General features: G+C 39.2%; 4 protein-coding genes and 2 long non-coding RNA genes across 32 annotated transcripts in view; 3 read left to right on the top strand and 3 right to left on the bottom strand.

The window, feature by feature from the left end:
• The window catches only part of LOC131485099 (uncharacterized), a 2385-nt gene extending 263 nt beyond the window's left edge, over positions 1–2122 (bottom strand). Inside the window, exons 1-3 of one of the 2 annotated variants that reach the window (XR_009248638.1) lie at positions 1867–2122; positions 1420–1491; positions 1–96 (exon numbers count right to left, since the gene is read on the bottom strand). The exon at positions 1–96 is cut by the window's left edge and continues 263 nt beyond it. This is a non-coding gene — a long non-coding RNA (uncharacterized LOC131485099). The remainder of the gene's footprint in view (positions 97–1419; positions 1492–1866) is intronic. The other variant, XR_009248639.1, reaches the window with a different exon arrangement.
• An 11694-nt stretch (positions 2123–13816) lies between these two features.
• On the bottom strand, positions 13817–27310 carry RGCC (regulator of cell cycle). Its single transcript, XM_058684100.1, has 5 exons — positions 27029–27310; positions 26305–26490; positions 17311–17418; positions 15501–15563; positions 13817–14212 (listed from the first exon to the last, which is right to left on the bottom strand). The coding sequence occupies exons 1-5, from the start codon at positions 27075–27077 to the stop codon at positions 14205–14207; spliced, it is 414 nt and encodes a 137-aa protein (XP_058540083.1). The 5' UTR covers positions 27078–27310; the 3' UTR covers positions 13817–14204.
• On the top strand, positions 23687–40427 carry LOC131485095 (uncharacterized). The gene is made up of 3 exons (XR_009248637.1): positions 23687–23962; positions 34248–34377; positions 40196–40427. It is a non-coding gene; the product is annotated as an uncharacterized LOC131485095 (long non-coding RNA).
• A 31850-nt stretch (positions 40428–72277) lies between these two features.
• NAA16 (N-alpha-acetyltransferase 16, NatA auxiliary subunit) lies at positions 72278–133432 on the bottom strand. Of its 12 annotated transcripts, XM_058683925.1 has the most exons (23): positions 133123–133429; positions 129148–129232; positions 127228–127328; positions 126188–126217; positions 125477–125506; positions 123282–123416; positions 120522–120675; positions 116223–116342; positions 115135–115161; positions 113629–113724; positions 106617–106723; positions 96429–96501; positions 93164–93333; positions 92661–92813; positions 87643–87771; positions 82096–82309; positions 80828–81021; positions 79502–79610; positions 78966–79064; positions 78498–78641; positions 75043–75162; positions 74815–74912; positions 72278–73685 (listed from the first exon to the last, which is right to left on the bottom strand). In XM_058683925.1, exons 1-23 carry the CDS (start codon positions 133174–133176, stop codon positions 73488–73490), a joined length of 2640 nt encoding a protein of 879 aa, XP_058539908.1. In that variant the 5' UTR covers positions 133177–133429; the 3' UTR covers positions 72278–73487. The 12 variants fall into 12 exon arrangements, with proteins under 12 accessions (XP_058539908.1, XP_058539885.1, XP_058539899.1 ...); XM_058683902.1 differs by lacking the exon at positions 126188–126217 and having other exon boundaries at positions 125477–125634; positions 127224–127328; positions 133123–133428; XM_058683916.1 differs by lacking the exons at positions 113629–113724; positions 126188–126217 and having other exon boundaries at positions 125477–125634; positions 127224–127328; positions 133123–133428.
• On the top strand, positions 133023–203381 carry MTRF1 (mitochondrial translation release factor 1). Of its 12 annotated transcripts, none has more exons than XM_058684008.1 (12): positions 133024–133140; positions 151947–152083; positions 152230–152362; positions 154217–154642; positions 159044–159135; positions 160509–160590; positions 160798–160905; positions 170282–170454; positions 178271–178388; positions 193983–194119; positions 198024–198122; positions 203006–203381. In XM_058684008.1, the coding sequence occupies exons 4-12, from the start codon at positions 154225–154227 to the stop codon at positions 203117–203119; spliced, it is 1341 nt and encodes a 446-aa protein (XP_058539991.1). In that variant the 5' UTR covers positions 133024–133140; positions 151947–152083; positions 152230–152362; positions 154217–154224; the 3' UTR covers positions 203120–203381. The 12 variants fall into 12 exon arrangements, with proteins under 12 accessions (XP_058540019.1, XP_058539991.1, XP_058540008.1 ...); XM_058684014.1 differs by lacking the exon at positions 133024–133140 and adding an exon at positions 133543–133657; XM_058684036.1 differs by lacking the exon at positions 152230–152362 and having other exon boundaries at positions 133023–133140; positions 151947–152119.
• Positions 203382–211921: 8540 nt separating this feature from the next.
• Positions 211922–225787, top strand: LOC131484995 (kelch repeat and BTB domain-containing protein 7). 4 transcript variants are annotated; one of them, XR_009248571.1, is made up of 4 exons: positions 211923–214855; positions 217236–217288; positions 224004–224160; positions 225171–225787. XR_009248571.1 is itself a non-coding variant. In XM_058683888.1 (2 exons), the coding sequence occupies exons 1-2, from the start codon at positions 213076–213078 to the stop codon at positions 217238–217240; spliced, it is 1785 nt and encodes a 594-aa protein (XP_058539871.1). In that variant the 5' UTR covers positions 211924–213075; the 3' UTR covers positions 217241–218847. The 4 variants fall into 4 exon arrangements, 2 of the variants coding, with proteins under 2 accessions (XP_058539862.1, XP_058539871.1); XR_009248570.1 differs by lacking the exon at positions 224004–224160 and adding an exon at positions 223707–223769; XM_058683888.1 differs by lacking the exons at positions 224004–224160; positions 225171–225787 and having other exon boundaries at positions 211924–214855; positions 217236–218847.
• The last annotated feature ends 42799 nt before the right edge of the window (positions 225788–268586 follow it).

Raw genomic sequence — 268586 nt, 5'->3', positions numbered from 1 at the left:
AAATGTTGATTGTAGTTATCTTTGCCTAGTAGGATTATAGATTATTTTCATTTTTTTCGTTATTGCTTCTTGTATTTTCCAAAATGGGATGTATTTCTGCCAAATCAGAAAAAGAAAATACTGTGTTTAAAAATATGATCCTTCCTGGGGCACCTGGACGGCTCAGCTGGTTAAGCAGCTGACTTCGGCTCAGATCATGATCTCATGGTTCATGAGTTTGAGTCCAGCATCAGGCTCCCCACTGACAGTACCGATGGAGCCTGCTTGGGATTCTCTCTCTCTCCCCCTCCCTCTGCCCCTCCCCCATTTGTGCTTCTCTCTCAAAATAAATAAATAAACTTAAAAATATATATACGGTCCTTTCTGAAGGCAGGAGGATGGATTTGAAGGCAACAGAGTTTTTCCCAATCCTGCGATTCACGTAGAGTCTCCACAGTCTGGTATTCCAGACTGTGCAAATTCCAGGCACATCCAAAAACTCCCTCTCAGTCTGTTTACCTCATCAGAGTTAAACACCCTAAAGTTTTAACCTAAAGATAAAAGGAGTATTTCATGTACAACGAACTATTTATTCAAGGTGTAATAACAGATTCTTATTCTAGAGTGATCAGCGTCTCCCAACTCCTTCCTTTCCAGACTTGCCCCAGCCCTCACCAGAATGTAGAGAAGGCTTTCTGAACTTGGGAACATCTAAATCCAGGAGGTATCCTGCCCAAGGTTTGTCAAATTATTTTACTTATAAATTCACCAAAGAAAGCATTAGAGTGCATTAAAAGAAACTTCTAGTAATGTATCAATCAGCTGTTTATAACATATTGGTAACATAACAAACAACCATAGAATGTCAACAGCACACAATAAAAAGCATGCATTTCACTCGTACATTTGTGTATTGGCTGGAGCCAATCTGATACAGGCTGAGCTCATCTGGGCAGCTCTAAGCTGCAAACTGGGACCAGATCTGCTCCATGCATCTCTTATCCTCCTTAGACCAGTGGGATAACTTGGCATATTCTCATGATGGCGGGGGGGAAATGTATGAAAAATTAAGCCCAACCATGCAAGTAGATGTCAAGTGCCTGCTTGGATGTCTGTTAACAGCCCATTGGCCAAAACAAGTCACATGACAACAAATAAGTTATCTCTAGTGGGAGGAACTGCAGAATCACAGGGAAAAAGCATGTGAATATCTGGGAGGAGTGAAGAACCTGAGCCAATAAATCAGCCTACCATTAGCAGTAAAGAAAGAAAAATTTAAAAATGCAAACATGGAAGGTAGAAATTAATTTACAATGACTTAATTCCTTAATCAAAATCTAATTGTGGATAGCTCCTATTCCTAGTTACTTTCTCAACACCCCTGTTGAAACTCTACCCCCAAAGCCCCTGTATTCAGTCCTTGAGCGGCATTTCTTATACCCATCTCTTCCAGAGGAATGAGTTGAGCCAGAGACCCAGGCTAGATCGGTCAGCAGGTTAATGGACATCAGCCTAGGGAAAAAAAAGAAATCTTGGTTTTACTATCCTGGGTATACCAGCGTCTGAAGCCCCTCTAAGCCCTCCAAGCCAGTCTCAATGCCATCTAGTCTGCCTAACATTCCAAAGCCCCATCAAGTGACGAGGAAACAGGTCTAAAGGGTCATTTCTCTAATCTTTCCTGGAGGCTGGAGGCTGAAGCCTGAGCTACATACTATCAGGTTCCTTCAGTGGGAGATGAGGTTTGGGAATTCTGTCATCATAGGGAGACCACCATTCATCTGAAACACCCAAAAAGAACATGCCTTAATGGGCATTAGAATATTCTTAATACAGCCTGAAATCAACTTCCTCCACCTCCCCCACCTCCTCCCCCCCCCACACACTCACCCCACTCTTTCTCTTTCTGCCTTTCCTTTTCCTTCTTCTTTTCAAGCCCACTTCCCAACTGACCTGAACCTTCAACAAAGGCCCAGCGTCAGTCCAACCACACAGCCTGGGGCCCAGAAGTGCACCACAGTAATGATTTGTATCCCAATGTCACACTCATGTCACTGACACAAGTCAAGAATTCCATGTTCTGCTGTGAAACGTGGTGGTGGCCAGTGCTGGACTGTGGGGTCAGACAGACCCGAATGGAAACCCGTCTCCCTCCTCTTACCTATCATGTGACTTAGGCAAATTGCTTAACCCCTCAGCGGGCTTTTGTGGTTTCAGCAATAACATGCAAAAATGCAGGTGTCTGTGGCCAGTGACCTTAAATGTGAAACAACGGTCACCCAACAACAAGTCAGAAACACCTGGTGGTATCTGTTAGATGTCACCACATGGCACAAACCAGCTCTTTCCTTCTGCATCACTGGTGGACCAACAAACTGTTTCGTGCAACTGGTTAAGATACTAGTTGCCCTCACAGCTCCATGTTTAAAATAAAGTGTACCTTCTTTTAGTCAATTTAATGTATTTCCTAGCACCCTTGATTCAATTCAATAAAGACGATGTGTGGGGTGTTTACACTGTGGCAGATATTGTGGGTGCTTAAAAGGCAGAAAGAAAGAAAACAGGCACTTTTTTAGTTCTTGCTGTGATAAACAACTTTATGGGTATTTATAACCCCTGCGCTACTCTGTTTAAAGCAGGTGGATCCAGAGGAAGATTACTTGTGTGACTAGGAGTAAGGGGGTCAACTGGAAAATACTAATGTTTCATGTAAGGAAAATGAGGCCATTTCAGCAGACTAAGACAACAGAAGTTGATTTCTCACTCCTGTATCAGCCCAGGGTGATGTTCCTGGTCAGCGAATGGCTTCCTTCCACATGGTGATTCCAGAACCCAGGTTCCTTCCATCTCATGAACCTGCCATCCTTTACAGCCTCAAAGTCCCTCCCTCTCAAACTACAGAGGGAAAGAGAGAATAATGGAGAACACCCACCCACTCCTTAAAAGCTCCACTCAGAAGCAACATACATCACTTCTACCTACAACCCATGGGCAGGAAGTAATCATATGGCCACTCTTGGATACAAGGAAGACAGGAAAATGTAATCCTCGCTCCTGTTGAGACGGTAACAATTCTACACCGTACAAAGAGAAGCATAGGCTTTGGGCAAATCGCCAGCTACCTATGTATGTGTGTTAATACAGCGCCCTATTTCCGTTTGCCTATTTCCCCCACTCTGACATGAGTTCCATAAGAGCCGGTATTTGGGTGGTGACTGCAGAAGAGAAAGAGAAGGAGAGATGAAATAGAACACGACAAAACTCTGCTACAATAACTGGACTTATTCATTGTATTTTTTTCAATAGCACAAAAATTGTCCACCTTGTGGCTCCCGTTTACAAGTATTTTCATCTGTGTGATCTCATGCAATTCTCTTCATAAGCCTCAGATTAATTAGGACACATATTTTATGCCAGAAACTCAAACTCAAATGGATTAAATAACTTGCCCGAAATCGTCCAACTAGGAAGTAGCAGAGTCACTACTCAAGGCAGTTCCCCTAAGTCGTAGTTCAGCTGTATTCTCCCTATTCCATGCTAGTTTAAAAATAAGGAGCTATTAGTTTCATCTTCTAACTACCATTTGTGCCAAGAAGGCCTGGGAAGCATCTCTTAGCTGCTTCTAACATGAACTCCTTTCTCAGTTTAGGCCAAGCCTCAATTTACCAGGTGCCAGGCCGAAACCAGCTCCCAGGGGAACCTGGTGGGGGGACACTACTCACACCTCCCAGCAGCTAATGGGGTAATGGAGGAGACAGGTTGTACAAACCTGGTTGTGGCCGAAGCAGAGTGAGACACGGGTGCTATGCTAGGGAGACAGATGTGAAGCTAAGGCGGCAGTCATGGCTTCCAGTTGGCATGAATCTCATCCCAGTAAATTTGGCTACCCTGAGAATGAGGCTGGGGGGCTGCCAGATTAGCTGTCTGTATTGCTTGGCTCCTGAAGAAGCTGGTTCGATGCACTCTTCAGGTGCTTTCTGTGTTTCTGCTTTTCCACATTTGCTCAGGGCCTAGCCTGGGAATCAGGGCCCCGGAGCTCCACTCATCAGCCCCTTCCTTCCCTGGAAGTCAGATGTTAACCATGGCAACACTGACCTTGGTTCTGAGAGTGTCAGCCATTGGCTGGAAGATGAGTGACAAAGAGCAAAGTCTCTGAAATTTCTGCCTAATCAAAGTCCCAAAGAAGCCAACCTCTGAGCCTTGAGTGGCAGGAGACGAACTGACCCAGAACTTTCCTTGGGGGCTGGCTGGGATGACAAAAAAGAGCAGGCATTTAACCCCAAAGGGCCCAGACGTGGTCCTGCTCTGCCGCTCTCCGCCGCCATGACCGGGAGCCTCAGTTTCCTCAGACGAGGTCCTGCTCTGCCGCTCTCCGCCGCCATGACCGGGAGCCTCAGTTTCCTCAGACGAGGTCCTGCTCTGCCGCTCTCCACCGCCATGACTGGGAGCCTCAGTTTCTTCGTCTGTAGACTGGCAATGATAACGCCTACTCATCCGGCTGCCCTGAGAATGAGGAGAGGCCACCCATGGCACAGGCCCCACATGTGGTACTATTAACATTGGCACTGAATTCCTGCCACAAAGAGCTCTTACACAGCTTCTCTTTATTTTTTTAAAATGTTTATTCATTTTTGAGAATGTGCACGAACAGGGTAGGGGCAGAGAGAGGGAGACAGAGGATCCGAAGTAGGCTCTGCACTGACAGCAGAGAGTCTGACACAGGGCTCAAACTCACAAACCATAAGATCATGACCTGAGCCAAAGTCGGATGCTTCACCAACTGAGCCACCCAGGCGCCCCACGGAGCTTGTCTTTAAAAGCTCTAGAGTGGACTCACTCCAGCATTGCATTCACGGAAACATCCCTCCTTAAGTGGCCTTCTTTGAAGATTACTTCACACTCCTTAAATGCCAAACTTATCTATTTAAATCCCAGAACAGGATGTCCTTGCCTCTGGAAACCCCAGTGTGACCTCTGAGGCTATGGTGCTATGCTGGAAACAGCGCCCTTCACGTGACAGTCCCCTCATCCCATGGCCAAATGAGACATAGCTGAAATGGTGACTCTAGGCGGGGCCCACATCAGGTTCTCATTGTTAGCCTGCCTCACAGCCTCTGTGCACAGAGGCACCAGTTCATGCACTGTTCAGCTGTCAAGGTGGAATTGAGTACTCGAAAGTGGACCAGCTCAAGAGGCCCACAGTGAGGACCGGAGGGAAACCTGGAAGGAACAGCCACAGGACCGGAAAAACCTTATTAGATCAAAGACACCCCCCTTCCTTCAGAAAGACTCTTCCCTACACCCTTTCAGGCAAATGATTATCTAGCCTTTAAAAACAAAAAAGCCTCAGGAGAAAGCAAACCCCAGCCCTCCCACAAACTCACCACCGATTGGTGTGTCCAGCTTAGCCCAAGATCCCTAGTCCATCCTTGGTGATACGGAAAGCAGGCAGCCTCCCTTAAGTGGCCTTAAATTCCCATTCAGTCGTTCAGGAAAGCAGGACAATGTAAGCCCAGCCCTTTGAAAGAAGAGTTTTCTTTCCTGACACCTCATACCTCCCCTCAGACCATCTCCACGTTCCCTGTGTCTCTCCTGGACCGTGCAGCCACTAAGAGACTCAGAAAACCAGTGTCTGAGCTCGGGCCAAGAAACGCAAGCCAGGTGCTTCTCATCTTAAGAGAAATAAAGTAGTGATTGTGTAGCGCAAAGTCTTAATTATCAGGAGAAAATGCTAATCCAACCTTTCAGATCATGGTAGTACATCTGTCTCTTTATTTCCAAGGAGGGAACAGTTTTACCTTCCAGAACAGGGCTGAAGACAACACGAACAGAATCCTAAACCCCAGGGTGTGGCAGGATTGAAAAGGCAGAATTCGCACAAAGAATCGCAAATTACAAACGGTGCAGCCTGAAAAACACCCTGCAGCAACCTGCCAAGGAGAAGCCATCTCTTCACCGTCTCAATCAAGATTTAAAAATCAGAGAAGGATCGAGATCTCATTTTCCCACGTGCCCTGGGACCCGTGAGGCTGTGGCCCCGAACCAGTGCCACGGCCCCTCTGAGGGCAGGCTCTAATCTTAGCACAACGGGCCTCCTCAAATCAGAGTGACCTCCCTTCCCAGGCGGTTTCCTTGTCTGTGTGCTCCCTGGCTCCCTAGCCTGCCGCCGGCCTTATGCAACTTCTCTTATCTGTGCACAAGCAATTGCAAACAAATGTCCTTCCGGGCACAGCTAATCTCTCTATCAGTCCTGGATCACTTGAGATTATGATGGTTAATTATAATGGTTTGGGGAGCTCATTTTCCCCATGGTACATTTACGTCTCTGATTTCCCCTTCCTGAAACTTGTCGTCTGAGACTTTTGTCTAAGGGTCACTTAAACCTTTGGCCCCAGCGTCCAGTTTCTGATGCCTAAAATGAGGCAGCCTCATTTTATTTATTTTTTTTTTTTTAATTTTTTTTTTGGTAACGTTTATTTATTTTTGAGACAGAGAGAGACAGAGTGTGAATGGGGGAGGGTCACAGAGAGAGGGAGACACAGAATCTGAAACAGGCTCCAGGCTCTGAGCTGTCAGCACAGAGCCCGACGCGGGGCTCGAACCCATGGACCGTGAGATCATGACCTGAGCCGAAGTCGGACGCTTAACCGACCAAGCCACCCAGGCGCCCCTTTTTTTTTTTTTTTTTTTTAATTTTTTTTTGGAGGCAGCCTCATTTTAGATGAGGCTTTTTGTGTATCAGCCCAAGGAAATAGAGCCAGTCAGGGGCAAAGGTGGGACAAGGGATCAGATGGCAGCCCTTGTTCCATCTGAAAGGTGTGCTGCTGACCCGCCTTCCAGAATGATCCTGAACTCCGTGTTCTTTCAAGATTCCTTTCCTTTGAGTCTGCTCACCTACCACCACCCTCACTGGGTAAGTCATGGGTAAGAATGTTTCCCACATTCCTCTGCGGCTCCCTGAGTTATCCCAGGAACTCACTCCACACTCCCACTTTCCTGAGCAGGGCAGCTTCTCACTCAGAATCCCTCCTGTCACAACACTGCTGCTCCCTTCCCCTCCCATGGCTCTCAGGGCCTCCTTCTGGCAGCACCAGACCCTGCCTGCCAGATACCCTTGACAAGTGAGGGGTCACACTCTGGTCCTCCCCCTCCCAGACCTGTTCTTGGCTGAGCATGGGCTTCCTTTGGCTTAGAATCTACAACCAAGCCTTGACTCCTCTGATTCCAGAACAGGCTTTGGCCCTGGGCCTAGGACAACAGGTCAAATGCCTCCTGGGAGCACGTAGGAATGGGCCCTTCCCCATATGTTGCATGAAACCTCAAATACAAAGGTGATCCTGTTTTGAAATGTTGATAACCAAGGACAAGCCCATAGGCAAGCAGGCCAGTCCAGGCCTAGGAAGCAGAACTGTCCAGTGAGCAGCTCAACACCAGATCCACCAGGGATCTGGAACGGCTCTGCTTTTTCCCCTGGGCCTTCCAAACCAGAACCCACATTTTCATCTCTTTCCTTCCAACTAATCCATAACATACACATGCACACACGTGCACATACATGCACACCCACACATACACACACGTGCACATGTACACATATATGCATTCGTTCACATGTTCAGATACACACAGTATGTTAACAATATTCTGTCACCATGGGGCTCAGAAGATTTTACTGACTTGGGAATTTTTGAGTTCTAGGAAAAAGTATTAACACTGTGTCAGGATCAGGGTCGGCTTAACGTCAGACATCTCCCTGGAGAGACTAGGACGTCTGCCTCTTCTCCCTACTATCAGTGAGGGTGTCTGAAGTTCCACCACTAAAGATTTGTTTCTTTGGGCCTCAAAGCTCCCTCTGTCTTCAGAGGTCCCTTCTCCCCCTATAAATGATAGGAAAGCTGGGAAAGGCCTGTTATGGGCCCTCCAGCTGCAATCTTGGTCCTGGATCAATTCTTCAGATGCTTTGGAAGGGTGGGAGCAAGGCCCTGGGGAAGGGAAAGCAGAAAAAAACCTACAAGGGAAGTGAGAGGACAGCACAGACAAGACAAATGAGCACCCACGGACACTGTCTCACTCCTGATCTGCCTGGGCTGTGCAAGAGGTGAGAAATTTCACCCATGCCCTCAACAGGTATAGACTGAGCACTTACTATGTGCCAGGAGCCATGTCAAGCACTGGGGATACTATGGCAAGCCAAACCAGAGATGGTCCCTGCCTTCATGGAGCTTATGGTCCACTTGCAGGAGAGTGAGTAGAAATCAACCCCCAAAATCACACTAATGACCATCTCATTACAAACCAGGATGAGTGCACTTAAAGAGGGCTCTATAAGAATAGCAGTGAGGAACCAGCCTAGACTGGGGAAGGGGGTATGGGCAGGAAGGCTTTCTGAGGACATGATGCTTGAGCTAATTCTAAAGAAGTAGAATTAACAAGAAAGGCAGAGAAGAGTGAGCACCCTAGGTAGCGGGAACTGCATGTGCAAAGGCCCTGTGGTAGAAAGAAACCACCTAATACTGCCATTGTGCATAATCCCTAACCTTTAGTAAACTTTGAACTTGAAGGAAAATGCTCCTTTCTAAAAATGTGTTTCCCTTTCCCTTTCCCCTTCCACTTAGCCCTGCACCTAAATCAACACCAAGCAATGCAGAGGTGAGCTATGCAGGAGAAAGCCTTAAAAAAAAAAAAAAAAAAAAAAAAAAAAAACAGAATTGCAGACAGCAGCTATGACAGCCATTTCCTGTTTGGTGTCTGTCACCACAAACCTTCTTAGCCAAATAAATTAGCACAGGAAAACATTTGGAGAAGGGTGTGGAAGAAACACATACTGAAAAACCAAGAAAAATAGCCCATCTGCTGTTCAGAGAAGAGCTGCAAGTCTGAGGTAGGGTCAGAGCCCACTCAACCGTAGGGGCTGAACCTGGAGGAAGCTGAGGGCCCAGAGAGGGGCCAGAATCCAGTCAGTGGCAAGGCTGCGGGTTGAAGCTTCTCTCCCTGCCCTTTTTCCTGTGCTCTCTCCCTGCCTCACTCCCTCTGGCCCTATCAGACTAGATCTGCTGGCTTTCTTCTATCAGATGAGGAACTGGGTGGTTGCAACTGGCCTCTGGGACCCCTGCAGGTTAAGATGGAGCTTAATTTTGCCTTGGGTACAGGAGCCCAATGTCCTTGTGATATGAGGGGGTGGGGGGAGGAAGAATACTAGACGCTTTACATCTTCTATATTTGATCTTCACAAGGACCCTGGGAGACACAGACCCACACTCCCATTTTATAAATGAGGAAACAACCTCTGAAAGGAGATAAACATGCCCAAGATTGCCCAGATGCTGCATGGTATGGTGAGATTTAACCTGGTCTAGTTTGAAAGCCCATACTCTCTCTTCCTTTGTCCCATCCCATACCCAGAAGGATATTTCTGTGGAGAAACTCAGGGTCCCCAGTCCTGACTGATTGCCAGTAGGCCACCCATCACCACCTTCTGTGGTGATGTGCCTTCTAACACTTGGGGCCAATGTTCTGTGTAGCCAGCCTCCGTCATAATTTCCCAATAAGTCACGTCCATTGACCCAGCAAGGCACTCACCCTGCACTGCTCACCTGTTAGTGAGAAACTTCCATATTGTTTAAGCCACTATAATTGGCTTTGCTGATTCCAACAGCTTAGACTCAACCCTACCTAAGTATTTTATGTACTAATGTGCATAATTAATCTCAAAGTAGGGTACATATCATGCAGCGTTTTTCAAGTACGTATGATCTTAATACCTATTTTTCAAAACAGGTTAGGAATGTGTTCCTTAAAATGCATCTTGGGAAGTATTGAAAACACTCTTTTCAACATACCCAGAGCCCCAAGCTGCGACATGACCCACAGCTTGCTTGTCTCCAGTTATTCATCTAACAGAGGTTTATAAAATATAAACTACCCTCACCCCAACAATTCCCTAAAGGAATTCACTTCTGTTTTTTTTAAAGCATTTTTTTAAATGTTTACTTATTTTTGAGAGAGACAGAGTGTGAGCAGGGGAGGGGCAGAGAGAGAGGGAGACACAGAATCTGAAGCAGGCTCCAGGCTCTGAGCAGTCAGCATAGAGACCAAACACAGGGCTCGAATCCACAAACTGTGAGATCATGACCTGAGCCAAAGTTGGATATTTAACCACCTGAGCCACATAGGTGCCCCAAGAATTCACTTCTTTTCCCCAAACCACTGACCCTACCCTCACAACAGCCCAAAAAACCAGATACCCTGCACTTCTAACTTTGGGAGTCCCGGTTCCAAGAGACCATAAAGAAAGAGCTGACAAATGCAGATAGGTCCACAATTCTGGAAGAGGCTAGTAATAAAAATGACAGTGACAATGAACAGCCACTGGTATCCTGATGAAAAAGATTTATCCAAAGCAAATAAAGGTCCCAAACGTGAATAAGAAACAGTTCCACATAATGGAGAAGTTATGTTTAGACAACAAGCCAAGGGCTTGTTTGATTAAAAAAGAAAATATTCCCACAACTACCATCATACTTAATGGCAAAAGACCATCAGCTTTTCCTCCAAGATCAATAACAAGACTAGGTGTGCCTTCTCACCACATATTTTCAACATTGTGCTGGGAGTTCTAGCCAGGGCAGTGAGGCAACAGAAAGAATGGAAGATGCATTCAGACTGAAAAAGAAGTGAAACTATTTCTATTTGCAAATGGCATGATTTTGTATACAAAATCCGCACACAAAAAACTACTCAAACTAATAAACAGTTACAGCAAGGCTGCAGGATACAAAATCAGTATGCAAAATCAAGTGTATTCTGTACAATAACAAAAACAATCTAAAAAAATTATGGAATAAAACAATTCTCAAATGTTTTCTTACGTTGTCATCAGAATGAATAAAATACTTAGGAATAAATTTGACCCAAAAAGGTGCAAAATTGATACAGTGAAAACTACAAAGCAGTTGAAAGAGATTAAGAAGACCTAAATAAACTGAAAGCTATTTCACATTCATGAATTAGAAGGAAGACATAATGTTGCTAAAATGGCAACCCAAACTGATCTAGAAATTCAGTGCAATCTCTAGGAAAATCCTAGCTGCCTTTTTTATAGAAATTGACAAGCTGATCCTGCAATTCACATAAAAATGCAACAAATCCAGAACAGCCAGTATAATCTTGCAGAAGAACAAAGTTGGAGGACACACACGTTCTGATTTCAAAATCTGCTACAAAGCTACAGTAATGTAGTCTGTGTGGTACTAAAATAAGGGTAAACATATAGATCACTGGAAGAGAACTGGGAGTCCATCAATCAACCCATACTGATTTTCAACAAGGGAGCCAATACAATTCAACGAGGAAAAAATAGTCTTTTCAACAAATAGTGCAATGACAACCGGATATTTATACGTAAAAGAATGAAGTTGGACCTCAGCTCACATCATATACAAAAATTAGCTCAAAGTCTTCAAAGACTTAAATGTAAGACTTGTATAATGTAAGAGTTGTAAGAAATTATGCAGCTCCTAAAAAAAAACCATGAGTAACTCTTTGTGACCTTGAATTAGGCAATAATTTCTTACATATGACACCACAAGCACAAGTGACAAAAGAAAAAATAAATTACATGTCATCAAATTTAGAACTTTGGAGCTTCAAAGGACACACAAAAAAGGTGAAAACATGATTTACAAAATAGGAAAAAATATTTGCAAATCATATATCTGATAAGGGACCTGTATACAGAATACATAGAAAATAGAAAACTCCTACAACTCAATAATAATACAGACAACCTAATTTAAAAGTGGACAAATGAGGGGAGCTTGGGTGGCTCAGTCAGTTAAGCATCCAACTTCAGCTCAGGTCATGATCTCACAGTTCATGAGTTCAAGCCCTGTGTCGGGGTCTGTGCTGACAGCTCAGAGCCTGGAGCCTGCTTCAAATTCTCTGTCTCTGTCTCTCTCTGTTTCTCTCTCTCTCTCTCTCTCTCTCTGCCCCTCCCCTGCTTGCACTCTCTCAAAATAAATAAATAAATAAACTTTGTAAAAATGGGCAAAAGATTTTAATCAACATTTCTCCAAAGAAGATATACAAATAGCCAATAAGTACATAAGTAGATGTTTGACATCATTAGTCATCAGGGAAATGCAAATTAAAACCACAAAATACAACTTTACAACCAATAGGATGCCTTTATTCAAAAATACAGACAATAACAAGTGTTGGTGAGGATGTGGAGGAATGAGAACCCACGTATGTTACTGATGGGAATGTAAAAGAGAAAAGTTTGGCAATTCCTGAAGAAGTTGAATATAGGATTATCAGATGACCTGGCAATTCCCCTTCAAGTTATATTCCCAGGAGAAATTTTAAAATATGTCTACATAAAAATTTTTACATGAATATTCATAATGGCATTATTCATTAGCCAAAAAAGTAGAAACAACCCAAATGTTCCTCGACTAATAAATGGATAAACAAAATATGGCATATCCATACAGTGATTATTCATTCATTAAAAGGAATGAAACACTGATTCATGCTCAACATGGATGAACCTGCAAAATAGCATGCTAAGGGAGAGAAGCCAGACCCAAAGGGTCACATACTGTATGATTCCACTAATTCCAAACATCCAGAATAGACGAATCCAGAGAGACAGATAATTAGGTACTGGCGATGGCTGCACAATTCTGTCAATATACTAAACGTCACTGAATTGTACACTTACAGGGATGAATGTTAAGGCATGCGAATTATATCTCAATAAAGAAATAAAGAAAATATTTGGGGCTCAACCCCAAAGTTTTCCCAGAACCTGAGGAAAAGACAAAGGTTAAAGAAAAGGCCATGGAGTTTTCTGATGCCCTAAAAAGCAGATCAAATATAAGTTACCTCTCGAAGATATAAATAAAATTCCAAGGAGTTATGTTTTAGATTTGTGGCCTATAGAAACAAAAGGATTGAGTTTGTAACTACCGTGATTCTGATTATCAAAGTAATGCTTGGTTGTTTTAGAGGTTTTAAAGATAGAAAAACATAGATAAGAAAATTATGAACTTCCCTGTTTTTGTGCTCTCTCCATCCTCCCCAAAAGGCTGGTGGTGGGAAGTAGGGGTGGTCATTGCCTTCCACATGCAAAGCCCACCCTGTGGAAGACCTTGCGTCTGGACCCTTCAGCTCCACAGAAGCCACCTGTGCCTAACACACAGATCTGGTAAGAGCACCATAACTTTCAAGTCCTCCAGCTGCCCCAACGTTCACTCCTATTTCAGTCCTGGATTTTGAGTGCAAATAGTGTTTCCCTTAATTGAAGGAAAGAGCCCATGGCACCTAAAAAGGTGGTAAGATATGAGGAGAAGAGAGGTAGAAGAGAAACCCAACTTCCATCGAAACCACAATCCTCAGTCAATAAAACAACCCATGACCCTCAAATTAAGATTCTCATGAGGAGAGCCTGGGTAGCTCAGCAGGTTAAGCATCAGACTCTTGACTTCAGCTCTGGTCCCCATCACACAGTTGTGAGATCGAGCCCTGCATCAGGATTCTTTCTCTCTTCCTCTTTTTCTGCCCCTCTCCCACTCTCTCTTTCTCAAAATAAACAAGCCTAAAAAAATAAATAAAACCAAATAAAATTAAATTTCCCATGAATCGTATACCAGCATTTCCCTCTGGAGTACTGAATGAGGTTCAAAGTCACACTTCCCCACCCTATTGTCTAGAGTGATCTGGAGCATTCAATGCCCTCATTAGGCATCAAGAGGGGTGTTATTCCCACTAGAACATTATTTGAATGAGAATACATTGAAAGATATTTAAACAAAAAAAAAGTTTACAACATACAGACTCCAGTTCAAATTTTATTTGCATACAAAAATATATTATACTGGGAAAAGCCTATTACTGTTTCCAACTATATATAATTAATTACAAATATTTCCATAAATGCACTTTAAATTACAGGAAAGCTATGTTTTGAGAGAAAATACAATATTAGCATGGGTCATCTGTTCTAATATGCTGCAAGCTGGTCAACAAAGTCAGTTTCACTCTCTAAATTGCCCAGAGATGATCAAAGGCTGGTTTCAGAACGAGTCTGAGAATGGCCTGCTGGTAGGTGAGTTCTCATCTCTGTCTGCTCTGGCAGCAAATTCCGTAAGCTGATTTTACCAGGGTCCTCGGAGCTTTCTGAAGCTTCTCCCTTAGGATGAAAGGACCCAGAACTTCTCCTTGTTTCACATACCTGTTAAAAGGAGATAAATAAGGTTATCATGCACTCATAAGAGTTTCCAATTCCTAGGCTTAACCAGAGCTTAACACCGTCGCAGACAGGCATCAAAGCATCACACTTAATGGCAGGTTTCCCACGTAATGTATGTCTGATTAACTGGTACAACCGGGCGGCCAGCTGCAATTTCCATGAAGTAGGCAGGCTTGTTCCACGGGACTCGTACAAATTGTGCTGTAATTACAATAATCTCTGTCAAAACAGGCGTGGGTCTTCTGATGTGGGATGGTATAGCAGGTAAGAGAACAGGCAAGAGAATGTAGAAAATACACAAGGACTTTCCACTTAAGATTTACGTCTGTCTGAAACAGTATGAGGGACAGGGTCATTTTTACATAACCAGCTTTGGATCTAATTTTTCAGGTTACACCTGGCTATTTAGCAGAGGATACCATAAAACATTCCTTATGGAAAATCAACTCTTTCATTAAAAAAATTAAGACCCTAGGACAAAATTCTTCTGCTCTGTGACTGAATGAGACCCCCCCCCCCACCCAAGAGTAGAGCTGCTGAAACTTTTATCCCAGAAGTCCTAGCTGATTCTTCTGGCTCCTGTAATCCTTTCCTCTTGAAACAGAGTGGGTAGATTGGTTCTCAGGGCCCCATCTTCTGGACACCCCCCGCCCCCATTGTAGTTATGGTCTGATATCTTCAGTTCCCAACATTTCCAGTCACATAAAGGGGTACCATTAGTGTAACTGCCAAATGGGACACAAAGTAGTGTGTACTTAATCCAGGTTTTTCACTAATTGGTGTGAGCCTTTGGCTATGGGGTCTCCCCAGGCCAATTCTTTCTTTTGGGATTCAACCCTTTAGAAGTCAGACCTCCCGAAATCCTTGGATCTAACCTGGGAACACTTCCTTGGCCCATGGGATGGAACCATCTGGCTTGTTAGCACATTGCTTTTGTAGTCAGTCGGCTCATTTCTCCTCCAAAAAGCCTGCCAGGACATCGTGATGGTAAAGCTCCAATCTTGCTCTAATAACTACTCTGCATTTTTCAAACAAAATGTCATTGTCTGCTGGTAACCTGTTCTCACTGTTTGGAAAGGCACACGGTCTACATTAATGCAAACTTGTCCTCAGAATTTCTTTCTGAGCCACTAGGGTCCTGTTTCTGAACCTAAAGAAGCCCAGTGATGTAACTTCCTGCCCCCAGGCAAGCTGGTAACTATTATGGCACTTTATCAGCGGTGTTGGTTGGTTTTCTGTTTGATTTTTTTAATACGAGGCGCGTACTCACTCGCTAATGTTCTGTCAAGATCAGCAATAAAGTCTTCTAGCTCTTTCGTGTCTCCTAGTTTAGCTGAAAAACAAGAGTCAACCTTCAGTTTCCATATCAATGACAGCTCAAGAAGCCCTCTGTTCCCAGGATTATGCGACCCCATTTTGTATCTCTGGATCTTCAGAGACGTTATTTCTTCAGACTGTCCCGTACCAACCCCAAGTGTCTGCTCCAATGTTTATTTACAGTCACTCAGACACTGATTCTGAAGATTAACCTAGACGTCCCCTTCTTGTGTTTTTTCAGTTCATCATCCCCTGTGCTACCCTCACCCCAACAACCTAGAAGAAGAATCTCCCTTCACTACCTTACAAGTCTGAGGGGCAGGGGAGAGGAGAGGCTGGAAAGGAAGATGAAAAGTTTTGATTTTTTTGACTCTGTAGGTTTTGAGTTATCAGTCAAAAATGTCCGGTAAGCGTGGCACAGTGCAGAGTGGACACCCAGATTCAATATTCCCACTAAGCCTCGCCTTTGACACATTCTTGTTTGTGCCACCACCCCAGGGCAATACCACAGCCCTCGGTATGAAACGAAGGAGGAGCCACTGTTCTTTGTCAAAATGGTACAGAAAGGCAAACTGAGGCCTCCGGGTCTGGGACAGACTCATCCCATCCAGCTGTCAGGACAAGGCAGCCAGTCCTTGTCTTGATTTTGTTCCCTCTATATCCTGAGACATATACTTGTTCCTGTAGGGTTCGTCATTCATGCCTTGTCCGAAACGCGTGCCTGGATATTTGTATTAATTAACCCTTGCTGGCTGGCTACAAATGGCTCGTTGTTCTCAGCTTTTAAAGTCAATTTGCCACTAGGGCTTTTTCCTCCTTCTTTAATTCCTACCTCTTAAAGATCAGGTAGCAAATCTGGGCACGTTTTCAGCCACTTCCTAGACTGCCCTGTCTCTCTGAATTCAATAGCTCCGTTTTGCAGAGAGCTGGACAACAGCAGAGTCCCTAGTGACTGCTCAACACGGCTATGTTGAGAGGAGAATTTAAAAATCAGTCTTTTGAAAAAGAGGGAAATTCTGCCTTTAATGCCAAGAGTGAGAAAAGTAATAGAATCTTCATATTTCTTTTTAACCATGTTCCATTTTTATTGCATTCTGCAACTATTTTCAGCAAGTATAATGTTTCTTGAGGAGAAAAACTCCTTTTGTTTTCAAGAGGGCACTTGTCCAATGTAACAGAACATTCAGCTCTCTAGCTGGAGACACTTTACAAGTTCCAAAGAATAAGAAACTGCTCATGCATCTTTAAAAACTTTTTAGGTCTATTAATATCACAGTAGAGACAGGCTGGAGCTGCTATTTTAAATCATGTGAGATCATGGCCTGCCTCATGATGATGACCCCCTTGAATTGCTAAATTGGTAATCTGAAAGCATTGGTTACATAGTTAATGCAATAAAAAGGATCTCACTTTCTGCAAACCCTAACTGCTGAGTTTTCAATTCTCGAACCAACCAGTCTGAGAGAGCACTGTCATTTGGCATGGTCTTGATTACACCACGTGAAAGAAAGCAGAGCGTAAAGACAAGCATTCTTTCTCCCTGCGGATCTGGTTCCTTGCCCCTCAATTATCTGATTTCATTTTTACACCGATCAGAATCCTGAGAAAGGACAGTTCCACCTCACACCATACGAAGATGTTAGTTTTATCTATTTATTTTGCACATTTGGGAAGGGTCGGGGGTCAGGCGGAAGAGACAAGAGACCAGGAAGGGTGAGAGAAGAAGGAAACCAAAACCCTCATACCACCACTCACGAGCCTACCTTTCCGAGGAGGGACGGTGGGGGAGAGAAGAGCTGGAGCAGCATCTGTTGGAGAATTCAGTTTTTCATCACTGAAGCTGAAGCTGTTCCTATAGAGCGAATCTGCACCTTTCAGGAAAGAAAATGTAACTCGTTCAAGATGGTTTTCAGCTCATCTCCCAAAGGAGCAAAGTCGTAAAGAAAACAGGTTGATTTCCAGATTTTATAGTCATGCCCCAAAATGATTTGAGATAGGGGTGTGTGCCTGTGTGTGTGTGTGTGTGTGTGTGTGTCCAGTCAGGCACACTGAAGGCCTTGCTTCTCTAAAAAAAAGGAGAGTGTGACAGGATGATCACGACCAGACCAGCCTCCTTTGCAACACACAGGATCCCACTGCCCAGGAGTCTAACTGACAGCTGAGCCGATGCTTGGCTATTGTGGGGTGGGGGGCTGGTTCAGGATTTTAGACCTAAAGAATCGTCTCTCCTGAAAAATGTCCCTTCTGCCCTCTGAACCCCCCAAAATACAAACATAAGGTTGGGTCCCATTACTTCAGAATCCTCCCTGACTGCTCAAGACTGTCTTTGGCCTGGTTTTCCTGAGAACCTACATTCTGAGGATAAGCTAGAGGGTCAGAGACAAATATTTCTTCTAGACGTTGTCAATTATAGACACTTGGAGTGATCCTGTGGCTTCTTCTATTGCCGTACCCCAAAGACCAGAGCAAGAGCAAGAGCAAGGCAAGGTCCCAGAAGCAGAGTTGTGCTGGGAGTCAAGGGAACCAGCTCAGCTACTTAGATACTCGGGCGCCCTTGGGCAAGACTGCATCTCTGAGCCTCGGCTTAGCCATCAATAAAATGGGAAGGCTACATAATCCTTAAAGTTCCTTCCAGCTCTGAAGTTCTGAGACTCTACTTCTCTAAATCCTGCCAAAAATGAGGAAACCAGCCCACAGCCAGTTCAGCCATGTGGCCATGACACCAAAAGGGAGCTGGTGGCTGAGCTCCACCCCCTCAAAGGGCTCAAAGGCAGAGCAGCCAGCGGAAGCAGGATGTGGCCTGTGAGGTCACAAAGTAACAGTCTTCCTGGCTAAAACAAAACACAAAGCCAGGCACACTTGTAGCAGATATGACCTCTGGAAAGTCTTGCAGGTGACGGAGGGCGGCTGAATCAAGAGGGCCTGGCCAGGGCTCTATTCCTCTTTGGGATTCAGTCACTTGAATCCAACGACCTCCAACTCAGGAGGAGGCAAAAACTTCTTTCTTTGGTCCCCATAACTCAAAGTGAACATGAATAAGTTATAAAAGATAAAAAGCGTTTTCCAAAGCAGAGGTTTCTCATCACACAATAATTCAGCTTCATCCCTAAAAGGCTACTGCAAGTTCTCAGACCCTACACCTGGCTCCCTTTCCTCCCACCCTCCTCTGACCAGGTGGCCCCAGTGCCATCTTATCTTCCTGACCTACTCATTCATCTTCTTCACTTTTCCAGACATGCCCAACTCTCATGATCTTTTCTCCCCTCAGAGGTCCAGCCTCAGTCACCTAAAAGGACCACAGTCACTTTTCAGGGCTTTGGTGATGAACACCTACTGAGATCCAAAATACCAAACCCCACACATAATATTTCCCCCCAAAAAAATGTTCCTCAGAACACTGGTCCTTGGGAAAGAAGAACCATGTAGGTGATCAACTAAGTTTGAGAAACACTGAGCACCTTTGGAGACTCCTACTGGGTCTTCCCACTTCAATGTCCCTGAGAAGTCTTGTTTCTCCAGTTTAACTATGGGACACCTTTTTTGTGGCAGCCCATTAACATGTCTCAGGACACTTGCACAGGAACTCAAATGGGGAAGCCCTTCTGCTTGCTTTTCCAGCTGAGCCCACCCCTAGAGCAGTCTGGATTTTCTCAAGGAAAAGCCTTTCCCTTACATACAGGAAAGCGGCCGTGTCCATGGCAGACCTACGGCAGGGCGTCACTGTTTGTCACCACGCAATAGGTAGGAGAATCGCCACAAACAGAACCTGAGAAACTTGTAGGGGAAAAGATGAGGTAAGACCCAGGGGCAGGAAAACCACAGAGAGCCCTGTGGAGGCCGGCTTCATGCCCAAACCCCGGAGCCAGAAGGAAAGAACATGAGGCGTTTGGCACATTATCTTTGGCTCTGAGGACACCTGACAGCATCGCTCCCATCCCTGGCCCAGACCGCCGAACCCAGAGACTCGCTGGCCCAGGCTTCCGTGGCCACACCTCTGGTCTCTATCTCTCAGAAACACTTGGCCCTTGAGAGCCAGTTTCACCAGCATACCTCACTCCACCCAGCCCTGCACCACTGGCCCTTGCCCTGACTTTGGACTTCATCCCTATTCTGCTCCAACTTTCAGCAATTTTACATCCACATACAGCCATCCTTTGGGGGGGGAGGGACACACTCACACACAGTTTGTTTACCTCACAGGCAAGTAGACCAAATGTCATTGAACTTTCGGGGAAGGAATGATCTAGACAGGAAAAAGGCCATTGCAAAATGGTAGGAAAAAAAGAATCCAGTGAGGATTCAGGAAAAACTCAGGTGGTTTGGAGACTCTGTAGAGAATGAGTCATGGTACTGGGATGTTGTCACTGCGTACCTCTTAGCCTTTACAGCCTGGTGCTAATATGTCTTTTTGATCCAAGTATTTTCTTCAAACTCAGAAAATATATAGACAAACTGGCTGTTACTTGCCTAATAAATTCAGTTGCAAATCAAACTTAACATAATCAGAAGTTCCTCTTACTGCTAATGAATGGGGGAATGCTACTCCCCCAATGAGGGAGAGAGAGAAAAAAAATTCTGGCTACAATATCTATCTATATATATGTATAATATATATATATATATATATATATATATATAGGTATACCCCTATATAGATATATACAGATAGATAGATACACGCAAGCACACACACACACACACACACACACACACACACGCATGTCAACTTAGCATACACTCACTTCCCCACTTCCCCTCTCCCCCACACCTCCTAACCAACCACACACACAAGTTCACACAGCAGCTCATTGCCACACCTTGATTCCTCTCTCTTTCCATGAGTTTCTGTGCACAATCTGAGCCAGACCTAACTCCAGGCTCCAAAATATTCAACCATCAACAGGAAGCGAACCCTCAGCATCCTGAAGCCAAACCTGCCCACAGTTCAGTCCCACCCTGTGGTAATATTCTACATACGTCATTCATGAAAAAGATGAAAAAAAGTAACTTCAGGAAGCCCAAAGCTACCACAAGGCCCAGCAGAAGCTGCCACAGTAGAGCCGTATGGGATAAGGGGCCATATGACAACCGCGTGGCCCTGTGCAAATCACTTCACCTCTGAGACTTAGTCTCTTCCTTAGCAAAAGGGAAATAGTAAGCTAGCCACTCCGTGTATGATATGTATGATTTTCATGATTTTTTTAATTAATTATTTTAATGTTTATTTTTGAGAGAGAGAAAGATGTGAGCAGGGGGGAGGGGCGGAGAGAGGGGGAGACACAGAATCTGAGGCAGGCTCCAGGCTCTGAGCTATCAGCACAGAGCCCAAGGTGGGGCTGGATCTCATGGACTGAGAGATCATGACCTGAACTGAATGAAGTCAGACACTTAACCGACTGAGCCACCCAGGCGCCCCTGGTTTTCATGATTTTATTCTAAAGTTCCTAGTTAAATGGAGGATAACCTGTCCAGGAGAGCAAAGGGCCCCACAGCGAATGGTTAACAAGCAAGATTCTGAGCCTGGGCTTCCTCCTCTTCTTTAGATAGCAGCAAAATTCTCAAGAGAGGCTTATCTTCTGAGGCACCCTCGAATAAACCTCCCTAAAACAAACCACCAACACAGAAGTGCCCCCAAGCTCTAGACATCACTTTCCTTTATCCCATAAAATTTCACTCCATGGACTTTTATTAAGCACCCTCAATGAACAAGACTTCACGGTAGGCATTAGGGTAGATTAAAAGGTAAGTAAAGCCTAACTTCTTGTTCTTTTCACACCTCTGGAACTCTATCCCTTGCAAAACAACAGCCTGTTAGTCTGATAAAATGATAGCGATGTGTTGCTGGCTGATAGCATATTAATGTATTATGGCCCCACCCCAATATCAGGTGGTGCCATTAACAGGGGTTCAAGGACACAATCAGTGATGATTTGGGGAACCTTAGCAGGTGATAAGACTACATTTCAGGGCTCCACAAAATCTACTTCAATCAGCTCTAAAGCCCCATCTCACAGGCATCTCAAAGGCCCATTAGAAATGTCCTTGGCCAGTCAACTTGGCGTGCGGAATCCAGGAACCTCAAACTTAGGTACCAAGTTCCCTAAGACACCATCAGAAGAAATGTAAGCATATTCAATATACAAAGATCTAACTTTAAGAGCACCAACAGAGTTTGAGAAACTCAGCTGTAAAAACAGAAGCTTGTTTAAAAGGTAGTTGTGCTCTTTTAGTTTGGGGGTGGGGAGAAAGGTAATTTAGGGTTAGCACCAACATGTGCTACTCCAGAGGGAAGTAAAACCACAGACAGTAAACCTTGCCCAGAGCTCCTGTAAATATAGAACAATCCCACACGTTGAAGACAAGCAAACTATAGTAATTAACTGAGAAAAAGAAAGCCTTGGACCTCTTTCCCTTCTGCCACAGTGAATGGTGGTGGGGAGGGGTGAATCTCCTCCACAAAATCTAAATCCTGAAAGCCTCACTAAAAGTAGGATAGAGTAAGAAAGAGCCCTTTTCCCTTTCACCAATATTGTCCCAGCTTCCCTGACTGCTGGGTCCCTTTGGACACCTCTCGAGGTCTCCGTCCGAGTGAGACCTGTCACCCATCTGGAATTCCTAACAGTGCCAGGGCAGCCCGAGAGCTCCTAACTTCTCGTTCTCTCAAGGCTTGAACAAGTTCAGATTCCAGTCTCTGGATCTCCTATGCCAAATCAGCCAATATGCTACCTGTCATGCTAACACCCACTGTGCACAAGGTACCTTCTCCCAGGGCCAAGCTGGAGCAGACTAGGAAAAGATATACAAATGTTCTGGTTTTGCACCTGCTGAAAGAAGCCAGTTCCTCATTCCCTAAAACGGCTCCACAACATCACAATATCTCTTGCAGTCCCAGCAGCCTTCAGACCCTTCCTGTTAAGTAGCAAAACACTTCCTCTCTTCAAAGGAAAAAAGGTAAGTGAAATCCCAATACAGCAGAGATAGTTCATACCACCATTTAAAGTTCAAGGTAATACTGTAAACTTCATATAAAATCATTCAGTGGAAACATAAATTAACACATTGGCTAAAACTTGGTAATTAAAGGGGCGCCTGGGTGGCTCAGTCAGTTGGGCATTAGTCTGACTTCAGCCCAGGTCATGATCTCAAGGTTCACGAGTTCAAGCCCGCATCAGGTTCTGTGCTGACAGCTTGGAGCCTGGAGCCTGCTTCGGATTCTTTGTCTCCCTCTCTCTCTGCCCTTTCCCCACTTGTGCTCTGTCTGTCTCTTCCTCTCAAAAATGAATAAACATTAAAAATTTTTAGAAAACCAGTAATTATGAGTTAAAATTTCATTAAACATATTTGAGAAATCATGGTGTGCCTTTACAATTTTGAAAATACTGAAAACAATATATTTTTTTAAAAGTTAAAACCAAAGAAGTTTACAACCCCTAAAATCCCTCTAAGGGTGAAGTTTGAACAACACTGCCCTTCCACTGCTGATGTTAAAACTGCTCCCACTAAAGTGTCTGAGATCTCACCTGCTGGACCGAAGTCTAGGGGAAAGGAACCAGCCTGTTTTGATCAACCCCTATTTGAATGCCATCCTTAATGTGGAGTTATCTTGCAATTTTCATTTTGGTCTTCTTCACATCTTTGGAGGACCTCCCCCTCCCACCCCATCAGTAGGAACAGGAAGGAGTGTTTCTTTTTTTTTTTTTTTTTTTTTTTTTGAGAAAGAGAGAGAGTGTGTGTACAGGGCAGGAGGTGGGGAGCTGAGAGAGAGAGAGGGAGAGAGAGAGAATCCCAAGCAGCCTCTATGCCCAGTTGGATCTGACAGAAGGCGTGATCTCACAACCATGAGATTATGACCTGAGCCACGATCAAGAGTCAGACGTTTAACCAACCGAGCCACCCAGGTGCCCAGGAAGGAGTATTTCTTTTTAAATGTCCATTCTTCTCTCCTATCTAAATAACTTGCTTCTTTGGGTGGAAGGAATATCTATGTTTCTCCTTTGTATGCAAGCAACCCTAATTTTTTTTTTTTTCTAATGAGAAAAGGAAGGGTTCTTCAAAAAACAGAACTGCTACTTTGAGCTATCTTGGAAGGTGGATCTTCTGAGTGATAGAGCAGTAAGTAGCAGGCAGAGTGGGAATCAAGGTGCTGCTGGTTTGTAGCTCATATGTAACATTTGCATGCAAGACACTGGCTCAAATACATCTGACTTATGTGATAGAACCTGGTGTATGCATTTTAATGTCTTCTTGAGAGCATGAAACAGTGATTTTTTTTCTTCCTCATCATGAGCTTATGGATGTTTCTAACAGTACTACTAAATAGCATCCTTTCCATTTTACAGGTGTAGAAACCAAGACCCTCCGGACCCAGGCTGATGATGACTGCCTTGAAGAGACACAACCACTGTTGATAAACAGGTGAATGATTTGGGTCCAACGGGACTTCAAGTCTATTCCTGAGGACCTGGTTCCCATTCCAGCCAACCATCCATGGTGACAGAGCAAGGTCTTAGAGACAGCTCACGTGGTTCTGCTGTCTTATCAGAAACATGGAGATAACAGTGCCTATCTTATAGGACTGTGGTAGAGGTCATATGAGATAACACAGTTAAAGCCCAACAAAGAAATCACTACTGATAAGAGCTAATAAATAATAACAATAATCATAGTAAGGGCTTGGAAAAACTGAGCTGCTCTTATTATCATTATCCTGGTATGTCTCCCTTTTGGTGGCCTAAATCTCAGTAGGATCTACTTCTCTCAAACATTCTCTTCCTCAGAAAAGCATTGAACAGACAAATACGCATAATAAATGTCTGTGCTCAGTACTTGGTGGCAGTTAAGATACACACAGTATGCTTCCTTAAGAAATTACTGTTTAGATATACACCAATTCTGCCAAGACTATTTCTAACCAGTCTTATGGGGGATAAGCTACACATTTATGAAAAAAGACAAATATCATCTGAGCCTTCTTTATACCCTCCCCATTACTCTCTAGCCACCAAACTAAGGGTTAGCTGAGCAGTTAGCAACAAGGGCAGAAAGCAAAATGCATGCACGCACATACACCCCAAGAGAAACTATAGATTATTCCAAATTTCTCCCCCAAAACCATTAAGGATGGGTTTCTGAGTACCCTCTCTTTGAGGCCCCTGAAAACAGGCCCCAGATCTGAAACCCTACCCAGAGGGAGCTGCAATCACCCAGGATGGGCAAGTTCAGACCACATCCTAGCCAAATGAGGCCCTGTGTCAGAAAGGACTTGTTCTTTGCAATAGTGCAGTACTGGACAGTCTGTCCCAGCTTTCTTTCTTGTGGGAGAGAGAATTTGCACTTGATGAATAACTTGCTCCATGACCCAGCAAAAGAAGACATATTTAAGTTTGGCCACAGCTTTGAGACAAATTTCAGAAGTTTTGAGATTTCTCTTTGAAATTGAAAACAAGTGGTCTGGTCATTAGCAATCAAGTCCAAAAATGCAAAACAGAATATTAGCAGCACACTATTCCATCCCTGTTCACTTCAAAAGCTTCAATTAAATCTAACCCTTGGGCAGGACTGCCAAGGAAAGTCATGATGGACCTCAGGTTTCTGACTCAATCCCTGAACAGGGTGTCAAGCACTTTTATTCATTCTCAGGAGGACAGCTCACATGGGGTCTGGGACTATATCTGCTCTGGAACAAGGAAGAGCTTCAGATTTCAAAAGAAGAGAATCACAAGGAAAGGTCCTTGGGTCATTGCTTTCACTTCCAGAGTCAAGGGCAGCAAAGGGAGTGACATTCGTGCTGGTAACCCATCTAGGGAATGAAGTCTCAAGAATAAGTCAGAAAAATTTAAATTCACTTTGAAAAATAGTAAGTCTTCCAGAATTTGAAAACCAACAATTTGAAAAGTCACCAAATTTTCTGATACCTAAACAGATACCCATATCTGTTCGAACAAGACGACTTGTTCTCGAATTAAAAAACAAAAAAAAAAAAACAAATTGTCCCGCTACTTGCAAGGTTGTTTAAGACAAAGAGACCCTGCGGTAGTCTCCCTTCTGAGAAAAGCCGCCAGGAAGCACCTCTGTGCCCATCTGCCCTCTGGCTCCTTCTCCAGCCTGAGTGGGGGTGGGGGGAGCTGTGGAAGCCAGCGGTCCCGGTGGTGGACCTGCCTGAAGGAAGAAGGACACTTCCGAAAATACTCGAGCCCCGCCGTGCCAAGGAGTCTTTCAAAAACCGCATGCAGGGCACCAGCCGGTCTGGGAGCTCGGAGCCAGAAGAAAACGCAAGAAGTTATTTCAAAAATCCCAAGAACAGCCGCTTATGAAACTTCTGGTTTCACAAATTTTTCGGTATTGTGCCCTCCCATGTCTCCCTCCACCCCCATTCCTGTGGCACTTTCTACACATACTCTGAAAAACATGCAGAGAGAGAAAAGGGCAAAGGAAGGGAGGAGAGGTAACGGTGGGAAGGCCTGGCTTGCGTCCCGGGAGCCCGGTCTGGCTGAGTCCGGGCAGCTGCTTAAACCCTCCGGCCTCAGGACACCTGCAGGCAGCAGGTAGACCCGCGTGCCTCCAACAGCCTTCGCGTGACAACCCGGGGGTTTTGCCTGTCTGCGGGCGTCCTAGGGACTGCGCGGAGCCTTAGGGCTCGCTTGGCTGGGCTCCCCACCCCTCGGCTTCCAGAGAAGCAGACTGAGACTCGAGCCCCTAGGACCCCTGGTTGGGAGTTCCCGGCGCTCCCGCGCCTTCCCCGGTGGGGCCACACTTACTGTCGGAGTCGCTGAAGCCGCTGCTGTCGCTCACGCTGGCGCTGCTCCGCCGCTTCATGCGCTCCAGGTGCTCCTCGTAGTGGAAGTGGCGCTCGTGGAAGGGCGACGCGAAGTCGGCCAGCACCGCGTCAAACTCGCACAGCGCATCCGTCAGGTCCCCGGCGGCCGCCGAGTCCAAGGCCGGGGCTGGGGCAGGGATGACGGACTCAGGTGCCGGGGCGGGACGGCTAGCCCGTCCCCGGGCCTGGAGGGGGCCGCCACCATTCCCCAAGATAACTAACATTCAGTGCGCGCCTGCCGAGTGACAGCCACGCTGTCACTGCCCGTTGCTTATCTTTTCATACTCTCAACCAGCCCCTGAAGCGGTGGTATGAATCGTGCCCGTTTTAGAGATGGGGAAACTGAGACTCCGCTGAGTGAAGCTGCAGACCAAAGGTCACCCAGCTAATCCACGCGGCCGAATTCTTTCCCACGCGCTGTAGGGTACTTGTGCCCACGCTCGTCCCTCGGGGGCGCGTGCGAACGGGTAAGCGGTGGCAAGACGGGGTCAGGCTGCGCCCGTTAAGTGGCCCCAGCCAGGCGCGGGGAAGGCAGCTGAACCCGCCAGGGGCAGGGTCCCGCAGGGGAGGATGGGGACCCGCGGGTAAAGGGACGCCCCCGGATCCCCCGCCTTTCGCCCCCCACCGCGCCCGAGGGGCCAGGGCTTTCAGGGTCCCGCACTCACCTGCGGCCGCGGCCGCCGCGGGACTGCTCTGCGCTGCTGGCGGCTTCATGGGCAGGCTCGGCCCCGCGCGCGCGGCGGAGGGTCCTAAGAGGTGCTGGGCTCGGAAACGGTGCAGCCGCTCGCGCTCGCGCTCGCGCCCACGCCGGGGCTGCTCCGGGCCGGCTCTCGCGCTCCCGCTCTGCCGGCCGCCCTCGCCCGGCCGCGCTCCCGCCGCACCGCCTGCAGTACGGTGCGCACGCCCGCTCTTTCTCCCACCGCCGCCACCCTCCCGCTCTGCCGTCTTATAGCCGCGGGCGGAGGCGGGCCGGGGCGGGGCCGCGAGGTCTGTCCCAGCCGCCACGCGGGGACGCCCCTGTCTCCCAGGCGCCGCCCTCGCCACGCGCCCGCCGGGGAACCGCAGTGACGGTGAGTTGCCGGAACCCGGGTTACAGCCCCAAATATTTACTCGCCGCTTCGCCCGCGCGCCCTGACAACCCCAGTCGCCGGTGTCTCTGTCGCCACCGGAGCCCCAAAGAGTTTACGGCTGGGCTGGAGCTCCCCCGCTTCCTGCCGCGCGCCCTTAACCTGGAGCCTTAGTTTCCTCAGCTGTGAAATGGGAAGTGCCGAGCCTCTAGCGTTTGATGCGAAGAATACAGTAGCCCTGGGAGGCCCAGACGGGTGGCGGAGACGCAGAGGGAGGCTCCCGTGTCCCCACCGCATTTCACCAGGGGACTTACTGATTGTAGGCAGACTGGAGAGAGTAGGGGACGAGGAGGGACCGAAGTTGTGGAGTCCACGCGGTTACAAACCTTAATTGCTCCCATCCTGGAGCTCGGAGTTTGACCTCAGTCCTGGGCTTTCACGCTAGCCCCGACTTTATTCAGGAAGAGTTTTTTCAGGGGAAGAAATGACTGCGTAAATGCGGCGCCTACCCAGCGCCTTTCAGTGTCCAGACCAATGGGCCACCCTGCCCTGCCGCCTGGCGGGGGGGCAGTCGTGCTCTCTTGAATAACTCTCCTTGCACTGCCCCTTGCGGCAGCCAGCAGTCACAGGTGACTATGTAAATATATAACAGCTGAAATAGAATACAATGAAAAACTCAGTCCCCAGGGCTCACCAGACACCTATCAAGTGCTCAACACCCATCATCTCAGAAAGTTCTATTGGACATCCCTGCCAGCGTCTCTGACCCACAAAACTGACCTCAGAGGGAAGAGAGGCCTCTTCTTACCCCTCTCCCCTGTTATGAAGAGCCTCCTAGGTCAGGTCCTGGCATTCCCCATTTCCAGCCCCTACATCGACCCTGAGAGGTGGAATTAATGCTTGTTTCACCGGTGAGGAAAGGGAGGCACCAGAGGTCAAGCAGGTTGCCACTCAGTGACAGAAAGGCAGGTCTGTCTGGTTTCGGAGCCACTTTGGGCTTTACCACACCCTCCCTTCCTCCACAGTGTAAGGTGAAGAGCTGAGCCCATAGGAGAAAGAGGCTCCAAAGAAGGAAGCAGATAACCCACCCAGGTCCTTGAAGCTGCAGGGCAAGGCATATGCATCTTTCATTTTACGTCTTTTTCTTATTTTCCCACCTCCTTAAATTCTTTGTTCCTCTCTTTTCCTTCCTCTTGACTTGCCATGCACCCAATATGGGTGATGCCCTGGGCTAAATGGAGCAGCAACCAATCTGGAAGCTGAGGCCACGGAGCTGCCCTCCAAATACCATTCTGCCTTCTTTGGGGGTGCTGGGGTGCAGGGAGGCTGGCGCTCTAGTCCAGCTCATTCGTGATGGCTCAGGGTCCCTGTCAGCTCAAGAATCAGCCACACTGACCTTCAAAAGAGCCTACAAAACACCCCACTTTTTAGCAGCCACACCAATTTCATGAGAGAGTGACCATGAAGATAACCTTGTCTCCACTAACACAGGCTGGCTGGTTGTTGTCATCTGTACCCCCTTATAAGAGAACTCACCCCCTTGTTGGGGAGATGGCTGGGCAGAGGGCCCCTCTAGGATGGGTGTCACTTTGGCTATGGAGAACTATTGCTCTCTCTCTTTCCTGATTGTAAATTTTAATGTAAAGAAAATATAGAGAATTAAGTAATAGCACTCTATACCCACCACTGAGAATTAACACATGTTAACTAACATATTGTTTTTTTTGCCTTGGATTTTTTTTGAATGTGTGTGTCAAAACTGACATACAGTCAAGTGCACAAATCTTGAGTGTATAGTTGATAAAGTTGCCCTATGTATACACGTGTGTGATTACCAACCAGATCAAGATACAGTATTTTGTCAGCACCCCAGAAGGGTCCCTATGCCATTTTCTAGTCAATAGCACTCCGTTAGTAAACCCCTATGGTAACTCCTATTCTGAATTCTGTCACCAGAAATGAGTTTTGCTAATTGTGAAACTCCTTAAAATCACACCGTATGTGTTCTTTTATATCTGGCTTCTTTCACTTAACATAACGTCCTTGAGATCCATCCATATTGTTGCAGTAATAAGCCGTTGTCCTGCTGGTGGGCAACTTGCATTGTTATTTTGCTGTTGTTGCTCCTGTAAGTGGCTGTACAATAAGTATTCTTGGGCCTCCTTGTGTACATGATGAAGAGTCTCTAGGATATATATCTAGAAGTGGAATAACTTAATTGGTTTGATTATCTCTAGTCATCCACTAACATAAACAAAGGTGCTATGAACAGCCTTGCAGATTTCTTTTGGGGCCCCTCCTCACTTCTCTTGAGCTTATACCTCGGAGTGGAATTTCAGAATCACAGGATAGGCATATATTTAGCTTTCAAAGATACTGGGAAACAGTTTTCAAACTAACAGTGATTGAATGAATCTACACTCCCCGCAATGTGTAAGAACTCCAGTTGCTTCATATTTGTGTCAACATATGATATTGTTAGACTTGTTAATTTCAGACATTCTAGTGACTGTGTTGTGGTACCTGACTGTGGTTCTTCCTCTCTACCTCCTCCCCCTCCCCCTTTTCCTCCTCTTCCTCCTTCCCCCTCCTCCCGCCCTCCTCCCCCTCTTCCTCCTTCTCCTCCTCCACCTCCTCTTTCTCCTCCTCTTCCTTCTTCCTCTTCTTCCTGTGGCTTTAATTTACACTTTACTAATAAGTAATTAAATTGACCACTTTTTCATATGCTTCAAATACATTTAATAAGAGAAATATAACAATATAGGTAAGGTCGATATCCCCTTGGTTGTCCTTCGCAGCCCTATCCCCTTCCCTCTCCAGAGACAACCGCTACCATGAGCTCAGTAAGCACCCTCCCAGTCCATGTTTTTATAGTGAAACTAAATTTACTTATATGTTTACAGAAAAAAAAGTGCATAGTATTGCTTTATGTGTTTTAAAATTTACAGAACTACTTTAATGCTGCAACATGTTTGTTTTCACTCAACATTATTTTCACATATGTTGATACACACAGATCTAGTTTCTCCACTGAATCTGCCAAATAGAATTCCATTGAATGACTGCAGAACAGTTTGTATATCCAGTCTCCAGTTGATGGACATTTGCATTGTTTCCAATCTTTCTCTGTCATAAACAATGCTTCAGTTAACATGCTCTTACCTATCTCTTATTGCTTACATGAGTCCACCTCTGTGTTTTTTCCTTCTGTAGAACCAGACAAAAGACAAAGGTTAAACCTCTAGTCCACTGAGCCTTCTGGCTTGTTCCATTTTCTATTCCAGGGGCTCCCACGGTCGCTGCCACATGGCCATATTGACAAAGATGATAAGTGACCTCACTGTTCAACTGTGATCTTGTCCCTTCCTGAGGAGGGGTGGGGGATATGTATTTCACCAGCCCTGAATCTAAATTAACCATACAGCCTTACACTAGGATTAACACACTTTTCTGGTTCCAGAAGGCCATTTGGTCACACAGGTCTCCTTCTAGAAAAAGACTTGAGGCAGCTTTTTGTAAAGCAATCACAACTGGATGTCCCGTCTAAATCCCCATAGTAATGTGCCAAAATGAACATGATGTGATGAAGGTTAAGGGTCTTGAGGTGAAGAGATAACTCACACAAATCCTTAAAAGCAGAGAACCCTTCCTGGCTACAGTCAGAGGGAGATGTGACTAAGGAAGAATGATCAGAGATACTGACTTTGAAGATGGAGGAAGGGACAACAAGCCAGGAGTATGGATGGTCTCTGGAGGCTGAAAATGGCAAGGAAAGAGACTCTCCCCTAGAGACTCCACAAAGGAGCACAGCTCCACCAATACCCTGACTGTGGCCCACTGAGAATACTTACCGGATTCCTAACGCACAAACCTGTAAGATAAAACATTTCTATGGTCTTCAACAGCTAAGTTTGTGGTAATCAGTTACAGCAGCAATAAGAAAGAATCTTCTCTGATTGTCTTTTTTTTGAGAGTTGATTCAAGCTTACATTTTTTAAATTCCTTCAAACGAATATTGTCCTACTGTTTTTGTTGGTTTGTTTTTGTGTTTGTGTTTTTACTCATAATCTTTCTATCTCTGCCAATCTGTCTGTGCTCTGTGGCTGTCCTGTGGCCCTCTATTTATGTGTGCTGCCTTTTCTCTTCTGCTTGGTGTATATCTCTCCAGTCTGTTTTCTTTAGGCATACATTGGTGCATATGCTTTAAATAGAATCATGCCTTATATGCTGTTTATAACCTGTGACCATAAGATCAGTCCCCATGTCTTCAAATATTGTTTCTCATCATTTTAATGGGTATGTGCATACACTACAATTTAATCAGTTCCCCATTTTCCACATTCAGATTATTTTCACTTTTTCATTTTTACAGATGATACTTTGATGAATATTTTAGGAGCTATATATTTAGTCTCATTCATGATTGCTTCCTTAAATAAAGTCATGAATTTACTCATGGAATAAATTCATAAGTTGCTGGGTCAAAGAAAAAACAAAATTCTAAGTCTCTTAGTATGTAATTTCCAACCAACCAACACAAAGATTATACTAATTAAGTTATAGCTTCTGCAGAAAATACAAGGTAATATTAGCACATCCGTTTCCTTTAGATACTCCCCTCCTGACCAGTCTTCAGAAGTATTAATATCCTGAGCTGTTTTCCTAAGCAAAAAATTGTCAATAAAATACAGTGAGCTCACATGTTAACAATCTGATGCAAACGAATTACCTCCTCTCTAAAATGTCACCTTTATTAAACTAGTGCTCTCTGAGGTCACCTTACAATATAGTGCCTGTTTTGTAAGAGCACATTTGTTTGATTTCAAGGTCCCTATGTGGGGGTGGGCCCTGGGGGCATTCCCATCCGCTTTTGTGCTCTGATTCTCCCTCGCAATGCCGCAATGCCGACTAAGCACTTTGTTTTCAACCACAGGGTCTGGGCTCTGCATAGCTATACCATGCCTTTTAGATTAAATCTGAGTTCTTCCTTCGCGTGGATGCTTTATTCTTATAGCGAACAGGGCACAGAGTTCAGAGAAGGAAGGTCACGTTTTATAATGTTTCTTAATGTCTTAAAACTATGTGCCCCATCTGTTCCAAGTCTGAAAGAAATCAAAGTTAGGCTTACAGAGAACCAGGCACAGGAAATCAATCAATTAATTAACCATTGTTGAATGCCAACAGTGTGTAAGGCAACAGGAATAAGCAAAATCAGAGAGTAAACTTAAAATACATTAGTAAATATTTTACTTTCCTTGAGTTTTACTTTTCCCTGAGTATTAGAGGAACGTTTAAGGTTGCATTGTGTTTTTCTAGATGTTTGGCTTTTGCTTAGCCTGGAAGAAGACTATAGTAGCTTTTATTTTTTTTTCTTTTATTTTTTTTTTCAATATATGAAATTTATTGTCAAATTGGTTTCCATACAACACCCAGTGCTCATCCCAAAAGGTGCCCTCCTCAATACCCATCACCCACCCTCCCCTTCCTCCCACCCCCCATCAACCCTCAGTTTGTTCTCAGTTTTTAAGAGTCTCTTATGCTTTGGCTCTCTCCCACTCTAACCTCTTTTTTTTTTCCTTCCCCTCCCCCCTGGGTTTCTGTTAAGTTTCTCAGGATCCACATAAGAGTGAAACCATATGGTATCTGTCTTTCTCTGTATGGCTTATTTCACTTAGCATCACACTCTACAGTTCCATCCACGTTGCTACAAAGGGCCATATTTCATTCTTTCTCATTGCCACGTAGTACTCCATTATGTATATAAACCACAATTTCTTTATCCATTCATCAGTTGATGGACATTTAGTAGCTTTTAAACTCTCCTGTTTTCGCTCAAAAGATGCTTTTCAAAATTGAGGAAATTGAGTTTGCCACATGAGTATTGGCTCTATGTGTTTCCTCTTCTATGAAAATGTCTTTTGCCTATTTTTCTACTGGGTTGTTGTCCTTTCCTTTTTGATTTTGTAGCAATTCTTAAGCTATTTTTGATAGATTCTTCGTTATATGTGACATGTCTTCTCTCAATTTGTAGCTTTTTACCTTCTTTACCATGTCTTTTTTTTTTTAATTTTTTTTTTTTTAACGTTTATTTATTTTTGAGACAGAGAGAGACAGAGCATGAACGGGGGAGGGTCAGAGAGAGAGGGAGACACAGAATCTGAAACAGGCTCCAGGCTCTGAGCGGTCAGCACAGAGCCCAACGCGGGGCTCGAACTCACATACTGCGAGATCGTGACGTGAGCCGAAGTCGGACACTCAACCGACTGAGCCACCCAGGCGCCCCTACCATGTCTTTTGATGAATACAGGCTTTTGATTTCATTCTAGTCAAATTCATCACACTTCTTTTTTATAGTGAGGTGTTTTTTTTTTGGTGTCCAGTGTTTAAGAAATCCTCCCCTACCCCCAAGATCTAAATATATTTACCCATATTTTCTCCTAACAATTTTCAGGTTTTTGCTTTTGACATTTGAATCTCTAATCCATCTGGAGTTGATTTGCATGTCTGATGTGAGATTAGGATCTGACTTACTTTTCACATGGATAATCTTTTTTTTCTGTTCCATTTATTGAGTCCCTTGTAAATAACCTAGGAGATGCAAATCAAGACCATAACGAGATATTACTTTACCTCCATTCGATTGACAAAAATTAAGACATCTGGCAATACCAAGTTCTGAAGAGGGCAGATCAATAGGATGTCTTACACGTTGCTGGTGAGAGTAGAAATTACTACAACTGCTTTGGAAAACAGTCTGGCATTGTTTTGCAAAGTTGGATTTCATATACCCTGCCATCATCCCACATTCCATTCCTAGGTATAAACCATGGACAACTCCAGCAGGTGCGCACCAGGAGAGAGAACCGCATATGTGAATCTCCACTGCAGCTCTCTATTACAGCAAGAAATGTGAAAGCCTAAACTCCAGTGTTCAGGAGACCAGATAGGTAAATGCTGGTGTGTTCACGTGATAAAATACGACATAGCGGTGAAGATTAGTGAATCACAGCGGCCACAACAAATGGATGACTCTTAGTAATAGAAAACGAAATGGGAACAGTGTCCCCGAAGATTATACATGGCATAATGTCTTTTCTATAAAAGTCGTAAACAATTAAAACTAATCATTATATGGTTTGCATGCATGTAATGTGTGATAAAAAATAATTTATATCAAGAATGAACAAAATACAAAATTTGGAATTGTGGTTACATCATGTGGAAGGAGTCCAGGGTAGGGGGTAAATGGGCCAGGACAGCGCCATATGGAAGATGGAAGTTATGGTTGGTGTATTCCTTCTCTAATTGGATAATGAGTTCACGGGTGTTCATTATATTATCAACAAATAAACACCCAAGTAGATAAAATAAAAAAGGGCCATGCATAGACCAGAGAGCAGTGGGAGGTAAACTGAGGGTGGTGAGTTCAACCTAGTGCCTGAGTCCATTGAAAATACAATTGGGGCAGATGCGCCTGAGTGGCTCTGTCTGTTGAGCATCTGACTCTTGATTTCAGCTCAAGTCATGACCTCATGGTTTGTGAGGTCAAGCCCCACTTCAGGCTCTGTGCTGACAGTGCCTGTTTGGGATTCTCTCTCTCTCCTTCACTCTCTGCCCCTCCTCTCACTCTCTCCTATTTGGATGCATGTCTAAATAAATAAACTTAGGGGCACCTGGGTGGCTCAGTTGGTTAAGCGTCCGACTCTTGATTTCAGCTCAGGTCACGATCTTACTGTTTGTGAGTCTGAGCCTGCCTTTTTCGGCTCCACACTGACAGCATGGAGCCTGCCTGGAATTCTCTCGCTCCCTCTCTGCCCCTCCCCTGCTCATGCTCTCTCTCTCTCTGTCTCAAAATAAACACATAAAACTTAAAAAAATAATAATTCTAAATAAATAAATAAATAAATAAATAAATAAACAAACTTTAAATAAGAAAATACAATTTGGGGAGAAAATCCCCCCAGACCCTTTGTAAAATGAGCTGGCTTACAGGTGTGAAGTGACAGTGCTCGAAAACAAAGATCAAAAGCTATTTGGTATAGAGGCACCAGAAACTCATTAGGGTGAGCTTCTGACTTCAGCTCAGGTCATAATCTCACAGTCCGGGAGTTTGAGCCCCACGTTGGGCTCACTGCTGTCAGTGCAGAGACCACTTCAGATCCTCTGTCCCCCTCTCTCTGCTACTACCCCACTCATGTGTGCATGTGCACACGCTCTCTCCCTCCCTCTCTTTCTCTCTCTCTCTCCCTCCTTCCCTCTCTCTCTCTCTCTCTCTCCTCCCCCTCTGTCTCTCCCTCCCTCTCTCTCTCCCTCCTTCCCTCTCTCTCTCTCTCTCTCTCTCCCTCTCTCCCTCTCTCCCTCCCTCTCTCCCTCCCCCTCTCTCCCTCTCCCTCCTTCCCTCTCTCTTTCTCTCTCTCTCCCTCCCCCACTCTCTCTCTCTCTCAAAAATAAATAAACATTTTTAAAAAACCTATTTGGTATAAATAACAGGTAGTAATAAGTCAAAATTCCTCCCCTAGTAATTTTTTCACTGGCTCCAGATTAGCTTTAATAAATATGCAGTCTACCTAAATTCCATGTGCTTTCAGGTCTGTTTGGACCAGAAGGACAAGAAAGATCTATAAATCAGTTCTCTAGGGAGGTGCCAGATAGAAAGAGAACACTCCAGATTCTTTACGGACTGCCATTCTATCACAAGAATAAGTTAAAGACTGAGTTAACTAGCTTTTATAAGTCAGAAGATTGGCTTAAACTTTTCCATGATTTTACGGTTTGCACAGTGTGCTCATATAATGCTTGGTCATGGGGCAAGAAGCCTGAGAACTTATAAAATCAAGGCTGTCAGATGTTTGTGACAAAAAAATAACGTTAAAAATAAAACTGAGTTCTGATGTTATTTCAAAACTGATTCTCTGGATAAAAGTTAACTAAAGGCAACCGAAAAGTAGAATGGAAAATACCAGAATGATCTTTTTGTGCTTCAACTTCTTTAAATCTTCATCTAAACAGGAGGCTATCTTACTGTTGTTCTAAAACCCCAGTTCAGGGGCGCCTGGGTGGCGCAGTCGGTTAAGCGTCCGGCTTCAGCCAGGTCACGATCTCACGGTCCGTGAGTTCGAGCCCCGTGTCAGGCTCTGGGCTGATGGCTCAGAGCCTGGAGCCTGTTTCCGATTCTGTGTCTCCCTCTCTCTCTGTCCCTCCCCCGTTCATGCTCTGTCTCTCTCTGTCCCAAAAATAAATAAACGTTGAAAAAAAAAAAAATTTAAAAAAAAATTAAAAAAAAATAAATAAATAAATAAAACCCCAGTTCAACAAATATTTGAGTTGCCAAAATATGCAGGGATCATGCTTGGATCTAAGAACAAAAAAATGAACAAGAAAGACAATAGCCACAGAGCTGTAGATGAGTAACATTGAATATAATTAATATATTTTTAATGCCTCATGCATGGTATCTTTTATGAAGCTTTATTTGGCATTACCGCATCCAGTAAAGTTGATAACCCCTTCCATGTCCCCAGTGGACCTTGCTGTGTTTCCTTTATCATACCCATCCATCATGAGGATTACAATTATTTGCATACATGTCTGCAGCAGACATCTGTTACTTTTGTTCTGTCCAGGATCTTTTGTTTTCAAAAACTCCTTCCTCCACCTTCTGAGGCTGTCAGTTACATGGCCCCACCTCTCCCACACACAGGGGAGGCACCAGATGCAGGCCGGCCACACAGAGAGGGTGGATCTGACCCTGGGAGAGAAAGAATTCATCTCTCCTCCTCAAATACTAGCACTAGTAGTATTTATCACAGACACCTAGAACTTGGCCTCCATAGGAAAATCTAAGAACCCATTGGAGAGCAGAGTTGTGGGATGGAAAAAGACTCAATCCTGATGATACACTTGAAGCCTAAATCTGGAGGTGCCTGAAACCCACAATCCCTGACATTTACAGTTAAAAGAACCAAATATATTGACTTTTAACTTGTTTGTTAGATTCGTTTTTTATCACTTAAACCTGGGAAAGTCCCAGCTAACACTGTACGTGTCTCCTCTATGAGTGAACTTCTAGAAGCAACTATGAGTAAGGCCTGACTGGTACCGATGTTGGCCACTGCTCACATAGCACGCATAACGCCGAGATGAAATTGCCTAGCCTCTAGAGCAGGTGCATGTAATCTTAAATCCACAAACTCCTGGAAGGATCCACGAGAGGATGTGGATGTGTGGATTTTCTAGGTGAAAAAGTTAATACCTGTCATCAAAGTATTGCTTCAAGTATCAAAAATGCTCAAGGGAATCCCAAAACACAAAAATTCAAGAACTCTCACTGGTGGAAAGGCTCTGCCTAGCAAACTCAGCCCGGTTTCAGTGATAGCAGTCATCACATCCGTAGACATAGAGCCAGGGAAGAAAGAGCTTTGCTGGAGCTTTCCAAGTCTAGAGGATGCAGAAGCTTGCTCTATTCCAGATAAAATCATGCCATATTTGTTTGGTTAGTTTGTTTTTATATGGGAGGATGCCTTCTGGTTTGTTCTTTTAACCCCACTGAAGGATACAGATGGGGAATGTAAGATAAGACAAGATATCCAACCCCTCTGGAGCTCAGCCCCCACCCCACATCACATGACAGAGTCCTCTTGCACACATCGCCCCCCCAATCCATGGGATCCCTTGAGGACTGACTAAATCTAATTCTGTTATTAATCTCTAGCTTCCATTATTTTTTCTTTATTTCTACTTTGTTGTGGTGGTAGTGGTAAATATAAAATTTACCAACTTAACCACTTTCAAGTGCACAGTCCAGTGACATTAAGTACATTCCCACTGTTGTGCAACCCTCACCACCATCCTTCCCCAGAACTTAGTTTCCTGTGGCTGCCATAACAAACATTACTGCCAATTTGGAGGCTTACAACACCAGAAGTTTATTTGCCCACAGTTCTAGAGGCCAGGCGTCCAAAATCAAGGTGTCAGCAGGATGTGTTCCCTCCAAAGGCTCTAGGGGAAAAATCCTTCCTTGCCTCTTCCAGCTCTTGGTGGCTCCAGGCATTCACTGGCTCGTGGCTTTGTCATTCCTATCTCTATCTCTGTCTTCCCATGGCCTTCTCTGTCTCTGCGCCTTCTTTTCTTTCTCTTATAAGGACATTTGTCTTTGGATTTAGGGACTCTTCTCTGGTAATCCAGAATCATCTAGTCGTGAGATTTTTAACTTAATGACTTTTGCAAAGACTCTTTTTCCAAATAGGTCATATTCATAGGTTCTGGAGTTTGGAACGTGGACATATTTTGTGGGGGCTACAGTTCAACTCACTGCAGCTGGGTTATCCCAGAAGCATTGCCAAGGTCAAGAGTTGAGAGCAAATGCAATATGAGGGAAGTGATCCCAGGAAGCATTAGCAAGAGAGTGAGAAGTGACAGGGAAGAGAAGGAAGCCAATAGAGAATGCCCTAATGAGCAAGTTACCACTGAGAAAAATGCACTCACTTCCATAGGGAACCTTGGGAAGATGATATAGAACACATTCAGGACTATCCCACCTGCAAAAGCAAGGAAGCTCAGGATCTCTTGTCATTGACTGAAGGCTGTCCTCAGGGGCATTAACTCCCTGCCACTTGCCTCCCTCACACTAAGGCAAAGGGAAAGCTCTTGGAGACAGTCATACACATTTGTAATAAGACACTATTTTTGTATCCTGAAATGCTTGGTGTCTCAGAGAAGTGGGTGGGGCACTGACAGTATCTGCCACTAGGCAAGTCAGAAGTTTCCATTTTATTGCTTATATCAAAATTGGACGAAGGAGCTACTAGAATTGTCCACTGATAGATCATTAAAATAATATTTGCTGGAAGATCACTAAGGCATTTGGGGCATAAAGCTGAGAAGAATGTCACAGAGTTGAGTTACATTGATATGCAAATTACTTCCAGTTTCCTTTGCATGTTATTTGAACAAAGTCAATCATTATATACAGTGATTACAGATACATAGTTATAGATAGGATTTTTTAAATGGGGATAAATAGGAATATGTGATATTCATCAATATGAACTATTTATCACTGAAAATAGGTAGCATTTTTACTTGTTTTTAACACACTTAGAGCTTTATGGTCACTGCAAATTTTTAAATTTCTTATTTCAACTTATGTAAGTATTTTTGTTCTGGAGAATTAAGATACTATGACTAACACAAAATGGAGAATTTGGAATGTAAACATCGGTTTAAAGAAAAGAAAAGAATGATGTATAATGTCCTGTTGTTGATAAAGTACTTGTTCTTTTTTTATGGATGAATTTAGATATTTAGGTAAGAGTGATATGATTATTTTATTTTAAAATGTAAGAATTTGGAAAGCCCAGGAAATAACCTCCTTTGCAATTCCATAAACATATATAATGAAAACTTGCATAAGTCACTCTAAAATTCTTTTAGGATGCATATGAACTAACCTCTATATCCAATTCCCAAATTTCCAGGAAGGAGAATCTAATGGCCCAGTGTGGGTCAGACATCTGCCCCTGGTGGAATCCACTGTGGCCAGTGAGGTGGGGTCACAACCCTTGCTGTCCACTCAACAGGGTCTACGTGGAGGTGGGTAGTACATGATCAATAGTTTTCAGAGAAGGGATTGGTACCTAAAAAAAGCTTGACTCCCTGATGAAGGCTTTTATTTAATATGAAAGTGTTTTTTTTTTTAATACATAGACTTCTAGAGAATTGATTTGTATGTTTAACCCATTCTCTAAAAAAAAAATTTTTTTTGAGGGAATGGACTGTGGCCACTCAGGAATATATTGGCACCAGCTCTCCGAAGAATCTCTGAGGCACGCTGATTTTCAGAGATAATTGAAGACGCTGGATGTGCAGCCGGCCCCCACCACCTCTGTCTCCACGTAAGGTTGAAAGCAGGTCAGCTCTTTGTTCATGGATGGAAACACTCAGAACATGAAGTATCATTTAAACCTCCCTCATATAATAAATTTCCATCCTCCTTCTAGGCAGTGGTCCAATGTGTATTTTAGACTCTTTCCTTAGCATCTGTCAGCGTCTCTACCTCTCACTTTATAAGCCGACCTATATTTTGCTCTTATATTTTTTAATCAGGTTGAGTAATACAGCTACCAGTCTAGGACAAAACTGGACTGATTTGCTGTGACTATGAATAACACAACAGGGAGCAAAAAGGAAACATGTACAGACAGCATGTCTCCAGAGAGGTTCACAAGACTCTCTGAGGAACATCAGGCTCCAATTCAGCGTTTCCCAGAATTTCAGACGTATTTGTACTTTCTTCATGAACTCTGTTGTATCTGCCTCCTACCTAGAGTAAAAACAAAAATCTGTATTGACATATAATTCCCCTATTTAAAGTGTACAGGTCAGTATTTTTAGCATATGAACAAAGTTGTACAACCATAACCATAATCTAACTTTAGAACATTTTCGTTCCCCTGAGAAGAGAGTCCACATCCACCAGCGGCAGCTCCCCATTCCCAGCACCGCCCACCTTCAGCCCTAAAGAACCATTAATCTACTTTATGTCTCTATGGATTTGCCTGTTCTGACTTTTCAGATAAATGAAATCATAACATTTGTGACTGTTTTTTTTTTCACTTACATCATATTCTCAAGATTCATCCATGTTGTAGCATGAATTAGTACTTCATTATTTTTTATGGCCAAATAATATTTCATTAAAGGTATATACCACTGTATTAGAACCAACAGGATGTGTGTGTGTGTGTGTGTGTGTGTATGTGTGTGTGTGTATATATATATATGTATACATATATATGTATATATTTATTTTTAATAGATTGGCTCATGTTTGTGGAGGTTTGGTGAGTCCAAAATCTGATGGAGTAGGCTGGTAGGCTGGAGACCCAGAGAAGAGGTAGTTTGCAGTTTGAGTCCAAAATACAATCTGCTGGCAGTATTCCTTCTTGCTCAGGGGAGGTCAGTCTTTTGTCTTATTTAGGCCTTCAACTGATTGGATGAGGCCCACCTACATTCGCGACGGGGGGGGGGGGCAGTAACCTGCTTTACTCAGAACCCACCAATTTAAATGTTAATCTCGTCCAAAAAATAGCTTCACAGAAACATCCATAATAATGTTTGACCAAATATCTGGGCCCTATGTCCCAGCCATGTTGACACATCAAATTAACCATCACAATCACGTTTTATTTATCTATGCACCAGGTGATGGAAATTTGTGTTTGTTTCCACTTTCTGGTCATGTACAAATTTTTGTGTGGACATATGTTTTCATTTATCTGGCAGTGAAATTTCTGGGTTAAATGGCAACTCCATGCTTAACATTTTGAGGAACTGCCAAACTGTTTCCCAAAATAGTTGCACCATATTACATTCCAACCAGCAATGGATGAGGGTTCCAATTGCTCCATAAGTTGGCTAGTACTTGTTGTTATCTGTCTTTTTTTAATATTATCTGTCTTTTTTTTTATTATAACCATCCTAATAGGTATGAAGTGGTATCTCATTTTCATTTCCCTGATGATTGATGATATAAGTCTCTTTTCATATACTTATCGATTGGCCTTTTGCATATCTCCTTTGCAGAAACAACTATTCAGATTCTTTGCCCATTTGTTAACTAAGTTATTTCTCTTTTTATTATTAAGTTGTAAGGGTTCTTTATAGATTCAGAATACAGGTCATATATGTGATAGATAATTTGTAAATATTTTCGCCCATGCTGTGGGTTTTTCTTTTTTTTCATTTTCTTGATAGTATCATTTGTAGCACAGAAGTTTTTACTTTTGATAAAATTCCATTTATTCATTTTTCCCTTTGTTGCTTATTCTCTTGGCTTCATATCTGAGAAATCACTGCCTGACCCAAGGTCTCAAAAATCTGCTTTGATATTTTCTTCCAAGAGTTTTATAGTTTTAGCTCATATATTTGTGCCTAATTTTGAGTTAATTTTTGCATGTGGTGTAAGAAAGGGATCCAACTTCATTCTTTTGCATGTGGTTTTCTGGTCAACCCAGAACCTGAACTTATAACTTTATTTACTTAATTTTTCCTTAAATCAACTCATCTTTTTATGTAAACAAGTTATTTAAAATGTTATAGCAATACTGTAAATGAAAAACAATCATAATTTGTCATAAAAAGAAGAGAACATAAGTATAAATACTGAGAAAACAAAACTACGAAAATACTGAGAAAAAATAATAAAAATGTTTGAAAACACTATAAAGTTTTAGGGATACAGATGACTACTGAAGGCCTCCTTTCTTGTGAAAAAGGGAATCAGCAAATGTTGGCAAAGTAGTAGAGATACACTGACACCAAACCGAGTTGTTCCCTGTAAGTAGGATTAAAGGAAGGAATTAAAAAGGAAACAGTTGTCTCGTTGAGTAGTTTGAGGTGAATTAGGGTCTCCCTATGAATGAATAGGCGAATAGGGAATTCCCTTGGCCCCTCTTGGATCCCACCCAGTGGGAAGCACTTCTCTGCATTGCTAGCATCAACAGTAATGGAAAGAACCTGGGGTGGGGAGAGGCCATGGATTTGATCCCAGGCTTCTCACTAATTCCTGAACCTCAGCAAGTTACTCAGCCTGCTGCACCTTGTTCCTAAACTGTAGACAACCTCTTCCTAAGGGGCGGTATGAGGATTCAATACTACGGTACGTGGAAGGCAGTCCAACACAGGGTAGGCATACAGAAAAGTGAGAGCCCTCCTGGCATTCTTGCCACTTCCAGAAAAACAGAGAATCCAGTACCCAAGCAGTTTGTCCCAAAATGTGGCTGGAGGTCTAGCAACATCAGAAATCCCTGGAAGAGGAGCCAGCCCCCACCTCACTGACTCCACTGCACACAGTTTGGAGATTGTTCCCACAGACCTGCCTTGGGTCTCTATGGCTTCTGCCACTTCTTCTTTGACAGACTGGCCTTGGTGAATTTTCCCAGCTGAATCTGAGTCCCGTCTGTTCCTGAAGACACAACCTCTGACAACCCTTCCCGAGGTCATTTCGAGATTTGGGAAATTTGGTTTAACGAACGACAGGGGCAAAACAAAGCTGAAAGCACAGAGAATCCAAACACACTGCCAAAGTTCAACTTTCCTAAAGGCAGTAGCAGCAGCTGTGGTCTGTCCCATTCTCTTCCTCTTCCCAGCCTCTGGCAACAGATACTAAAAAGCAGACATGAGATGCAAACACCATCCACGGGCTGCAGAAAGGTGGCAAGGGCAGGCAAAGCTGGAAAATCCCAACCAAGAATAATCAGTCCCTGAAAAGCCGCACGCTGATTCATACCATGAAGAGCTGCTGAGCCCTTCCGAGACTATGCCAGGAACTGTGGGTATAGATGCATGAGAGGATATAGGAATCCCAAGCGAGAACCTTTCTGCGTGGGTAGGGAGATATACTGCACATCACATTAAGTATCTTCACAAGAGAGGTCCCAAGATGTGGCTTCTGGTGTGAGTTCGGGGAAAGGGTAAAGAACTAGCGGCTGGTGCACTTTCCAGAAGGAGAAGAGGGAGCAAACATTCCAGGAAAGGGATGGGTGGGGAGGCTGGAGCACTAAGTTTCTCAGAGAGATTGAGGGTTGGCATGAGGAGGGAGAAAGCAGAACGGAAGCAGACATATAAACACCTTATAACCTTGGTGTTTTCTTTCTAAAAAATAAAGTAATTCCTTTGTCCCCCTTTGGGTCCTGTATTTCTGATTCGGGGTGGCAGGTGGTATCCTGATGGTAGTCTTGAGCCTACATGGTCTCCTCGTTGGCATTTGTTAATTAAGATAGACACTGACAGACAAGAGCAGCTGTTGATGGAGGAACATGGAATAGACAAAATGCTAATCAGAGCTGTTTAAAACCGTCTAGACAGGGGCGCCTGGGTGGCTCAGTCGGTTAAGCATCCAACTCTTGGTTTCGGCTTAGATCATGATCTCACGCTGACAGCATGGAGACTGCCTGGGATTCTCTCTCTCTCTCCCTCTCTGTCTCTGCCCCTGCCCTGCTTGTGTGCTCTGTTTCTGTCTCAAAATAAGTAAATAAACTTAAAAAAAAGTCTTAAAAAAAACTGACTAGAAAGATCTGAGGGCTGAAGATATTCAGAAGAAAACCCTCTCCCAGTTTGTCTTTCCACAGGGCCTTGCCTGGAAAGTATCTACTTGTACCTGTGCTGTTGTGCATTTTGTATCCAGGAAGGTATCCTTATGGGATCCCCTGTGCCAAGTTCCCTTGGAAGCAGGTGGCCCTTTAAAGTTTACTACTCTCAAAAACTAAAAAAATAAAGTTTACCACTTTCTTCTGTGTCGTGTAAGCTTTAATCCCAAAACATTACATGTGGGGTGACAATGCTATGGTGTTTAGAAGGGAGAGAAAACCCAGGTGAAAGGACAGGATATCTGAATCTGGAATTTCCTTTATATGTTCTAGAAGATAAGAGAACAGGTAAAATGAGATTGGCAGCCACTGGGGCCAAGTCAGATGGACATGGACCCCATTTTTCAATTCATTTCTCTCAGTTGAAGCTGGGCAATCAGTACATGAGGGTTGTTATCCTATTCTCTCTACACTTATGTACATTTGAAAATTTCCATAGTAATTTTTAAATTGCCTGACTCATGAAGCCGGATATACTAAATTGTATTTAAACTGTATTTAAGAGTCATCTGTTACTGCTTTAAATTATTTCAAGTCTAAATTATTTTGTTCAAAAGGAGATCCTTAAAACTTCATCCTTTCCTCTCAGCCAAAGAAAATTAATAAATTGATTGCTCTGGTACATTCTCTGTTCGCAGCGATGAGTTGAGAGATCATTTTACCTGTAACATCTTGGAGCAGAGAACTACAAAGTGGAATGTGAGGGGGTGAGGTTGAATGTGGAAGATTGGGGCAGAATGTGGAAGTCAGGCTGAATTGTTTGGATTTTTATAAGTTTGCAAGAATAAGTTGATGTTCCAAATTGTAAGATGATATAACAACATTACCAGGTTTTTTTGGTTTTTTTTTAACCTTTTTTAAAGTTGGGGCGCCTGGGTGGCTCAGTCGGTTGAGCGGCCGACTTTGGCTCAGGTCATGATCTCACGGTCAGTGAGTTCAAGCCCCGCGTCGGGCTCTGTGCTGACAGCTCGGAGCCTGGAGCCTGTTTCAGATTCTGTGTCTCCCTCTCTCTGACCCTCCCCCGTTCATGCTCTGTCTCTCTCTGTCTCAAAAATAAATAAACGTTAAAAAAAAAAAATAAAGTAGACTCCACGCCCAATGTGGGGCTCGAACTCATGACCCCAAGATCAAGAGTTGCATGCTCTACCGACTGAGCTAGCCAGATGCCCCAACACCACCAGCTTTTAAAAGGAAAAAAAAAGTCACCCATAATAATACCACTGCTTTCTGCTGACACCTTCCAGACCTCCACCCCCAGACAGACATGAACAGAGCAGCAATCAGAACCTTTGCCTTTTTTTGTTTGTTTTTAAAATGTTTACTTATTTTTGAGAGAGAGAGAAAGAGAAAGACAGAGCATGAGTCAGGGAGGGGCAGAGAGAGAGGAAGACACAGAACCTGAAGCAGGCTCCAGGCTCTGAGCTGTCAGCACAGAGCCTGACGTGGGACTCAAACTCACAAACCATGAGATCATGATCTGAGCGAAAGTCGGATGCTCAACCAACTGAGCCACCCAGGTGCCCCTGTACCTTTGCCTTTTGAACAATATGCTAAGTGTATTCCAGTGATTCCATACAGCCTTCATATTTGGAATCTTAATGAGGACATATGATTCTACTTTTTTTTTAAGTTTATTTATTTATTTTGAGAGAGAGAGACAGAGAGAGAGAGAGTGCGCTTTCCATGGGGAACGGGGGAGGGAGAGAATCCCAAGCAGGCTCTGCACTGTCAGCAGAGAGCTCGACACTGGGACTCAAACTCAAGAACCAGGAGATCATGACCTGAGCTGAAAACAAGAGTCAGACGCTTAACCGGCTGAGCCACCCAGGTACCCCCATACAATTCCACTTTTTAAACAATTTTCCTGCTGTCAAGTATTTCAGGTTGTCTTCAGGTTTGAATTTTGGTTTTGTAGTTCTTCTGGCTATTATAGAGATCAAGTATAAGAAACATTTAGCACAGTGCCTGGGTGTGTAGTGCTTGAGGGTTAGTTTTATGTGTCACCTTGACTGGGATACCCAGATGGCAGGGAAAACACTATTTCTGGGTAAGAGATTAACGTTTGATTCAGTAGTCTGAAGAGATCTGCCCTCATCAGTGTACATGGGCATGCCCCAACTCTTCTTGAACTGGGGCACCCGTCGTCTCCTGCCCTCAGACAGCAGAGCTCCTGGCACCGGGGCCTTTGAATTTGTACCAGCAGCCCTCGGTACCGGCCCTTTGGCCAGGATTTGTACCAGTGGCCCTCGGGTTCTCAGGCCTTCAGCCTCAAGTGGAATGACCCCACTGGCTTTAGACACTGGCTTTAGACACTGGCGTTAGACTCAGTGCGCAGACAGCAAGCTGTGGGACTCCTCAGCGTCCATAACCAGGTGAACCAGTTCCTGTAATAAATCTCCTCTTTTATCGATCTGTCTATCCTATTGGTTCTGTTTCTCTGGGGAACCCTGACTAATACAGTGTTCTCTAAATATTTTCTATTATAATGTTATAGTAACTATGTTGATGAATGCGGTTTTTATAAAATACCTATTTATAATAATAATCCACGTTCACTACAAATAAAACAATATGAAAAAATACAAAGTAAACATTATCCAGTGCTAACACACATAGATGTGTACATGTGCATACTTAGAGGTGTACAAAGATATAAATGGAGTGTTATATATGCTATTATGACTTATTTCATTCAACAATAGCAGTGGAACTCTTTTCTCATCCGTATAATTGTCCGTATCATCTTGAATGGCTACATACTGTCCCACCGTACACACCATGGCTATCCTACCAATTCTGTATTGATCAATATTTAGACTGCTTCCCTTTTCTCAATTTTATAAAAATAAGCTTAAACAGCTCTCTTTTTTTCTGATTAGTTATTCATGATAAGTTCCCAGGAGTGGAATTCATGGGTATTCGTGTCACAAGATCATTTTACACAAGAGTAAAAATAGCTGGTGGGAGGGCGTCCCTCTACTGAAAGAGAGTAAGCCAAGTTCCGGCCATCTTTAGATGGCAGAAACACACCCCAACACTGTTACTCTCTCTGTCTCTGTCTCTGTCTCTGTCTCTGTCTCTCTCTCTCTCTCACACACACACACACACACACACACACACACTGTTGGTGAGAAGAAAAGCACCCTGCCCTCAGGCCAGCATATAACCTGCAGAGCAGCTCTTATAATGAACTCCATTGTTAATTTGGACTCTCACAAGCTAGTCTTGAGGATTTCATAATACGCTTTTAGGCAGCATCGGTGGTAACTCTAAAGACCAGTAGGAAATTGGAAGTGAAAAAAGAATTATTAGCAATAGACCATTTATATCTCCAACAACAGTGACTGTGGATAAGAGAGAACAACAAGCCAGAAACTGAGAGCCTTGAGATCTTTACCTGTCTCCATAGATCTCTGAATTTGGTTTCTTTCTTGTTTTCATTTTCTGAGCACCCAGGTGCTGTGAGAAATATAACAGCAAGGTTAAACATGCAAGGTTAGAACCCGTGACTTGAATTTTCCAGACTGGCTCCAATTTTACATAGTAACATACTATATAAAAACCAGAAATCTATACATACTTGCATTAAAAAATATGAAATATTACCTAAATTCATTGAAATTTCATCCCTTTATAATCTTTTCCTCTAAACATTCACAATTTTTAATATGCTTTATAAGGTTTAGTCTGGCTCTTTGATTCAGGAAACATGGTTGCTGTATCAGGGACAGTCCTGATCCCCAGCACTTGTGGGGATCAAAGGATTGCAACCCTCACCTCATGTGCAAAGGGCTTTGAAGAAGCAATTGCCTCTAAGGGCTCAAAAGCTATCTTGCAGAGACATGAAAAAGAGGAGACTCAAACATTTACTAAAGATAACAGCTCTCATTCACAGAGTGCTTCTAGGCAGGTTACGATCAGGTCAGGCTCTCACCTTAGCACCAAGGAGGCACAGCGGGTAGATGACCTGCCCAAAGTCACCCAACTTTGGGTGGATTGCCACGCCTGTCTTACACCAAAAGCTGTGTTCTTTCCTCCATGCGCTGGTCTCAGATCATGTGCTGGGAAGAGATTTATTCATGTACTAGGAAGATGTTGCTCTCACATAAAGGCATGAATGGTTTCCCATGATCCTCTTGCTACTTCCCTCCAGCCCGGCCACCTCCCGCTCTGCAGGCTTATCATCTCCCATCCCACCCTGCCCTGTGGAGAGCAGAGGATCTCAACATCAAAAATAGGTGGGCTTTTGTTTTTTTTTAAAGGGAGCTTTTAAAAAATGCCAGGGTCCAGGCTCTACCCAAATCAATGGAAATGAAATCTCTGGAGGGAGAGTCTGGAGTTCTTTTTTTTTTTTTTTTTTTTTAACATTTAATATACATTTTATTTTCAATTTTTTTTTTAATTTACATCCAAGATAGTTAGCATATAGTGCAACACTGATTTCAGGAGTAGATTCCTTAATGCTCCTTACCCATTTATCCCATCCTCCCTCCCACAAACCCTCCAGTAAACCTCTGTTTGTTCTCCATATTTAAGAGTTTCTTATGTTTCATCCCCCTCCATGTTTTTATATTATTTTTGCTTCCCTTCCCTTATGTTCATCTGTTCTGTGTCTTAAAGTCCTCGTATGAGTGAAGTCATCTGATATTTGTCTTTCTCTGACTGACTAATTTTGCTTAGCGTAATACCCTCTAGTTCCATCCACGTAGTTGCAAATGGCAAGATTTCATTCTTTTTGATTGCAGAGTAATTCTCCATTGTATGTATGTATATATATATATGTGTATATATGTATATATATGTGTGTATATATATATATACATATATACACATATATATATACACACACACACACACCACATCTTGTTTATCCATTTATCCATTAATGGATATTTGGGCTCTTTCCATACTTTGGCTATTGTTGATAGTGCTGCTATAAACACTGGGGTGCATGTGCCCCTTCGAAACAGCATATCTGTATCCCTTGGATAAATACCTAGTAGTGCAATTGCTGGGTCATAGGGTAGTTCTATTTTTAATTTTTTGAGGAACCTCCCTACTGTTTTCCAGAGTGGCTGCACCAGTTTGCATTCCCACCAGCAGTGCAAAAGAGATCCTCTTTCTCTGCATCCTTGCCAACATCTGTTGTTGCCTGAGTTGTTAACATTAACCATTCTGACTGGGGTGAGGTGGTATCTCATTGTGGTTTTGATTTGTATTTCCCTGATGATGAGTGATGTCGAGCATTTTTTCATGTGTCGGTTGGCCATCTGGATGTCTTCTTTGGAGAAGTGTCTATTCATGTCTTTTGCCCATTTCTTCACTGGATTATTTGTTTTTTGGGTGTTGAGTTTGATAAGTTCTTTATAGATTTTGGATACTAACCCTTTATCTGATATGTTGTTTGCAAATATCTTCTCCCATTCTGTCAGTTGCCGTTTAGTTTTGCTGATTGTTTCCTTCACTGTGCAGAAGTTATTTTGATGAGGTCCCAATAGTTCATTTTTGCTTTTGTTTCCCTTGCCTCCGGAGATGTGTTGAGTAAGAAGTTGCTGTGGCCAAGGTCAAAGAGGTTTTTGCCTGCTTTTTCCTTGAGGATATTGATGGCTTCCTGTCTTACATTTAGGTCTTTCATCCACTTTGAGTTTATTTTTGTGTATGGTGTAAGAAAGTGGTCCGGGTTCACTTTTCCGCATGTTGCTGTCCAGTTTTCCCAACACCATTTGCTGACAAGACTGTCTTTTTTCCATTGGATATTCTTTCCTGCTTGGTCAAAGATTAGTTGGCCATACTTTGTGGGTCCATTTCTGGGTTCTCTATTCCGTTCCATTGATCTGAGTGTCTGTTTTTGTGCCAGTACCATACTGTCTTAATGATCACAACTTTGTAATACAGCTTGAAGTCCAGGATTGTGATGCCTCCTGCTTTGGTTTTCTTCTTCAAGATTGCTTTGGCTATTGGGGAGTCTTTCCTGGTTCCATACAAATTTTAAAATTGTTTGTTCTAGCTCTGTGAAGAATGCAGTTGTTATTTTGATAGGGATTGCATTGAATATGTAGATTGCTTTGGGTACTATTGACATTTTAGCAATATTTGTTCTTCCTATCTAGGAGCATGGAATATTTTCCATTTTTTTGTGTGTGTCTTCTTCAATTTCTTTCATAAGCTTTCCGTAATTTTCAGTGTATAGATTTTTCACCTCTTTGGTTAGATTTATTCCTAGCTATTTTATGGTTTTCAGTGCAATTGTAAATGGGATCTATTCCTTGATTTCTCTTTCTGCTGCTTCATTATTGGTGTATAAGAATGCAACCAATTTCTGTGCATTGATTTTACATCCTGCGACTTTGCTGAATTCATGGATCAGTTGTAGCAGGTTTTTGGTGGTATCTTTTGGGTTTTCCATATAGAGTATAATGTTATCTGCGAAGAGTGAAAGTGTGACCTCCTCCTGGCCAATTTGGATGCCTTTTATCTCTTTGTGTTGTCTGATTGATGAGACTAAGACTTCCAATACTATGTTGAATAACAGTGGTGAGAGTGGACATCCCTGTCTTCTTCCTGACCTTAGGGGGAAAGCTGTCAGCATTTCCCCATTGAGGGTGATATTAGCAGTGGTCCTTCATATATGGCTTTTATGATCTTGAGGTATGCTCCTTCTATCCCAACTTTCTTGAGGGTTTTTATCAAGAAAGGATGCTATATTTTGTCAAGTGCTTTCTCTGAACCTATTGAGAGGACCATATGGTTCTTGTCCTTTCTTTTATTGATGTGATGAATCACATTGATTGTTTTGCAGATATTGAACCAGCCCTGCATCCCAGGTATAAATCCCACTTGGTCGTGGTGAATAATTTTTTTAATGTATTGTTGGATCCGGTTGGCTAATATCTTGTTGAGGATTTTTGCATCTATGTTCATCAGGGAAATAGGTCTATAGTTCTCCTTTTTAGTGGGGTCTTTGTCTGGTTTTGGAATCAACGTAATGCTGGCTTCATAGAAAGAGTTTGGAAGTTTTCCTTCCATTTCTATTTTTTGGAACAGCTTCAAGAGAATAGGTGTTAACTCTTCCTTAAATGTTTGGTAGAATTCCCCTGGAAAGCCATCCGGCCCTGACTCTTGTTTTTTGGGAGATTTTTTATTACTAATTCAATTTCTTTACTGGTTATGGGTCTGTTCAAATATTCTATTTCTTCCTGTTTCAGTTTTGGTAGTGTATATGTTTCTAGAAATTTGTCCATTTCTTCCAGATTGCCCATTTTACTGGCTATAATTGTTTATAATATTCTCTTATTATTGTTTGTATTTTTGCCGTGTTGGTTGTGATCTCTCCTCTTTCATCTTGATTTTACTTATTTGGGTCCTTTCCTTTTACTTTCTGATCAAAGTGGCTAGTGGTTTATCAATTTGGTTAATTCTTTCAAAGAACCAGCTTCTGGTTTCATTGATCTGTTCTACTGTTGTTTTGTTTGTTTGTTTTGGGTTTTGGTTTTGGTTTTTGGTTTCGATAGCATTGATTTCTGATCTAATCTTTATTATTTCCTGTCTTCTGCTGGTTTTGGGTTTTATTTGCTGTTCTTTCTCCAGCTTTTTAAAGTGTAAGGTTAGGTTGTGTATGTGAGACCTTTGTTCCTTCTTTAGGAAGGCCTGGATTGCTATATACTTCCCTCTTATGACCGCCTTTGTTGCGTCCCAGAGGTTTTGGGCTGTGGTGTTATCATTTTCATTGGCTTCCATGTACTTTTTAATTTCCTCTTTAACTGCTTGGTAGCCCATTCATTCTTTAGTAGGATGGTCTTTACCTCCAAGTTTTGTTTTCTTTCCAGTTTTTTTTCTTGTGGTTGATTTCGAGTTTCATAGTGTTGTGGTCTGAAAATATGCACGATATGATTTCAGTCTTTTGTACTTGTTGAGGGCTGATTTGTGTCCCATTATGTGATCTATTCTGGAGAATGTTCCATGTGCACTGGAGAAGAATGTGTATTCTGCTGCTTTAGGATGAAATGTTTGAGTATATCGGTTAAGTCCATTCAAAGCCATTGTTTCCTTGTTGATTTTCTCTTTAGATGATCTGTCCATTGTTGTAAGTGGGGTGCTGAAGTCCCCTACTATTATGGTATTATTATCAATGAGTTTCTTTATGTTTGTGATTAACTGATTTATATATTTGGGTGCTTTCACATTTGGAGCATAAATGTTTACAATTGTTAGGTCTCCTTGGTGGATAAACCCCTTAATTATGATATAATGCCCTTCTTCATCTCTTGGTACAGTCTTTATTTTAAAGTCTAGATTGTCTCATATAAGTATGACTACTCTGAATTTCTTTTGTCGACCATTAGCATGATAGATGGTTCTACATCCCCTTACTTTCAATCTGAAGGTGTCTTTAGGTCTGAAGTGGGTCTCTTGTAAACATCATATAGATGGATCTTGTTTTCTTATCCATTCTGTTACCCTATTTCTTTTGATTGGAATCTTTAGTCCATTGACGTTTAGAGTGAGTACTGAAAGATATGAATTAGTTGCCATTTTGTTGCCTGTAGAGTTGAAATTTCTGGTGGTGTTCTCTGGTCTTTTCTAGTCTTTATTCCTTTTTGGTCTTTTTTTTTTTTTTCCCCTTCTTTTCTCCCCTCAGAGAGTCCCCCTTAAAATTTCTTGCAGGGTTGGTTTAGTGGCCACAAACTCCTTTAATTTTTGTCTGGGAAACTTTTTATCTCTCCTTCTATTTTGAATGACAGCCTTGCTGGATAAAGAAGTCTTGGCTGCATATTTTTTCTTATTCAGCACAATTGAATATATCCTGCCACTGCTTTCTGGCCTGCCAAATTTCTGTGGATAGGTCTGCTCTGAACCTGATCTGTCTTCCCTTGTACGTTAAGTACTTTTTTTTTCCTTTGGTGCTTTCATGATTCTTTCCTTGCCTGAGTATTTTGTGAACCTGACTATGATATGCCTTGTTGATGGTCAGTTTATGTTGAATCTAATGGGAGTCCTCTGTGCTTCCTGGATTTTGATGTCTATGTCTTTCCCCAGGTTAGGAAAGTTTTCCCCTATGATTTGCTCACATAACCTTTCTACCCCTTTTTCTCTCTTCATCTTCTGGGACCCCTATGATTCTCATGCTATTACTTTTTAATGAGTCACTGATTTCTCTAATTCTTAAACTGTGCTCTTTTGCCTTAGTCTCCCTCTTTTTTTCTGCATCATTATTCTCCATAAGTTTGTCCTCTATATCACTGACTGCTCTGCCTCATTCATCATTGCCACCATGACATCCATACAAGATTGCAGCTCAGGTATAGTATTTTTTATTTCATCCTGACTAGCTTTTACTTCTTTTATCTCTGCAGAATGGGATTCTAATCTATTTTCAACCCCAGCTAGTGTTCTTATTATCGTGATTCTAAATTCTGGTCAGACATCTTGCTTATATCTGTGTTGATTAAGTCCCTGGCTGTCATTTCTTCTAGCTCTTTTTTGGGGAGTGAATTCCTTTGTTTCATCATTTTGAAGGAAGAAAAGGAATTAATAAGGCAAAAAAATTAAAGTTAAAAAATTAAAAACAACACACACAAAAAATCAAATAAATGATCCTAGATACTAGGTGTATTTTGGTCTGGTTGTTGAAAGGAGCTTGATAGATTAGAGAAAAAAAGGGAAATATAAGAAAAGAAAAAATTTTTAAAAGAGAAAAAGAAAAAAAGAAAAACATTTGAAAATTTGAAAAAATGAATACAATGAAATAGAATAAAATGAAATGACGGAAGTAAAATAGAATTTGAAACATTTACAAAAAAGTAAACAATATAGTGGAAAAAATTAAAGAAAAATATTTCTAATAAAAATTGAGAAAAAATAAATTTTTTCTTTCTGTATTCAAGAAAAAGAAAAGAAAAAAATTAAATAGATGGACCAGCGAACAGACTGAAATGCTATTGCACTTACCTCAGTTTTCCCTTGAAGTCAAACTATGAAGCACTTTGTAGCCCGTAAAATAAGCAGGCAGAGAGACTTGGGGTGTTCCTGAAGAGCGAGGTTGGCCTGGCTGGGCAGGTCTTAGTGTAACAGCTCTGTTCTCCATTAGATGGCGCTGCTTTACTTACTGGGGTGGGTGTTGTTTCGCTTGTGGGTGTGTATGCGCAAGCGCGGGAGGAGTGAAAATGGCGTCCCCCAGATCTCCAGTCTCTGGTACCAGAACTCTGTTCTCCGGGATCAGCCATCCGCACCTGTCCTTTGTCTCCAGCTCCCGTCCACTCCCCGTTTTTACACTGTCCGTGACCAAGCCGTCAAGCTGCCAGGCAGCACCTCTCTCCTGAGTTTTATCTCAGATGCGGCTGTTTCCCGACTCCTCACTTCTGAGGGACTGCGGCTTTGACTGGCTCAGACTCTCTGCAGGAGGGTCTCTGTGAGCAATGGCTGGGTGCCGGCCACCCCCAGGAACATTCGCAGGACCATGCTGCTGCTGAAGCCCAGAGACTGCGACTGGGTCCAGCCCATCCCAGGAAAAGTTCACACAATCGTATAGCAGCAGTTCAGGGATTCTGGTAAATTGCAACACATATCTGGTGCCTTAACGTCTTTGTTCCAGCACCAGCGAATGTGGTTGTTCCCTGGAGTCTGCTGGGACATTTTGCCTGTGAGGTCGCTGCACAGCCTCTACCAGATGCCCTCCCAGCAGGGGAACCGCCTCTGCCCGTGACCTGAGAACCCCGAGGACCTCGCTCTCTGCTCCTGGGGATTTGCCCTTCCCACCAGAGCTCCATCAGGTAAGGAGCTGTGGAGTTTCAGACTCTGTGCTCCCCCTGTTCATAGAGTCTTAATGGAATTTAAACACTCGTCTTTCTCCTTTCTGCCTGTTCTGTTCGGTCCCTGCGGCTGTTTCCACTTTTCCACTTTCTCTCCAGATGCTTTGGGGGGGCGTGCTTTTCCTGTACTCTCCCCCCCCCCCGCCCCCGTCTCTGTCCTCTCTCCACAAGCAAAAGCAGTTCCCTGCCCTCTGTGGTTTCCTTCTCCCCCAGCTCACCATTCAGTGCCATGTACCTGCTGAGTTCTGTGGTTCAGGTTATGCACATTGTTGTGTTAATCTTCAGAATCAGTTTTCTAGGTGTGCAGAATGGTTTACTGTTGATCTCGCTGTCCCGAGTGTGTTTTATAAGCTTTCAAGTGATGAGCGGCTAAGGGTAGAGAACCATTGTCCCAGAGGCACACATGGCGATTCTCTGCCCAGGCTGCACAGGTTCTTAAAAGAAATATTCACCAGCTTCCGGCCCAGGCCAATCAATCCGAATCTCTGAATGTGGTCTTTTAGATGAGGTCACTGTACAGTCCAATATCGGGTATTGTTAGAATTGCCATTCTTTGTAAATCTGTTTGCGTGAGTTGACCTGTGGATATATTTAGACCATTATTATACTCTGATAACTAAGAAAGAATCTCTGGGGTTCCTGCGTGGCTTGGTTGGTTAAGCATCTGACTTCTGCTCAGGTCATGATCTCAGAGTTCGTGAGCTTGAGCCCTGCGTCAGGCTCTATGCTGACAGCACAGAGCCTGCTTGGGATTCTCTTTCTCCTCTCCTGCTCACTCTCTCTCTCTCAAAAATAAATCAACACTTTTTAAAAAAGAAAAAAGAATCTCTGTGAGGGGCCCTGGATGGGTTTCTAAAGCTCCCCAGATGAGGGCCATGGGCTGCCTGGTGGGGAGTTCCTGAATGCAGCACTCAGCTTCCTTCAAGGTAATAGCGCCCTAGAGGCCTCAGAGGTCCCAGGAGAGGTGCTGGCCAAAAGTTCCTGTTGTCTAAAAATAAATTCCTCAAGGCACAGTGGAAAGCCATCTTACTCTGTAAAATCCATCAGAAGCCCAAGTCCCGGTAGGAAGCCCTCCCAAAGTGCTGCAGGAAATAGGAAGACAGCGATAATAACAGCAAATACTGCTACGGTACTGAACTGTGCTCAGGCACTGTTCTGAGCGCTTTGCTTGTGAACTCATTTAATCCTCACTGCAGCCCCATATAGAAGGTCCTATTGCCCCACTGTGCAGATGAGAAAACTAAGTCATAGAGAGTCTAACTAACTTGACAGAAATCGTACCATTGCTCAGTGGCAGAGTAGAGACTTGAACCCAGACAGTGAGGCTCATCCCTGTACTCGAAGAGCTTACGGTCCAGTAGTGGTGATGAGACATGCATCCAAATAAGACCCCACCAGGTAAAGCACGATAAATGCAGCGTGATAAGTGCTGTAAGGTGGCTCAATGTATATTTGGGGTGCATTAACTTCGCCAGAGGAATCCAGGAAGCACTTAGGGAGGGGTTGCAACCATAGCCGAGCCTTGAAAGGTTAGCGCTCCTGGGAGATCTGGACACAGTGTCATTGTTTTGCCGCTGAAATGGAATAATGTCAGCCTCATACCATTGGTGAGAAAATTAAACAACTCATGGTGTTTTTTCCACTTCAAGTTTTTCTGCCACAAATTTTCCTAAAGCTTTGATGCCTGCTAACATGCATGTGCTCATAAGTGAGAAGAAGTAAAAAAGAATATGTAACCAATGAATATTCACAAAAGCCACCGTCAACCCTCAGTTCTCCATCTTGTTTTGTTTGTTGTTGTCAGGGGTTACCATTTCACATTATACAGATAAGACAGTTATTATATCTGCTAGTAAAACGATTCCTTTTATGAAGTATAGAATTAAATAGCTGACAGTGTTGCAGTGCTCTCGAAGTATTCTCTGACTCCAGGTGCCCCTCCCTGAGTTGAGCGCCTGATGGAGTGCTGCATGCTGCTGACTAACCTCTCCCCCCACCACAAAGACAGATGGAAGACGAGCTGAGGGCATCTCAGAACCCACTGAATACAAGTCACCGTGGTGATAGTGACTGATGGACATCATGCTTGAAAGAGGCTGTGTTGGGTTCAGATGCCCTGGGGACTATGGGAGAATGTGTGTAGTTGTGCCGTGACACATTCCTCAGGGTCTGCAGATAGAGGCCTTGTGGCGAAGCTTAAAGGCAGACCCATAGGTGCATGGAGACAACCTGGAATCTCCATGTGCATGACAATAGGCAGCTAGATTTGCCTATATAAGCTGCCATGTTGTTCTCAGATGTGGAATAAGTTGGACTGGTGCCATTAAAAGTTCACTTTTGTCCCACATTCAAAACTCCCATTGTCTAGACTTTTGAGCCCAGGAAGAGAGCCAAGTTCACTAAATGGTGCCCAGAACTATGGCTGCTTCTACCCTTTAATTAGGAGAAGGCTGCTGAGCATAACTTCCCCAGTGCTCCTGGGGACTTCCTCTGTGCCAGTGGAGGTAACTGTGGGGTAAACTGAAATGGGCCTGATACAATCCTGGATTCTGAGGGCCTTCTAGCCTGAGAGTCCTGAGCCATGGGGCACTGGTGCCTTGACAACCCTCCTAACTGCAGAGAAAGGAGGGTGTGACCTGCCCGAGAGCGGCACCCATTCTCCCACTCTCCACCCAGGGCCCTCTGCCTCACAAAACTCCATACTGACAAGCCACAGGGCAGTGTAGGCTTTCCACTTAACACATGCTGCATCTGGACTGTGTGTTCTCTACAGAAGGCAACTTATTGAATCAGAAATGTATATATTACACAACTTCTAACACACGGGAACCATCTCATTTCCCTGCAGCAATTAAAGCACAGAAAACACCTCAGGCCCTTGTACAGTGCTTCTTGTCATTCTTAAGAAAGCCGAAAAGTACATAAAACTGGACAAGTTTGCCCTCCAGTGGGGAAACAGTGAACTAACCACATACTTCAATAGTTGTAGCCTTGAAACCACACGTAAGTGCGCAAACTGGTTAATAAGTATGTCAGAGAACACGGAGTGGGCTTAGCCTTGGCATGGCCCTCAAGGAACTGCTCTCTTGCTGAGCCGACAACACTTTAAACACAAAGAGAGCCAGACCAATCCGTAAGATACAGGATTACTGAGCATCACGACCAACAGGAAGCAGAATGATGCAAAATTGGAAGAAGTAGGTTTGAATCCTGCTCTGCTACTGAAAAACTGCGTGGCCCTGGGAAAAGCTAGTATCCCTACTGGTTTTAGTGTCCTGTAAAATGAGGGTGATAATGCCTCTCCCACAGGGCAATTGTGAGGGTCAGATCAGCGACAGCACTTAGTGACTGTAAGCATCTATCAACAACATTATGGGTACTTACTTTGTGCTCAGCTCTGGGTTTCATACTCCAGACAGACCAGGTAGGTGACCTTAAGGAGCTTAAAATCAAGCTAAGTAAATAGAGAACCCAAAGAAGTCCACAACTGCTAACACACATAGCTGTCTTAAAAAGAGATTTGGAGAAGGCATCCCTCTGGATGGATAAATTGCCAAAAGATGCCCCTTTGGGAAGAACCGTTAGACGGATGTCACTAGTATGGTAGCCACTAGCCACCTGTGGCCATTTAAATTTAAATTAAATAGAATTTAAGGTCCAGTTCCTCAGACACACTAACTGTAGTCCAAGTGCCACATGTGTCTAGAATTACCGAATTGGACATTGCAGATTAGACAGACAATAGATGAGAGAGAGAAAGAGAGAGAGAATAGGTAGAAACTGTTTTGAACTCATTGCTCCTGTTTTGTTTTTTGTTTGGGGCTTGTCAGGGGGGTATTTTTTTTTTTTTTTTTTTTTTTGGTCTTCTCTGCCTTCTCTGGTTTTATTTTATTTATTTATTTATTTATTTATTTATTTGGGGGGAGGAGAGGCAGAGCATGGGAGGGGCAGAGAGAGAGAAACAGAGAGGATCCCAAGCAGGCTTCTCACTGTCAGCACAGGCCCCCGACGCAGGCCTCCATCCCATGAACCTGCGAGATCGTGACTTAAGCCGAAATCAGGTGTCTGAAACTTTTCTGAGTGAGATACCCAGGTGCCCCTGCCTTCTTTGGTTATAATTGAGCATTTTATATGGTTTCATTTTCTCTCCTTTCTTAGCACATTAATTATACTTCTTTTACCATTTTTTTAGTGGTTGCCCTAGTGTTTGCAATATATATTTACAAGTAATTTAGCTTTCTGTTTTTAAAAGTTTTTATTTTTAGTTTTTGTGTATATACATTATTTTTACATTTATTTATTTATCTTGAGAGAAAGAGAGAGTGTGTGTACATGTGCGAGCAGGGGAGGGGCAGACAGAAAGAGAGGGAGAGAGAGAATCCCAAGCAGGCTCCTCACTGTTAGCACAGAGCCTGACACAGGCCTCAGTCTCACAAAGCATGAGATCATGACCTGAGTCAAAATCAAGAGTTGGACACAACTGACTGAGGCACCTCTAAAGTTTTTATTTTATTTTATTTTTTATTTTTTTCAATTATTTATTTTCAGAAAGAGAGAGCATGAGTCGGGGAGGAGCAGAGAGAGGGAGAGAAAGAATCCCAAGCAGGCTCTACACTGTCAGCATGGAACCTGATGGGGGCTTGAACTCATGAACCATGAGATCACATTCTGAGACTAAGAGTCAGATACTTAACCAACTGAGCCACCCAGGTGGTCCCTAAGCTTTTTATTTTAATTACAGTTAGTTAACATATAGTTACATTAGTTTCAACTGTGCAATACAGTGATTCAGCAATTCCATATGTCACTCTGTGTTCATTATGACAAGTGCAGTCCTTAATCCCCTTCATCTATTTAACTCTTCTCCCAACCCTCTTCCCTCTGGTAACCACCAGTTCTATATAGTTAAGAGTCTGTTTCTTGACTTCTCTTTTTCCCCTTTGCTTGTTTTGTTTCTTATATTCCACATAAGTGAAATCATGATACTTGTCTTTCTCTGACTGACTTATTTTGCTTAGCATTATACTCTCTGGCTTCATCTGTGTTGTTGCAAATGGCAAGATTTCATTCTTTTTATGGCTGAATAATATTCCATTTTATATGCATACCACTTCTTCTTCATCCATTCATCAATCACTGGACACCTGGGCTGCTACCATATCTTGGCTATTGTACATAATGCTGCTATAAACACAGGGTGCATGTATCCCTTTGAATTCGTGTTTTTGTGTTCTTTGGGATAACTAATCTAACTTTCAAGTAACACTGTACCACTTCATGGGTAGTCCAGGTATTTTATAAGAAAGTATTCCTAATTACTCCCTCTTGTCTCATGTGACATTGTTGTCATTCATACCACTTATCCATATACTATAGTCATCCAATATGTTATTGCTCTTATTATTATGAAAAATTGTTATCAGTTAGATCAGTTAAAGATAAGAATTAAGAAATAATTAATAAGAAACAATTCAGGATAAGAAAAATAAAATACTGTGTTTTACCTTCATTTATTCCATCTCTAATTCTCTTCCTCTCTTTATGTAATCTGAGTTTCTAAGATATCATTTTCCTTCTCTGAAGAATTTTAACATTTCATACAAGAAAGGTCTACTGATGACAAGTTCCCTCAATTTTTGTTTGTCTGAAAAAGTCTTTATTTCTTCTCCACTTTTGAAGGATAATTTTGCTGCATACGGAATTCTTGGCTGGTGGGTTTTTTCTTTCAACACTTTAAATATTTCACTCCATTCTCCTCTGCTTGCATGTTTTCTAAAGGGACGTCTGATGAAATTTTTGTCCTTGTTTTACAGATAAGGTAGGGTTTGTTTGTTTTCTCTGACTTCTTGTGAGATTTTCTCTTTGTCTTTTATTTTCTACAGTTTGAATATTGTTTGGTTAAGTGTGGTTTTTTGGTATTTATCCCTCTTAGTATTCTCTGAGCTTCCTGGATCTGTTGGTTTGTTGTCTGTTATCAATTTTAGAAAATTCTTAAAGAAAAAGGGAAGTGAAATGTTACAGATGTGGTAGATATTAATCCTACTTTATCAACAATCACTTAAAATGTGAATGATCTAAACATACCAATTAAAAAACACAAACTATCAGAATGGGTTTATAAAAACAAGACCTTACTATTTGCCGTGTATTAGAAATCTACTTTAAATGTAAATACACAGATAGATTAAAAGCTAAGGGATGGAGAAAGATATACCATGCTAACACTAACTTAAAAAAAATCTGGAATAGCTACATTAATTTCAGACAAAACAGACCTCACATCAGGAAAAATTATAAGCGATAAAGGAAACATCACATAATGATAAAGGGGGTAAATTCTCGAAGAAGACATAAAAATCTTTAAGTGTGTGTGTACCTAACAACAAAGCATCAAAATACATGAAACAAGAACTGATAGAAGTACAAGGAGCGGGTGCCTGGGTGGCTCAGTCAGTTAAGTGTCCGACTTTGGCTCAGGTCATGATTTCGCAGTTTGTGAGTTGAGCCCCCGTCAGGCTCTGTGCTGACAGCTCAGAGCCTGAAGCCTACTTCCAATTCTATGTCTCCCTCTCTCTCTGCCCCTCTCCTACTCACACTCTGACTCTCTCTCTAAAAAATAAGTAAACATTAAAAAAGAAAAAAAAGTACAAGGAGAAATAGACAAATCCACTATTACAGCTGGAGACTTCAACACCACTCCATCAGTAATTGACAGATCCAGCAGCCAGAAAATCAGATTCTAGTTGAATTGAACAGCATCATCAGTCAGCTGGATCTGACATGTATAGATTACTTCATCCAGCAACAGCAGAATACATGGAATATTCACCAACATAGATCACATTCTGGGTCATAAAACAACTTTAATAAATGTAAAAGAATGAAATTCACACAAAACACACTCCCAGACTATTAAATTAGAAGTCAATAATAGAAAGATAGTTGAACAATCTCCAAATATTTGGAGACTAGCAAAACACTTCTAAATAACACATGAGTCAAAGAGGAAGTCTCAAGCAAAATATGAAAGTATTTTGAGCTAAATGAAAATACAGCTTATCAAAGTTTGTGGGATGCAGCAAAGCAGTACTTTGAGTGAAATTTATAGTACTAAATGCATATATTAGAAAAAAATCTAAAGCAAATAATCTAAGCTTCTGATAAAACTAGAAAAAGAGCAAAAAGAAAAAATTCAAAGTAAGCAAAAAACCAAAAACAAGACATAATGAAAATTTGAGAAGTCAGTATCATTGAAAGCAGGGAATCAATGAAACCAAAAGCTGGTTCTTTGAAAAAAATCAATAAACTGATAAACTCTAACCAGGCTAACCAAGAAAGAGAGAAGACACAATAATACGAACATCAGAAATAAAATAGGGGCCATTACTACTGGTCTCATGGACATTAAAAGAATAATAAAGGAACATTATGAATAATTCTGTGCCCACAAATCTGATAAATTAGATGAAATGGACCAGTTCCTTAAAATAAGTAGATAGATGATAGAAAGATAAAGGACCATGTGATTTCATTTAGAGCCTACTCTAGTAGTCCAGAATTATTTTCCCATATCAAGATCTTTAATTTTTTTTAAGTTTATTTATCTATTCCGAGAGAGAGAGAGAAAGAGAGCAAGCGAGCTAGCAGGGGAGGGGCGGAGAGAGAGAATCCCAAGCAGGCTCTGCACTGGCAGCATAGAGCCCAACTCTGGGCTCAAACTCACAAACCGTGAGATCATAACCTGAGCCAAAACCAAGAGTCAAACGCCTAACTGACTGAGCCACCCAGGTACTCCACCATCCCAAGATCGTTAATCACACCAACAGAGACTTTTTGCCATATAGACAGGTTTTGAGGTTTAGGACATGGACATCTTTGGGCAGGGGAAGGGGGCTAACAGAAAAGGCATACTGAGAACCAAGTGGAGAATTTTTTAAATAGCTAAGTAAGAGACAGCCTACTGGGAAACCAAGAATGAACTCTGTGAGATTGGAGCTCACTAATCAGTCTATGATACTGGATGATCCTTGTTCGCAGTCTTGGTGTGGCTGAAGAACAAGCTGAATTCAACCAAGGATGGGATTTTTTTCTTGGCCTATGGAATAGAAGAACAATGGAATGAGGAAGTTGTTGATAAGCATTTTCAACTGATGGAACTATAAAAGCAAAGATAGAAATGGGAAGTATTAAAGACTGGTGGTAAAAGTTATTTGGGAGAAAGTCATGGGAGGGTTAGATGAGGTGCAACAGCTATGGAGGAATAACCAAGTGAACACTTTAAAAGAAACAGGAGAGGGGCGCCTGGGTGGCTCAGTCGGTTAAGCGGCCAACTTCGGCTCAGGTCATGATCTCGCGGTCCGTGAGTTCGAGCCCCGCGTCGGGCTCTGTGCTGACAGCTCAGAGCCTGGAGCCTGTTTCGGATTCTGTGTCTCCCTCTCTCTGACCCTCCCCCGTTCATGCTCTGTCTCTCTCTGTCTCAAAAATAAATAAAACGTTAAAAAAAAAATTTAAAAATAAATAAATAAAATAAAAGAAACAGGAGATCAGAGTCAGCATGGCTTTTGTAAGTTCTTTCAGAAGTGAAAGTTTCTACCAATGACAAGAAGTGGATATGGCCTGGCGGTTGGTTAATTTGATGAGGATGATGGTGAAAATCACTGAAGCAAGGGGGATCAAGGAACTGAGAGGCAGGTATTGAATGTGCACCAAATATATCCTAAAACCATCCAGAAGTTCAGCATGATTGGAGAGAAGAGAAAGTCTGTGAGTCAGAGAGAGGACAAATGACAGCAATAAGGAGGGGTCTAGGATAATACAGTCCAGTGGCATTCATCTCAAAGAAACATAGGGTTTTGTACAATAGTGGAAGAGTAATGGGCTGGAAGCAGTTGCTGTGAGTGAAGATAATGTGAACTGTCTCTCCAAGCACGTGGTGAGAAAATAAACAGCCCTCCAGTTGAAAGGGCTGCATAATGGAGATCTCAGTTACAGTTATCAGTTAAGGTTAAAAGATAAAGGGAAAGTGTTAAGAGCAGAGACAAGATGTGTAGAACTGTGTTGACCATGAGTGGAATACTTCCAGAAGATAAGTTGCAAAGAATACAAGGAAGAGGCATAGAGGGAGGCTTGGCTAAGGAAGAGAAAACTGATGCAGTTGAGAGTATGGGAGGGAGCAAGCCAGAGGGATTTATGCCTTAAGTGGTCACTAAAAGACTGGCCACAGATCTGCCAAAAGTATTAGTCCTAGAAGATCCCTGGTGGATTAGAAGCAGGGTGAGGATAGGGGGATAGGCTTTCAGGCTTTCAGAATTCAGCGATAGCCCAGATAGGATTTATTTTAAAGGTATTCCTGGCCTTTGATAATTAGAACTCCAGCTAGTCCTAAATCACCTGTGGGGTGTACTGACCATCTGGCTGTAGGTTCAGAGTTTCCCAAAAACCAAAGGCAACATACAATCCAATTCAGGTGCCAACAAGCCACTTTAGCTACTTAAAGATAAAAAATGTCCACTTGCCAACCTTACCTTGATCCCACAACCAAAAACAACACTAGAAAGGAGAACTACAGACCAATTTCCCTGATGAACATGGATGCAAAACTTCTCAATGAGATACTAGCAAGCTAAATCCAACAACACATTAAAAGAATTATTCACCAAGATCAAGTGGGATTTATTCCTGGGCTGTAGGGCTGGTTCAATATTCATAAATCAATCAGTGTGATACATAACATTAATAAAAGAAAGGATAAGAACCATATGGTCCTCTCAACTGATGCAGAAAAAGCATTTGACAAAATACAGCATCTTTCTTGATAAAAACCCTCAAGAAAGTAGAGATGGAAGGAACATAACCTCAAGATCATAAAGGCCATATATGAAAGACCCACAGCTAACGTCATCCTCAATGAGGAAAAAGTGAGAGCTTTCCCCTAAGGTCAGGAACATGACAGGGATGTCCACTTTCACCACTGTTGTTCAACATAGTGTTTGAAGTCTTAGCCTCAGCAATCAGACAACAAAAATAAATAAAAGGCATTCAAATCACCAAAGAAGAAGTCAAACTTCCACTCTTCACAGATGACATGATACTCTATGTGGAAAACCCAAAAGACTCCATCAAAAAACTGCTGGAACTGATACTCAGCAAAGTTGCAGGATACAAAAATCAATGTACACAAATCTGTGGCATGTCTATACACCAATAATGAAGCGGCAGAAAGAGAAATCAAGGAATGGATCCCATTTACAATTGCACTGAAAACCATAAAATAGCTAGGAATAAACTTAACCAAAGAGGTAAAAGATCTGTATGCTGAAAACTATGGAAAGCTTATGAAAGAAATTGAAGAAGACACATAGAAATGGAAAAATATTCCATGCTCATGGACTGGAAGAACAAATATTGTTAAAATGCCAATACTACCCAAAGCAATCTACATATTCAATGCAATTCCTATCAAAATAACAGCAGCATTCTTCACAGAGCCAGAACAAACAATTCTAAAACTTGTATGGAGCCAGAAAAGAACCCAAATAGCCAAATCAATCTTGAAGAAGAAAACCAAAGCAGGAGGCATCACAATCCCGGACTTCAAGCTGTCTTACAAAGCTGTCATCATCAAGACAGTATGGTACTGCCACAAAAACAGACACTCAGATCAATGGAACGGAATAGAGAACCCAGAAATGGACCCACAAAGTATGGCCAACTAATCTTTGACAAAGCAGGAAAGAATATCCAATGGAAAAAAAAGACAGTCTTGTCAGCAAATGATGTTGGGAAAACTGGACAGCAACATGCAGAAGAATGAACTTGGACCACTTCCTTACACCATATCCAAAAATAAACTCAAAATGGATGAAAGACCTAAACGTAAGATAGGAAACCACCAAAATCCTAGAGGATTAAACAGGCAACAACCTCTCTGACCTTGGCCACAGCAACTTCTTACCAGACATGTCTCTCGAGAAAAGGGAAACAAAAGCAAGGACCTCATCAAGATAAAAAGCTTCTGAACAGCAAAGCAAACAATCAACAAGACTAAAAGGCCAGGAAAAGTTATTTGCAAATGACGTATCAGATAAAGGGTTAGTATCCAAACTCTATAAAGAACTTATCAAACTCAACACCCCAAAAACACAAATAATCCAGTGAAGAAATGGGCATAAGGCATGAAGACACTTTTCCAAAGAAGACATCCGTATGGCTAATGGACACATGAAAAGATGCTCAACATCACTCATTGTCAAGGAAATACAAACCAAAACCACTATGAGATGCTACCTCACACCTGTCAGAATGGCTAAAATTAACAACTCAGGAAACGAGATGCTGGTAAGGATGCAGAGAAAGGGAAACAGTTTTGCACTGCTGGTGGGAATGCAAACTGGTGCAGCCACTCTGGAAAACAGTAGGGAAGTTCCTCAAAAAATCAAAAATAGAACTACCCTATGACCCAGCAATTGCACTAACAGGTATTTATCCAAAGGATACAAAAAATGTTGATTTAAAGGGGCACATGCACCCCAATGTTTATAGCAGCACTATTGACAATAGCCAAATTATGGAAGGAGCCCAAATGTTCATTGACTAATGAATGGATAAAGAAGATGTGGTGTATGTGTATGTTTATATATATATATATACATATATATATGTATATATATATGATGTTTATATATATAATGTGTATGTATGTTTTTATATATATATATATATATATATATATATATATATATATATATATATATATATAATGGAATATTGCTTGGCGATCAAAAAGAATGAAATCTTGCCATTTGCAACAACGTGGATGGAACTAGAGTGTATTATGCTAAGTGAAATGAGTCAGAGAAAGATAAATATCATGTGATATCACTCATATGTGGAATTTAAGAAACAAAACAGATGAACATAGGGAAGGGAAGGAAAATTAAGGTAAAAAGAGAGAGGGAAAAAAAAGAGGGAGGCAAACCACAAGAGACTCTTACGTACAGAGAACAAACTGAGGCTTGCTGGAGGGTTCTTGGGGCGGCGGGGGGAAGAGCTAAATAGGTGATAGGTAACAAGGAGAGCATTGTTGGGATGAGCACTGGGTGTTATATGTAAATGATAAATCACTAAACTCTACTCCTGAAATCATTACTACACTATATGTTAACTAAATTGGATTTAAATGGAATTTTAAAATTAAAAAAATGTATTATTAACAATCATCCTTTTCAGAAATAACCGTGAAATCATTCCTACCCTTATTGAGTAAATCAACAAATAGGTGCTGAATGCCTACTAGGTGGCTGGCATATATGCCAATTGCATAATTGTGAACAAGATGCTCACAGTGTCTCTGGAGGAGGTACATAAAAACCACTGAGCTGATAAATAGTGTAATGATGGGAGGTGCACAGTATTGTGGATGCATTTGGAGGGGGCACAAAACACTTTTAGGGATTTAGGGATCAAAATCATGAATAGGAGTTAGTGTGGGAAAGATAGGGAAAGAAGGAGCTCTGCACTTTCAGAAGAATGTGTTCTTTTTATTTGTTTTTATGTCTTGTTCTGATCAGGTTGTTGGTTTTAACTGGTGATTATGAATGCTTTCAGATCATTTGATCACATTTTCTGAATGCAACTTCCTGTCTATCTTCTTCATTAAGCACTTCTTTCTCTGGGTCAAAATTAAATAGAATCAGTTTTTTAAAAATGTTCACTTTATTGCAGTAGTTATCCAAAAGTGCAAAATCCCAAAGTACAGCTATAATACTAACAGAAATTTGTGTACTAGGACTAACAGCTACACATTCGGGGGAATGAGGTAGGTAGGGCTAAATAGGCATATGGTTAGTGATTCAAACAATTTTCTTTTCCTTTTTTTAATGTTTATTTATTTTTTAAGAGAGAGAGACAGATTGTGAGCGTGGTAGGGACAGAGAGAGAGGGAGACACAGAATCCGAAGCCGGCTCCAGGCTACAAGCTGTCAGCAGAGCCCAACATGGGGCTCGAACTCACAAATCGTGAGATCATAACCTGAGCCCAACTTAGCCACTTAACCGACTGAGCCATCCAGGTGCCCTAAAACAATTTTCTTTAATAGCAGAGAACCAAATCTATTACTGAGACTATAGAAATTGAAGCTATTTCACAGTTAAAAACTTATCAGACCTAACAATCTTCTTAGAGGACAGGGGTCAGTAGGCACTGAAATCTGTTATTCTTTTTTTTTTTTTTAATGTTTATGCACTTTTGAGAGAGAGAGAGAGAGAGAGTGAGCAGGGAGGGGCAGAGAGAGAGGGAGATACAGCATAGACACAGCCTGAAGCAGGCTCCAGGCTCTGAGCTGTCAGCATAGAGCTCGACACGGGGCTCCTACTCAAGAACTGTGAGATCATGACCTGAGCTGAAGTCGTAGGCTTAACCAACTGAGCCACCCAGGTGCCCCATGAAATCTATAATTCTTATACTAAGCTTCATAGTTACTTAAATCTACACTGTCCAAATGTTTTTATTCTATGACATATTAAAGAACTTAGAGACACACTGACAATCAGTCCTTTATTAACAATTCTCACCTCAAGACCTGGAAGGAGCCTTTCTAGTCCTTCTGGAATGCTCTTTGCCCAAATATCTGATCTGCAAAGCCATTCAAATGTCATCTCATTAGAAATGCCTTCTTAGTCCTTCCCACTTAAAAACAGTATGCCATTCTCAATCACTCTATTTGGTGTAGAGTTCTACATACATAATAGCTCAAGGGAATTGTACAATTTATGTTCAATAACTGCTCTCTGCTTCTCTTTCTCTCTGCTTCAGTTTTTGAGGGGGAGAAATGTGTATTAAAACCTCTAACTATAATTGTTGATATTTCTATTTCTCCAGTTCACTGCTTTTGCTTGATATAATTTAAGGGTATGTTAAGTGCATATAAGTTCAATAATAGATATATACTTAGTATTTTTTTCCAGATAAAATTGACATATTAGTCTCAGGTGTACATGATTCAAGATAGATATATACATTCATATATATATATGTATGTATGTATATATATATATATATAAATGATTGCAATGTTTAATTAGCATTAAACATAATTATTAACATTAATTAATAGATATATACTTAGTATTTTTTTCCAGATAAAATTGACATATTAGTCTCAGGTGTACATGATTCAAGATATATATATATATATATATATATATATATATATATATATATCATCGCAATGTTTAATTAACATCATCACCATACAGTTAAACATTTTACCATTAATTTTTTACAGTTTAATTTTCAGCATTAAAAATTCATTTTAAAAAAAATTCATATTTTTTAAACCAATATACAGTTGAACAACACAGGGGTTAATGGTATTGACCCCCTACGCAGCTGAAAATCCTGAGAATACATATATAACTTCTGACTATCCAAAAACTGCTAAGCCTACTGTTGACCAGAAGCCTTACCAATGACAAAAAATTGATTAACACATATTTTGTATGTTATGTTATACATTGTATTCCTACAATAAAGTAAGCTAGAGAAAAGAAAATGTTAAGAAAATCATAAATAAAATACTTCTACAGTACTATACTGTATTTATAAAAACAAGTCAACGTATAAGCAGATCCATGCAGTTCAAACCCATGTTATTCAGGGACCAACTGTGTAATAATGTCTCTGTCATTATATTTTGCATTAAATTCCCTTATTTGAACTACTATTCCACCTTATTCTGGTTCGTTTTAGCCTGCTCTATCTATTTCCATCCTTTTATTTAAATTTTTCTGTTTTTAGGTGTCTCTTGTAAACGATTAATACAACCAGAATCTTCTATTTGGTTATTTAACCCATTCATATTTACTTGTAATCAGTGCTACATCCAAATTTCTGCCACTTTACTTTCCATTTACTGTAATCTTTCTCTGTTCACTCTTTCTGCTTCCCACTAGACAAACTGAGTTACTTCTCATTTTTGTTTTACATTTTATTTGTATTCTTACAGTTTTTATAACCAAATTCATGTTTGTTTACTCAATTTCTTAATCTTTTCAATCTCTGTAACTTCCTTTTAACAAGAGGCATTACAGGGGCACCTGGGTGACTCAATCAGTTAAGCATCTGACTTTGGCTCAGGTCATGATCTCGTGGTTCATGGGTTCAGGCCCCTTGTCAGGCTCTGTGCTGACACCTCAGAGCCTGGAGCTTGTTTCGGATTCTGTGTCTCCCCCTCTCTCTGCCCCTCTCCCTGCTCATGCTCTTTCTCAAAAATCAACATTAAAAAAAAAAAGGCATTTTAACTCTCTTGTATGTCTTAGTCAATACCTCCAACTCCAATCATGATAGTAATGCCTAGAATTTTAACAGTTGTAAAGTTTCTCTAAAGATAACAGTACAGTTTACAAAAATACTTGATTACTTTTCTTCCATATCTCTTGTAGCATCTTCCAGATTTTGTATCTTTTAATATTGCTCCAAAAGCATTTTTTGTGATAACATTTGTAAGGGGAAATCTTCTGAAGTCTGTATACTTGAGGATATTTATGCTGTCGCATTCCAATACTAATTTGGCTGGATATAGAATTTTAAATTCAAAGGTATTTTTCTTCAAAAAATCCAGAGGGAATGTTTTCTTCAATATTCAATGATGCCTTTCATAAATCTGCTTCTCTTTTGAGAATAATCTGCTCTTTTTCTCTGTAAACTTTGAGACTGTTCTTTTTCTCTTCTATTCTAAAATTTCACTATAATCAACACTACTCTCATACTGTGCTTGATTATTCTTCATGGTAGTTATCACTACCTAATATCATATCCTATGTTTCTCTCTCCTCCCACTAGAAAAAAAAAACTCCATGAAAATAGGATTTAATTTTGTTCACTACTGTGTAAGTCATACCTAGAATAGTGTGACACATAATAGGTGTTCAATAAATACAAACTGAGTTATGGTTCTTTATCTTCTAGGCTTTGCCCATGAAACTCATTCAGTTCCTCAAGAAAGAAATCACAAGAAACTTGAAGCCAAATTCTTAAAGTACCACATTATGCCTTGACTCTGTGTCTGTTCCTATCTGTTCTGATAAACTTGGCAGGTTCACCCAAGACAAAGGACTTCTCACTTTTCTCTTGAGACTAGACACTTCTCTAAGTATTTGGGTCTCAGATGCCTGTCCTTTAGCTTTCTGAACTGTAAAGGGCAATCTGCCAAGGTCGGAGGCAGGCAGGGTGGAGATAAGAGGTGGGGGGGGGGGGGACATGACACACCCTTGCCTCCCTTAACTAAGAAGGATCCCCAACCATATCCCAGGATTATTTAATGTTTACACTCAAAGTGGGATGGGAGTAGGGAGAACAGATCCAACCTCTATCCGCTGACTAGATTTCACCTTGTATCCTGCCTTCCATACCTTGAACCTGACTCCTCACATTTCAAGTATATCCACCCAATAATTCTCAGAAACCCTAAATGATCCCAATGGAATACTTTTTAAAAGACTGCTGCTGCTGCTGCTGCTGAAAAAAATAAAAATAAAGAAAAAATTTAAAGACTGCCACTTCAGCACATATTCCACATTAATTACAATTAACGGGAATCTCTATGCAAGTGGCTTCTTGCTGAAAGTAACATAACACATTACAGATTTGCCAGGATTATTTAGTGACAAAGGTTACCTAGTTCTAAAATTATTAAAACACTAAAAAGGAAGTCAAGCTGCTGTGGCACCAGAGTTTATTGGTAGGTGTTTATTTTAATATTTTAATATTTTTAATAACCAACTTTCTTTTTAAAAACTTGTAAAAAGTAAGATGATTAAGTTTTTATTCCCTCAAAGAAAAAGAGAAAACATTTTGCAAAAATATTTTGTGTGAAGTAATAACACAAATAAGCAACTGTGTACAAAATAATTTATTACAGCATATATAGGTTGGCATTATTTTACAGTGAGTTTTTTTTCTCTTAACAATTATGAATCTAAACAGCTTAGAGTGAAGGAAAATCATTTTAATTAGAATGTCTTCTCTAAATAAAATCTCCCTTTTTGAATTTGTATTTGCCTCAAAGGGAAGTATTAATATTAGACATATTTACACAATTCTGAAAGAAATCTACTGAATGATTCCATTATTGTTTTCTGTACAGACAGAACAAAAACCTTTACCCCCTCCCAAAAAAATATTGCTGAGCCATGTTTTAATAATTAAACTAACAGGAGTTTAAATTCTCATTTTGCTGATACAAAAACATTTAATAGTCAATGCCTGGCTGTAAGAGTAAGAACGAATGTTTCCTTGTCATTTGCATTCTTCCCTATTATGCTCCCTCGAAGCACACTGTTCAGATATCAAATACTTGTTGACACGCAAGCAATTTAGTCAAGGAAGCATAAGTCTTACCCGGGAGTCTTTAAAAGACTGGTCTAGAGATATGCAACAAACTTACCAGTGAATTTCCATGATTAAGAAGCAAACCAATCCCCACATTCTGAATCATCTACATAAAACTGGAGTACCCTTACTCAATAGAAAGTATCATTTTCATGGATACTAAAAAAGAAGTGGTAAATCACGAAAAAAATTAAGGTGGAAGGAAGGGCAAACTGAAATAAATTTTAAAATAAACCCCAGTGTCTGCCAAAAAAAGTTCCATATTGTTTTTAACAGTTAACACTTTATAACTGACATGCTTTAATTAAAAGGCAAGCAAATAAATACAACAAACCAGTAAGAGATCAAAACATAGTTTCTGAAACCAGCATCTAAAGAAAATAATACAGTGGGGCTGTATACAACTTAGCTTAGTAAGAAATTATATTTATGATACAGAAGTGACAGCACCCATCACAATGCTGATAATTTGAAAGTTTAAGAAAACTGTACAAGTATAAACAGGTAATTTTTAACACATGTTTATGTAAATTGGCAGAGTCAGATAAAGAATAAAATAAGCTTACAGAATACTCCATTTAAAAATTCTATCCAAAAAAAAAAAATTCTATACAATTATTTCATTTCATATCTATATTAAAATACACCCTGAAAAAGAAACCCTGATCTGAATTCAGCTCTGAGTCTTACAGGAGTCAACCTTCTATGGGATTTCAAATCTCCTTTGCCAAGACATCATAGTTAGCTGTGTGGTTTAGTGCCACATTGTGACTGTCGACCTCATTCACAACGGGCAGGAAAGCGGAAGTAAAAGGAAGCAGGTTATGACAGGCCATCCTGTATTCTTCATACTGGGAATTACAGTTCCCAAAGCTGCCATCAAGCAGTGCCTCAGAAACCTTTATTAAAGTCTATTGGAAAAGGGGGAAAATAAAAATTATTTTTAAGAGAAAATGTTGGTTAATCATCACTTTAATCAGAAGATGCAACTTGTTAATTAAGCAAAAGAAAACTGGTTTGGCCTCAGTGTAAAAGAACTTCTTGCTACCCACAGTAAGAAATCACCTCAAAACAGGAACACTTTAGAAATCAAATCGACAGAGCCTTAAAAAAGCCATATGCTTCTAATACTTGAAAAAGTGAATCTCTGAACCTAATCACTAAACTGGAAATATCCTTTATTAACAACAATCAATAGTTCCCATGTACTGAGTGTTTACTGTGTGCCAGGCAGGTGCCAAGCCCTTCATAGTTTATCATTTCAATTAACCCTTAAACCAAGTACATGAGGTCAGGAGTACAGACACACCTCGTGTTATTGTGCCCGCTCTGCTGTGCTTTGCAGATACTGTGTAGCAACCCTACACTGAGCAAGTCTATCAGTACCATTTTTCCAACAGCATTTGCTCACTTTGTGTCTCTATGTCACATTTTGGTAATTCTTGCAAATATTTCAAGCTTATTCATTATTATTATATTTGTTATGATGATCTGTGATCAGTGATTACGACTCGCTGAAAGCTCAGATGATGGTTAGTATTTTTTAGTAACAGGTTTCTTTTTTTAAATTAAGTAGGCTCCACACCCAACATGGGGCTTGAATTCATGACCCTGACATCAAGAGTCACACCCTCACTGACTAAGCCAGCCAGGAGCACCATAATAAACTATTTTTTTAATTAAGGTATGCACATTGTTTTTTAGACATAACACTTTTGCATACTTAACAGACTACGGTATAGTACGAACAGAACTTTTATAGGCACTGGAAAACCAAAACGTTGATTTGACTCACTTTAGTGTGATATTCACTTTATTTGCAGTGGTCTGGAGCAGAACCCACAGTATCTCCCAGGTATGCCTGTATTTTCACCCTCATCGTATGAGGAAAAGGAAGCTAAGAAATGGAAACTTGCCTAATGTGACTCAGATCCAGACCCAACTCTGAAGGCCCACTTAAGAATTAGGTTGTAAAGACACACATTTTGCCAGATCACTCAGTATCCATCAATTTGTAAAACTTATTCTGAAAAATCTTACCTTTACATTTTTATCTTTTATAGTTTCATCCAGTCTAGTGGCAATAGCAATTGCTTTTTCTTGCCTTGACTTGTCCAGAAAATACATCATTTTAGCACCTGAAATACCAAGACACTACAAAATGAGCAAACTCCTATATCTTACAACTGATTTGATTGACATTAACCAGTGGCTTAAAATCTGGTTCCAATGACTTAAAGTCAGCAGTGAGTTGGAGCTGCCTCCTACCAAAACTGGTGAGCCAGGTACAGTGTCTCTTCCCAACTCCCAATTTAACGACATCCTCTTGACAGCCTGGCACCACAATGGGAGTGCTTGTAAATGGCAAAACACTACAAAGCAGGGCTTCTGTCACAAAGAGATGGTTGTTAAACATTTACCAGGAGACCAGATTTAACAACCGATCCTTCCCCAAAGAAACACTATAACTGGAAATATAAATATGGGCTGCCCTGTAGTATCAATCGACATTTCAGCTAAAATAATTTTTTTAAGATGATACGCTAAAATAATACATCTAAGGAACAAATTACTGTCACAGAGAAGTGTGGTGGAGGGACAAAAGGAAAATTGTTGCATGTTCACAAAGGAAATAAGTATTTTTTAAAGCTTTTTTAAAAATCCTTATTCCTATGTAATTTTTCTGCATCTACTGAAATGATCATATGGTTTTTATCCTTTCTCTGTTACTGATGTGATGTATCACACAGACTGATTTACAAATAGTGAACCATCCTTGCAAGCCAGGAAGAAATCCCACTTGATCATGGTGAATGAATTTTTAATGTATTGTTGGACATGGTTTGCTAATATTTTGTTGAGGACTGTTACAAGTATGTTCATCAGGGATACTGGCCTGTAGTTTTTTGTTTTTTGTCTTTATCTGGTTTTAGTATAGGGTAATGCTGGCCTCATAGAATAATCTGGAAGTTTTTCTTCCTCTTCTGTTTTTGGGAATAGTTTGAGAAGAATAGGTATTAACTCCTCTTTAAATGTTTGAAGTCGCCTGGTCCTGGACTTTTGTTTGTTGGGAATTTTTTGATTACTGATTCAGTATCATTACTGGGTAATTAGTTTGTTCAAATTTTCTGTTTTTTCTGCATTCAGTATTAGGAGGTTATACATTTCTAGGAATTTGTCCATTTCTTGTAGGTTGTCCAGTTGGTTGGCATGTGCCTTTTCATAGTATTCTCTTACAGTCCTTTTTATTTCTATGGACTCGGTTGTTACTTCTCCTCTTTCACTTCTGATTTTGAGTCCTTTTTCCCTTTTTTTTTTTTTTTTTTTTGAGTCTGGCTAAAGGTTTATCAATTTTGTTGATCTCTTCAAAGAACCAGCTCCTGGTGTCATTGATCTGTTCTATTGGTTTTCAGCTTCTATTTCATTTATTTCTGCTCTATCTTTATTATTTTCTTCTACTAGCTTCGTGCTTTGTTTGCTCTTCTTCTGTCTCCTTTACGTGTTAAGATTAGGTTGTTTACTGGACAGTCTTCTTGCTTCTTGATGTTGCTCTGTGTTGCTATCAACTTCTCTCTTAGAACAGCTTTTGCTGCATCCCCAAAATTTTGCACCATGTGTTTTCATTTTCATTTTTTTCCATGTATTTTTTTTATTTCCTCTTTGATTTCTTGGTTGACCCATTCATTGTTTATTACCATTTTATTTAACCTCCATGCATTTGTGTTCTTTCTACATCTTCCAGAAAATGCTTGCATATTCACAAAGAACATATTTTTAAAGCTATTTTTCAGTAATATTCAGTTTACATCTCTCCTGTAAATTTTGGAGATTTTTGTTTCACACCTGGGGTATATGGGCTCAAAGCTCTTAATTTCACCATTAGTTCCAGCTAGGGTAATGGGATAATGACCAGTTTGGGTAGTGATGCAGGCTCACAGCAAGCTGGCTCATTCATTCACCATTCACTAAGCTACTACGCCTGGCTCTATACTGGACAATGTAGGAGACACGTTAGTGACCAAGACAGCTCCAAGCCTTGCCCTCAGGGGCTCCCAGGACAGCACATCAGACAGTGCCAACCAGTGTGTCAGGACTGGGATGAGGAGGTACAGGCAGAGGGGTCAAGGCCAGGGAGGGGGGAAAGGGGATACTTCTGGTCAGAAACACCACAATGTATGGTGTCTCTAAATAAGACCCTTTGCTGGGCACTGGGTACACAAGTGACCAAGAGAGACGTGTTCCTTCCCTTTCAGAATGGAGGCAACCAGTATTCATTCAATTAATAACCTCTTTCTCCATGATGGTATCTCCTGGTCCATGTTCTATGCTCATTTTTCTACTGGCCTTTAATCAATTTATATTTTTTATTGCTAATCTATACAAACTCTACATATATTATTAGCCTTCTATTAGTTACATATCTGTAAATATTTTTTTTCCAATTGGCCTTTTGACTTTCTTTCTTTCTTTTTTATTTATTAAGTAACCTCTAACCCCAACATGGGGCTAAGAACTCACAACCCCAAAATCAAGAGTCGCATGCTCTACCCACTGAGCGCCAGCCTGGTCTTTTGACTTTTTTTTATGGTGTTTTAACTTTTATGTGGCAACATTTAACTTTTCCTTAGAATTTCACATAATATTTGGGAAGGTATTTCCCTAAAAACAATAAAAAAATGTTTTCGTCCATTATCCTGTGTTCTTGAGGAGAAGTTCTTATTTCCCTTTGTACCAAGAAGTTGCAGTTTTTCACAGGAATTAACTTTTTTTCCCATAGATATCAGAATCAAGAAGTTTCCCTTTAGAACAAGAAAGCTTAAATTAAAATATTTAAGTATATGCTTAACGTAGGAGCTTAGTTAACTATATTATGTACTTCATTTTGTCTCCAATTCCTCGTCCACAATCTTTTGTCCAATTTACCATCTTGTCCATCCAAGCCATTCTGTCATTTTATGAAACTGAATAAACTCCCTAAAATCCTTCTGTACAGGCAGGATATAAGTAAATCCTCAAAATATAAAATATGGCAAGTAATAAAAACACAAGAAAAAATAAATCACTCATAACCACAACACACGAAGGCAACCATTAAAGCTTTCATATGTATTTCTTTTCAGCCTTTATCCCATGTATTTTTTTTTACAGTTGAAATTATATTGTATGTTACTTCCGTGTACGTGTTATGAAATTATTTACCCCCATTATTACAAATCATCCAAATTAACATCCCTTTACAGGACTGCTGGGTTTTCCATTCCACTACAAACCTGCTACTATTTCCCCTACTATCAGACATACATCAGCTTTGTTTCCATTCTTTTCCCCACACTTAGAGCATTTCAGTTAACGTCTTTGCGCTTAAAGCTCTATCTCTGCTTTGGATTAATTCTTTAAAATTATTTACAAAAGTATGATGACAGCGAAAATCACAGATAATGTGACCCTCCTCATAAGAGGACAGGTTGCTTTCCTAAATGGCCAGGCCAGTTTACATTCACAGCAGCGAGATACAGGAGTGCTTACCCACCACATCTTTACCGTACTTCTGTCTCCTTTTTCCAAACAAACAGACCTTCCTTAACTGGAAAGATCAAAAATGGTATTGCATTCATTTCTACTTCTAGGATAACTTGTGAGGTTGAACATCTTTCCAAACGTTTATTTTCACCACATTCTAACCCTTTCCAGAACTGTTTTACCCCTGGGAGTCCAATACCAACCTGAAAGCAGATGCTGAAGAGAGGTAGCATTGTGTCTGAGAAAATCCTCATTAAAACTTTCCAAATCCTTGTTGACAAATATTTTCTGCATTTCTTGAGATAGAACTTTACTCACAATGTCTGGAAGATTACTATGATTAGACACTATAAAAACAAAACATTTGGAATTAAAAAAATTTTTAATCCTTTGAAACAAAATCAATGGAAATACATTTATATTTGTTATTAAGCTTGATACATTTCACACAGTAAAAATATTGCTCCTTTGGAATACTAAATATATTCTAGCTTAAAAATGCACTAATTTCTAACATATCTTTGCTACCATGTTTAATTTATAAACACACCATAAATATTATCCTTTCCTTGCTTTACATTAATGTAAATCTCTTTAATATCCAGCTTAATGAGAGGCCTCTGAACTGTCATACTTGCTTTTACATAAATATTACCTTTTTTCATACTTACCAGATTTAGAAAATTTAATTAAGCATTCATGTAACCATGGGTTATTACTGTTGATGGCAAAAGCTCGTTTGACAGACTGCAGCATTAACAGAAACTTCCCTGTGTCAGAAAAACATGGAAAGGTAAAAGCATCAAATATTTATGTATGTTATTTTAGTCACTTTATTTTAGCCTCACTTAAATTCCAGTAACAAAATGTTACCTTTCCTATAACATTCATAAGTTAAAATTCAAAGCTGACTTTGGTTATCAAAGACAACTTTTATTTTCTAAAGAAAAGTTTGAAATCATGTAGAACTGCTTCAGGTAAACAATTTGTATGACTGTTCAAACTCTTCTTAAAAGGGATTTGAACATAATTTTCTAACTAGTTACCCCAAAAAGTTTTGAGTAGCAAAGGAAAAAGGGATTGGGAGCCTTTTGTAGAAGGCTGAAATGGATCTTTAAGAAACAAAAATCAATCTAACTTGATAAAGATTATGCTGAATATAGTCACCAATATAAGTAAGGATTAACAACTGAATTCAAACTATTACCTTTTCTAAAATATATTTCAAATGCTAATAGATGAGTGTCAATGTTATCAGCAACAAGGTTCTTAAGAGGTATAAGGAACTTGATAGCTTCTTCTAATGGATTTTCTATCTATTTTGAAACAGAAAGGAAAATTATTACATTTAAAAACAGCTACACAAGTCAGTTTCCCCCAAAATCTCATATTAATATGTCTCTAAAGTAATTTACCATTCTCTTTATATGACGAAATAAGCAAGAAAACATTTTAAAACTATCATCTGTAAACAAATTCAAAATAGTAATTTCAAAATGGATATGGCTTTATTGTTTCTTCTGATTATAAAATCATTATAATTTCATAAAAATCCAAAAAAATACAGGAAATTATTCCATAGGCTTAAGGAGATGGGACACCAAATACTGATAGCCCCTTATTCTTCAAACATCTATAGTAAAGAGGCAAATATAACTGTATCGTGTGATTGGAAAAATGACAAATTTGAAATACACTAGATTCTATAGTGAATAAACCTGAAAACTAAATATTTCCCTAAACCTGGTCCCTAAATAACTACCAACACTTTGAGAAAATCCCAGCCACGAAGTGCTTTCTCTTTGTAGCTAAAACATATCAATATATATAAAATGTTTCCAGATGTAATAATTATATTGCTGCTGTAACACATTACCAACAAGTTAGTGTTCATAAAACAACACCTATTCATTATCTTGCAGGTCTGTAGGTCAGAAGTCCAACATGGGTCTGGCTGGGCTTAAAAATCAAGGTGCCAGCAGGACCACCTCCCTTTTGGAGGTTCGAAGGGAGAGTATGTTTCAAGGCCCTTTCAGCTCCTCAAAGCTGCCCACAATCTCCATTTGTGGCTCCCTCATTCCCTCTTCAAAACCAGTAACAGGCTGAGTTCTCCTTACAGGACTCCATCCCTCTCCTGTCTCCCTCTACTCTAAAGATCCACTGTGATTACATTCGGCTCCCCAGACAATCCAAGCTAACGTCCTTATTTGAAGGCCAGCTAATTACAATCATAAATCCCATCTGCCACCTTTATTCCCCTTTGCCATGTAATGGAACATATTCCCAAATTCCAGGGATTAGGATGTGAAGAGATTTAAAGGGACATTATGCTGCCTACCACAACTACAATTCTGCGTATAATCTGCATTAACCAAAATTTGCGTATTATCACTCAAAACTAACTGACTAGTATCATGACCTTGAAATATTACAAACGGCTTCTGATCTACAGATGTAATTAAAACACATTCGTGACCAAAACAGAACCAAGTAACATAAATTCTACCAAATAAAGACAGTAAATTTATCTCACCCTTTCTAATTTTTCAGGTATAAGTTCTTCTTTGAGACCACTGCCTTCTTCTTCTTCTTCATCTCTTTTTTTCTTTTGATTTTTTTGTTGACGTTCCCTTTCCGCATGCTTTCTCTCTTCTTCCAGTTTAGCCTTTTTCTGAGCTCTTCTCTGCTTGCTAAGCATTTTCTTCAACTCTTTGGCTGACAAGTTTTCTACAAATATCCAAATGAATACAAATTCTGAGTCAGTGTTTCCATGTTCCTCACATTCTTCTGCAATTTTTAGTACAGCTTTTACAAGGGAAAAGGGGGAAGAGGCAATGATATGGAGGTTTTTAGGAAGTGCCACCACCTATCACACACCTGACACACAAAAGGCAACTGGTAAACACTGCATTGACTAAAATGAACCGATTCTAAAAAAAATAAATAAAAATAAATAATAATAAAATAAAATTAACCAATTATGGCCTAGTTCTGCCTCCCAACATGATAACATGACTTTATTTAGGTAAATCACTTCATCTCACTGAGTCTCAATCCCAATCTGCGCACAGTGGGGGTGATGACACCAGCTATCCTCTTGGAATATATCAAGGACAAGTGAGACAATGCATACACACAGAATTGTGATCTGATCCGAAATTTGCCTCCACATTACTATCTCTCAAATATCTGTAGATACTAACATTCTAGCGAATAAAAAGCTGGACAGATATCCTCATTGACAGTATTATTTTCAATTAACTAGGCACTAGAAACTGTAAGAACATGTATTTTTCCCAAAGGGGCTCAAAGCTATTTTCACTTACAATTGAAAAAAAGAGAGAAAAAGAACCCAGTCCACAGACATTTCTATTTTTCCTTAATTGGCCTTACTGAAGATAAAAATAAAAATGATTGCAGGGCACCTGGCTGGCTCAGTCAATGGAGCGTGCGACTCTTGATCTCAGGGCTGTGAGTTCAAGCCCTATGTTGGAAGTAGACATTACTTAAAAAAAAATAAAATCTTAAAAAATTTAAAAAACATAAAAAAATAAAATAAAAATAAAAATGATCACAAGTCATCCAATTAGGGCTATTTAGAATTATTAGCTACAGAGCACGATCCTGCTGACTTTTTCTAAGCTCCCCCTATCCCCTGCACTGTTTTGGGAGCACACAGGCTACCTGATGCCGTCTTCACATACATTTGACAAAATGCTTTTGTATGTATTGTTATGCTAAGGACATTCTGAAATTTTGTGTTCTTTTCCATCCTTTTACATCAAGTTCCTTTTCAGTTACCTGAATTTATTTCTTGCTGTTTGCTCTCACTGGTTAAGGGGTTATCATACAATTTCAAGTATATTTCAATCGCTGATCTAGCAGCCTTGAAATAGAAGGCATGTCTTCTGAGTATATCTTCTAATCTCAAAAGGTCAACATAGGCACGAAGGGTCATCTTTCTCATGCAGTATGTATGGAAGTCAAATTGATCATCGGTTATCTCAAAAAAATGCTTCAAAAAAAACACAAAATTATCCCTTATATATATATGTTAGTAATGTCTATTTTTTGAAAGAAAAATCATAAAAAACCCCAAATACAATGTTAACAGTCACAATTTCACTTAGTTGCCCCTCTCCACTGTTCAACACTACAAAAAACATCAAATTATTCTTTGCATTCAACTTAAGTTTCTGTTACTTGGCCATTCCCTGTATCACTTTTTGTGACGACACTCAATTTCTGTGTAATAAGTCAGATAATCAGATTTTTTTTAACCTTGAAATCAGTACATATTGATAATTTTGTTTTAGTGAAATATTTCTCCTCCATATTCCCCCAAAATGAGCAAGGCAGAGTTAAATGGAGCTCTGAATGAAGGTCAAATATACACAGGTTCACATTAAATGTTTACAAATCAGACTGTTCTACTCAACTTTGAGGACAAGCCCTGTCATCTCTATCCCTACTACATGGCACAGGCCTAACATTCAATAAGCACAGTTTTTGCTAACTCAAGAGAGAAAATGCTTATCACGCATGTGACCTCTTAATTTCCTACAGCTTCAATTATTTAAATTAGGTAGGAATAAAGAAATCCACATAGCCAATTTCATAAGGTTGTTAAGTGATCAAATAAGATAGTTTAAAAATTTCATTGAACACAGAGCATTCTAGCTTTTTCTCATTTAATAAACTCCCATTATTCTACCAACATTCCATTTTAGCAATGGTTCCTAAACTAGAGTCTATGTATAAAATAAGCATAATAACATTGTCCTAAGCAGAGAGTTCAAGGCTTTCATCCAATTCCCAAAGGGTTCATGGCCCGAAAAGTTAAAGAACCAATTCCTTACATGGCAAGGAGATGATTAACAATTCAAAACAACTGATACTTTTGTTTTCTTTCCTATATGCCTCTCTGCCTCCATCTTCTTTCTATTCCCCTATTTTAGCTTCTCCAAAAATATACACAAAAATGAATGATTCAATACATGAATACAAACTAAGCTCTTCTGCTACTTCATCTCCCCTCTGTCCTGGGGGCCTAAGTACTAACTCACTGTGCAGAAGACACATTAGCAACTGTCCACATCATTTCATAATTTTATTTGTGTTGGTAATTAGAAATACACTACACACAGAATGACATTAAGTACCTGAGACTTTAAGGGAAGTATTCTAAGGTAAGAAGTATAAAAGCACACAGTGTGGAGGGGAAAAAATGGGAAAAAATAAACATTCAACATTAGTTTATAACTTCAAGAATCATGCTTTAATGTGTTATATTTGAAAATTGCACTCCTCCCATCAATAAGACAAATCAATTCATAAGTATCAACATAAACTTGTTTTTTTATCAAAGGATTACAGGTTTCATAAAGCTGTTCGTGGTTAATATAAATCAAGTTATGTCTAGCACCAAATCTTAAAATTCAATACAACTGAGGAAAAATGGCAGTGCCCACATCAAGGAATACATAATGAGATGATAACATCTAAGAGATTACAGGACCTTTTTTTAAGTTAAGAAACATTTATGTGTAAAAGGCAGACACAAGTTTTAAGAGATACTCTAGCAGCTTTAGTAGACGTATATTCTAGGTCAAGTCTTAGAGGGAGCAGTAGAGAACCACAAACATTTAAGCCGCCTCTTTATCAGTAACAGCCCACAGGCTGCCTCTCTCCAGTTAGTCTTCCATATATAGGGTAACCAACTTATCCTGGCTAGCCTGGGGCTTTCTCAGTTTTTCCAAGGAAAGTCCAGTGTCTTAAGAATACGCTTTGCCCCGGGCAAACCTGGATGTTGATCACTCTATAGTAAGCTCATAGTTGTGGACAGGATATGGCCAGAGTTAATTAGAAAAAGTAGGATACTAACAAAATAATTTTGCTTTGGGAAGAAACGCTATATTGTAGAATCCTTTTAAGAAACAACTAAATAATCTTAGCTTGACTTTCTTTTTTTTTTTTTAATTTTTTATTTTCAACTATAGATACATAAGAAGTTACAAAGGTAGTGCAGAGATACCCCATACACTGGTCTCTCAATTTCCTCCTAAGAGTTATATCCTCCATAATTATAGTGTGAGAACAAAATCAAAAACCTGACATTGATACAATGTGGGTATATAGTTCTAATGCGATTTTATCACATGTGTAGATTCATGTAACCACCACTACAATCAAGACACAGAACTATTCCATCCCCACAAAGATCTCCCTTACACTATCTTGGGGTGATTTTTAAGTCTCTAGATTGATAAAACATAAAAATAAGCTAGATGACACAAACAGGTGAAGTTAGCTTCCCCATACTCCAGCATAATACGGTCACTTATCAGCTTCCTGCAGAAACCAGGTAACCAAATTTTAATAGACAGCTCACACTCTTAACTCCATTTTCCCCTCATCATAAATTACTAGTTCTTTGGGGGAGGGGCAGGAATTGCTTAATTTGTCAAAATTAGGCTTGAATCAAAATAAGACGAGTCAGTAGAGAATAAAGAAATGCTATTCGTGGCCTAAGAGCACGGTTTCCTTTAGGAATTCCGTATTAGTCCCTCTCTTCTTACCCAGATTCCCCCACCCCCTTACTTCTCGGCAACCCTGGAAGAGCCCAGCAAAAGGTCATATACAGAAAGGCAACAAAAACCTCTGATTTGAAAAATAATAATAATTAGATGAACTAGGGTAAGTAAGCAACTCTACCCCCATTATAGAAAATCTGTTATTATAAAGCACACATCAACTAGATAAAGGTTAAGATATGCTAGAAGATAAAGTTATGAACTGCCTATGGTTCTGATCTATCAGAAATCCTAGATCTTATCATAAAGTTTTAGAAATAAGTATTACTGATCCATTTCAGACATAAATCAGCATACTAAAATGAGAAACTAATCCCTGGGAAAAAAGAAAAGAAAAAAGCCTTGAAATATAAAATTATTATGAACACATGTTTATATCTAGTATCTTTAAAGATGGTTGTTTTGTTTTATTTTTAATAAACCTCAAGTTCTAAACATCAGATTAGGCTGGACTTCATAACCTTTACATATAATCCTAAAATCCTATGAGGGCTGCAAGATGAAAGCAAAAAAAATACTATCCTGGGCCATTCTAGAATTCTAACATTACAAATGCAATTAACTAAAAGCTTACAGCAATACATGTCATGGCTGAAACTGCCTTCAAGGGGAGAATTCTTGAGTAAGTTCTTGAAGGCAGAAGAAAGGCCTAGACCTTATTTGAACTTACATCCGTATTCACTGAAGGTGAAGGTTAACTGCAAAGTTTTACTTTTGAAAGGTCATCATTTCTTTACTAAAATATTTAAAATCCAGGCACAAAAGTAGGTCATGAAGATATTTATCATAATAAATCATTGAATTCTGTAATTACTCTTAAATCCTAACAAATTATATCATTAAGAATTCTTTCGGATTATGTTAATTTTATTAGAAATGAAATTAATAGCATTACTAATTTAGTATTAATCAATCGGCAAATATTTAATCACCTTATTTATACTAAGCACTCACATTTCTACATACACTAGAAGAGTTAAGTCTTACTTTTACTATGAATAACTCACTATAAAAGACTAGCTCACAAATGGCATAAGAATAGGCTCTTCCCTCACTTATCTGTGTCTGGTTCTTTCTGTCCTCAAGCACTAACAAATCCAAAACAGAAACAGTAAAGTTTCTAGAAATGATTATATAACATGACCAGAGGGTGACAATTTCTGCCTATTTTAATCTCTGATAGCCAATGGTTTTCTATTTTTTTTTGTTCAAAAATGCTTTCTACCAGTCAAATCCTATTTCTTGAACAAGAGACACAGTTTATCTGACATTACAGACTTTTATTTCATGTCACTCAGACAAAAGTCACTAAAAATTTAAGGGAGAGCATAATCTAAGTGAAACTTAGTAATGGAAGAGCTATTAATCATATTCTAACAATCCTCAAGAAATACCACCAAGAGAACTATTGATAGTCATGAATATTAGGAGGGGTGGGGCTGAAGCTGGAGACACTCATAGTTATAATGACCCTAAGGATGTGCAAATTTCACTTTCACAGAAAATCTGGTAAATATCTAGCCATGCCCTTGCTGGAATTACTGATCCATAAGTGCCTAGTAGCTTCTTCATTCAGGAAACAATCTATTGCTCCCTGAGAATGTCCTGGGTAATAAGCATGTATCTTTCCTTAGTAACAAGAATGCTTTTAAAGTGCTGGTCATCTAAGGAATGTTCAAACAAACTGGTGATCTATGGTTTTATCACAGAAATAAGAGCCGGGTTTAAATTAGAATGCTTGGATATTGCCTAAGTATTTCGCGTATCATCTGAGGGCTTTATATTTTTCAAGGAGAAGATACGGATTTTCCCCCAGAGATATAGCCAGCAAGCCCAGGCTCAAAAAGAAAAAAGCAAAGAAACCAAACAAAAACAAAAAACTAGGTTATTTCCAAAAGGGATCAGGTATAATCCTAGTTCCAGTTCCCAGCAAAAGCCACCCCCTAAGATTTAGGCTTTCTTTTGGGTAACCTTGGAAGTTTCACATGGGGAAAAAGGCCAAAGTGACTGCTAGAGTGCAGACATCAGGCTCACCTGACTACGACGCCTGTGGTTTTATACTGCGTCAGCATGGGAACAGTGCTGCCGATTGACCCCACAACTGAGGGCTGCTGAGGACTGCCTCAGGGGTGCTTTTGTGGCTCTTTTCCTCCTGTTGTCCATTTGGAAGGAGAGTGCTTCAGAGATGACAAAGAACAGGAAAACAAAATTCACACAAAGGAAAAGAAAAGTCCCCTCACTAGGACACATCACACATAATCCTAAAAGCAAGTAATAAAATAAGCCTGCAAACCAGCCACAGATTGCTGTACAAAGTATCGGACATGAGAACAAGTATCCTGGGAAGACAAACTGGAGAGAGGCTGGCTCCAGAGCAGATCCTGATGTAAAGGGGAAAGAGGTGGCCATCAGCTTGTGTGTCCTTCTGGGCTAGTGAGGAGATCAAATAATGGCCGGATTAGGAAAAACAAATTTTGAATATATGTTAACAATAACAGTAATGGCTTGATAAATTCATCTTTTCCTTCTTCCCTCAGACCAAATTACGCAGACCTGTCTCAATCATAACCATTTGAAGATCAAAACAAAGCAATCACTTATTCACAACTTCTGAATGTTTGAAAAGCTAAAGACCAAGCATGTTTTTCACAGTGAAGTTTCCAAAGCAGAACAGGTAGATGATCCCATGTAGAAATCAACCCGCTTTTTTCATCACCTTACAGGAGAAAAGTAAAGTCAAAGTTCTACAACTTACCCTTTCTACTTCATGGCATTTTTTCAAGGCATCCCCATATCTCCCCAAACGCTGGTAAGCTGAAATGCATTCTGTCTGAAACCACATGCATTGCATCTCATTTAGATTTTCCATAGCAGATGTTCCTTCCTGAAACAGAAGCATTCATAAATATAGGACACAAACAACAAAAGAGATCCTAAAGACCTCATTTTCTCTTTTACAACTGTGGCTACAAGTATCATTATGACAATACATAGCAATAGACAAATAGCTCAAGGTTCTTCCAAAGGCTCCTACTGATGCGAAATTACATAATGTCTTATTTACCCAGCTCTGTTGGGGTATTCAACACCCTACCCAGAAAAGACTCCAGATTGCTGAAACTAAGTTTTTGAACACTTTTATTTAAAATATTCATTTATTTAAATATTTAAAATATTTAACAGTAATCCTTAGGAAGCACTGCTTATTTTCTTTTTAAGCAACCGCTGCTTAACCTTTCCTTGCTGACTCAGTCACTGTGATGTACACCCAGTTACTGCTGAATCTGTTAGTTCCAGGGCTCCTTTGGTTTCCTGGTCTCCTCCCTCCACCTCAGGCTATCAGCTGGCACTATCTTTGTGTCCCTGGGTCTGCTTCTTGTTCCATACCAACTCCTCCCATTTGCATTAGGCTGACAAAGCCAAATAAGGGAATTTGTAAAGAATATCTGTTAACTTAGGGGCACATGGGTGGCTCAGTCCATTAAGTGTCAGACTCCTGTTTTGGCTTAGATCATGATCTTGCAGTTGTGAAATTCAGCTCTGCATCAGACTCTGAGCTTGGCATGGAGCCTGCTTAATTCTCTCTCTCCCTCTGCCCCTCCCCTACCCATCCTCTGTGTGTGTGTCTCTCTCTCTCAAAAAATAAAAATAAAAAATAAATAAAAAGAATATTTGTTAACTTGGGTTCAATGAGAATTCTGAGAAGAGTGTAAGACCTAAAGTACCTAGTTTCAATGGAGGGCCACAGGAGTTTTATCACAGTTTAGAAGAGTTATTTCAAACATATTTTATGTGACCCCAGGGAAAAATGGCAAAGGTACATATTCATAAATAATTTCAGTCTTCAGTTCTTTTTCACACCCATTTTTTGTGACCTGTTCCAATTTCAGTATTCTCATTAAAAGTGTAAAAACTGGTTATCTCTCAGTGAATGGAATTATGGGTGTATGTTATTTCTTCCTTATGGTTGTATATATTTTCCATCTTTTGGTGACTACATATTTTTATAAGAAATCTACATTATTTTTCATTTCAAAATCTTTACCAACTAGAACTGTCCAGCTTGCATCAGCAACTCTGTACACAGGTTCTAAAACACTGAAAAATCTGCCAGAAGAAAATATGCACACTTCACTCACTTATTAGTGATCAGATAGAATCACTTATAATCAGACATAAACTGGTTATTTGAGGTTAGCAGTCTGCCTCTGCTGGCTCACTCCCTGGGCTATCCACCACACGTTCTGGGCCCATCTGGCCCAGGAACGAGGGTGGCTGAGCAGACCCAGGTCTCCATCCAGCAGGACAGCTTGTCAAGAGTGAATTACCAGAGGCAATTCTGACAAGCCAGCTGAGCCACGGGGTTTGATGACTCCTCTCCTCAAACAGACAACCATTCCCCTTCTTCTTCATTCTGTGGTGCCTTTTCAAACACATCCTGGTTGTCTGTGACTTGGGTGCATGTGTGTGTGTGTGTGTGTGTGTGTGTGTGTGTGTGTGTTGGTTGGTTTTTAAAATCACTGGACTTGATCTAGTTAAGAAGTTTTGTATATTCGTTTTATTTTTTTTTAATTATTTATTATTTGGGGGAGAGCACAAGGTGGGGGAGGGGCAGAGAGGAGGACAGAGGATCCAAAGCGGGCTCTGCCCTGAGGCTGACAGCAGCGAGGCGGATGTAGGGCTCGAACTCACAAACTGTGAAATCATGACCTGAGCCGAAGTCGGACACTCAAGAGACTGAGCCACCCAGGAACCTCTGTATATTCATTTTAATTGCACTTTCCTTCCGATCTCTGCTTTGGCTTCCAGGTGGTACTTTCCTGCACAGACACCGCCTGCTTCTGTATCTACTCCTGTACTTCTTACCGTCTCCAAATCTGTGCCGCAGGGCAAAGGGCATCAAAGAGTTTGAACCCCTGCACTATCTACTACATGACCCCTTCAGAGCCTCACCCACCTTGCTGCCAAATGTCAGACAAACACATGAGTCAGTGGTAGGTGAACATGAACACTAAGACGATTTTGCTCATTTTAGTTTTCTTCTCCTAATACCCATCACTCTTGCTACTTCTTTCCCTCTACATTACATCTACCACTTCGCAATCTATTGATCCTGTGGTGTGTGAATTTCTGAAACACTAGTCACTACAGCTTCTGCTCCTATTACCATTCTAAAACATGGGCTTTAGTGTCAGAGACTGCTAAGCTAGAATCCTGGCTCCAAAAGGAGTGACTAGCTGGGTGATCTCCAATGGGCACAGTACCTGACTTCTCTAAATATTTTCTAACTATAACATGGGAGTAATGATATCAGAGGACTGATAGGATTAAATGAGATTATGTATATAACATACTTAGCTCAGTGCTTAATAACTGTTAAAGCTACTTTACATTTCTCCTTACAAATGGTATATAAATTATTAGCATTACTCTAAATATGAAAAAGGAGAGCTCAGGCAGGTTCAGATGCAAAAGCCATTTTTATGATGAGAGAGAGAACAGATGGACTATAAGTAGTAGCCTTTAATGAAAACTTAAATGTCTGTACATACACACACAGAGCTCTCTCTCTCTCTCGCTCTCTTTGAGGGGAGAGCGAGAGCTGAGAGGGAGAGCGAGAGCTGTGTGTGTATGTACAGACATTTAAGTTTTCATTAAATGCTACTACTTATAGACCATCTGTTCTCTCTCTCTCTCATCCTACATATACAGGACATGTATTTCGTATACAGTAAAACCTTGGTTTGTAAGTATAGTTCATTCCAGAAACATGCTTGTATTCCAAAGCATTTGTTTATCAAAGCGACTTTCAAGAACCATTGGCTCAGTTGTGATCATGTGATGTTCAGCATCACGTACCACTCATATTGCAAGACATTGCTCATTTATCAAGTTAAAATTTATTAGAAATGCTTGCTCGTCTTGTGGAACACTCACAGAACAAATTACTCGTAATCCAAGGTTTTGCTGTATGTGATCCATATGTATACATAGGAGATATGTGTATATATGATATATATGACATATTATTTACCAATACCTACGAATACTTATGCCACTTTGATGGTACGAAATGAGATCTTATTGTTTCTCTAATTACTAATGCAAGCATCTTTTTTGGCCATTCCATTTTCCACTTGTGTGAGCTAACTATTCACATCCTTTGCCCATGTTTCTCTCATCTTGTCTTTCTCTTATTGAGGTTTAGTGTGTGTGTTTTTGTTTCTATGACATTCTTGTAAGTAGTTAAGATTTCACAACAAAATTCAAGCTATTCTGTGACTTCTAAATTATAAGCAGTTTTGACAAACACCCAAACACAACCAGAATCTAGTTAACATTTAAGGAAGGTGGTACGCTGGGGCTGCATGAGGAAAACATTAGTATCACAGGGCACAGGGGTAACTTACTTTCATTCTAAATCACTCACAAACACCAGCAATAAGGCCCTCCATTGTATACATAATGTACACTCGGAGGTAAAAGTTATTTATTCCAGGGTATCTTAATTAAAACTTGGAAATTAAACTTGGAAATGTGGTTTCCTCTTTATGCCTCAATGTCACATTCAATGTGTATTAAGGAACTATTTCAGTGAATTCTTTGTGGAGTTCTTTATAAATTCTTTTTTTTTTTTAATTTTTATTTTAATGTTTATTTTTGAGAGAGAGAGCACAACAAGCAGAGGCAGAGAGAGATGGTGACACAGAATCCGAAGCAGGCTCCAGGCTCTGAGCTGTCAGCACAGAGCCCAATGTAGGGCTCAAACCCACAAACTGTGAGATCATGACCTGAGCCAAAGTCAGATGGCCAACTGACTGAGCCACCCAGGCACCCCTATAAAATCTTATTCCATCATATGGTTTGGAAATACCTTCTCCAATTCTATGGTCTACCGTCTCATTTTGTTTACAGTTATTCCTTGTTATATGTACACTTTAATTTTTAATATGGTCAAATATATCAATTTTACCCTTATACTTAAATTTTTTTAGTTTCTTAACAAATGCTTCCTACCTCAAACTCTAAAGATAAATTTAATACTTTCTTTAATCAACCTGGAATCTATTTGTGTGCAGGAGAAGAATGTCATTTTATTTTTGTCAGTTGTGCCAGCAGTATCTTTTCATCTCTGATTCTGAAAGCACCTGTGGCTATATACCAAGTTTCCAAATACATGTCAATCTGTTTCTGAGCTTACTATTGTGTTCCATTAGTCTACATATATTTTGAACCATAAACTTACTATTTTCATAATGAGATAGAAAGTTCATGTGGAAAAAGAGATGTACGGATGGGGAAAGAGGGACAGGAAAGGAACAGATGTTCAGCCCAACAATTTCAGAGAACTTAAATTCTGAAATGTCAGAAATTATAGCTCGAAGAGGCTGGTTCTACATAGAAAAAACTCTATGAGCAATTCAAAAGAAACTGAAAAGAGAAATAAAAAGCAGCCACAAATTACTAATGAGACAAAAGAGTTGTGAATTGAATATTACATATAAGCACTGAAGTCTGGTATATTGCTTATTTTCATATGATACTGTGCTCCTATCATTGTCTTTCAACTGTCCCCCACCAGAAGCACACGCATACACACACTGAACCACAGTAAGAAACCATCCTTAGGACACAAGCTAGATGGGATTAATAAAAATAATGACAAAAATGAATTCTTATGAACTTTAGTGGCAAACTTCACAAATCATCATAGAGCTTAAGTTTAATTGTACTAACTCAGAAAAGTACACACTCGCATATGGCATTTCTTACCCTTGTGAACTTGGAACACATTTCCTCTGCTTCTTTTATCATGTTTGCTCGAAGCATATATTTTGCACATTTGGAGTTGATGAATCTATCAGCTGTGTCCAAAGACTGCGCTTCATCCATCCACTTTACAGCTTCTTTGAGATTACCTATATGCTTTAAGAAATGAAAGCATTATTAAAGAAATCACAGGATTTGTTATTAAAAGAATATGGGTGAATATAAATCATACAGACAAACTAGAAATCTGGTACCATTTCTGTCAAACTTCTCTAGAAATCCTTAGATAAGTTATAATTTACATTTACTAAGAGATGATTCAAGTAATTAACACTGATTATACACTGCTTATACAACTATGTAACATAAAACTCCCTAGGACTATTAGAGTATTAGAAATAGATTATCAGGGTACCATAGGAGTTATTTCTATATGGAAAAAACTCCAAGGGTTCTTAAAGTAGCCAAATTCTTCAGCTATTCAAAAAACATGACTAGGATTTTACCTTGTAAATTTTTGCCTTCATATAGAATAATTCTATTAGAGTGGGAGTACCAGCAATTGCAGCATTAATGTAATCCAAAGCTAAAGAATAATGCCCAAGTTTATCAAAATGCTGTGCCAGGAAATACTGAACCCAGAGAAGTGTTGTTGGGGGTTCCTTCTCTCCATTTTCTGCAATCAAACAAATATAAAATTATTATAAAGAAGAAGGCAAAGTAAAGTAAGTCATATACTTTCTCTCCCTTAATGCATGATGAAATTAATAATTATTATAAGAATAAGCAGTAAAAAACCCAGAAAAATGACCAATGTCAACAGAGAGAGGTAGGACTTTATGCCATAAAGTTCAAAAAGTAGCAGTCGGGAAGAGAAACAACATGCTGGTTTCACAGACTTCTGACCTCTACTTCACTCCAAAGAAACAGTGCTGGGGAAAAGAGGTGAATCAGTCTAGCCCGATGCATTCTCCAGCTCAGAACATAAGGCAGCAGGCTCAGAAAAATCAAGGTCACAGCTTGGTGAACAGATGTCCCTAAATACCACTGCAAGACTGTCACAAAGACAAGAACTGCCAGGGCTTTGCACTTCCTAAGACTCAACCCCAAATCAGGGAAACCCCAAGTTGAAGGGTATGAAGATACCTTCCTGACAAGGTGGAATTAGCCCTGCCATGTGACAAAAGCAGTCACACATAGTCAGCTGAGCTCCATGCCATTCCTCAAGCTACAGAAGAGTAGATAAATAAGTATCGAGCTCTCAAAATGGATTTTAAAATGGATACAGGTATGAAATCAGGTAGAAAAAGTAGAATGGAGGATTTACCCATACCACAGAAAAAAAAGTCTTGTAAACACAGAAATTAACATAAATTAAAACAAATAATAAAGGAAAAGACAAGCATTTATCTTGTTCTTCTTACATAAACTATATCTCAGGGAAACCAAACATTTGATAAAGAAAAGTTCCTTTTTTAAAAAGTTTTTTAATGTTTATTTTTGAGAGAGAGAGAGAGAAAAAGAGAGACAGAGCACAAGCAGGGGGAGAGGCAGAGAGAGAGGGAGACACAGAATCTGAAGCAGGCTCCAGGCTCTGAGCTGTCAGAGCAGAGCCCAACATGGGGTTGAACCCACGAACCATGAGCTCATGACCTGAGCCTAAAGACACTCAACCAACTGAGCCACCCAGGCATTCCTGATAAGGAAAAGTTGTTTATAAGAGAATTCTAGCTATTATAAATGTAGAGGGGAAATGATTATAGAATAAAAGGGATTGAGGCAGTGATCCTCAGTGACTGCTAAAATCATTAGGTAAGAGGAACTTTTTAACCAGCAGATCAGGCTGTAACATCTGAACCCTGATCAATCTTCACATCACAAAGACAAATAACCAGAATGTCTTCTGCCTCCAGATGTGATACAACAGGAAGTACAAAGCATCACATAAGAAGTATTCACAAGGAACCTGGATCTAATCAAGCCTGTAAATCTAACTAGAAGTTCACATGAAATCTGGATAGCAAAATATATTAAATGATACCAGGAGAAAGCATTCAGCCAAATCCATAATATGGGACATTCCAAAATACAAATGACCTACTACAAATAGTGATTGTAGTTTTTTTAATGGCAGGAGGTTAATTATCACGATTAAAAAATTATCAGAGACATAACCAAATATAAAGTGTGGACCTATGCTGGAGCCAGATTCAAATAAGCCATTTATGCAGAGACAGTTTTTGAGGAAACTGGGGAAATTTACATTTGGACTGGGTATTAGATATTAGGATATGAATGTTAATACTATGTGAGATAGCACTGTGGTTGTATCTTCTAAGTGTTTTAAACAGAGATGTACACTAAGGTACTGACAGGTGAAACAGTATGTCTGCTTTAAAAATACCCTAGAAATGGGGGGCCTGGGTGGCTCAGCTGGATAAGCATGTGACTCTTCATTTTGGCTCAGGTCATGATCTCATGGTTCATGAGTTCGAGCCCCACATCAAGCTCTGTGCTGACAGTATGGAGCCTGCTTAGGATCCTCTCTTTCTCTCTCTCTGCTCCTCCCTAGCTCATGTGTGCACACATGTGTGCTCTTTCTCTCAATAAATAAATGAACATTAAAAAAAATACCCCAGAGAAAAAACTAGACAGGAGATAACTTTACATAAGACTGGCAAAATACTGGTAATAGAGGCTGGGTGAAGGGGACACAAGGGTGCATAATTCTATTTATTTCTGTTTCTGATATTTCATTATGAAATTTATTTCAAACAAAAACAAAAGAGCAATAACATGTAAAAGATACATGAAGAACTCAGACTAAAGTTACCATCTGCATGACTGAAAGCATTCTAGAGTGTTTTCTAAAGTAAGATGCCTTGAATTACACATGTCCCTACAAAGAGAGAAAGAACCAAATCATTCAGAATTTAAAAAAAAATTTTTTTAATGTTTATTTACTTTTGGAGAGAAACAGAGCATAAGCGGGGTGGGGGCAGGGGGAGCAGAGAGAAAGGGAGACAGAATCCGAAGCAGGCTGCAGGCTCTGAGCTATCAGCACAGAGCCCAACGTGGGACTCAAACTCACGAAATGGGAAATCATGACCTGAGCTGAAGTTGAATGCTTAACTGATTGAGCCACCCGGGTGCTCCTAAATCATACAGAATTCAAAGTAATGAACTAGTAGAAAAAACAGAGAAGTAGGAATTTGGGAAAAATAGGTTTCAGTGTAAACTAACTATATGACCTTAAACAAGCCACTCAACCTCTCAAGCGCTTACTCATGTTAAAACAGAGTTAGCTCCCACCTCACAAGATTGTGGAAAACTTAAGTAAGATTGAAAGTGATCTTCTCAAGGGGCACTGGGGTGGCTCAGTTGGTTGAGCGTCTCTTGATTTCAGCTTAGGTCATGATCGCAGGTTTGTGGGATCAAGCCCTGCCTCAGGCTCCTTCCTGAACATGGAGCCTGCTTAAGATTCTCCCTCTCTCCCTCTCCCTGCTTCCCTCTCTCTCTCTCTCCCTCTCCCTGCCTCCCTCTCTCTCTCTCCCTCTCCCCTCCCCTCTGCCTCTCTCCCCAACTTGTGTACTCTCTCTTTCTCAAAACAATAAATAAATAAAAGTGCCCTTTTCATTATTAATTCAAAAACAACTATTTAGTAAATAGGTATGTGTAGCACATACATAAAATATGTTAGTTTTACTTTAAGTGATTAAAAATGGATTGAAATGAGTATTCAAATTCCAGTTTAATCTAATTTAAACTTACCATAAGGGCTAAAAAAGTCACACGTTTTAAGAGAGGCTTCATAATTCGTAACAAGCTCCTGGATTATAGAAATCTGTTAAAGAAACATAGTTTTAAATTTTAAAAATATTTTATTGAAGGTTATTTATATTTACTGTGCAGTATATTAAATTTGGAAACAATGTGAAGGTTATTTCAGGACTATAAATTAACTATTAGTATATCTATTTCCCCCCTCCCCCTCCCGCCCCATCGTGTGAGGGGAAAGCAAGAAAAACACAGAAAATATACTGCTCTTTATTAATAGTAAAACAGCATCTCAGTCCTCAATCTCCCATCTCAGTAAGTAGCTTTGAGTTTTCAAAGGACAAATCATAACTAATTACTACAAAACCTTTTTTTTTTTTTCCAACAGTTTGCCTTTTGCTTCTCATGGTTATATTGTGAAGTTGTAAACCATTACGTATTCAGATTTTCTAAAGCCACTCATAACAAAAAATTCAAGTGCAGTGACCCAAATGACACAGTGAGTTGATGGAAAAGGTGAAGTAAACTCCTAAGCAGATGTTTAAACCCCCTTAATTTTTAGTGATCATTTTAATAAAGAGTTACATTTCAACACTCCCCTCAAGTAGGACTGAAATACTAGAAACCACACTGTTAATGTGCTATGCCCTGAAAGAGGCAAACTAAAAGTGACATGAATTAGAAGTGGCAAAAGGAAAAAAAAACAGCTTATATATATAACTGATTTTAAATGCCTATTGATGTTAACTGTTCAGAATAAGTTGGAAAAATATAACTATCTTACTTGTGAAGTTCAAAAAAAGTAATGATTTAAAAGTGAAGGGAACCCATTAAAACGCTTAATAGTATCTGAGAAATATGGTATTATTTTAATTGTGATAATTTTTTAAGTTTTCTAGTTTTAAAACATCGGATGCTGCTAATACCACCAGACAAAGGGAACATACCAGACAAGGGAAAAACAATAAGAAGCCACGAACTGTCAAAAGCACTTTACATGTATTAAAGTAATAATTATAGGGGCGCCTGGGTGGCTCAGTTGGTTGAGCGTCCAACTTCAGCTCAGGTCATGATCTCATAGCTCATGAGTTCGAGCACTGCATTGGGCTCACTGCTGACAGCTCAGAGCCTGGACCCTGCTTCAGATTCTGTCTCCCTTTCTCTCTGCCCCTCCCCCCCGCTCATGTTCTGTTTCTCTGTCTCTCAAAAATAAACATTAAAAAAAATTGTAAGTAATAATTACAGTCAACCCTACATGGCACTGTTTTAGGTACTTTACTTATATTAACTCACTTGTCCTCCAAACAACCCTATGATAGTATATACTATTATTAACTTGAACTTATAGGCAAAAGGAAAATAAAAATAAGCTGAAAGTATACAACAGTGGAGCCAAAATTTAACCCAAGTAATAAGGCTCCAGAATTTAGCTTCTGACTACTTGCTGTATCAATCAGTGGATGGGACGTGGCACATTTATAACTAAATGGCAATTCTCTCAGATTCACAGGGGGTGCATTAAGACTAGAGACTAATAATAACAGGGCAAGAAAACTTTCCCCAATCAGTTTTAGTGCTCAAAACACCAAATGGTGCATATTAAATTAGCCAGAGCATGGAAAACATACTAAATGCATCAAAATGAGAGAGGGGGTAAGCTTTAAACACACACACACACACACACACACACACACACACACACACACACACACGAGGGACAACAGGAAGGGGAAAATATACAAGACAGAAAAAAAGTAAGAGAAGGTTTAGGAGGGACAAGCTTAGTTACACTCTGATGTGGCATTAAGGCACATATCTACAAATACAGATTTCCAAATTGAGTGCCCAAAGAATGTTATTTTTTTTTAATTTTAATATTTATTTTTGAGAGAGAGACAGAGACAGAGAGACAGAGCAGGAGTGAGGAGAGACAGAGAGAGACACACACAGAATTGGAAGCAGGCTCCAGGCTCTGAGCTGTCAGCACAGAGCCTGACGTGGGACTCGAACTCACGAGCTGTGAGGTCATGACCTGAGCTGAAGTCAGATGCTTAACTGACTAAGCCATCCAGGCACCCCCCCCAAAGAATGTTATTAATAAGTTCTTGAAATTGAAAGAAGTTCTGTTCTGTCTGATCTGGGAGTGGGGGTAGGGTGTGTTTCAGAGGGACAAGCCAGCCAATCAGTCTCTCTGGGAAGTCCTAACTACCTGCTTTCAGGGCCCTGTATGTATTATGACCTCTAACATCAAATGTTGTTAGTAAGTCTGTTACGTTAGTAAATAAACCATGATCTCTTTTTTCAAGTTTGTAAACATCTAGGACAATCTAAAAATGTGAAAATATAAAATTAGCAAGTGACTGCATCCATTGATGAATCCTTAGCATATCTACAAAAAAAATGAAAAAGGCTTAGTGAAATTTCACATGACTGTTAGCAGCCTTGGTAGGCAAAAAGTGAGAATCTCTACTTAAAACGATTAGCGGTTTTCCTACCCAAATTCATTGATCTACCTACTATTAAAATAAGATCTGAAATCTTACTATTTCATAAAAATTGAAACTTTAGACATTTTTATTTTCAGAAAGACAATTATATTCCTTTTCTTTCCCTAGACCTCTTTATAAACTAACCAAAATTCACTATATTTCTAGTGCCACACAAAAGCTACTGAAACTTTTTGGTTTTTACCCAAATTAAAAAACTAAGCACAGTAGTTTATCAACAAGGACCAAAACTGCTAGATTAATTTCCAATAAATGTGTAATTGTAGTGACAATTTTGGTTTTGAAGGAGTTAGTCACAGAGATAAGTTGTCCAAGAACTATGACATCAAAACAAAATTAAGTAATTTCCTGCAGAGATGAGGCATAAGGGATGGAGTGGTAACAGAATGATAGTTTTGGAACATCTCTGAATCAACAAGCACTTTACAAATGTTATCATTTGGGGTGCCTGGGTGGCTCAGTCGGTTAAGCGTCCAACTCTTGGTTTTGGCTCAGGTCATGATCTCATAGTTTGTGAGTTTGAGCCCCACATCGGGCTCTGTGCTGACAGTGCAGAGCCTGCTTGGGATTCTCTCTCCCTCTCTCTCTGCCCCTCCCCCCGCTTGCTCTCTGTCTCTGTCTCTCTCTCTCTCTCTCAAAAATAAATAAATAAACCAAAAAAAAAAAAGATAACTACAAATGTTATCATTTAATGAAAACACACGTTTAAGTTTTATTTTTAAGTGTTTTATAAAAAATATATTAGCACAAGCCCATGATTTTTACAAAAACAAAAAAGTAACCAAATTTAGTGAAAATATGAAGTAAATAACACTATTGGTATTACCTAAATTTGGCAAAAATCACGAGGGAGATTAATAAATGAATGTCAGCAGACATTATACTATACTGTGACGCCTTCCTAGGTAGGAAAAACACTTGCTTTTATTTTCCTCTCCCCAAACTTAAAACTCTTTTTAAACAAACAAAAAACGAATTCATGCACATAATTACAATTATCATTAACTGTTGATCAGAGTGTCTCAAAACTACTGGCTGCTTCGGCTTCTGTGTCTCCCTCTCTCTCTGCCCCTCCCCCACTCGTGCTCTCTCTGTCTCTCTCAAGAATAAATTAAAAAAAAAAGACGAAAGTATAGAACACTAAGAACATGTTAGAAAAAAGACACTGGAAAAAGGCAAGCAAAATAAACTTAAACGGAAGTAAATAAATAAAAAAGATCAGAGTGAAAATTAATGCAATGGGGGTGGGGAGTAGTCAACAAACCCCAAACTTGGCTCTCTGAAAAGATCAACAAAATTGGCAAACCTGTGGTGGATTGACCAAGAAAAGAAAAAAAAAATTTGAATTATTAAAATTAAAAATGAAAGAGGAGACATTACTAGTGACTTTACAGAAATAACATGATTATAAAGGAATACAATGAACAACTGTATGCCAATATGGGATAACTTAGAAGAAATGGACAAATTTCTAGAGACACAAATTTCAGAAACCATGTCAAGAAGAAATAGAAAATATAAATAAACCAATAACAAGTAAAGAGTTCTAATAGGTAATCAAAAACTGCCCACAAAGAAAAACCCAGGTCCAGATGGCTTCACTGGTAAATTCCACCAAATATTTAATAACAATACCAATGTTTTACAAACTTTAAAAAAAAAAAAAAAAAAAAAGAGGAGGAGAAGAAGAGGAGGAAACACTTCTCAACTCCTTATAAGGCCTTTACTACCCTGACACCAAAACCAGACAAAAACCTCACAAGAAAACTACAGACTAGTAGGAAGAGACAAAAAAAATCCTCAATAAAATGTTAGCAAACTGAACCCAGCAATATATAAAAACAATTCTACACCATGACCAAGTGGGTTTTATCCCAGCAATGCAAGGTTGCTTTAACATCTGAAAATTAATTCATGTAATACATCATAGCAAGAGTATTTAAAAAAAAAAACCCACATAATTATCTCAATAGACACAGAAGAAACATTTGACAAAATCCAACACATGTTCACCTTAAAAATGCTCAGTGTCCTAGGAATGGAAGGGAACTTCTTCAACATCACAAAGGGCATATATAAAAAATTCATGGTTAACCCAATACTTAATGGACAAAGACTAGATGCTTTCTCCTAAGATCAGGAACAAGACAAAGATATCCACTCTAATCAGTTTTCTTCAACATTGTACTGGAGATTCTAGTCAGGGCAATTAGTGAAGAAAATGAAATTAAAAGGATACAAAAAGGAAATGAAGAAATAAAACTTTCTATTTGCAGATGACATGATCTGCAAATCAGAAAATTTGCAAATAATTTGCAAATTAATAACAATACCAATGTTAGAAAATCTGCAAATTTAGAAAAATCTGGAAAATCCTAAGAAATCCATTACACCAACTATCAACAATAAATAATAAACAAATAAGTTCAGCAAGGCCACAGAATCAATATACAAAAACCAACTGTATTTTATACACTAGCAATAACAAAATGAAAATAAAATTAAGAAAATAATTCCACTAGAATAGTATTAAAAGGAATAAAGTACTTAGTAAATTTCACAAAAGATGTACAAGATGTATGCTAAAACCTACAAAATATCGTTGAAAGAAATTAAAGAAGATATGTCTAGATGCAAAGACATCCAAAGTTCATAGACTGAAAAACAGTATTGTTAAAATAAAGTGATCTACAGATACAAAGCAATGCCTGTAAAACTCCAGCTGGCTTCTTGCAGAAACTGAAAGGCTAATTCTAAAATTCAAATTGAAAAAAAAGCAATCCTGAATGGTCAAAAGAATCTTGAAAAAAGAACAAGCTAAAAGATTCACACTTCCTAATTTCAACTTACCCCAAAGCTACAGTAATCAAGACAGTGTGGTACTATAGCATAAGGACAAATATATGGATCAGTGAGTCCAAAGATGAACCTTCTTTATGGTCCATTTATTTTCAACAAAACTGGCAAGACCTTTCACTGGGTAAAGAACAGTCTCTTCAACAAATGGTTCTGGGAAACTGGATAGTCACATGCAAAAGCTGGATTCCTGCCTCACATCATATATAAAAATGAACTCAAAATGTATCAAAGACCTCAGTATAAGAACTAAAAATATAAAACTCTTATTAAATATGTATAAATCTTCATTACGCTAGATTTGAAATGGTTTCTTAGATATGACACAAAAGCTCAAGCAGTAAAAGGAAAAAACCATAAAATGGACTTTAAAAACTTTTGTCATCAAAGGACACTTTAAAGAAAGTGAAAAGATAACCCACAGAATGTAGAACGTATTTCCAAATCACATATCTGATAAGGGACATGTATCTAGAATATACAAAGAACTCTTTCAACTCAAGAATAAAAAGACAACTCAAAGAGTCTGAATGGACTTTCTCCAAAGAAGATTTACAAATGGCAAATAAGCACATGAAAAGACACTCAACATCATCAGTCATCGGGGCATTGCAAACTGAAACCATGAGACAGCACTTCACACCCACTAGGCTGGCTATAATCAAATGCCAAATAATAGCAAGTGGATTATTGGTGAGGATATATAGGAATCAGAATCCTCATACACTGCTTGTGAGAATATAAAAAGGTACAGTCACTTTGGAAAACAATCTGGCAGTCTTTTTAAAGTTTAAACACAGACTTGCCATTTGAACCAGCAATTCCATTCCTGGGTATACATGCCCAAGAGAAATTAAAATGTATATGGAAAACTGGCACACAAGTGTTCACAGCAGCATTAGTCGTAATAACTAAAAGGCAGAAACAACCAAAGTGTCCCTCAACTGCTAAAATGTGGCACAGCCATACAATGGGATGTTATTTGGTGATACAGGGAATGAAGTAGTCATCCACGCTACCACATGGATGAAAACATTATGCTAAGTAAAACACACTACAGAACAAAAGGTCACAAACTGTATGATTCCATTTGTGTGCAATGCCCAGAATAGGCAAATCCTCGGAAAGAAAGTAGACTAGTGGTTGCCTAATGTTGCGCAGGTGGGGAAAGGATTTCTTTTTGGGGTAATGAAAATTTTCTAAAATTACAATGGTAATGGTTGCAAAACTCTGAATATATTAAAAATCACTGAATTGTACACTTCAAGTAGGTAAATTTTATGATATGTGATTTATATCTCAATAAAGCTGTTAACAATAACAAAAATACTGGGGGGGAAGCAACTGGTATCTAGTTGGCAGAGGCCCCGGACACTGCTAAATATCCTATAATGCAAAGGACAGCCCCTTATAACAAATTATCTAGCCCAACAGGTCAATAACAGAATACTTCATTGTGGGGAGCTGTCCTGTTGATCCCTGGCTGCTACCCATTAGATCTCCATAGCATACTTCCCAACAGTGACAAAAATACCCCCAGACATTGCAAAATGTCCCTTGGGGGGACAAAATTCCCTCCCTCATTGCACCTTGAGAAACACTGCTCTAGAGGAAGAGGACCTTCCAAACTGTTTCTATGTTAAAAAAAAATACATCTATCCATGGAAAAGAAAATACAAAAAGGGAAAATACAAAAAGGGAAAATATTAGAATACCTAATGCTGGTGAGGGTACAGGGAACCTTGCACACACATACACCGCTAGTGACAATACAAATTGGTGTTTACAACCTCATATAAACCAAAGTACCATTATTAACTGAGAACCACAGAATGCACATACCTTTTACCAATTAATTTGAGAATTTGTGAGAAGGAAATAATCCTGAGTAAAGCTATGGGTACAAAGATATTTATAATGTTTGCTTGATTTTAACAGTGAAAGTTTGGAAACCCAAAGTTCAACAATAGAGGAGTGGCTCTGATATGTAGTCATCAAAAAGGAAGATAATGAAAACCATACAGCAACATATAAAATGCTTGTGCACTTGCTAGACAAACTTTTTTTTTTTAATATATGAAATTTATTGTCAAATTGGTTTCTATACAACACCCAGTGCTCATCCCAAAAGGTGCCCTCCTCAATACCCATCACCCACCCTGCCCTCCCTCCCACCCCCCATCAACCCTCAGTTTGTTCTCAGTTTTTAAGAGTCTCTTATGCTTTGGCTCTCTTCCACTCTAACTTCTTTTTTTTTTTTCCTTCCCCTCCCCCATGGGTTTCTGTTAAGTTTCTCAGGATCCACATAAGAGTGAAACCATATGGTATCTGTCTTTCTCTGTATGGCTTATTTCACTTAGCATCACACTCTCCAGTTCCATCCACGTTGCTACAAAAGGCCATATTTCATTCTTTCTCATTGCCAAGTAGTATTCCATTGTGTATATAAACCACAATTTCTTTATCCATTCATCAGTTGATGGACATTTAGGCTCTTTCCATCATTTGGCTATTGTTGAGAGTGCTGCTATAAACATTGGGGTACAAGTGCCCCTATGCATCAGTACTCCTGTATCCCTTGGATAAATTCCTAGCAGTGCTATTGCTGGGTCATAGGGTAGGTCTATTTTTAATTTGCTGAGGAACCTCCACACTGCTTTCCAGAGCGGCTGCACCAGTTTGCATTCCCACCAACAGTGCAAGAGGGTTCCCGTTTCTCCACATCCTCTCCAGCATCTATAGTCTCCTGATTTGTTCATTTTGGCCACTCTGACTGGCGTGAGGTGATATCTGAGTGTGGTTTTGATTTGTATTTCCCTGATGAGGAGCGACGTTGAACATCTTTTCATGTGCCTGTTGGCCATCCGGATGGCTAGACAAACTTTCAGGTCAAAATTATTACAGCTACCTACAAATACCACAAATAAATTCATAGGGGAAAAAAACCTTGACAGGAATTACACAAAAAAATGCTCTTCGTGTCCCTAAATTATATATTCACATTTTAAAATGCTGCAGATGTTTTTAAAATACTTTTCTATAGTTGTGCTATATCCTGGGCTGACTTCAAAAGATGATTTTATTTTCATGCTACCTAACATGGATCATTCTTTAAGATCTGGAAGTTTATGAAGCCATAACTTTATCAGCCTTCACCGCTTTTTAATACTTCCTCCAGAGTTAAAATGCAATCTTTAGCTAAAAGCAAGACTACCAGTTAGAAATGAATTTTCGGGGGCGCCTGGGTGGCTTGGTCGGTTGGGCGGCCGACTTCGGCTCAGGTCATGATCTCGCGGTCTGTGAGTTCGAGCCCCACGTCGGGCTCTGGGCTGACAGCTCAGAGCCTGGAGCCTGTTTCGGATTCTGTGTCTCCCTCTCCCTCTGCCCCTCCCCTGTTCATGCTCTGTCTCTCTCTGTCTCAAAAATAAATAAACGTTAAAAAAAAATTAAAAAAAAAAAAAAAGAAATGAATTTTTGAACACCCTTATGAGACGTCACAAATTTATGTGGCCAAAATTATTTGAAAAGCGCGTCCCAGACTTGTACATTTTTTACTATACTAAGTTCTGACAACCTCAGTTTTCTGAGGTTTGATTCAATTCTCAAAAGCACTTGGTCTCTCTCTCACTCTCTCTCAAAAAATAAATTAACATTAAAAAAAATTTTTATAAAGGAAAAAAAAGCACTTGGTAAACACGCCTATTCCATGCTTAGAAAATAACACTAAAGAGATGTCAAAGGTTCCTATATAAATTAATACATTTTCAGTGCCTTCTTTAAAAATGCAATTCCCATGCTTTATAAAATACCAACAAATGCTTTACATCCTTATGATGATAATTTTGGATCTATATTGGAGGGATTTTAAAAAACGAAAAGTCTGTGCCCCATGTGAAAATGGACAAAGCCAATGAAAGCTTAGTGATAGTCCAAGAGGAACAAATTCTTTAATGACCACTATATTTAGCAGCTTCTGCAAGATGTTATTACAAAAGCAGTACAGGTAGCCCTCTGGTTTTGTGGAAGTTTGTATTACACCACTTTCACTTTTACCAAAGACCTACAGTGGTGCCTTCGCTTTCACGGAAAAAGGCAAAAAGGTTTTGCAGGGAGCCCTCACAGAGGCATCGCACACTCTCAGCAAGGAGAGGGACACCATCAAGTTCCTTCCTCCAGGAAGGACACTCAGCATCAGGCCACCATAGATTTGAACTGTGTCTGTGAGCATCTGTGCTTTATCTCGATTTATTTTGTGCATCCATTAGCAAGATGCATCCTAAGATATCAGAAAAGTCGGAGAGGTTATTTTTGGGGTCTGGGAATGTTCAAAAATTTTTAATACAAACTAATGCTAATTGTGCTTCACTTTACACCATTTCAGCTTGAGAGGTTTCACAGGAACGCTCTAATTTCAGACAGCAGGGAAAATCTGTATTCGAATTCACACATGTAAGCTCTTTACCATTTCTGACATCTCACCTCCCCTTTCTTCTGTCACCCTTATCCGAAAGAGTAACTGGCGAATTTTGGCAAATGCTACCTTAAATAACCTACAGAAATTATTGGTAGGCACTGTTCCATGTTTTCACATGAATCAACCACTATTTACCAAAAACTCAACAGCAGTGCCATTACAGTCAAATAAAGCATACTACACACATGTAATTTCAGCTCAACTATTATTAAACTAAGGTGAATAGTTTCTCTATTAACAGAATAGAAAAAATTATTAAATCATAGCATATTATTCACATGGAAATGTTTCTATAATAAGTTAGTAAAAAGATTACAGCAAAACTGAGTAAAGACCAAATTTTACCTTTTCTGTATTGTAATATAAAGATTTCAAAGTAGTGAACAAGGGTGGGCAGCCTTTACTGAAGTTAATCCTCAGGAACTTATCCATTAGTTCTCTAAATTTTTCACCTAGAAACAAAAGTGCACTTTGTTATATTTCAATTGATGCAAACAGTTCTCAGTGATTTTACAAATAAAAATAAACCTCCCTCAAAAACAATGATCCCCCCCATCCTATTTTTAAACCCAAAAGTCTGTCAGCATTTATTGCTTGACTGTTACCACCCAAAAGGATAACACTAAATATCTTAGTTGGCAACTATCCTTTTCCCTAGATCTAGGTTAAAATATCTTCAAGGAACACTTCAAAAGATAAGTACACCAAATAACTGTGCAGCTTTAAGTAGTAGAAAAAGTTACTCACTATCCATTCTGAATACAGTCCCCATAGCAATCTGTTTCCTAACCTCACTGACTAGCACAGACTCGTCCTCATCTGCAGATACCTCATAAGGCACGCTGAAGACTATAAAGAGATCCTACTGTAACCAGCAGCATATCTAATTGACAGCCAAAATATATTTTTAAACACTAAAGTAGTATTTGAAAATGTTTTCCAAACCAATTAGTGATTTACCTCAACATTCATTCCACAATCATCTTTCAAGCACCCACTATGTGCCAGGCACTGTTCTAGGTATTAGGGATATAGCGGTGACTAAAACAATTAAAAACAAATTCTGGGGCGCCTGAGTGGCTCAGTCGGTTAAGTGTCCAACTCTTGATCTCCGTTCAGGTCACAATCTCACACTTCATGAGATCAAGTCACGCTGTCAGTGCAGAGCCTGCTTGGGATTCTCTCCCTCCCTCTCTCTCCCCCTCCCCCGCTCATGCTCTCTTTCTCTCTCTCAAAATAAATAAATGAATTAAATTCTGCCCTCTTGGAACTTAACATTCCAGTCGGTACAATGAATACATAAAATAAACATATGTTAGACATTAGACTGAGCCCCAGAGTGTTTTAACATTAGAAGTAAATAATTCTATCATTATTAAACCCTTCCAAAAAAAACTTGGCATCACTTTCTGGAAGCAGGGGAAAAAATGGAAACTTTTTCATTTTAAATACAACACAAAGGCTTTAACTCAGTTAAGGCTTTAACTTTTTTGACAGGAAGAGTTATTATATAACAACATGGATTTGCCCACTCATTAAGAAGAAAAAGATTACAGGGGTGCCTGGGTGGCTCAGTCGGGTTAAGCGTCCGACTTTGGCTCAGTTCATGATCTTGCGGCTTGTGAGTTCGAGCCCCACATTGGGCTCTTTGCTGACAGCTCAGAGCCTGAAGCTTGCTTCAGGTTCTATGTCTCCCTCTCTCTGCCCCTTCCCCAGCTCGCTCTCTCTCTCTCTCTCTCTCAAAAATAAACATTAAAAAAAATTTTTTTAAGAAAAAGATACATATGTCATAAATGGCTTAACCTAAAGTAAAACTATTAAACAATCCCTTAAAGTTTCATTATGAATCACAACACTTCACAAAAAAAATACCAACAACCCAAAGCAGTTATTTTTATTTGTTGTGATTGTATTGAACAAAACATGCATACTCAATATAATTAGATGTTATAAAAATTTTAAAGAGATATTTAAATTTTATTAAGGGGAAAGTTTACCAAATATAAAAACAGGTTCAACATTCGTTAATGTACTATAAAAACCATTTCCAGATAATCTCTAATCATTTATTAGATCCTACAAAAAGTATATTCTGGGTTAAATAGACATCATTACTTCTTTAAAAATCAAAAGTAGGGGCGCCTGGGTGGCGCAGTCAGTTAAGCGTCCGACTTCAGCCAGGTCACGATCTCGTGGTCCGTGAGTTCGAGCCCCGTGTCAGGCTCTGGGCTGATGGCTTGGAGCCTGGAGCCTGTTTCCGATTCTGTGTCTCCCTCTCTCTCTGCCCCTCCCCTGTTCATGCTCTGTCTCTCTCTGTCCCAAAAATAAATTAAAAAAAAAAAAAGAAAAAAAAGAAAAAAAATCAAAAGTAGGTTTTAGAGATCAAATCTTTCCAGCACTTCCTCTGATATAAGGCAAAAGTTAACAATACTTGGGCGCCTGGGTGGCTCAGTTGGTTAAGCATCTGACTCTTGATTTCAGCTCAGGTCATGATGATCTCAAGGTTTGTGAGTTTTGAGTCCTGCCCTGGGCTCAGCACTGACAGCTCAGAGCCTGCTAGGCATTCTCTCTCTCTCTCTCTCTCTCTCTCTCTCTCTCTGCCCTTCCTGTGCTTGCTCTTTCAAAATAAATACTTTTTTTTTTTTAAGTTAACAATATTGTGGTGGACCAGTGGGATGCAGCTGTTTAGAGAAATGTGTATTCTTCCACTTCTGTGTGACCTTGGACAAGTAACCAACCTGTCCACTAAAATCCTCACTTTCCCCACTGTAGGTGAGAGTAACAATGCTAGCAGCCTCAAGAGCCCTCCTGCATGGCTCAAACCAGAATATAAGTATATAGCAGTAAAGAGTGTCTGGCACACAGTAACTATTCAATAAATGTTGTCTATCATTACATGCCCTGATAACCTGACAGCTACTGCATTTCTATAGTTAAGAATCTTTTCCATATTTGCAGACATCCACTGAGAAACCAAGCATTGTATCTTCATGTCAGAGGCTATTCTGAACTCCTCTTCTTCCTCAATTTTCTCAGTCAATTCAGATCATCCTGGCAGATTGAAGTTAAAAGACAATGTAGTCCATTCTCAATTATCCATAATTTTGAAAGCCCCTTCTCCCGTTAAACTGTTAGACTGTGCAGCTGTGAGAAAGAATGGGGAAGTTCTTCATGTGCTGATGTAAAGCACAGACACAGAGTTCAGTGGAAAGAAAACCCAAGTGCACAGCAATCTGTGCTACCATTTTTGTACAAAAGAGGGAGAAAAAAAGAAAGCTATACACAAACCCACACACACAGTTGTGCTTGTATATGCACAATATGTTTATGGAAGTATACACCACCTACTGGTAACAATGCAGCCACTAGAGAAGGAGGTGGTCAGAGGAAGGACAGGAAAAACTTTCCACTTAAAAAATCATTTTACCTGGAACTATAATGCATTATCTAAATAAGAAGCCTACAGACAGCTATTCAAATGCTCAGTCACACACTATATTCTAAAATTACTTACCATGACTCAGCTCATAAGGTTTTCTTTAGGCATAAGAAAAACCCCTTCACAAAAGCAAATAATCTCTCTTCTTCCTAATTATTTTTAAATAATCTTTAGTACCCCCCACAGTGTTTCCTTTAGGGGTAAAAAAAAAAAAAAAAAAAAAAAAATACTGTCAATCATTAAGTGCCTGCTTAGCATTACCACTTACCGAACAGGTTATCTGTTTACACAGATGCTATGCTAATTCTTCTCCAGATGTGTAGTATAGATTCAATAAAAACTGCTGTCTCAAAAACCAGTGCTAAAATAATACAATCAGCAAGATCAGACTGTATGTGATTCACTGGGAATTTATTCTAAATAATGGAGAATGTTCTCAATATAAAAAAGAAATAATTATATGACCTGATGAAGGTGTTAGCTAGCATACTATGGTACCACTATGGTAATAATACAATGTATAAATGTATCAAATCAAGAGTTAAACACCTTAAACTTCTATAATGTTATATGTTATTATATCTCAATAGTAAATAATCCAATAAAAAAGAATGGAGTAAAATTTGATCAGAACTTTGTGTTTAATACTCTGGATTATTTCCTTCCCTCTCTCCCCTGCCTTGGCCAGTGAAGACTAATAGAACATGATGAAGTAAACCAGTTCTTTTGAAAAGTAGCTATATCCCTGCATTATTTTCATAGCGCTTAATATTTTCGACGGTTGGAGAATCTACCTAGGAGTTCTGTGTTCACTACTTGACAGTTTTAAGCCTTTTTAACTAAAAACTGAAAACTCTTTTTTAAAACTTTCACCTTGCATTCTCAAGTTCCATGTTTCTTGAATAAAAATATTACTGTTTTTGACAATATCAAGATGCTTTTCTTATTACACATAAAAATATTTCTAGACAGGCAAAACAACATGAAGTATTTAGCTTCTACAGAGGTACAATTAGGTATCTGTGTGATTTTACATATGCTCACTGGAGCTTTGTAAGTCCATGGATGTTAGAACCTCACAGTGATGTTGACCTTGAAGTCCGTGCCATCAGACCCTTCAACTGAGCCCTATCTTGTATAAAGATGCCTTTAGCCTTTCAAAGACAGAGTGCCCAGAGAGTCCAAGATAATTCCACTTAAAGCTAAATTGCACTTTATAATCAACAGTTGGTTCCAAGCTATCTTTCAGTAAAAATATATTTCCTGTCATGTACTAAGAGTTTTTAGCAAACTTTATTAACTATGAGAAAAACTCAAGGCAGTGTAAATATGAAGTTCCATGTTCCATTAAGGAGTAACAGAACTAAGATATCTTGTTAATAACCTTAAAGTTAGGGGTGCCTGGGTGGTTCGGTCAGTTATGTGTTCAACTCTTGATTTTGGCTTAGGTCATGATCTCAAGGTTCGTGAGTTCAAGCCCCGCTATGGGGACTCTGTGCTGACAGTGAAGAGCCTGCTTAGGATTCTCTCTCTCTCCCTCTCAAAATAAATAAATAAATAAACATTAAAATAATAACTATAAAGTTAAATGAGTTTTCCTTCTTTCCTAAGAGGCACATAGATGCATCTGAAAACTCCAAACTAAGAGAATATCCCCACCCACAACGTGACACGAGACATACATTATATATGGAGACCAATTTTAAAAAAAAGAAGCCAGACACAAAGGCCTCATGTGGTATGATTCCATTTGTATGAAACGTCCAGAACAGACAACTCCACAGGTACAGGAAGTAGATTAGCAGCCGCCTGGTGCTGGAAGTGCAGGGGGAGTGCAGCCTGATGCAGGGAGTGTGGGGAGTGAGGATTCTTTTGGGAGGGACAAAAACTTTCTGAAACCAGATCGTGACAACAGTTGCACAATTCCATGAATACACTAAAACATGGGTTGCATACTTTAAAAAGTGAATTACATGGCACATGAATTCTATTTCAAATGCTGTTATTTAAAAAAAGACATATAAAAATGTGAAGCCAAACATCCTCAATGAAACACACGTGGGAATGCTCCTCCTTGCATAGGACATCCCATCTCAGAAATTCACAATGCAGGTATGAACGTTCTAACAGGCCCCACAGAAACCTGACTGCTGTGTTCAATCCAAAGTTTCCCCAACTCACTCGACTGACGAACATCTCAGCACACCAGTACCCTCCCCACCGAGTCTGATACTAGCCACGTGAGCATAATGTTCCCTGAAAAACATCAGGGAAATCTGCTTTCGGTATTCATAAAGCCAAAACAAAAATGAGAGCATCAGAAGAATACCATTTATCATCTGTGGAACTAAGATATACTAGTGGAAAATGAACTGTTTACAATAAACTCGTACCAACTATCTGATACATTTCTTTTTTTTTTTTTTTTTTTTTAATTTTTTTTTCAACGTTTTTTATTTATTTTTGGGACAGAGAGAGACAGAGCATGAACGGGGGAGGGGCAGAGAGAGAGGGAGACACAGAATCGGAAACAGGCTCCAGGCTCCGAGCCATCAGCCCAGAGCCTGACGCGGGGCTCGAACTCACGGACCGCGAGATCGTGACCTGGCTGAAGTCGGACGCTTAACCGACTGCGCCACCCAGGCGCCCCTATCTGATACATTTCTAACAGGTACTTCATACATTTTTAAAGTCAGTAACTAAAAACTTTTTAATTTCCATAAATCTTTAGATAAAGAAAATTATAACCCAATTATCTGCACTATAAGTGAAAATTCATTAGAAAATATACCCCCTCCTCACCCCATGCCTAGAATAGATTTTTTTTAAGTTCTATTAGCTTTCTAGGGTCTGACTTAATATCAAAAGACATGCCAGAAGTCCTAACAAATAATTCATAATCTACAGCACTTCCAGCTAAAAACAGAGACAGCTGACAACTTTAAGAAAAAGGCACAAATCTTCAGATGTTAACTATCTGAAGAACTAACATACTTTTACTTCCTCTAGACCCCAAAGTGAAGGAGTTCAACCACTTGCACAACTTGGATCACGGTCATGCATATACTGCTGTTTGATAAAAGCAAGTCACAGAATACAAACCATAGTGCGCCAATTTACATTATGTACAAAAGCAGGGAGGGACAGGGTGGGGGGGTTGTTTTTCTAGGGCTACAAAATACATGGAGCTCTGTAAAAACAAGGGCATGATAAAGGCGAATTTCAGGGAAGCAGACAACTCTGAAGACAGAGTGCCTTCACAGGGAATAGTAATGTTCTTAAACACTGTGGTGGACACAAAGGGCTCCCCACTCTTTCTCTGAATTTGTGCTCTAAAAAGAAGACCCAGGGGCACCTGGGTGGTTCAGTTGGTTAAGCATCTGACTTCGGCCCAGATCATGATTTCTCGGTTTGTGAGTCTGAGCCCCGCCTTGGGCTCTGTGTGGACAGCTCAGAGCCTGGAGCCTGCTCCAGATTCTGTGTCTCCCTCTCTCTCTGACCCTCCCCCACTATCCTTTCTCTCTCTCTCTCTCTCTCTCTCTCTCTCTCAAAAATAAATAAAAACCATTAAAAAAAAAAAGACCTAAAACTTCAAAACTTCTACCACTTAAATCATAATACCTCACATAGGATTTGTCATTTCTAGGGAATTTAATTGATCTTCTAAATCTAGTGTTTACTTTTTAAAGTCACATGAGAAAAACAATCTCTAAAAAGGTAATTTCAAATACTTGAGACAAACATATAGCCATATGCTCAACATTCTTATTAACACATGCATAATAAATTCATAACTGATCACTCCCACCCCCAAGATTGGTGATGATATAAACTCTGTACAAGAAACAAGTTTTTTAAATGTGAATGATGTTGTATAACAAATAATTATTAGTGTTACAAAAGATATCCTAATATTACCTGGGGCAAGATTCAAAGGTAATCTTCTAGGTGAAATTGCTCTGGGGTGCTGCTTACTAATTTCTTCATAAATTTGGAGCCTCTCTTCTAAAGTGCCTATTATCAGTAAATATGTGTGAGATTCAAAGCATCAGAACTTTTTATCTACGAAAAAATGCTAATAAACTTTTTAAAAATGTTATAAATAAAGATTGCATTGTCAATATTAAAGCTGTGCCCAATTTTTATAAGAATGACATGAAAACTCTGTGGTGGTGAAACACATAATCAGCAAAACACCATTTTAAACCCAACCTCCAGATAAATCCAAAACTTCTTTCATCACAACAGATTCTAAAACCAACTCAAATCATACCCATGCAAGACACAGAGACTCAAGATACACAGCACTTCGATTCGTTAGCGCACAACCCATGAAAAAGAAAGTCCTCCTTCAAGACTTATCTTACACAAACTCTCTAGCCCGATGAAGCCTACACACCTCCCCACAAAAGGCTGTAACACCCATTGATTAGGTTTTAAAAAGCAACTGTTTCAGCATCATGAATGTGAATGTCTTATAGTTTAAAAAGTGAACTAAATTTCTAAGGTAGCTTTAACACTTAAAATCTTCAATGAAACTCCATTATAAAGAATCCAATTCATACAGATTGTTTAAAGTGGCAAATTATTTCTCCCAAATATAGTGATACAAAATGTACTTCTAACAGAAAGTTGGGTCTTCCCTCCCAAGACCAAATTAATTTTATAGTACTGAATAGAAAACATATATATACATATATATATATATATGTATATATATATATATATATACACACACACATATACATATACATATATACATATACACACAAACTACATGTGACTCTGCAATAACAATTTGCAAGGTAGGATCTGGGTCCAGTTCATTATTCTAAAATAATATCTACCATAATTTACAAAGAGAGATTATATGCACTGTTTCATATAAGCAATAAGACAATTTACAACAGAATTTTAAGAGAAAGCAAACAAATTTGATTTTAAACTGTAAGGTTTTTAATTGATTTCAACTCAGAAAACGGAAATATTTTGTAAGAAGAACCCTTGGTGCTAGCAATCAAGGTATCTCCATCCTAAATGTAGTGTTCACTATCGAGACTATAAATGTAACACTTAAAAAGGTAATGTTTGATTTTGTTTAAACTCTTTCCTTCCCCCAGTAGTATGTTTTGGAGCTCCAATGTGGTAGGATTCAAAACCTGGGATACATGAAAGATAATTTTTACATTCTGTTAACAATCTGGAGACTTCATGAAATATCAAGGACCCTTATACTAAAATTTACATGAAGGCTATTTACTGCTTTTAAAAGGCAGGTCTCATATTTAAGCCTAATCCTAAGAATATAAGAAAAAAAAATTCCCCACTATCCCAAATATAACAAGTCTTATAAATGTAGTTAAGAGAAAACCAAACCATTCCAATGTCCTATTTGAAGCCACAAGTTGGAGCTCCAGAACTTACCATGGGGGAGAAAAGGTCCTATGGAACCTAAAAAGATAAAGTAATAAATATAATTAGTTTGTAATCAAAATATTTTATAGTAAGCATCGTTCTTGACATGGAACAGGTTATATTCAACTTACTAAACATTTAAATATCTGTATTATTAACTACATGTCAGTAACTGATAGTTTAAAGAAAAACATCACAGTTATCTTGCATTTCCAACCTTCAAATAGAAAACTTTTGTCCTGATTTTTTAAAAACACAAATTATTGATGTAATCAATAATTTTTGTTTTCATCATTTTCTTAAAAACAATTTAAAGGAAACAATTAACAACCTGTGATATTAAATTTTAAACACTAACAGAAAACCTGGTAATTTATAGTGATGAGAACACAACAAAAAATTTTTCTCATGGCTTACACTTCTATAAATGAGTATGAGTAGCTACCTATTTTTACCATATCTTTAAATTTAAAAGTTCTGCTGTTTCAACACCCTTGAGCCATATTTTCAAAATTATTTCAGCCATGTATTTATCCATGAGTAAATATACTAGGAATATTAACTGCTCTGAACAACATTTAATTATGAAAATACTAGGGAAAATTGCAATTCTAGATTTCTAAAAAGGATAGTTTACCTAATTTGAAAAGAAGATATGTGACATTTTGCTCTATGCAAAGTAGCCCAACCTGAAATTAAGAGGATAATTTTCATGCTGATGCTATACAATACATATCCTCAGCAAAACTGCTTTGGCCTAATTCTTATGTTTAAAAGCTGAGGGTAACAAATCTCTAATTCTTTAAAAAATACTAAATAACTACGTTTCCCAGAAATGGAACGGCTCACTTTCCTCCCCAACTCTCTAGTTAGCCTAAATTGGTAACATTTTAATGGGTCAAGGAACTTAAAATTATCTGTGAGCATTTATCACTAAAGTATAAATAAATATCTGAACTCATCTTCACTGCCATGTTTAACCTGTAATTCTCCTAAATGGAAAAATAAATGCTAATGCTAAAAATATCTGTCCTCAAATATTATTACAACTTCAAGCACTAGTGAAGATAAGGTAGAGGAGAAAAATAATTACATACTAAGTTGCAGAGCTTTTTCCAAGCCTTCATAATAACACCAATTTTCTGCATTCCGATCAATCAAGTTTTTGAATACTTCACTGGCTTCTTTTAATCTTCCCAATTTCAACAGCATTTCCCCTAAAATTAAGTTTAAATTCACATTCATTTTACTCAAACATTAAATAACTTTCTGATCTCATAGATTTCACTAAGCAGTATTAACACACTAGATATTTATGAAAAAACTGTATGTGCTTCCCTTTGGGACATGTTGCAGTTTATACCAGTAGACACAGATTAATTCACAGCTTGCCTTCAGAAGTGAACCTTCATTTACACATTCTATTATATACTAACATTCTAATATTATAATTATAGTATAAATAGCATAATAAGTATTAATATAATTATTAATTATATATAATTAATATTCACTTCAGAAGTGAACCTTCATTTACACATTCTATTATATACTAACATTCTAATATTATAATGATATTATAAATAGCATAATAAATATTGATATAATTATTATATATATTATATATAATATTATAATTATAATTATAATATTATAAGCTAACATTTTGGCTCCCTCCCACACTCCAAATATACATATAGTATATTAAGTTCTTGGTAAAAATATTTGTATTATACACATTTTTACATACCCTTAACAACAATTAAAGACTCCCAACACAGATTGGTAAGTAATTCGAATGAAATATCCCTACATTCCTACTGCTAGATTTGAATGTACTTTTCCTGATCGATTCCTATATTAAAAATTTTCCATTCAATTCTCTTAGATTCCTTTCTACATCACTAAAACTGCCGAAGTTTAACTCAGTGAAGCAAAAACACTAAGTACCACTTCACAGCTAGAAACCACGTAAACCAGATTCACACGTGGATCACCCCTAAGGTCCAAATCCTTTTACCAAGCCACACAAATTGGAAGTAGGTTTGGAAAATGAGTATCTAAACTTCTCAGGTAGAATACAAAGTGCACATAATCCAAGGTAAAAGAGAGATTCTCAAAAAAGAGTATACCTCAACTTCCTATTGCTATTTCCCCTTCCCCAAACAATCTATTTCAAAGGAAGAAACCTTTGAAATGTCTTCAGACATATTATTTCAGCTTTCATCATCTGGGAGGGGACAATATATTAAACTGGTTATTACATGCTATTATTTTACTATTTTTATGTATTACTCAAGCTCTAGAAGAAGACTAACTCGATATAATTTCCAGCTTTACCATTTTCTAACTCTGTGACCCTGAGCATGTTACAAGCTTCCAATGTCCACTTACCTATAAAATATCGACTACCTCTGTCTGCTTTTGTGATATATTAATTTAAACTAGTTAGTTAGCACAATGCTTGGCACAAAATGAATGGACACAAGTGTTTGCTACTTAAAAGTATAAACATGCCACATTCCTCCACAATTAACTTCTGGCTAGTCCAGTTTTTACCTGGCTTACCCTAGGTAAATAGACAACAACACAGATTTCAATTCCAAAAACCTTTGTTTTCTGCTACCATCACAGGCAAAGATTATTACTAGAGGACTACACAGAACAAGAAATACATTTCATATTCATAAAGTAAGTGAAGATTTCTAACATTTTTTGTTTATCAAAGGATCTTAATATGCTAAGGACTACAAAAGACATCAATGTGTAAATGTCAAAGGTCTCTCTGGGCCCTGCGAAGTTCACCGAAAAAATCATACTCTAACTTGTCTCTATAAGCAGTATAAAGTACTGGCTTTACATTCAAGATGATGGCCCCCAAATTCCCCTCACTAGCAACATATGGATGAATGTGGCCACACTGCAACTTGCACACTGTTTGAACTAGAACTGATCTCACTATACCTTATCTACTTTTTAATCACTGCATTCTGGACTGCTGTTACAAAAGAGAGAGAAAGCAACCCGAGTTAAGAGTTAATCAAGAAATAGCAATAATACATCAGAATATAAAAATAATTGCCATTTTCTTTGCTCCCATCAATTATAAGCGATAGAAGAAAGAAACCAGAACATTAAATAATTTATCGCCATTTTACCACTGGTTTGAAAAATACTATTGTTCAATAGCCAAATAATGAAAAGAGCCCAAATGTCCATCGACTGATGAATGGATAAAGATGTGGTATATATATACAACAGAGTATTACTCAGCCATAAAAAAAGAAATCTTGCCATTTGCAACGACATGGATGGAGCTAGAGATCATTATGCTAAGCAAAATAAATCAGAGAAAGGTAAATACCATATGATTTCACTCTTATGTGTTATTTAAGAAACAAAACAGATGAACACAGTGGGGGAAAAATAGAGAGGCAAACCATAAAGCAGACTCTTAACTATAGATATCAAACCGAGGACTGACGGGAGGAAGGTAGGCATGTGGAATTGGCTAGATGAGTGATGGGTACTAAGGAGGGCACATGTGATGAACATCGGGTGTTGTGTGTAAGTGATGAATCACTAAATTCCACACGTGAAACTAATTATTACACTGTATGTTAACTAACTGGAATTTTTTAAATAAAAACTTGGAAAAATATAAATTAAATAAATAAATAAATAAATAAATAGAAAAATAGTGTTGTTCGTATTATTCACAAAAATTAAATCAGTAAGTTGCTATACATTAACTAGAAGAGTTGAGAATAGCAGTTAAAAGTAAGGACTCATGAAAAGAAATGAAGGAATCTTAAATTACTATGTGAAAAAAGCTAATCTAAAAAAGCTACATACTACATGATTCCAACTATATAACATTCTGGAAAAGGCGCACCTATGGAGATAGTAAAAGGATCAGTGGTGGTCAGGAGCTGGGGGCAAGGAGAAACAAATAGGCAGAGCACAGAGGGTTTGTAGAGCAATGAAACTACTCTACGTGACACTACGGTGGTGGACATATGTCAAAACCTAGACAGTATGTAATACCAAGAGTGAACTTTAATGTAAACTGTAGACTTTGGGTGATAATTACATTCAGTGTAGGTTCACTAATTGCAACAAATATACCATTCTGCTGGGGGATGTTGATAATGGTAGGGGAGGCTGTGCATGTGTGAGGACAGAGAGTATATGTGAAATCTCTGTACCTTCCACTCAATTTTGCAGTGAACGTAAAACTGCTCTATAAAAATGAAGACTTTAAATTTAAAACAAACAACAATAAAAAAAAAAAAGTAGGGGCACCCGGCTGGCTCAGTTGGTAGAGCATACGGCTCTTGATCTTGGGGTCCTGAGTTCAAGCCCTATGTTGGGTATAGAGTTTACTTTAAAAAATAAATAAATAAAATAAGTTAAATAAATAAATAATAATAATAAATAAAAATAAAATAAATATAATATACAATAAAATAAAAATGAATAAATCATAATCATGATCATCATAATAATAAATTAAAATAAAATAAAATAAAATAAAATAAAATAAAATAAAATAAAATAAAAGGCTCTGAAGCCCAGGAAGATGTATTTACAAATTAACTCTACCACCTAAAAGGCGGTGACTTTGGGCAAGTCTTTAACCTCTCTAAACTTTAGTCTCCTCAACTATAAAATGGGGATAATCTACCCATGTTAGAAGTGCTAAAAAATTAAATGAAATAAAGAAGTTTAAGCAATTATCATACTCTGAGACACAGGGAAAGTAAATAAATGTTAGCTATTACTTTTATGAAGTTTAGAAGTCCCGCAACTATATGAAACTTTAGTTTTAAGCTAATTATTGCTTTAGTTGGACATTTTATTATGTACTGTTCACAGAATGTTAACTGATGAGCAAACTTTGTTTTAAACAAACGTACTTGACCCTTTGTTGATGAACATTTTAAACAAACTATTTATTATCAGGATCCTGCCTTCATAATTAGCCCATATTGAAAATAAATCAATCTTACTTTCATAATGACCCCAGTGTCATCATTTCATGGATATATACTTGGGGTTGAGAAGTATGAAGGGAGTATAAGACACTGCCTATGAAAATGGAATCTGGAGCCAAAATCCCTAGACTCAAATCCAGCATTACCCAGCTTACTTAGCTATATGACTTTGGGCAAAGCACTTAACCAGTCTGATTCCTCAGCCCCTCCTCTCTAAAATGAATATAAGAACCATATAATGATATTGTTCTGAGGATTAACTTAATAGACATTAGATTAATAAAAATGTTTTTTATTACATACAAAGTCTTATTTAAGTACTAGGGCAGAGTAAAGTATGTAGCTTTTATTCTTTTCTTTAATTGAGGCCACTGATAAAGAAAAAGCAGATCAACTTACCTTTAATTTCTTCCACCAAAAGTTTATCACATATCTGTTTCTCATATGTTTCTATATGTTCCAAAGATTCCTGAAATAGGTCTGCCTCTCTCATCACTTGATTCTGGTATAGTATCAGTTCACTATATTCATAGTCTATTTTGTTGGGAGGAACCTGAAAAAAATTAACAAAAATTATTTATATAATTATATAAAACAGTTATACACCTTTAATCGCTTCCTCAGAAGAGTCACTCACATAGATTAAAAAAAGCAACTGAGACGCAATTACAAATAGAAGAGTGATTAATAGTGAAGAAAATTAATATTCCTTTTAAGTTTATTTTATTTATTTATTTTTGAGAGAGAGACAGAGAAAGCAGGAGGGGCAGACATAAAGGGAGAGAGAAAGAATGAGAGAGAATCCCAAGCAGGATCTGCGCTGTCAGCACAGAGCTCGATGTGGGGCTCAAACTCATGAGCCATGAGATCATGACCTGAGCTGAAATCAAGGTTGGATGCTTAACCGACTGAGCCACCCAGGTGCCCCAATCAATACATTCTTTAAAACAAACAAAAAGGTGGCACTTCTGCCTATGGCAAAGTCAAGATTCAGGTCAGCAAATCCTATACCCACAGAATATGAAAATGGTTAAAATCCTAAAGAATTTAACAAAAACTACTAGAATAAAAAAGTTTAGTAGGGTGACAGAATACATGATCAAAATACAAAAATCAATTATACTTCCATATGCTAGAAATCAACAACTCAAATAATTTCATTTATGATAACATCTAAAAGAACAAAATATTTAGGAATAAATTTAGGAAACAAGACCAATACACTGAAGATAACATGCTGAGAGAAATTAAGAATCTATTATAAATGGAGACACTCTAAACCCTGTGCATGGGTCAGGATACTCAATACTGTTTTGATGGCAATTTCTCCAAATTGTTCTACAAATTCAATGCAATCCATATAAAACTCTCAGCAAGCTTTTCTGCAGAAATTGACATGCTAATCCTAAAACTCAAATGGAAATAAAAGAAACCCTGTATAGCCAAAAGAATCTTGAACAAAGTGGGAGGACATGCATTTCAAATTTCAAATATACTATAAAGCAACAGTAATCAAGATAGTATGGTATTGGCATAAGGAAAAAGTGGAATTGATAAACTATGGCTTATTTATATAATGAGATACCAAATAGCAGTTAAAAACAGATAAACTTGGGGCACCTGGGTGGCTCAGGTTTAGGTTAAGCATCCAACTCTTGGTTTCGGCTCAGGTCATGATCTCATGGCTTGTGAGTTTGAGCCCCCACGTTGGGCTCTCCACTGTCAGCACAGAGCCTGCTTTGGATCCTGTCTCCCTGTCTCTCTGCCACCCCCCACCCTCCCTCCCTCTCTTTCTCTCAAAAATAAATAAACATTTTTTTTTAAATGGATAAATTAGCCCTACATGTATCAACACAGATATGTCTCAAGATGCGAAAACACCGCATATTGTTCTGTCAACTTTTAAATACACAAAGTAACAGTTTGTAATTTTTATGGGCTTATATATAACCTAAATGTGACTAGGAATGATCTATAACAATTTCAGAATAGCGGTTACCTCTAGGGATGTGGGAGAACTTTGTAACTACTTCTCTAGTATTTCTTTCTTTATAAATTTTTAAATTTTTAAGGTTTTTTTAGAGAGAGTGAGAAAGAGTATGCACATGGAAGCAGGGGAGGGAGGCAGAGGGAGAGAATCTTTTTTTCTTAAAGTTTATTTATTTTGAGAGAGACAGAGATATCCCAAGTGGGGGAGGATCAGAGAGCAAGGGAAGAGAGAGAAAATCTCAAGCAGGCTCCGCCCTGCCACAACACAGAGCCTGATGTGGGCCTCAAACTCACAAAACTGTGAGATCATGACCTGGGCAGAAACCAAGAGTCGGACACTTAGCTGACTGAGTCACCAAGGCACCCCAGGAGAGAAAGAATCTTAAGCAGGCTCCACACTCAGTGCAGAGCCCAATGCGGAGCTCAGTCCCATGACCCTGGGATCATGACCTGAGACGAAATCAAGAGTTGAGCACTCAACCATCTGAGCCACCCAGGCGCCCCAAATATTTCTTTAAAAAATAATAAAATCTGGAGAAAGTGTGGCAAAATGTTAGCATCTATTTATCTAATGATGCATAGTATATATTTTTTGCATTTTCTACTTTGCATATGTATTAAAATGTATTAACATATTTACATAAAACATAAAGCTATATGTATGAGGAATAATTCTGTAATCACAAAACTATTTTCATTTTTATGTATCCTTTTCTTTAGTCATTTGAATATCATCAAAATAATAGAGTACAAAATTTTTCATAATATTTATTCTCTATCAAGAATTCAGTGTTTTAGGAGCACCTGGGTGGCTCAGTCAGTTAAATGTCCAACTTTGGCTCGGGTCATGATCTCACAGCCTGTGAGTTGAAGCCACGCATTGGGCTCTGTGCTGAGCTCAGAACCTGGAGCCTGCTTCAGATTCTGTGTCTCCCTCTCTCTCTGCCCTTTGCCTGCTCACACTCTGTCTCTCTCTCTCTCTCAAAAATAGATAAGCATTAAAAAAAAAAAAGAATTCTGTATTTTAATTTTTACCAATTATTTCAAAAATGTTTTAAGTTTTTCCATGGGTCCCAAAGACTTTAATGCATAATTGAGAATCAGAGCAATATAGAAGTCAACTATTTTAGTTTGTGTGGGTAGGAGAAAATGTAAGAATGAAGTTCTTACTTGCTGAGTTTGTCTAAACTCTTCCAGTAGTTTTAGTGCCATATCATAATCTTTCAGCAAATGGTATGCAATAGCATATCCAATCCAGGAAGCACGCTGCGTTGGGCGCAACTGAAGAAGCTGATACCTTGTCTCCTAAAAAATAAAAAAATAATTAAAAATTGTCTTTTTCTCTTTTCACTTTAACTGTCTCTAAAATATTTGTATTTCAACACAGAGCTGTAAGAAAACAATTTAATGCTTTTAATTCCTTTCTAATGAATTCAAGGAATAAACATCAGTTCCTGAATAGAAATAGTTTTTACGTTCTTATCTAAATTACTTAAGTTCTAGAATACTCTGTTAATGCTCACTGTAAAGCTTTTACTAAAAAGCTATTCTTGGGGCCCATGCTTTTGGGTTGCCTTATAAAATTACTTTTATATAATGCATATTTCTTTTGGTAACTAAACATCTTTGAAGAGAGACTAAGATACCTTTTTATTAAACTAAATTCTGCTGTTTATAAAATCACTGTGAAATTATAATATATTCACATTGTTACAAGAAGCTCCAGAAGCAGGGCGGACAAAGCCTGAGCAAATACTCAAACATCAGCCTGGAATTTTCTAACAGAACACTGCTGCTACTCGAAGACAGTGTAATAATAATGTAAGACATTAGGGAGAAAACCCCAGAAATTCCACCAGGGCTACCCCGAAGAATCCAGACATCTTCACTAGCACAAAATACAACCTTCCTACACAGCTCCCACCTCTTCAGAGCTCGTATTGACTCTGAGTTTTAGGTGCGTACAACTGCGTGGGGAAACAGGGTCTCATGAAGAACAATAGCTGCAATGAAGTTCTGAAAATGTAGTGTTTTTAGCTTCTATTGTTGGAATAGGTGCCAAGTGAGTCCATCCACACTATATGTCACAAGGAGAACATGATCAGTCTTTTCAAGAAAAAGATCTTTGAGCAAACGACTTAGACAGTATCACTCCTCTCCCCTTGTGTGCCTGGTTCATTTTAGGCACATGAAATTAAGCTGTGTTACTCCCATCTCTCCTTTTCACCACTGTTTCTGTCACTTCCTTTCTTCATTAAAGTCTGGTCAGTCTTCTTCTCTCTGCCAAATCCTGCCACTATCCTGCTGCAAATGCAACACTGGATCACCCATCCAAAACAAGCTATTGTTTTAGAATCAAGATTTCCCCATCTTTAATGATCTCCTTTACCCCACTTCAGGGACCCATGAGACTTTACTGCAACCACACCCTAGACCTTACTACCACCCAGAAATCATAAATTCAGATATCTCACTCTCTGGCCAACACTCTTATTCAGTGACATTCCTACCCTTTTTCTGGGAAACCACCAGTACCTCTGGTTCCTCAGGTCCTTCACTTCTAACCACTGCTCTTGTATCTTCACTACCCCTTTTAGCAAGCACGGTTTGCCAATATTCTTAATTTCCTTGCCTCATTCCTATGGATAACTGATTTTAACTCCCACCGCACCTAGGCTAAACGAAAAAATCATGATCTGGAAGAATGATACCTTTATTAAGCTCAGCAGAATGCTCGAAACCTGCAAAAATCTAGGCACAGGGTATAAGGATTTGTATGGTAGAAGACAAAAGTAAAAAGTAAATGAAAGAACTTAATTTATTTAAAGAGAACTGTTAAGAGTTGGTGGTCTCCTTCATACAAGGGAGAGAATTCCATTGTGGACATACTGAAGTCAGGGTACTCAATGGAGTAAAGCACACGGAGATACCCAGCAGATTGGAAGGTGCCAGTATGAAGAGGTCTGGACCAGAGAAAGACTGCTTTATAGCAATCCTGCCACATCATTTTTTATTTACTAACCCATAACAGAGAAAGCTAATTAATCCCTACATTTAGCTTTCAATTATAAAAGCTTTGTTTACCAAAGCTGTAAATAGGAGGTAGTCCTTGCACATAGGAGGTAGTCTAGTTTTTTAAAAAGCATTAAATGAATAAACAGTTACCCTCTTTTTATGATTAACTATGTAGTTCCACAACTATTAACTGGGGAAGAATGTCTCAGGTGACTTTCCCCTTCTGCTATAGATGATAATGAACAATCAAATCTACATAGTCTTGGCCTATGCTCATCTCATTCTGAACCCAAATGTTTTCAAATTATGTCTGTTGTAAGAACATGTACACTTAAGACTAAAGTACTTACTCGATAACCTTCAAGGTCTCTCATTTGAATCTGCAACAGAGAGAGATCTCTCAAAATTTGTAGATTATCTTTATCTAATTTGAGGGCATTTCGATAGCACTTAATAGCTTCATCATACTTCTTATCAGAACGTTGCAAGAGTCCATAAACATGCCAACCTACTAAGTTAAGGAAATAGAGACATTCACAGATACTAAAATATGCTATGCTACAAATCTAATATAAAGCTTACCTTAACGAAGTGGTAAATTGTCTTGGATTATACTTCAGAATAATCTGGGGTCAGAGGGAGGGGACAGTGAGCAGGTGGTAAGAGATCAAACCAGATTAGTCCTGACCGACAATTGTTAAATTATTAAAGTTGGGTGATGGGCACATGGGGGTTCATTAGTCTATGCTCTCCACTTACACGTGTTTGGAATTCTCCATTGTATTTATGTAACCTTAGAAAATTCTTGGTAAAAATTCCTCACGTTTCCTACCTCTTACCCCCTTAGTTCCTCACCCCAGCACCTCAATACTTACTGATGCTTCATTACTACACACACAAAAGCTGCCAACTCTTTTAAATCTAGTTTATAGTCAATCAATTCTCAAACAACACATAACCATCAGTTAATTCAATAGTGACACTAATAACCACAAAATTTTATTTACTATAAATTAAAGTCTGAGCATATCTTAAGAGCCAAAAAAAACTATCATACTTACATGCCCTTTCTCTTCATTCTGGGGTAGGCACTGAGATAAAGAAATAAGTATTTAGTATTTTGAGAGAACCCTAAGCTAAATACATGAAAACACTACTTAGACTACTGATGTTCAATACTGGCCAATACCTAGATGAATAAAATATTAAGATCCAAGGGCAACATGTGAAAAGATTGTGAATAAGCACACAGGTTAGCCAAACAAAAATGAAAGTCAGTTTCGATGACCCATCCTTAAAAAGTACTTTTGGAGGCGCCTGGGTGGCTCAGTCGGTTAAGCGTCCGACTTCGGCTCAGGTCACGATCTTGTGGCCCATGAGTTCGAGCCCTGCGTCGGGCTCTGGGCTGATGGCTCAGAGCCTGGAGCCTGCTTTCCATTCTGTGTCTCCCTTTCTCTCTGCCCGCCCCCGTTCATGCTCTCTCTTGGTCTCAAAAATAAACGTTAAAAAAATAAAAATAAAAATAAAAAAGCTTTAAAAAAAAAAAAGTACTTTTGTCTGTTCACATACTGAGATATCAGCCAATGAAAAATACAGTAAGTATCCAGTGAAGTTACCAGCTTTGTCCCTGTGCAACAGAAACCAAACTGAAGAACCAGTATCATACTCAATACTAAATAAACTGTTTTAAAACAGGGTGTTTCTGAATTTTTCTTCCGAAATGTCTAAAACAAAGTTTAAAGAACACAAATTTTACAAGTCAGTTGGAATGACAGGTTTATGGATATGTAAGACAAAAATGGGTTTCAAGTCACGTATCAGTTCCTTTTCTCTCACACTAAGCACAACTGAAGTGAATACATACTGTACAGGGATTCTCTTTCAACCAACTGTAATAAACAAGGGATGGGGACTAGAAGAAATTAATATTACAAAATGTTGATGATTATTGAAGCTGAATAACGGTACACAGAGTTCATTGAATTCTTTCTTCTATGCAAAACTTTCCATAGTAAAGGTCTGTTTTTTCTGAATTAGAAAACCCCACTAAATGGAAAGTAAATGAAATAATAAAGTTCAATTATTGCAAAAGGATACAGACATGGCTCTTGACATCATTACGAAGTCCTTTACGAACAAATTCATACGCTTCTTCTTTTTTTCCTAAGCAGTTCAATGTTAATCCCTTCATAGCCAAAGTCTCTGAAAAATATTTTTAACCTCTATTTACGCACAAAGAATCCATATTCTCTTAGCACTATTTTATTTTGTTTAGCTCTTAGTACTATTTTAATATGATATCTGCCAATGCTTACATTATTTGTCTTTTTAATCACATAGTTAGAAACTTCTCTCCAGAGAGCCAAAGCATAAGAGACTCTTAAAAACTGAGAACAAACTGAGGGTTGATGGGGGGGTGGGTGATGGGCATTGAAGAGGGCACCTTTTGGGACGAGCACCGAGTGTTGTATGGAAACCAGTTTGACAATAAATTTCATATATTGAATAAATAAATAAATAAATACATAAATAAATAAATAGAAACTTCTCTCCAATACAAAAAAAGTAAAACTACATTTAAGTATTTACTGAAGCTTAGCCTGAATCCTTTTCTGAAATCCCTTAGGCTACGACTGAGGACTAGGGACTGAAATCCCTTAGGCTAGGACTCCTACAATGCTTTCTGCCTTTTAGAAGACTGTACAAAGGGGGTGGAGATTATTCTGCTGAGAAAAGGTAACACAGTAGGCACCGAGTCCTGTTGAGTTAACTCTACTACAGTGGCTCCACAGCTTTCATCCAAGAGCACTTCTATCCACCATCTGATTTACACCCCACAAAAACAATCTTCCTTAGCAAAGAGATGTATGCAATGTAAAAATAAGCCTATTCAGTATTGGAACACGCTTTATTTTTGGCCACAAGTTTATTCCAACTAATTCTAGTTGGAATATCAGTTTGCATTTCAAGAGTATAAGACTGGTGAAGGAGTAGCAACCCAAGAATATATTTAAGGCAGCTAATGAAAGATGGCTTATAGTGAAATGATTCTCTGAATAAATCCACAAGCAGGGAATTAGACAAGAACAATGGTTTTCAAATGATCTCTGTGGACTCTGGTTTTCAGAACACAGTGATTCAGCAGTCAGACCCCTACAAACATCTTCATTTATCTGTCATTTTATACATATTTATCTGTTTTTTCCACATGCTGCACTTTGGATAAGGGTTCCATGGAGAAAAAAACTTGAAAACAAGCTTTACATTTTTAAAATTCTATGAAATGAAGACTTCTTTCCATTTCCTTCAAAGAATGTTTTTAATGTTATTCGAAAGCTGAGCAGAGTTAGCCTATTTTCTCAAGAAGATGGTCTCAAGAGTTACCCTCGTCTAATATTCAGAGACCCCAATTAGCTGTGCTCTGCTGTAGGACCATAACTTGCATGTCTAACCTGATCCATCCTTTAAATAAACACTGGTCACCAGTGAAAAAGGATGAGACAAGCAAATACAGACCTATTAACACCCTGCTAACAACTCAAGATAAATAATTTAATGGTAAATCAATAGTATCTAATTTAAGTATTTATATAGAAAGGTCAGCATATATATAAAAAAGACATCTACCAAAGAATAAAATACATCTGACTATTTTTATACTACTTCTGTGTTGCAGATATGATCCTCATTTCAGACAAGAAATCAAAGTATAAATTTAAGTCCTATTCAAAGTAATAGATGAAATGACATCTATAAAAGTACTGTTATATACTCCAATTATTCCCCAACAGATCAACCAGTCACTTATCTGAAAGCAAAGACTGTGCATACACCTAAGCATAATAAAAGGAAAGTGACCTAGAATAAGATTGATAAGACACATAACCAAAAATGTTTATATACTCTAATAGAGAGCTACAAGGCATGGAATCTGGAAGTATTCTTTCACTGTTAGGAATCCTATCTGTCTGATTTTGGAATTACAGTTCCCCAAAGCAGTCTCTCACAGATGAGGCAATACCTCCATGTTCAGCAAATTTTGGATTTGAAAGAATCATCTTGCAAAACTTGAGGCCATTTTTGTACTGCTTCTGTTCGTAACATTTCTGTAAAGAAATATGAACAAGAATTAATTAATAAAATGAACAGAGAGCAACTTTTCTTTGCATTATATAAATTCTAAATTTAAGATCCAAAAGTAGGTTTAAAATATATACAATGGGAAGGTTTTATACCAATTTAAATCACTTATAGCATGAAGTATATTTTCGTAAACTACTCCTTGCCAAGTTGTGCTAGTATGAGTATTTTCATTTTTATAGAAGAAAAGGGAAAAAAAATACTTAATAAATAGGGAATTTAGGGGCATCTGGGTGGCTCAGTTGGCTAAGCGTCTGACTCTTGATTTCGGCTCACGTCATGATCTCGCAGTTCATGGGTTCGAGCCCCGTGTAGGGCTCTTTGCTGTCAGTGCAGTCTGTTTCAGATCTTCTGTCCCCTCTCTCTCTCTCCCCCTCCATCACTTGCTCTCTCTCTCTCTCTCTCTCTCTCTCAAAAATAAATATAAATAAGAGGCACTTGGGTGGGTCAGTCAATTAAGTGTTCAACTTTGGCTCAGGTCATGATCTCACGGTTCTTGAGTTCAAGCCCTACATAGGGCTCTCTGCTGTCAGCACGGAGCTGGCTTCTGATCCCCTGTCCCCCTCCCTCCCTGCCCCTCCCCAACTCATTCTCTCTCTCTCTCTTTCTCTTTCTCTCTCTCAAAAATAAATAAACATTGTTTTAAAAATTTTAAATAAAATAAAATACATACATATAGTCTATAAGGTTCAAAGCAAAACAGTACCAGGAAGGAAGGAGGAAGTGGTTAATCTATGCAGCAGGGGTGGGATGTGGAGAGAATTAGAAAAGTGTTCACAGAAAATGTTTAAATTGAGACTTCTTGGGGCACCTGAGTGGCTCAGTCAGTTAAGTATTGACTCTTGACTTCAACTCAGGTCAAGATCTCACAGTTGGTGAGTTTAAGCCCTGCAACTCTTGATTTCAGCTCAGGTCATGATCTTGCAGTTTGTGAATTCGAGCCCTGTGTCAGGTTCTGCACTGCTTAGGATTCTCTCTCTTTCTCTCCCTCCATCTATCTCTCTCTCTCTCTCTCTCTCTCTCTCTCCCTGCCCCCCCCAACTCTCTCTCCCAAAATAAATAAATAAAATTTAAAAAATAATAATAAATTGAGGCTTCTTGATCATCTCTAGGGAAGGAAACTTAGTTGGAAGACAAAGATGGGAGACAAATCTGACTTTTGAACCATCTGAATATATCCCCTATTCCAAAAATATTTAAAATAAAATAAAAATAATCTGAGTTTGACTTTAGGAGTTCATCTGACAAATGACAAGAAAAACACAAGCAGAAGGAACCACTAGGGAACAGGAAAAAAAGAAATATTACGGGTTTTTTCTGACTTAACAAGTGATCTGGAAATACTAATACTTGTATTACCAATAACAACAATAATAATAGTTAATACTTATTGGAAGCATTTACTAGTGTCAGGTACCATTCACTTAATCCTTATTTAAATCCCAGGAACACCTATGAGGTTATCTCGCCATTTCAGATGGCGAGAGTGAGGCACATGGTTACTGAATTTACAGAGCTAGTAAGTGTCGGAGCCATAATTCAAACCAGGTAGTCTGGGGGCACCTGGGTGGCTCAGTCGGTTAAGCATCGAACTTTGGATGACTTACTACTTCAGGTCATGATCTCCTGGTTCATAAGTTAGAGCTCCACATCAGGTTCTCTGCTTGGGAGCACAGATCCTGCTTCAGCTCCTCTGCCCGCCCGCCCCACCTCTCCCCCTCTGGTTCTCTCTCTCTCTCTCTCTCTCTCTCTCTAAATAAGCTCTAAAAAAACAAACAAAAAACCAGGTGGTCTGTCTCTAGTATCTAAATACACAGGTTAAAGAAAAGCATTAAGTTTGGTAAGGAATATATACTCAGTACAAAAGATAGATTCTGGTTTCAACTTTGCTACTAACCAGACAGCGAACCTTAGACATTTAGTCACTTACCATTCCTGGGTTTGTTTCATTCGTAAAAGAATGCATGGAGTAGCTCCAAAATTCAACAAAACATAACGCCAGTAGCCAGTTTGGGGAATAAGACAGGCATGTACAAGCCATGCAGAACATGTAATCAGCTAGCTGGTAAATTTGTACAGATGTGTTCAAGTACATTCATAATTAATTTTTAAAAATTTACTGGCAAAGCACTTTGGTCCACCAACCAAACTTGAAAAATAATTTTGTGACTGTTCATGGAGTTGGTGTAGCAAAATGATACCCACATTTATTGCAACTGTGAAATGATAAAATCATTCACTTTTGCAGCACCTTCCTAAATTCATGTAACCTTATAGTAAATATTACAGACCCATATAAGAACATGTTTAGCATTTCCCAATTTACTTAGGAATAAAGTTAATTCAGCAGCTATAACTTTTTTGTAACTAGAGTATAATAAATCATATAATTGTTTTTTTATAATCTATTGATAACACGATTGGAACTAGAAAATATCCATATAGAGTGAAAATAAGTGTTGTCATCTTTTAGGTATAATGCCAAATGTCCTTAAATCCAATTAACAACTTATAGATGAACCTGAATGGGTCAAAAAGTTCACTTCTCCAAATCCATCCTGTGATAAGGGTATGGAAATAAATGAAAACTAAACTAACAAAAAATATATACAAGGCCCAAGGAAGCAATCTGCCAAAATACTTTAATTAGAATTTTTTGTTTTTACACTTGTCTCTCATTGTTTGCTCAACACTAAGTACCACGTAAAATTAAGACTTAAAATATTAATCCCATCTATTATGTATCTTTTTAACATTTTGAAGAAGCATGAAGTTTCTATTGGCTTGAAACAGAACAGCTAATATGAGTTCTTACCTTCTAACCTACCTTGATAATGCTTAAAACTATTCTAAAGATAGGATTTTATTTGTAGTAAAGGTAAGCAACAACTTACCATGTAAGTCATGTAAGTAACACAAGCTCTAAGTAATAAATTCACTCTTAAAATCTAAACGCTCATTTTCAGATGAAATGATACACTAGAAAAGACACTATTTACAATATCAGTTTAAAATCTACAGTCTCCAGCGCACAATGAGAAAGGCAAAAAGGCATGTTGCCTCTCCTCCCTGGAAGAATGGCCCTGGGAAACAACTGAAGGCACCAAGGACACTGGCACAGAACCCACGGAAAGCTCTCCCGTCTGGGCAGCAGTCATCTCTTTCCGGGTCCTATTCAGGTTTCTGCTTGGAAACAAAGTAAAGGCTCCCCTCAAGTGTGAAATCGGCCAGTCGGTGCGACTTAGCCAATGCAGGGCCTGAATAAGTTAAAAGAGATCAAAGAGCTGTGTTCGACTTTTGACTTTGAAATGCAGTTCAAGTCACTTGGTCTCTTCCAAAGGGGGTAAGTACGGCACATCAAAAACAAAAACTCTTTCTACAAGGGAGGCTTGGCCTCCTAGGATTTAATTTTCCTGTAACCGGTATAAGTCGGAGCCCCACTGCACCAGAGGATCGCCCCCTCTTTAGCAGGTATCAGCGTGCACTGTGCAATAGGTTAAGCACGAATCAGTGAACGAACACACCTGGCCAAGGGGAAAAGAAACAAACGGGAGGACCGGTAGGGCTGAGGTCGTGAGTTTGGCCGCAGAGCGCCGCAGAGGCCAAGGGGGCCACTCCCGGCCGACGCGTCCCGGCCCAAAGGTACTGCGGAGCGCGGCGGGGGTGCAGCGAGAGACGCAGCGAGACGAAGCGCGCGGGGGCAGGGGGAGGCCGGCCGAGGTGGGGAGTCAGGTCGAGACGGTTCGGAGGTAAACAAAGAACGGAGCCGGGGCCGAGCCCAGCTCGCGGTGGCGACGCCGCCTCAGGACCGATCGCCGCGCCTGGCCGGGTCGGGAGCGCGGCCTCGGCCACTCACCAAGATGCGCTTGAAAAGGTTGCTCTCCTTGGGCGGCAGCTGCACGTTCGGCATCGCGGCCGGCGGGGAGACCGGGTGCCCGGGCGCTCCGTTCCGCAGGAGTGGGCACCGGGGCGGACCAATGCTAGGAGTCGGGCAGCAGGCGATGGATCACTTCATGGCCTGGAGTAGGGGCTGGGCAGGCCGGGCAGGCCGTTGGGCAGGGCTGGCAATGAAAAGGGAACGCGATCTGGAATGGACAACCTCGACTCCGGCTCTACGGACTGGTGAGCGGCGGTAGCTCCCGCGCGCGGCAAGATGGCAGCTGGGGCCCGTCCCCTAGAGCGGGGCGGCGTGCGCCTGCGCGGGGCGCTCCGCAGGCCAGAGGCGGCGGGGGCGTCCGGGCGGCGGGGACCGCAGTGTGCGGAGTGTTAGGTTGCTTCTGTCACCGGCACCTTGGACGCTTAACCGACTGAGCCTCCCAGGCGCCCCAAGTGATGTTTATCTTTTATGAAAGTTTCCTGTGGGCCTAGTACAGCCTGACTCATTACAAATCGTAAGTTACTGATTGTACTGTGCTCTGATTGCTAGGCTTGTGGCCCGAGAGAACGTTTGTTATACCGCACTCACTTTTTGATTTCTCTGCACTCAGGAACTTTACACAGTGCTGGGCTCAAAGTAAAGTCTTGTAGGACGAACTTGTTTTCCGTCCTTTCCCCTTCACTTAGACTTTGAGAGAAGTCTTCTCTTTTCAGTGCAGACCAAAGACGTGTTTACAACGTATGTGAAGTCATTGGGTGGGCCTGGAAATGGACTAATGTGAAAGCATGTTTGAAGTGTCAGTAAACAATACTGCCCCCAGTTTAGAACACCTAACGTTGTCAGTGAAAAACCTTCTCGTCAGAAGGTTCCCCTTCATACAAGCCATATAATAATGACAGAAACAGGATTCAAACCCAGGATCTTCAACTCTGGGGCACTATCATATGTAAACAGTAGCACAGTGATAGAAACGTGTGAGTCTAGAAAGATACGGATATGCATCGATGACAAGCATAACCATGCGTACGATGTAGGTTTAATATTATGGAATATGTAAATATTATATGCATAAATTTAGGTACACATGTTCTGAATCTTAACTTGTGCATATTTGTGTGACTACAGAGTGACTGATGCATACTTGCATTTAGCAGGCTGTAATCAAAGCTGGCTTGAGGCTTATTTGATTTTCCCTCTAGCCTGAGTTGGTTGGAGATGGGAGAAGTTATCACAGGAGTCTTTTGAAAGTTTTTTTTTTTTCTTTTCTTTTTTTCTTTCTTTATTTTGAGAGAGAGAAGCCGGGGAAGGGCAGAGAGAGAGGGAGAGGAAGAATTCCAAGCAGGCTCGGCCAGCACAGAGCCCGACATGGGGTCTGATCTCATGAACTGTGAGATCCTGACCTGAGCCAAAATCAAGAGTTTGTCACTTAACTGAATGAACCACCCAGGTGCCCCAGGAGTCTATCAAAATAGGGTAGGAGGGGGCTTGTCTGGCTCAGTCAGTGGAATATGCAACTATTGATCTCAGGGTTGTGAGTTCCAGCCCCATGTTGGGTGTAACGATTACTTAAAAATATACATATTTTAATAAAATAAAATAAAATAAAATAAAATAAAATAAAATAAAATAAAATAGGGAAGGGACTTATTAAAAGGGGGAAGGTCCATAAGGGCCTATGTGTTCTAGACAGACCCTAGGCTTCTCTGCAGCTTCCCACCCACTGCCAACCTCTCCCCTTCCCACAGCCTCCCCAGCATCTCCCAGCAGTGCAAAGGAAACCTTTAATCCCAAACACTGAGAAGTGGTAGTTATTAGTACTCATATTTAATATTTTCCTCATCTGCCTTTCATACACCATGACATGCAATGCACGCATAGTGTGGTTGTCTACACTAGGATGGGAGTGAAGGCAAAGACTTGAAAATGCCAATAGTGTTGCTGGTAGTTGTCATCGTAAGCCTTGGAGTGTGTGAAGGATGTAACGCGTGCACAAGTCAGAAAGCCTGGATTAGCCAGTGACTATAATTTTTTTTAATGTTTATTTATTTTTGAGAGAGAGAGAGGGAGAGAGAGAGAGAGAGAGAACGAGCGGGGGAGGGGCAGACAGAAAGAGAGACTGAGAATTCAAAGCAGGCTCCAAACACCAGTCAGTGCAGAGCCTGATGTGGGGCTCAAACTCACGGACCACCAAACCGAAATCAAGAATCTGACACTCAACTGACTGAGCCATCCAGGCACCCGAGGGACTGTAATTTTTTATTACTGACTTCTTGTTTAGTCTGGAGCAAATCTCATTTCCCCCTTTCAACAGAAAATGAGGTTATAATAACATTACTGTAATCTTTCACAGCAAGGTTGTGTGAATGTAATGCTTTATCATTTCTAAGCCCCCAGAAAACAAACCAAAAAAGCACCTGCATTATAAATCTCAGTCCATTGTCTCTCAGAAAGAATGCTGAAGCCCCACTGGGGGCATCTCGGGCGTCCACCCAAATGTTGCTTCCTGGTGCTTCAGGCAGCATGTACCTCCTTTAGAATTATGCACACAGTACAATAAAAGCAACAATGTCTGTGAAGACCTTTTTACATATAAGACATGGGCCAGTGATTCTCTTGCTAAGCTTAGACCTAAGAAAAAAAGAATCTAGAAAAGGATGCTCTCCACCCCCATATTCACAGCATATTTTACAGAACCAGCTGACAAGGTAAAATCAAGTAATTTGCTGCTATTCCTACAACCAGTTTAACCATGTAATTACAGGCTGATGGGAAAAGAACTCAGCAGGTTGCCTAATGCGTTACACCTCAGATTCCCTAATGTGTCTGCTCTTGTCTACTTTCCTTGCTCTTGTTTTAGAGGAAGCAAGAGTTCTTCATTCCTCCGTTGAAACTCTTGATCCCATCTCCTTTTGCTTCTCCTGAGCTTTTATTCATCGGTTGTTCCCTCTGCCGTTTGCATTTTCTCCCTCATTTTCTAATGGGAAGAGACTGTCAGTAAACACATAAATAAACAAGATGTTCCAGACTAGGAAGTCCTAGGAAAGAAAGAAAACAAGGTCGTGTGAGGGGAGTGGGGCTTGAGGCAAGGACTACTTTAAACCAAGTACTCAGGAATGATCTCTGGGAGAAGTGATAACATGTGAACAGACCTAAAGAATGAGAAGCAAGTTAACAAGTAAAAAGCTGGGACAAAAAAAAAAAAAAAAGCTGGGCCAGCATATACTAGCCAAAGGGAACTACATGCAAGTGCCCTAATACAGGGACAAGATGGGCATGGTCAAGGCATTAAAGGGACAGGCAAGAACTTCAGGTTCAAGTGGTGACTGGAGGGTAGTATATGAGAGGGAAAGTGGCCTATGGTTCAGTTGAAAATATAAGCCAGGCTGCACCGGGATGGCCAGCTCAGGCAGTGTGGTTTGTATTGGTTTGGGTTGGTTTGGTTTGGGCTAATCCTAAATTCAGCAAGAAGCCATCTTTAAGCAGGAAAGTGGCATGCCATGATTTATTTTTTAAAAGGTCACGCTGGGGGTGCCTAACTGGCTCAGTCCATAGAGCATGCAACTCTTGATCTCAGAATTGTGAGTTCAAACCCCATGTTGAGCATAGAGCCTACTTATACACACACACACACACGTACACACACACACACACACACACACACACTTAAAAGGTCACCCTGACTACCTATGGAAAATGGACAAGAATGGGGTTTCTTCTGGGAAAGTGGCAATTCTATTTGTTCCTTTAGATTTGGCTTCTACCTCCAGAAGTCTTCTGAAAATGTCTGAAATCTCAAGAATTAATTTGTTGAATACTTAATTATTGAGCACAATGTGACAGGCAATCTTCTAGCAAACAAAAACATCTACCGTCATGGAGCTTACATGTTAAGGATTACCCACTAGCCAACACTAAAGATTAGTTTAGCCCACAGTGTACCACCTTGTCCTGCTTGACTTTTCTGCTTTAGGACACCAAGACCCTGCAGAATCCTGGGTTTTTTCCTCTTCCCAGTCATTCTCTGGTTCCTCCATCAACTCTTCTTCCTTCTAAATGTTGGTTGTCTAGACAATTCTGCTTTCTTTTTCAACATCAGCAATAAAATGTGTCCATCAAGGGGCATCTAGGCGGCTCAGTTGGTTAAGCATCCGACTTCAGCTCAGGTCATGATCTCAAAATTTGTGGGTTGAAGCCCTGCATCGAGCTCTGTGCTGACAGCTTAGAGCCCGGAGCCTGCTTCGGATTCTGTGTCTCCCTCTTCCTTTGCCCCTCTCCCACTCATTCCCTCTCTCTCTCTCTCTTTCTCTCTCAAAAATAAATAAACAATAAAAAAAAAATTTTTAATGTGTCCATCGAGTACCTCCTACTCACCAGCAAAACAGAATTAATAAATCCTCCTGCTCCCATACCTTCCATTACTAACGCCAAGCAGATTTCAAATGTGTCTCCAGTTCCAAGCCTTCTTTTGATCTCCTAGCCTTTGTTTACACTTGTTTGTTAAACTGCTCCATCTACAAGTCTTCCAAGCATTTTCTACCTGGACATAAAAATAAAAGTTATCTTCCCATCAAACCAGTCCAAAACAGTGCCTTCTCTGTTTTTGTTAATGACAGCACTCTTGTAGTAAAAATCCTCTGGTCACCTTTGGCCTCTATTATTCCCCACATCCAAGTTGCCTAGTCATTCAGATTTTGGATCTGTCACGTTGCTCCCTTTCCTCCCCGGCTTTCCATTCCCTCTCTATCTTAAAACTAAATATTGTAAAAACCTTGTAACTGGTCCCTCACTTTCAGACTGTTCTCTTCATTTCATTTTGCACATTGTTTCTAGACATGTCGTTTCTATCCAGATCTCTAAACGGGTCTCTCGGTCGTATCAAAACTTTCAATAGCTCCCCCATTGTCTAGAACTAAGTCTATTCCCAGATTTTTCTTTCCCTTTGCTCCTACAATTACCTTATGTTGCAGGGGAACCGGTAGCTATAATCGATCTAGTATTTTCTAAATTCCATAGTCATATTCAACCTGATAGTTTTATCAGAGATTGTTTTTCAATACCTGAATCTTTTTTTTTTTTTAAATCCTTCATCTCAGATGTCATGACTTTCATAAAGTCTTTCTAAGTTTTTCCAGTGGATCTGATCTCTCTTTCCCATGAATTTACATAGCATTTTGTCCTTCTCTTATGCCTTTATCTTACTGTTTTCTGTTTTATAAATTATAAGTTGTCTGAAGGCAGTGGTTCTCAAACTTAGCTGCACTTTTGTATCACCTTATCCTTAAAAAAAACTCATGTCCAAGGGGTGCCTGGGTGGCTCGATTGGTTAAGCATCTGACTTTGGCTTGGGTCATGATCTCATGGTTCGTGAGTTCAAGCACCACATCGGGGTCTGCACTTATAGTGCAGAAAGGTAAGGAAAGGAATTCTCTGCTACAGCCTCCAAAAGGAACATAGTCTTGCAGACACATTTCAGATGTCTAACCTCCAGAACTCTAAAATATAAAAATAAAATAAAATAAAATAAAATAAAATAAAATAAAATAAAATAAAATAAAAACAAAATAAAACTGATGCTCAAATCCTACCTCCATAGGCGGATTCAGTTGGGGTTGGGTGGAGATTCAGTTGGGTTGGGGTGGAGAATGGGTTTTTTTCTTAAATCCTCCTAGATGATCATAATGTATAACCAATTTGGGAACCACTACTTCAAGACCATTCATCCTAACCCAGGTTTAAACATGCCCCCCATTCTTGAAGTTAAATTTAGATATAAGGCACAAAAACAAACAAAAAACGCTCATCACCAAAATTCAATTTGGAACCCTAGGTAAAAACCATTGCTGATGGCCCCACAAACAGTAGGTGGGGTCTAGAATTGGCATCATTTAAAGTGTCTGGGTTTGGGGTACCTAGGTGGCTTAGTCGGTTAAGCATCCGACTTCAGCTCAGGTCATGATCTCACGGTCTGTGAGTTTGAGCCCCATGTTGGGCTCTGTACTGACAGCTCAGGGCCTAGAGCCTGCTTCGGTTTCTGTTTTCCTCTCTCTCTCTGCCCCTCCCTGGCTTGTGCTCTGTCTCTCAAAAATAAATAAACATTAAAAAAAATTCTTTTTCAAATAAAGTCTCTGGATAAGCACAGAAACATTATTACACAAGAGTTCACTCAAAACCAGTCAGATTTACACCCTCCAGGCATCTCACTTCAACAGACTTACCCTCGTAGCACTGTTCTCTATGCCATACCTTCCCACTGGGCTTCATCCTCAACCCCTTTACTGAGTACTCTCTTCCTCCTCCTTTTAACTGCTACCCAACCCTTCACCAAGGACTTTGTCTCTCATTTTTCATCTTCCTCTCTGCATGTACCATAGGAGTTGGTGGGGGGAGAATCAGCATTTTTTCCCATCCCCCTGCCTCCTCCAAATCATAAGACTTCACCTTCATTTAAGGAAAAGGAAATCAATTTTGAGTCTATACCCATCAGCTCTGTCACTCTCTTCTTTTCATCTTGGTCACTATCCTCCATCTGGTCATTTGCCAAGTGACAATAGATGTCCTTTCAACTTCACTCGTAATATCCATCTACTATGACTCCAATATCCATGTGGGTGATTCAAAACCCTAGCCTTGGACAAACTGTGGTCCATCCAGACAATGGAGTACTACTCTGCACTTAAAAAAAAAAAAAAAGAACTATCAAGCCACAAAAAGACATGGAAGAATCTTAAATGCATATTACTAAGTAAAAGAAGCCAATCTGAAAAGGCCACATGAGTCCAACCATATGACATTCCAGAAAAGACAAAAGTATGGAGACAGTAAAAAGATCCATGATTGCCAGAGGTTGGAGGAGGGAGGGATAAATAGAACACAGAGGATGTTTAGGGTGGTGAAATTATTCTGTATGATACCATAATGGTAGATACATGTCATTATACACTTTTCAAAACCTAGAGAGTTTTGACCAAATTTTTAATCAGCAACACTGGCCCTTCCTCTCAAATCAGAAATTCCAGGAATCTACTATCTTATTTTTCTAATTAAATTTATTTTTTTTAATGGTTATTTATTGAGAGAGAGAGAGAGAGAGAGAGAGAGAGAGAAAGAGAGATTGTGAGCAGGGGAGGGGCAGAAAGAGGGGGAGGGAGAATCCCAAGCAAATTCTGAGCTATCAGCACAGAGTCTGACATAGTACTTGATCCCATGAACTGAGAGATCATGACCTAAGCCAAAATCAAGAGTTGGACACTTAATCAACTGAACCACCAAGGCGCCCCCTCATTATTTTTAAAATACAAGAGATTTGCCAATATTCTTTCAACTCCAAGGAAACTTCCTACAGTAGGCATGATGTACCTTTTATTAGAAATGAGATGCCAGCTTGTGGGATTAATAGCCTGTTAGTGTAACATTGAGAGAAGTCTTTTTGCCATTGCATCAAAGCTCCAGCATCCTGCCTTCAGCATGAAGCCAAGAGCTATTGCTCTCAGAGGGTTGTTCTATATACATCTGTAATTTCTGACGATAGTGACTCCAATCAGATTCTCCTGGGGTTACCCCACATTCTGATGACAATCTCCTATTGTTCTTTCAACAAATTCAAACAAATATTTGTTGACTCCTTTTTAAGTGCCATTCACTCTTCAAGATGCAGGGGATCTGGGCTCACTCACTCTTCTATCCTCCATACACCTCTTCTTCAACTGCATCTAACTCACCAGTGCATCTAACTCACACCATTATCTCCTTGTCTATTCACTCATTCAACCCACAGTTGTTGAGCACCCATCTGTACCCATTGTTTTCTTCTTTCTTCCCTTCTCAGCCAAAACAGTGCCTTCTGGCCTATGCCAGAATTAGTTTCTCCATCTGTGCTTAGAAGAGAATATGTTTCTACCTTCTTTGGAGACTTTACTGCTCTCTCCTTATTCTTCCTTCTCTTCTTAATTACTGTTATCATTTTTTAAATTACTGTTATCAAACAATTATCCTACTTATACAAATGAGAACTGAAGTTTTAAAAAATTAATTTGGGGCTCCTGAGTGGCTCAGTCGGCTGGGCGTCCAACTCTTGGCTTCTGCTCAGGTCATGATCTCGTGATCTTGCAGTTCATGAGTTTGAGCCCCACATCGGGCTTTGTGCTGACAGTGTGGAGCCTGCTTGGGATTCTCTCTCTCTCCCTCTGTCTCTCTGCCTCTCCCCAGCCCGCTTTCTTTCTCTCAAAAATAAATAAATAAACTTTAAAAAAAAATTTAAGTAAATTTGCACTAAATTAAAAAACTGAGAAGTGGGGCACCTGGGTGGCGCAGTCAGTTAAGCGTCCGACTTCAGCCAGGTCACGATCTCGCGGTCCGTGAGTTCGAGCCCCACGTCAGGCTCTGGGCTGATGGCTCGGAGCCTGGAGCCTGTTTCCAATTCTGTGTCTCCCTCTCTCTCTCTGCCCCTCCCCCATTCATGCTCTGTCTCTCTCTGTCCCAAAAATAAATAAAAAACGTTGAAAAAAAAATTTAAAAATAAAAAAAAAAAAAAACTGAGAAGTAAGGGCCATCTTGCCAAAGCTCAGGCACCTAGCCTCTGTGCTACATTGCCCCCCACAGCATATGAACTAGTTTCCATGGCTTCTTGACCAGCCTCCTTCATTGTCTGCATAGCTGCCGAGGGAGTCTGTATTAATTTCCCATTGCTGCTGTAACAAATTGCTATACATTTAGTGGCTTACAGCAACACAGATGTATTACTGTAGAGTTCTGGAGGTCAGATGTCTGAAATGTGTTTTGCAAACTATGTTCCTTTTGGAGTCTGTAGCAGAGAATGCCTTTCCTTACCTTTCACAACTTCTCCAGGCCACCTGCATCCTTAGGCTTGTGGCCCCTTTTTCCATCTTCGAAGCCAACAGCATAGATTCTCTCTCCTCTGACCTCTGCTTCCCCCTCACATCTTCTCTCTGACTCTAACTCCACCACCTCTCTCATCAGGACTCTTGTGATCACACCCACCAAGATAATGCAGGGTAATCTCCCCATCTCAAGATCCTTAACTTAATCACATCTGCAAAGTCCCCTTTTTCCATGTAAAGTAACACATTCACAGATTCCAGGGATTAGGATGTGAATTTTGTCAGGAAGCAGGGCATGATTCAGCCTGCCGAGTTATCTTTGTAAACTACAAAATCCTTCTGTGGCTTTCAAGAGAAAGCTGAACCTCTTTGCCTCAGTATGCGAAGCCCTTTATGATTCTGTTCCTGCCTGCCTCTACAGCCTCGTGTCCCACCACTCAACCAGACTGTGCCACTTGTCATTCCTCAGATTCTCAGTGTATATCTGTGATGCCCTGTCTGTGACTCGCTAACTCCATCTTGTCCTTCCAAACTCAGATTAAGTATCATCTTGTCCCAGAAGCCATCCCTGCTCACTACTCTAATGTGGTTGAACCTCCTCCACATTGTCAAAACACTCAGCACTCACCTCTAATACAGCACTCTTCACACCATGTTGAAGTTAACTTACTGGTCCATTTCCCCCATTAGACTGAAGATCCTCTGGATTGGACACTATGTCTTACTTGACTGTACTCCCTGTGTTTACAGTTGGTGCTCACAGATATCTTTGCTGAATTAATCATCTTCCTGCCATGCACATGGCATAGCATTTTACATGTAGCAGAGAATCAACAAAGTCATGTTGGTTACATTGAAAGGCCATTGTTTTTACCTCCTCAAGAATCAAAAGATAATGTATCATCTTATACAAAAGATATTCAGAATTTGGGACTTGTGTCCTGTTCCCCAGAACTACAAAATCCAGTGTGAACAATACATTGCCAACTAAGTATGATACAAGAAAAGATTGAGCAGCATCACAAGAGATGTAATGAGATCACATGGGAGCTCAAAAGGAGGTGGAACTAACTGTGATTAGGTGGATGGGCTGATCTATAAAAAACGGTGACAGCAGGAATGGTGTCTATCTTCCTCACCACTCAACTCCTAGCACCGAGCAGCATGCTTGGCACATAGTGGGTATACGCCAAGTGCCAGTTTGATGAAGACAATTCCACTGTATTCACTCCAGACAGAGAAATTAATGTGAAGAAAAACTGTAAGGCTTTGAAATGGGCAAAAAGATTATGGGACAGTCCTGCGGAATGGACTGTTTTCCCTTGCCTTTAAGCTGTTTTATAACTCTTTTAAGTTGCAGAAAACTGCTAACAATGCAAAGGATTCTTGTTGCCAGCAATGCAAATTGTGTGTGATAGAGATGCAAATTATTACTGTCTTGTGTATATTGACCAGCTTTTCATCTTTTTTTTCTTTTCTTTTTTATTTGAGAGAGAGTGTGCACCTGCATGAACAGGGAAGGGATAGAGGGGGAGGGAGGGAGAGGGGGAGAGAAAGAGAGAGAGAGAGAAAGAGAGAGAGAATCTTAAACAGGCTCCATGCTCAGTGTGGAGACTTACACAGACTCAATCCCACAACCCTCGAATCATGACCTGAACCAAAATCGAGAGTCGGACACTCAACCAACTGAGCCACCCAGGCGCCCCCGATTTTTCATCTCTTAAACAAATTCATTTTAGTGTTCCTTATGGCATATTTATGTCTTCTCTCAGGATTTTTCTTTAGTTGTAACATCCTTTATTCATAATCAAAATTTTTAACAGATGTACATCTCATACCAGTACAAGGATCATAGTCTTACCTTAAAAAAAAAAATACCATTTAGCAATATGAACAAAAAGACAAGTTTGAAATTGTGTTTTGGGGAAATAAGGAATCTTCTGGTTGAACTGAGACATGAGGTTCTTGGAGGGTATCACGAGCGAAGAAAGGTTGATTGGAGTCAGATCAGTGCGGTGCTGAGGGGATGATGCACCATTAAATGAGACAGAAAACAGGTGGCAGAAACAAGGTCACAGTGTAGCCCCCCTGTCTTGGTTCAAACCCTTCTGGCCAATATATTGTCTCTTGGGCACAACCTAGAGCAAGTCATGTAGGCATACTGTGTCTGTTTCCTAAACTGGGCTTTACAATTGAACCTACTTCATAGGGGTTTTGAAAGATTGAATGAGTTAGTTCAATGTAAAACATTCAGAGCATTACCTGATAAAGAATAAGTACTCAGTGAATGTTAACCACTGTATTATTGTCACAGTTCACCATTCTTTGTCTGAAGTACTTGGGAGCACATGTTTTCAAATTTTGGAATATTTTGGACTTAGAAAGGAAAATGTGTGTGCTGTTTGTTACATAAGACTGTTAGTGGGATCCGGGCCAGCACCCTATAAATACATGAATATTTTTTCAGTAAAATATATGAACATTTATTCCAAGTGAGATAAATAAAGATATAAATGGCCTCACATCAGTCCAAGTCAGGATTGCCTGACAAATTCGGAAGCTTTGCCCATCCAATAATTTACTAAGACTTCAGTTTTCAGACATTTTTAAATTCAAAATAAAGTTTTTCAGAGCTTTGGGGACTTGGGAATTACAGACAACTGTCATATTACTGAAGTAAGAAAAGATCAGATTGAAATAGAATTTGGAAATCCTGGAAATGGTTTGGAAAGGAAGCTTTTGAATTTGATCACCTCTCCACTTTGGCAAAGTTTTCACTTTTCCTTTTAAAAATTTCAAAGCAAGGGCAAGCAGTAGTTGAGGAGGATAAGTTTTGTAACCACACTCAAGGGTTTCACTGCTTGGGGTGCATTAAATTGAACATGACCCAAAAGAGCATTGAAAGCAAAGAACTTGCTATTACTTATTACAAGTAAGGAGACAGGGAGATAGCTCTCAAAGCACTGTCTCCCCCAGAGGGTTAGTACAGGAAGCTTTTATTCAGTATATTGGGGACAGGGTCAGGATGCTTGCAGAGACACTGGTTCAATTGTGCATGCCTACCATGTCGACACACTAGGCATACATTTTTCGTTCAAAAAATGGCAGAAAACCCCACCCACGGCAGATCTTAATATTATAATGAGCTAAAGGTACCCTCGGGACAACTGGAGGTCATCGGAGCAGGTACTCAGCCCCAATTTGGCTCAAACCTGCTCAAGGGAAGGGCTGTCAAGTGAGACACACCTAGCCAGGTATCTCCTTGGCTAAAACTGTTGGTTCTGCAAAACAAAACACATTCCATCCGGTTTTGCCCCCTCCTTTTCCTCCCTTCTGCTTATAGCTTTCAGCCCTCAGATTTGAGTAACATCCCAATTGCATCCTAGTTAACATTTTCTCTTTGTAGACATTCTAGCTAATAAATTAAGAAAGAATGATAAAACACCACCATTTTGCAGCCTCTAGTGAAATAATGGATCTAGGCAATCAGGAGCTGCTAGTATCATTTTTAAAACACACAACTAAATATTTTGCACCTCCCTTTGGAAGCGTCTAACCCACCTATAAGGTACTTTTGCCTCAAAAATTGTAATCTGAATTGATCAAGCCAAGGAGCAGTTTATAGGAAATACAGGTAACAAAGGAACATGATAAACACTGCAACACAATTCTGGGAAAATCCAGATGGTGTGAAACTCCTCAAGGCAAAAGATCTGGTTTCTGGGGCGCCTGGGTGGCGCAGTCGGTTAAGCGTCCGACTTCAGCCAGGTCACGATCTCGCGGTCCGTGAGTTCGAGCCCCGCGTCAGGCTCTGGGCTGATGGCTCGGAGCCTGGAGCCTGTTTCCAATTCTGTGTCTCCCTCTCTCTCTGCCCCTCCCCCGTTCATGCTCTGTCTCTCTCTGTCCCAAAAATAAATAAAAAACGTTGAAAAAAAAATTTAAAAAAAAAAAAAAAAAAAAAAGATCTGGTTTCTTCAACACATATATTGCAAGGGGAAAAAAGGTGGGGAGGGGGGGAGACCTGTGGATTAAAACAAACCAAAAATATAGCAAGAAATTGCAATACGTGGACTTCATTTCAATACCAATATGAACAAACTGCCAAAGAAAAAATCTGATACAGTGAGAAGAATTTGAACATGAACTGGGTATTTGATAATGTTAGGAAGCTATTTTTTTTAATATTTATTTATTTTTTAGAGAGAGAGAAAGAGAGAGACAGTGTGTGAGCAGGGGAGGAGCAGAGAGAGAGGGAGACACAGAGTCCGAAGCAGGCTCCAGGCTCCAAGCTGTCAGCACAGAGCCCGAAGTGGGGCTCGAACCCATGAGCTGTGAGATCATGACCTGAGCCGAAGTCGGACACCCAACCGACTGAGCCACCCAGGCACCCCAGGAAGCTATTTTTAATTTGAGGAGGTAATTATATTTTTAAAAAGGCTTTATTGGGGCGCCTGGGTGGCTCAGTTGGTTGAGCATCCGACTTCAGCTCAGGTCATGATCTCGCGGTCCGTGAGTTCGAGCCCCACTTCAGGCTCTGTGCTGACCGCTCAGAGCCTGGAGCCTTTTTCAGATTCTGTGTCTCCCTCTCTCTCTGACCCTCCCCCCTTCATGCTCTGTCTCTCTCTGTCTCAAAAATAAATAAACGTTTAAAAAAAATTTTTTTTAAATAAAAAGGCTTTATTTTCTGGAACTACCTACTAACATATTTACAGATGTTTTGTATTTGCTTCAAAGTAATTCTGTGAGGATATGGGGAGCAAGGCTAGGGAGGAGGGCAGGTTAACACTGCATTGATAACTTGAGAATTTGGGACCGGTGCATAGAGGTTCATTATATTGTTCTCCCTAATTTTGAACTATTTGAAAATTGTTGTAATACAAAGGGAAGAAATGGAAAGATAAATATCTACACATACACACACTATAGATTTCCTCCACGTAGACTACTTTGGATCTAAGACAGAAAAGACTTTAATGCTTATAAAGGGTATTTAAATACCACTGTTAAGAGAAAAAAAGAATAAAATTTACTGAAACAACTATATGAAAATATATGATTCAAAACTGAAGTAAATGATTTAAGAAAAACATTTAGCCTGAAATTCAGGATGATATACGGAAGAGATGAAATTACCAAGGAGTCTTAGGAGAGCTTATCAAAGCTGACTTCAACCTAGGCTAATACCAGTTTAGGATAGAATAAAAATGAGTTCCCAAGGTCGCTTCTTTGTCCTGCCTATGCTTTTTCTTTTCTTTTTTCTTTTCTTTTCTTTTCTTTTCTTTTCTTTTCTCTTTCTTTTCTTTTTTCTTTCCTTTTCTTTTTTTTCTTTCCTTTCCTTTCCTTTCCTTTCCTTTCCTTTTCTTTTTAATAGGAAAAGGAAGAGAGTAGGTTGACTTCTTAAGACATCTCTGACTGCAAACAAGGAGAGATCCAGTTTCAATAATGCCAGCAGGTGGCGCGTTTCCTAGCTTTTTTTTTTTTTTTTTAAATCAAAGCTAAGAAAAATTTGAGCACCAGTATGAATATATGAAAATAAGAAACGCTGCCTTTTCATCTTCGTATTCTGCTTCTTTCAGGGAAAATACTTTACAAGAATACAGGTAGAATAACCTTTGTTTTCCTGTTTCTTTTCCATGTAAGTGAGGGCTTGAATTCTGTATTAAATTGATGGGGTGCCTGGGTGGCTCAGTCGGTTGAGCAGCCGGCTTCGGCTCAGGTCATGATCTCGTGGTCCGTGAGTTCGAGCCCCGCGTCGGGCTCTGTGCTGACAGCTCGGAGCCTGGAGCCTGTTTCAGATTCTGTGTCTGTGTCTCCCTCTCTCTGACCCTCCCCTGTTCATGCTCTGCCTCTCCCTGTCTCAAAAATAAATTAAAAAAAAAAAAATTAAAAAAAAATTGTTAAGTAATTCCTAGTTTCACTTTCTAGAATAAAATATAGCTGGTTAAAATACCAAAGGGCTGCCAATCTTCACATTGTGGAACGCCTCAGGATGTGGTAAAGACCCTAAACTGAACCAGAGAGCCAACATGCATTTCACAGTGGGCTGTGACCCATAGTGTTTTATGGCTTGCGTCCTGGGATTTTATGTTGCTTTCAGTACCTCGGAACATTTCCCAGATGGGCCCAAAGGTTTCAACTTAGCCTGGAACAATCTCTACACCCACCCTGGTTTGACTCCCCAAAGAATATCCAGATCTGAGGAAACCCTGGTGCTCTGCTTCTCTCAGGGAAAAAGCCCTAAGTGGATGCTTTTTGATGTGGAATCTCTGTAGAAGGACATAAATCAACCTTCTCTTAGTACTGCAGAAACAAGAGTGTCCCCAGAATCTTTAAAACAATCTGGAAGTTGAGGCGCCTGGGTGGCACAGTTGGTTAAGTGTCCTACTGGCTCAGGTCATGATCTCACAACTGGTGAGTTGGAACCCTGCATCAGGCTCTGTGCTGCCCCTCCCCTACTAGCACTCTGTCTCTCCCTCTCTGTCTCTCTCAAATATAACTAAACATTAAAAAATTTTTTAAAAATAATAAAACTATCTGGAGGTCTCTGAGAAGAAGCTAAGTGAAAATCCCCATTCTCTACCCTTTGGAAATTGGGCTAAGTTTGCTGTATGTAAATGGATCTGAAAAATCGCTGCAAATATTTTGGTGTTTGAGCTTGCTCCAAGACAGAGGAAAGGGACATAGGTCATTTAGTTTTTAAAGGCATACCAAATTGTCAGTGCCCATTACACATACATTCTTAAAAGAAATTTTTATGAGATCAACTTTATAGTGAGAAATATTTCAGACATAATAGCTCTTGTTGCTAATTTAATCAAATGCTATTATTTTCACTGAATCAACCTTTTTATTACTATTTCCAGAAAAATGTTTCCTGTAATATATCAGGCTCTTTGGAAGTAGAAGTTAGCTTTATAAAATGATTCAATAATAATAACTCCCATAAGGCTTTTTCAATCAAACACTAAAGAATGTACTCTTTTCCTCTTTTGTAGCTGTCTTATTTATAATAATGCTTATTTAAAAACTTCAGGAAATCCAGAATACTATAAAGAAAATAAGAATTACCTATAATTCCACTGGACTTTTATTTTATTTTTAAAGTTTATTAATTTGTTTTGAGAGAGACAGAAAGTGTGAGTGGGGGAGGGGCAGCAAGAGAAGGACAAAGACCGAATCCCAAGCAGGCTCCTCACTGTCAGCAACAAGCCCAACATGGGGTTCAAACTCACAAACCATGAGATCATGACCTGAGTTGAAGCTGGATGCTTAACCAACTAAGCCACCCAGGTACCCCTCCACTGGACTTTTAAATATATATGCATCACATGTGTTGTTCAAATGGAATAGTTTGCTGAGTTGTTTTTTTGTCCCCCTCACACCTTCCCCCCCCCCTTTTTTTGGCTGAGCGTTTTTTTAGCAATGTCCTTTTCATTTAATGATTTATTGTGGACATTATTGTGTATTAATAAATGTAGATATACCACATTATATTCTTTTAAAAAAAAACATGGAGGAGGAAGCAGTATTTATAACACCAAGGATAAACATCTTTAGGGATTTTTTTAAATTGAGAAATAAAATACATAAAGTACGTGAAGTTTCATGTACTGTATCTCAATAAATTTTTACATATGTAAATGTCTTAGTCCACTTGGGCTGCCATAACAAAATACCATAGCCTGAGTGACTTAAACAACAGAAAAACCTTCACACTTTGGGAGGCTGGGAAGTCCAAGATCAAGGTGCCAGCAGGGTAGGTTTCATTCTGAGGCCTCTTTGTCTTAGAGAAAGAGGGACAGAAAAAGAAGAGACAGCTTGCACTCGCAAGCTTCTTACAAGGGCACAAATGCTACTAGATCGGGCTTTCACCTTTATGGCTCACTTAACCTTAAAGGCCCGATTTCCAGTGCAGTCATATTGGAGGGTAGCTTCAACATATTAGACTTGGGAACGCAGGGGACACAATTCGGTCCATAGCAGTAAGACTTATTTTTTAAAGAGAATAAATCTTTATATACTATAATACTTAAATTATGTCTGCATACACAAATCAAAATAAAGAATTAAAGGATTTCATTGGATAATTTAGGAGAATGATTTATGTGGATCCTTTGGAATTTGTTCTCTACTGGAAAATAAACTCCATATAGGCAAAGTTTTGTCTTTTCTAGTCATTGTTAAATTTTCATATCCAGAACACAGTGAGTAGACATAACTGGTACTCATTATTGAATGAATGATTGTTTTCCTTTTTCTTTCTTTTTTTGAAGGAAGGAGAGTATCAGAGCTTAGGAGCCACAGATCATTAAGACAGACTGCCTTGGGGCGCCTGGGTGGCTCAGTCGGTTAAGCAGCCGACTTCAGCTCAGGTCATGATCTCGCGGTCTGTGAGTTCGAGCCCCGCGTCGGGCTCTGGGCTGACAGCTCAGAGCCTGGAGCCTGTTTCAGATTCTGTGTCTCCCTCTCTCTGACCCTCCCCTGTTCATGCTCTGTCTCTCCCTGTCTCAAAAATAAATAAAACGTTAAAAAAAAAAAATTAAAAAAAAAAAAAAAGACAGACTGCCTTGACTGAATCTCAGTTCTATTACTCATCAGTTCTTTTACCTTGGACAAGTTACTTAAGCTCTCTATGCCTTAGTTTTTTCCTCTTCCACAAAATGGATATTTTAGGGTTGTTGTAGTATGGATTAAACTAATAGGCTTAAACCATTTAGTATATAATTTAATATATACTAGATAGAAGTAGATACCTTTAACTAGGTAATGTTAGATATTTACATTTAGGGTTAATTGTCCTTTTTATATGTGGTTGTAACCTAAGAAAATATCCTATGAATTTGGTTATATGGGTTGATGTTTACCTTGGCTTTTCAGAAAGTGATATTGAGACACAGCTGTCGTGTAACTTGTAAATGTGACCGCCACTGGAATATCCAAAGTAAGGCAATATGTTTGCATTCTCCTGGAATTGTCTATTAGTTAGTTTATTTAATCGGTAGTTTACAAACTATGAACCTAGTTTGAGCCCCTAAATTCTGTATGTGCATGCAACATCTATAAAGTCATTAATTTGTGGATATATGTAGTCTTCTATCTTTAAGATCCTGTTATGATTTTTAAAAATATAAATTTATATCCTCCTTTAGTTACTAGGTATTTTCTCAAGCAGTGGAAGTTTAAAGTACAACTATTAACATGCAAAATCCTGGGGCGCCTGGGTGGATCAGTTGGTTAAGTGTCTGACTTCAGCTCAGGTCATGATCTCATGGTCCATTAGTTCAGGCCCGTGTCAGGCTCTGTGCTGACAGCCCAGAGCCTGGAGACTGCTTTAGATTCTGTGTCTCCCTCTCTCTCTGCCCCTTCCCTGCTCACGCTGTATCTCTCTCCCTCTCAAAAATAAATAAATAAATAAATAAATAAATAAATAAAATAATGATAATAAACATTAAAAAATATTTTGTTAAAAACATGCAGAATCCCACAGGAAAAAAAAAGAAAGAAATAAAAATGAAAAAACCATGCAGAATCCCCAAATTTGGGGGTGATGAAAAGGGAGTCCTCAAAAAAAACAAAACAAAAACAAAACACTGCTTTAGTAGCTCCACATATAAGGAAATTCTTTTAATTTCAAATTACTATATTGTAATTGTTGATCTCCTAATCAGAATGGTAGAGAATCTCTCTCATGTTATTTGCCTGTAACTATGAAACCAAAGGTCCATCAAAGGCAGCCTGGGCATAAACTACAACTCCCAGGATTCCCGGGTGGGAGCTCCGGGAGTTGTAGTTCATTCTACATTTCACCACCGCCCACCCTCCTTACCCCATCGCAACCCACGCCCTGGGCTCAGGTTCCGGGTAAGTACTGCGCGGGTGGTCATCTCCTGGGATATTCATTTTTGCCTTATCATTTTTTTTTTCTTTCTCGATTTGTCATTTTTCCCTTGCGTTTCCCCCCATTAGCTGTTAACACGCACGCCCACAACGACTCTGCAGAGGCTGAGAGCAAGCGTCCACCCCGAAGGAGTGATACCGGAAGTGAAAGTAATCCCGTGTGTGTCGGGATGAAATGTAGCAGGTCACGGAGAGTTACGGCTACAGTAAGGAAAGCTGTCGTACTTTCTTATATTTCTTAGGTACTCGCCTTTTTTTTTTTTTCTATTTTAGATCTTTTAAAGGTCTTTTTTCTATCCCCATTTTTCTTTCATGTTGCCTCTTTGGGATCACTCCGTATTCTGAATTACAGAATCTGGTTTACGTGTGCTGCTAGGGCGCAGGCTTAGTATCACTTCTGACCTGCCGACTCTTGAGAATTGTCCTTAGAGTACCGACTAATCCTGCTCCTGTGGTGGGTGACGGAGAAGACTTGCCGTTCCCAGGTATAGGTAACACTAGCGAGTAAAACGTCTTGGGTTTTTTTTTTTCCCCTCTAAACATTGAGGTTCATGACCTTAAGAATTATTTACTACTGTTCCTAGGATGGAAATTTTAGCTAGAAATGTTCTTACAAAAATTTGTCATCCTTTTGATTTGTCCTTGTTTTCAATTGGACACTCTTCTCCGATGTGCTTGAGACTGCATGTAAAGACATTGGAAACCTGCTGAAGGACTGTCACATTTATGGCTGTTGGGTATTGGTGCATCCTTCTACAGTCTTTTTCCAAATGTGATTCAGTATGTTAAAGTTTGTTAGTAGAATCCTACAAAATCTATAGATTTTGGAGATCATTCTGAATATTTTATTTCTTAGGAGATTATGATATTCAACTTAGCAGACTTACAGTGATCAAATGAGTTAATATATGAATGTACCTCCTAGCATAGCAGGAACACCAGAGACAATAAAGATTGATTCTGATAAAATTTTGACCCTTACTTCAACTTTGAACCTCGAATTTTAGGGGCAAAGTGTTTTTATCTTTATCTTTCCCCTTTCTTAATAAAACTACTTTGTGCTTTTGTTAGCTTCTGATTACATCTATTAGAGGGAAGAATAGGTAAATCAGTAATAGGTAAATCAGGTAAAACAATTTCACCTAACTTGTAATTTTTTTAAGTAACTGTTTTTTCCTGATTGTGGAAGTAATACATGCTATGCATATAGAAAAATTTAAAACACTGAAAGGGGGGCGCCTGGGTGGCGCAGTCGGTTAAGCGTCCGACTTCAGCCAGGTCACGATCTCGCGGTCCGTGAGTTCGAGCCCGGCGTCAGGCTCTGGGCTGATGGCTCGGAGCCTGGAGCCTGTTTCCGATTCTGTGTCTCCCTCTCTCTCTGCCCCTCCCCCGTTCATGCTCTGTCTCTCTCTGTCCAAAAATAAAAAACAAACAAACAAAAAAAAAACACTGAAAGGTAGAAAAGCTAGAAGGCAAGCAAAAGGTATCCACAAGCCCACAACTAGAGATCATCTTAACATTTTGCTCTATTTCTTTTTTAGGTCCCCCTCCCAAAAAAAACTCTGTTTACCTTTTTTACATGTATACCATATGTCATAGAAAAATTTAAAAACCTAATTGAGATTATATTGTTTTGCATTCTGCTTTTTTCATTTAATGCAGATATCACCACTGTCCCTTTTTACCAGGCCTACTTTCTTAGTGTAATATTTGAAGTTTTCTTCCTTTAGGGTCTCAGCTAAAAGGGAAGCACCTGATTGCAGAGTTGAGAATGGAAAGCACTGAGCTTTGAACAAGCAAACTGCAGTCTAGTATTAGCTCTGCCTGTCTGGCTGAGTGAATAATCATGATTAAGCCAGTTGACTTCCTTGGACATCTGGATACCTAGAATTAATGAGTTAGACAAGAAAACAGTTAATATCTTCTTCAAACTTCAGGAATCTTATGAATATGTGAACTACCTAAAGCTTGCATGATTGTTTCATACCTTTCAAGTGTTTGTTCACATAGTCAATTCTAGATTCCAAATACTTTCTAGAAAATAGCTGATTTAATCCAGTTTATTAATATATTTATCAGTTATGCTCCTACTCATTTGCCTTAGCTAATTATATACATTGGATGAATAGGAAACAGTGCTATATTCATTTATTTTAATATGTTATACTCATGTTGGAATATATGTTTGGAGAATTATTTTCTTTTTATGGATTATTGAATTTCAGGACAGTGTTTGGAGCTGGCTGCGGCTGTGAACTGAGCAAGATTTCTTGAGACTTCTTCCAGCTTTTGTATTTGCAGAGTTGATTTTTTTTCAGATTGTGTTTATTATATTTCAGATGCTGAGATGAATCGTCACCTGTGTGCTTGGCTTTTTAGACTTTCATCTCGTAATGGTTACCACCAGTGCCACATCCACCCCCAGTCTCATCAGTTTACACAGAGACATTGTGATACAAGACTATGGGTTTTTAGACAAAACAGGCATTCCATTCTCCATCATCTGTTAAATAAGAATTGTCCCAGGAGATATTGTCATCAAGACACCAGGATGCTGTGGAAGCATAAAGCACTACAGAAATATATGGAGGACCTGAGTAAGGAGCACCGTATGCTTGATCAGTGTTTGCAGCGAGTGTCTCTGAATGAAGGGGACCGAAGAGCCTTGAATAGAAGGCATGCCAAGTTGGCACCACTCGCAGCCATTTACCAAGAAATTCAGGAGGCTGAGCAAGCAATTGAAGAATTAGATTCAATGTGTAGAAGTAGGTAAAAGATACGTGTGTGTATAAGAACATGATTGATTATAGGTTAAAGCTTTATTGAATTGCAGTCTTTTAAAAAACCTACACTCAGCGAAGACAGGATTCTCCCCTGGGTGTTTAAAGTATTTCAGCTACTAAAAATCAACTACTAAGAGACCAAGCTCCTTGTGGTGCTTGCCAAGTTTTTAGGGTCTAGGAAACTGAATATTAATCTTTTCAGAAATTTTAATTTATTGAGCAGGACTTTATTGACCACTGTCCTACGTGTATAGCAGAGACACAAAAATACAGTTCCAGCCCCATCAAAGGGCTCATATGGTCTAGGTGTTATTTCATCTTCCCAGAAAGAAACTCTGCACCCTGTAGCCATCTTGTCCCAATTCCCCCTTCCCTACCAACCAGAAGCAACTGCTAATCTACTTTCTAGATTTACTCACTTCAGGCATTTACAGAGTCATGCAATATATCCTTTGTGATTGGCTTATTTCATTTAGCATAATATTTTCAAGGTTCATCTATGTAGTAGCATGTATTTGTACTTTTTATTGTGGAACTGTATTCCATTGTATGGATATACCACATTTTCATCTATCCATTCATCAGTTAATGGATATTGAATTGTTTCCACTTTTGGTTATTAAGAACAATGGTGCTACAATTTCTGAGTCTTGTAACTCTACATTTTACCTTTTGAACAGTTGGAAGACTGTTTTCCAAAGTGGCTTCACCATTTAAATTCTGCCCTTTTGATTCTAGCTATCCTAATGGGTGGAGATGGTATCTTATTGTGGCTTTGATTTGCGTTTCCCTGATTAATGATGTTGAGCATCTTTTCGTGTGCCTGTTGGTCATTTGTAATTCATCTTTGGTTAAATGACTGTTCAGATCCTGTGCCTATTTTTAAATATTTTTCTTGCTATTGACTTGTGAGAGTTCTTTATATTATAGCTACAAGTTTCTTATCAGATATATGCAAAAATTATCTCTGTGGGTTATTTTTTGAATCACTATAATTTTTTTTAGGATCTTATTTTTTTTAATGTCTGTTTATTTATTTTGAGAGGGGGAGGGGAAGAGAGAGAATTCCAAGCAGGCTCTGTCAGTACAGAGCCTGATGGGAAGCTTGAACCCACGAACCGTGAGATCACATCCAGAGCCAAAATCAAGAGTCAGACGCTTAACCAACTGAACCACCCAGGTGCCCCTGAGATTTTATTTTTAAGTAATCTCTACATCTAACATGGGCCTTGAACTCACAACCACAAGATCAAGAGTTGCATGCTCTCTCTACTAAGCCAGCTAGCTGCCCCTTCCCCCCTTTTTAAAAAAAGATTGAAGCACCATAATATTTAATTTTCATGATGTCAGATTTATCTTTTTTTTTCCTTGTTGCTTGTGTTTTTGGTGTCCTATCTAAGAAACTGTTGTGTAATCCAAGGTCACAAACGGTACATCGTGTTTACTTCTGAGAGTTATATTTTTAGCCTTATATTTAATTATTTGATCTATTTGAATTAATTTTATATATGATGTGAGATGTGTATTTTTAATTTTAGTATTTCTTAATATTGCTGTTGCCTTAACATTTTTCCCCATATGAAAATTTTCCAAAATGTACACAAGTTGAGAGAAAAATATGATGAACTAACCTGGGATTCAACATTTATCCAGATAGTGCTTTAAGCTTTTAGTTTCTAAACTTTCCCCTGTGCTTCATCTTGTTTCATTAAGTGTTAGAGACATTAAGCAACGTCAAGGCCAGTCACAGTTACACCTATAAATTTCTGGATTTCCAAAGACTTGTATTGTCCTGCCTTCTGTTGGTGGTACCATGAGTTTCTCACCTATTGTTTAATGAGGACTTTTTTTACTCTTCTGTATTATGCCAGTCAAATTTGTAATTCATTGGTTTTGGGAAAGTTCTTTGCACATAATAGGAACTGACTAAATGTTTTGTAAATTAAATTGACATAACCTTCTTCAGCCTTGGTTGTATCATGTATAATTAAGACTGGATTGGATTGCTTCTGAAATGTCTTCTAGGTCTGCAATTCTGCTATTCTCTAATATAAGCTACATTTCCTGTCTTACTATGTGCCAGGCACTTAAGCTAAGTATTTTACAAATATTACCTCATTTGAATATTCACAATAATCTGCTGAGGTAAAATCTTCATTTTATAGATGAAGCAGCTGAGAGCTTAAGATGTTAAAGGTCACTCGGCCAGTCAGGTGAGGAGTAAGGATTTGAACCCAATCAGTGAGACTCCACAGCCTCTGTTCTTATCCACTGCACAATGATTCAAAGTCCAGGAGGCTCTACCTCTGTGGTATACCTTTCAATAGTCCCCTTCTATTCTTTCTGCTCATTTATATCTTTATTATATCTCATCCTGAATGATTACAATAAATTCCTAACTTGTGCCACTTACAGGCTTTCCCAGTCCAAGTGCAACCTTAATCTATTACTCCCCTGCTCAGCATTTTCAGTAGCTCCCATTGCGTATAAATACATATTTCTTGATTTGGCATTTAAGAGCCTCTGCAGAGTGACACCAGCCTCTCTGTGTAGTGCGTTAATTCCCATTGCATACGCTACTTTCCAAGAAAAATAGATAACTCACTGTTCCCTGAATATTCCAGTATCATCCCATGTCTGTCTTTGCACTTACTGTTACCCACCAATGTCACCTTGTTAAAATTCAGTCCCCTTTTACGTATGGCTTGGATGTCATACTTTGGCCTCAATCCCCTCTGTAAAACAAATAAGTTTACCTTTCTCTGTTTTAAATTTTGATCCTTTGTCTTAAAAGTTAATTGGTTTGGGGTCCCTGGGTGGCTCAGTCGGTTAAGCGTCCAACTTCAGCTCAGGTTATGATCTCGCAGCTCATGAATTCGAGCCCCGTGTCAGGCTCTGTGCTGACAGCCTACTTTGGATTCTGTGTCTCTCTTTTTCTGCTCTCCCCTGCTCTGCTCGTACTCTGTCTTTGTCTCTGTCAAAAATAAACAAACGTTAAAAAAAAAAGTTAATTAACTTCTGCCCCTTCCCTCATCATCTGTTCTCAAGGACAGAGCCTGTGTCTCACTCATCTTTATATTTCCTGCAGCACCAAACATAGGATACAATAGACAAACCTTTGTTGATATAATGAAATTGAATTAAGTTGGATTTTATAGATCAGTAAACAATTAGAGGCCACAAAAATGATTGTATGTGACTGCAAATCACGTTTTTCTTTTGACCGACCAAGTATCTATACGGAGTATTGTCATGCTGGTTTCCATTCATACTGTGGGGCCATTAGTGATATTACAATTCTGCAACAGATGATCCATAATTAGAATTTAGTTTGGCACCTTATCAGAAAGCCTTTCTCAAGTGCTGAAGTCTGGGTTAGACCCCCTCCTTTATGCCTCCATGGCACTGTCATCACATGTTTTAATCGTGTACGTGTCCATCTTTCCCACCACGCTGAGCCACTTGAGGCCTAGAATCCTGTTTTATTCATCCTTGTGTTCCCAACAAGTAGCAGAGTATCTGGCGCATAATAAGTGTTAAATGTTGAAAGCATGAAAGAGGCATAGAGTCCCACCAGACCTTAATGGCTTCCATGACTAGGGAAGAAGTTTCAAGAGCCTTCTCTCTTTTATGAATATGATTTTTTCATTTCTGTTTTCTTACTAAGAATCAACAATTTCTACCTCAATTTGCAAGCATTGCCACCAACAAATGGAGTCTCGGTATCTAGCAATGGAGGCAAAGGTTATGAGATCCACCAAGCTTGGCTACTGTCTCTCATTGTTAGCTTTCTTGTTGGGAGTTCTATGATTTAACTTTCTGCTTTTGAAATGATGTGAAAAGGACCATTGTTTCCATAAAACAGAGGTTACAAAGATGTTTTGTTTGACCTGCATGGTGTTCTTAAAAAATGTTTACTAGGGGTAAACATTTCAAGAGACTTCAAACTTTGAAGAGTTCTTATTTCTGACTTTGAAAAAAATGGAGGCTCTACTAGCCATGCTAGATTACCCACCGTGTGTGGAGTAATGGCTGCCACCTTGAAGGCAAAAAGTGGTCACCCCAATTTTCTCCAAAACTCTCCTTACTTGGGTTTATATTTAATTAACCAGTTCCTTAAACAATCATCGATTTCTAGAATTAATTGTACACATTCAAATCATAAAGTCTTTGGGGCACCAGTCATACTTCTTTTCACGCAGACTTTTTTAGACAAAGTTCACAAGTACTTATTAACTGATATTGTCTATTCTAACTGTTCTTTTGTATAATCCCTTTACTTCACAACTGAAATAAAACTTAGTAGGCAGAGATTAGGTAGCTGTTTAAGGGTTTCTCTATGAGTATTTAAAAACATTTATCATTTCTGTTGCTGTTTTGTAGGTCTAAATCAACAAGATGAAAAGCAGTTACAAGAACTTGCATTGGAAGAGAGACAAACCATGACTCAAAAAATCAATATGTTATACAGTGAGGTATGTTTTAGGTGGCAGACTACTCAATTTTGTTAATATAAAAGAATATTGTTTTGCTAGGATATATTGTGCTCAAAGTACTTTCCAACACCAGTTTATTAAGCCTTCTTTTATAATAAATGATTAAGCTGGGTTTAATACTGTAATCTGCTACAGATTGAATAATGAGATTGAAGCCATTGGGATGCCAAAGAATAAAATATCACCTTTCCCCCTCCTCCAAGAGCAACCATATTCCAAAGCTATTAACTTGCCAGGCAAGGAGACAGATGTTGGTAAAAAAATTTAGTTCACCAAGAGGAAGAATCAACAGTTTTTAAGCCTTAGAAAAGGGGGAGGTATTCGCAGTGATTGTGTTAATTAAGGATTGAAAATTTGCTTTCTGGATAGAATGGGACGAATCAAAGGGTGTAGACACAGTTGGTTCACACAAGTCTTTAGCTTCCTGTAGTTCAACGGATGATTTGTTTAAAGGACAGTGAGAAACAGGGCTGTCTGTATACTGTCTTTGCTTCTGTCCTATTTGCCGTCTTCCTGCATTCAGTCTCCCTATTCTGGGATCCATAGTGGGGCTTGTTGAGAGGAATGAGGTGGAGTTATCGGTTCTGTGATTTAACCAGCAAGTCAACCAGAAGTAGGGTGTCACTCTTGGTCTGATATTCTCTCCCATAAACTATCATTTCTAGCAGAGACGGCGTATTTCAAAAATTAGCAGTAGAGAGAGTCATGACACGTAGGTACTTTTAGTTTGATTTGCAAGACCTTTTAGTAATAAATAAAAAATAAAACTGCTTCCTTTTTCTTCTTTAGAGGGAAGCTAGTTACTTTCTTTATTAGGAAGCCCCTTGTTTTCTTTTCACAGCTCAAACTATTTGGGCCTTATCCTGGGGGACCTCAGTACATTCTTTAAGCAGAGCAGCTCTCCTGAGAACACAGGGCATGACCTGGGGCCTGCTGTCCTCTATGGTAGGAGAGAATAGTCATATGGAAAGAGTCCTTATTTTCAGCAAGTGAAGACTTTCAAAGCTTTACTTCATTCATTAGATGAAAGAAGCTACTGTTCAGAACTAATAAGAGGCAAAATCTGAAAAAATTGAATGGAACACTCTGGACTTTGATCTACACTTGGTAGAAAATTAAGATTGTCTGATAGCATTGTGGAGAATACCCTGACAAGTTATTCCATTGTTAGCATGAACTGATCACTTATTTTAGGTCCGGTCCACTTACAGCATTTAATGACTAGACCTTGTTGGGATGCTATATGATTGTGTTATATATTTTTTAATGTTTGGAGGTCTTTTATCTAAAATCAAGCAATACTATACCATAGAAAATATACACACACATGCTGATTTTTCCCCCTTTTTCAGCTTTTCCAGAGTCTAGTGCCAAAGGAGAAATATGACAAAAATGACGTTCTTTTAGAGGTGACATCTGGAAGAACTACTGGAGGTCAGTTAAATAATTTTATTGTAAATGATCCAAGAAAAAAATACTTAAATTTTACCTTGGTTTGACACACTTTAACTTTAAAAGTCCATTAAATGTGTTTCACTGTAGAAACAGTTACTCATTTCCTAAGGGGCCTGTACCTAAGAATGGCTCTCTTAAAAATTTGTGCTGAATATTTTTTGTATGTATATATATATATTTTTTTAGGTGATATCTGCCAGCAGTTTACCCGGGAAATATTTGATATGTACCAGAATTATTCAAGCTATAAAAACTGGAAATTTGAACTTCTGAATTATACACCAGCTGATTACGGTAGGCATATTTGAGGATTTTGTCCATAGAAGATGCTAAAAATTATTTTGCGTCTGATCTCCATTAGGACCATGTGGGCCCATTTTTTATTTAAACTTTTCTTTTTTATTTTGAAAGAGAGAGAGAGTGCACGCATGCACAAGTGGGGGAGGGGCAGCGAGAAGTGGGCAGAGAGAATCTCAAGCAAGCTCCGTTCCGTGAGCACAGAGTCCAACACGGCTCGAGCCTACAAACTGTGGGCTCATAACCTGAGGTGAGATCAAGAGTCTGATGGACTTTTAACCAACTGAGCCACCCAGGTGCCCCTCCCATTTTTTAAAACATTTTATCTGTATCTACTAAATGCTGTGATACAGGTTCATCATTCTCAGCGGCTTTACCCTAATAGGAGTCTTAACCAGGAGTGGGACATAGTGAAGGAAGGAATGTCTGAGTTAGAGAAAACTTCTCTGGGAAGGATAGATATACCTTGCCTTGAAACTCATTGTTCTCTATTCAAAGAAAGATGTGTTAAGGTTTTTGCTGCTAAGAACTTTATCATTTATGGGATACAACCTGAAAGCATTATCAGTTAGACTGAGTGGCTAATGATGTATTAGATTCTTTTTTAACTTCTTTAATTTTTATAATCTGAAAGGTTAAATATTCATAACAAAATAGTCTTTCCAAAAATCTGGTCTGCCAATGGTTCAGCCTTATGCTTCTCTGCCAAATCCATAGAAATCGTTCTTCATAAAGGATTTTAACTTTCTGAGCTTTCTTCAAGCTCTCTTTTGAATATATTCCATCCACCTTATATTCTTATTATCGTAATGTTGAAGTTAAAAAAAGAATCTTCTCCCTATTTCATATTATCTCAAAAACTTTTCTCACATTTTTATTCTCTCAACTTCTCTCTTCATTTCATTGCCCTTAGTAGTGTTTTCTCTACCTTCCCTCAGCACCATGTGTGAGTTTCCTGACTTTGCATCTATTCTCTTTTTTTTATGTGTTCAATTTTTATGGAAATGCAGAAAAAGTTAATCATTTGTCTTTATTTTTAAGATACCACTCTAGTTGGGCAGATAAAAACTTATACAATGTAAACAATAGCAAACAATACAAGTCCTTCAACTTTTAAATACTCAATTATGTTAAATCAGAACATCTGGTAGCAATTTTTTCCCCCCCATTCTTTTAAGCCATATGAAAGTTTTTATCTTCTTGGTTGTACATTGATACCCAATAATAAACTGCAAACTCTCAGGAAAAAGGAAGAAGGATTGAAGTAAGTTAAACAGTGGAGGAAAATGAATGAATAAGAAAGTTGTGCTTGGTACAGGTTTTCAATACAGCCAGTGGTCAGGAAAGAGGAATTGAAAGCAGAGGGAAGGAGCTACCAGAGCAACAATGTGGAGGTAGGAAAGATCTTGGTGTGTGTGTGAAGGACAATGAGGACCCCAGTTTACCCAGAGCACATTTGTGATAGGAGGTCATAGGAAATCAGTTTAAGGGAGTAGAGTTTGAACAGCCTTGAAAGCTGAACAGGCCTTGATTGTTGGGGAGTAGAGAGCTGTTGGAGATTTTATCAATAAGCATATGACTTGATAAATACATATTTTAAGATTATTTAGACAGCAATTTGCAGGATGGATCAAGAAGCTAGATTTAAGCAGACTGCAGAGAGGTTATTAGAGAAATCCAGGTATAACTAAGATTTACACTTGGCAGTAGACACATGGGAGATCTTCAAAGGAAGAATGGACAAAAGAGGGCCTAGTGCTTGCCCCCATGTCCAGGGTGCAGTGTAGGTGGTTTGATCTTCATAGCCCTGTGAGATAGATATTATTAATCCCATTTTACAGATGAGGAGTTAGGCTCAGGGAGTAAGTACCTAATCCAAGATCACATGGTAAGTAATGGCAGTCCCAGGATTAAACTTAAGTTTGTCAGATCCAGAATCATACATCCCCATCCTCATAGTCTATTCTGACACAAACAAGATGAGCCACCGGGATTCTAATCTTTCTAGCTGGGAAGACTACAACATTCATTCAAGATGGAACGAACGCAGAGTGAATTATTAAATCTCTGGTTATAGTGAACACCCATTCAGAAATATGCACTAAATGCTGAAGTTGTGTAGCCAGAGCTTGGGTGAGAGAACAGCATCAAGGAGAAAGATTCAATAGCCACATCTAACACTGAGAGAATACGTGAGGGAGAGTCTATGGAGAGGGAACATGTAGGGCATCGGACCTTAGAGAACGGCCACATTTAGAAAGATTAACTAGTTGGCAAAAGAAAGAGAGGAGTCAGATAAGCAGAAAAAGGATGAGGACTGCATAATAGTATGTTTAGAAAGTAATATCTATTCCCAACATGGGGCTTGAACTCATGACCCCAAGATCAAGAGTCACATGCCCTACCGACTGAGCCAGCCAGGTGCCCCAAGGACAATATAATATTATGGAAGCAAGAGAGGAGAGAGTTTAAAGGAGAATATAATCAGAAATAGCAGCATTATGGGGCACCTGGCTGACTTGGTTGGTGGAGCATGCTACTCTTGATCTCAGGGTTACAGGTTCAAGCCCCGCGTTGGGTATAGAGATTACTTAAAAAAATAAAATTTTTAGAAACAGCATTATAAAAGAGAATAGTGGTAAATGTCATCATGACCTCTCAGATGTATATTTTGAATCCAGTTTTCAAGATGAACTCAGTAACAACAGAGAAAGAGATTCTGTTCCAGGAGTGTAGAGCAGCCTAAACAATTCCTAGACAATGTTTGGGAAACCTTTCTTTTAGATAGACTGACTTACTGGAAAAATAAAATAGAGATACCTTAAAAAGTAAAAAAGGCTTTTTTTAAAAGTTATTTATTTTGAGAGAGCGTTCGTGCAAGCAGGGGAGGGGCAGAGAGAGAGGGAGAGAGAGAATCCCAAGCGCAGAGGTCCATGGCGGACTTACAGACTGTGAGATTGTGATCTGAGCCGAAATCAAGAGTCAGACCCTTAACAACTGAGCCTCTCAGGCACTCCAAAAAGGACTTTTTTTTTAAAGGAGGAAAAATTTAAATATTTTACTCTATACCTTTAAAATTAAAGACTAAGTGGGGTGCCTGGGTGGCTCAGCGGGTTAAGCATCCGACTTCGGCTCAGGTCATGATCTCACAGTTTGTGGATTCAAGCCCTGCATCGGACTCTGTGCTGACAGCTCAGAGCCTGGAGCCTACTTCAGATTCTGTGTCTTCTTCTCTCTCTGCCCTTCCCCTGCTTGTGCTCTGTTTCTCTTTCTCTCAAAACTAAATAAACGTTAAAAATTTTTTTTTAATTAAAGACTAAGAATAAACCTCTACTTATTAAAATTATTAAATACTTAAAAGTTGATTTATTTATAATTAGGAGAAGAAAAGATGTGACTAGGAAGGCTAAAATAGAGGGGTAAAAAGTACCTACCTTATAAACTATGTACGTTAAATTCTTTCTATATATTTTAATATTTAATTGAAATGGAGAGGAACTCCAAAGATTCACACAGCCCTAAAAGCTAAGGTTGAAAGGAAACACTTTCATGCAAAAATTCATGTATCGAGTGACTTAAAGTCTTGTAGTTTTGTGACCGTAGGTACAGATAGAGATAATACTCAGTCATTCCATAAATAGTCCAAACTAAATGATTAAAGATAGTTTTTGTGGAAGCAGGAGAGGGCAATAGCTCTGGATATGTAGGATAAGTCTGAACTGTGTTATTTTGTATACTGGGTATCTGATAAATTGAAATATATTCCAAGTTAAAGGGATTCTATGATACATTATCTCCTCCCTCCCAACAGTTTAATGTTTATAATTATGTTTTGCTATACTCTGCTTGCCAGTTAAATTCAGGGAAAGGTCGCTTAACGTAATGTGATGATTCATTTTATGTGTCCAGAAGACATACTTTTTACCACAGATGTGAGAAATAAATTTGTAAGGGGAGCCCTGGCATCCTTGAAGAGCTCTGTGATTGCTCTTCTCTGTCGGCCAGACCTTAGAGTGGGGACTTTGGTAGCTCAATTGGGAAACCTAAATGCGATGGGAGTAATTGGATTTCAGGGTGGCAGGGGGCAAGTGGCAGCACTCAGCAGCAGAGGCAAGGTGGGTACAGTTGCTGTCATGGACAGCAGAGTCAAAGCAGCAGTCAGTAGTCTGATGCGTATAAACCTATGGCATTGGCTAGTTGACCATGGCGTCTCTAGAGGGAAAATAGATAGGAAGCCCCGTAAATTCTTACTTGATCTGTATAAGCAGAAAAGTGTTAGGTCAAGTGAACAGAAATCTAACTTTAATCATAAAAACAAGTCATGGCTCCTCAATCAGTTCTCAGACCTGAGCCAGTTTACAGGCCCAAACCCCTTGAATAAAGGGGACGCTGGGTCCCCTTGAGGAAAGACCCCAGTATATTGCCAAATATTTATACTCTTCACTCTTCTCTCAGCATTCTCCCAAAAGGGATCTGTGGCCTTTTCCAAGGGTAACTGTGTCCTGCAGAAAAGGAAATAACCAGACTTTTCAGGGACTACTGGACACTGGCTCTGAAATGACACTGATTCCAGGAGACCCAAAACATCACTGTGGCCCAGCACTTAGAAGAGAGGCTTGTTGGGGCGCCTGGGTGGCGCAGTCGGTTAAGCGTCCGACTTCAGCCAGGTCACGATCTCGCGGTCCGTGAGTTCGAGCCCCGCGTCAGGCTCTGGGCTGATGGCTCGGAGCCTGGAGCCTGTTTCCGATTCTGCGTCTCCCTCTCTCTCTGCCCCTCCCCCATTCATGCTCTGTCTCTCTCTGTCCCAAAAATAAATAAAAAACGTTGAAAAAAAAATTTAAAAAAAAAAAAAAAAAAAAAAAAGAAGAGAGGCTTGTGGAGGGCAGGTGAAGAATGGTTTTAGTACAGGTTCCTCTCACAGTGGGCCTGGGGGGGTTCCCAAACCCATCCTGCAATGGTTTCCCAGTTCTGGATACATAGCTGGAACAGATATACTCAGCAGCTGGCAGAATCCCATATTATTTTCCTTGACCTGTGGGGTGAGGACTAGATGATGAGAAAGGCCAAGTAGGAGCCATCAGCATTGCCTCTACCTAGGAAAATAGTAAACCAAAAGCAATGCTACATTCCTAAAGAGATTTCAGAGATTAGTGCCACCATCAAGGACTTAAAAGATGCATGGTTGATGATTCCTACCTCATCCCTTTTCAGCTTGTTTATTTGACCTATAAAGAAGGTAGATCAGATCCCAGTGAATGACAGTGGATTATTATAAGCTTAGCCAGCTGGTGATTCTAATGACAGCAGCTGTACCAGATGTGGTTTCATTGCTTGAGCAAATTCACAGCCCCTGATACCTGGTATGTAGCTGTTGATCTGACAAATACTTTTTTTTCTCCACACGTGCCAATTAGGACCACCAAAAGCAGTTTTCTCTCAGCTGGCAAGGCCAGCAGTGCACCTCACTCTCCTACCTCAGAGGTATATCATTTCTGCCCTACATCATAATTTAGTTCACAGGATCTTTGTTTGTTTTTGAGAGAGAGAGAAAGAGAGAGAGAGAATGAGCAAGCAGGGGAGGGGCAGAGAGAGAGGGAGACCCAGAATCTGAAGCAGGCTCCAGGCTCTGAGCTGTCATGACAGCACAGAGCCCAACACGGGGCTCAAACCCATGGACTGCGAGATCGTGACCTGAGCTGAAGTCGGCCGCTTAACTGACGGAGCCACCCAGGCGCCCCAGTTCACAGGGATCATCATTCTCTTCCACATGATATCAGACTGGCCCAGGAGAGCCAATGATACACTCTCAGCAACTGAACTACTGATACTTATTGATGGCTAAATGTCAATACTGCTAAATGCTCTACAAGTGTTTATCTCAGTTATTCCTCACAACAACCCTTGGAGGTAGGTTGAATTCAGCACTGTATCATATGCTTACTTATGCCTTGAAGCACTACTCACATAGTCTGCAATGTGAATGGCTTTCCATACTGTAGCCCTAGTTACAATTACCGTTTACAAGTAAGGAAACCAGAGCATGAACAAATGAAATAACTTGCCTGTGGACACACACTAGGAAGAGGAAAAGCTTAAATTTGAACCCAGGCAGCCTAAGATTGGCTCTAGTAGTCTGTACAGTAAAGTTGCAGCCTTCTCCTTTCAGGTCATGTAAATTCAAATATGTGCCCTCAACATGAAGTAGGTAAAGGGGGGGTGAGGGGAATAATATTAAAAGTACAGAGTGAGTATGAGATGGAAAATTTAATTGTTGTGGCCTCACTCTGTCTCAGTTTCTAGGTATCTTTCACAATATGACCATCTGACTACACTGAGTATTAATGATAAACAGTTACATTTTTCATATCATCTGACTGCTAAATGCTAGTCAGCTTCTTTATCTGGTATTCAAGAAGATAAACAGTAATTTGTTCCATCGCTGGAGGAAGACCAGCTGTGTTGGACTTACTAAGAGACAGTGTGTCAGGGGCGCCTGGCTGGTTCAGTCAGTGGAACGTGCGACTCTTGATCTTGGGGTTGTGAGTTTGAGCCCCACGTTAGATGTAGAGATAACTTAAAAATAAAATCTTAAAAAGAGAGGGTATGTCAGTTTCTGATAAGTTACCTTCCTAAGTCATTTTCTAGGGTAATCTAAAATTATGGCCAATTTTTGTCCACCATGCTGACTTTAGAAACCAAGTGGTTAGATCTGACGTCAGAGCACTGAGTCTTCACTGGAAACATCTTAGGAACATGGCAGCAGCAGTGGCAGCATAGTTAACCCAGGGGAAGGAAGTTTGAGTTAAGGATTTTATAAGCAGCAAAACTGACTAATGAGTATACAAACTTCTCAATATGCAGGGATTCAAGAAGTCCTTTTCCCATGTTTCCTTTCTGAGGAATCTACTAGAAGATAAAAGTTTAGACAACTAAAATATGAAGTATCAACATAAGGAGTAGAGGTGAGCATGCATGTGGTTACCTGCAGAACTAGGTCTATTTGAGGACTAAGGAAAATAATACAGTGTTTTAGAACTGTATCTGACAGTATAGAATACAATCATTTGAAAAATGGGAGAACAGGAAGAGCAACTTTTAATGTTTTTAGTAATCATGTTGTGGCAGAACTAGCATAGTTATTCTAGACTGTTGTATGTGTACTATGGGATAAAATAGATGAATAATTATGAGATATTGTAGTATCTTCCCTGTCCTTAAGAACCAAGATTCTTGGAATGGAAGACAAGAGCAATAGAGAAGAGGCTGTCATCTTGAATTTACCCTGGAAGTATTAATTGTCAAGAACTGCCAATGGTCTGAGATTTTGCCCTACTTGCAAGCTAACAAGTTAGCACGCCACAGTTTTGTGGGTCAGAGACAGAGGACAGGTTATTGCTCGCAATAGCAGTAAGCAGAATATCACCATTTTTGTTTTGGTTCAATGAGCCCCAGGTCCTATAAGGCAACTCGAAGCCAGATAACTGCCTATGCAGTAGGTTTCATTATATGAGAGGAACTCTGAGCTTAGAGATCTCAAAATTTTTAAGTAAGCATGCTTGCCCATTGCTCTAACAAGGAGACGCTACCTTTACCTTCCAAGGCCATAAGCAAACTTGTCCTTTGCTGTGGAGGGAGATGCACCTCCAAAGCTGTTTCCTATGCAAACACTCTTAAAAATATTTTCTGGAACGAGAGGACAGGCAGTGCCTTATTTGCAAGATGTGCAGAAATGCAAGAAACCGATACAGAGTTGTCTCCCAACATCGGTATGAACTCGACGTATTTCCTGTCTCTGTCTACGCAAAGACCTGGAATCAATGACCGACCCAGTAATAGTGAACATTCCTAATCCCCAAATATTAAAAATATTGAAGTATTATTTCTCTCTGAAAGGGATGAAGTCTTCTTGGAGAGATCACTGATTCCAGGTTTTGGGGAGGAAAAGTTCAGGATAATCCTGGGAAATTTTGTTATACCATAGTAAGAACTCTGTTATACTCTACAAGAACTCAGAAATTACCTTGAAAAAGCACCTGCTGGACAAAGATGGACAATTTGAGCTTCATTGATAATAGTTGCAATTGATTTAAACATGATAGATATACTCAAATCCTGGATTTATAGTGGTATTTTAAAAATAGTATCTTCATATGATTAAAATGACCCTAGTTCATTATAGTGTCAGAGTGTAGCCTGATGCAGGGCTCAAACCCAAAACTGTGAGACCATGACCTGAGCCAAAACCAAGAGTCAGATGCTTAACCAACTGAGCCACTCAAGTACCCCATGTCTGTATTATTTTATAATAAAAATATTAAAAAAAAATATGTCCAATAAGAAAAGGCTAACCTAGGCATGAAGATTTTTTTGTGTTTATCTTCACGTTCCACAGATAAATAAGCAAGAGCTAAATTTCAACAGATTCTTGAAAACTTGGGAGGACCTGTATAGAATTATTCATCATGCAAAAATAAATAAACATTAAAAAAATATTTTTTAAATGAGCACCTGAGGGGCACCTGGGTGGCTCAGTCGGTTAAGCAGTTAAGCGTCTGACTTCGGCTCAGGTCATGATCTCATGGCTCATGAGTTTGAGCCCCCCATCAGACCCTGTGCTGACTGCTCAGAGCCTGGAGCCTGCTTCAGATTCTGTGTCTCCCTCTCTCTCTGCCCCTCCCCTGCTCACACTCTGTCTCTCAAAAATAAATAAATGCTAAAAAAAAATTTTTTTTAATAAAAAAAAATAAAGGTGTACCTGGATGGCTCAGTCGGTTAAGCATCTGACTTAGCTTAGGTCATGATCTCACTGTTGGTGAGTTCAAGCCCCACGTCAGGCTCTGTGCTGATGGCTCAGAGCCTGGAGCCTGCTTCAGATTCTGTGTCTCCCTCTCTCTCTGCCCCTCCCCTGCTCATGTTCTGTGTCTCTCTCTCTGTCTCTCAAAAATAAACAGTAAATAAATTAAAATAAATACATAAATTCTTACGTTAGTGAGCCTTCTTTTATATAGGCACCACACTGGCCTACGCTTGCATAGGGTAGTTCACTGAAGAAAATGTCCCAGTATTTTTTTTCTAGAAGAATTTTTATAAAAGTAAATTTTGTTCATTACAGAATGTTTAGAAACAAAAGGATAAAAAGTAAAATAAAAAAATATATTGTTCTTCTGTTCCCCAGAGATAAACATGAATAATATTTTGGTATATTTCCTTTTATATATTAATACATTGACCTTGGGAAGATACAGTTTTGTACCTAGTTTATGTTCTCATCTTTGGCTCTGTACTTGGATTCAGGCCTGGGAGTAAGGGCATTTAAGATCCAAATCCCTTTCAAAGTAGAACTAGTTAATATTTTTGGATTTTATGTTCCTAGGTGGGCTACATCATGCAGCTGCCCGAATTTCTGGTGACAGTGTATATAAGCATTTGAAGTATGAAGGTGGGATTCACCGAGTTCAACGAATCCCCGAGGTGGGCCTGTCATCAAGAATGCAGCGTATTCACACAGGAACCATGTCAGTCATTGTCCTCCCTCAACCAGATGAGGTAACCTTACCAGGAGGCATTGACAACTTCAGCTTAATAGGTGTTTTGCTGACAAGCCTTAGCTTCTAGGAAACTGATTTTTTTTTTTTTTAATATATGAAATTTATTGTCAGATTGGTTTCCGTACAACACCCAGTGCTCATCCCAAAAGGTGCCCTCTTCAATACCCATCACCCACCCTCCCCGCCCTCCCACCCCCCATCAACCCTCAGTTTGTTCTCAGTTTTTAACAGTCTCTTATGCTTTGGCTCTCTCCCACTCTAACCTCATTTTTTTTTCCTTCCCCTCCCCCACGGGTTTCTGTTACGTTTCTCAGGATCCACATAAGAGTGAAACCATATGGTATCTGTCTTTCTCTGTATGGCTTATTTCACTTAGCATCACACTCTCCAGTTCCATCCACGTTGCTACAGAGGGCCATAGTTCGTTCTTTCTCATTGCCACGTAGTACTCCATTGTGTATATAAACCACAATTTCTTTATCCATTCGTCAGTTGATGGACATTTAGGCTCTTTCCATAATTTGGCTATTGTTGAGAGTGCTGCTATAAACATTGGGGTACAAGTGCCCCTATGCATCAGTACTCCTGTATCCCTTGGGTAAATTCCTAGCAGTACTAATGCTGGGTCATAGGGTAGGTCTATTTTTAATTTTTTGAGGAACCTCCACACTGTTTTCCAGAGTGGCTGCACCAGTTTGCATTCCCACCAACAGTGCAAGAGGGTTCCCGTTTCTCCACATCCTCTCCAGCACTAGGAAACTGATTTTTGATGATACACATTGAACTTTGTAGTCTATATTGGGAAATAACTCTTCCCAAGGTAAAGTTGCCCTTCTTATGCCTCACCAGGGTATTTTCTTTTGCTTTTTAAATAGAAGCCAATTCTCTTCATAAAACAGAATTCACAAAGTTTTTATAATGTTGCTTAAGTTTTATCTGTGGAAATGAATTCCATAGATAATATGTTGAGGGCAGTGACGTAATATCTATATGGGGTCTATTATCTTATTAGTTGAATACAGCCATATTGCCTATTTTTTTTCCTTTTTAAAATTTTATTTTAAATATACAGAAAATTGAAAGACTGCCACTAAAAACTTACATAACCTTCATCTGTAGTCAATACCCATTTACATTTTGCCATATTTGCGGGATTCCTATGTGTGTACGTGTACACATTTTTTTAAATAACTATAAAGAGTATAGCAGACACTATGAGGCTTTATCCTCCAAATCTTCAACTTAACATCTTTTAAGATTAGGACATTTTCCTACTTAAACAATACCATTATCTGTGAAAATCAGCCATAATTCTGTAATATTATCTTCTAGGAAAAACTCCTGCACGTTCTGTTTACTCACAGAATACTCCTCCACTCTAAGTGTGTCGAGCTTTTTTTTCCACGAGCAAGCAATTTCTCAGTAATCTGTGGACACCAAGTGGCTGTCCTACAAGTCAACTCAATTCTGACATGACCTACCAGGAAATAGCATCAGACCCCACAGGCTAGAAGCTCATTCCCACCAGTCTCCCTTCCCTCCCGCCTCAGAGGTCAGTCACCAGTCCAGGGTGTCACCTGTGCTTCTGACCAAGTGGCTATGAATTGAGAGGTTTCCACAACCTCCATCCTTGGGCTCGATAATTTACTGAAGTAGCTCACAGAACTCAGTTACTATGAAAAGTTGTTTATTATAAAAGATACAATTCAGGAACAGCCATATGGGAGAGATGTATGGAGCAAAGTACATGGGAAGATGTGCAGAGCTCCCCTACCCTGTCTAGGTTCACTACCCTCCTTGCACCTCCACGTGTTCACCAGCCTGAAAGTTCTTTGAATCCTGTGTCTTGAGGATTTTCATGGAAACTTCTATACATAGCCATGATTAATTAAACCATTGGGCACTAGCGATTAATTTGACCTCCAGCTCCTTTCCCTTCACTGAAAGTTGGGGTGGGGGCAGTAGAGCTGAAAATTCCAGTCCTCCAATCACATGATTAGTCCCCCTGGCAGTCAGCCCCCATCGTGTGGTTATCTAAGGGCTTTAGAAATCACCTCTTATTAACATACACTTAAAAGGGGGCTTGTTGTGTACAACAAAATACCTTCATCAGTCTTTATTTTTTAATAATTTGTTTTTAATTTACATCCAAGTTAGTTAGCATATAGTGCGATAATGATTTCAAGAATAGAATCCAATGGTTCATCCCTTACAGATAACACCCAGAGCTCATCCCAACAAGTGTCTTCCTTAATGCCCCTTGCCCATTTAGCCCATCCCCCTACCCACCACCCCTCCAGTAACCCTGTTTGTTCTCCATATTTAAGAGTCTCTTATGTTTTGTCCCCCTGTTTTTATGTGATTTTTGCTCCCCTTCCCTTATGTTCATCTGTTTTGTATCTTAAATTCCACATATCAGTGAAATCATACGATATTTGTCTTTCTCTAATTTCGCTTAGCATAATTTTGCTGACTAATATTCCCTCTGTGTATATATGCCACATGTTCTTTATCCATTCATCCATCAATGGACATTTGGGCTCTTTCCATGCTTTGGCTGTTGGTGATAGTTCTGCTATAAACATTGGGGTGCATGTGCCCCTTCAAATCAGCATTTTTGTATCCGTTGGATAAATTCCTAGTAGTACAATTGCTGGGTTATAGGGTAGTTCTATTTTTAATTTTTTGAGGAACCTCCATACTGTTTTCCAGAGTGGCTGCACCAATTTGCATTCCCACCAGTAGTGTGAAAGGGTCCCTTTTTCTTTGCATGCTCACCAACATCTGTCATTGCCTGAGCTGTTAATTTTACCCATTCTGACTGGTGTGAGGTAGTATCTCATTGTGGTTTGGATTTGTATTTCCCTGATGATGAGTGATGTCGAGCATTTTTTCATGTGTCTGTTAACCATTTGGATGTCTTCTTTGGAAAAGTGTCTATTCATGTCTTTTGCTCATTTCTTCACTGGATTACTTGTTTTTTGGGTGTTGAGTTTGATAAGTTCTCTATAGATTTTGGATACTAACCCTTTATCTGATATGTCATTTGCACATATCTTCTCCCATTCTGTCAGTTGCCTTTTAGTTTTGCTGATTGTTTCCTTCACCATGCAGAAGCTTTTTATCTTGATGGGGTCCCAAGAGTTCATTTTTGCTATTGTTTCCATTGTCTCCAGAGACATGTTGAGTAAGAAGTTGCTGTGGCCAAGGTCAAAGAGGTTTTTTCCTGCTTTCTCCTCTAGGATTTTGATGGCTTCCTGTCTTACGTTTAGGTTTTTCGTTCATTTTGAGTTTATTTTTGTGTATGGTGTAAGAAAGTGGTCTAGGTTCATTCTTCTGCATGTTGCTGTCCAGTTTCCCCAGCACCATTTGCTGAAGAGACTGTCTTTATCCCATTGGATATTCTTTCCTGCTTTGTCAAAGATTAGTTGGCCATATGTTTGTGAGTCCATTTCTGGGTTCTCTATTCTGTTCCACTGATCTAAGTGTCTGTTTTTGTGTCAGTACCATACCGTCTTGATGATTACAGCTTTGTAATACAGCTTGAAGTCCAGCATTGTGATGCCTTCAGCTTTAGTTTTCTTTTTCAGAATTGCTTTGGCTATTTGGGGTCTCTTCTGGTTCCATACAAATTTTAAGATTGTTCTAGCTCTGTGAAGAATGCTGGTGTTACTTTGTTAGGGATTGCATTGAATATCTAGATTGTTTTGGGTAGTATTGACATTTTAACGATAGTTGTTATTCCTATCCGTGTGCATGGAATCTTTTTCCATTTTTTTGTGTCTTCTTCAATTTCTTCTGTAAGCTTTCTATAGTTTTCAGTGTATAGACTTTTCACATCTTTGGTTAGGTTTATTCCTGGTATTTTATGGGTTTTGGTGCAATTCATCAGTCTTATCATAGGAAATTCAGAAGGTTTTAGGAGTTCTGTGGAGTTATTTCTAGGTTGGTTTTTTTTTAAATCAGGATTCCATCAAGTTTCATACCTTGTCATTAAGTCATATATATCTTTAAGGTTGGAACAGTCTCCCAACCCTTTTTTTTTTAATTTTCTGAAGCGTCTAGACCATTTGTCTTATAGAATTTGTTTCCTCATGGTAGTCTTTAACTCATTCCTTTATCCTATTGCATTCAGATTATATGTTTTTTGTGGGGTTTTTTTAATGTTTATTTATTTTTGAGAGAGACAGAGCATGAGCAGGGGAGGGGCAGAGAGAAGGAGACAGAAGATCAAAAGTAGGCTCCATGCTATGAGCATAGAGCCCGATGTGGGGCTCAAACTCATGACCGTGAGATCATGACCTGAGCTGAAATCAAAAGTTGGACATTTAACCAACTAAGCCACCCAGGGCGCCTCAGATTACTCATTTTGATCAAGAATACTTTATAGGCACTTATATTCGTGTTGCATTTTATCAGAAGACACATAATATCAGATTGTCTGACTTTAGTGAGGATTAGTTTAAACATCGTGACCATAAAACTATCACCGTTTTAAAATTATATTTTTCTCTTTGCAGTTCCTGAGGAATCTCTAGGGTACATATATCCTATTTCCAACAACTTTTCAATGATCTTAACATCCATTAGTGATCTTTTTGCCTGAATCAGTTATTTTCTTTGGGGTTGCAAGATGGTAATATTCTAACTGTCTTTTCTTCTGCATTTATTAACTGGCATTCTTTTCTGTAAAGAACTTTCCTCACTAATATATCCTCTCTCCTCCTTCCTTCTTTCTTTGTCTTTTATTTTACCTCATTATAAACTCAATATTATTTCATTATTGACCTCATTATAGACTTACAGTTTGTGAGTTCTAATCACTGTTGTGTTTAATGTTCAATTTGTCCCTGATTTGGTCAGTGGTAGCCTTTTTAGGGCAGCTCTTTTTGAAATGACCCCATTAGTATTTGAGCATACCCTTGCTTTCTGGTATAATTAGATATCCTAAGCCCAACTTCTATCTGTCTGCCTCAGACTTGGCATCAGATCTCATTTCTTTTGGTGAGAAATATAGCCAGAAATTAAGAGCTGGGTACTATGTATGCTCATTATTATTAATGTGTGCTTACATTTAGATTCTTTAATGTACAGAGCTAGGATATATATATGATTTTAAATAACTGGTACCAATCACTAGTATTACCAACTCAAATTTAACATTAAGGGAGTATTTCCTCCTCACCATCTTGCATTTTGTATTTATATCTCTTTACACTTGAGTAAAAATTTTATTTCTTAATCACATTAATATATTTATGTTTTTCTTTATTATGTAGCATATATAAAATGTTTTTAAAATTAGCAAACTACTGAGTACTGTTTAAGAATTCTGTCCTTAGGATATTGCCTACCAGGAAAGCATAGTCAGAGCACTATGTTCAAAGACCATCTGAAATAATGTTTTTCTATGTGCTTATTATGATATCATTATGGTAAATATTTTGATTCATTTGTTTCTGTTCCTATTAAGTATTAGCATTTGAGTTTTCTTTCCTCTTTTATATAATTTCACTCTTGGTGTATGCAAACATTTATGTAGTTCAGAAATCAAAACCATAGAGTTTTCTTGCTTCCCTCCTTATTCCTTCCACCCCATTTTCACCTATCCTCTTATTCTCTTCATATTCTTGAAAATTAAACTCATGTAGTGGAGTTTCATTGTCATAAAAGAGCAAAGTCTTATTCTCTTAATTGACATTTAAAATTCTTTGTATTTCATTAAGTCACTGTTTCTTTGTTCAGCATTTTCCAACAGTCATTAGGTAGTTATAACATTTAAGAGACTAGGACATATAATATACATATATTTACTACATGACTATTTAATATACTGTAACCACAAAAAATGGGAAATTACTCTTCTCTTTAGTGTTTGTTTTTAAAAAAGTATTTTTTGGGACCTTGCAAGTGGGGGAGGGGCAGAGTGAGGGGGACAGAGGATCTGAAGCAGGCTCTGCGCTGACACTCTGAGAGCAGTGAGCCCAATATGGGGCTTGAACTCACAAACCACAAGATCATGACCTGAGCCGAAGTCGAATGCTCAACCGACTGAGCCACCCAGGTGCCCCACTTCTCTTTAGCATTTATTGAAATTTTAAGGTAGCCAACACTGGCATATTTTAACAAAAGCTGTATAATCTTTTCTTCACAGTATAGTATTCATTTTAGAGAAAACAAAAAATAACCAAATTGTATATTAGACTCTAAAACTGACCCTGTGGGGCGCCTGGGTGGCGCAGTTGGTTAAGCGTCCGACTTCAGCCAGGTCACGATCTCGCGGTCTGTGAGTTCGAGCCCCGCGTCGGGCTCTGGGCTGATGGCTCGGAGCCTGGAGCATGTTTCCGATTCTGTGTCTCCCTCTCTCTCTGCCCCTCCCCCGTTCATGCTCTGTCTCTCTCTGTCCCAAAAAAAAAAAAAAATAAAAAAATAAATAAATAAAACTGACCCTGTTATTACTCTACAAAGAGAAAAATCATACTCACTGCCATTCATACAAATAAATGATAAATGTGGAACAAGATGTTAGTTCTCCCCTGAAAAACATCGTATTTTGTAATGTGTGTGTATGTGTGTGTGTGTGTGTGTGTGTGTGTGTGTGTGTGTATGTGTAACAAATTACCACAAATTTAGGGGCTGGAAACAGAAAAAAAAAATTTATTTTCTCACAGTTCTAGAAGCCAGGAGTCTAAAATCAAGGTATTGGCAGAACCATACTCCTTCCAGAGCTTCTAAGGGTGAATGCTGCCTTGCTACTTCCAGTTTCTAGTGTCTCTAGGTGTTCCTTGGATTCAAGCTAGATAGCTCTGAATGCACACGTTCCTCTCCTCTACTTTCTCCTCTAAGGACACTTCTTACTGGATTTAGGGCCTATTTGAATAATCCAGGATGATCTCATCTTAAATCAATTACAGCTGCAAAATCTCTTTTTTCCAAATAAGGTTCTAGTGGTGAGAACATGAACATATCTTTTTGGATGCTACCATTTAGTCCACTAATAAGTACACATAGTCGATTCTCAGTATTCACAGTAGTTATGTTTTGTGAAGTCTCAGCAAACACTGATTTAGCAAATATTGAACCATCATTTCCCCTAGGGGAAATATGTATGTGTATGTATACATATATTTATATACCTATATATTTCTGTATCTATTTATCTTACATGGATTATAATCTTAAAAGTAACCTGTCATGGTAGAGTCTATTTTCTTTATTTTACAAAGAGAAAATGAGGTTCACAAGTATTAGGTGACTTGCCTGAGGCTACTTCATTAACAGATGCCTAAGTTGGGGTTCAAACCCCATCCAACTGACCCAAGAGCCAAAGCTTCTTGCACTATGCTGCTCTGCCCCCTCCTGTCTTCATTCTCTGGCCATACTGAAAAAAGAAAGCCAAGTGTCACCTTGTTCGACCTCAGCTGGGAATATGCACATATAGAGCAGCTTGGAGTTTCTACAGTTCTGCGCATGTCACCTTGTGACTGTGCAAGTGCAGCAATAATTGATATGGGGAACAAATAAAGTAGGTGAATTTGCATATAGTGAGGGAATTATGAGGATCAACTTTATGCATACACGCATACGTATATATGTATATTTTCTATCAAATGTGGCTTTGTGGCATGGTGTGTGAGGAAACTTGAGAGATTGCCTAACCCCATGATCTCATAGCAACATAATCAGTGTCAAAAAATAGCATCAGTTGATATAGGGAGTTTACGGTTCTTTCTTGGGTATAAGCTCTTTCTTAGTTTAAGTATTAAAACATTTGTTGGACGTAGAATTTACTTACGTTGTACTTTTGGTTCTAGGTAGATGTGAAAATAGACCCCAAGGATTTGCGAATAGATACATTTCGAGCCAAAGGAGCAGGAGGTCAGCATGTTAATACAACTGATAGTGCTGTCAGACTCGTCCATGTCCCCACAGGTAATCAAGTCCCTTTGCTTTTGTACTTTTAACCTGTTTTTACATCTTACAAAACTATTCAACATTGAGAAGAAAATAGTTTTGTGTTAGTGTCTTGTTTCTTGCACCAACTCTTTAAGTTGACATTGGGATCATGGGTCTGAGGTCCCCAGTGTGTTCATATTCCACTTTTTTTCTCCGTTTCAAATTTTCATTTAAATTCTAATTAGTTAACATATAGTGTCATAGTTGGTTTCAGGAGGAGAATTTAGTGATTCATCACTTACATATAACACCCAGTGCTCATCCCAACAAGTACCTTCTTAATACCCATCACCCATTTAGCCCATCCCCCCCGCCTCCATTCCAGCAACCCTCAGTTTCTTCTTTGTTTTGAAGAGTCTCTATCATTTGCCTTCCTCTCTATTTTTATCTTATTTTTCCTTCCCTTACCCTGTGTTCATCTGTTGTGTTTCTTAAATTCTACATATGAATGAAATCATATGGTATTTGTTGTTCTCTTATGGACTTACTTCACCTAGCATAATATACTCTAGTTCCATTCGTATCATTGTAAATGGCAAGATTGCATTCTTTTTGATGGCTGAGTAATATTCCATTGCGTATACATACACACCACACCTTCTTTTTTTTTTAATTTTTTTTTTAACATTTATTTATTTTTGGGAGAGAGAGAGAGAGAGAGCAAGTGGAGGAGGGGCACAGAGAGAGGGAGACACAGAATCTGAAGTAGACTCCAGGCTCTGAGCTGTCAGCACAGAGCTTGATGCGGGCCTCAAACCCACAAACCGTAAGATCATGACCTGAGCTGAAGTTGGATGCTTAACCAACTGAGCCACCCAGGAACGCTGATATACCACAGCTCCTTTATCCACTCATTAGTCAATGGAAATTTGGGCTTTTTCCATAGTTTGGCTATTGTTGATAATCCTGTAATAAACATCAGGGTGCATGTGCCCCTTCAAATCAGTATTTTTCTATCATTTGGGTAAACACCTGGTAGTGTAATTGTTAGGTCGTAGGATAGTTCTGTTTTTAATTTTTTGAGGAACCTCCATGCTGTTCTCCAGAGTACCAGTTTGCATTCCCACCAACACTTTAAGAGGGTTCCCCTTTCTCCACATCCTCACCAACATCTTTTGTTTCCTATGTTGTTAATTCTGACAGGTGCAAAGTGATACTTCATTGTGGTTCTGATTTGTATTTCCCTGATGACGAGCAATGGTGGGCATCTTTTCATGTCTGGACGAAAGCCATCTGGATGTCTTCTTTAGAAAATACATCTATTCATGTATTCTCTATCCCTTTCTTAACTGGATTATTTGTTTTGGGGATTGTTTGGGGATTGTTTTGGATACTAACCCTTTATCTGATATGTCATTTACAAATATCTTCTCCCATTCTCAGTCGCCTTTTAGTTTTGCTGATTGTTTCCCTCACTGTGCAGAAGCTTTTTATGTTGATGAAGTCCCAATAGTTCATTTTTGCTTTTGTTTCCCTTGCCTCCAGTGACGTGTTTAGTAAGAATTTGCTATGGCCTGGGTGAAAGAGGTTGCTGCCTGTGTTATTCTCTAGAATTTTTATTGTTTCCTGTCTCACATTTGGATCTTGCATCCATTTTGAATTTATTTCTGTGTAGGGTGTAAGAGACTATATTTTTTCCATTGGATATTCTTTCCTGCTTTGTTGAAGATTAGTTGACCATATGGTTGTGGGTCATTTTTTCTGGGTTTTCTGTTAAGTATTCCATTGATCCAGTGTATGTTTTTGTGCCGGTACCATGTTGTCTTGATGACTACAGCTTTGTAATACAGCTTGAAGTCCATAATTGTGGTGCCTTCACCTTTGTTTTCTTTTTCAGGATTGCTGTGGCCATTCAGGGTCTTTTGTGGTTCTATACAACCTTGTTTGTTCTAGCTCTGAAAAATGCTGCTGGAATTTTGATAGGGATTGCATTAAATATGTAGATTACTTTGAGTCGTATAGACATTTTAACAATGTTTGCTCTTCTAATCCATGAGCATGGAATGTCTTTCCATTTCTTTGTGTCATCTTCAATTTCTTTCATAAGTGTTCTATAGCTTTCAGAGTACAGATCTTTTATCTCCTTAGTTAGGTTTATTCCTAGTTATCTTATTATTTTTGGTGCAATTGTAAATGGCATCAATTCCATGATTTCTTTTTCTGCTGCACTATTGGTGTATAGAAATGCAACAGATTTCTGTACATTGATTTTGTATCCTGTGACTTTGCTGAATTCATGTATTAGTTCTGGCAATTTTGTGGTGGAGTCTTTCATGTTTCCTACATAAATGACATCATGTCATCTGCAAATAGTGAAAGAGTGACTTCTTTCTTGCTGATTTGGATACCTTTTATTTCTTTTTGTTGTCTGATTGCTGAGGCTAAAACTTCCAAAACTATTAAACAACCATGATGAGAATGGACATTCCTGTCTTGTTCCTGATCTTAGAGGAAAAGCTTTCAGTTTTTCCCCATTGAGGATGATATTAGCTGTGGGTCTTTCATATATGGCCTTTATGATGTTGAGGTATGTTCTATCTATCCCTACTTTGTTAGGAGTTTTTGTCAACAATGGATGCTTTATGGGGCAGCTGGGTGTCTCAGTCAGTTAAGTATCCAGCTCTTGATTCCAGCTCAGGTTGTGATTTCACGGTCATGGGATCAAGCCCCACGTCAGGCTCTGGAGCATAGAGCCTGCTTGAGATTCTCCCTCTCCTTCTCCCTCTGCCCCTCCCCACTTTCATGCTTGCTGTCTCAAAAAAAAAAGAATGGCTTCTGTACTTTGTCAAATGCTTTTTCTACATCTATTGAGAGGATCATATGGTTCTTATCCTTTCTTTTATTAATGTGGTGTATCATGTTGATTGAATTGCGAATTATGACTCACCCCTGTAGCCCAGGAATAAATCCCATTTGATCATGGTTAATAATTCTTTTAATGTACTGTTGGATTCAATTTGCTAGTTTCTTGAGAATTGTTGCATCCATGTTCATCAGGGATATCGGTCTATAATTCTCCTTTTTAGTGGGGTCTTTGTCCAGTTTTGGAATCAAGGTTATGCTGGCCTCATAGAATGAGTTTGTAAGTTTTCCTTACATTTCTATTTTTTGGAACAGTCGAGAAGAATAGGTAGTAACTTTTTTTACATGTCTGGTAGAATTCCCCTGGGAAGCCATCTAACCCTGGACTTCTGTTTGTTGAGAGATTTTTGATTGTTGATTCGATTTCTTTGCTGGTTATGGGTCTGTTCAAATTTTCTATTTCTTTCTGTTTCAATTTTGATAGTTTGTATGTTTCTAGGAATTTATCCATTTCTTCTAGATTGCTCAATTTGTTGGCATATAATTTTTCATAATATTCTTTTACAATTGTTTGTATTTCTGTGGTGCTGGTTGTGATCACTCCTCTTTCATTCATGATTTTATTTAGTTTGGTCCTTTCTCTTTTCTTTTTTGATAAGTCTGGCTAGGGCTTATCAATTTTATTCATTCTTTCAAAGAACCAGCTCTTAGTTTTGTTGATCTGTTCTACTTTTCTTGTGTGTCCATATTGTTTTTTTCTCCTCTACACTTTATTATTTCCCTTCTTCTGCTGGCTTTAGGCTTCATTTGCTGTTCCTTTTCTAGCTCCTTTAGGTGGGAGGTTAGGTTGGGTCTTTGAGATTTTTCTTCCTTCTTGACATAGGCCTTTATTGCAGTATACTTCCCGCTTAGGACCGCCTTCGCTGCATCCCAAAGGTTTCGGACTGTCGTGTTTTCATTTTCATTTGCTTCCATGTATTTTTTTTACTTCTTTAATCTCCTGGTTATCCCATTTATGTTTTAGTAGGATGTTCTTTAACCTCCATGTTTTTATGATCTCTCCAAATTTTTTCTTGTGGTTGACTTCAAGTTTCATAGTGTTGTGATCGGAAAATATGCATGGAATGATCTCAGTCTTTTTGTACCTGAGGGCTGATTTGTGACCCAGTATGTGATCTATTCTGGAGAATGTTTCATGTGCACTCGAAAAGAATGTGTATTCTGCTGCCTTAGGATAAAATGTTCTGAATATATCTGTTAGGTCCATCTGCTCCAGTGTGTCACTCAAACCTATTGTTTCCTTGTTGATTTTCTGCTTAGATGATCTGTTCATTGCTATAGGTGGGGTGTTAAAGTTCCCTACTATTAATTGTATTATTATCAATGAGTTTCTTTATGTTTTTTTATTAATTGACTTATATATTTGGGTGCTTCCAAGTTGGGGCATCAATATTTATAATTGTTAGATCTTCTTGATGGATAGACCCCTTAATTATTATATAGTATCCTTCTTCATCTCTTGTCATGGTCTTTGGTTTAAAATTTAGTTTGTCTGATATAAGTATGGCTACTCTGGCTTTCTTTTGATGTCCGTTAGCATGATAGATGGTTCTCCATCCCCTCACTTCCAATCTGCAGTTGCCTTTAAGTGTAAAATGAGTCTCTTAAAGGCAGCCTATAGATGAGTCTTGGTTTTTTTGTTTCATTTCGTTTTGTTTTTATCCATTCTGATACGCTATATCTTTTGATTGGAGCATTTAGTCTTTTTACATTCAGAGTGATTATTGGTAGATATGAATTTAGTGCCATTGTATTACCTGTAAAGTCATTGTTTCTGGAGATTTTCTTCATTCCTTTCTAGTCTCTGTAGCTGTTGTTCTTTCCTTCCCACTCAGAGTCCTCTTTAATATTTCTTGCAGGGCTGGTTTAGTGATCACAAACTCCTTTAGTTTTTGCTTGTCTAGGAAACTCCTTATCTCTCCTTCTATTCTGAATGACAGACTTGCTGGATAAGTATTCTTGGCTTCATATTTTTTCTATTCAGCCCATTGAATATATCATGCCACTCCCTTATGGCCTGCCAAGTTTCTGTGGACAGATCTGCTGTAAACCTGATTTGTCTTCACTTGTAGGTTAAGGACTTTTTTTCCCCTTGCTGCTTTTTGGATCTTTCCCCTATCTCTCTATTTTGCAAATTTCACTAGGATATGTCTTGATGTTGACTGGCTTTTGTTGATTTTGATGGGAGTTCTATGTGCCTCTTGCATTCTGATGTCTGCTTCCTTCCTCAGATTAGGGAAGTTTTCAGCTATAATTTGTTGAAATAAACCTTCTGCACGTTTTCCCTCTCTTCTTCTGGGACTCCTATGATACTAATATTATTACACTTTGAGGAGTTGCTGAGTTCCCTAAGTCTTCATTCATGATCCAATACTTTTTCTTCTCTTCTCTTTTCAGCTTCATTGTTTTCCATTATTTTATCTTCTGTATCATTGATTCATTCCTCTGCTTCATCCATCCTCAGTGTCATTGACCATTCAATTTTACATCTCCATTATAGCATTTTTTTATTTCAGCCTGACTAGTTTTTAGTTCTTTTATCTCTGCAGTAAAGGATTCTCTAACATCCTCTATGCTTTTCTTAAGCCCAGCTAGTATCATTATTATCGTTGTTTTAAATTCTGGTTCAGGCATCTTACTTGTATCTGTTTTGATTAAATCCCTGGCTGAGACTTCTTCCTGTTCTTTCTGTTGGGGTGAATTCCTATGTCTTGTCATTTTGTCTTGGTCACTGTTTATGTGTGTGTATGTCAGGAAAGCCTATTATATTCCTGCTCATGAGAGTAATTGCTATATTGAGAAGAGGTCCTATACTGTCTTGGTACTGGTGCTTCAGGAAGTATTTCAGAGTATGCATTCTGTTGTTGTGCCTTAGCTGCTCTTTCCCTCAGGTCAATCCTTTGCAAAGTTTCTCCTTGCCTGCATTGGGGAGTGTTTGGACACTGTCCACTGTGTGCAAGTTTTAACTAAGTATGTTTCAGTCTGCTTGTTAAAAGATGCTAGATCCTATTTCCCCTAGAGCTGAAGCTTTGCAGCACTCTGTGATCAGTATACTTGGTGCACATGAGGGGTTTGTGGCCTTCTGAGGGAGGATCCTGCTGTACTGGTTTTCAGGAGGACTTGCCTAGGAAAGATGCACCTGCAGGGCGCAGGGGGGCAAGAACTTGGTATAGGCGGTTCCGGCCTTCACTGGGGGTCTTGTGTTGCTCACTGAAGTTAGTCGGTGCCGATGGGGAGGGGATAATGGCATCACCCCACTCTCTTGTCCCCAGAGCAGGGAGTTCAAGCCTGCCACTCTTCAGGAAGCCCTCACAGAAGAGTGAACAGCCTCCCTTCCTGTGTCCCCAGCTTCCATCACAGCCCTGCCTTCACCCTGTCTGTGTCCAAGCTTTCTGCCTGCCAGAAGGCACAGTACTCCTGTGTTTTATCTCAAGAATGTGGCTGGGTGTCAAAGTTTCAAATTTTAGGGACCTGGTGCAGCATGGACCCACGCTGATCCTCTGGGGGAGGGTCTTGCTGCACCGTGACTGGTGCTAGTTTGTCCCTGAAAAGCAGTCACTCAACCACACAGTGGTTGGGAGTTTATGGTAAAGCATATCAAAAAGCCAGCACAAAGATTTGCTGCCCTCAGCAGGTGTCTCTGTTCCTATGCTAATGAACAGGGCAATACCTTGGCACTTTCCAGTTTTTTTGTCCCCGGAAAGTCCATGCCACCTCTCCAAAATGCACTCCAAGAAGGGAAATTGTTTCTCCCCATGAGACCAAGGGGATCCTCAGACCACGCCGTCCACTTCCAGGCTTTTTCCCTCTTTCCCTAGAGGAGTAACACTGAGTCCCCCAAGCATGACCCCAGCAATGACCCAAACTTCTAAAACTTCAGACTTTGAGCTCCACTGTTTATAAAAACTTGCAGGAGTCAGCCCCTCTCCTTTTCCCAGTCATTGGTTTTGGGGAAGACTTTTTCTTGTACAATTTCCTATGTGGTTTTTTTTCTCTCTTTCTCTCTTTCTCCCTCGCTCCTCTCTCCATGATCAGGGCTCCCTCTCCTCCGCAACACCTGCAGTTCTTTTCTCCCTCAAATCAACTCTGCAGCTTCTTCCTTCCACAGGGTGGCCATTTTTCTCCCTTTAGATGTGCAGTTTGTTTGTCCTCAGATCAATTCAGTGTTCAGAATGATTTGATATTTATCTGGCTGTGTTGAGAGACGAGGCAACCCTACCCCTACTACTCTGCCATTTTAACTCTCCCCTCCCTATTCCACATCTGTTTGGTAAAGGTACTTCTCTCAAAGGATGCAGATAGTGAGTGGACCTATTGAGAGAAGCCACCAGGTATTCTGGACAGCGGTGAACAACCAGAGATGTCCCAGCCTAAAAATAAACATGAAAGCAGTATTGGACATGCTACTGTTATGGATCTACAACTCACCTTGGAGACTGAATGCTAGCTCCATTGGGCTGTGTTGCATTAATGCTGTTATTTTGAATGTTGGTAATTGTGGTATACTATGAGGTAGTTTTGCAGCCCTTGACGTGATTTCAGGTATTTCTATCATTTTTCAAATTTTAAACTTACTTTAAGCTTTTAAAATTTCCTTTTTATGTTTTTATTTATTTTTTAATTTTTAAAATGTTTATTTATTTTGAGAGAGGCAGAGCACAGTGGAGGGGCAGAGAGAGAGAGAGAGAGAGAGAGAGAGGGAGAGGGAGAGAGAGGGAAAGAGAGAATCCCCAGTAGACTTTGCTATCAGCACAGAGCCTGACATGGGGCTCAGTCTTACCAGTCATGAGATAATGACCTGAGTTGAAATCAAGAGTCAGATGCTTAACTAACTGAGCCACCCAGGAGCCCCTAAAATTTTCCTTTTTAAAATTAATTTTTACATTATATATTATAAGGTTTTCAAAGTCAATGGTAAAATCCTATAACAAAAAACAGCAGCTCCTTAGACCTCTTTTTCCTCTGCCTCCCTCCTTCCTTGACCCTGAAGTCCCATTACCCACAGGCAACCAATTTAAACTCTTAGCTATTTTTTCTGATAATTACCTCAGTGTTTCTAAATATTAGATTGTGCTCTTTTTTTTTTTTTTTTTAACAGTTATTTGTTTTTGAGAGAGAGCAAGAGCACAGGGGAGAGGCAGAGAGGCAGAGGATCCAAAGCAGCCTCCACACTGTCAGTGCAGAGCCCAATGTAGGGCTGGAACTCAGAAAACTGTGACATCATGACCTGAGCCCAATCAGATGCTTAACTGACTGAGCCACCCAGGTACCCTAACATATCGTGCCTCTTCTGATCAATTAGTTACAATATTACATATTGACTTCTTAATGTAGTAGGTAAAGATTGGGGCTCTTTTATTATATCCTCTTTTCTTCTACCTAATATATTTCTATTTTGGCAAAATTAACCTTCACTGCTTTCATACACAGAGTAAATCGTGTTCGCTGCTGAGCCACATAGCACACAAGTATCCCCCCAGCTTTTCAAAAATTCACATTAAGCTGCTTCACTTTTATGAAAGACCTACATTATGCCTGTTTTCACCAACCAGGAGAAGTCCAAAGAGGATTTTCCCTTTTACAAAACAAAAGGTGAAAAGAGAAAATAGTGTTCAGCATTTATTTTGCAGCCAGCTGTTGTTGAGGCTTCACATACACTGAGCAGTGAGAGTGGCCCCACCAAGTTCCTTCCCCAGGAACTACACTCAGCACCTCAGCATCAAGTTACCACAGATTTGAACTCTGTCTCTGAGCATCTGGGCTTTATCTCAGTTTATTTTGTCCATCTGTTAGCAAGATGTGTTTAAGGAATCAGCCTTAAACAGAGGTTACTTTTTGAGTGTGGGAATGCTCAATAAATTTCCCATGTAACTTAATGGTAACGGTTCTTCACTTTACACCATTTCAGCCTTTAAAAGGTTTCATAAGAATATTCTACTTTCTGATAGCAGGGAAGACCTGTACTGTGATGTCGTTTCCTAGAGTTAATAATTACCTCATTGGTTTTACATTTGCTTAGATTTCTTTGACTCTTAAGTCTTGCTTGATCTTCCAAAAGCTCTATAAAATGAAACTTACCATATTTTCTATGGAGCTAATGTGTTTTGGCAACACCGTTTATAGAGCCCTGGATTATCCTGCTCTAGTCTGGATGATTTACTCTCCAAGGCTACGGCACAGGGGCTGTTCCGGACACTGACGGTCTGGGAATTCCCCTCATGTCTGTTCTGTGTTGGAGCCTCTTGTTTCTTGGATCCCATCTCATCTCTCTTAGTTTACTCCCCCATTTTAGTGAAGCCCTCCTCCAAGTGGTTTCCTAAGAAAAGATGCATGAGACAGACATATTTTGAGACTTTATACATCTGAAAATAGCTTTATTCCAAGCTCACACTTCATTGATCATGAATACTTGATTGGAAGTAATTTCCACTTAGAACATTTAAGGCTTTTGTCATTCATTGTATTTGTTGTTTTCAATTTGGAGACTCATGCCCTTCAGTTCCAAAATATCTTCCTCAATAATTTATTTACTGTTTTCTTTCTTCTTCCTGGAATTTCTGTTACTCCAATGTTAGATCTCTTGAATTTATTGTTTGTCTTCTTTTTTTCTCCCACATTGTCTATCACTTTGTGTTTTAGGTTTTTTTTTCTCCAGCGCTTTTACTGAGTTTTAAAAATGTGTTTTTTTTTTTAATTTTCACAAGTTTTTTTATTCTCAGAATTGTCCCATTTTGATAACATCCTGTTGTCATTAATGGAATTTTTTTGTTGTTGTCGTTCAGATATTAATTTTAGTTTCCCTGAAGTTCTTTTGCTTCCTGCAATGTCTGTGTTTCCTCTAAGTTTATTTTTTCTGTTTTACTCTTACTTTCTTGTTGGAAATGTCTAGGAATTCCTTGCTGTCTATATATACATACTAGAGGGAGGTTCTAAAAGCTCTGGGGTGCTTGGATGCCACTTACCCAGTAGGAAGTTTCACTGAAGAGCAGTTAGATGATTAATTAGCTTTTTTATTAGGGACTGCCAGATGTCAGTGTTTATAGATCTTTTTACTTGAGTAGTTTGTTTTCTCCCATATAGGATTGTCCATGATATATTTAAAAGTAAGGTTAAGGTCTCATCATTCACTAAGCAACCTTACTTAATCCTCTTATTTTCAGTCCCATGTCTCATACTTACTCTCCTTTGTCCCAAGTCTCAAGTCTGAAACTTACTTAATTCCCTTACTTAATTCCCTAAAGACTATACCTTCTTCTGCCTCCTACAGATTGAGGGAGGGGACTTAAAGATACGCTTCAAGACTTTTTGTTTTTAGTGACCAACTTCCGAAGTACCTGGTGCCTCAATTCCTGAGGCTTTCTGGCACTCAGCAGGGCAAATAGGCTTGTTACTGGTCAGCTCTCCCTCTACATGGAGTTATGTTTCACTTCCCCTGCCATAGCTAAGTCATTTACCATTCTTCATGTGCTTTCTGTCTGTATATATCGTGTTTGGGGCTACATGCATCTTATGTTTTTATTTTGCATTTCTGTTTCTTGTTGTTTTAGTATGATTTTTAAAAGAAAGAGGAGGCCATCTTGAGATCAGATGTCACCTTTAAATTTTCAGCCAGTTATTATTGCTTGCACTGCTCGTAATAGCAAAAGTTAATATAGCCTAGGGGCACCTGGGTGGCTCAGTCAGTTAAGCATCCCGACTTTGGCTCAGGTCATGATCTCACGGTTCATGGGTTCAAGCCCCATGTCAGGCTCTGTGCTGACAGCTCGGAGCCTGGAGCCTGCTTCAGATTCTGTGTCTCCCTCTCTCTGTTCCTCCTCCACTCACAGTCTGTCGGTCTGTCTCTCTCTCAAAAATAAATAAACGTTAAAAAAATTTTTTTAAGTTAATATAGCCTAAATATCCAACAACAGGATAATTTTATAATCTCAAGTTCTCTTTGATTTGTATTCCATAAGAAACTGTAAAAACCTAGAATATATACAGGAGCAAAAGAACAGAAAACATCTGTCACCATTCCAAATAACCACTTTGGTATATATCTTTAGTGTATATCCTTTTGAATTCTTCTCTATGCATATAGAAATAAATCCCTTTCATCAAAAATTAGATGATAAATTTTGTAGCCTACCATAATTTACCTATGAAATCCACAAACTGTTGGATACTTAGTGTGTTTCACCTCAACCCTGTATTGTGGAATATTGTTCTATATTATACTATCCAGAATAGTAATAATGAGTGTACACTGAATTAAAATTTTAAATGAGAGAAAGTCAGGTAGAAGTGATAAAAATTCTGACAAAAATGAATCAAAATATTTTTAAAACATACACCTTGTATAGCTATAAATTACTCACTTTACAAAAAGTGGCCAATGGTTTGTTGCCAAACTTACCTTGAGCCAAATTATTTTTTAGCTACTTAGATCTGGTTCCTTGATTTTAGAGAGGCGTGGGGTGCCTGAGTGGCTTGGTCAGTTAAGCGTCCTACTCTTGACTTCAGCTCAGGCCATAATCTCATGGTTCGTGAGTTAAAGCCCACGATGGGCTCTACACTGACAGTGTGGAGCCTGCTTAAGATTCTGTCTTCCTCTCTCTCTGTCCCTCCCTCATTTCCTCTCTCTCTCTCTCAAAATAAAAAAAAATTTTTTTTTTTTAATTGAAAAGAGACCTTAAGGCTTACCCTCAAACTTCCCTTTAAGCAATGCATTACAAAGCCTCCTAACTTTTATGAGTCCATGTTGTTAGGAGCAGGTGATTTCTTGAATCTACTGTGTACTTTGAGGTCGACCATCATTTCAGCATCTACTGCAAAGAAAACTCAGCCTTTCTTCTATCTTTTCTACTCCATGACCCTTAGAATGGGAACCGTGTCCCTGCTGGACTTGAAAGTGAGAGCTATAGGTCATTCTTCCATTTTCTCCTTGCACATGGACTCTGAAGAATCACATTTTTTTCGACCTACTGCTTCTATATAACTCCATTTTTTTACCATTGGAAGAGAGTAGTACTGTAGGGGTATGACTAAATGTTTGTTCAGGGAAAAGATACTTTGTGTGTGTAAAATTTAACAAATCAAGATGAAGACAAATTAATATTTTGTGCTTTAAAGCAAGTTTTTTGGTTTTTTATCAGTTAGTGAGTGAAAGTGGGCCTCAGTAATTCTTACACTATATTCCTTCATCATTGTAGATTATGGATAATACCTAATTCTTCCAAATCAGATTTAAGTTTTTACATCAATTTGCATTTTAAAAAAATTTTTTAGGGGCGCCTGGGTGGCGCAGTCGGTTAAGCGTCCGACTTCAGCCAGGTCACGATCTCGCGGTCTGTGAGTTCGAGCCCCGCGTCAGGCTCTGGGCTGATGGCTCGGAGCCTGGAGCCTGTTTCCAATTCTGTGTGTCTCCCTCTCTCTCTGCCCCTTCCCCGTTCATGCTCTGTCTCTCTCTGTCCCAAAAATAAATTAAAAAAAAAAAAAAAAAAAAATTTTTTATGTATATTCATTCTTGAGGGAGGGAGGGAGGGAGGGAGAGAGAGAGAGAGAGAGAGAGAGAGAGAGAACACAAGTTGGGGAGGGGCTGAGAGAGAGGGAGACACAGAATCCAAAGCAGGCTCCAGGCTCCGAGCTGTCAGCACAGAGCCCGATGCGGGGCCTGAACCCACAAACTGCAAGTTCGTGACCTGAGCCAAAGTCGGATGTTTATCTAACTGAGCCACCCAGGTGCCCCTTCATCATTTTGCATTTTAAGATTACAGGGTTTTTATTTAACCTTTGATTATATATAATTTCATCTAATGTAAGAACCCAATGATTAAGACATCATGATTTTGTTACTATGAACATAGAAAGCACTACCAATTAAGCAATGATATGTCAATGAATGTAAGATGCACTTTAATTTCAGAGATGTTAATTTTTTAATGGGCTATTTTAGAATGAAATATGGTATATTTGTTCTCATTTATAATTAAAAATCCTAAATAACAAGTGTAGTTATTTAGCAAACACACATTTAATACCTACTTGGTACCATTGCTACTTGGAATTTTGGAACCTTTTTTAGAGTATTAAAACAATACTGAGAAAAGTTTTAAATTTATTTAATTATTTTTATTTTAGAAAGAGAGAAAGAGAGAGCACAAGTGGGTGAGGGGGCAGAGAGAGAGAAAGAGAGAATCTTAAGCAGACTCCATGCTCGGCATGGAGCCTGACATGGGGCTCGATCCCACAACCCTGGGATCATGACCTGAGCAGAAATCAAGAGTCAGGCACTCAACCAACTGAGCCACCCAGCTGCCCCTAAAAGTTATTTTTTTCCAAAGCACTTTTACAGTTTTTTAATCATCCTAGTACCTTATTCAACAACTCTTCTATTATTCAGCGTAGTTCCCCCGGACCCAGGTCCTCTCTTCCTAAGGGAGTACTTGTGATTAAATACTGGTCTTTAGAAAGTGTATTAAAATATAAGACCAAGTGATTTCCTTGGGAATCACTGAGCTGGTAAGTAAGAGTTTTAAGCTCAAAGTTCTGATCTGAGCCACTGGATGGGAATAGTATCGATGTTTAGGTAGAACTTACTGCTGGTCAGCTGAGAAGAAGAAGAATTTGAAGGAAAGCTTATGAGCGTCTAGCCATCTTGAAATAAATATTTTCATATCCTTTTAGATGGTGAAAAAAAGGATACCAGATTCAGGACAGCTGCAGGAAAGTGCCCCAGCCCAAACAGAGGGCTGCATGTGACTGTACAGCAGTCAAGAATAAACTAATAGAGGTGAAACCTAGGTATCCTAGTAAAAGTATTTAGCAGCTGTAGATTGTAGCTTATTTAGACAGGGCAAAAGCACAATTTAGAGAGTTAAATTTGGGGGGTTTTTGGAGGGTAGAATTTTACAGAAAATTTTTAAGTCTCCAGCAAAATAGTTACTTACGACTGTATCAGTTTAGCTGGCCTAAGCCAATATGGATTTTGGGTTTTGTGGCTCACCTCTAAGGTACTTGAGAGCAGGATCAGACCTAGACCTTCAGAATGGTAGCTGCAAAGTTAAGAACAGCACAGCCTGAAGTATCAAGGGTCATTATTTCAGGTCGAGATTCAGGCTAGTAACTGGGCTACACAACAGGCAAAACCCACCCAAATCCAGAAGGTGGCTAACCAAAACATGTATGATCAGATGTGGGATTAGCTGATTTTAGAACCAGGACAACTGAGAAACATTCACTATGAACTCTTCCTTATAAAGAGTTTTATAAATAGTTTCTTCTCATTAGTTTCTATAAACAATTGATCCTTGAACAACATGGAACAACATGGAAATTAGGAATGCAACCCCTTGTTGCCAAAAATACACCTATAAATTTGACTCCCCCAAAACTTAATAGCCTACTGTTGACCAGAAACCTTACTGAAAAAATAAACACATACTTTGTGTTGTATGTATTAAATACTGCATCCTTATACTAAAGTAAGCTAGCGAAAAAAAAATGTTACTAAGAAAATCATAAAGAAGAGAAAATATGTTTACAGTACTGTACCGTAAAAAAATAAATCTATGTATATACGTGGACTTGTGCAGGTTCAAACTTTGTTCAAGAGGCAACTGTATCAAGTCATTTTTTTTTCTTTTCAACTTATGTTTTTAATTCCAGTATAATTAATTTAAAGTGTTATATTCATTTGAAGTATATAATGTAGTAGTTTAACAATTTTATACATTACTCAATGCTCATCACAATATGTGTATTCTTAATCCCCTTCACCTCTTTCACTCATCCCCTCACCTCCTTCCGCCTGGTAACCACCATTTTGTTCTATATATTTAAGAGTCTATTTTTTTGTGTGTCTCTTATTTCCTTTGTTTGTTTGGTTTGTTAAATTCCACATATGAACGATATCATATGGTATTTGTCTTTCTCTGACTGGCAGTTCACTTACCGTTTGTACCCTCTAGATCCATGTTGTTGCAAATGGCAAGATTTCGTTCTTTTTCTTAATTCTTTTTTATGGCTGAGTAATAGTCCATCACACACACACACACACACACACTTATAAATGAATATACACCAGCACTCCCCACATCTTCTTTATCCATTCACCTATTGATGGACATTTGGGTTGTATAACGTCATTTTTAAAACATCAGCTCTGTGTGTATTTGTGGCTTAACGGGGAAAAGCTGAGTGCTCTTTGACTAAAACAGAACGGAGCAGCACTGCATGGGGGTAGCAGCGGTTCACTCTGTCGGGCTGTTGTGTGAATGAGCTGGGAGGGAGAGGCCGAGCTGTGGGATGCAGATGCTACTGCTTCCACTCTTCTCATCTGAAGTATCTCATTCAGATATCTGAATCTAAATGGCCATCTACTGCTGGTTCTGAAGTACGCTAAGTCTGAAATATTCCCGAGCTCAGGGCACCTGGGTGGCTCAGTCAGTTGAGCATCCAACTCGATTTTGGCTCAGGTCATGATCCCAGGGTCATGGGATCAAGTCCCACATCAGGCTCCATGCTGAGCGTGGAGCCTGCTTACGATTCTCTCCCCTCCACCTCCACTCCCCTGTCTATGGTCTCCCTCCCTCCCTCTCTTTCTCTCTCTCTCTCTGTCTAAAATAAAAATATATTTTTTCCAGTTTTATTGAGATACAATTGACATCTCAGGTCTATCTTAATTTGGCTTCTGGATGCTACAGTTTACCTCTGATTCTTGTTTTTCAGGGCTTGTAGTAGAATGCCAACAAGAACGATCACAGATAAAAAATAAAGAGATAGCTTTGCGTGTGTTGAGAGCTAGACTCTACCAGCAGAATATTGAGAAAGACAAATGTCAGCAACAAAGTACTAGAAAACTGCAGGTAAGATTTATTTGGTATAATGATACCTCTGCACAAAAAGTCATCACTGTATGTAGAAAATACAGCGTTTGTTCTTGATCAAATGGGAATATCTGATAGCATAGAGAAACTTGCTTATTTGTAAATAAACAATAATTTTATTGCATATGGACTGGCAGGTTAGCGCTCAATTTGGATGTGTCAGTTTACAAATGAATAGATGAGAGGGGCGCCTAGGTGGCTCAGTCAGTTAAGCATCTGACTTCGGCCCAGGTCATGATCTCACAGTTCGTGGGTTCAAGTCCCACGTCGGGCTCTGTGCTGACAGCTCAGAACCTGGAACCTGCTTCAGATTCTGTGTCTCCCTCTCTCTGTGTCCCTCCCTAGCTTTCTCTCTCTCTCTCTCTCTGAAAAATAAATAAAACATAAAAAAAAATGAATAGATATGCGTAAACTCCGAATTATTTCCCAGTTGTTTCCCTCCAGTGTTTGTATCGTGACTATCTTGAGAGGAGATTAGGTTAAAAGATAAAAAAGTTCTCTGGAAATTAGGATATTGCAGATTTTTTAATTTAAAAACCTATGCTTTTTTAAAAACTCTGTGGGATCAAAAGTAAATGTCACTGCAAAAAACCTATAATGGTGATTGCTACTGATGGGATGTGGGGTGGGAGTAGAAGAGAGATTTATTGGCCACTATATATACCTTTTGTACTTTCTGAATTTTGTACCATATAGATGTATGATATTTATTCAAATATGTAGATAAAGGTTAAACAAAATGAATAAGTGTCATTGATATAAGTAAACAAATTATTGTGGGATTTTAAATCCTAAAAAAGGTTAAGTTTGTCTTTGAGAGAGGTTGGAAGAGAAAGTGTGCTTTGTATTGTTTGTGGATAGGTATGCTACCCTAAATTGGGAAGGATAATGAATCATATAAACTTTAAACATTATTCTTTTTACCTGGTCTCTTCACACTTTTGTCCTTCTGGCTTTCCTTATGCACATTCTAACTTCCAACTAGTAAAAGTGATGGGATAAATGGGAGAATAATCCTCTGTTTGTGGTAATCCTAGACTGTGGTTCAGGATCAGTATATACATTTGCAGATAGGAATGCTCATTAACAAACCATTGCTTTTTGGCAAGTAAGTGATAATGTAAACACGATGAATTTTGTGACATTTAGATTAATAAAAGACATTGGGATTTACTTGCTATTTGGCATTTCAGTACCAACTGTTCAGACAGTAATTTTTAAAATGAGTATTTAATATTGGTCTGATACAAATAGTGTGTGTGTGTGTGTGTGTGTGTGTGTGTGTGTGTGTGTGTGTGTCTTCAGAAATTTCTGGCTTCAGGCAGCAGAAAAGGCCTCCCAATTAACTTGTCCACCTGTGTGAATTTTTTAGTAGGTATTTCTAACACTTAGAGAAGTTTTTGCTTCAGCTAATATATACAGTAGCTTTTATATGGAAGGCATTATATCAGGTTCTCAACTCTGGCTCCATTTATCACCTAAAGAGCTTTGTAGATCCCTCAGCCCCCGCCCCCCACCAAGAGTCTGACATAATTGATTTGGGTGGGATCCTGGGCATTAATATGGTGATGGTAGTTTCCATACCTGGCTGGTTGCAGAATGGATGGCCTAGGGAATATTCTAAATCTACATAATCCATGATTCAGTATATCTGATGTTGGGCTTTAGCATCTTTAATTTTTAAAAATTCTCCTGATGGTCAGCCATATTTAATTTAGTTCCATATCATTTGCCTAAGGGGTTAAGAAAATAAGTTATAGGGGCACCTGGGTGGTTCATTTGGTCCAACTTTGGCTCAGGTCATGATCTCACAGTTTGTAGGTTAGAGCCCCACATCAGGCTCTGTGCTGACACCTCAGCCTGGAGCCTGCTTGAGATTCTGTGCCTCCCTCTCTCTCTGTCCCTTCCCTGCTCACGCTGTCTCTCTCTCAAAAATAAATAAACGTTTTTTGAAAAAAAAGTTATAGAAATGTCTTTTTTTAGTCTTAAAAAGTGGAAGTGTGTGAGAGGGGGTATTGTGTTGGGGAGGTATTGGAGGTGAGATTAAGAAGAATACAAATAACCATGGGGTACCTGACCTGCAGCGGCCCAGTCGGTTAAGCGTCCGACTTTAGCTCAGGTCATGATCTCACAGTTCGTGGGTTCTAGTCTGGCAGGCTCTGTGCCGACAGCTCAGAGCCTGGAGCCTGCTTCAGATTCTGTGTCTCCTCTCTCTCTCTGCCCCTCCCCCATTTGCACTCTCTCTCAAAAATAGACAAACATTAAACAAAAATACAAATAACCAGGGGCACCTGGGTGGCTCAGTTGGTTAAGCGGCTGACTTCGGCTCAGGTCATGATCTCACAGTCTGTGGGTTCGAGCCCCGCGTCGGGCTCTGTGCTGACAGCTCAGAGCCTGGAGCCTGCTTCTGATTCTGTGTCTCCCCCTCTCTCTGACCCTCCCCCGTTCATGCTCTGTCTCTCTCTGTCTCAAAAATAAATAAATGTTAAAAAAAAAAATACAAATAACCATAACATAAGGCAAACTTTAGTGTGCTGTGGAGAAGATTCCAAGTATAAGGAGTTTCAAAGGAGAAAGTTAACCTATTTCAGTCGTTGCTAGCTGGAAAGGTGGGGATGATAGAGTGTTTGGGAAGGGCATCCCTTGAGATGATGTTTTAGCTGAGTTGACAGAAATGCACATAATTTTGATATGGTTTAATAAGTGGCATTATAGTGGGTCACATAGTTTTAAGAAATGATGTTGGGAAGGTTGGCCACATTATGAGGTACCTTGAATGATGAATTGAGTTGTGTCTGCTTAGTAGACAAGAAGAAACCGAAGAAGAAAACTTACCAGAAAACTGTTTTAAGCAGGCTAAGCAGGGCAACACAATGTAAGCAGAGAAATGGAAGAGGAATCAGGAGATTTTTACAGGAATGAAGGTGAAAATAACAAGCCCTTGAATGATAGAAATGGAAAGGGCAGCATGTAACAGGTGACCCATGAAACCATTGGGAATGGGCAGGTAGAGAATACGATGAATTGAAGAGGGATTCTCCCTGGTGTCTGTGTCAAGCTCCCGTGAAATGTGAGCTAAGTTGCGGGATGTCAGAGTTTCCCACTTGGAGCCAAGGGCATGTGGTGGTGTTATTTATAGAACAGGAGGAAGAACTGATTGGGATGCAAAGATAATTTGGTTTTATTTTTTATTTGTTTTTTTAATGTTTATTTATTTTTTGAGAGAGAGAGAGAGAGAGCGTGAGCGGGGGAGGGGCAGAGAGAGAGGGAGACACAGAATCCGAAGCAGGCTCCAGGCTCCGAGCTGTCAGCACAGAGCCCGATGCGGGGCTCAAACTCACAAACTGCGAGATCATGACTTGAGCCGAAGTTGGATCCTCAACCGACTGAGCCACCCGGGCGCCCTGACCACACATTTTTTTTTTTTTTAACGTTTATTTATTTTTGAGACAGAGAGAGACAGAGCATGAACAGGGGAGGGGTAGAGAGAGAGGGAGACCCAGAATCTGAAGCAGGCTCCAGGCTCCGAGCTGTTAGCACAGAGCCCGATGCGGGGCTCGAACTCACAAGCTGTGAGATCATGACCTGAGCCGAAGTCAAACACCCAACCGACCAAGCCACCCAGGCGCCCCAAAGGTAATTTGGTTTTAAATATTTGAAGTTTAAAGTACCAAAGAGACATTCATTCTTATTCCATAACTAAGCATTACAAACCTGTAGTCTTAAACAGTAAGTTTTGCCCATTCTTGTTCCTTGTTTGTCACTTTGACTTTTAGAAAAAATTGAAACTGTTATAATAGAAAAGTCATTTACAAGTATGTTGCCATTATAATAAAGGTAATTATAAATTTAAAATATGAATTGCCTTTTTGTTATGACACAGGTGGGAACAAGAGCCCAGTCAGAGAGAATTCGGACATATAATTTCACCCAGGATAGAGTCACTGACCACAGGATAGCATATGAAGTTCGTGATATTAAGGTAATATTACTGAATATGCTTTATGTACTTTGCTTTTCAAAGAAAGTATACTCAAATTCTAGAGAGTTATGCCTAAAATCTTACCAAGTAATTTAAAATCATTAAGCCAGTTTAAGATAGTACCCTAAAATTTGCAGATACTTGTATTAGTTTCATGGTAAAAAATGTGGTCTTTATACCAGTTTCAAACAATTCTCTTTGAACTCCAGATTCTTTACTATGCAATCACAGTGTACTAAGGTATATTCAATATGCATGTATACACTGTATCAGTTTCCTGTTGCTGTGTAACAAATTACCACAAATTTGGTGGTTTAAAATGTTATCTTAATGGTTATATAGGTTAAAAATCTGGACACAACAGAGATGAGTTCAGAGCTCTCAGGTCCAGTTGCTTGCTCGGTGGCCCTTCCATATGCCCAATCCCACTTTGAATCTTTTGCAGGAATGGCGCAGGCCTTTTTAAGGGCTCATCTGCTTAGGTCAGGCCCATGCCAGTGATACTCTTTTTGAATGACTCAACGTCAACTGATTAGTCACCTAATCACTGGAGTGATATTCTGTCATATTCATAGCTTCTGCCTTGACATAAGGGAGGGACTTCTGCAAGCCCTCCACCAGGGGGCATCTTAGAGTTCTGCTTACCACGATGTATTCTTGTTCATTAGATTCAGGACTTATAATTATGCTGTTGGGGAAAGACCCTCTCATCATGGTTTGAACATTAACCTAACTAAATCCCATTTGGCCGGATCACTGACATAAATCATTAATGATGAAGCACAGGAAGATTCCCCTTTTGCTTCCACTGAAGGGGAAAACGAAGTGGTTCTCATAAAGGACTGTGTACAAAAGGCAAGGGATGGAAAGTTCTGATCTTTTTCCTTGATGCCATGTGATATATAAGGCTTCTTTCATTTGATTCTGTCCCATTCTATACTCAAAATTAAAGTCCTCATTTTACAAGGGGAAATGTCTGTGTTTTCAAAATATTTAGAAATTTCTGTGTATCTTATGCCACTTCCTCTGTCTTCTCAGCAATTTAATACTGTCTTAAATAGGAACATAATAGCCTTGTCAAAAAGGAGAAAATATTTGCTCACTTCCCTTTCCTCAGGAAACACACAGCAATAACCAAATATGTTTGGCCATATTGTTGTAATTACGCCATACTCTTTCATTTGTTTTCTGGTAGTGGTGATGGTTTTCCTGAGACAGCTGCATTCTTATGACCAGTAATATTTTTTAGAATAGCCCTTAGGTCCTCAGTTGGTATTCAGTATTGAAACAGGCAAATTAAGTAGCTTTTATAGTTATAAAATACCTGGCTTTGGCCTGGTTATAATAACTAACATGTTCTTACTGACGAAACTAGCATGCCAGACTCCGAAATGTAAGGGAAATTATATTTGCGTGCTCTCATTATGACTAACCCATAGTCATATGGATGGGTTCTTGGAAAGAAAGAAAACATCCCATATTGGTGAAAGGAGGAAATTTGGAAATGTCATGAAAAAAATGTAGTAAAACATTAAAATCTATATGAAGGACAGTAAAGAGACAAGTAGGAGTGAATAATTTAGGAACGGTAAGAGTAGATGAGGCAGGAAAAGTGATTGAGGGCCTTAATCCGAGGGCAGTAGCCCCAGGACAGAATGGAAGGCGTGGAGGGGAAAGAAAGTGGATGTCTGTGGGACTTAGCTCAGCTAAGCTCAGCTCTGCTCCTTTATTTTAGAGCCTGACCTCCTTCCATTTACATAGTTCTTGATGAAACTGTTCTGCTCTTACACGATTGAAGACAATAATTGGTTTGTTTGGGGAGGAAATCCGAACAAGCCCCCACCAATGAGTTCCTTCCTAGCATTTTTAAACGGGAGACAAAGAGGGTTAGTCTCTCTCTTGGCTAAAGCTGAAATACGTAAGATTTACAAGAGGATAGAAGCCACATTTCCAAACCATGAGGAGAAGGCAGTGTTCAGTAAGAGATGAAGCTGATGAATTGAAAGGAGCAAAAATAGAACTGGATGGAAAGAATCTTGATGATATTAATCCCCGCATTCATTTATTCGTAGGCTGCATTCCCAGGGTGGTGGCACCAGCCTTTACATTCCTATCCTTGGGCTCTGTGAGATCACCTCATATTCTTAGTGTGAGTTCTCGTGTAGGTGATTTTGGTTTTATTTTCATTCATCTAGATAAGAAGCACAGACTACCCTATAATATATTGTTTTATGTTTCTATTGTTTCTCAAAGTCCTTGTGCAAATTCCTGAACATCAACCTATCTCCTGCCCTGTATTTCCCTTAAACTGAAAATTTTCCCTTCCCTGAATACTTTGTTTTCATGCCTTTCTTCATCCTCCTTTTGACTGAAATGCTCTGCTCTCTAGAGAAATACTATTATCTTTTTAAGATCTAATGCAAATTTTTTCTTCCTGCCTAAACTCTTCCCTGATGCCACCTTCTTTTTTTTTCTTTTTTTTTTCTTTTTTTTTTTCTTTTTTTTTTTTTTAATTTTTATTTTTGGGACAGAGAGAGACAGAGCATGAACGGGGGAGGGGCAGAGAGAGAGGGAGACACAGAATCGGAAACAGGCTCCAGGCTCCGAGCCATCAGCCCAGAGCCCAATGCGGGGCTCGAACTCACGGACCGCGAGATCGTGACCTGGCTGAAGTCGGACGCTTAACCGACTGCGCCACCCAGGCGCCCCTTTTTTTTTCTTTTTTAATGCTTATTAATTTTTGAGAGAGAGACAGAGAGTGAACAGGGGAGGAGCAGAGAGAGAGGGAGACACAGAATGTGAAGCAGGCTCCAGGCCCTGAGCTGTCAGCACAGAGCCCGACATGGGGCTCGAACTCACAAGCTGTGAGATCATGACCTGAGCTGAAGTCAGACGCTTAACTGACTGAGCCACCCAGGCGCCCTGCCACCTTCTTTTAAAATTAACCTTACAACCCTCAGTTGCTTCCTTGATTTCTTGCTCTGATTGTGGTGCCTCACTCTGTCACTAGATTATGAGCTTCTGAAGGTTAGGAACCACAAGTCATTCACCCTTGTTCTATCTCTAGCACTCTGGTTAATCCAATTGAACTCTACGTGTGATGTGATTATCATTTAAGAGGGATGATCCTTTTGATACAATTTCCAAATGATGAAATCACCTTGGCAATACCATGATCATTTGAGTTCTGGGCCTGCTAATTTTATAAGCAGTTTCCATATTATGCTCAAAATGGTTTAAATCTTAATTTAAAAGCTTATCATAGTGCTTTTGCTTTACTTTTAAAGTTTAATTGAGGTTTTAATATATGCTGGTGTTTTGTGGAATGCAAAGATAGGAAGGCATCGTTCCCCCTATAGTTTAATCGGAGAGATAAATGTATACGCTTAACCTAAAATTCAACTTTAAGATCATTCAAGAAAGACCAAAATAAGATTAGTTCATACCTACATCAAAACTTTAAATGTTCTGTGTTCCGGATGCTGACATTGAAATGGTTCCATTAGGCCAATGTCTAGATTTTGAACATTTCTAAAATAGAGGACTCTGCTAATTCACTGTTCCCAACAACTCTGTTACACAGAACTTCTGTAGCACAGGAAAGGTACTTAGTCATTATTTTAGTGACTTGTAGAGATGAACTGTAGGGAAGACTACAAGGAAGTCTAACTGAACAGTTTTCACCCAATAGATATATTTTGAGGTAAACATAAGAGCATTTATTTTTCTGAACTTTTTATTTAGAAACTTCAAGTATACTTTGAAGGCTGGTTCAAGGGGCGCATGGGTGGCTCAGTTGGTCAGGAGTCCAACCCCGGCTCTGGTCATAGCTATGGGTTTGAGCCCAGTGTCACAGCTCAGAGCCTGAAGCCTGCTTCTGTCTCTCTCTGCCCCTCCCGCATGCATTCTCTCCCTCTCTCTCTCTCTCTCTCTCTCTCTCTCTCTCTCTCTTCCCCCTCCTCTCAAAAATAAACATTAAAAAAAGAATCAGTACACACGCTGTACCTAGATGCAACAGTTGTTAACATTTGCTGCCTTTGCCTTCTCTTCCTCCTCCGCCTCCTGTGTTGCTGGTGAACCATTTGAAAGCAAGTTGCAGACCTCAAGACGTTTGTCCCCTAAATATTTTGGCATAAATATTTTTTTGGTTGCACAGGACTTCTACATTTTAAAACCACATTTCCAATTTAAGAAAAAACAGAACTAGTAGAAGCCACTTATGGATTAAATACAATCTAAATTCGAGGGTTGGCATGAGAAGTTTGAGCTTGAAATGGTCCTGGGAGGTCCAGAGGACTTGGCAAGGCTGAGAAGGGCAAGGAGGGGCTGTGCATGTTAATGTGGCAGCAAGGTGCCTGGGGCATTGATGGAGGCATTTCAGTCTTTCTTGCCCTTGGGAAATAATGTGTTATGAATGAAAAGGGTGGAATTTTCAGGGCAAGAGTAAAAAGCCTTATCTTTTCTGGGGAACAAAAGAAGGCAAACATCCTCCCAAAGATGGTTTGAGACCTAGAACCCTGTTAGGAAAGTCAAGCAAAGGAATTTTAAAGAGAGGTGGTAAATTTCAAGTCTATTCAGATCTCCTTTGTTTTGGAAAGATCCAACTTCTAGAAGATTGATTTTTAAATAAAATGCTAATGGAAACAAAGAAAGAGTAGAATTCCATTTACTCTTTTGGATTCACTTTTTACATAAAAAGCCAATATAACAGGATCCTCCCAAGTTAGCAATTGTGTTCATTATGTTGTAGAACCACTTCAGTAATCCACTGTTGCTATTAAATATGGACTGTAAAGAAACAAAGTAAATATACATCTGATTCTTTGCTTTGTTTCTCTTATTTCTACTAATCAGGTTTTTATAATAACTGTCTCTTTTACCAGGAATTTTTATGTGGAGAGAAGCATCTGGATCAGCTAATTCAAAGACTACTTCATTCAGCAGACGAAGAAGCCATTACTGAATTTTTGGATGAAAACCTTAAATCAGCAAAATAAATGCTGATTTATTATATATTCTTCTATAAATGCAACAGACCTATCTCAAGAAGCAGCTGTTCATAAAGTGCAGCTAAAATTACACAGTACGTACAAATATATTTTTTAATGAATTAAGTCACATTTCTTGACCTAAGAATTTATAAAATACAGTCCCAACTCTTCAAGCAGAAAACAAGCGTGCAATGAACATTGCAAAAAACAAAAAAATAAGCATGTATTTTTGAAAAGAGAAATAAAGTATTGGGAATTGATTATGTAATATAGGTCACTTGTTCTCTTTATATGCCTTTTTTTTTTTTTTTGAGAGCGAGAGAGCACGTGCAAGTTGGGGAGAGGGGCAGAGAGAGAGGGACAAAGAATCTCAAACAGGCTCCATGCTCTGCATGGAGCATGAACTGGGGCTTGATCTCATGACCCCGGGATCACAACCTGAGCCAAAACTAAGACTTGGACGCTCAACCAGCTGAGCCACCCAGGCACCCCCAAACATGCCTTTTTTTTAACCATCTATAAATTAAACACATTTTCCATTTATTACTTCAGGATTTTACCACATGGTAAAATTTAGTGATACAAGATTTATAAACTTCTTTGTAAACCCCTATTTAAAGAAAAAGTATTATTAACCATGTTAAAATTAGGCTTTAAACTGCTGCTTTTATTTTTTTATTTTCTGTCTTTAAACTAATTTTTCTTATTTTTTTTTTTTTTAATATTGGTTTATTTTTGAGAGAGAGAGAGAGACAGAGACAGAGTGTGAGCAGGGGAGGGGCAGAGAGAGAGAGAGGAAGACACAGAATCCGGAGCAGGCTCCAGGCTCCGAGCTGTCAGCACAAAGCCCAACGCGGGGCTCGAACCCAGAAACCACGAGATCATGACCTGAGCCAAAGTTGGACACTTAACTGACTGAGCCACCCAGGCGCCCCAACCTGCTACTTTTAAATAAAAAATAAATATTGTGAAGAATATGAGTCAAAAATAATGATTTTAGAGCTCTTTGAGAGCAGAACAAATTCTCTACTGTATAAACTATACGCCAATGTTTAAAGTGAACTCTCTGCTTGGCTTTTATTTCTTATTTCACTTTGGCTTAATTTATAAGCATCAACAGATGTGGTGTAATGTGTGTAATTCTCTATGCCTGGTTTTGTGCAGTGATACATACAAAACCCCATCCTTACCTTACGGAGCTTCCAGTTGAGTGACAAAGCCAAAATATAAACCGCCGACTCTAATACAAAGTGGCATGATATATTTAGTAGTTGTGCTCAGGAAGTTTCTTGAGTTCAAAAGAGAAGGGTTATTATTTTAGACATTCCTCAGAGGGAAAGACTAGCTAAAATAGAGTTTTAAGACCAATGGAATTAGGAGGTGAAATTTTTTTCAGTGAAATTTTTTTCTCAGTTTTTTATTTTGAAACTTTTCAAGCACATGGAAAAGTTTTTAAAATACTTTTTAAAAAATAGTGCAACGAACAGTATATACTCTAGTGTCCTACTATTACCCTTTTGCCATGGTTGTTTTTTTCTCTCTATATACACATATACATACCTGTGGTGGTTATTGGACCATTTAAAAGTTAGTTGCAGGGGCGCCTGGGTGGCTTGGTCGGTTAAGCGTCCGACTTCGGCTCAGGTCATGATCTCACGGTCCGTGGGTTCGAGCCCCGTGTCAGGCTCTGTGCTGACAGCTCAGAGCCTGGAGCCTGTTTCAGATTCTGTGTCTCCCTCTCACTGTGACCCTCCCCCGTTCATGCTCTATCTCTCTCTGTCTCAAAAATAAATAAACGTTAAAAAAAAATTTTTTTTAAATAAATAAATAAATAAATAAAAGTTAGTTGCAGACTCTGTAACACCACGCCAAACTATCTCAGCTTGTCCTGAGAATAAGGACATTCTCCTACAAAATCATAACTCCATTATTACACTTAGTTATGTAATAATAATTAATAATGACTGTATAATATAGTTTAATATCTATCACATGTTAAAATTTCTTCAGTTATCCCTAAAATGTCTTTCTAGCTGTTTTTTGTTAGTTTTGTGCAATCCAGGATCCAGTCAAGATTCACACATTGTATTTGGTTGTATCTCTTTAGTGTTTGGATTAATCCCCCAACCTTTTTTTCCCACATGACATTGACCTTTTAAAGAATCCCACAAGGTTGTTTTGTAGAATGACCTACATCCAGTTTTGTCTGGCTGCTTCCTCGAGCTATTGGTAACTTTTATCCATCCCTTTAATGTACTATGAAGTAATATTAAGTCTAAAAATTAATTAAATTTAGTAAACACATTTGACAAGGCTACTTCATGGGTAATATTGTGAAATTCAGTGTATTGTGCCAGGAAGTTCTATGGAGTTATACTTTGGCATTATATAAACATTTCATTCCTTGGGGTGCCTGTATGGCTCAGTCAGTTAAGCGTCCAGCTTCAGCTCAAATCATGATCTCACGGTTCGTGGGTTTGAGCCCCATGTCAGGCTCTGTGCTGACCGTGCAGAGCCTGGAGCCTGCTTCGGATTCTGTCTCTGTCTCTCTCTGCCCCTTCCCTGCTCGCACTCTGTCTCTCTCTGCCTCTCAACACTAAATAAATGTTTAAAAAAAAAAAACCATTTCATTCTTCATTTAGTGTTAGGCAGCTTCTGAGATGACCCCAGTGACCTCATTCTTGGCCTTCGTGCACTTTTGTAATCTGTTCCCCTTGAACATGAACTGGATTTGTTGACTATCTTCTAACAAATAAAATGTATAGAAGTGGTAGGATTGTCACTTCCAATATTGGGTTGTAAAGAGACCTGCCTCTGGCTCAGGCTCTCTGGCTCTGCCTCTCTTTCTGGCCACGCACACTGTTGCTGGGTAGATTGGGGAGACCCTGGGGCCCTGAGACCTCCACCCAGCCTGTCTCCAGAATGTCACCAGAGGCTCTTGGCCTCATCACAAGAAAGAATCCAAGACCAGACACAACAGTTGAACAGTGCAAGTAGGAAAGTTTATGAAAGTGAGAGTACACTCAGGTGAGCTCAAACGAAAGCTGGTGGAATATTTATTGCCTGGGGAGGCGATTTGTGGGGGAGCAGGTTTTTGTGCCTTTTCTCCCTTACTTGGTCAAGGTTTCTGGTCTTCCTGGTCTTGGGCCTCTCTGGTTTGATCCAGCTTCTTGTGGCTTTGTTTCTGGAGTGCTGCCAGGACAGGTCTCTACTTTCCCTGGGAGCTGGCCATGACTCCCCTTTTGCTGGCCTACAGGCATTCTGTTAAAACCTAACTAACTTCCTACTCTAACAACACAGGCGGAAGCAAGGGGATGTGAGCAGCTCTATAGAATAGCCTGCGCTGTGTGACAGAACTGAGGACCATGTTCCAACAGCTCTCAAGAAATTAAAGTCTGCCTCCTAGCACATGTATGAGCTTGGAAGCAGATCATTCAGCCCCAGAGGTGTCTTGAAATGACAGTGGTCCTGGTCAGCAGCTTCACTACAATTTCATGAGACCCTTGAGCCAGAGGCACACCACTGAGCTGCTCAAGGATACCTGATTCTTAGAAATTGAGTAAATGTTGTTTTTAGCTGCTAATTTGGGCGTAATTTCTTACACTAAATATGTAACTAATACACCCGATGACCTTTCATCTCATTGATTTAATATCAGTTAATGATGCTTGCTTTGCCTGAATCAGCTGTTCCACTGGGAGTTACAAAATGGTGATGTTCTCATTCTTTCTACATTAATAGCTGGCATTCTTTAAAGAAAGCTTTCTTTTGTTTTTCCTCTCACTTTCTCTGAGTTGAGAGATAATTTAATCTTATTTGAATCAGTATCATTATTATCTCCCTAGGAGTAGGCATTGCCCTCTAAAATAATTGATGTCTCTAGAGAATCTGATTTAACTTGAAATAATGTTCAATTAAATAGGGAGTTTCAGGGTAAAGGTTAGAAACACAGAAACTAAATTTTGTTGTCACGTATTTTACATAACAGAAACATTTATCCAAGAAAATGTAAATATTAAAACATTGTGTGAATCAAAGCAAAATGAGCATGGTCTAATAAGCTATGCTATGTCAAGTGTTAGATCACATCATTTTCATAATTCTTTTTTTCCCCAGAAGAAAACCAGTAAATACATAAACCCCAAAACATGATTTCTGCAAAACTTCACTAAGAAAGTGAAAAATTATAAGAGGGAAAGCAGTAGAAAAGGATATTGATTTGTTACTATTTATTCATTTGGTGATCAGTGTTAACACTCTATACATGCCAAGGAAGGGTGGGCTCTAAGAGGGAATGAGGGCAAAAGGAAAAGTACTTCTTCAGCCAAAGAGAGGCTCCACCTTCCTGGAAGGAAGCCCAGACTTTAGAACCACCAAGGTCTTTGCCCTTCCCTCGTCCTCCAGCTCTGGCTTTTCCTTCAAGCACACACTTTATTTGGAGGGAAAAAATCAAAAGTTGGAACTATGAACCTATTAAAATCTTGGATGCTCTTGGGGCGCCTGGGTGGCGCAGTCGGTTAAGCGTCCGACTTCAGCCAGGTCACGATCTCGCGGTCCGTGAGTTCGAGCCCCGCGTCAGGCTCTGGGCTGATGGCTCGGAGCCTGGAGCCTGTTTCCGATTCTGTGTCTCCCTCTCTCTCTGCCCCTCCCCCGTTTATGCTCTGTCTCTCTCTGTCCCAAAAATAAATAAAAAACGTTGAAAAAAAAATTTAAAAAAATCTTGGATGCTCTTTTTTTCCAAACCTCTATATATGTACAAATCACTTGGGGATCTTGCCATGACGTAGATTTTAATTCAGAAGGTCTAGGGCCTGTCGTTCTGCATTTCCACAATTCATTTCATTTCCACAAGGTCCCAGGTCATGGCAGGTACTACTGACTAACAAACACCACTTGGAATAGCAAAAATCTAGGATCTCTATTATTCAGTGAGTACTTTCAGTTGTCATGCATACTATTTTTGGACAATGAGTTTCAATTAAACCTGTAATCCTGCTTCATTCAGATAGACTGATTAGCCTCTCACACTATGAAGATAAATTTGACATCTTTTAATTGTTAGTAGAAAAATGTTAGGAATCAACTAATAAGCCAATAATAAATCAGGGTTCTTTGTAAAAAAAAAAAAAAAATCTGGAAAGCCAACGTTTATTGCCTCATACGCACAATACCTTTAGAATACCAAGAAATAACAAACTTTATTTAAAAAATAAACTTAGGGGCACCTGGGTGGCTCAGTCGGTTGAGCGTCCGACTTTGGCTCAGGTCATGATCTCATGGTTCGTGAGTTCAAGCCCTGCGTCAGGCTCTGTGCTGACAGCTTAGAGCCTGGAGCCTGTTTCAGCTTCTCTGTCTCCCTCTCTCTCTCTGACCCTCCCTCGTTCATGCTCTCTCTCTGTCTCAAAAATAAATAAACGTTTTTTTTAAATAAACTTACAGGTGGCTGGGTGTCTCGATGGGTTAAGTGTTGGACTTTTGATTTCAGCTCAGGTCATGATCTCCATTCATGGGATAGAGCCCTGAATTGGGCTCCACACTTATAGCACAGAGCCTGCTTGGGATTCTCTCTCTCCCTCTCTCTCTGCTCCTCCCCCGCTCACACACACACTCTGTCTCTCAAAGTAAATAAACTTTAAAAAATAACACATAGGGGCACCTGTGTGGCTCAGCTAGTTAATCATCCGGCTTTGGCTCAGTCATGATCTCACTGTTCATGGGCTCAAACCCTGCATCCGGCTCTGTGCTGAGAGCTCAGAGCCTGGAGCCTGCTTCAGGTTCTGTCTCTCCCTCTCTTTCTCTCCCCCTCCCCTGCTTGTGTGCTCTCTCTCTCTCAAAAATAAATAATTAAACATTTTTAAAAAATAAATAATAAGTAAATAAACTTAGAGATATTTTTCCTCTTTTTTAAAAGTCTATTTATTTTGTTTGTTTTGACGCGGGGTTCGATCCCATGAACCGGGAGACCATGACTTGAGCCAAAATGCAGAGTCAGATGCTTAACCAACTGAGCTACCCAGGTGCCCCAACTTAGAGATATTTTTAATTGACTTTGAAATTGTCAAGGGATCTAAAATCAGCAAACTACTACAAACAGTCAAAAAATTAAAAGACATGGTCTTTATTTTATTTTTTTATTTTTTAATATATGAAATTTACTGTCAAATTGGTTTCCATACAACACCCAGTGCTCATCCCAAAAGGTGCCCTCCTCAATACCCATCACCCACCCTGCCCTTCCTCCCCCCCCCCCACCCCCACCCCCCCCCCCACCCATCAACCCTCAGTTTGTTCTCAGTTTTTAACAGTCTCTTATGCTTTGGCTCTCTCCCACTCTAACCTCTTTTTTTTTTTTTTTCCTTCCCCTCCCCCATGGGTTTCTGTTACGTTTCTCAGGAAAAGACATGGTCTTTAAAAGCATATTCTTGTGTTGGTGGTCAATAATGATTAGAAGGATATGGAGGCGGGTGCTTCCAGGTTGCTGGCAATGTTTTATTTCTTAAGCTGAGTAGGGTTACACAGGTGTATTCATTTTGGAACGAAAACTGGGAGGAAGGGGTTCCAGAAAGCAGAGTACTCAAATACATGGAAACCAGTCCACAGAAACAATTTCCAGAAGTCCATGAGACATACACGCATGCGCATACACACAAAGTCAATCAGGAGCAACATTCAGAGGGAAAGGTGAGAGGCGTTGCCCCAGGGAAGAGGATGTCTGATCTGTAAGAAAGGAATGTTGAAGTCACCCAGAAATGGAAATGGTGGCAGTACCAGTGAGACACTTAAGCCTCCTCAGAAGAAAAGGGCCAGAGTAGATCCTGCTGTTGGAAACATTCATGAGCAGAGTTGAAGTTAAACATTTCTGAAGAACTAGGGGCTCCTGGGTGGCTCAGTCCGTTAAGCATTCGACTTCAGCTCAGGTCACAATTTCAAAGTTCATGAGTTCGAGCCCCGCATCAGTCTCTGTGCTGACAGCTCAGAGCCTGGAGCCTGCTTTGGATTCTGTGTCTCCCTCTCTGCCCCTCCCCTACTCATGCTGTGTCTCTGTCTCTCAAAAATAAATAAATGTTGGAAAAAAAAACATTTCTGAAGAACTAAAACCATGATTGTTGATGACTGAGGTGTAATTGCCAAGCAAAAACAGTTCTTTTATCTTCCTGTCAAGAAGAATATGGAGTCCATTGTAAAGGATTATGCAAATTATAAGAAATCTTGAGGAAACACGGAAAATAGAGGACTTTATTTTAGTGCTGTTAATGAAGTTGTGGCAGGAATTTAAAAAATAAAGTCTTTAAATAAATAGGTAAAATGGGTATACCAATTTATATTCCTATGATTAGTATATAAAGGTTCCAAAGAGAACCTACCAACACCCTGTCTCTATCATCACCAACATTAGCATTTGTGACCTTTTTAAGTTTAGCCATTCTCATGGGTATGCAGTGTTTTCTCATGAATTTAATTTGCATACATCTGAGAATGAATGACAGTGAGCAGCTTTTTCATGTTTTTATTGACCACTGATTTGTGAATTACATATATATATATATATATATATATATATATATATATATGTAGCTTTTGCCTATCAAAAGCAGTGAAAAAAAGGGCAAGCATAGCAATATATGACTTACCTTTTTTTTTTCACTGCTTTTGATAAGCAAAAGCTTGTAATTTTGTCGAAGTTCATTTTACCATTTTTTTTTAATGATTGGTGTTTCCTGTGTCCTAAAATCTTTGCATACCTCAGAGTCAGATTTTTTTTTTTTTTTTTTTTTTTTTTTTACATTGTGCACCAGTTGTTCAGCACCATTTGTTGAACAGACTTTCCTCTCCCCATTGAATTGCAATGATACCAATGCTGGGTTTCTAAAATTTTAAATTCAGTACCTCAGTTGCATTAGCCACATTTCAAGTACTCAGGTGCTATCCGTGGCTTCTGGCTACCTTATCAGCACAGACATGAAATGTTTGCAGCATCATGACCTACTGTGGCAGCACTGCTCTAGAATTTCGGGCACAGTACCAACTAAATACTTTGGATTCTGTAAAAGGTTATCTAAACCAACTAACAAAGAGCAGATATAAGGAAGTTAAAAATCAATCACTGAACTGATACACAGTACCTAACAGTCAAATTCAAAGAGACAAAAAGTAGAATGGTGGTTGCCAGGGGTTTGGGAGAAGGGGGAAAGGCGAGTTACTGTGAATGGGGACAAGCTTCAGTTCTGCAAGGTGGAAATAGTTCTGGAGATGGATGGTGGTGATGGTTGCAAAACAACATGAATGTACTTACTGTCAAAGAAATGTACTCTTAAAGAATTGTTTCAAACGGTAACTAATGCATATTTTACCAATATAAAAAAATTGTAAATTGCTTTTTTCCTCAGCTGTTTTAGGGCAGGGGAGAAGCAATCAGTGTTACTAATGAGCTTGTTGTCTCAAATGTATCAGAGGGATACCCAACAAAGGTACAGGAGCCCAGAGCCCTGGAGTATTTCCAGTAGAAGCTCTTCAGCTAATAGGAAAAGAGAGCAAAACAATTGTTACTCTCCTGCTATGTGTTATCCACCTATCAATGTAATACTAAAGATTTCATTAAGTTGTGGTAACACATGACAAGCTAGCGGCAAAAGCAACATACTTTTTAAGTAAAACTTCTCTAAAACAGAACAAATCTCAATCTTTAAGCACTTGATTTTAACAATTTAATAATATTAGTCAATACATATATAAAACACTTTTGTAAAGCATAGACTGAACTATATTAATTCAAAATATTAGGACATGTACGAATAGGAAGCTCTGAGGATCTTGTGCTTTAGTACAATACAAGGTCTGTTTAAATATTTTATTTTAAAATTCTCGTTTAAACTCCTTAATAAAGACAGTTCCATAGTCTTCAACTGATTTGTGGAAAGGAAATGAAAGGAGCAGTATTAGACGACTTGAAAACACTAATATTAAGAACTTTATGAAAATAATCTTGCTCCCCAGGAGGAAATATTTGGTGAGATAACCCACCTCTTTATGTGCCTGCTTTGCATTTTTGAGGCCACCTGTATGTGATCCTCTAGGACCTCATCTTTGAGACATCCTAATGAACCTACGGATATCGTTTAGTATTGAAAATATTGTAATAACCTTCGGAACCTTTCAAAAGAAGCGACACTAAGAACTGGAAGTTTTCTTGCAGAAATTGCTCACGGTTTCACATGCGGGTACGTTATTTTTTAATAAATTCCAAAAGAAAGGCTAACAATGAATCTATATTCTAGGTACGGTGTTCAGCATGTAATTATTCTAATCAACAAATATGTATTGACGCGTCCTATGCAATTTATCTCATTTCACTCCCACAATCCTATGAAAACCATTATCCCCATTTTATAAAGACGAAAAAGTTCTCAGAGAGTAGTCACATAACGAATACTAAAACAGAGATCTTGCCCTGGAACTTCAAAGCCAATTCTCCAAACCAACAAACCCTGAAGAATTAACGCTTTCAAATTCTGTTAACTAAAACAGTCCGCCCTAAGAAACCTCGCGATATCACTCAAACTACTACTCCCAACATGCACAGCGGCTTCGGTCCATCCGCCTATCCCCTATATTCTGGAGGGCCCCAGCGTGCCTCGAGGCACGAAAGGCAGCCTGGGGGTTGTAGTTCTCGTGGACGCCTACCGGTATTGCCAGCGCGGCAGTGGCGGCTTTCTCGGTTCGGTCCAGCCGGTCTTGTAAGGTAGCTGAGACGGAGAAAGGGCGCGGAACTGGAAAAGGGTGAGTCAGGCACTGTCTACGCGATAAAGGGAGGCGGCACCGCGGCGTAGAGCTGAGTTCAGTAAGTGCGGCCCCTGCTTATTCAGGGACGCCGCGATCTAGCGCCAGCGAGAAGAGGGCGAGGAGGAGCCAGAGCCCGGTCCTTGCACCCATTCTCGCCCTCGCACCCCGCCGCCATCTCCATCATGCAGTCCCGGGAAGAAGCTCCGCGCTCTCGCCGCCTGGCCAGTCCCCGCGGCGGGAGGAGGCCCAAGAGGATTTCCAAGCCTTCGGTTTCGGCTTTTTTCACGGGCCCGGAGGAGCTGAAGGACACGGCTCATTCTGCAGCTCTGCTGGCACAGCTGAAGTCTTTCTACGACGCGCGGCTGTTATGTGATGTGACCATCGAGGTGGTGACACCTGGCAGCGGGCCTGGCACCGGCCGCCTTTTTTCCTGCAACCGTAACGTGCTGGCTGCCGCGTGTCCCTACTTCAAGAGCATGTTCACTGGTGGCATGTACGAGAGCCAGCAGGCGAGCGTGACCATGCATGATGTGGATGCCGAGTCCTTCGAGGTGCTGGTCGACTACTGCTACACAGGTCGCGTGTCGCTAAGTGAGGCCAACGTGCAACGCCTTTACGCGGCCTCTGACATGTTGCAGCTCGAGTACGTGCGGGAAGCTTGTGCCTCCTTCCTAGCCCGCCGCCTTGACCTGGCCAACTGCACTGCCATCCTCAAGTTCGCTGATGCCTTCGACCATCACAAGCTGCGATCACAGGCCCAGTCCTTCATCGCCCACAACTTCAAGCAGCTCAGCCGGATGGGTTCAGTTCGGGAGGAGAGTCTGGCAGACCTGAGCTTGGCCCAGCTGTTGGCCGTGCTGCGTCTGGATAGTCTAGACATAGAGAGTGAGCGGACAGTGTGTCATGTAGCAATGCAGTGGTTAGAGACGGCTCCCAAGGAGCGCGGTCCCAACGCTGCGGAAGTCTTCAAGTGTGTCCGCTGGACACACTTCAGAGATGAAGATCAGGATTACCTGGAAGGGCTGCTGACCAAGCCCATTGTGAAGAAGTACTGTCTGGACCTTATCGAAGGGGCCCTGCAGATGCGATATGGTGACATGTTGTACAAGTCTGTGGTACCAAAGCCAGAGAGCAGCAGCAGCTCTGTTGTATCTGTAGCAGAAAATCCACCTCAGAGACTGGGTATGTGTGCCAAGGAGATGGTGATCTTCTTTGGACACCCTAGAGACCCCTTTCTCTGCTATGACCCATACTCAGGGGACATTTACACAATGCCATCCCCTTTAACCAGCTTGGCTCACACTAAGACTATCACTTCCTCAGCTGTCTGTGTCTCTCCAGACCATGACATCTACCTGGCTGCCCAGCCCCGGAAAGACCTGTGGGTGTATAAGCCAGCCCAGAATAGTTGGCAGCAGCTTGCCGACCGCCTGCTGTGTCGCGAGGGCATGGATGTGGCCTACCTCAATGGCTACATCTACATCTTGGGTGGGCGAGACCCGATTACCGGCGTTAAATTGAAGGAAGTGGAATGCTACAGTGTTCAGAGAAACCAGTGGGCACTGGTGGCTCCTGTGCCCCATTCCTTCTATTCCTTTGAACTAATAGTGGTTCAGAACTATCTTTATGCTGTGAACAGTAAGCGCATGCTGTGCTATGATCCTAGCCATAATATGTGGCTGAACTGTGCTTCTCTTAAACGTAGTGACTTTCAGGAAGCCTGTGTCTTCAACGACGAGATCTACTGTATCTGTGACATTCCAGTCATGAAGGTCTATAACCCAGCCAGGGGAGAATGGAGGCGGATTAGTAATATTCCCTTGGACTCAGAGACCCACAACTACCAGATTGTCAATCATGGCCAAAAGTTGCTTCTCATCACTTCTACCACCCCTCAGTGGAAAAAAAACCGGGTGACTGTTTACGAATACGATACCAGGGAAGACCAGTGGATTAACATAGGTACCATGTTAGGTCTTTTGCAGTTTGACTCTGGTTTTATTTGCCTCTGTGCTCGCGTTTATCCTTCCTGCCTTGAACCTGGGCAGAGTTTCATTACTGAGGAAGACGATGCACGGAGTGAATCTAGTACTGAATGGGACTTAGATGGATTCAGTGAGCTGGACTCAGAGTCAGGAAGTTCAAGTTCTTTTTCTGACGATGAAGTCTGGGTGCAGGTAGCACCTCAGCGAAATGCACAGGATCAGCAGGGTTCTTTGTAAATATTTTGAATCACTAAGATGTTTCTACTGCTATGGAATGTATCTTTAAAAGATATCCTTTCCTTTTCCAAAAAAAAAAAAAAAATGTTGATTAGGACTGCAGATTTGGTTTAGAAAGGGTTATGTTTGAATTATTAATGTAATGTTACAAAATTTTAACAGTCCAGAAGATCAAACTATATAATAATTTACTGTGCTAAAAGTTGAGATTAAAATATGCAAAAAACAAACTATATAATTGATTAGAATGCTTGGTGGTTTTTTTCATTGTTTGAGTATTTGTTGCACCAGTGGATTGTTTTGGTTAGTTACACTGTTTATATTTTAACGATCTACCTTAGTCTTCTGTTAACTTCATAATTCTGTTTAGTGCTGCAAGGAATTTAACTTTTTAATTTTCATAGTATAAAATTGGACTAGAAGTTGTTTGTAGGGAGTTGAAGGTTTATATTTTCTTTCAGAGTAATGAAAGTAGATTTCCCAAGTTTTGAACTAGCCAGTTTTTAGTATTATAAGTTAATACAGTTTGTTCAATTTGGTTTGGTTTTCTCCTCAATGCAAAGGAAAAAATCGGATATATATAGAGGTTATAAAATAGAGATTTCGTTTTGATAATGTGCAGAATGGTCTTAAGAGATCACAGAAAGTAAAAAAAAAAAAAATCAGGATTCTACTGCTTTAAAAGAAATTTCACTTTTAATTTTGGAATATAAAATGTATTTTCTAAAAGTGACCATTTTTCTATCTTAAAAAACATCCATTCTGGTAGTGTCACCAATTATTTAAACACCCTTCTAAACCAAAGGAAAAAAAAGAAAAAGAAAAAGTAACTTGCTTTGTAAGATCATATTTTTAATCTATCCTTGTACATGCTTCATTGAATCAAAGGAACAATCCTTTTGTTCACTGGACATATGCTTGAGTAATGTAAATTTTTATCCATTGGTCATTTCTAGTCTTAAAAAGTTTATATGCTCTCCTAAAATATTTTGGCTGTATAGTTTTGGTGTTCATCTTAGAGGATTCTTCAGCAGGAAGTGATTTATTCTTTACTGTTTTTGTGAGGTAATACTGGTTTTGAAAATACGTTTAAGCTAAAAAGAATATTTTATTGAGATCAGTGGTTACTGTGTCTATCAACTCTAAAATCAAGTGCCAGCAGAGAACTTTAAAACTTTAAGCTGTGTATGGAGCTGTTTTGTGTAGCATTGAAATGTTCTATCAAGTTTTGTCAGTCACTGTATGTGATTATCAGCTTGAAGATATTTTTGTATTAAAAGTTGACAGTTAAAGAACATAAGTGGATGATGGCATTTGGGGCCAATAGTGAAAGTATGTTTCCTCTAAAATATTTCCCTAGCAGTGGTATATATACATGGTTATTTTATTAGGGTATTTCTCTGTGAACCATGCTGCAGTCTTTGTTTTTTGTCTCTTTGCTTGTTTTTGTATCACCATAAAGTAAGGGAAAATCCAGAAATAGAGACTAAATCGCACAAAATTGACCTTGTTAAATACAGAGAAATAGAGGTGCTTACCTTTTGAGGATCTCTTAATACATATGATTGTCACAATGCATATCCGTGATAAATGGTGTACATAATATAGATGCTTATAGCCTATAAATTTTTCTATACCGACATAGAATCCTCTTTCTGCATCTTTGTTCAACATGTTAATTCCTCTTCTGTTTATTCTCTAGTAGCCGAATGCCAGCATTTTTTACACCATGGCACAGTACTGAGAAGTGTGCTCCAGGATAGGGAACTGAATTTTGAGTGAAAAAAGAGAGGGAGAGAGAAAAGGATTTAAAAAAACAAGCACACAAATGTTTTCTTAGCCATTTTCAGTGGGCATCTGAAGAGTCCATAGGACGTTCCTGTTTAACATTATTTCTAGTGAAATAAGATTCTTGCTCTAGCAATATGTTCCTAAGAATGTCTTCCCTCAAAACAGTAAATGTGCTCTAGTGGCCTAAGGCTACTTTTTGTTCGTTGTGATATCAGGGATGTTGTTATAAGCACTGGTCTCAGCTTAGAAAGCTGTTTCTTAATAGTGTTATTTTTTGGCCAAATTTCTTCACCAGTAACTTCTTTTTGATAGCTTTTTTGTTTTGTTAGGTTGAAGTAGGACAGTGCTGATCTCAACCAGATTATCCATCTGCAGAATTAAGGTATGCAACTAATTGATAAAAGACAAATTCTGTAATTTGTCATTTTCATCCTTCGAGTTAAGTATAAGCTAATTAGCAGTAATATCGTGGTTTACAAAGAAGTTTTTGGGGGGAAGAATTTTGGTTTTGTGATATATTTGTGAATTAGGGAATAGATGTTAACCATTATTTTATAGATAAGTGATTTGTATATGGTTAGTTACAAATAAAAATGGCACTAGAACCCAGGCCTTCTGAACTCTTAATTTAGTGTTTCTGATAAATGTAGAATACCCTTGCTTGTGCAGCAAGTGACCCAGCTAGCAATGTTGAAGTCCCTTCTTGATGGGAAAGCAACTTTGTCTCAGTTTTACAATTAATTGACACACCTTTTAGCAAATGCTCAATAAAATATTGTTTGCAGGGGCTCTTCTTTGTGAGATTTAGAAGGATCTTAATTATTTTTTTGTATCTCTATGTCTGAAAAGCTCAGAGAATCCAAATTATTTTACATACTTCAAGTGATAAGTGTCACTGCCATTTTCAGAAGGATAAAAGACTAATTTAGCAAATAATTTGCTTAATTTGGGTTTAGGATTAAATTTAAATGATAGTTCCTTTCTTTCTCATCTAGTTGTAATGTGTTTTCTGCTTTGTACCTGGACCTGATGAATGTGTTGAAAGTTTTTGACTCATTGCCCAGAAAAATGTACATGTTCATGTTTTCATAATTTTAAGGGTGTTATGACACTTCTGAAGTTCTTCCACACACCCAGGATAAGAACACTTGTGACAGAGTCCCAAGAACACTTCTACAAAAGGAATTTACATTTTTTTTTCACAAGGCATATTGCTCAAATGTTTGTAAGGGGAGAAGAGCATTATTAAGTCGTTCCCAAAATAGAGCTAAAGAGATATTATATACTTACCATCTGAAAGGGATGTGAATATTAATGGGTACCTCACAACTGAGACAAATTTGACATTTCTGCAGTGCAAATTTCTTCATGATGATTAACACAAGAATAGTTAAGTAACTATGGGGCGCCTGCGTGGCTCAGTTAAGCAGCCGACTCTTGATTTTGGCTCAAATCGTGAATTCATGGTTCGTGAGTTAGAGCCCTCTTGGGCTCTGTGCTGACAGCTGTGGAGCCTGCTTGGGATTCTCTATCTCCCTCTCTCTTGCCCCTCCCCTACTCGTGCTCTGTCTCAAAAATAAATAAACATTAACAAAAAGAATAGTTAAGTAAATGTAAGTGGTGTAAAGAAATGAATAGATGCTTATAGCCTGTAAATTTTTCTATACCGACTTAGAATCCTCTTTCTGCATATATGTTATGCATATGATTACTATCTAGGACAACTGTGTATAATGAGAATTCAAAACAAAATATAGGTTCCAGATGTTTCAAACTGCCAATATCATAGCTTTTTATTAGACATATACCTAAGTAGCAAGAGTTGTTTATCTCCTAATGACCAGGTTAATAGGTGGTTGGAAGAGGGCATCTACCCACAAGAAATCTATTTAAAATATAATCAATTTGCTACTCACTGCTCAGTAAACTAGAAACCAGTGCTTTGCCTGATGTCATTTTTATCAATTTGTACTGAAATGAGGAAAATATATAAAACATGGACGAATGAATTGTAAAATTATTTAATGGAACTTGTTTTAATGTTCATAAGTTAGAAATGTATAAAAAGTTTGCAGCTTTATATTAGTCCATTAAACTTTTTTTTTTCATTTTCTTAAGTTTATTTATTTTAGAGAGAGAGGGAGAAAATCCCAAGCAGGTGCCATGCAGTCAGCAACAGAGCCCGATGTGGGGCTCAAACTCAACAAACCGTAAGATCATGACCTGGGCCCAAATCAAGAGTCAGATGATTGACCGACTGAGCCACCCAGGTGCCCCAGTCCACTAAACTTTAAAAGAAAGTTTGTCTTTGAGATTCTAAAGTGTGGTCACCAGAATGTAGACATCTCTAGTCTGCCTACATTTGAACTTTGGGGATCATTTTATGTTGTTTCTTAGCTGTTTCACTTTGCCTCTGTCCTCCCATCAGATCTCACCCACGTCTTCAACAACACCATTTCATCATTACAACTAATTTCAAGAAATATTCATTATAGCAAATATGATGGAGCAGGAAAGTATTAGGAAAAATTATTTCTAGAGAATGTAACTAGCAATCCTAAGAGAATTGATAAGCTACTTTTAGAACCATCAAATGGTTAAATACGTACAAACTAGGTTTTTGTTGTTTTTTGATGAAGGAGAAAAATGGTGGTCATCGAAGCTGCCAAGTCTTAGAGAACCATATTGGCAATAGGTTCTGTGTCCTTTCCTTGACTCTGGGCCATCCTGTCACCCATATCTATTCCATCAGCTCCAGTTCCTTGTTTCTTTAACCTTATGGACTAAACATGCCTTAGACACAGGGTGGGTAAGGAACAGATATTGTAGCATATCATTTCCACCATTTTGAGACATATTTTCTCAGTAACTATTCCTACTCTGGATGGTCACCTCTGCAATGGAATTAACAGTTTATAGATTCACCTCCAAAGCAATTTTAGCAGCTTGAAATCACCATATCTTAGTCCAGAGTGTTGAGGGAGGGGAGAGAAAACTATTCCTTAATTCTGAGGTAACTAGCAAATAGCAATGGCTCTTACTTCAAAGCACAGTCTGATCAGAGTCTCAATGTCCTTATGGCTGTCTTTGTATAGAGAAGATACCATGGGGCAATATTTTCCTCTCAGTTATACACTAGTTATGATCTAGGTGTTGTTGTATGTATGTGGAGACCCTAGAGCTGTTTTAATAAGATAGAGGATTCTCCTATAAAACTCCAGTCTGTTATGTTGCCCCTCTTCTAAAAAGTCATGTGAGGACAGGCTCTCTGTTTTCCCATTCTGTTATCCTTAGGGTATAGTTTTGGTCCACATGGTCCAAGCTGGTTTGCACTCATGTCCATATTCCAACTATAAGGAAGAGGGGAGGGGGAGGACACGACCCTTGCCTATAAGGGAAGTTGCATACATCGCTTCCAGTCACATGACACTGGCCAGGTCTTAACCACGTAGCCACACTTAACTGCAAGAGTGTCTGGGAGAGGGGTGCCTGGGTGGCTCAGTTGGTTAAGCATCCGACTTCAGCTCAGGGCATGATCTGACAGCTTGTGAGTTTGAGCCCCGTGTCAGGCTCTGCTGACAGCTTGGAGCCTGGAGCCTGCGATTCTTTTTCTCCTTCTTTCTGCCCCTTCCCTTCTCATGCTCGCTCTCTCTCTCTCTCTCTCTCTCTCTCTCCTCTCTCTCCTCTCTCTCCTCTCTCTCTCAAAAATAAACATTAAAAAGAGAGAGAGTGCCCGGGAGAGGTAGTCTTTTATTCTGGGTCAACATGTATCACATTAAAATTTACAGATTCCTTTTTGTAGAATGCTGAAGACAGATATTGTATAAATCGCAATCTCTACTGTATCATCTGTCAGGCTAGATTTTATGACATGGCAGCCAAAATTATTCCCAGGATGCCCAATACCCACACCCTACCAACTTACAAACCCTAGGGGGAAAACGCAGTATTTTCTGATATCTCTGGCAGATATTCCTGTCTGGATAGCCATCATTTGTAATAGATGAAGTTGGGGGATTAGAATGTTGAGGAAGACAGTTAAGGAAATACCTTCAATAAAGAGATATAGTTCCTACGGACAGTAATAGTTCCAACAATGGGAATGTTCAGGTTACAGCATGTATTTTGTTTTGACCAGATCCTAGGATTTGAGGGGAAGTTTGGAATGAAAACAACCTGGCAATGTTGGTTAGTTAGGATCAGATCATGGAAGCTTTGTATGCCATGGCAAGGAGTTTTTGCATAGAGTGTGAATTTATTGAGAATTTTTAAGTAGGGGCTTGACACAATTGAATTTGTTTTCTTGAGACTCTTCTCCTGAATGAATTGACAGTGCAAGACTGTGGGGGCAAGAATGGTTAAGGGAATGCTGTTGTAGTCCAGTGAGATGATGTGGTCCTCAGTAGGGGCGGCAGCGGTGGGCTTGACTAGGAAGACACAGATATGAAAGGTTAAAGAGATTGAGCTGTACCTATAATTGTATGTTTGGGGATGCAGAGAGCCATCGGGTATATGAGAAAGGAAGGACTATAGACTATCTCCCAAGATTCTTGCTTGGATATTGTGTTAGTGTATAAGCCAAACTTCTGTGCCAAAGAGGCCCTAAGATCAAAGATGGAAACCTGTTTCTGTCCATTGAGTCCAGAAGTGAGTAGTAATAGGGCTGGCAAGGTGGTTCTGCCCAGTAAGGTTCTTCATGAGTCCAGGTTCCTTTATCATTTTTCCTCCGACTCCTAGTGAGTTGTCCTCATCTTCACAGGCAAAGCACACTCACTAGAATTATATCTATATTGTGGCCTGCAGGAAAGAAGAAAGAGGAAATGCAAACAATTCCTTTTTTAATGGACTTTTATATAATTTTGCCATTTTTCACTGGGGAGAACTTACTCTTATCACCATATCCACCTGCAAGGTCGACTGGGAAATAGTCATTAAAGGGGTAGCTCTGTGCCCAGCTAAAACTCGGTGTCTATTACTAAATAGAAATAAACTAACATATTTTAAAATAGACATGTCCAGGCTTCCTGTATTCAAATACAGGCAATTCACAACAGCATGCAGGCTTTATTGTAATGGTGGTCATTTCAAATCTCCCTCCTTCCACAATAAGTTCACACCCACAAGTTAAATTCCACGTAATCCTAGATAATGATTTTTCACAAACAAATGTGCCCCTGAGATGCTTTACACACACATACACACACTCACACACACTCATCACATCCTTGTCATTCAGGTCTGCCTCAGCCCAAGTATTCCTAGAAATGGCAGAAATTCAGCTTTCAGAGGTCAGGGTTCTCTCCCTGCATGCCTAAACTCGTTTCCAATCCCCTTTTCTCTGGACACCTACTGCTTAGTCTTTTCACTCATCCCACACCCCAAGAGCTCTCCATGTTACCAAAAGGAAAAAGAGAATGAAGAAGGGCAATTAGATGTTTCTGTCATGGTTGACTAAGTGGACAGTGCTGTCAGTGTATTTGAGACTCTAGGAGTCAGATCAGATTTGGAGACACTGGTAGATGCATGGGGTGTCCCATGTCACACCAACTTCTGATTTCAGCTGAAGCTATGGCAGGCACTCCCAGACCATGATAACAGGCCACTTTGCTTTTCTGGCTCAAGGCTTTCTCTTGTAAGATCGTTCTCTTTGGCAGTGCTCTTGCAACAGCACAGGAGTTCAAGGGGAAGTGCATGCCCCCAGAACAGTCCTTAAGCAAGGGATGATGGGAATTGGTAGATCTATGCTACAGCATCCCAGTTTCAAGAAAGGGACAGCTGTGCAGTGCCTTGTACATGGATCTTCAGAGGGCTCCCTGCTGGACTGAACCCCAGTCTCTCACCACAGTAATCAGTTCTGTAACACATCTTCCCTGTATTGCTTCAGGGTACAGCCAACCATGTCACATCACAGAAACTTGATTTGGTCACTGGTGGTATTTTGCAAGAAGTTTCAGATTTGAAGATTTGCTTGGGGGCAGAAGCCAAGAAAGAATTAATTAGAATGAGTGAGATGAAGCTTTGCCACGTGCCAAATATAGGTATACTCAGCCACTAAAGGACACAGGCAAGTTCAAGCCTCACAGCCCTTCTTATAACACAACAACAATAAAAAAATTCATGCTCTTATAAAACCTGCGCTGACAAAAATGTTCTGCCTGAATCTAATTAAGCCATTAGAACAAACTTCCAGTTGACAGGAAAGACCTGCCAGAAGGATGAATTAAAATCCCTATAAAAAAGCAATCAGCAAAATCCAGAATGTGAGATATCCAGCAGGACAACAACACAGTGTCAACGGTAATCCATCTTCCCTCACATGGTAAGATGTGAGGAAGTGGGAACAGCAAGCATGGGCTCTTCTTTGCAAGCTTGGATGGTACCTAGTGAAGGAGAGAATACCTCAGGTCATGGTTTTGGTTGCTTTGAGTCTTAAACACTTTACTATGCATGGGAAAAAAATCCATTGAGAAAATAATGAGGAGCCTGAGCCCAGAAGCTCAGAAGAAGGGAGGAGATGGACCAAAGCACAAGGGCCAGGATCATACCGGAAGAAGAGCCACAACCCTTCTTCTTCCAACCTTGGAGGAAGAAAGGGAGGCTTATAGAGAGGGACCTGGCCTGGCTGGCTCAGTCAGAAGAGCGTATGACTCTTGATCTCAGGGTCATCAGTTTGAGCCCCACGTTGGATATAAAGATTACTTCAAATAAATTAAAACTTTAAAAATTTCTTAATAAAAAAGAAATTTAAAAAGAATCTCACAGAGATAGAGATGTATTTCTTAATTCTTTATTTGAATTAGGATGCAAGTTTTTCTGCTGGAAGAAAGGGAACAGCTTGGAGGAGAGGGCGCACCTATTCAAAGGTGAGTTTCATAAGAGCTGGGGAGATAGGGTCAACTTCATCTTTATATCCTTCATAACACCAATCAAAGTGCCTTGAACAGAGTTGAGAAAAACATTTAAGACTGGAGCTGTTACTGTAAAATATGACTGCTCATATCCTAGATTTTAACAATATAATGTATATTACAAAAATTTCTGTTTTAAAAATAATCTTTAAGTAGCTTGAATTTCTTTATATCATTATATTGTTTTAGGGAGAGAGAATCTCAAGCAGGCTGCATACCCAGTGTAGAGCCCAATGTGGGGCTTGATCCCACAATTCTGGGATCATGACCTGAGCCGAACTCAAGAGTGGGACCTTCAACTGACTGAGCTACCCAAGACACGCCTTTATATTGTTTTAATCACTAGGTGATTCTTGATTTTTTGTCAATTAGAATCATAGAATACTTTTCTTATTTAAACCTAAAGAACTTTAAATAATATAGCAAGGGTCACACTGCTAGTTATTAAGAACACTGGGATTAGAACTATGTTTCCTCTCTCTTAAATCAGGGCACTTTCTAGTGCACCCTCTTGCCTCCCAAGTATGGTTTATGATGAAATCTACACCATTTTTTGACATGTACACCACCATAAGCATAGGACTGGGAAAGTAAAATCTCAGTTGTTCTACTTGAGATATATTCTGTCCTCCAATCTAGTTTTTATGCACCATAGAGCACTAAATCTGGAATCTCTGCACCCCATACTAAGAACTCTGAATAAAGAGATTTCCAGACTTAACACAAAGTCATCTCAGCATAATTGAGGAAGAAAATGAAAAATTAGTTTTAGTTCAAAATAAAACCCAAGAAAACCTCCAGTGATGAAATTATAAATTTTATATATCAAAAGACATAGTATGATTTTTTAGTATTACATTATACATTTATTTTTAATATTATATTTGATATTTATACTATTTATCTTCAGTATTATATTTTGACCATTTCAGTTCAGATACAGTTCAGTAATCTGAAATCAGAGCACTGAGCTAATTTAATAAATGTCAAAGTTTTCTTACATTTAAATTCACAGCTATGATATTAAATATGTCAAGGTAATAATAAAGTGTACTTTCTCAAACACTACCTCGATTCTATGTGTTTACTGAAAACCTTTTTAATATATGTTTGAGGAGCAATAAAGCAGTCTCTAAATTTGAATCAGTTTGCACAGTATTGAGGTTCAGATTTAAAGATATGATTATGTCATTTTACTTCAAAATATAATGTAAATTTATCAAAAGTCTGTATACATTTCTCATCATGAAATTTTGAATCACAGCTGGAATCAATATGAAAATAACTATATGATATAATGTTTGAGGTCTCTGAAATGTCGAAGACTCTTAATACAGTCAGTTTCTGATTTTCTAGGAACTCAGGTCCTTCCTTTTTTCCATGCTGGCTGTCTACCACCTGTGTTTGTGAATGTTCAAGAGAAGTTAAAGGATGGAGAGCTGGAATCAGTCAACCGAATTGCTTGTCAGGAGACTCAGAAGATTTGGAGAAAGGTGAGGCACAACCAAGTATTTAAAATAAGATCTCTAAGTTCAGGATCCTGTTCATTTTTCTCTATGTGGTTACATCAAGTTTTCCCAGCACCATTTGTTAGAGACTCTCCTTCTCTCATTGGGTATTCTTGGCTCCCTTGCCAAATATTGATTGCCTTCATATGCAGGAGTTTTTTTCTGGGCTCTCTACTATGTTCCATTGATCTGTGTGTCTATATTTACGCCAGTGGTGTACGGTTATAATTATTATAGTTTTGTAATACAGGCACACTTTGATTTACTGTGCTTTGTTTTATTGTACTTCACAGATATTGGGGGGGTTGTTTTTTTGTTTTTGTTTTTGTTTTTTACAAATTGAAAGTTTGTGGCATTCCTGCACTGAGTCTATCTATTGGCATCATTTTTCCAATAGCATCTGCTCACTTTGTGTTTCTGTCACATTTTGGTAATTCTTGCAATATTTCTGAATTTTCACTCTTATACTTGTTATGGTGGTCTATAATCTTTGGTGTTACTATAGTAACTGTTCTGGGGTACCACAAATCTCACGCATATAAGATGGAAAACTTAATTGATAAATGTTTTGTGTGTTCTGACTGCTCCACCCACCTGCTGTTTCCCTGTCTTCCTCTCCTTGGTTCTCCCTATTCCCTGAGATACAACAATATTGAAATTAGGCCATTGAGTAACCCTGCAGTGGCCTCTAAGTGGTCAAAGGAAAGGGAGAGCTGCACTTCTCTCACTTTAAATCAAAAGCTAGAAATGATTATGCTCAGTGAGGAAGGTATGTCAAGAGCCAAAATAGGCCAAAAGCTAGGTCTCTTGCACCAAACAGCTAAGTTTTTAACACAAAGGAAAAGTTCCTAAAGGAAATTAAAAGTGCTACTCCGTTGAACACACGAATGATAAGAAAGTGAAACAGCCTTATTGCTGTTTTAGTGGTCTGGATAGAAGATCAAACCAGGCACAAAATTCCCTTAAGCCAAAGCCTAATCTAGAGCAAAACCCTAACTCTCTTCAGTTCTAGGAAGGCTGAGAGAGGTGAGGAAGCTGCAGAAAAAAATGTGAAGCAAGCAGATAATTGATTTATGAGGCTGAAGGAAAGAAGCTGTCTCAGGGCACCTGGGTGGCTCAGTTGGTTAAGCCTTTGACTCTTGATTCCCGCTCCGGTCATGATCTCACAAACCGTGAGCCCAAGCCCTGCGTTGGGCTCCATGCTCACAGCACAGTCTGCTTTGGATTCTCTCTGTCTTTGTCAAAATAAATAAAAATAAACATTAAAAAAAAAAAAAAAACAGAAGCTGTCTCCATAACATAAAAGTGCCAGGTGAAGCAGTAAGTATTGGTATAGAAGCTGCAGCAAGTTATCCAGATCTAACTAAAATAATTAATGAAGGTGGCTACACTAAACAACAGATTTTCAGTGTAGATGAAATAGCCTTCTATTGGAAGAAGGTGCCATCTAGGACTTTCATAACTGCTATGCTTTTATAAACACACCTTTTCCCTCCTCACTTCCATAACCCTTGCCAACCCTAGACTGTAATCCATACCTATAATTTTTTTTATTAACAGAATGTTATGTAAATGGAACCATATGGTATGTAACCTTCTGAGACTTTTTTTTTTCACCCAGCAATTTTCCTGAGATGTATCCAAATTTTCTGTTTATCAGTAATTCACTTTTTGATGTAGACATTCCAAATGTAGTAACAATCCCCGCAAAATCTTCTCCTCCATAAAAGCAATGAAAACACTAACAAAAACTCTTAAAATAAATTTATTGGAACTATGGAAATTAACTAAAGGCCCACTACATTCTGAGAAGTGTTTATTCAAGAAAAACAGATGAATCTTAATAAGAACAATAAGTCTGGTGGCATTTTAACACACCCTAATCCCATCCCTCTCTCCTCAGCTTTATGGGAGCCTTAAATTCAACAGTTTCACAACTATAGTACCTGTAAAAAATAGCAATTTAGCAGCCACCGGAGGAGACATAATGGATTTGGAGATCCCTAAAAGCCCTATCCCCAGAGATTTGCCTCTCTGATGGCTCACTTAAAAGCTCCATTACCAGGACTCATCTTTATTTGACCTATTTCAGAGCACACTCTGTGAAAAAAAGCTTAACATACAGGGCTTTGGGGGGAAAAAAATCAGTGACACAACAAAACAAAAAAATAGGTAAATTGGACTTAATCAAAATTAAACTTTTGTTCTTCATATGATACCATCAACAAAATTAAAAGACAATGTAAACAGAGAAAATATTGTCAAATTATATATCGGATAAGAGATTTGTGTTTAGAATATATAAAGAACTCATACAATTCAATCATAAAAATATAAACAACCCAATTGAAAGTGAAGAATGGGTTTGTATGGACATTTCTACAACTGGCCAAAAAGCACAAGAAAAAAATGTTCAACGTCAATAGTCATTAAAGGAAATACAAAATCAAAACCATATTGAGATACCCCTTCATACCCTCATGGATTGCTAGAATCAAAAACAAAATAAGGGGTGCCTGGCTGGTTTAGTCAGTGGATCATGTGACTCTTGATTACAGGGTTGTGGGTTCAAGCCCCTCACTGAGTGTGGAGACTACTTAAAAATAAAATCTTTTTTAAAAAATGAAATGAGGGGCGCCTGGGTGGCGCAGTCGGTTAAGCGTCCGACTTCAGCCAGGTCACGATCTCGCGGTCCGTGAGTTCGAGCCCCGCGTCAGGCTCTGGGGAGCCCCGCGTCAGGCTCTGGGCTGATGGCTCGGAGCCTGGAGCCTGCTTCCGATTCTGTGTCTCCCTCTCTCTCTGCCCCTCCCCCGTTCATGCTCTGTCTCTCTCTGTCCCAAAAATAAATAAAAACGTTGAAAAAAAAAAAAAAAAAAGTTAAAAAAAAAAAAAATAAAAAAATAAAAAATAAAAAATGAAATGAAATAAACAAGAACATCAAGAAACTGGAAAATAAAAAGTTCTGGGAAGGATATGGAAAAAATTACATCCCCATAACCTGCTGCTGGTAACCTAAATGGTGCAGTTGCCTTGGAACACCATTTGCAGTTCCTCAAAAAGTTAAACAGAGTTACCATATGACCCAAAACTATCACTTTTAGGCATATACCCAAGAGAACTGAAAACATACATCTAGAAAAAACTGGTACACAAATGTTCATAGAAGCATTATTCATAACTGACAAAGAGTAGAAAAAACTAAATGCCCATCAAGTAATAAATGGATGGAAAAATGCCAATATCAATGCAATGGAATATTATTTGGCCATAAGTAGGACTAGAGTTCTGATACATGTTATGGCTGGATGAACCTTGAAAACATTTTGTTAAGCAAAAGAAGCCAGACACAGAGGACACATATTGTATGATTCCATTTAAATGAAATATCCAGAACAGCCAAAAACACGGAGACAGAAAGTACATTAGTAGTTAACTGGACTGCGGGGCTAAGCATATGGAGTGTCAGGAGGAAACAGACATTCACTGCTAATAGGCATGGAGTTTGGGGAGGGCACTGAAAATATTTTGAAATTCATGGTGATGGTTACACAACATCTAACTAGATTAGAGATCTAGTTTTTACATCATGACTATACTAAAATTGAGTGAATTGTAAACTGTAAAATGATGAACTCGGTGGAGACTTCCAAGGAAGATGGTGGAGTGGAGGATCCTAGACTCACCTCGTCCCATGAATACACCTAGAGAACACCCACATCAGTGTAAATAACCCAGAAAATTCCCCAAAGCCTGGCAGAACAGTCTCTCCACAGTTAAATATAGACAAGAGACCACACTAAAGAGAGTAGGAAGGATAGAGATGTGACCAGAAGCCACAGTCCCTGGGAGGGAGGGATGCCACTGGGCAAAAAGAAGAGAGAGGAGCAGACCCCCATCAGGTACCCCAGGCATGGGGAACCCACACTAGAAAGACAAATCCCCATAACTTTAACACCTAGCACTTTAAATATCAATCTCAGAGCATGTGCTAGAGGGACGGGGATCTTTGGGTGACCTCTCCATAAACATCTGACTGGTGGGCAAGTGCCATTTCCCTCCCCAAAGCCCCAACCTGGATGTACAGACACCTGTGGTAACCAGCACAGTGCCAACACTCTCCACCTAACTTGGTAACAGTGTGCCCTGCTACCACCCATGTTCTGCAGATACATGCCCTCCATCCCAGCCTTGGCAAGAGTTTTCCCAGGTACAAGGCCTCTCCCTCAAAGGACCAGCACCAACCTTGCTAACTGCATGTCTAGACCCTGTGTTCTTCTACAGACCTCTTTCCTCCAACATGCCCTTGGCAGGAGTCAATCCAAAGCAGTGCCACAGGCTTGGCACTGTGCAAACAGGAGCACCACTCCAAAGTGACTCCTGCCCTAAGGAAAAGGAAAGATAACTACACATATCAGTCTAACTAATGCCCCACCAGTGGGCTGGGGGCAGACATCTGGTCTAACTGCAGGCCACACCCACCAACAAAAGCTTCTGAGAAGACAATACAGGGGGACACCCTGTAGCTCAGAGCTACCACAGCTCTGGCAAATGTCTTATCTGACTCAACACAAGGCCAAGGCAGCCCCAGACTGGCCCACTAGCAACACAGAGATGAAATCTTACCACAAAAGGCAAAGAAAACCATTGCAGATGACTGGACTGAAGGCAAATGTTGTTCACCCACAACAGTAGGATGTATGCAATACACATTAGATAAACCCCTGAAGAATCAGGTTCTGGTGAGCAGGAGACATTGCACTGCAGGGCACTACAGGATCTCTTCTTCCTAAGGCCACTACTTGTAAGAGGGGGAGATGTAGCTGACTTTCCTAATACATAGATACAGAGAATTTGACAAAATGAGGAGACAGAAAAATGCGTCCCAAATAAAAGAACAGGAGAAACTCACAAGAGAGCTAATTGAAACAGAGATAAGTAATATGACTAATAGAGAATTTTTTTTCTTAATAGAGTATTTTTTTAATATGAAATTTATTGTCAAATTGGTTTCCATACAACACCCAGTGATCATCCCAACAGGTGCTGTCCTCAATGCCCATCACCCACTTTCCTCTCCCTCCCACCCCCCATCAACCCTCAGTTTATTCTCAGTTTTTAAGCGTCTCTTATGGTTTGGCTCCCTCCCTCTCTAACTTTTTTTTTTTCCCTTTCCCCTCCCCCATGGTCTTCTGTTAAGTTTCTCAGGATCCACATAAGAGTGAAAACATACCTGTCTTTCTCTGTATTTAAAGTAATGGCCATAAAGATGCTCACTGGACTGGAGAAGAGAGTGGAGGACATCAGTGAGACCATCAATAAAGAGATGGTGCAGAACCGGTTTGGGATTCTGTCTCTCCTCTCTGCCCCTCCCCAGCTTGTGTGTGTGTTCTCCCTCTCTTTCAAAATAAATAAACTTAAAAAAAATTTTTTTAAGAGATAGAAAACGTAAAAAAGAACCAGAGATGAAGAACTCAATAACTGAAAGCAATCAAGCTGAAGAAGAGAGAGAAAAAAGAATAATAAAAAATGAAAATATATTGAAGGAACTCAGAGAAACCATCAAGCATAATAAGATTACCATTATGGGGGCGCCTGGGTGGCTCGGTCAGTTAAGCTTCCAACTTCAGCTCAGGTCATGATCTCACAGTCCACAAGTTCGAGCCCTGCATCAGGCTCTATGCTGACAGCTCAGAGTCTGGAGCCTGCTTCGGATTCTGTGTCTCCCTCTCTTTCTGCCACTCCCTCATTTACATTCTCTCTCTCTCTCTCTCAAAAATAAACATTAAAAACATTTTTTAATAAATAAGATTAACATTTATAGGGATCCCAGAAGAAGAGAGAGAAAAAGGTGTGAAAATGTATTTGAAAAAATAATAGTGGAAAACTTAATTGAATCTGGAGAAGGAAACAGACTTCTGGATCCAGAAGGCACACAACCCAACAAAATCAACCCAAGGAGGTCCACACCAAGACACATAGTAATTAAAATGGCAAAAAGTAGGATAAAGAGAATTTTTAAACTACCAAGACAAAAGAATACATTTACATACAAAAGAAACCCCATAAGGCTAACAGCTGATTTAGGAGCAGAAACACTGCATGCTAGAAAAGAGTGGCATGATTCAAAGTGCTGAAAGAAAAGAACCTACAACCAAGAATACTCTATATAGCAAGGCTAACATTGAGAATAGAAGGAGAAATGAAAAGTTTCCCAGACAAACAAAAGTTAAAGGAATTCATGACCACTAAACCAGACCTATAAGAATTGTTAAAGGGGGTAAGGGCGACTGGGTGGCTCAGTCAGTTAAGTGTCCAACTTTGGCTCAGGTCATGAACTCGCTTTTGTGAGTTTATGCCCTGTGTGGGGCTCTGTGCTGACAGCTCAGAACCTGGAGCCTGCTTCGGATTCTGTGTCTCCCTCTCTCTGTGCTCCTCCCCTCCTCACACTCTGTCTCTCTCCCTCTCAAAAAAATAAATAAAGATTTTTTTTTTTTAATGTAAAGAACTGTTAAAGGGGACTCTTTGAGTGGACAGGAAAAACCATAAACAGGAGTAAGAAGTAGGTAAGACGTAAGAAGGAGTAAGAAGTAGGAAGCACAAAGCAGTAAAAATAAGTATATCGATAAAAATCAAAGGATCCAGAAAACAAAAGGATGTAAACTATGATACCATATACCTAAAATATAGGGGGAAAGGGATAAATAAATTATAGTTTTATAATGGGTTCAAACTAAAGCTACTATCAACTTAATATAGACTGATATGTGCATAAGGTATTATATAATAAACATAATAGCAACTACAAGTTAAAAACCTATAATAAATTTAAAAAATATAAAGAGAATGGAATCCAAGTATATGACTAAAGAAAGTCAGCAAACCATGATAGAAAAGAGAGAAAGAAGAAAGGAACAAAGAACTACAAAAACAAAACATGTAACAAAATGCCAATTAATACATACCTGTAAGTAATTATTTCAAATGTAAATGGTTTAAATGCTCTAATCAAAAGACATGGGGTGATAAAAAAAAAAAAGACATAGGGAAATGGAATAGATGAAAAAGGAAGACTCATATGCTGCCTACAAGAGACTCATTTCAGAGCTAAGGACACATGCAGGTTGAAAGTGACAGGAAGGAAAAGCATTTATCATGCAAATAGAGTGAAAAGAAAGCTGGGATAGCAATGTTTATATCAACAAAATAGACATTAAGACAAAAGCTGTAACAAGAAACAAAGAAGGATACTATATAATCATAAAGAGAACAAAAAGAAGATATAATAATTATAAAGATTTATGCATTGAACATGGGAACACCCAAATACTTAAAGCTGCTAATAACAAACATTAAGGAAGTAATCGATAGTAATACCATAATAGTAGGGGACTTTAACACCCGAATTACATCAATGGATACTTCAGACAGAAAATAAAAAAGGAAACAGTGACCTTGAATGACACATTAAACCAGATGGATCTAAAAGATATATTCAGAACACTCCATCCTAAAATAGCAGAATACACATCCTTTTCAAGTGTACATGGAACATTCTCTAGAATAGATTGCATAGTAGGCCACAACACAAGTCTCAACAAATGAAAAAGATCGAAGTCATACCATGCATCTTTTCCAACCACAACACTATGAAATTAGAATCAACTACAAAAAAAAAAAAAAAAATCTGGAAGGAACACAAATACATAGAGGTTAAATAACATGCTACTAGATGATGAATGAGTCAACAAAGAAATCATAGAGAAAATAAAAAAAATACATGGAAACAAATGAAAACACAATAGTCCAAAATCTTTGAGATATAGGAAAAGCTGTCCTAAGATATAAGTTTATAGAAAAACAGGCCTACCTCAAGAAGCATCTAAATAAACAACTTAAGCTTACACCTGAAGGAGCTAAACAAAAAAATAAACAAAACCAGTAGAAGAAAGAAAATAATGAAGATTAGAACAGAAATAAATGAAATAGAAACTAAAAAATAATAATAAAACAGATCAATGAAACCAGAAGCTAGTTCATTGAAAAGATCAACAAAATTGATAAATACTTAGCCTCATTAAAAACAGAGAGGACTAAAAGAAAATCAGAAATGAAAGAGGAGAAATAACAACCAATACTACAGAAATATAAAGGATAATAAGAGATAATTATGATAAATTTTATGCCAACAAATTGGACAACCTAGAAGAAATGGATAAGTTCCTAGAAACATATAACCTTCTAAAACTGTATCAGGAAAAACTAGAAAATTTGAACAGACTGATTACCAGAAGTTAATTACCCTGATAACAAAACCAGATAAAGACACTGAGAGAGAGAGTGAGAGAGAGAGAGAACTACAGGCCAATATCTCTGATGAAGATAGATATAAAAACCTTCATCAAACTATTAGCAAACTGAGGGGTACCTGGGTGGCTCAGTCGGTTAAGCATCTGACTTTGGCTCAGGTCATGATCTCACAGTTCCTGTGTTCCAGCCCCATGTAAAGCTCTGTGCTGACAGCTGGGAGCCTGGAGCCCACTTTGGATTCTGTGTCTCCCTCTGCCCCTGCATTCGTGCTCTGTCTCTTTCTCTCTCTCTCTCATAAATAAGTAAATAAATAAATAAATAAATATATATATATATATTTTTTTTTTTTTTTTTTTGAGAGAGAGAGACAGAGCATGAGAGGGGGAGGGGCAGAGAGAGAGGGAGACACAGAATCCAAAGTGGGCTCCGGCTCCAAGTTGTCCGCACAGAGCCTGACATGGGGCTCAAACACACGAACTGTGAGATCATGACCTGAGCCAAAGTCAGATGTTTAACCGACTGAGCCACCCAGGTGCTCCCAACAGTACATTAAAAAAAATCATTCATCACGATCATGTAGGGTTTATTTCTGAAATGCAAGGGTGGTTCAGTATTCACGAATCCATCAACGTGATATATCACATCAACAAAAGAAAGGATAAAAACTATATGATCATTTCAGGAGATGTAGAATAGCATTTGACAAAGTACAACATCCATTCATGATAAAAACCTTCAACAGAGTAGGTTTATAGGCAACATACTTCAACATAATGAAGACTATATATGCAAAACCCATAGTGAATATCATACTCAATGGTGAAAATCTGGAAGCTTTCCCCTATGATTAGAAACACAACAAAGATGACCACCCTCACAACGTTTATTCAACATTGTACTGGAAATCCTAGCCACAGCAAGCAGACAACAAAATGAAATAAAATACATCCAAATTGGTAAGGAAGAAGTAAAACTGTCACTATTTGCGGATGACATGATACTATATAGAGAAAACCCTAAAGATTCCACCAAAACACTACTAGAACTGATAAATGAATTCAGTGAGGTCTCAGGTTACAAAATCAATATACAGAAATCCATTGCATTTGTATACAGTAATAATGAAGTAGCAGAAAGAGAAATCAAGAGAATAATTCCATTTATAATTGCACCAAAAATAATAAAATACGTAAGAATGAACTTAACCAAGGTGGTGAAAAACCTGTGCTCTGAAAACAAACACTGATGAAGGAAATTGAAGATGACACAAACAAATGGAAAGATAGTCCATGTTCATGGATTAGGAGAAAAAATATTGTTAAAATGTCCATACTACAAAAATCAATCTACATATTTAATGCAATCACTATCAAAATAACAAAATTTTTCACAAAATTAGAACAAATAATCTGAAATTTTGTATGGAACCAGAAAAGACCCTGAATAGCCAAGGCAAACTAGAAAAAGAAGATCAAAACTGGAAGTATCAAAATCCCATATTTCAAGTTATACTGCAAATCTGTAGTAATCAAAGTAATATGGTACTGGCACAAAAATACGTAAATCAATGGGACAGAATAGAGAGCCCCGAAATAAACCCACGCTTTTATGGTCAATTTATCTTTCACTAAGGAGACAAGAATATGCAATGGGAAAAAGTCTCTTCAATAAATCGTGTGGGAAAACAGGATAGCTACATGCAAAAGAATGAAATTAGACTATTTTCTTATATCATACACAAAAATAAACTCAAAATAGACTAAAGACCTAAATGTGAGACCTGAAACCATGAAAATCCTAGAAGAGAGCTCAGGTAGTAATTTCTCTGACTTGAACATAGCAATATTTTTCTAGATATTCTTCCTGAGGTAAAGGAAACAAAAGCAAAAGCAAACTATTGGGGCTACATCAAAATAAAAAGCTTCACAGTGAAGGAAACAACCAACAAAATTAAAAGACAACCTACTGAATAGGAGAAGATATTTGCAAATGACGTATCTGATATATGGTTAGTATCCAAAAATAAAAAGAACTTATACCATTCAACATCAAAGAAAAATCCAATTAATAGGGAGGAGTTAGTTAAGATGGCAGAGTGGTAAGAGGACCCTATGCTTGTCTCATTCTGGAATACAGCTAGATATATATCAAATCATTCTGAACACACAAGAAATCAATCTGAGGACTAAGAGAACAAACTACATGACTAGAGGGAGAAAATAGGCCACATCATGGGAGGTAGGAGATGTGGAGATGTTATTTGGGGGAGAAAAGAATCTTAAGTGCTGTGGAGGGAAGGGAGCCCTAATCATGCAAAAAGGGGGAGAGAGCGCACAGCACGCAGGAAATTGCATAAGAAAAACATTTCCCCAAAACAATTGACTGGGAAACCAAAAAGGGCTGATTATCACAAGTTTTTACAAGCAGCAGAGCTCAAAGACTGAAGTTTCAGAAGTCCATGCCATAATGGGGGTGGAGCCTGGCAAGCCTAGCAATGCTCCTGTGAAGGAGCACATAGGCCTGGGAGTGGACAGTGTGGTCTGAAGATCCTATGGGACACACTGGGAGAGACAGTATCCTTTCTTGGAGTGCATTTGGGACAGGTGGCCCTGCCTCTCAGGGGACAAAAGAGCCAGTGGGCACTATTGCACAGCTCCATTCATTAGCACGAGCAGAGACACTTGCTGAGGACAGCTAACCGGGAAGCCAACTTTTTGCTGCACTTTATCATAAACTCCAAGCCCTTGTATGTTCATGAGACTGCCCTTCTGGGACAAACTGGCACCAGCCATAGTGTGGCAAGACCCTCCCCCAGAGGATCAGAGCAGGTCCCACGCCACACCAGGTCCCTTAAATTTGGAGTTTTGAAATCCTGCTGGTGCACCTGAGATAAAACAGGAGCACTGCGCCTCCAGGTGGGCAGACAGCTCAGACACAGGATGAACACAGGGATCTGAGAGATGCCTGTGACACATGAGGTGAGACTGTCCACTCTTCTCTGAGGGCTTCCTGAACAGCAGCGGGCACAAATTCCCCTCTCCAGGGATGAGAGAGAGGGGGCTGATGCATTCCCTCCCTCCCCCTGCCGAGCAACACAGAAGGACTTCTGTGAGCAGCACAGTGCCCAGAGTGGATGTTTGAGTTGCTTACACCAAGCCCCACCCCTCTGTACCCCGCAGATGCTTTTTTACTAGGTCAAGTGCCTGAGAGCCAGAGCATCAGCCTGCCCCTCCCTCCCCCTCAAGACCAGCACAAATCCCCCTTAGGCACCAAGTCTACTGACCATGGAGTGCTGCAAAGCTTCAGCTCTAGGGGAAATAGGATCTAGCCTCTTTTAACAAGCAGACCAAAGCACACCTGGTTAAAACTCGCCACACAATGGACAAAGTCCAAACACTCCCCACTACAGGCAAGGAGAAACTCTGCAGAGGATTCACATAAGTAAAAGAGCAGCCAAAACACACCAGCAGAGTGCACACAGCATACACCAGAAACACTTCCTGGATTGCCAGGCCCTGGACAGTATATGACCTCTACTTAATATAGCCATTACTCTCAGGAGCACAAAACATAACAGGCTTTCCTAACACAGAAGACAGAGAACTAGACAAAATGCCAATATGGAGGAATTCATTCCAAAAGACAGAATAAGAAAAGGTCATGGACAGGGATCTAATCAAAACAGACATAAGTAATATGACTGAACCAAATTTTAAAAAATCAGAAGGATACTGGCTGGGCTTGAGAAAAGCATAGAAGACACCAGGGAGTCCCTTGCTGCAGAGATAAAAGACCTAAAAACTAGTCAGGCCAAAATTAAAAATGCTATAACTGAGATACAAAACGGACTGGTTGTAAGACCACAAATATGGAAGAAGCAGAGGAATATAAAATTATGATATATGATATGAAGTGATATAGAATAGAAAATTATGGAAAATAATGCATCAGAAAAGGACAGAAAAATATCAAATCATAAATTTTGACTTAGGAAAAATCAATGACTCCATAAAGGATAAAGACATTAGTATCATAGGAGTCCCAGAAGAAGAGATTCTTCGTATATAATTATAGCTGAAAACTTCCCTAATCTGGGGAAGGAAACAAATATCCAAATCCAGTAGGCACAGAGAACTCCCATCAAAATCAAAAGCCAGCCAACACCAAGACATATCCTAGTGAAAATTGCAAAATAGAAAAGGGGGAAATCTTGAAATCAGCAAGGCGGGAAAAAATCCCTATGCAAGGAGAGACAAATAAGGTTAGCAGGAGATCTATCCACAGAAACTTGGCAGTCCAGAAGGGAGTGGCATGATATATTAAATGTGCTGAATAGGAAAAATATGCCACCAAGAACACTTTATCCAGCAAGCCCGTCATTTGGAATAGAAGGAGAGATAAAGAGCTTCGTAGACAAACAAAAACTAAAGGAGTTCGTGACCATTTTTTAAAAATTTTTTTAATGTTTTATTTTAAGGAGTTTGTGACCATTAAACCAGCTCTGCAAGAAATATTAAAAGGGAATCTTTGAGTGGGAAGGAAAGATCAAAAACAAAAAGACTAGAAAGGAACAGAGGAAATCTCCAGAAACAACTTTATAGGAAATACAATGGCACTAAATTCATATCTACCAATAATCACTCTGAATGTAAATGGACAAAATGCTCCAATCAAAAGATATAGAATATCAGAATGGATTAAAAAAAACAAAACAAAACAAGACCCATCGATAGGCTGCCTATAAGAGACTCATTTTAGACCTAAAGACACCTGCAAATTGAAAGTGAGGGGATGGAGAACCATCTATCATGCTTAATGGATGTCAAAAGAAAGCCAGAGTAGCTATAGTTATATCAGACAAACTAGATTTTAAACCAAAGGCTGTAACGAGGTGAAGAAGTGCACTATATCATGAGTAAGGGCTCTATCCCATAAAAAGATCTAACAATTGTAAATATTTATGCCCCCAAATTGGAGTTCCAAATATATAAGTCAATTAATAACATACATAAAGAAACTCACTGAGGCATGCCTAGGTGGCTCTGTTCGTTAAGCATCTGACTCTTTATTTTGGCTCAGGTCATGATCTTATGGTTCATGAGATTGAGCCCAGCATTGGGCAGAGCTTGCTTGGAATTCTCTCTTTCTCCCCCCCTCTCTCTGCCCCTCCCTTGCTCACACATTCTCTCTCTCCTCTCTCAAAATAAATATAAACATTAAAAAAAAGGAACTCACTAATAATAATATAGTAATAGTAGGGGACTTTAACACTCCATTAGAGCCAAGGACAGATCATCTAAGCAGAAAATCAACAAGGAAACAATGGCTTTGAATGACACACTGACCAGATGGATTTAATAGATATATTCAGAACATTTCATCCTAAAGCAACAGAATACACATTCTTTTCGAGTGCACATGGAACATTTTCCAGAATAGATCACATACTGCATCACAAATCAGGCCTCAACAAATACAGACTGAGATCATACCATGCATATTTTCCGACCACAACACTATGAAACTTGAAGTCAACAACAAGAAAAAATGTGGAAAGACCACAAATACATGGAGGCTAAAGAACATCTTACTAAAGAATGAATTGGCTAACCAGGAAAGAAAAAAGAAAAAAAAATACATGGAAGCAAATGAAAATGAAAACATGACAATCCAAAACCTTTGGGATGCAGCAAATGCAGTCATGAGAAGGAATTATAAAGCAATACAGGCCTACCTCAAGAAGCAAGAAAAGTCCCAAGTGCACAACTTAACCTTCCACCTAAAGGAGTCAGAAAATGAATAGCAAATAAAGCCTAAAGCCAGCAGAAGAATAATAATAGGGAAATAATAAAGATTAGAACTGAAATAATAAAGATTAGAACAGAAATAAATAGAAACAAGAAAATCTAATTAATAAGTGGGCAGAATACATGAATAGACATGTCTCCAAAGAAGACATACAGATGGCTGACACATGACACATCACTCATCATCAGGGAAATTCAAATCAAAACCAAAATGAGATATCACCTCTCATCTGTCAGAGTGGCTAAAATCAAAAACACAAGAAATAATAAGTGCTGGTGAGGACATGGAGAAAAAAGAATGCTCATGCACTATTGGTGAGCATGCCAACTTGTGCAGCCACTCTGGAAAACAGTATGGAGGTTCCTCAAAAAATTAAAAATAGAAATACCAGGGTGCCTGGGTGGCTCAATAGATTAAGTGTCTGGCTCTTGATGCCAGCCCAGGTTATGATCTCATGGTTTGTGAGATCTGTTTGCTGTTCTGACAGCGTGGAACCTGCTTGGGATTCTCTCTCCCCCTCTATCTGCCCCTCCTCTGTGCTTTCTCTCTCTCTTTCTCTAAACAAATAACTTAAAAAAAATAGAAATACCCTATGATCCAGTAATTCCACTACTGAGTATTTACCCAAAGAATATGAAAACACTATTTGAAAGATATATGCATCCTTATGTTTATTGTAGCATTATTTACAATAGCCAACTTACAGAAGCAACTCAAGTGTCCATCAATAGGTGAATGGATAAAGAAGAGGTAGTATTATACACAATGGATTATTATTCAGCCATTAAAAAGAATGAAATCTTGCCATTTGCAACAACATGAAAGGTTCTAGAAGGTATAGTGCTAAGTGAAATAAGTCAACCAGAGAAAGACGAATACCACTTGACTTCACTCATATGTAGAATTTAAGAAACAAAACAAATTAACAAAGGAAAAAAGAAGAGACAATCCAAAAAACAGACTCTTAACTATAGAGGACAAACAGATGGTTATAAGAAGGGAGGTAGATGGGGGTGGAGGAAATAGGTAAAAGGGATTAAGAGTCACACATATCATGATGAGCACTGAGTAATGTAAAGAATTGTTGAATCACTATATTATACACCTGAAACTAATATAACACTGTATGTTAATCATACAATATTAAAATTTGATAAATAAGTAAATAAATAAGATTAACTTTATGGTATGTGAATTTATATCTCAATAAAGCTTTTATCTTTTTAAAAAATATTTAATTTCCTTTTCATTGCTGAAGAGTACATAGAATGTATGTACCACAGTTTGTTTACCCATTCACCAACTGAAAGACATTTAGGTTTGTTGCCAATTTTTGACTGTTATTAGTAAAGGAATGATTGATATGAAAAAATACCGTTTTGAAATACACAAACAATTCTTATTCTCATGTTGAATCCACCCAATTTGAGCCAAAATAATAATAATGCTTTAGTTAGCAGTTTTGTTTCTTTTTTTTTTAATGTTTATTTTTGAGAGAGAGAGAGAGAGACAGTGTGAGCAGGGGAGGGGCAGATAGAGAGGGAGACGCAGGATCCAAAGCAGATTCCAGGCTCCCAGATATTAGCACAGAGCCCCATGCGGGGCTCGAACCCACGAACTTTGAGATCATGACCTGAATGGAGGTCAGATGCTTAACCGACTGAGCCACTCAGGCTCCCCTAGCAGTTTTGTTTCTATTCTTTTTTAGTTGTTGTTGTTTAGTGTTTATTTATTTTGAGAAAGAGAGAGCAGGGGAGGGGCAGAGAGAGAGGGAGACAGAGAATCTGAAGCAGGTTCCATGCTGTCAGCACAAAGCCCAATGCAGGGCTCTAACCTACAGACCGTGAGATCATGACCTGAGCTAAATTTGGACACTTAACCAACTGAGTCACCCAGGTGCCCCAGCAGTTTTGTTTCTTAAATATTTTTTATTAATAAACTGTAAGACCCATTCTCTATTTCTTCACTTTACTAAAGCTTATACTTAAAGTCACTACTTATAATATATCCATATTCTGTACTGGAATATAGAGAGAACAGGAGTTCTCTGCTTTGTCGAGTGTCAGGGTCTGTTGTTTTATTTCCTATAAAGCTCTTCTCACATGTTGGAAATATTACTGTATTGATGCGTATACTCTTTATTTTCTATCTCCTCCACTAGAATGTGCCCTCCATCAAAAAAAAGGCCATGTTTATTTTTTTCACCTGTTCCTAGCATTGCATCATACATAGAATTGGTGCTCACTATTGAAGAAATAAATGAATGTGTTTGGTGGTTGTTTGCATTTATATGACAAACACCTACGTTTATAGATCTCATACTTTAGTGAGTTATCTATCTTTGAGAGAAAGCTATTTATTATTGCACCATTTTTTTCTGGTTGTTATAGCAACCCACTGTCCTCCAGAGCTACAAGTTAATTCTGATGTATTTATTTTCCCAGAAGAACAAACAGCATTTTCAGTTATGAAATAATGATGCTGTTATAAATCACATTTGTCATACTATAAAGGGGGCATTGGAGGTTTTCTCCAAAGATGGCAGAAGACTAGAAACTAAAACAAATCTGTTCAATCCAATATATGCTAGGAAAAAAACCAACCAAACAAAGCAGTATGACTCTTATCTCTACCCCTACCCCTTTTTATATTTCCTCCAAGTTCTCCACGTTTCCACAAGCATCTGTGCATTTGGTTGTGTTTTTTATACAAACTGTTAAAGCTTCAACAAAATTTATCTTCAAAATCCTAGTCTCATTAAATGAAATAATGTATGTAGTATATAATACAACGTTTAGCATGAAGTATATGGTCAATAAATATTAGTGCTTAATAATATTATAGACAAAATGTTCAGCATACCATAAGAGGTATCAGTCACACCAAGAACCAAAAATATCACAACTTGAATAAGACAATCAACTAAAGTCAACATACATGAATCATAAGTTCAAATTAAGTTACTTTAGTAACTTACTATAACGTCTCCTGAAGTGCCTGGAAAAAAATTAAAAAATCTCAGCAAAGAGATGAAACTTATAAAAAAAAGTACCAAGTGGAAATTATAAAATTAAAAGATACAGAAATGGAAATAAAACAACTGTTCTACTGGATGGACCCAAAAGTATAGTGGTGATAACAGAAGATAGAATCAGTTTCATTCAGGAAAGATCAGTAGAATTCATTCAATTCGAAAAATAGACAGTAAAGTTAACTAGAGGAAAAAATGAACAGAGCCTCAGGGACCTGTGGGACAATAACAAAATAGCCAACATTTGTATTATTAAAGTCCCAATGAAGATGGGTGGGGGAGGAATATATATATATATATATATATATATATATATATAGAGAGAGAGAGAGAGAGAGAGAGAGAGAGAAAAGAAAATATATATATATTTAGTTCAAGACTCTTCCTCCCCACCCCCCTTCATGGGACGTTAATAATATATATAAAATTATATATATGTATATTTGAGGAAATAATATACATTTATATGTATATGTATATATATTATAATATATATGTATATTTGAGGAAATAATTGCTGAAAATTTCCCATATTTGTACACAAACTTACATATTCAAGAAGCTGAGCAAACCCCAAATGGGATAAACCTAAAGAAATCCATTCCATGACACATCATAATTAAAATTCTTGAGGGGCGCCTCGGTGGCTCAGTCGGCTTAAGCGTCCGACTTCGGCTCAGGTCATGATCTCTCGGTCCGTGAGTTCAAGCCCCGCATCGGGCTCTGTGCTGATAGCTCAGAGCCTGGAGCCTGTTTCAGATTCTGTGTCTCCCTCTCTCTCTGACCCTCCCCCTGTTCATGCTCTGTCTCTCTCTGTCTCAAAAATAAATAAACGTTAAAAAAAAATTAAAAAAAAAATTCTTGAAACTAATGACAGAGAAAAACTCTTTAAAGAAGCCAGAAAGAAATGACTCATTGCCTATAGGACAATATCAATCCATCAGTGGATTTCTCATCTGAAACCATGGAGAATGGAAGCAATTGGCACAGCACTTTTTAAATATTAAAAGAAAAGAACTATCAACTGTAGAGCCTACATCCAGCAAAATCATCCTCTAGAAAGAAAGGGGAAATAAAGACATTCTCAGATGAAGGAAAAATAAAAGAGTTTGTTGCTAGCAGATCTATTCTTTTTTTATTTATTTTTTTTTTTTTTGGGACAGAGAGGGACAGAGCAGGAACGGGGAAGGGGCAGACACAGAATCGGAAACAGGCTCCAGGCTCCGAGCCATCAGCCCAGAGCCTGACGTGGGGCTCGAACTCACGGACCGCGAGATCGTGACCTGGCTGAAGTCGGATGCTTAACCGACTGCGCCACCCAGGCGCCCCAACTAGCAGATCTATTCTTAAAGACTGGAAAAGAAATTATAAAAGAAAGTATCTTGTATTAGGAAGGAAGAAGGAACAGAGAAACCAGAAATATGAATACACACAAAAGTATGTTATTAATCATACAATGGCATATTTTATAAATCATAACATTTGTAAATCATATTTGATGATTGAAAAAAATTATAACACCACCTGATATTCAAGATAATGATGATTAAAAGTAGATTTCCACACTTCACTCAAAAATGGTAAAACGTTGATTATAGTAGGCTGTGATAAGTCACATATGTATATTTTAATACCAAAGCAGCCACTAAAAAACATACAGGGGCTCCTGGGTGGCTCAGTCAGTAAGCATCTGACTCTTGATTTCCGCTCAGGTCATGAACTCACGATTTGTGAGATCCAGCCTTGCATCAGAAAGGCTCTGTGCTGGCACTTGGGATTCTCTCTCTCCCTCTCTATTTCTGCCCCTTCCCTGCTCATGTGAAAGAAAGAAAGAAAGAAAGAAAGAAAGAAAGAAAGAAAGAAAGAAAGAAAGAAAGAAAGAAAGGAAGGAAGGAAGGAAGGAAGGAAGGAAGGAAGGAAGGAAGGAAGGAAGGAAGGAAGGAAGGAAAGAAAGAAAGAAAGAAAGAAAGAAAGAAAGAAAGAAAGAAAGAAAGAAAGAAAGAAAGAAAGAAAAGAAAGAAAGGGAGGAAGGGAGGAAGGAAGGAAAGAAGGAAGGAAGGAAGGAAGGAAGAAAAGAGAAAGAAACATTATAAAAACATACACATATATGCATTCAAAAATACTACAAATGAATCCCCCAAAATGTTCAGGTAATTCACAGGATGACAAGAAAAGAAAAAAGAGGAAAACCCACAAGAACCAGAGAAAACAAAGAGAAAATAAATAATCAAATGGGAGGCTTAAATGCTAGCATATCCATAATCACCTTAAATGCAAATGGTCTAAATATACCAATCAAAAGAGAAAGACAAGCAGAATAGATAAAAAACATGACCTCATCATATACTGTTTATAAGAAACTCATTTCAAATTCAAGGACACAGCTAGAGTAAAATACAAGTTTGTAAAAACATACACTACACAAACATCAATTTTTGAAAAGCATAAGTGACTATATTAATATCTGAAATAGTAGATGGTAGAGCAAAGAAAATTTCTAAAGTAGAATGGAGATGATAAAAGGAAATAATACATAAAAGAAAATCAACAGACTAGGAAAACATTAATGATCTTTAACGTGTATAAACCAAACAACTGAGTTTGAAATACCTGAAACCAAAACTAATAAAACTGAATGGAAAAATAGGCAACACTTCATTTATCATTAGGGAATTCAAGATGATCTCTCAACAACAATTACTAGATTGAAAACAAACAAGGATAGAGAAGATTTGAACAACACAACTAGTCAAGGAGTGACCTATCACTCCACCCAATAATAACAATACACATTTCTTTTTGTCTGCCCATGGAACAATTACCAAGATCTATCATGTCTTATACCATAAAACAAACCTCGGTGCACCTCAGTCAGTTAAGCATCCAACTCTTGATTTCAGCTCAGATCATAATCTCAGGGTCATAAGATCAGATCAAGCTCCCCGTTGGGCTTTGGGCTGGGCATGGAGCCTGCTTAAGACTCAGTCTCTCCCTCTTCCTTTGCCCCTCCCCCATGCTCAGGAACTCACGTGCACACTTTCTGTCTCTCGTGAACTCATGCGCACCCGCGCTCTCTCTCTCGAAAAAAAAAAAAAAAAGAAAGAAAGAAAGAAAAAAAAAAACAAACTTTCACAAATGTATAATAAGTCAAATCACACAGTGTATATTTTCTGGACCTTTGGAATCAAACTAAAAATCAATATCTAGAATGACAGTAAGATGATCTCTAACACAGAAATTAAACAACACAACTTAAAATTACCATGCATCAGAGGAAATCTCAAAGAATGTTTAAAAAATTTTTTAATGTTTATTTATTTTTCTAGAGAGAGAGAGAGAGACAGAGTGAGAGCAGGAGAGGGGCAGAGAGAGACACACACACAGAATCTGAAGCAGGCTCCAGGTTCTGAGCTGTCATTACAGAGCCCACCATGGGGCTCAAACTCACTAACTGCAAGATCATGACCTGAGCAGAAGTTGGACGCCTAACCAACTGAGCCACCCAGATGCCCCAGCTCAAAGAATATTTTAAAATAGAATTGCCTGAAAATAAAAATACAGCATACCAAAATTTGTTGGATGCAGATAAAACATTGTTGAGAATGAGATTTGTAGCATTAAATGCTTACATTAGACATGACAAAAGGACTCAAGTCACGAATCTAAATGTTTACTTAAGGCGGAATTCCTGGCTGGCTCAGCCAGTGGAGCTTGCATCTCTTGATCTTGGGGTCATAAGTTCGAGCCTCACGTTGGGTGTAAAGATTACTTAAATAAATTTAAAATAAATAAGTTTTTGCTTAAGACACCGGCAAAAGAAGAGGAAAATAAATCCAAATAAGTAAAAGGAAGGAACTCATATAGATCAAAGCAGTAATTAATTACATTGAAAATAAGAGAGCAATAGGGAAAATCAATGAAGTAAGAGAATGATTTGTTTTAAAATCAATAGAATTGATAAAATTTAGTAAGACTGACAAAAATTAAAAGAGAGAAAACACATATTACCAATATAAGGAATGAAACATGGATGTCACTACATATGCAGCACTTAGATAATAAGGGAATACTATAGAAAACATTACATTCATAAATATGACAACTTAGAAGTAATGGACTCCTTTTCAAAAACCACAGACTACAAAGCTCAACAAAACTCAGGATGAAATAGATTATATCAATTTAGAGCTTTATACCAATTTTTAAAATTGAATTTATTTAAATAGCACCTAAAAAAAGAAATTTACAGTCCCAGATGATTTCACTGCAGAATTCTACCAATCATTTAAAGAATTAACACCAATTTCACACTATCTCTTCCAAAAGAGAAGAGAACACTTTCCAATTCATTTTGGGAGGGCAGTTACACCCTGATATCAAAACCAAACCATACAAGTACAAAAAAGAAAACTGCAGGCAAATATTTCTCCTGAACATAGATGTAAAAATTCTCAACAAAATATTAGCAAAGTGAGCACAATAATATATAAAAATAAATTATGCACTATGACCAAGTGGGATTTATTCCAGGTTTGTAAGCCTGGTTCAAAATTTGAAAAATCAATGTAATACACCAGATCAACAAAGTAAAAAAGAAAAATTATATGATTACATTAATTGATGCAGAAAAAGTAGTTGAAAAATTCCAACATCCATTCATGATTAAAAAAAAAAAAGTTATAAGGAGTGATACCATGGAAATGGTAGAGTGGAGAGATCTAAGAACCCATCCTTCCACTGAAGCAACCAGTAAGCTGACAAAAAATGACAGAACCCATTTCTTTGGAACTCTGAAATCTAAGCATAATCTTACAGTAAGCAGGAAAGTGCTTAGTGAAGAGACTGTGAAACTTCAATAAGAAAACATTATGTTCTTATTTACCCACCTATCATCTCCATTCCCCAGCTAAGTGGTGGCTATGCAAATGACAGCTTGAAATCGAGGTGCACCTTGCTGGTGCTATGGGGGCAATGTGGATTTTGTTCTCAAAAAATTGTAGTAATGCATTTTGGTCTGCCTAGTGATCAGCATAGAGGCTGACTTTTGTTTTATTCCCATTGGGCTGGAACAACTACCCAGGAGACATATGACAAAAACATTTAAAGGTATAGACCACCCGTAGCCACCTGAGCCAAGAGACAGCAGAGGTAGCAAAGCCTGGGAAGATCCAGAGCTTGGAAAGTAAGAGGCTGTGGAGGAAGATTCTTGGGGGAATAAGGGCTTTGAAGGGCTACTGTATATACCATGGAATGCAAAATTCAACACATGCCTAGAGCCATCAGCTTGGTCAGAAAAGATTTGAGATGACCATTGGCTTGCACCTCTGGCTAATTTTTGAACAAACAGGAGGGCAGAGTTGGAGGTAAAGGCTAAGGTAGAGTTGGAGGCAAGTTGGTGTGGTGTTGAAGAAGTGCCCTAGCTTAGTTTCAATCTACAAATAACAGGTGAGTATTGTTTTTCTTCTTCCTTTGGCCTCACATGTTTAAGGAAATCTGTCAGCCTTCTTGGCTAACTGCTGAAATAACAGAAGAGACTTCGGTGACCACACATGACACCAAAGACAGTGTTTGCAGAGATAGTTTGGAAAAGCCACTATACAAGGACAACTGCTCACCTCAACAATCAACAACAGTACATCATGGAGAAGAGGAGATTCTGACTTCCAGAGTTACTTAATTATAATATTCAAAATGTTTGGTTTTCAACAAAAAAATTACAAGGCATGAAAAGAAACAGGAAAGCATAGTCCACTTGCATGAAAAAAATTGACAAACTTAAGTAGACTGACTAAGAAAAGAGGGAGAAGGCACAAATAATTAAAACCAGAAATAAAAGTTAACATCAATATTAACCTTACAGAATTAAAAAGGATTATGCTGGAGCCTGATTTTGATTCTGTGTCTTCCTCTCTCTCTGCCCCTCCCCAACTAGCACTCGTCTCTCTCTCTCTCTCTCTCTCTCTCTCTCTCTCTCTCTCAAAAATAAATAAACATTCAAAAAAATTTTTTTAAGGATTATGAAAGAATACCGTGAGCCTACATCAGGCTCTGTGCTGTCTGACAGCTCGAGCGTGGAGCCTGCTTCAGATTCTGTGTCTCCCTCTCTCTCTGTCCCTCTCCCCTTGTGCTCTGTCTCTCTCTCAAAAATAAATAAAAAATTTTAAAAACAAACAAAAAAACACTTTTGAAGCTCACATTCAGAGGTATAGGCTCACTAAAAGATTGAGACCTAATCACACCTTACCACAGGCCTATTTACAGGCATATATCATGTCTGGCTATCAAGAAAAAACTGAAAGTCATACTAGAAGGCAAAAAACACAATCTGTAGAGACACAACAAGTATCAGAACCAGACATGGCAGTGATGTTGAAATTATCAGACCAGGAATTGAAAACAACCATAAATAGTATTCTAAGGGCTACTCTAATATTCTAACTATAATAATATTCCACAGATAAAGTAAACAGCATGTAAGAACTGAAAGGTAAAGAGATGGAAATTCTAAGACCCAAAAAGAAATGCTAGAGATCAAAACAACTGTAGGAGAAATGAAGAGTGCCTTTGATGGGCTTATTGGTAGACTGGACACAGCTGGGGAAAGAATCTCTGAGCTTGAAGATATATCAATAGAAATTTTGAAGACTGAAAACCAAAGAGAACAAAGATAGTGGGGTGGGGGTCAGGAGTGGGGAGGAGAATGGAATAGAATAACCAAGGACCGTGGGACAACTACAAAAGGTGTAACATACACAAAATGGATTTAATCCTTTTCAAGTTAATTGTTGTGTATGGGTCCAATTTCATTCTTTTGCATGTGGTTATCCATTTTTCAACACCAATTGAAGAGACTATTCTTTACCCATTGTGTATTCTTGCCCTTGTCAAAGATTAGTTCACCATATATGCAGAGGTTCATTTTTGGGCTCTCTATTCTGTTCCATTGGTTTATCTGTTTTTATACCAGTACAATACTCTTGTGATGACTGTAACTTTGTAGGATACAGTTCCTTGAACAACATGAGTCTGAATTGCATGGGTCCACTTATACACAGAACTTTTTGATAAATACAGTACTGTAAATATATTGTCTCATCCTTATGATTTTTAAATAACATTTTCCTTTCTCTAGCTTACTTTATTGTAAGACTACAATATAATATATATAACACACAAAATACATGTTAATTGTTCATGTTATTTGTAAGGCTTCCAGTCAACAGCAGACTATTAGTAGTTAAGTTTGGGGGGAACCCATAGTTATACTCAGATTTTGACCGCACAGGGCACCCTCACTTCTGTGTTGTTCAAGGGACAACTGTACTTTAAAATTAGAAATGTGATGCCTGTGACTTCGTTCTTCTTTTTCAAATTGCTTTAGCTATTCGGGGTCTTTTGTGATTCCATACGAATTATATGATAATTTTTTTTCTATTTCTGTGAAAAATGACATTGAAATTTTGATAGAGATTGCATTGAATCTATAGATTGATTTGGGTGGTATAGACACTTTAACAATATTAATACTTCTAATGCCTGAACATGAAATATCTTTCTATTTGTTTGTACCTACTCAAATTTCTTTCATCCATGTCTTATGTTATCCAAGATCTCTTACCTTCTTGTTTAAATTTATTCCTAAGTATTTTGTTTCCAATGCTATTTTAAATTAGATTGTTTTTTTAAATTTTCTAAAAATGTTTTATTTTTGAGTGGGAGAGACTATGAGATAGGGAGGGACAGAGAGAGAGAGAGAGAGAGAGAGAGAGAGAGAGAGAGAGAGAGAGAGAGAGAGAGAGGAAGACATAGAATCCAAAGCAGGCTCCAGGCTCTGAGCTGTCAGCACAGAGCCTGACACAGGGCTCCAACTTGTGAAGCACAAGATCATGACCTGAACCAAAGTTGGATGCTTAACCTATTGAGCCACCCAGGTGCCTGTGAGATTGTTTTCTTAATTGCACTTGAAAATAGCTTGCTGTTAGTATAAAGAAATACAACTGATTTTTTAAATTGATTTTTGTATATTGATTTTGTGTCTTGAAATTTTATTGAATTTGTTGGTTAGATATAACAGTTTTGGGTGGAGTCTTTAGGGTTTTCTATATACAAGATGATGTCATCTGAAAACAAAGATAATTTTACATCTTCCTTTCTAATATGGATGCCTTTTATTTATCCAATGTGAATTCCTAATTGCTCTGGCTAGGACTTCCAGTACTGTGTTGAACAGAAGTGATAAGTGTGGGCACTCTTGTATTGTTCCTGATCTTAAATAAAAAGCATTCAGCTTTTCACCATTGAGTATGATGTTAGCTGTGAGCTTGTCATACATGGCTTTTATTATGTTCAGGGGCATTCCTTCTATACCAAATTTTTGAAGGTTTTTATCATGAAAGAATATTGGATTTAGTCAAATTTTTTAGCATCCATCCAGATGACCATATAATTGTAATCCTTTGTTTTGTTAATGTGTTGTATCACATTTATTTTTTTTTAATGTTTATTCATTTAGAGAGAGAGAGAGAGAGAGAGAGAGAGAGAGAGAGAGAATGAGCAAGGGAGGGGCAGAGAGAGAGGCACAGAGCCTGACATGGGGCTCCCTCTCACGAACTGTGAGAACAGGACCTGAGCTGAATCAAGAGTCAGATGCTTAACTGACTGAGCCACCCAGGCACCCCTGTATCACATTCATTGATTTATGTATAAGCCAACCTTGAATTCCAAAGATAATTCCCAGTTAATTATAATGAATGTATGATCTATTTAATGTGCTTTGAATACAGTATGCTAGTATCTTTTTAAGTATAGTTGACACAATTTTACATCAGTTTCAGGCATACAACATAGTGATTTTGCAACTCTATATGCTATGCTATACTGTGCTAGCATTTTATTGAGGATTTTTTAATCTATGTTCATCAGGGATATTGATCTATAATTTTCCTTTCTTATAGTATCCTTATCTGGCTTAGGTCTGAGAGTAAAGATAAAATGAGTTTCGAAGTGCTCTCCTTTTCAATTTTTGGAAGAGTTTAAGGAAGGATTGGCATTAATTATTTAAATGTTTTGTAGAATTTACCAACTGAGCCATATGGATGTGGGCTTTGCAGGGGGTAGTTTTTGATTACTGCTTCGATCTCCTTATCTGTTATTATTCTGTTCAGATTTCCTTTTTCTTCCTGATTCAGTCATAGGTTCTATGTTCTAGGAAAGGGTCCATTTCTTTCTAGGTTATATCTAATTTGCTGACTTATGATTGTTCATTGTAGTTTCTTAAATTTTTTTAATGTTTATTTATTTTTGAGACAGAGAGAGATAGAGCATGAGCAGAGGAGGGGGAGAGAGAAAGAGGGAGATACAGAATCCGAAGCAGGCTCCAGGCTCTGAGCTGTCAGCACGGAGCCCAACGTGGGGCTCAAACTCAGGAGCTGTGAGATCATGACCTGAGCCGAGGTCAGATGCTTACCCAACTGAGCCACCCAGGCGCCCCTGTTCATAGTAGTTTCTGAGGATCCTTGGTTTTTGAGTCTTCTTTTTCTTCCTACTTAGTCTAGCTTCAGGTTCATCATTTCTGTTTCTTTTGAAAACGCAGCTTTTACTTTTGTTGATCTTTTCTATTGTTTTTCTAGTCTCTATTTCATTTATTTCTGCTCTGATCATTGTTTTATTACTTTGCTATGTTTACTTTTTGTTTTCATTTTTGTTTTTCTAGTTCCTTGAGATGTAAAATTAGGTTGTTGATTTGAGATATTTTTTTTTTCTTAATGTAGGTATTTATTGCTATAAATTTTCCTGTTAGAACTTCTTGTCCTGCATCCCATACATTTTGGTATTGTGTTTCAATTTCCATTTGTCTCAAAATATTTTTGGATACCCCATTTGATTTATTCTTTGACCTATTAGTTGTTCAGACGTGTGTTGTTTAATGTACACATTATTTGTGAATTTTCAAATTATCCTTCTATTACTGATTTCTAGTTTTATATTATTGTGGTCACTAACATATTATCTATCCTGGAGAATGTTTCCTGTATGCTTGAGAAGAATATTTATCCTGCTCCTGTTGGATAAAATGTTTGTACATGTCTGTTATATCTATTTGGTTTATGGTATTGTTCAAATTTGCTGTTTCCTTCATTTCCTGTCTGGATGATCTATCCATTGTTGACAGGGGAGGGGGGTATTAAAGACTAATACAATTACTTTATTGTCTTTTATTATTGAATGCTTTTATTTATTTGTCTTCCTTAATTGCTTTAAGACTTTCCATATTGTGTTGAATAAGAGCGATCAGAGTGGGCATTCTCATCTTGTTCCTGATCTTTGAGGTTAAAGCTTTCAATCTTTTGCTGTTAAATCTGATGTTAGCTATGGGTTTGTCGTATAAGACGTTTATTATGTTGAGGTATGTTCCTTCTGTACCTTATTTTTTAAGCATTTTTATCATGAAAGGATGTCATATTTTGTCAAATGCATTTTCTGTATCTATTGAGATGATGATACAATTTGTATCCTTCATTCTATTTAATGTGGTGTATCACATTTACTCATTTGTATTTGTTGAACACTCTCTTGCATCTGGGTATGAATCCTACTTGATCATGGTGTATGATTCTTTTAATGTGCTCAACTAAAGTTTGCTAATATTTTGTTGAGCATTTTTGTATATTCATTGGAAATATTGGTCTGTAGTTCTCTTTTTTTGGTAGTGTACTTATCTGGCTTTGGTATCAGGGTAATACTGGTCTCATAAAATGAGTTTGGAAGTGTTCCTTTCTTTTCAATTTTGTGGACCTTTGAAAAGGATTATCATTAATTCTTCTTTAAATATTTTATAGAATTCACCAGTGAAGCCATTTGGTCCTGAGCTTTTCTGTGTTGGAATGGTTTTGATTACTGATTTGATCTCATTACACAATATTGGTCTGTTCAGATTTTGTATTTCTTCCTGATTCAGTCTTGGTGGATTGCATGCTTTTAGGAATTTACCCAATTCTTCTAGATGATCCAATTTATTGGCATGTAAGTGTTCACAGTGGTCTTTTACCGATTCTATGAATTTCTTTGTATCAGTTGTAATGTCCCCTCTTTCATTTCTAACTATTTATTTGAGTCTTCTGTGGGTTTTTTTCTTAATTAAACTAGCTAAAGTTTTGTTATGTTTATCATCTATTTATCATTTTGAATTTTGTTTATCATTTTGAAAAAGCAGCTTTGCTTTCATTGATCTTTCGTATTGTCTTTCTGGTCTCTATTCCATTTATTTCCACTAAGATCAGTGTTATTTCCCTTCCTTCTGCTAACTTTAGGTTTAGTTTGTTCCTCTTTTTCTAGTTCCTAGAGTTGTGAAGTTAGGTAGTTGAGATCTTGCTATTTTCTTAAAATATGCATTTAATGCTATAAATATCCTTGTTAGAACTATTTTTGCAGCATCCCAAATGTTTTGGTATGTTGCGTTTCCATGTTCATTTGTTTTGAGATATGTTTTTGTTTCTTTTTTCATTTTTTGTTTGACCTATTCATTGTTCTGGAGTGTGTTATTTAGTTTCCATTTGCTTGAAAATATCCAGCTTTCCTTTTGCTGCTGATTTCTAGTTTCATACCATTATTATCAAAAAAGATATTTGGTATGATTTCAATTATCTTAAATATTCTAATATTGTTGCATGGCCTATCATGTGATCTGTTCTGGAGAGTAGTCCATGTGTGCTTCAGAAGAATGTGTATTCTGCTACTGGGTGGCATGTTCTGTAAATATGTGTTAGATGTGTTTGTCTAAAGTGGTTCCAGTCTGGGACATCTGGATGGCTCAGTCGGTTGAGTGTCCGACTTTGGCTCTGGTCAGGATCTCAACTGCTTGTGGGTTCTAGCCCCAAGTCAGGCTTGATACTGACAGGTTAGAGCCTGGAGCCTCCTTTGGATTCTGCATCTTCCTCCCTATCTGCCCCTCCCCACTCATGCTCTGTCTCTTTCTCTCTCTCTCAAAAATAAATAAACATTTTTAAAAATTCATAAGTGGTTCAAGTCCAATGTTCCCTTCCTGATCATTCCCTGGATGATCTGTCAATTGCTGAAAGTGTAGTATTGAAATCTCCTACTATTATTGTATTTTAGTCGGTTTTTCCCTTCAGATCTTTTAGTATTTGCTTAATATATTTAGATATTCCATTCTGGGTGTGCATATTTATAATTATTATATGTTCTTGATGAATTGACTCCTATATCATTATATAAAAATCTTCTTTGTCTCTTGTTACTGTTTTTGGCTTCAAGTCTATTTTGTCTGAATCTTTTGGATTCCGCTTGCATGGAACATCTTTTTCCATGTCTTCACTTTGAGCTTATGTGTGTTCTTAAATTTGAAGTGAATCTTTTATAGGCAGCAGATAGATGGTTCTTGGTTTTTTATCCATCCAGTCATTCTGTGCCTTTTGATTGGTGAACAATCCATTTATATTTAATTATTGGTATGTAGGGACTTACTAATACCATCTTATTAATTGCTTTCTGGTGGTTTTATAGTTCCATTGTTTCCTTCTCCACATGTTTTGCCTATCTTTGTAAATTGGTAGTTTTCCATACTTGGATACTCTGTTTCTTCTTTATCTTCTGTGCATTTGCTCTAAGGCTTTGCTTTGTGGTTACCACAAGGCTTACACAAAACATCATATAGAAAAAGTCATTCATTTTAAGCTGATTGCAACTTAACTTTGATCACATAAAAAAACTCTACCCTTATGTCCACCCTTTATATTTTTGGTGTTATAATTTACTTCTCATTAAAATGTGTACTTATTAACTAATTATAGTAGATAGAGTTATTTTATTTTACTCTATTCCTTCAACCTTTATACTTTAGCTAAGTACATCATCCTATTACAAAATTAGAGTTTTCTCCTTTTTTAATGTTTGTTTATTTTGAGAGAGCACAAGTGGGAGGGGCGGAGAGAGGGGCAAAGAGAGAATCCCAAGCAGGTTCTGCATCACCAGCACAGAGCCCAACATGGGGCTTGATCCCACAAACCTTAAGATCATGACCTGAGCTGAAATCAAGAGTCAGATGCTTAACTGACTGAGCACCCAGATGCCCCCAAAATGAGAGTTTTCTAAATCTGACTGTGTATTTACCTTTACCACTGTGTTGGATGCTTTCACATGTTTTATTGTCAATAATTAGCATCTTTTCATTTCACTTAACATTATACTGTCCAGATCCATTTATATTGTTGCAAATGGCAAGATTTCATTCTTTTTATGGCTAAATAATACACATTACCTCTTCTTTATTCATTTATCTATTGATGGACACTTGAGTTGCTCCCATATCTTGGCTATTGTAAATAATGCTGTAATATCATAGGGGTTAAATTCATGTTTTTGTTTTCTTTGGGTAAATAGCTAGTAGTGGTATTACTGGACCATGTGGTATTTCTATTTTTAACTTTTGAAGAACTTCTACAGTGTATTCCACAGTGGCTGCATCAGTTTGTATTTTGACCAACAATGCATGAGGGATCATTTTTCTCCACATCTTCACCAGCACTTCTTGGTTCTTGTGTTTATGTTAGCCATTCTGATGGGTGTAAGGTAATATCTCATTGTTGTTTTGATTTGCATTTTCCTGATGATTAGTGATGTTGAGCTTCTTTTCATGTGTCTGTCAGTCATCTGTTTGTCTTCTTTGGGAAAATATCTATTCATGCCCTCTCCCCATTTTTTAATTGGATCATTTGGGTGTTTTGGTGTTGAGTTGTATAAGTTCTTTATGTATTTTTTATATTAACCTCTTATTAGATATATCATTTGCAATTATCTTTTTCCCTTTTTGTTTTAGTGATAATTTCCTTTGCTGTGAAAAGATTTTTTTCTTCTTAATGTAGTCCTAATAGTTTAATTTTCCTTTTATTTCCCTTAGCAGTGGAGACATATCTAGAAAAATGTTTTTATGGCTGATATCAGAGAAATTACTGCCTATGTATTCTTCTAAGAATTTTATAGTTTCAGGTCTCACATTTAGGTTTTTAATCTATTTTGAGTTTATATTTTTGTATGGTTAAGAATGATATATGGTGTATGGTGTCCGGTTTCATTTTTATGGCATGTAGCTGTTCAGTTTTCCCAACAATATTTGTTGAAAAGACTGCATTTTTCCCATTGTATATTCTTCCTTCCTTTGTCATAGATTAATTGACCAGAAAATTATTGGGTTTATTTCTGGACTTTCTACGTGGTTTTCCATTGAACTATGTGTCTATTTTTGTGCTAGTACTACTGTTTTGATTACTGTAGCCTTGTAGTATATCTTGAAATCTGAGATTGTGATACCTTCAGATTTGTTTTTTGTTTTTTGCTTTTTCAAATTGCTTTGGCTATTAGGGTCTTTTGCGGATCCATATAGATTTTGAGATTATTTGTTCTAGTTCTGTAGAAATTGCTGTTAGTGTTTTGATAAGGATTGAATTAAATCTGTAGATTGCTCTGGGTAGTATGGAAATTTTAACAATATTGGTTCTCCAAATCCATGAGCATGGAATATCTTCCTATTTATTTGCATCATCTTCAGTTTCTTTCATCAGTGTTTTATAGTTTTCAGAGTATGATGTAGATTTCTCCTCTTTGGTTAAGTTTATTCCTATATATTTTATTTATTTTTTTTTTGGTGCAATTTTAAATGGTATTATTCTATTAGTTTCTCTTTCTACCACTTTTAGTGTATAGGAACACAACACATTTCTGCATGTTAATTTTGTATCCTGAGACTTTACTGAATTTATTTACCAGTTCTAGTCATGTTTTGGTGAAGTCTTTAGGGATTTCTCTATATAATATCATGTCATCTGCAAATAGTGACAGTTTTACTTCTTCCTTACCAATTCGGATGCCATTTTTGTTTGTTTGTTTGTTTGTTTGTTTGTTGTTGTTGTTTGCTGTAGCTAGGATTTCCAGTACTATGTTGAGTAAAAGTAGTGAGAATGGGCATCTTTGTCTTGTTCCTGACCTTAGAGGAGAAGCTCTCAGTTTTTTACCATTGATATTAGCTGTGGATTTTTTTTATTTTTTTATTTTTTTTAATTTATTATTATTTTTTAACGTTTTATTTATTTTTGAGACAGAGAGAGACAGAGCATGAACGGGGGAGGGGCAGAGAGAGAGGGAGACACAGAACTGGAAGCAGGCTCCAGGCTCTGAGCCATCAACCCAGAGCCCGACGCGGGGCTCAAACTCACGGACTGAGAGATTGTGACCTGAGCTGAAGTCGGACGCTCAACCGACTGAGCCACCCAGGTGCCCCAGCTGTGGATTTTTTATATATGTCCTTTATTGTGTTGAGGTGTGTTCCTTCTAAATGTACTTTGTTGAGTTTTCATCATGAATGGATACTGGACTTTGGCAAATGCTTTTTCTGCAACTATTGAAATGATCATACAGTTTTTATCCTTTCTCTTCTTTTTTTTTTATTTTTTTTTTATTTTATTTTATTTTATTTTTTTAACGTTTATTTATTTTTGAGACAGAGAGAGACAGAGCATGAACGGGGGAGGGGCAGAGAGAGAGGGAGACACAGAATCGGAAACAGGCTCCAGGCTCCGAGCCATCAGCCCAGAGCCCGACGCGGGGCTCGAACTCACGGACCGCGAGATCGTGACCTGGCTGAAGTCGGACGCTTAACCGACTGCGCCACCCAGGCGCCCCTATCCTTTCTCTTCTTAATGTGAGGTATCACACTGATTAATTTGTGAATATTGAGCCACCTTGCATCACTGGAATAAACTCCACTTGATAACGGTGAATGATTTGTTAATGTGCAGTTGGATTCAGTCTGCTAATATTTTGATGAAGATTTTCGCATCTATGTTTATCAGAGATATTGGCCTGTAGCTTTCTTTTTTTTTTTTTTTTTTTTTTTTTTGTATTGTCTTTATCTGGTTTTGGTATCAGGGTAATGCTTGCTTCATAGAATGAATTTGGAATCTGTCCCTTCCCTTCTATTTTTGGGAATAGTTTGAGAAGAATAAGCACTAACTCTTCCTTAAACATTTGGTAGAATTCACAGTGAAGCTATCTGGTCCTGGACTTTTGTTTGTTGAGGGTTTATTACTATTACTACTACTACTACTACTACTATTGATTCAATTTCATTGCTAGTAACCAGTCTGTTCAAATTTTGTATTTCTTCCTGATTCAGTTTTGGAAGTTTATATATTGCAAGGAATTTATCCATTTCTTGTAGGTTGTGCAATTCTTCTAGGTTTGTTGGCATATAATTTTTAATATTTTCTTGTAATTCTTTGTATTTCTCTGGTGTTGTTTATTTCTCCTCCCTCATTTCTGACTTTATTTATTTGAGTTCTCTCTCTCTCTCTCTCTCTCTCTCTCTGTCTCTTTTTCTCCGCACCCCCCTCCACCCACAACCCCATCTCTTTTGATGCTGCTAGCTAAGGATTTATCAATTTTGTTGATCTTTTCAAAGAACTAGCTCCTGGTTCTGTTCTATTGTCTTTTTAAGTCTCTATTTCATTTCTTTCTGCTCTAATTTTACCCTTTCTTTCCTTCTACTTGCTTTGGGCTTTGTTTCTTCTTCTTCTCCAGGTCCTTTAGGTGTAAGATTAGGTTGTTGAGATTTTCCTTGCATCTTGAGGTCAGCTTTTATTGCTATAATCTTCCCTTTTAGAATAGTTTTTGCTGTATTCCAAAGTTGTGGGACCATTGTGTTTTCATTTTCATTTGTCTCCATGTATTTTTTTTTATTTTTTTAAATTTATTATTTTTTTTAATGTTTATTGGTTTTTGAGAGAGACAGAGACAGAGCTTGAGCGGGGGAGGGTCAGAGAGAGAGGGAGACACAGAATCTGAAGCAGGCTCCAGGCTCTGAGCTGTCAGCTCCAGGCTCTGAGCTGTCAGCACAGAGCCCGACGCCGGGCTTGAACCCATAGACCGTGAGATCATGATCTGAGCCAAAGTCGGACGCCCAACCAACTGAGCCACCCAGGTGCCCCTCCATGTATTTTTTTTTAATTTCCATTTGATTTCATGGTTGACCTATTCATTGTTTAGTGTCATGTTATTTAAAATCCATGTATTTGTGTTCTTTCCAGATTTTTTTCTTGCGATTGATTTCTAGCTTCATACCATTGTGGTTGGAAAAAATGCATGATATGATTTCAGTCTTTTTGAGTTTGTTGAGACTTGTTTTGTGGCCCAACATGTGACCTATTCTGGAGAAGTTTCCTGTGCTCTTGAAAAGAATATGTATTCTGCTCTTTTAGGATGGAGTATTCTGAATATATCTGTTAGAACTATGTTGTCTAATGCATCATTCAAAGCCACCATTTCCTTGTTGATTTTCTGGTTGGATGATCTATGCACTGATATAAAGTAAGCTGTTAAAGTCCCCTACTATTATTGAATTGCTATCAATTACTCCCTTTATATTTGGTATTATCTGCTTTATTCATTTGGGTGCTCCCATTTTGGGTGATAAATATTTACAGTTGTTACATCTTCTAACTGGATTGGTCCCTTTATCATTAGGTAGTGTCCTTCTTTGTTTCATATTATAGTCTTTGAAAGTCTATTTTTTTTTTCCAATGTTAGGAATGCTACCCCAGCTTTCTTTTCACTTCCATTTTTGCATGATATCTTTCCATCCTTTTACTTTCCATCTGGATGTGTCTTTCAGTCTGAAGTGAGTCTCTTATAGACAGCATATGGATGGATTGCTTTTTTATCCATTCACTAACCCTATGTCTTTTGATTGGAACACTTACTCCATTTGCATTCAAAGTAATTATTGATAAGTATGTACTTACTGGCATTTGTTACTTTTTTTATGGAAGGTTTTTGTAGTTCTTCTCCATTCCTCTCTTCTCTTGCTCTTCCCTTGTTGTTTGATGGCTTTCTTTAGTGATATGTTTATATTCCTTTTTCTTTATTTTTTGCATGTATATTACGGGTTTTCAGCTTGTTGTGACCATTAGGTTTATATACAACATCTTACACATATAGCAGTCTATATTTAGTTATTGGTTGCTTAAGTTTTAACCCATTCTAAAAGCTCTGAATTGCTAGTCTCCCCACCCCTATTTTACGTATGTGATGTCCTACTTTACACTGTTTTATTCTGTGACTACTTTGACAAATTTTTATAGATATAATTGATTTTACAGCTTTTGTCCTGTTCTTTCATTTAGGGTATATTCCTCTGTCTCATTTTGTCTAATTCTCTGTGTTTATTTCTATGTATTCGGAAAGTCAGCTACATCTCCTGCTCTTGAAAGTAGTGGACTTATGAAGAAGAGGTCCTGTAGTGCCCTGTAGTGCAATGTCCCCAGCTCAGCAGGGGTATTTCCTGTGTGTTTTGTATGCCCTACTATTGTGGCTGAGCCAGGTTTGCCTTCAGTATAGTTGGCTGCAGTGGCCCACTTTGCCTGTGGTGAGCAAGGTTTGTTCCCTGTGCTGTTAAGAGACCAGTCTGGGGTACCTTGTGTTTGCAGTTAGGTCAGACCAGATACCCGCCCTCAGCCCATGTGACAGGGCTGCAGTTGCACTAAGCTGCAAGACACTCTCCCTGTGTTGTCTCCTGAGAGGAATTTATTGGGGGTGGAGCCTGCAGTCGGACCAGATGTCTGCCCCCAGTCCTATCTGTTGGGGTTGCAGTGACCCCAAACTATAGGACTCTCTCCTTGTGCTGCCTTCTGTGAGGTTTTGTTAGTGGGCAGTGCTGGCAATAAGATCAGATGTATGATCTGTAATAGCTTCTCCAGCCTATTCCTGGAGCTGCAGCTGCACTGGTGTGTGTGTGTGGTTATCTTCCCGTCTTCCCAGTACAGGAGTCATTTTGGAGCGGTGCTACTCGCTGTCAGGGCTGCTTGCAGAATGAGACACATCAGGAGCACTGTGGAGAGATTCCTGCTGAATGGGCAGGTTGGAGTAGGAAGATCTGCAGAACATGGGAGTGGGACATGTGGTATTAGCAAGCTAAATGGAGAGTGTTCAAGCTGGTTCCTGCAGGTGGCCAGCTATCTAGGCTGGGTGGTGGAAGTGGGGAAGACATGGCACCCATCATCTTTTTTGTTCTTGGAGAAGCCTCCTAAAGATCCCTGACTGACTTGCACATGTTCTGAGATTAGTAAATAAATCTCCTTCCCCTATCCCCCAGGCTCTTTTCAAACTGCTGCTTCTATGCTGTATCTTGGCAGGATTGTTTGTTATGTCATCTCTTTAAGGACAGGAACTCAGTTTTTTATCACCATCTGGCTCTCCCAAGAGCCGAGCTTGTTCATTTTTAAAGTACCTAGAGTTAACCTCCACTGGTTTTGCAAACTCTTGAAGTTAAGCCCTACTGGTTTTCAAAGCCAAAGGTTATAGGGACTTGTTTTCCCAGTGCAGGTCTCCTGTTACTGGGATGCCTGGTGTGGGTTCTGTTCCTCTCCCTTCTCCATGCTTGTGGTGTCCCTCCCTTTTGTGGTTAGTCTCACAGGAGAGTTTGGTTCATCTCGACTTCCACCGCTCCTACTCTTTCTGATGTGACCTCCTCTCTATAATTAACTGTAGAGACTCTGTTCTGCCAGTCTTTGGATTGTTTTCTGGGTTAGTTGCACTGATGTGACTGGTATCTAGGTGTATCTGTGGGACAAGATGAGCTTAGGGTCCTCCTACCCCACCATCTTCCCAAGCTCCTTCTATCTTTGATTTTTGACAGTTTTAATATAGTTTGTCTTAGACAAGGTTGTTTTGCATTGAGATTATAGGGTGATCTGTTATCATTATGTACTTGGATATCTAATTCTCTTCCCAGGATTGGAAAATTCTCAACTATTATTTCTTTAAATAAACTTTCTGCCCCTGTAACCAGAGCCCAAGGGTGCAAGAGCGCCTAGTTCCCAGGGTCCCAACAGACCAGGTTCAGCAACTCATCACTGACAAATCCAGAGGCATAGAGATGAGTGGTGGTGAAATTAGAAAGGAATTTATTTCAGTGAGGCCAACACTGGGGAAACAGCAGACTAGCTTCTCAAAGACAGTCTCTAAAGTGCTGAAAATTCTTTCAGGTTTATATAAGAAAAATGTGGGATCAAATTTGGTGGGTACATGCATCTGGGCAGTAAAGATAGATCACTGTCTAGGGGTCAATTACATGGGGTCTGTATTCCTTGAGGAGGTAGCTTCCGTTCTCATCACAGGATGCTTTTGGCTGCTAGGTCTTTTGCCTGAGTTAAAAGATAACCTGGAAAGAACTTAATTAAAAAATACAGACTGAGGTCAAATGGAGGTAGTTGAGGTCCTCTTCCTCCCAACCCCTTCTCCCACTATTCTCCATCTGGAAATCATGATTTTTCTAATATTTCTACATTTGACACAGTCCTCTTTACTATATAGGCTTTCTTCACTTCTTTTTGTTTATTCTTTGTTTTCTATTGATGAGTTTACTTCAAAGTTCCTATCCTCTTCTTCATTTATTCCCTCTTCCATTTGGTTTATTGTGCTGTGGATACTCTCTATTGCATTTTTCATTTTATTGATTCTTTTTCAGCTCCAAAATTTATTTGGTTCTTTTTTTAAGTGTCTCTGTTAAATATCTCATTAAATATCTCATTTTATCTCTGTTAATATCTTATTTTGTTCAGGGGAGCCTGGATGGCTCAGTCAGTTAAGCATCTGACTCTTGATTTTGGCTCAGATCATGATCTCGCAGTTCATGAGATGGAGTCCTGCGTCGGGCTGTATGCTTACAGTGTAGAGTCTGCTTAGGATTCTCTCTCTCCCCCTCTCCCTGCTCCTCTCCTGCTCTTGCACTCTCTCTGTCTTTCTCTCTCTCTCTCAAAATAAATAAATAAGTATTTTAAGAAAGAAAAAAAATTTAAATATCTCATTTTGTTCATGTATTATTTTACTCATTTTATTAAATTGTGTTTGTGTGTTTTCTTTTAGCTCATTGAAGTTTCCTCAGAACAGCTATTTTGAATTCTTTATCAGCTAGATCACTAAGTTCTGTGCCTTTGATTTTGGTTATTGGACAACTTTTTTTTTGTTTGATTTTGATTATGTGTTTCCTTGATTCTTTCAATTCCTTGTAGTTTTTGCATTGCTGCTTTCACATTTGAAGCAGCATAAAATTCTCAGATCTTTATGTCTTGCCTTCATGTGGGATATGCTGTTTGTTGGTCCTCTTATATCTGGGTTTTACTCAGACCTTCTATGGATACAATTGCCCCATACTTCTTGCTCCTTCTCATGGTATATTTCTTAAGCTTTTATGTCTTCTCTGGTTCTTAAAACACACAAGGCTGGTTTATAGAAACCTTTCTTTTACTTTCCAGAAGGTGGAGATACAGCTCAAGATTGTGCTTTTTCCCTTGCCTGCAGACCCTGGTCTATTTTTCTGAGAGCACTCTGTTTACTGGAGAGAGCTCACTCTCACCATCACACTCAGGAGCCAGATATGGGACAAGTGTAGGTTTAGCACACAGGGCATTGGTAGTGCCTATGCGCCCAGTGGGGGATCCTAGGGTAAGGTTCTTCCAGAGGCTTCAGGGTAGAATTCCTGCTGAAATCCTGAGTGCAGTCAGCAAGAATGTGTTCTTTAATGCCCTTAGATATTCTTATCTGCATCTTTCCCAATCTCCCTCTTCTGAATCATGGAGGTCATACCTCAGCACCCTGGGTGCTGCTGGAAAGAAACAGGTTTCTCCAGCAGCATACCTCACAGCAGGGGAAGCCTAGCATTCACTCACTGCTCTCTTTCTTACCATGGGGGAGGTCACTGCCAGCTGATCTCATCCCTTGCAGTGTTACCTTTGGGGGCGTGGTGACACGGGAAAAGTTCTTACTCTCTCCAATGTATCCAAACCCTTTCTTTCTTTCTTTCTTTTCTCTTTCTTTCTTTCTCTTTCTTTCTTTCTTTCTTTCTTTCTTTCTTTCTTTCTTTCTTTCTTTCTTTCTTTCTTTCCCTTTCTTTCTTTCTTTCTTTCTTTCTTTCTTTCTTTCTTTCTTCTCCAACAGTGTATTCAAATCTTCCCTTGGGAAGGCTGGACTTCTACAAACTCCCTATTACCTGTGGGTTTCTGCCCAAGTTCAGCACTCTTCCAGGTTTTCCCCAAATGCAGTCTGGAGGCACTGAGACAGGTTTGCTGGAGTTTTACTGTTTCTGTCACCCATACTGAGGGCTGTCTGGATATTACTGCATACACAGGTGGGCAAGACTACTCCAAGATCCCTTGGCATATGGTGCTGGATCCCACAGTGCCTCCCACAGAGGCATTTTTATTTATGGGTGGATGTCTCTTTAGTTGTTTAATAGGAGGACAAAAAGATAGATGCCTTACACTGTCATGATCCTGGTGTTACTCCCCATATAATCAGTTTTCCATTATTCACAAAATAACTTGGTGGTATATTGGATGGAGTTGCTTGAATCTATGGATCAAGTTGGGAAGAAGAGTGCTACTGTTATTTTAAAAGAGTATTTACAAATTATGAAAAATCTGAGTCACTCAATGAGCAGCTCTAGGACACAGATATAAAGTTCTTTGAAAGTTTAATGAGTTCTATAATGTATAAACCATATTTAGAGTGTTGGCTTACCACTACTCATGTGCTTAGCTTCTAATTCTTGTTTTTCTTTGGCTTAACTAAAATGAGCATCAACAGATGGTCTAATAAGAGTAGTCTACTGTGTAGGTTTATAGAAATGGCAGTGATAAATAAAACACAGTCCTTTTTTCAGGAGTTGCCAATTCAGTTCTTAGAAAAATAACTGCACAAAAATTTGGCATGATATATGTAGTAATTGTTCTGAGAAATGATTTTGAGTAAGGGAAACTATTATTTTAGGCATTTCCCAGAGAGGAAATATATGCCAGAAAAGACTAGCTGAAACAAAGCCCAGTGGAATTATTTGAATGAGAGAGATTTCCACCAAATTTTTATTTTGAAAAATTTCAAGCATACAGAAAAATTTTTTTAAGTTTATTTATTTTATTTTGAGAGAGAGAGCACACTTGAACAGGGGAGGGGCAGAGAGAGAGGGAGAGAGAGAATCCCAAACAGGCTTCCTGCTTCAGCACAGAGCCCAACATGGGGCTCAATCTCACGGACCATGAGATTATGACCTGAGCTGAGATCAAGAGTCAGAGGCTTAACTGACTGAAGCACTCAGGTGCCCCCAAGCATACAAAAAAATTTAAATACTTCAATGAACATTATATATGTCACACATATTTTAATGACTATTAATTTTTTTACATTTGCTTTTCTCTTTTCCCTGTACTTCTTCCCTCTCTCCCTCCCTCTTCATATATATACATATACATATGTATATATAGTGTACATATACATATATACACATATATACATATATACGCATACACAGTTGACATTTGAATAATATGGGTTTGAATGGCATGAATCCACTTATGCCTGGATTTTTTTTTAATATTTATTTATTTTGGGGAGAGTGAAAGCAGGGGAGGGTCAGAGAGAGGGAGACAGAGGGTCTGAAGAGGGCTCTGTGCTGACAGGCCAATAGCAGTGAGCCTGATGTGGGGTTGAACTCACAAATCACGAGATCATGATTTGAGCCAAAGTTGGATGTTCAACTGACTGAGTCACTCAGGTGCCCCATGCCTGGATTTTTTACAGTACAGTACTGTAAATGTATTTTCCTTATGGTTTTCTTAATAATATTTTCTCTTCTCTAGCTTACTTTATTGTAATAATACAGTATATAATACATATACAAAATACGTGTTAGTCGACTTATCAATTTTATTGATAAGGCTTCTGGTCAATGTAGGCTATTAGTAGTTATATTTTGGGGGAGTCAAAAGTTATGTGTGGATTTTCTTTCTTTTTTTCTTATTGTTTATTCATTTATTTTTGAGAGCAAGAGTGTGAGCAGGGCTGGGACAGAGAAAGAGAGACACAGAATCCAAAGCAGGCTCTAGGCTCCAAGCTGTCAGCACAGAGCCTGATGCGGGGCTTGAACCCACAAACTGAGATCATGACCTGAGCAGAAGTAGGACACCTAATCAACTGAGCCACCCAGATACCCCTACAGGGATCTTCAACTGTGTGGGCAGTCAGCACCCCTAATGCCTGCATTGTTCAAGGGTTATGTTTGTTTTTTCCAATCCAGAATCTAAGATTCATGCATCACACTTGGTTGCATACGTTTATTTTCTAGATTAATTCCTCTAACTTTTTTTCATATAACACTGACTTTTTAAACAATCCAGCAAAATGGATTTGTCTGGCTACTTCCTTAGGTGTTAGTAATTGTGATGTTTAATTTCATATGTCAACTTGAGTGGATCACAAGGTGCCTGGATTTGGCAAACATTATTTCTCGGGTGTGTCTGTGAGGGTTTTTCCAGAGGAGATTAGCATTTGAATTGGTAGACTGAGTAAAGCAGATTGCCTTTCCAATGTGGATGGGAATTATCCAATCGACTGAGGGCCTGAATAGAATAAAAAGGCAGAGGAAGGGAGAATTCACTCTCACCTGACTGAACGGGGACATTGGTCTGTCCTCTTACTGGGACTTGCACCAATGGTGCTCCTGGTTGATCTCATACCTTCCAACTCTGACAGGAACTACACCACCAGCTTTCCTGGGTTTCTAGCTTGTAGAAAGTAGATTCTGAGACTATATTTGCATGAACCAATTCCTTGTTAATAAATCTATTCATATATATGTCCTACTGGTTTTATTTCTCTGGCATACCCTGAATAATCCAGTGACTTTCATCTATCCCCTTGATATATTATAAATTAAATTAAGCCTAAAGATTAGTTAAATTCAAGTTAAAAGCATTTGGCAAGATTTTCATAGATAATGTTATAGAGTTCATATTGTATGTATTATATCACATTTGTACGAACATAATCCAGAAAGTCTCACTAAAATAACTGTCATGTCTCTTTATTGTAATGGTTCATTTTCCAATTAATAATTAGTATGCAATCTGTGGCATCATATAAACATTTGGTTCCTTGATGTGGTAGGCAGCTTCTGAGATTATCCCCAATGATCTCTGCTCATGTTATGTACTTATGTAAACTCCTCCCCTTGAATGTGGACTGAATTTATAGCCTCTCTACTAATAATAAGATATAAAAGTAGTGGTGGGATGTCTCCTCCAAGATTAGGTTATGGAAAAAAAAAAAAAAACTGAAGTAGCTTCCACTCCTCTCCTTATCTCTCTGTCCCATCTCTCATGCTGGGGTAGCCTGGCATGGGGAGAACCTGAGGCCCTCATTCCAACAATTCTTTTTTTTTCTTTTCTTTTTTTTCATTCCAACAATTCTTGAGGAACTGTAGACTATGGAAGCAGATCCTGTAGCACAAGTAGAGGCTTGAGATGACTTCAGTCCTGGCCAATAGTTGCCCCCCAACCTCATGAGAAAAGTTGAGTCAGAAAAACCCAGCTAAATCCCAGCTAAATAAATGGATTTCAGGTCTGCAGGAACTGCAGGACAATAAATTTTACTTATTTTAAAGATGCTGAATTTGAGTGTAGCTTGTTTTCCAATGATAAATAATTGCCCCAAAACTTCGATCTCATGATTGTAGCAACTGCTAACAATCATTCCCTGACTCAACTCTTATACTGACATTGCAAATGGTGACTTTCTTTTTTTTTTTTTTTTTTAACGTTTATTTATTTTTGGGACAGAGAGAGACAGAGCATGAACGGGGGAGGGGCAGAGAGAGAGGGAGACACAGAATCGGAAGCAAGCTCCAGGCTCTGAGCCATCAGCCCAGAGCCCCACGCGGGGCTCGAACTCACGAACCACAAGATCGTGACCTGAGCCAAAGTCGGACGCTCAACCAACTGAGCCACCCAGGCGCCCCGCAAATGGTGACTTTCTAATTCCACCTTTCTTTCCATTCTTCTGTAAAGAAAGCATTCATTTATTTTTTTCCTCAGTTGAAAGATAATTAAATCTTAATTGAATAAATGCCAGTACTTCTACTTTGAAAACAAGATGGCGGGATAGGAAGTCCTGGAATTTAGTCCCCCTTACAAAAAGACCAACAAGCAACTATTCACAGAAAATAACATCAATGTGAAAATCCTAGAACCCAGGGGTGAGGAAGACGCACCCTTGAACAAC

This window comes from Neofelis nebulosa, chromosome 1 (genome assembly GCF_028018385.1).
Source record: "Neofelis nebulosa isolate mNeoNeb1 chromosome 1, mNeoNeb1.pri, whole genome shotgun sequence".
NCBI classification, from domain to species: Eukaryota; Metazoa; Chordata; class Mammalia; order Carnivora; family Felidae; genus Neofelis; species Neofelis nebulosa.
The sequence above is the reverse complement of the archived record's forward strand: the minus strand, read 5'-3'. Positions and strand labels throughout refer to the sequence as shown.

Bases quoted from the DNA above. Each gene is read 5' to 3' on its own strand.
- RGCC (XM_058684100.1), bottom strand. From the start codon at position 27,077: ATGAAGCCGCCAGCAGCGCAGAGCAGTCCCGCGGCGGCCGCGGCCGCA. The intron at 26,491-27,028 runs GTGAGTGCGGGA...TCCCTGCCCCAG, and splicing joins CGCGGCGGCCGCGGCCGCAG to CCCCGGCCTTGGACTCGGCG. The intron at 17,419-26,304 runs GTAAGTGTGGCC...CTTTCCTGAAAG, and splicing joins CGGCTTCAGCGACTCCGACA to GTGCAGATTCGCTCTATAGG.
- NAA16 (XM_058683902.1), bottom strand. From the start codon at position 133,176: ATGCCGAACGTGCAGCTGCCGCCCAAGGAGAGCAACCTTTTCAAGCGC. The intron at 120,676-123,281 runs GTAAGAACTTCA...AATTTTTTTCAG, and splicing joins AGTTTAGACAAACTCAGCAA to GTTCCTCCCAACAAAATAGA. The intron at 106,724-113,628 runs GTAATATTAGGA...TTTTGTTTCTAG, and splicing joins ACCTTTGAATCTTGCCCCAG to GTGAAAAATTTAGAGAACTA.
- MTRF1 (XM_058684036.1), top strand. From the start codon at position 154,225: ATGAATCGTCACCTGTGTGCTTGGCTTTTTAGACTTTCATCTCGTAAT. The intron at 194,120-198,023 runs GTAAGATTTATT...GTTATGACACAG, and splicing joins AAAGTACTAGAAAACTGCAG to GTGGGAACAAGAGCCCAGTC. The intron at 198,123-203,005 runs GTAATATTACTG...CTCTTTTACCAG, and splicing joins ATGAAGTTCGTGATATTAAG to GAATTTTTATGTGGAGAGAA.
- LOC131484995 (XM_058683879.1), top strand. From the start codon at position 213,076: ATGCAGTCCCGGGAAGAAGCTCCGCGCTCTCGCCGCCTGGCCAGTCCC.